General features: G+C 36.0%; 2 protein-coding genes and 7 pseudogenes across 11 annotated transcripts; 5 read left to right on the top strand and 4 right to left on the bottom strand.

Annotated features, from left to right (window-relative positions):
• Positions 1-6,922: 6,922 nt before the first annotated feature.
• PRKDC (protein kinase, DNA-activated, catalytic polypeptide) lies at positions 6,923-199,855 on the bottom strand. 7 transcript variants are annotated; one of them, XM_023526090.1, is made up of 87 exons: positions 199,162-199,374; positions 197,562-197,638; positions 197,365-197,457; positions 195,993-196,067; positions 195,141-195,249; positions 194,591-194,703; positions 194,403-194,502; positions 188,673-188,728; positions 188,560-188,590; positions 187,783-187,940; positions 171,758-171,904; positions 170,400-170,564; positions 169,776-169,944; positions 169,386-169,435; positions 168,620-168,745; positions 167,279-167,431; positions 165,641-165,756; positions 165,144-165,303; positions 164,318-164,404; positions 163,572-163,691; positions 162,968-163,127; positions 156,675-156,781; positions 154,369-154,459; positions 153,397-153,560; positions 152,178-152,330; positions 147,691-147,798; positions 145,394-145,620; positions 131,660-131,754; positions 130,011-130,110; positions 128,701-128,834; positions 125,293-125,547; positions 120,600-120,823; positions 119,675-119,883; positions 119,109-119,241; positions 118,499-118,657; positions 117,485-117,688; positions 111,086-111,271; positions 110,592-110,696; positions 109,328-109,495; positions 107,311-107,438; positions 101,034-101,241; positions 91,597-91,775; positions 89,840-90,008; positions 89,530-89,595; positions 88,355-88,427; positions 87,189-87,331; positions 85,432-85,569; positions 85,104-85,223; positions 82,632-82,775; positions 81,994-82,145; positions 81,242-81,373; positions 79,920-80,031; positions 77,546-77,670; positions 77,314-77,463; positions 76,034-76,207; positions 74,362-74,460; positions 73,116-73,323; positions 71,332-71,521; positions 69,942-70,157; positions 67,696-67,808; positions 65,437-65,568; positions 62,294-62,473; positions 60,424-60,629; positions 57,804-57,942; positions 56,753-56,941; positions 55,831-56,055; positions 54,853-54,961; positions 53,192-53,303; positions 46,967-47,156; positions 42,631-42,805; positions 40,045-40,235; positions 34,374-34,554; positions 33,635-33,795; positions 31,321-31,532; positions 23,234-23,321; positions 22,990-23,133; positions 16,449-16,653; positions 15,419-15,486; positions 14,084-14,304; positions 13,702-13,794; positions 11,432-11,521; positions 11,160-11,231; positions 10,883-11,084; positions 10,119-10,307; positions 9,469-9,605; positions 8,654-8,865; positions 6,923-7,069 (listed from the first exon to the last, which is right to left on the bottom strand). In XM_023526090.1, exons 1-86 carry the CDS (start codon positions 199,313-199,315, stop codon positions 8,661-8,663), a joined length of 12,396 nt encoding a protein of 4,131 aa, XP_023381858.1. In that variant the 5' UTR covers positions 199,316-199,374; the 3' UTR covers positions 6,923-7,069; positions 8,654-8,660. The 7 variants fall into 7 exon arrangements, with proteins under 7 accessions (XP_023381858.1, XP_023381855.1, XP_023381856.1 ...); XM_023526088.1 differs by lacking the exon at positions 6,923-7,069 and adding an exon at positions 7,622-8,107; XM_023526089.1 differs by lacking the exon at positions 6,923-7,069 and adding an exon at positions 199,756-199,855 and having other exon boundaries at positions 8,661-8,865; positions 199,162-199,458.
• LOC105309244 lies at positions 75,195-76,027 on the top strand (annotated as a pseudogene).
• On the top strand, positions 133,940-134,058 carry LOC111733945 (annotated as a pseudogene).
• On the bottom strand, positions 149,790-149,912 carry LOC111733953 (annotated as a pseudogene).
• LOC111733950 lies at positions 179,282-179,400 on the bottom strand (annotated as a pseudogene).
• LOC111733957 lies at positions 185,199-185,317 on the top strand (annotated as a pseudogene).
• An 85-nt stretch (positions 199,856-199,940) lies between the features above and the next one.
• Positions 199,941-221,552, top strand: MCM4 (minichromosome maintenance complex component 4). 4 transcript variants are annotated; one of them, XM_011385369.2, is made up of 17 exons: positions 199,941-200,079; positions 200,286-200,369; positions 200,786-200,947; positions 201,278-201,441; positions 201,536-201,637; positions 201,874-201,969; positions 202,051-202,146; positions 203,068-203,206; positions 205,357-205,577; positions 207,522-207,642; positions 212,558-212,817; positions 213,501-213,866; positions 214,575-214,702; positions 215,571-215,778; positions 219,115-219,343; positions 219,855-219,988; positions 220,842-221,552. In XM_011385369.2, the coding sequence occupies exons 2-17, from the start codon at positions 200,300-200,302 to the stop codon at positions 220,932-220,934; spliced, it is 2,589 nt and encodes an 862-aa protein (XP_011383671.1). In that variant the 5' UTR covers positions 199,941-200,079; positions 200,286-200,299; the 3' UTR covers positions 220,935-221,552. The 4 variants fall into 4 exon arrangements, with proteins under 4 accessions (XP_011383671.1, XP_023381860.1, XP_011383670.1 ...); XM_023526092.1 differs by having other exon boundaries at positions 199,967-200,115; XM_011385368.2 differs by having other exon boundaries at positions 199,967-200,151.
• LOC111733943 lies at positions 211,933-212,051 on the bottom strand (annotated as a pseudogene).
• On the top strand, positions 213,115-213,230 carry LOC111733947 (annotated as a pseudogene).
• Positions 221,553-243,793: the final 22,241 nt, after the last annotated feature.

Raw genomic sequence — 243,793 nt, 5'->3', positions numbered from 1 at the left:
TCAGCTGGATATAATTGACATTTACAGGGCCCTTCATCCCAAAACTACTGCTTATATATTCCTCTCTAGTACACATGGAACATTCTCAAGAACTGACCACATACTGGGACATAGAGATAGTCTCAACAAATAAAAGAGGGTTGAAATCATACCAACCATATTCTTTGATTATAATGCACTGAAGTTGGGGATCAACACTAAAAAGGAAGCAGGAAGGAACATAAATACATGTAGATTAAACAACATGCTAGTGAATAACTAGGTCAGAGAAGAAATGACAGGCTAAGAGATACACAGAAGCAAATAATAATGATAGTACAACATATCAAAACTTTTGGGACATGGCAAAAGTGGTCATAAGAGTAAAGTTCATATATTACAGGCTTATCTCCCAAAACAAGAACGAGCCCAAATAAACACCCTAACACTTCATCATAAAAAACAAGAAAAGGAAGAACAATGAAGCCTAAAGTCAGCAGAAGGAAGGGAATAAGTAAAATTAGAGTAGAAATAAATGAAATTGAAAACAAAAAAACGATAGGAAAAATAAATGCAACAAAGAGCTGGTTCTTTGAGAAGTTAATAAAATTGACAAACCCCTGGCTAGACTCACTAAAGAAAAAAAGGAAAAGGCACAAATAAACAAAATCAGGGATGAAAGAGGGGAAATTATGATAGACACCATGGAAATACAAAGGATCATGCAAGAATACTATGAAAAAGTATATAATACCAAATTTAATAACCTAGAGGAAATGGGTATGTACTTAGAAAAGTAGAACCTTCCTAATCTGAATCAAGAATATCTGGCAAATCTAAATAGACCAATCAGCATTATGGAAATTGAAACAATTATCAAAAAGTTACCAAAAAGTAAAAGTCCAGGACCAGATGGCTTCACCAGTGAATTCTACCAGACATTCAAATAAGATTAAATACTGTTCTCCTCAAACTCTTCCAAAAAATCGAACAGGAGGCAATACTTCCCAACTCATTTTATGAGGCTAATTTTACCCTGATACCAAAAAAACAGAGATAACACACGAAAAAACTACAGACCTATGTCTCTCATGAACAAAGAGGCAAAAGTCCTAAATAAGATACTAGTGAACCGAATACAGCAATTAATTAAAAAGATTATACACCACGATCGAGTTGGCTTCATCTCAGAGGCACAGGGACGGTTCAACATATGCAAACCAATTAATGTGATACACCACATAAACAAATTAAAAAATAAGAATCATACGATAACAGATGCAGAAAAAGCCTTAGACAAGATACAGCATCCATTTATGATCAAAATACTTAACAAAACTGTTATAGAAGGAAAGTACCTTAATATAATAAAGGCCATATATGACAACCCCTCAGCCAACATTATACTTAGTGGTAAAAAACTAAAAATGTTCCCTCTAAGATCAGGAACAAGGCAAGGCTGTCCACTATCACCACTGTTATTTAATATAACATCAGAGATCCTAGAGAGTGCAATCAGGTAAGAGAAAGATATAAAAGGCATCCAAATAGGAAACGAAGAAGTCAAATTGTCTCTATTTGCGGATGACATGATTCTGTATATAGAAAACCGTTAAGACTCCATAAGAACAGTACGAGAAATAAGCAAATGCAGTAAAAGTCTCTGGATACAAAATCAACGTTCGAAAATCCATAGCGTTCCTATACTCTAATAATGAAGTGTCAGAAAAAGAAGTGGAAAAAATAATTCCTTTTGCAATTTCAACAGAGAATAAAATAGCTAGGAATGAATTTAACGAAACCTGTGAAGGACCTATATAATGAAAACTGTAAGACCCTATTAAAAGAAATCGAAAAATATACAAAGAAATGGAAAGATATTCCGTGTTCTTGGATTGGAAGAATCAACATAGTTATAATGACCATATTACCTAAAGCATTATACAGACTTAATGCAATCCCCATCAAAATCCCATTGGCAGTTTTTAAAGCAATAGAACAAAAAATAATCAGATTTGTATGGAAGCACAAAAGACCCCAAATTGCCAAAGCCATCCTGAGCAAAAAGAACGAGGCCGGAGGCATCACTCTGCCCACTTCAAGTTATACTACAAAGTGACAGTAATCAAAACGGCATGGTATTGGCAGCAAAACAGACACACAGACCAGTGGAAGAGAATCAAGAGTCCAGAAGTAAAACCATATTTACATGGACATATAATTTTCGACAAAAAAGCCAAAAACATACAGTGGAGAAAGGAAAGCCTCTTCAATAAATGGTGCTGGGAAAACTGGAAAGCCACCTGCAAAAGAATGAAACTAGACTGTAGTCTATTACCACACACCAAAATTAACTCAAAATGGATTAAGGACCAGATTGTAGATCTGAAACAATAAAATGCATAAAAGAAAACAGGAACTAAAACTCAAGGGCCTTGCACTTAAGGAGAATTTTATGAATTTGACCTCAAAGGCAAGGGAACTAAAAGCTAAAATAAATGAATAGGTCTACACAGCCATGGCACCCTGAACAAGCCTGATCCTGTCTGATCTCAGAAGCTAAGTAGCGTCGGGCCTGATTAGTACTTAGATGGGAGACCACCTAGGAAGACTAGGTGCTATAGGCATAAAAAATAATAAATAAGGGATTTTAAGCTGACAAGGTCCTTGCATTCTGTGAGGTCAACCAAGGGTTGCCTTGCCTAAAAAAAAAAAAAAATAAATAAACAATAATAAAATAAATGAATGGGACTACATCAAACTAAAAAGCTTCTGCTCAGCTTTATAGAAACCATCAACAAGGTAAAGAGACAACCATCTGAATGGGAAAATATTTTTGCAAGCAACACCACCAATAAGGGCCTAATATACAAAATATACAAAAACTCATGCAACTCAATAAGAACAAAAAATTGAGTTGTTATGATCCAATTAAAAATGGGCAGAGGACCTGAACAGACATTTCTCACTAGAGCACATACAAAAGGCCAACAAACATATGAAAAGATGCTCAACATCACTAGCTATTAGGGAAATGCTAATCAAAATCACAATGAAATAGCATCTCACACCTGTTAGAATAGCTATAATCAACAGAACAAGTAATAACAAATGTTGGAGAGGATACGGAGAAAAAGGAACTTTCATACACTGCTGGTGGGACTGCAAACTGATACAGCCACTATGGAAAACAGTATGGAGGTTCCTCAGAAAACTAAGAACGGATCTACCATATGATCTAGCAATCCCTCTACTGGGTATTTATCCCAAAGACTTGAAAACCCATATCTGAAAAGATATTTGCGCACTGATGTTCATAGCAGCACAGTGGCCAGGACATGGAAGCAACCGAAGTGTTGGCTAAAGATGGTTGGCTAAAGAAGCTGTGGTACATATATACAATGGAATATTACTCAGCCATAAGAAGAGATGAAATACTGCTATTTGCGACAACATAGATGGGCCGCGAGATAATCACGCTAAGCGAAATAGTCCAGACAGAAAAAGTTGAAAACCACATGATATCACTTATATGTGAGATATAAACCTAAAAGCAACAAATGGAACAGGACAAACAAACAGAAACTCATGGACATGGGCTACAGACTAGTGGTTACTGGAGGGTAGGTTTTGGGGGGAAGGAAAAATATATATATATATTTTAGCAAAAGTTACAGGTTGCTAATAAACAATATTTCAAAAATTCCTGTAGGTCAATTACATAATTTATACTTCTTTTAGGAATAGTTTTTAAAGATAAGTCTTTACTCTTTCCCTATGATTTTATCATGTTGAGTGTGGACCATGTGCAGAAAATGTTAGGTAGCGACATACAGTGATTATTACATTGCCCTTGTCCTAAAGGAATTTATGACAGACTTAGTTTTAGTTTAATAAAGTACCTAAATTAATATTCATAAGGATTCCTGCAGGTGTACTTCACTGAGTTTAAATGTGAACCTTCCTCAGTTATTTTTGGGTTTAAAAAAAATGTTTCATATACAACCTGAATGTCAAAATCTGTTTAAGATATAAATATTACCATTCATATTATATTTGCAAAACTTAAAAAACAGCTGTACTGATTATAAGTAAAAATAAATAAGTCCAATACAACAGTGCTTTTTAATTTACTTATGTTTTACTAAAGCTTTACCAACTCTTTCAAGCCTGTCTTACCTCCTTGGCAAACATTGCTGTATCTCTATAAGATGTGGTGTGAGATGAGGAAAATGGATCTGTCCTACATCTGGGAGAAAACTGTGCCTTTGAACTCTTACATTTCTGATAATGTAGGTGGCTCCTATCTCTAAAAAGTGCTTAATAACTGGAGTCTGGTCAAAATGGCATAGATGATTGAGGCTTTGTACATCTCCTCTTATAACCACATCATAGTTGTGATGGAAACATGGAGCAAACAGCAAGCAGAGTCGCCTGGTATCTAGATGAACAGAAGCCCTACAACTAAAGAGAGAAATAAGAAATCACCCTGCAAAGGTGGAGAAAGGGGACGAAGACATGAGCCTGCCAGGTCCCCAGTGTCTGAGTGGGACTGAGGCTACAGCAGCTGCAGACATTCCTCTTAAAGGGGTCATGTCTGTGAGTGAACTTTCACTGAGATGGACTCGCTTACTCTGGATATCAACTCTGGGTCAGCTGCATGGGGGGGCACCAGGGACTTACAGGGGGTCACTGAGCTGTTGGAGCGAGGGCCAGAGGCAAGGCTTTCTCATGAGCAGAAGTGCCAGGGTATCCATGTTCCTCTGTTGAGCTCAACCCCTCAAAGTGCCGCCACTGCTGAGACGTCATCAAACTGGATAACAGAGGTCGCTTTGCCCAGAGGATTCTCTGAAACTCCACCTGTCCCAACTGGCAGCCCCACCTAAGCCACGTGCCCTTGGTGAATCCTGTGCCACAGTGCTGAGCAGCTCTAAGCCCCACACTGGTAGCAGCTGGCTTCAATTTCTGCCGTGGCTTCTTGAGGCAACTATAAGCACAGCATCTGTAGATTGCTTGCTGAATTTAAACAGGTGGCCCCTCTCAGGACTGTGCCACTGGATACCTACTACACAAATCCACGCGAATAAGACCAGGAGACATAGGAGCTTTGCTTAGTACATAGAAACACACAGAAAGGCAGCCAAAATGGGAAGACAGCCAAGCAGATCCCAGAACAGTGCTCCAGGAAAAAGAGAATCAAGCAATTTAACAGATGCATAGTTCAAAACACTGGTTATAAAGATGCTCAATGAATTTATGGGAAGTTTAGATGAATTCAGTGAGAACTTCAACAAAGAGATAAAAAACATAAAAATGGAAATGAAAATTATAAAACGGAACCAGTCAGAAATGAAGAATACATTATCTAAAATGAAGAGTATATTAGAGGGAATCAACAGAGTGGATGAAGCGGAGAATCGAATCACCGATATAGAGGATGGGGAAGCCAAAGACACCCGATCAGAATGGCAATAAAAAATAATCCAAAAATATGATAATAATTTAAGGAGCCTATGAGACAAAATTAAATGTGACGACATCCACATCATAGGGGTGCCTGAAGGAGAACAGGGAGACCAAGAAGTTGAAAACCTATTTGAAGAAAATATGGAAAACTCCCCTAACCTAGTGAAGGAAATAGACACACAACCCCAGGAAGCTCAGAGAGTGCCAAAAACCAGGAACCCAAAGAGGCCCACACCAAGACACATCATAATTAAAATGCCAAAGATTAAATACAATGAGAGAATCTTAAAAGCGAGAATGTTAAAAGCATCAAGAGAAAAGCAGTTAGTTACCTACAAGGGAGCATCTATAGGACTGGCAGTTGATTTCTTAAAATAAACTTTTCAGGACAGAAGGGCTTGGCACAAAATATTCAATGTGATGAAAACCCAGGAACTACAACCAAGATTATTTTACCCAGCAAAGCTATCATTTAGAGTTGAAGGACAGATAAAGAGCTTCCCAGACAAAAATAAGCTAATGGAATTTATTACCGCCAAGGCAGTATTACAGGAAATGTTGGATGGGCTTCTCTAAGAAGAAAAAACATGCATCAAAAATATGGTAATAAGTACATTCCTATCAACAAGTACTTCAAATGGGAAAGAATTAAGTGCTACAACCAAAAAACAGAGTGGCTGAATGGATAAGAAAACAAGACCCCTAACATGTTGCCTATAAGAGACTCACTTTAGATTTAAGACACACAGGAAGGGGATGGAAAAAGATATTGCCTTGATGGACCTAGATGGTATTGCGCTGAATGAAGTAAGTCAGATAAAGAAAGACAAATCCTACATGATTTCACGTATATGTGGAATCTAAAGAACAAAATAAACAACAACAAAAAAAACAAAAACAAACTCAGAGATACAGAGAATATTTTGAGGGCTACGAGATGGGAGGGGACTTGGGGTTACGGTAAAAAAGGGAAAAGGGATTAAGAAGTACAAAGGAATAGTTAAAAAATAGTTATGGAGATGCAGTGTAGCATAAGGAAAAAAGTCAACAATGTTGTAATAAATATGTAAGGGGGAAGAGAGGTACTAGATGTAGTGGCGTGATCACTTTGTGAGTTATATAGATCTCCAAACACTAGGCTGCACAACTGAAACTAATAAATTATTGTATGTCAACTGTAGTTGAAAAAACTCATTGAACTGTACAATGTAAATATGAGCAACTAATTATTATATTTCAATAAACTGTAAAAAATGCTTAATAACTTAAAATGCTTAATAAAAATATTTAATAATACTCATATTTACTTATAAGTATAATCAGTAGAGATTCTTCTTTTATTTTCTGGTTTCCAAACCAAGTATCTTTTAAAAATTAAACATATTGGGATGACATTGGTTAATAATATAAGTTTGAAGTGTACAATTCTATAACATATATCATTGCATTGTGTGCTCACCAAAGTCTAGTTTCCATTTGTCAGCATATATTTGATCGACCCCTCTTACCTTCTTTATCTTCCCTGCAATCCTTCTGTTGTCTATGAGACAAACCAAATATCTTTATTCAGCAAGAATCACAGGGTTGAAGTTTGGACCACAGGTATGAGTCACACACGCAGTCCCTAAGGGTGTAATAGGACATTTACCATCCTGAGCAGTTGTGCAAATGTCATGAATTTTGTATACTGTAACTGTTTCTTCTGTTGCACTCTCATGGATTCTGATGGAATTTTCAAGCAGAACAGCTTAGAAAGTGGACTCATACAGTCATCTGGTAACAATGAACTTTTATTTACATAAAAAGTAGTCATTAAAAAACGGGTTCGCATAATATGGGGAACTAGTTAATAAATATATCCCCTATTATCAGGTCTCAAGTGAAATTATGGTTAATTGTTATAGAAAACATATTATAATCAACTCAATTCCAAAGTAGGCTTGTTTTGATTGCTTTTATGCTATAGCAAAACAAATCTTTACTAGATCATGTGTATACTGGGTTTTCACATAGATGATCACTTATTTTTCTTTAAAGATGAAATTTCTTTGGTTGACAAGATACCATTTGCTGAGAATATCAAGGTTTATTTTTAACGCCATAATGCATTCAACCTGTAATTATGAGAATAAATTTTTCAAGTAATGTAACAAAATATTTCATAAGATTAACATTTTGCTTTTGAAACTGCATAAGAGCTATACACTAGTTTGGGAAAAGAACTTTAACATTCCATATTAAGCTTGTTTCTCAAAATCATATGAGTTTCCAAATGTACGTATTTGAAGAAGACAATAATAAAAAGCTCAAAGCCAATCTGAAAACAGTTCCAATGTGTGGAGGGTTAGAGGAAGAGCAGAGGTTCTGTTAATGGAGAGGAAGACATTTTTGTATTTTGTAATTTGATATTGCTGTTCTAGAATGCATCTTTTCTATCCAAATGAGAAATTCACTTCAAAAAGGATTTATTTGATTTTCCTAAAATTGAAATGCTTAGTGCTGTTTCTATCATCATACCTGGAATTTCTGAAGTTATCCAAGTTTATCTATCTTCCTGTTGTGGATCAGAGTAGCAAACGTGAGTGTTAAGACCAAGTTTTTTTTTTAATTTCTCCTAAATACTTTCTCTTCTAGAGAATAATTCTATCATAAAATGTTGAAACTAGAAGAGAATAAAATGAAAGAAAACCAAAAATATCCTAAAATATCAAATGCAGTCATTTCTAAATATAATAAGCCATAACCATAGCTTTATCTATTGTTATTATTCCTGTACTGCTAATATAATGTAACAACCTATCAGTTATACTGTTGGCTTTACTCTCACAGTCTTAGTGATAAAGTCTTCTGGGTGTTATTTCCAATGTGCCATGATTACCAATGAGAACGCTGAATGGAATGTTCACATTTATACCATTTATTAAGACAGCTAGTTTACCTAAGTCATAGCACTTATAATATGCTATAATCTTTATAGTTGTATAAGCCTGGATATATATTTTTCTATTATAATCCTAACCTAATCTTTGATTAAAACCTAATCATTCATTCATATTAACATTCACTTATTCATCATGATCTTGATTAAACTTCTGCTACAAGACTATCACTAAATAGACTTCTCTTTAATGCTTCAGGAAATTCAGCTCATTGAAAGTTTAGGAAATTCTTTAAACACTTTCATGTTTTTTTTTATCTGTTGACTCACACAGATCTCACATCCAGGGCTCCCATCCTATCCAAGTTCTGCCAAGGATGTTGGGGTCTGTTGCCTGGTCAATTAAGCACTTCACTTGTGCCTCTTCTGAAAGTCCACTCTCTGGTTCTTGGGCACGAATGTTGTGATCTTTGTTTCCTCGTGTTACAGCTATATAATCTTCGAAGGCTGGGGCCTTCTCATGGCCCAGAAGTAACTCATCACTGGAAAAATAATTAAACAAATATAAAAACACAAACTATTCATTACTTTTCCTTTGTTGCCTACATTCCTAGTTCCTAGTTATCAAACATTCCCTCTCATCACTTACAGAATATTTTCTGTTGCTCATAACCTTAAAGTCTAGAGATTCAATTTGTAGAAAAACAGAACATGAATAATGTTAATCTTAATGTTTATCTACAAGTTTTTATGCAGATACATGCTTTCATTTCTCTTGGATGAGTACAACTGTTGGGTCAAATGGTAATTCTATTTAACTTTTTGCAGAACTGCCAGACTGTTTTCCACAGCAGCTGCACCATTTTACATTCATATCAGCAACATATAAAGACTCCAATTTCTCCACATCTTTACCAACACTTGTTATAGTTTATTTTTTTAATTAGTAGGTGTGAAGTGGTATCTCATTTGCATTTCTCTGATGACTAATGATTTCAAGCATTCATTTGTAAAATGAGGATAACAGTGCTAACACCACAGGCTAAATGTAAAGTTCTCAGCACTTTATACGGCATTTAGTAATTCTTCGGTAAATGGTAGCATCTGGCGTTCTGTTTGTTTTTTTCCACAAATAATAATCTTACCAAGTAATAACTGCTGGATTGGCACCCCCTAACTTTCTCTTAGCATAATATATTTTCTGCCGGGGATACCAATTTTTTTCGGTTACATTTATTTCTTGAATCCATGATCCTTTTTTCAGCATTTTCTGTTCAAAATTCTAAAGGAAAAGAACATGATTTTTTCCCGCTTACTGTAACAGTAAATATGATCACATTCAAACAGGTTAAACAAGTAATGATCTTAAATAAATATATCTAGGACTGGGGAGAGCTCAACAGCTTTCTATACAAATTCTAATGGTAAATGAGATTTAAGAAAGTGCTATCTGTCTTTATGATCAAGGAAGACCTATTGTGGAACAGAGGTCTTTATTTTAAAATAAAAGTTGTCTCCAAGAGAAATCGAGCCCACCATCACCAATGGGTCCATATTCCTCTTATAGTTAGAAATATACTCAGTTGAAATACCAGTTTTCTCCAAATAAAGGTTATATTTCTTATTTGGTTTTCAGGCTAAATCACCCCAATGTTAATTTCAAGAAATGTTGTACAAAGTAATGTAAATATTTTAATAAACACAATTTGATGCATTTCCATCATATAAAAGTAGATGCCAGATCAATCACTTGCACATAGTATTAAAAGTGGAAAGTGCATATAAACAACCCTACTTTCCAGTCGAAGGAAGGTTCCTTTACAAATATGTCCATGGTGGTAGTAAGCAGGTCAGGGTGTGAGCGGAAGGCTCTCAGCGCATGTACCATGACACTGTACATAACACCTGTTTCTTTCATCGGTAACAGCAGATTGATAAATTGGCGAGTTAGACGAAAAGGCATCAATTCAGGGACAGGCAGAAACTAAACAAAAAAATACATGTAAGAAACAGAATATATGAAGTAGAAAGCTCAAAGTAACAAGCACAAATAAAACATCATCTCACAGTTATTATTCGCATTTAGTGAGAATATGAACTGTTCCTGAAATCAGTTATACAGATATGAATTTACTGTGCCTTGCCATGCAGACACCTATGTGCATAGGACCACACACACAGCCTGCAGAGATTTAGAAGTGCAATTTAAAACATTTGGAGTTTAATGTCAGAGAAATATTTGTATCATATCCTGTATATGACATTTCGACTGCGGGGCTTCATAAAACTTCTTTACGGTCCTCCTTTTTCATTGGACATATTTCATTCTTAGCTCTGATTATATAACTTATTGTCATACTTTCCATTATCTGTCCGAACCAAGTCAAAATGAAGTTGAAATTATCCCTTTCTGTAATGATGACAAATTTAACGACCATGATAAAACTGACCTAACTGAAGTGTCACTTGTTCCTTAAAATTACCCACTTCCAGAGGGTGTTACAAAGTCCTATGACAATTCTAAGCTAGCCAAGAATAACGACAGCAAGAAAAGCATACCTGAGTAGCTGATCCAAATGCATGTCCAAAGTCAATTCCAATCATTCCGCCTGTCTCCATGCTTATCATGAAATTGTTCAGATGTCTGTCTCCAATGCCCAGAATCCAGTGGCTAATGCACATCAGAGCATGAGAATTCACAAAGTGGGAGCGAAGTGCCAGAAAGGCCTCAGGGCCCATGCTCATCTTCAGAAATGCCCGCCTGGGGGAGGAAGGCACAAATGCTATGGTCTCTGCTATGCCAGCAGCTGGCTGATGAAGTCAGAAGTATACTTACTTTAAGAGATCGGCTGGCACTTTACTTTCTCTTTTTCTGAAAGATGTGACTGTTTCAGTACGACTAGCTCCCCTATGATTTAAAAGGAAACGTCTGATTAGAATAAACTTCTTGTGACTGGAAATTTAAAATTCTTTGTTTACACTGTAGCTCAAATATCAAAGAACTAGATTTTAATGATCTCTCTGAGGCAAAACTTTCTAAGAAAAGTATATATGCAACTTTGAAAAGCATGAACTAGTTACTAAAAAGGAAAATATTAACAAACTTACTTATACATTAGCATGTAAGCATTAACATCATATTTTCCAGACATCTTTGTCAGCCAGTCTCTATATTCAAAGAGTGGTGCTTTGGGATCACTAACAAATAGGAAAAGGAATCAGCATTAGGAAGATATTTATCATTATATAATTTCATTGGCAAAGACCATTCAAATTCACTGAAGAGTAGTGAAGAGGCAAGGAAAAATAAATATGACTTTTAATTATATTTAATTATTAACACTGAACCCATGTTACTCTGGATGAATTTCAATATATCGTCACTAATTCTTAATTACCACTAAAGAAATCAACACTATATCCTATGTAAAAAATTAGGCACAGAACAATCAGATACAATAATTTTTCCACTTTACATAGAGAGGAACAAGATGACCTAAACAGAAATGTTTATGATCCAGGCATATGGCTCTGAAAATCTGGTTCTAGAAAAGAACCTTAAGAGGATGACAGCACTACATACAACTTATTTAAAGTAGGCAAGAAATGTTAAACCATATTACTACTACAAAAAAAAGAACACAAATTATTTGTTGAAGACAAAGTCTGCTTTTGTCATTATTTAAAACACTGCCATATCCTTTTTTAAAACCATTTCCAGTATGCAGAGACATACGAAATCCATATTAAGAACAATAAAGTATTTTCTCAGATCACAATGGATTTGAATTGAATTTAAAAAGCTGTTTTCAATAATGCTTCATAGGAAAAAGATGGTATCTGGAAACAATGTTATATTTGTATGTGTAGCTACTTTTGAATTTGTATTAAAGCTTTAACAAGTTTTCTTAAAAAAAAAAAAGCTAACGATAGAACAATTTCAGAGCATATTACTTAGTCGTTCAGTCACTTCAGGCAAATCTTTTCTGAGTTGCTACAAGTTAATTTGAAAAACAGACCACTCCATTTTCACCTAAATTCTCTCCTTTCAAACGGGATGAACATTTTTAGTTTGGAAAACTGCAACATATAAATTAAGAAAAAAAAATAGCAATGATTTTTAGTAATGGGGGCTAGAAGTGCCTTGTTTTAAAAGGTAGTGGGAGGTAATTCACATATAATTCTATATTTGAAAAGCACCTTAGACTCTACTGATACCTATGTTTATCTTATGCATTTTACATTACTATCCCATCTTACGAACTGGAGTGGGGTGGGGCATGGGAATCAAAGGAAAGGCAAGTCACTTCTCCCAAATCCCCTTGTGAGTCAGGACCATTGTGAGTTAGCACCAGAGTGAGCTCTGGAATATCTGATCCCAGGAAGTTCTATTCATCAGTTTCCTTGTCTTCCAGAGAAGGCAGAAACAATTCTACTCCAAGTACTCAAGTGACTGGAATTAAAAGTTGGTAAAAGCTGCCCTATTTAGTAACTATTACCCACAAATGAGAGTTTGATAGAATACAATTAATTTTACAGAAACCATTCCTGACTGATGAGAATATTGCTTCTTATGTAAATATTTTCAGGAAAGAATGAGTGTAACGAAGAGAAATAGGCCTTGAAGCTATTTGTTATTATTTCCTCTCCTTTTTAGAGCTTGTCATCAAAACTTGTCAACTCCTCCTTCAAAATGTCTTTTAATCTTGTCCTTATTCTTTACAGAAACAAAAAATAAATAAATCTCCTGCTTAAAAATACATGTTCACTGTAGAAAATTTGAAAATGTAAAAGGATAAAGAAATATAAAAAGCACCTATATCATGACCTAAAATTAATCACTAGTAATCCTAGTTATACTACTCAGATGCTGGGTGACCTAGGACAAGAGAGCCTAGGACAAGAGGCTCTCTGGGCCTCAACTTCCTCACCTGTTCAGAGGTGATAATACTTGCCTTATAGATTCTTCTAAGAAATAAATGACATCATACACACACATTAAGAACTGAGAATAGTACCTAGCACACAGAAAATGTTTAATAAAATGGTTATCTGCTAATCTTATTGTTTTATTTCCTTCAAGATTTTCCCTTTTTTTCAAAGTTAATGCTTTCTTTATTGTGGTAAAATATATGTAACTACTGTTGAGAATCCTCTACTCCATTTAGTTTATTTACCTAGCCAGAGGCAGATTATAAACTAGACAAGGGTTTGGCTGAGAGCGCCAATTAAAAGGGGCTGTAAAATGCCACTGGAAACACGAGGTGGAAGAAACTGAATCTGAAACTACTCTACTCAGAGATGTTATGTCTGGGTAGCAGCAGGCTGGCTGGGTGGGCCATGGCAGAGCTGGAGAAAATATTTAGACTCTACATTACCTTGTATAAGCTGCTTTCTCCTTTTGTGACATATTACTCAAAAGAAGTTCCTTTAAGGTAAAAGTATTTTCAATCCATTCAATTAATCCTAATCTGAAAAGAATAAAAGCCTTATGAATACAAATTCAAACTGCTCTTTACGTAGAAAAAAAATTTCTGTAGACTCAAAATAGATTTCATGTTAATTCTTCACATTAAGACGAAAATCATGGGTTCAGAAGTGTTTATTAGTTCAGTTTAGCTCTCTGTGAAATCTTAAAACACTAAACTGTCAAGTAACCTTCGACCTCATCTCAACAAAATTAAACAAGGATTTGGGCTAGTGCTGAAATTTTCATTCATATAAATCTACTCCAGAATGATGATGCCCATGTGGTCATACCTAGAGGTCATGGGTATAACCTGGTATGTCTTCAAATGCATGTTTCTCTGACTACAGGCGGCATCTTGGGAAAGGATGACGTTCATGACCTCGAAGAGCTGCTCAATGCGTTGGTCCTGCCGCAGATCTTCACCCCCCTTCACAAGGAAAGGGTACTCTCTTTCATCATGGCCTCGGATGATGATGCGTTTCGGTTTTCTGAGAGATGCCATTACTTTTACCTTTAAAAATTAAGAAAATATTTTTAGGTGCGGCTTGAGAAATAGAGAGAATAGCCCATCATATCAAACGGCCCATCATATAATTAACAAAAGGGGAAAAGTAAGGCTGGTTGGCACATATTCCTCAAAGATACTTCTCTTTGAAGACAGTCAGGTGATAGAGAAAAAAAAAAACAGAACCTAGGGACAATGAAATACTTCTGCTACCTGTTCATGCCGTACTGTTGTGCCCATGGAATATTCTTGGTTATAAATAATTGCTTACAAATGTGGATGTCTTTAGCAATAAGCAACATACAACATCAACTTTCTATACTTACTTAATTTTACACGTATTTTATGGATACACACATACAGTTTACTCTTCAATGTTCATGGCAGCACAATTTACAGTAGCCAAGATGTGGAAGCAATCTAAATGCCCATCAACAGATGATTGGATAAAGAAGTTATGGTTCATATATACAATGGAATATTACATTACTCAGCCAATAAAAAAAATTAAATTCTACCATTTGCAACGACATAGATGGACCTAGAGGTTATTATGCTGCGTGAAATAAGTCAGACAGAGAAAGGTAAATACCAGATAATTTCACTTATATGTGGAATTTAAGGAACAAAAAGAACTAATCAAAAACAGACTCACAAATATAGTCGACAATTTGGTGACAGACAGAGGGGAGGGGGTTTGGGGAGTGGGAGAATGGGGCGAAGGATTAAAGAAGTACAAATTAGTAGTTGATAGCTGGGCACGAGGATGGGGAGCACGGCACAGGGAATGCAGTTAGTGTTAATATGATGGCTAAGCAGAGGGCCGGGAGAGGGAGGGAGCAACTGGGGGGATTGTTTTACGAACAATATAGATGTCTAACCAATGTACTGTATACCTGAAACTAATTTAAATAAATAAATTTACTTTAAAAATATGATTGGTATTAAAACACTGGAAACATATTAAGAAATTCAGTAAATAAGAGGATCAGAACACTACATAAATTTGAGACCAACATGGGAAGTTAAGTGTCTTTTCTTTAGTAAAGACCAATATTCTCTATGTGAAGAACTAAATGCCACATACTAACAATCCTAACTAGGGTGATTTGGCACCTACCCGCTCATCAAACCCAGCGATTCGCGCATGGTATTCCGGCACTGGCTTTCCTTTGCCATCATACTGACCTAAGACAAAACAAAGGAACTTTATTTAGATATAGCTTGTTATAGAACTCTGTATTTTAAAACATAACTATTGATCAAATAAAAAAAAGCTAACATTTTGAAATTTTTTACTAAAAGTTTTCATTTAAAGAAAACAGACTTTTAAAAAAATGTTATTTCTCGATTTGACTAATGGGAGTTACTTTCCTATTCTAATGGAGGAGAACAAATTCCAAATAGGAAAAATAATGCATTGAGCCAGAACACTATATTATTTCAAGGAGATTCAACCTGCAAATTAAGAGGCTTGTGTTTTCTTTTGTTGTTGAAACTGCCTTATGCAATGCACAGCTGTTAATAATAGCAAAAGTGTTTCTCCATGTATGTTTTTTATATCCACAGGAATGAGGATATGAATAACCATATTAAAATATTTTTTGTCTGACAAATTCCAGAGTGAAGAACACGGAATGTACAAAGATTGCCTTTGAAAAATCATGCTGTGTTCACTTCTGTTCACAATTCACTAAGTGTCTTCCAACCTCAATGTCAAAATTCTTTTTCCCGAAGGTAAGTCATTCATCATTATTGGGTCACTTTAAATGGGTTCAACATGTTCAAATCCCTGGAAGTGATGTGCATCTTTACCTATACCATATTTCTGAGGAAAAGTTATTCAGGAGCAAAGTATGAGTATGTGTAGAGGAAATTACGTGTTACCATTATTAGATAGAAATTTGAACATTTGTTATAGAAATTTGAACATTTGTTATAATCAGGAATATAAGGAAACGCTAATTAGACATTAGATAAAGTGTACTGATTCATAGTAATTATAAATTTTCCTAATGATGAAAAATGTGGTAAAATTTTAAATAAAAAAACAACAAAATAATTGTCAGGACCCTGATTTATTTTAGAAAGTTCTTGCTACAGCATTATTCTACTTAAAGTAGATTTGTTACTCCTAAAGGTTAACTCACCAGGAATCTCCAGCTCATTTCTCAAGAATTCTACTTTGAAGTTACTCATCCAAGGTGAGCATTCTTTCAGATTCCCAGGTGGCTTTGAGTCTTTGCACATTTTTGAAAGTAGTGAGCTGGTAATGTCATTGAAGTCGCGGAGCTTCATTGTAGGTAGTTTAGAACCTCCTCTCCCAAAATGTTTATCGAATTCTTTTCCAAAAGCCTGAAATTAATAGTAATTTACCTGAAATATTAATGTTTAAAAGGTGGATTTGAACTTTGAAAAATGTTTATTATAAATACCCAATTACATAGGGTTTTTTTTTGTGCTTTCACAATTTATAGTTTTGCTTTCATTGACTGTTTTAATATTCTAAAACAGGGGTCGCCAACCCCCAGGGCCATGTACTGCGTGGCTTGTTAGGAACCAGAGTGGTGGGTGAGCGAGCGAAGCTTCATCTGGGGAGTAGCCACTCCCCAGCGCTAACATCACCACTTCAGCTCCACCTCAGGTCATCAGACAATAGATTCTCATAGGAGAATGAACCCTGTTGGGAACTGCACATGTGAGGGATCAATGTGTATACCTGATGAGAATGTAATGCCTGGTGATCTGAGGTGGAGCTGAGGCTAGCACTGGGGAGCGGCTGCAAATACAAATTAACATCAACAGAGAGGTTTGTCTGTACAGAGACCATAATAAATCAATTGCTTGCAGACTCATAACAAAATCCTATCGGTGAATGGCAAGTGACAATTAAGCTGCCTCAGGTGGCAGCTTTATAGTAGGCAAGTGAGTGGATGAACTTCAATTTTACAGCTCTATCTGGTAGCAGGCTTTAAGTCAGAATCTGACACTTATATCAATCCACACATAGCCCACTCATAATTTTATTTACCACCTCTGTATGTGCCTCTTTCCCACACTGTGCACTTGTCTCAGTCACCATTTTGGTAAGCGCACAAGCTAACTCTAGCCAAAATGAGTAAAAAACAAAGGTCAATGGAGAGTTTCTTTGGAAAGGGAGAAAGAACCAATGATGAGACAGCAGAAGACTTTAAGGATGCCAACAAAAAGAAAGCTACATTTGAAAGAAAATACCAAAGTCCTACTTAAATTACAGTTCATTACAACAGATGATTCACATTCTCCAAGCCCACTTTGTATAATACGTGGCGACTGACTATCCAACGAAGCCATGAACGCTTCAAAACTGCTTCGCCACAAGGAGACCAAGCACCCTGCATTAAAAGACAAGCCTTTGGAGTTTTTCAAAAGAAAAAAAAAATGTGAACACGAAGAACGAGCAATTATTGAAGGCCACCACTTCATCAAACGTGTCTGCACGGAGAGCATCATTCTTAGCGGCTAACCGCATTGCTAAAGTAAAGAACCCCTTTACTATTGGTGAAGAGTTGATCCTGCCTGCTGTAAAGGACACTTGTCGTGAAATTTTAGAAGCTGCAGTTCAAAAGGTGGCACATGTTCCTCTTTCAGCTAGCACCATAACTAGATAAACTGATGAAACAGCAGAAGATATTGAGGCACAACTGTTAGAGAGGATTCATGAGTCACTATGGCACGCAATCCAGGCTGATGAATCTACTGATGTTGACGACAAGGCAACAGTGCTTGTTTTGTGTGATATGTTTTTCAGGAGGATGTGCATGAAGATACATTATGTGCACTTCTGCTGCCAACCGACACCACAGCTACAGAACTATTCAAGTCTTTGAATGATTACATATCAGGAAAACTGAATTGGTCATTTTTTGTCAGATGGAGAAACTGCCATGACTGGACAGCTTTCTCGTTTCACTACTCGGATCAAACAAGTCGCTTCTGAATGTGAGTCTACACACTGTGTCATCCACAGAGAAATGCTGGCTACCCGAAAAATGTCACCTGAACTTAACGTTTTGCAGGATGTGATTAAGATGATCAACCACTTTAAAATACATGCCCTTAACTCATGTCTGCGCAGCTCTGTGAGGAGATGGACGCAGAGCACACACGTCTCCTCTTATACACAGAAGTGAGATGGCTTTCCAAAGGTAGATCACTGGCCAGAGGTTTTGAGTTACGAGAGCTGCCCCAGAGATTTCTTTTAGAAAAACAGTTACCAGTGCCAGCACATTTCAGTGACACAGAATGGTTCACAAAACTTGCTTACTCAACAACTGTATTCAAGTTGGCATATAAAGTGGCTGCATTCAAAGCCAAACTGGAATTATGAGAGCAATGAGTAAACATTGGGATTTTTGACATGTTTCAAACATTAGCAGAGATTCTGAAAGAGATTGAGCCAAGGCCTTCTTTGTCCCAGCTGCTGCATGTTCACCTATCTCAGCTTTCAAAAGAATCTGAGCATTACTTCCCAACCACAAAAGACCTCTGAACTGGGGAGGAATGGATCCAAGACCCATTTATGAATAAGCCAGGTGAATCAACTTTGTGCTATAAGAGGTTCAACTGCTTGAGCTTGCATATGACGGTAGCCTTAAAAGTATGAGACAACTTCAAGTCTCCATACATTCTGTACTAAAGTCAAGGTGGAATATCCTGAGATTAACACAAAAGCACTAAAAAGACTGCTTTCATTTCCAATACCCCATCTTTGTGAAGCAGTTTTCTGCAGTGACAGCAACCAAAACGAGATTACAGAGTAGATTGGACATAAGCAACACACTTCGGGTGTCACTGTCTCCCATTACCCTCAGATGAGACTGTCTAATTGCAGGAAAACAAGCTCAGGGCTCCCACTGATTCTGTGTTATGGTGAGTTGTATAATTATTTCATTACGTATTACAATGTCATATGAAGTACACACTAAGTATAATGCACTTAAATTATCCTAAAACCATGCCCACTCCCACTGGTCCATGAAAAAAATGTCCTCCATGAAACTGGTTCCTGGTGCCAAAAAGGTTGGGGACTGCTGCTTTAAAACACTGAAGCCTGTCTTTTGTTTGTGTTCCCTAGAAAACATAGAAAAGGTATAGTTGGTAGTGGCTTCTAGCCATAAATTCTAATAAGGACTTTTAAAACTTGAGAAAGTCATTTAAACTCTTTGAGCCTATTTTCTAATTACTGATCTATATCATTATGATAACAGAAGTAATTAGGAACAAAGCACAAAATAAATGGATTAATTCAATTAAAATGTACAGTCCATAATTATCATAGCTGAAGAGAAAAATATAAGAATGCTACTTTCTTTAATAAGTGTCTTTCAAGTCATCATTTGGATCATAAACCAGTACAAACATTAAATAATTTGTGTTTCGAAGAGCAATTAGAAGTATTTTATCTTGCAACATATAAATATTTCTTTGTATTCGTCTCTATTCAAATATTTAATATAATCTTAATATCAAAATAAAAGACAAAAAACAAAACCCAAGAGTATTAACAGTGACTTAATAGTCATCAATATTTACCTGATTGTTTTTAATTAGAAATGTTTTTACCAAATTTAGAACTAACCCCACAACATAAATCTGGTATAAATAAAATATATGCTCTAATTTAAAATAATCTACTACAGGAAAACTTACATAAATAAAACAAATTTATTCTTTGCTCTATAAATGGATTAAAAGTATTGAAATAATCTGCAAACTCTTAGAATACATGGAAAGATTGACTCTTTCCCAAACATAACCAGCACCAACAATATATCTGAATGATATAATGCCCTTAAAGATCCTCTAAAGTGAATTCTGAGACAAGTCTGTTTAGGTACATTATTTTAATTAATGAAAATATGTTGATTTGTACCAATTAGAAAGTTCTAGATTGATTTTCCATGGTACTAGAAAGTAACCTCAACACTTTAAGTATCGTGCCTGGTGAGAACAATGGAAGTAGGTTTTGACAGTGTTCCTTGGTTAGGGTTGGAGGCAAATGTGCTCAGCAGCAACGAGGAAGAATAGTGGGTCTACACTAACAGCTTTTCTGGGCAGAGTCTTATGGTATTCAGAATGAAGGGACAGGAAGCGGCCATGAGTTCAAAGTAACGACATGCTGTCTTTTCCGGGGGCTGTGTAGAATTATTCAATATGAGGAAATGAACAGGACTGCTGCAGACATTCTCACACTAGTTAAGGAGACAGGTAGGAAGTAAACTATAGCGAAACACCCACTCCTCAGTCTGGGGTAAGGTCCGGAGCCTACTGGAGAGCAGAGAAAGGCTGCAGAAAAGAGGTACTGCTGAAATTAAATCTTTTCCCAGATGACAGATTGGTCCTACTAAGTTGGAAGACCTGGTTTTAGATTCTATTGACATTGGGCAAGCCATCTGTTTTTCAGCTCTAGCTTCTTTCTTTAGAACAAGGTTTGGCAAACTACAGCCCACAGCCAAATCCTGCCTACTGCCTGTTTTAATAAATCAAATTTATTGGAATCTTTCAGCCATGACTTTCAGTCACCACATACTGTAGAGGGCTGCTTTTGCAATATGATGGTAGATGTGACTACTTGTGACAAGAGACTGATATGGCCTGCAAAGCTGAAAATCTGGGTCTTTACAGAAAAAGTATATCTAAAAGTTTCTTAAACCACTTACTGGTTTAGGAAAAAAAAAAAAAAACTACAAATACTTTTCCAAATATAATATTCTAGAATTTTATTAATGCTATTGTATTAGTTTTAAGTACATTTACAGTATGTGTATTTCCTGTTGTGAGACCCTTGCATATGCAATGTGCAGCAGTACTATGAGACAGATTTGATACGATGTGGAGCCTAATATATGTCATAAAATGAACAGCAGTGGTTTTTGGTTTTATCTTCACTTTTAGGATATATCTCTGGTCATGTTCAGGCAACGACAGTTCTATGTATTACTACATTTATTCATACTTTAACTAAAACTATCCTAAGAAAAAATGACCAACAAAATCCATCTCTACTTATTAAAACCATTCATTCATCTAATTAAAGATGAATGTTTCACACAGGCACTATGCTAGGTAGTGGAAAGAAAAAGTGAGTAAGACAAAATCCCTGCCCACAAGTCTAATTTGGGAGGCATAAAATTAAAGGAAGAGGTAAAAAATAAAAATGATTTTCCAACTCTGAGGAGTTCCCCACAAGAATTTATACACTGATGTTCACAGGAACACTAGTCATAAGAGCTAAGAAGTGGAAACACTGCAAATGTCCATCAGCTGATGAAAAAGTAAACAAAATGTGGCATATCCATACAATGGAATAATATTCAGCAGTAAACAGAATGAAAAACTGACACATTACAACATGGATAAACTCTGAAAACATTATGCTGAGTGAAAAAAGCCAGGTCACATATTGTATGACTCCATTTATAGGAAATGTCTGGAACAGGTAAATCTATAGAGACAGAAAGTAGTTTAGTGGTAGTCTGGTGCTGGCAGGAGAGGGGAATGAGGAGTTACTGCTAACAGGCACGGGGTTTCTTTTTTGTAGTGATAAAAATGTTCTAAAATTGATGTGGGGATGTTTGCACAACTCTGTGAATATAATAAAAAGTAGAGCATTGGACGCTTTAAATTGATGGATTGCAGGGTATGTGAATTATATCTTAATAAGCAAAAATTTAAAAAAATAAAATAAAAACCTCTTCTGCACTAGAGACTATGGAACTGGAGAACTCTAGCAACATGAGTACCACGACTTCTCTTTTATGCTCTTAAATTGCCTGAGGTTTAATGAATGAAGGTAGTTTGACCAAAATTGGAAAAAAAAATCAGTGTGATGAATGCTAAGAGAGGGGCACAAAAGTGCCTTAGGCAGCAGAGAGGAAGGAACATCTAATTCTTTTTGAGGACAGTAAGGAGAAGGTTCAGGGAAGGCTCTAAAAGAGAAATGATGCATAAGCCACATCTCTAATAAGTCCTCCAGATGGACAAGGGAGAAAAGATAAACTCATAAGGAGCAAAAGGCACAAAGGTCTGGTGGTGTAAAATCTGAACACTTCAAGGCTCATTTCAATCTCCACTTGCTCCAAGAGGCTTTTTCAGATTCCCTCCAAACTGAGGTGTGTTCTTTTGCTTTCAACTCTAGAGCAACTTTAAAAACAGATCTCACATCTACCACTTTTGTCTTATGCCATAATTCTTTATATAGAGCATTCGTCAGACAATCCCTTTGAATTCAGGAACTGGGTCTGTCCTCTTCTTGTATAACCTGTGGCACTCAGGAGTGTGTGCCTTGAAAAAAAGATAAGTGCTCACGAATAGTAAATCTATATTAAATACAAATATTTCCTTGATTCAATGTTCAAATCATTCTGATAACTAAAAAATATTAAATTACATGTGACCTTCATATCTAAGCATCTGAGCATAAAGAACACAATGTAATAAAATACCCCAAGGTTTTACCTATTGCCCTGCTTGCCACTATTTGACCTAAAAGTATGCCATCAATATCTCACAGAAAGCATCAGATCTAAAGAAAGTTTACGAATTCAATGGATATTTTAAAACTGGAATTGTTAACAAAACAGCAAAATATAAGTACTGATCTTCACAACAATTCTGTTATCATAAAGGTAAGCTGCCGTTCACCCATACCTGAATAAACTTCCTTCTAAAAGCTCCAAGGCCTGGGGCCTTAGGGTCTCCCAAGGCTGCATACATTCTTTCATACATCTTTTCAATATTTTTTTTATTGATAGGGTTTTTTGCTAATTCCGCTTTGATATCGTCAGTCCAATCCTATTGCAAAAAACAAAACAAAAAAACAGAAAAATCAAGCTAGATTATAAGTAGGTTATATCTAAAGCCTAGGTTTATGTGTTAGAAAATGTAATATTACCTTAAAGAGCATTTCAGGATTAGAAAGCTGTTCTAGGGCATTAATAAAATCTTGAATCACTCCTCCTTGATCCAACTTAATTTTAATCCTACAAAAAAATTACCAAGTTTAGGTAATCAAAACATCTTCCATAGATCAAGGCCTATAATTTATAATCATTTATGTTTATATATAATAACCAGTTACACAGTCTAGGGAAGGAGCAATTTAAAAATTATATGCAATTCTGGGAAAATATGGCAGAGTGAGAGACGTCCTCGGATCTCTCCCCTTGAAACAACAATAAGCTGAACATCTAAAACTCAACAAAAAACACCCAAACTGCACATCAGAACGTCTGAGCCTGGGATCTGCGTATAAGAGCTACCACAGGTCAGAACCCCGGGTGTCGAGAGCTGGACAGGGAGTAATAAAGAAGCTGCCTCTGGCAGCCCCCGGAGCTCCCTGCAGGAGGAGGCGGAAGGGTGAAGGTGCAGCGGCTTCCCTGATCAGCCCTGCCTGGAAGTGCCAGGACTTTTCTACGCAGCTGGCAGCAGGGCTCAGTTATCAGGGCAGAAATCAGAGAGCGGAACTGGACAGCAGATAAACAACAGTTGATTTCTACCGGCCCCAGCTAAAAAACCAAAGCTGAGCTGCAGCCCTCAACACTCAACCCAGAGTGCCTCCCGCCCATACCCTCTGAGGCCGATCACCACGGAGCATCAGGGGAATCTGAGCAAAAGCCGCAGAGACTGAAACTACCTCTCTCAGCCTCTGGAACGCCCTGCAGGAGAAGGAAGAGGAGAGAAAGCACGGCAACTTCCTTGAACAGCCCTGCCTGGAAGCGCAGGGATTTTTCTAAACAGCTGGCAGCAAGGCTCAGTCATCAGGACAGAAAACAGAGAAATGGGACGGGACCACAGCGAAACAACAGTTGATTTCTACCGGCCCCAGTTGCAAAACTGAGGCTGAGCCGCAGCCCCTAACTCCCAACCCAGAGGGCGCCTCCCCCCATACTCTCTGAGACTGAGCACCGCAGAGCCCAAGGGGAATTGAGCAAACGCTACCAAAACTGTTGCTAACACTGACAGGGACGGAAACTGAGAGTAGCAAGTGTGATTAAAATCTACAAGAAAATAAAATACATTAGGCTTTATATAAAGCAGGGATCCAAGAGTTTTAGACGCCACCTACTGGAAACCAAAAGAAAAGCGCTTTCTTTACAGTGGGCTAAGGAGACACCTTTATAAATCTTTCTGGAAAAACAACAGAATACACTTCCATTAATGCCCAGGCACAGAAATAGTCCATTAAAACACCATGAACAACCAAGGTGACAAGGCGTCTCTGAAATAAAGAGAAAAATCTCCAGAAAATGAGCTTACAAACATAGAAATGTGTGACTTGAGTGAGAGAATTCAAGATGGTACTCCTGAAAAAACTCAGTGAGTTCCAAAACAAGTCATATTGACAATTTCAGAAACTGCAAAAACAGCTAGATGAGCAGAGCAAGGAGACTAAAACCCTCAAAAAGAACCAGATAGAACTTATGGAGATAAAAAACACAATGCAAGAGCTGAAAAATGAAATAGTAAGCTAGGGAAATAGAGTTGACCAAATGGAGGAAAGGATCAGTGATATCGAAGACAGAAATCTAAAAATAAATCAGAACGAAGAAGAGAGAAACCGAAGAATGAAAAATAATAACAGAGAAATTCAAAAACTAGCTGATACCACCAGGAGAGGAAACATAAGAATAATGGGCATTATCAAAGACAAGGAAAAGGAGCAGGGACTAGAAAGCATTTTCAGACAAACAGTGGACAAGAATTTCCCAAATCTAAGGAATGAGCTAGAACTTGGAATTCAAGAAGTCAAAGAACATCCAATTATCTCAACCCAAAAAGGCCTTCACCAAGACACACTGTCTTAAAGTTATCAAAAACCAATGACAAAGATAGATTTCTCAGGGCAGCCAGGGAAAAGAAAATGGCAACGTATAAAGGAAAACCCATTAGGTTATCATGGGACTTCTCAGCACAAACCTTACGAGCCACAAAGGAATGGAATCAAATATTTAAACTAGTAAGTGAAAGGAAATATGAGCCTAGAATAATGTATCCACCTAAGCTCTCCTTTAGATACGAAGGAGAAATTAAGACCTTTTCAGACATACAAAAATTGAGGGAATTCTCCACTACAAGGCCTGCACTACAGGAAATTCTGAAAGGGGTCAGCTCACCTAAAACAAAATAACAACAACAACAAAATACATAATTAGGAGTAAAGTGACTATCAGGCAAATAAAAGCATAGGAACACAACCCTTACTAAGAACAGGGCAGTATGAGCTTAAACGATAAGAAGAGAATTGCTATAGCAAGACAGTAATGAACGTTCAGCACACATAGAAACAAACTGAGATGACAATCACTGAAAAGGGGAAGATTCAAAGATCCAAATTCGCAAAAGGGAAAGGAGATAAGGCACACACAGAAGAAAATAGATGACTGTATATATATAACTATCGTTTTCATATTTGTAATGGTAACTACACACCATAAGAGTCAGAATTGAAGTATATAACATAAAACAAGAAGAACCAGAGGCAAAATTCACAAAAGTCAACCAAAATAAAGAAACAAAAACACAAGGACAAGGAAGCAATGGAAACACTGAGCTACCAGAAAGCAAAAGATAAAATGGCTATAAGACCTCATATTTCAATGATCACCCTAAATGTAAATGGACTGAAACTCATCAATGAAACGGCACAGAGTTACAGAATGGATCAAAAAACAAAACCCAATCATAAGCTGCCTTCAGGAGACACATCTCAGCTCCAAACACAAATATAGACTCAAAGTGAAAGGGTGGAAAATGATATTTCAAGCAAATGGCATTCAGAGAAAAGCGGGAGTACCGGTACTAATATCAGATGAAACAGAATTCAAAATAAAAAAGGTCAAGAAAGATACTAAGGGACATTTCATAATGATAAAGGGAATCATGCACCAAGAAGATATAACACTTATTAATATCTATGCTCCCAATCAGGGAGCCCAGAAATATGTAAAGCAGTTACTAACAGAGCTAAAGGGAGAAACAGACCAAAACACTATCATAGTAGGAGACCTAAATACCCCGCTGTTGGATATGGGCAGATCATCCAAACAGAAAATCAATAAGGGAATCACATCCTTAAATGACACATTAGACCAACTGGAGATAACTAACATATACAGAGCCTTCTATCCCAAAACAGCTGCTTAAACATTCTTCTCTAGTGCACATGGAACATTCTCAAGAATCAACCACATACTGGGACAAAGAAATAGCCTCAATAAATGTCAGAGGGTTGAAATCATATCAACCGTATTCTCTGATCATAATACTTTGAAACTAGAGAACAATTGCAAAAAGAAATCAGGAAGAACCACGAATACATGGAGATTAAACGACATATTACTGAAGAATAACTGGGTCAGAGAAGAAATATAAACAGAGATCAAGAGATACATACAAACAAATGATAATGATAGTACAACATATCAAAACTTTTGGGACAAGGCAAAAGCGGTAGTAAGAGGAAAATTCATATCATTACAGGCCTATCTCCAAGGACAATCCCAAATAAACAACCTAATGCTCATCTTAAAAAATTAGGAAAGGAAGAACAAATGAGGCCTAAAGTCAGCAGAAGGAAGGAAATAATCAAAATTAGAGCAGAAATAAATGGAATTGAAAACAAAGAAAAAACATTAGAAAACATAAATACAACAAAGAGCTGGTTCTTTGAGAAGGTTCATAAAATTGACAAACCTCTGGCTAGACTCACTGAAGAAAAAAGAAAAAGGACACAAACAAAATCAGGGATGAAAGAGGAAATTACGACTGACATCGCAGAAATACAAAGGATCATGCAAGAATACTATAAAAAATTATGTAACACCAAATTTAATAACCTAGAAGAAATGGACCAGTACTTAGAAAAACTACAATCTTCCTAGACTGAATCAAGAAGATCTGGAAAATCTAAATAGACTGATTAGCAGTATGGAAATTGAAACAATCATCAAAAACCTACCAAAAAGTAAAGTCCAGGACCAGATGGCTTCATCAGTGAATTCTACCAAACATTTAAATAAGATTGAATATCTATTGTCCTCAAACTCTTCTAAAAATCAAAAAGGAGGCAATACTTCCAAACTCATTTTATGAGGCCTATATTACTCTGATACCAAAACCTGGTAAAGATGACGCAAAAAAAGAAAACTACAGACCAAAATCTCTCATGAACACAGATGCAAAAATTCTAAGTAAGATACTAGAGAACCAAATACAGCAACATATTAAAAATATTATAATTATACATCATGATCAAGTGGGCTTCATCCCAGGGGTACAGGGATAGTTCAACATATGCAAACTGATTAATGTGATACATCACATAAACAAATTAAAAAATAAGAATCATATGATCATATCAATAGATGCAGAAAAAGCCTGCGACAAGATATAGCATCCATTTATGATCAAAACACTTAACAAAATTGGTATAGAAGGAGAGTACCTTAATATAATAAAGGTCATATATGACAACCCCTCAGGCAACATTATACTTAATGGTGAAAAACTAAAAATGTTCCCTCAAAGATCAGGAAGAAGGCCAGGCTGTCCACTATTGCCACTGTTATTTAATATAACATCAGAGATCCTAGCGAGTGCAATCAGGTAAGAGAAAGATATAACACAAATACAGTAAAGTCTCTGGATACAAAATCAACGTTCCAAAATCCATAGCGTTCCTATACTTTAATAATGAAGTGTCAGAAAAGAAGTGGTAAAAAACAATTCCTTTTGCAATTGCAAGAAAAAGAATAAAATACCTAGAAATAAATTTAACAAAACATGTGAAGGACCTATAATGAAAACGACAAGACCCTAGTAAAAGAATTGAAGAAGATACAAAGATATGGAAAGATATTCCGTGTTCTTGGATTGGAAGAATCAACATAGTTAAAATGACCACATTACGTAAAGCATTATACAGATTTAATGCAATCCCCATCAAAATCTCATTGGCATTTTTTAAAGCAATAGAACAAAAAATAATCAGACTTGTATGGAAGCACAAAAGACCCTAAATTGTCAAAGCCATCCTGGGCAAAAAGAACGAGGCTGGAGGCATCACTCTGCCTGACTTCAAATTATACTACAAAGCAACAGTAATGAAAACGGCATAGTATTGGCAGCAAAACAGACACATGGACCAGCGGAACAGAATCGAGAGTCCAGAAGTAAACACATATTGGTTCGGGCTAATAATTTTCAACAAAAAAGCCAAAAACATACAGTGGAGAAAGGAAAGCCTCTCCAATAAATAGTGCTGGGAAAACTGAAAGGCTACCTGTAAAAGAATGAAACTAGACTATTATCTATCACCACACACCAAAATTAACTCAAAATAGATTAAGGACCTGACTATAAGACCTGAAATAATAAAATGCATAGAAGAAAACACAAGAACGAAACTCAAGTACCTTGGACTTAAAGAGGATTTTAGGAATTCGACCTCAAAGGCAAGGAAAGTAAAAGCAAAAATAAATGTATGGGACCACATCAAACTAAAAAGCTTCTGCTCAGCAAAGATAAAGTGAAAGATAAAGTGAAAACCATCTCAATGGAAAAATATATTTGTCAACAAGATAAAGTGAAAACCATCTCAATGGAAAAATATATTTGTAAGCAACGCTTCCGATAAGGACCTAATATACAAAATATACAAAGAACTCATACGACTCAATAACAAAAAACCAAACGATCCAATCAAAAAATGTGCAGAGGACTTGAACAGACATTTCTCCCTAGAGCACATACAAATGGCCAACAAATAGATAAAAAGATGTTCAACATCGCTAGCTATTAGGGAAATGCAAATCAAAATCACAATGAAATACCATCTCACACCTGTTAGAATAGCTATAATCAACAGGACAAGTAATAACAATGTTGGAGAGGATGTGGAGAAAAAGGAACCCTCATACACTGCTGGTGGGACTGCAAATTGATACAGCCACTATGGAAAACAGTATGGAGGTTCCTCAAAAAACTAAGAATGCATCTACCATATGATCCAGCAATCCCTCTACTGGGTATTTACCCCAAAGACTTGAAAACCCATATCCAAAAAGATATTTGCACATCGATGTTCATAGCAGGATTATACACAGTGGCCAGGACATGGAAGCAACAGAAGTGTCCCACGATAGGTGACTGGATAAAGAAGATGTGGCACAGATATACAATAGAATATTACTCAGTCATAAGAAGAGATGAAATACTGCCATTTGTGACAAAATAGATGGACTTTGAGATAATCATGCTAAGAGAAATAATCCAGACAGAAAAATTTGAAAATCACATGATATCACTTATATGTGGGATATAAATCGAAAAGCAACAAATGACTAGGACATGGACAATGGCCTAATGGTTACCAGATGGTAGGGGGTGGGGGAGGAGATGAGACGTAGATGGGGGGAAGGGGGTTATATATAGGGAAGTAAGGGGAGCATAAGTGGGTAAAGGGGATCAAATAAATGATAACTGAAGGAAACTGAACTTTGGGTGGTAATCACACAGTATACAGATGTCAAATTATAATGTACATCTGAAAATTATATAATTGCACTAACCAATGTTACTCCAAATAAACTTAATTAAAAAAAAATAAATATTCTATGCAATATTAGATAGACAAAATATATTTTCTCTTATCCATAGTTTCTGTGGTATCAGTTACCCGCAGTGAACTGTGGTCCAAAAATATTAAATGGAGAATTCCAGAAATAAACAATTCGTAAATTTTAAAATGAGAGCCATTCTAGTAGTGTGATGGAATCTTGTGCCATCTTTCCTGAGACGTGAATCATCTCTTTGTCCAGCGTATCCACCCCACTTCATCTCAACTTGAGATGAAGCATTATATCATCTCACATTATCACTAGAAGGGTGAGTACAGTACAGTAATGTATTTTGAGAGAGACCATATTTACATAACTTTTATTACAGTATGTTGTTATAACTGTTCTGTTGTATTATTATTGTTGTCAGTCTCTTACTTTGCCTAATTTATAAATTAAACTATCATAAATATGTATGTATAGGAAAAAACATAGTATATGTAAGATTTGGTACTGTCTGTTTCAAGGATTCACTGGGGGTCTTAAAACATATCCCTCATGGATAAGGAGAGACTACTATATTCTATAAAGAGGTGAGGTTCTTAGTTAAAAGTAAATCTCCTTGCAAATAATATCAACGTTTTGATGTATACAATTTGATACAAACAATTTAGAAGTTATGTTACGAAAGAAAAGGCCACTTTCTTGAGGCATTTTCAAACTTTTTTTTCTTAAAAAAAAAATATTATGTTGCAGCTGACTCCACTGAAAGATTATGCAGTGGGCCAGGTACTAGCAGTGGCAGATAGTGTCTGCACAGCCGACCCACCGACAAACTGTAATAAAAGCTATGCCTTACTCTTCCCCGTCTTCTCAGAAAGAAAACACTCTAAATAATAAGGCAAATCAGCTCATGAAAAAAACAAAGCTCTTGACAGAGAATGTCAACTAAAATACCATGAACTTAGAAAGTATTCTTGCAAAAGTAATATACCATTGCCAGTTACACCAGCTGTCTCCACTTACAAATAGGTTGAAGAACTGAAAAAGATGACATTTGAGGTAGTCTACTGAGTCCTAAATTAAGCAGAGGGGCTTCTGGATATTTTCAATTAAAGAAGAATTTCAAAAACTGATTTTAAGAAGCATCTCATCTAGTCTGTTTCAACCAACAGCAATTAGGCATGAGGGTAGAATATTTCATGAATAATATTCTAAAATGAAATGTATTTAAAAAAGGAAAGAAATTCTATAACAAATAACAAACCTAGGCTAGATACTTTCAACAGATGTCTAAGATTTTCTATTCTTCAGTGACAGCTCTAATTTGAAGACAAACTTAAGCTTCCGTGTGTTTGCTTTTACCATACACATTTTTTATAACCTATAATATTTGGTCAACCTAATTTCTCTGTAATATTACCTTGTCACAAACTCCTTATTCTTATGACCAGTAGAAGTATCTTTGAAGGAATAGCTTTCACTGCTTATTATAAATGGGTAGACAATTGCCTGTGGATAGTTATCAGCAATGTCTTCCACAGTGTGCTGGATGGCGATGGCTTCTTCTTTGTCCAATAAGGCCACTATGTGGCTGATCCAACCAATAAACTGCCAGCAAGGAATGGAAGAAATCTAAAACACAGATAGCTATAACTTAATAATGAATAAAACTTTAAAATTGTTTTATTATAAAAGTAATGTGCTCAATATAAGAAGTATATGTTTATAATCTTAAGTATGAAAACAGGCAGAAATATAAAAATCTTTTCTTCTCAGCCCTCTCAGTTCCTATGCTACTGAGAACCATTCTATTCTTCCAGATGTTTCTATGTATATGTACATATATCTTTTCTTTACAAGAATGGAATCAGAGAGACATACTGTTTCTAGTTTTTCCTATATTTACCTCATTCCTTTTAACAGCTGTATAGTATTCCATTTTATTTAACTACTGCTCTGTAAGGAATTTTTAGGGTGTTTTCAAATTTTTGCTATTATAGATAATGCTACAATGGATATCCCTGTATGTTTATCTCTTTGTACTTGTGCTATATACCCATTGAAGAAATTCTTAGAAGTAAAATGACTGTGTGAACATTAACAACTATAAAAACATTGATAGAGTTCCCTCCAAAAAATTTCTCAAATTTCTACTTTTAAAAATGAATTAGATTGACTTTCCAAAGTTCTTTCCAACACTGGAAATAACCAATTTTTTAAATTCATTGTCCATCTGAGAAAGTGAAAAATATCTAATTTTCATATTTCATTATTAGTGAGGCTGAACTATTTGCTTTACATATGTTAATCATGCATGTATTTCCTCTGACCATTTTCTACTGGTCTATTTATTTTGTAGAGTGGAGATAATCAACTCAGTCTTTAAAATGCATTGAAAATATTTTTCTACCAGTTTTTTTAAAACTTTGTATATGGTAAAATTTTTTCTGCATAGAAATGCCAAATTATTTTCCTTCATGGCTTCTGGTTTTTGTCTCTTTACTCCAAGACCATTTCAAAATTTGTTCATGTTTTCCTCTAATGCTTTTTAAGGTGTTAATTTTAAGATATCTTATGTGCTTAGCATATATATTGGTATAAGGAGTGAACCTGGGCATGCTTCCTAACTTCATCTTTAAATGAGGAAAGAACAGGATATATGTGAGGATAAAATGTATCAGTCCACGTAGCTCACTAGGAGCACTCAGAAAAGGTTAGCTGCCCCAACCCAAATTCATTATAACACTGAATACTCTATTTTCCCACAAATTGAAAATGCTACCTTTATTATATATAAATATTACTTGGAAAAAGCTAAAATTATACCTTTTATTATTCTTACCTTTAAGAAAAACATACATATTACATTTCTGAATTTACTTTAATCTTCTGTTTAAGATCTACTGAAAAAATCCAGATTCACAAGAGGGTCAGAGGTGTGGAAGATAAAGCCCTGACAAGCACTGAGTCTCCATTGCTCAGAGACCAGCACTTTTTAAAAACTTACTGTATAAAAAGTTACCACAGTACTATTTCCCCCTTTTTGAAATATTGTATCATCAACTCAAACTTTGGCCCTATTTTCCAGTTAAACAACTATAAAAGTCATTAAGGAGCCTTTCCAATGGCCCTCCACTTTTTATTATAGATAACAGGAAGGTGTCAGGATGACACAAGACTTTTGTGAGGTGAGGATAACAGGGACATACAAGCTGGTGAGCAGAGCATGTGGGGGATTGTGGGATGCTCCTGCATGTTCACAAACACTAGCTGCTCACTGTGAATTTGGAGGCCTCAGGATTCCTGTGAATATAGTGCTGCTGGCAGACACTACAGTCACTGGAAGTGGGATGCCAGCTGAAATGTACTCTTTTCTCCCTGGGCTAAATCATATACTGGGCAGGGGCACCAACAGATGTTACAGACTACAGTTTAGTCTTTATGGACAGCAAACTGCTACAGAAATTCCCATCTCTGTCCCAAATATACTTGCTCTTCTATTTCTTGGAGTCCTTGTTCAGACATAGCGTTATCAAGTCCCACTGAGGAAAATGGGTAAATAGGGACACTGCTTTATACAGTTTGAAATTATCTATGTTCTTGGAATGTAGCAAATTTCAATGGCTAGGAAAAGCTACAATATATGTATTACACACATTAATGTGGTTGAATATAAATAGGAATATGTCTTTCAGTTCTGTAAAGTTCTCTTTTACTAGAATAAAGATACTAACCTCTTTTGTCATTAGGCTCAGGGTCTCCTCTGGATACTGTTCTATAATCTGCAGTAGTCTGGGAAACTTCAGCCTGGCTTCATTGGAATGTAATTTTAAAGCTTTCAACATTTTGTCTACTAAAACAACTGGATACGTCTGCAGTTCTACAGACTCAATAACTAATAAGGACAGGAAAAAGAAAAGTGGTCAATATATCCACTCATACATACATTATAAATTTAACACATATGATGACATTTTTACTTTTTGGCTTATATTTTATAGTATGTCATTGTTTTCTTTTTTAACAACTACTTTAGATCAACAAACGCCAGACACAATCTTTTATACACTATATGTAAAAGATTCTATCTTGAAGGTGAACTTTTCTATTAGATTACCCATTCTGCAGGAAACATAGTTTGCTTCCTGGGCTGGAAAAATAAGGGGTAGTTGCTGATTACTGAATTTATTCCAGGAGTAAAAGGCAGGACACATAAGTCAATAATATCAAAGCTGCAACCAAAATTTGAAAATATAAATTAAGCAAATGGAAAGACTGAAGATAGCTTGACTCTAGGATATGAAGATAGCAGGTCATGTTGCTTGGAGATGTCATTCGTTCTTAGAAAGACTTTTCTCAGAATTTGTCATTTAAAACAAACACACAAATAGGAAATCAAAAGTATGTACAAAATTCTTAACATTTTATGCTAACAAAATGTGACACACACTCATTTTTCCTTTTGTGATTCACCTGAAGCAGTCTCTTCCTCCTTGCGAAGCTGTTGGTCACAGAAATCCACTAGCGTCATATAAGCATCTATTATTCTTGCTGCAGGCCACTGGTCCCTGGTGGAAGACCATGCCTCCTCCTCAGCTATCCGCACGGCTTCAGAAAGGTAATGGAATGCTCTCTGGTACAGCCCTGCAATCACCTAAAATTCAAAGATCTCAAAAAGACTGAAGCTTTCCGTAAGAACTCTGTTTTCTACTTGTGATGATAAAGAATACTTGTGATTCATTAGCTATGGCTAAAACACAGAAAGCTGGCTAAATGGAAAAGGGAGAATCTTCCCTAATTGAGAAAAAGTAAGCAATTCCAGTAAGACCTTGAGCACATAAAATAAAACCAAATAAAAAAAAAGAATAAGCCAAGTGTGGACCAGACAGTCAACTAGTCACACATAACTGGCACCAAAAGTCAAAGCAGATCATGCAGCCTTTAAAAAGAGATGGAATTTAAAAAGAGATGGAAGTTGGCACCTTATGCTCAACATCCTGAAAATGTTAATAACATTGTGGAGGAAGAAGACAAGGTTATACAACTAAAGTGACGTAGGCCACGGTGAGATGAGGAGAAGCTGGTAACTATTAAAAATACAAAATCATTTTTAAAAGCTAAGTAAAGCAGACACTAAATAAAAAAGTGAAAAAGGCTGATTTGTCCAATAAACTAATGGGACGTCTGAATGGTGACTAGCAGTGAAATTCCATTAACAAAATTCATGGAAAAACTGTCCACATAATTCCAATAAAAATTTCTCATCGTAAAATCTGTATCATTCAAATAAACAGGAAACGCATAAAATATGTCAATTTTCCACATAATAAATTTTGCTATGCACCATTGTCAAATATATTATAGAAACATAAAGCAATGACAATTATTTATTTATTTTTCTTAATTATCCCTTTTTTGTCTTTAAGGTCCAGTTTAAAACTGACCCTGCCTACGATCTTGAAACAATGGCTCTTTATCTCAGCTGTCAGAAAGCATTTTAGGTTAATTCCTTCCATGTAGTGAAGTTATCAACAACTATTTTCAGATTGGGAATGAATTTCCATAATTTAATTTTTTTGCAAATTAGTGTATGATTATTCAAATAACACATTAAACTGCTGAATAAATCTTCATTTTAAGTAGTTAAAAAGTAATGAAATGGAACAAAGTAGAATAAAAGAATTTCAGAGCCCTATACTTTCCCCCCAAAATGTAGTATCTCTTTTTGGTTTGGTGGTTTACTTAAGAGCTTAAAAATCTACTGGCAATCAGATTCTCATCTGGAACTAAGCAAAAGGGACTACTAAAAACTCCCACTGATTGGAATCACTGGGCATATATCGCAACACCTTAAAGATTAAGAGTTTAAGATGAACTAATGCAAATGTTCTGCACAGAACATACGTCTTTCCCTCTGCAAGTATCTGCAGATGATTCAAGCTGTCCGTACTTGGATTTTTAAAATTTATTTTTCAATTATAGTTGATGTACAGTATTATATTAGTTTCAGGTGTAAAACATAGTGATTAGATTAAGTTTTTACATGTTTCATGTGGTAGGCCTGTATTGCTATGAATACCCCTCTTAGAACTGCATTCACTGTGTCCCATATTTTGTATCGTCATTTTCATTTTCTTTTGTCTCAAGTTATCTTGATTTATTCTTTGATGTCACTGTTACACATTATTTAGTAGCATGTTGTTTAGCCTCCATGTATTTTTCAGTTTTCTTTCTGTACTTGATTTCTTGTTTCATACCATTGTGATCACAGAAGATGCTTCATATGATTTCATCATCTTACACTTATTGAGACTTGCTTTGTGGCTTTACATGTGTTCTATCCTGGAAAATGTTCATGTGAACTTGAAAAGAATGTCTATTCTGATTTTTTGGGTGAAATGTTAATTTATTAAGTCCAGTTGGTCTAATGTGTCATTTAAGGCCACTGTTTCCTTGTTGATTGTTTGGGTGATCTAGCCATTGGAGTCAGTAGGGCGTTAAAGTTCTCTACTGTTGTTATATTACTGTTGATCTCTCCCATTATGTCTGTCAAAGTATGCTCATACACTGGGTGCGTTAGATGTTTTTAAGAATTATATCCTCTTGTTCGATTGATTCTTTTATCATTAAGTAATGTCCTTTCCTACAGCCTTTGTTTTAAAGTCTTTGTTGGATATAAGTACTGGTACTCCAGCTTTTCAAAAAATTTCCATTTGCACGAAACATCTTTTTCCATCTCTTTACTTTCAGTCAGTGTGTGTCTTTTGATTTGAAGTGAATTTCTGTATGCATTCAGTCAACCTATGTATTTTGATGGGAGGATACAGTCCACTTATATTTAATTAGTTATAAGTATGTAGTTATTGTCATTTTATTGTTCTGATTGTTGTAGTTCTCTGTTCCTTTTTTTACTCTCTTGCTCTTCTCTTATATGTTGACAACTTCCTGTGGTGTTATTTTAGATATCTTTTTCTTTATTTCTTGTATATCTTTTATAGGTTTTGATCTGTGGTTACGATGTGCTTCATATATACCAAGCTATGTTTGTAGCAGTCTATTTTAAGTTGATGGTTGCTAAAGTTCAAACACATTCTCAAGTAACTACATTTTTACTCAACCCCAATGTTTATTTTTGTCATTATTTTACCTCTTTTGTGTGTGTATCCCTTAATTTATTGTTGTATTTACACATGGTCTTCCTATTTTTGACTTTTAACTTTTATACTAGCTTTCTAATTGGTTGATCCAGTGTTTTTACTAAGTGCTTCTCCCTGTGAGAATTTTTTTCTGTCCTATATTTTTATTTTTGATCATTTCTACTAAAAAAAAGTCCCTTTAACATTTTTTGTAATGCTGGTTTAGTGGTGATGAATGCCCTTAGCTTTTGCTTGTCTGGGAAACTATTTCTCTTTCTATTCTAAATCATAACCTAGATGGGTAATCTTGGCTATAGGTTTTTACCGCTGGTCACTTTGAATATTTCATGTAATTGCCTTTTGGCCTGCAAAGTTTCTGTCAAAAAAAAAAAAAAAAATTATCTGACAGCCTTTTATGGGAGCTCTTTTGTACCTAAGTAGCTGCTTTTCTCTTTGTTTTTAGGATTCTCTCTTTGTCGTTAGTTTTTAGTATTTTAACCCTTATACTGTTTAGAAAAAAAAAAAAGGGCAGATTGCTGCCAGTGTTTATTTAACATCACACATAGGAATGCTACATTTTCTAGGATTTGACATTTTCAGCAATCAAACTACTAAAAACGGAATGCTATAAATAGAATGATGTCATCTGTTCCGAAGACTATCAATTTACTACATTGATGCAAAAATAATAATAAAAGCAAGATATTTCATGGCAAATTTTGGGGGTAAGGTTAGGACTGTAATCCACGAGTTATCTTGGGGTAAATGCTGTAGCAGCAGCACCACTGGTGAGTGTTCTCAAGGTAAATGGAAAAAGGGTTAATTATGATGTGCCTTGGTATGGAGCTCTTTGGATTCATCTTGTTTGGGACTCTCTCTGCTTCCTGGACTTGTATGTCTATTTCTTTCACCAGGCCAGGGAAGTTTTCAGTCAATATTTCTTCAAACAGGTTTTCAATCCCTTTCTCTCCCTCTTCTCCTTCTAAGACTTTATGGTATAAATGTTGGTTTGTTTAATGTTGTCCCAGAGGTTCCTTAAACTATCCTCATTTAAAAAAATTCTTTTTCTTTTTTGCTGTGCCAAATGGGTATTTTCTGCTACCTATCTTCCAGATTACTGATTTAATTCTCTGCTTCGTCTAATCTGCTGATTCCCTCTAGTGTATTCTTCATTTCAGTTATTGTAGTCTTCAGTTCTGATTGGTTATTTTTTTTTTCTATTTCTTTGCTGAAGTTGTCACTGAGGTAATCTATTCTTCTCTCAAGTTCATTGAAGCTCTTTATAACCAGTGTTTTGAACTCTTTAGCTAGTACATTTAGTTCTTTTTCTGGAGTTTTGTCCTGTTCTTTAATTTGGGATATGTTTTTCTTCTCATTTTGACAGACTCTCTGTGTTTTTTCTATGTATTAGGTAGATCTGCTACATCTCCCATTCTTGAAAGAGTGGCCTTACGTAGAAGATGTCCTGTAGGGCCCAGCAGTGCAGTCTCCCTGGTCACCTGAGCCAGGTACTCCAAAGGTGTCCTCTGTGTGGACTTTGTGTGCCCTCCTGCTGCAGTTGAGTCTCAGTTGCTGCTGGCATGTGGGTGGGACTGACCTTCAGGCTGACTGGCTGTGAAGGCCATCTGCATCTCCAGTGGATAAGCTGTTGTGAAGGGGTGACTCCGTGAAGTGGAAGTCACTTTAATGTGGCTCTGGTGCCAGATGAGGCAGCCCATAATGTGTTGGGTGGGGCTCTGGTACGGTCCGAGGCTGGCCACCTGGTGTACTGGGTCTAAAGCCTCCTGAGAGGGGCTCTGATATGGGACAAGGTCAGCGATTGCTTGTGCCGGGCTTGATGCTGGTTGGTAGGAGCTATGAATTCATCTGTAGTTGGCTGCTTCTTATGCTGGGCTTGGAGGTGCTTTGGAAAGCTGAGCCAGATGTTGCTTGTGCTCATCTTGGGATTCTTTGTGAGCATTAAAATGTGAGCTGAGGCTGGCCATGCCAAGTTTGGGGAACTCTGGGAGATACAACACAAGTTGAAGCCAGCCACCACTTGTGCTGGGCTTACGGGCAGGTTGGCAAGAGCTAAAATACAGGTTGAAGCTGGCTGCTGCTTGTGTGGGGCTTGTGGACTTTTGAGAGTCTTCTGCATGAGCTGAGCGAGGTTGGCCACCATTCTTGTGAGGTCTGTGGATTTTTGGTAGAGTCCACAGCATGAGCAAGGCAGGCTGCTTGTGTGGAAGAGCCACTGTAAGAGGCTTGGCCAGGTGAGTGAGTTGGGTGGGGCGGGGTCTCAGGGAGACACCAGCACAGGGCAAATGTTCATAGCCAGGGTAATGGAGCTCAGAGATTTGGTGCCTGCCTGTGCTAGGCCAATTGGGTGAAAGAAGAGCTCAACAAAAGAACAGCATGCCTACCAGTGTTTCTGTCCCGAGAGTTATCCCACTCTCCATCCTTCTGGCGCTTGCCCTGAAGTTAGTCAATTTAGTTCCCTCCTGTCTATCTCTGGCACTTTTTGAGCTGCTGCCTGTGCACTGGAGTTTAGAGTATGTGAGTTTGTGCAAGAGCCATTTAAGAGCAGTATGTCAGCCTCCTGCAGATGCTATGAGGACTCCTCTTTCTGGCACAGCTGCCCCAGGTTGGGGAGCCTGGTGTGGAGTTGAGACCCTTTGCTCCTCAGGGGGACCTCCAAAGCTGATCTATCCTTCCTGTTTATTAATCACCACACTGTGGGTATAGAACCAGCTTAGTCTCTGCCTCTCCTCGTCCTGATGTGGCTTTTTCTTTATATCCTTGGTTAGAGGAATTCTGTTCATCTAGTCTTCAGGTGGTTCTAAGTGTTGACTGTTCTGTAATTTAATTGTAATTTTGATGTGATCACAGGAGACAGTGAACTCAGGTTACCTACTCCACCATCTTGACTCCGCCCTCTACTCATTATTTCTTACATATAGCTAGAAGGTTACACGTTAAAGACATACAACACACAAACGTAAAACGTTCATTCTTCCAGTATACATTACCTTTTCTGTATTCTCTGAAGTGGATCCAGAAAGCTCCAAGATTCTTCTAGCCTTGCTTTCCTCGATTACAGCAAGGCAGGTTGGCTCACTGCTGAGAGCATTAGCTATGATCCTGTAAGTTGTACCTAAGAGAATGTTCTGGTCATGAAAAGCCAGAATATTTTTGTTTAAGTAGCTTGATGTATTCTCACCTATTGGATCAAAAAAAAAGACACGTGAGATTTTTTCAGAAGTAATGAATACCATAAATTAAAAAAGAAGAAATTTGTAGTATAAAAAGGTTTTCTATTAAGAAATTAACTAAAATAAATCTTGAAAATATAAGAAATTGACTTTAAATATTGGTTAGGGAATTTCTTGAACTCACATTAATAAAAAATGTTCTTTGTTATTACTGGCCATATCAAAGTTCATAGAGGCTAAGCAATTAAAACATTGATTAAATTGTATTTAAGTATCATCATTATGCATTTTGTCAAAGCACCTAATTCTATTACAATAATAGAAAATGGCTCTTTTTAATGCATTTGTGCATATACATTAATAACAGAGAAGATTTTAAAACTGATACTATTATCTCAATGTATAAGTATCAGAGACTTATGCATTTAAAGGTCTGGTTTTTCTCAGACAAGAAAAAGCTGAAGAAGCTCATCACCACCAAACCAGTATTACAAGAAATGTTAAAGAGACTTCTTCAAGAAAAAGAAGAAGAAAAAAAAAACCCCAAAAATATGAATAAGAAAATAGCACAAAGAAAAAAAATTCTCACTGACAAACACAAACATATAATAAAAACAGTGCATCAATGAACACCAAAGCTACTACAAAGGTTAAAAGGCAAAAGTAGGAAGATCATGTGTAATTACAACAGTAAACTAAGGGATATGCAAAAACACACATGCACAAATGAAAATAATGGTAAAAACATAAATGTGGACGGGAATGAGAAAAATGGTAGTGATTTTAGAACGTGTCTGAACTTAAGCAATCATCAACTTAAAACAGACTGCTATAAACATAAATTGGTATATATGAAGCACACTGTAACCACAAAATCAAGAATCTACAAGTAATTTATGAGAAATAAAGAGAAAGAAATCCAAACATATCACTATAGAAAGTCATCAACATACAAGAAAGAACGAGAATAAGAACAGAGAACTATAAAAACAAACAGAAAACAATAAAATGGCTGTAATTACATACCTATCACTAATTACTTTAAATGTCAATGGATTAAATGCTCCAATCAAAAGACAAATGGATAAAGAAGACGTAGTACATATATACAATGAAATACTACTCAGTAATAAAAAAGAATGAATTCTTGCCCTTTGTGACAACATGGATGGACCTTGGGGATTTTTTGCTAAGTAAAACAAGTCAGACAGAGAAAGACAAATACCATACGATTTCACTTACATGTGGAATCTAAAAAACAAACAAACAAAACAGAAACAAACTCATAGATACAGAGAACAAACTGATGGTTGCCAGAAAGGAGGGGGGTTGTGGGATTTGGTGGAAAAGATTAAGTATGAACCGACAGTTATAAAATAGTCATGGGGATGTAAAGTAAAGCATAGAGAATAAAGTCAATAATACTGTAATAACTATGTATGGTGCCAGGTGGGTACTAGACTAATCGGGAAGAATTACTCCATAAGTTATAGAAATGTCTAACCATTATACTGTACATCTGAAATTAATATAATACTGAATATCAACTGTAACTGAAAAAATAAAAAATAAATAAAATAAAGGTCTGGTCTACATCTTACTATGTGTCTCTGGGAAAGAAAATTCCCCAGCCCTAGTCAAGCCCCCAGCTTAGCTTGCTGAGGTGCAAGAAGTGGGCGTGAAAGAGAAAGGGCAGTCTCCTAGCCAGTCCCATCAACTACACCTTCCTGCTCATCCATAAGATGACAATTCTCTGCCAGATTTCTCTCAGATACATGACTATAACTACTGGCTCTGCTTATTTCACAAGGCTGTTACAAACTACAACCATACTATAACTACTATAACAGTAGAATTATTTTTATAAGTATTAATGTTATCTTAATATAAGTTACTCCTCTTACACATCCTCTGGGGGGAAAAAAACATAAAAAATACTTAAGCAATTGTAATGATGATTTTCTGATCCTGGGATCGATATAGAAAGGCTGCTTCTCCTGTTTGCACATTTACTGAGGCTGATACTCTGATATGATGCCCTACCTTGCTGAAGAGTTAAATTTGGGAATATGGTTGGGAGCATGTTCAATAATAGTGCTACTATGTACCCTTTGACATGTGGCAACAGAACAGCCATACCAGGTCCACATAAAACCCACATAGAGAAAGTTTTTCTACCCTCAGTCTTAAAGGTGACATTATTATGAAAAGAGAAGCACTGAGGAGGAAAAAGGCTCTTCATGTTTAATATTTTACAAGGTAGTTCTTGTATGTAAACAAAGTTTTCAAAATAGTTAAACTATTAGACTCATAATTCAGCTAAGAATTAAAAAACTTCTTTAGAATACAGATATAATATAAAATAACATTCTTAAACTTATATAAATAAGAGCAGTCTAATACCCAACAAAGAGACTGTCTTCAACACAGTAAGAATCTGGTCAGGACGATTCTGGGTCTGGCTCCGGCTATGGCTGAGTCGACAGTAGCTCTGTACCCATTTCACCAGCCAATCATCTCTTGTTTTTGACTCTTTATGCAGCTCCTTCAATAGTTTCATGGCAAGTGAGAAACTGTTCTAGATAATAGAAGAGAGAAAGTGGTATGATGACATAAAGGTGATAATTTTAGAAACAAAATTATTTTATAAAAGGTTTTTTTTAAAATTGACCTGCTTCCCTTTTTGCATGACACAATTCGCCTTAGAGTAGCTAATCCATCTCCTGAGCTTCAATTATGTGGATGTCTTTTTATTTATCAAGGGGATATAATTAACATTTAAAATGTATAATTTGGTGTCTTTTAGTATATTCAAAAGTTGGGCAACCATCACCACTGTCTAATTCATGAAGACTTTCATCAACCCCAAAAGAAACCCTTTGTCCACTAGTATTCACTCCCCATTTCCCTAGCCACTGGCAATCAATAACCTACTTTCTATCTCCATGGATCTGCCTATCCTGGACATTTCATATCAGTGGAATCAGAATCTACATATGGCTTCTTTCACTTAACATAGTACTTTCCGGGTTCATTCACATTATAGTGTGTATCAGCACTTCATTCCTTTTTATGGCTGTTCTACTGCATGGAAAGACCACATTTCATTTAACTACTCCTCTACTGATAGACTTTAAGGTCATTTCTACCTTTTGACTATTTTTAATAATGCTACTGTGAACATTTGTGTACCAAATTCTGTGTGTATGAATGCTCTCATGCCTGCGGGTGTATACCTAGGATGGAATTGCTAGGTCAAATGGTAACTCTATGTTTTTGCTAGGTCAAGTGGTAACTCTATGTTTAACTGTCAGACTTTTTCCCACAGTGGCTTTACTATTTTATATTCCGACCAGCAGTATATAAGGGTTCCAATTTCTCCACATCCTCAGCAACACTTGTTATTGTTTCTATGATTATAGCCATCCTACTGGGTATGAAGTGGTATCTCACTGTGATTTTGATTTGCATTTTCCCGGTAACTAATGATGTTGATTGTCTTTTCATGTGCTCGATGGTCATTGTATATCTTCTTGGAGAAATGTCTATTCAGAACCTTTGCTCTTTTTTTTAGTTGGGTTCTTTGACTTTCTGTTGTTCATTTGTAAAGAGTTTTTTTTATGTATTCTGGATAGCAGACCCTAATCAGATATATGATTTCCAAATATTTCCTATTTTCTCCCACAGTTTCTTGAGTATTTCACTTGAGATACAGAAATTTTTAATTTTGATGTACAATTTATTTTTAATTTGGTTGCTTATGTGACTTTTTAAAAAATTCATACCACTAAGTCTCTCCTGAATTTCAAAGGACATTTTCATCAGACCTGTGTCTTCCTAATTACTACCCTTTCAACCACCCAGGCTAAAAATATAAGTTATCCTCAACTGCATGCTCTCCATCATTCCTATTATCTCAGGTCTTCTATACGCTTTTACAGAACGTCTCTCATTGTTTTCATTCCCACTACTACTCTAATTCGAGACTGTAGTCTGTTTTCTCCCCTAAGTTAATCTTCCACATAGCTTCTAATTAACCAGCATGCTTGAAAAACCTTCAATGACTTCCTAAGTCCTATGGGATAGTCTTCAGTCATTACTTCAACATTCCAATGCTTCATGATTCACCTCAAACCAGCTATCATGAGACTCCCACAATCTCTGCTCAGAGCGAATTCTGCAGTTCCCAGTTTCTCACCTTCATGGTTTTATTTGAATATATCTGATACCTACAGTACCCCTGTCTCCTCACCAAGTCCAAATCCTACAATTCCCAGAAAGCCCAGTCCAGATGTCTCCTTTTCCATGAAGTCTTTCTATTCCAGGAAGCACTTTTCTTCTTCCCTGTGCGCTCCTAGCATTCTTGATATCTCTTTTCTTTGCCCACCTCACGCTGCTATAGTTCTCGTCCTGTCACTAGACAGTGATCATGAGGGCAGGGATAACATCTTTCCCCCTTAGAATGGTAGGTGCAGTTTCTTAGTTTACCATTATTCAGGTCCTCATCATTATACAGAACTCTTTCACCACCAAGCTCTTAAACTCAGATCATCCCATTCTGACCACAAACCTGCTCTTCTACATACCAAATTCCTGCTATGCTTGTTTGATAAGCTACTTAAGATCTCTGGTAACTTTCCTTGCCCTCTTTCTGCTTTCAATTTCTTCCATGTCCAATTAAGCAAGCCATCACTTCTCGGCCTTTTGGGTAAGATCAAGTGTCCAATTAAGCAAGCCAATCATTCTCATCATTCTCTTAGCAATATTTCCAGATCATTAGGCTTTAGGTATCGTTTATCAGGTGTCACACCTACTTAGCAAAACCACACCCTTGGTTAATCAAAGCACATACTTCTCTGCTCCTCCGTTTACAGGTTCCCTGGAGACAACACCAACCAGGTTCTATGCTGTCTGACAATCCTTTTCTAGTATGCTGGTCAGCTTTCCCACCCACAGTGCAGAGTCATCTTCAAACCTCATTTTCCTCAATTCTCCTTACTGCTCACCCTCTGCAAGTGACTCCCCCTCCCACTTCTCAGAGAAAACATGAGATTTCTTACTCTTTCTGACATTGAGCCCATTCTTCCTTCCTACCCTCCATTGAGAGAAAACTCACCTTTGCCATGAGCTCTGTCCCCACTAACCTCCACAAGGAATCTCATTTCACCAGCGATTCTTTTGTTATGTCCAATCTCTTATGACTCATTAGTTACTTCCATTAAAATTTAAACATCTCTATTCTCTTCTATTCTAAAAAAAAATTCTTCCCTGATCTCATTTGTTCCTCTTTGTCATAGCTAAGGAGCAGCCTGTGTTCACTGTCCCCATATCCTTAATCTCATCCATTTCTCTACTAAAATCTAACTTCTTCTACTCCAGTGAAATGGTTCTCACCAAACTCAACACCAAACTCCTCCTTTTAAATGCAAAGGCACTTTTCAATCTTTCCACATCTTCACTCTTTTTGGTAATTGACACTGATGATTTCTGGCTCTTCCTCTGTGGTCTCACAGTCCCCTGATCAGACTCTAATCTCGTCATTCAGTTTTGGTTCCTTTGCAGGAGCATCGTCCTGTGCTCACCCCATAACTGTTGGTCTGTTTTGGGAACTGATTCTGTCACCTTATCTACTAACCATGGTTTCAATGACTAGCCACATGCTAATCACATCCATACCTCTATCATTAGCATAATTACTCTTTCTCTAGAGCTTCGGATTTCTTACGTACAAATTGTCTAATGGAAATGACTAGTGTCTTAAAGGCCTTGCAAATTGAAAAATTATATTTTTGCTTTATAATAGCAATCAATACAGGGTCATTAAAAAAGCAAGCTCCCCTAGTGTATTCAAATATAATGATATAATTGAATAGTTTATATGAAATATTTAACCAAAGCATACTTACAGTAAATACAAATGGTCTTATTATCAAATAATAGATTTCCACAAACTAAACCTAAATATAATTGTAACTAAAAGGCAAGCATTCATTTGGTTAAAGAAGATCAAACCTGATATTAGGTTTCTTTTCTTTTTTTTTCAGCTTTATTGAAATATAATAGACAATTAATTGCTTGTATTTACATTGTACAATTCAATGAAGTGTTTTTTTTTTTTTTCAATTATAGTTGGCATACAATTATTCTTTTCAGTTGTACGGCATAGTGTTTAGAGATATATATAACTCACAAAGCAATCACGGCACTAAATCTAGTATCCCTCTTCCTCCTTACATATTTATTACAAGATTGTTAACTATTTCCCTTACGCTACACTTTATATCTCCACATCTATTTTGTAACTATCCATTTGTACTTCTTCATCTCTTTGACCTTTTTTGCCTCCCCCCAACTCTTATTCCATCTAGTAACCCTCAAAATATTCTCTGTATCTATGAGCTTATTCCCATTTTTGTTGTTGTTATTTTGTTCCTTAGATTCCACTTGTACGTGAAACCATGCGATATTTGTCTTTCTCTATCTGACTTACTTCATTCAGCATAGGTTTATTTTCTTTTTCAGTAAGAGAAAATAATCATTTTGAAATGATTACTAAGTATAAAAAAAACTTTAGACATTTTCTGGATAATTTAAAGTGTTTATTTTCTTAGAAAGAGAAAAAAACTAACTGCTCAATTATCTTTAAGCTTCAGATTTTAAAGAAAAGCTACGTTTAAAAAAAAAGCTAGTTTAAGAAAACTCTGTGATATAATAGAAGAACATAAATATGAGGACCTACCTGTTTTCTTGCACTATCTATCATCTTCATTTTCATGGAAAACTTACAGCTCTTAATCAGAGAACAAATATCTCTTTCCTGCTCCTGTATTTCCATCCCGTCACTGGACTCTCCATCTCTATCCATGTGCATACTATGATCATCTGCAAGAAGAGTAAGTTTCTCCTCTATTTTGCTGAGAAAGAAACATCTATATAAAACAAAGAAAAATCAGAATTAATGCCTCATCAAAGAAATCTTTGACATACAGGAAACTACTGGATAGCATTCATAGACAAATTCTACCGTTATTAAATTTTTGCTCATTTTTTGGACTATAAATATACACTCTAGGTACTGAATTTAATCTCCATTTTAATGAACCTATTTTTTAAATATCACTAAGGATATTTCAACAGAATTTTCCAGATATCATTTATAGCCTTTACCTCCACAAAATAAAGCCTTTAAACTCACAATTTTCTCTAATGAATGGGTCTGATCACATTCAGATCTCTATCACTAGCGTAATAACTTTTTCTCCAGAACTTTAGATTTCTATGTATGAACTGTCTAATGGAAATAATAACTAGTGTGATAAAGGCCTTGGAAATTCAACATGTCTCAAACTGAATGTATCATCTTCCTTACAAACAACTCTTCCTCTTGCACTCTCATCCACCCAGCTACTCAGGTCAAAACGGGTGTGTCATCCTTTTTCCTCCCAAATAGAACTAGTCATCATGTCCCTGCCCTGCCATGCCAAAAAATATAATACATTACATATAGGTGAATAACAACTTGAATAATCATGACTTTTCAGATATATGAAGTCAAATATACTGTTGAGGAGGAAGGGGGATCCACCCAGAATTCTATATCCATGGATAACATTCTACAGGAATGACAATGAAATAAAGATATCTTCTGATAAAAGAAAACTTAGAGGATCCATCACAGATCGATCTATACTATAAGAATAGCTAAAGGAAAATTTTCAGCTTACAGGAAATGATACCAGAGGAAAACCTGAGCACCAGAAATGGTAATTATAAAGACTTTTTTCTCTTATAAATTCTTTTGAATATACTGTTTAAAAAACTGTTTAAAGCAAAAAATATATTACCTATTAGTATTTTCACTGTATGTTACTATGTATATATATGGAATCCCCTCCCACGTTCCACACGTACATATAGGCATATCTTATTTCATTGTACTTTGCTTTACTGAGCTGTGCAGATACTATGTTTTGTATAAATTAAAGATTATTTTTTCCCCTGGAGTTCTTTTTTAAAAATTTTATTTTAAATTCTAGTTGACATACAATATTAGTTTCAGTTGTACAACATAGTGATTCAACATTTATACGCTCTACAAAGTGATCACCACAAGAAGTCTACTACCCATTTGTCACCATATAGTTATTGTATTTATTGACTGTATTCCCTATGCTGTACATTACATCCCCATGACTTGTTTTATAACTGCAAGTTTGTACTTCTCAATCTCCTGACTTTTTTCAGACTATTCCCTGTTCCTATACATCACCTTTGGCACCATTAGTTTGTTCTCACATATTGAAGGTTTATGGCAACCCCGCCTCGAGCAAGTCTGTCTATCAATCAGCACCATTTTTCCAACAGCATTTGCTCACTTTGTGTCTCTGTGTCACATTTTGGTAATGTGGAACCTAACCAGGACACATAGGAAGTTGTGTGGACCATCCTACAGCCTCTGTTTACAGTGGTACTTGAGCAAAGAGCACAGCCAGTCCCTCTCCCTGTCTGCAGAGCAAAACCAGTGGCCTTGTCTAGCCTGGGAATTCAGTGCACAGTTCTGCCTAATTTGGGCAAACAAGATGTGCAGGCTTTGAGACCAGCTTCCCTACTCCTCTCAGGCAGGAAAGCTAATTCATAGCTCTGCCTACTGCTGAGTATAGTAACCAGTCTTGATCTTCTAAGGAGCCTGACCAGAGTAGAGTGTACAGGCAACTGCAGAGACCATGTTACATCCATGCACAGGCAGGGAACCAAGTCAGTAGTCTTACCCAGCTATTCTCAACCAGTAGCATCCCCCGTGACCAGAGATTGGGCAGTGGTCTTGCCCCAAAATATACCCTGCCCAAGGACACTACCAGCTGACAGGTTCAGAACCCCAAGCTGAGCTAACTGAAGGACTGTTTCTGCCAAAGTGAACCTATGAAGTTGTACCAATGTAAGGAATCAAGGATGATGAAAATCAGCTAAACACGACACCACCAAAGCTAATAAAGCTCCAATAACTGACCCTAAAGAAATGGAGATCTATGAACTAACAAAGAATTCAGAATAATCCTCTTAACAAAAGTTGCTGTACAAGAACACACAAATAATTAAACAAAATCAGGAAAACAATGTATGAACAAAATGAGACATTTGACAAAAAATAGAAACCATAAAAAAAAAAAAAAGAAATCCTAGAACTAAAGACTACAATATGAGTGAACTGAAGAATTCAATGGAGAGCTTCAAAAGCAGACTAAATCATACAGAAGTAGGAATTAGTAAAATTATTCTGTTACAGGAGCTAAAAGAAAGAAGACTGAAGAAAGCTTATGGACCTATGGGGTAGCATAAACGAAACAATATAAACATACCTCAGAGATATTGTGAATTTTGTTCCAGACCAATGCAATATAGCAAGTATTGTAATAAAGTGAGTCATAATCTTTTTGTTGGTCTTGCCTTCAGTTTGTAAAAAATGAACATTTGTGAAGTGCAATAAAGTGAAGCAGAATAATGTATGTATACTTATTATGGGAATCCAGAGAAGTGAAAGAGAAAGGGATATTTGTTTATATTTAAAGCAATAATGGCTGAAATCTTCCCAAACCTGGAAGAGAAATAGAGTACCATATCTGTGAGTCTCAAAAGACCACGAATAGGACTTTTAAACCTGAATAGGGCTACACCAGGACATATCATAATTAAATTGTCAAAAGTCAAAGACAAAGACTTTTGAAAGCAAGATGAGAAAAGCAACACATCAGCTACAAGGGAATTCCCTTAACACTACAGATAGAGTTCACAATAGAAACTTTTCAGGCCAGGAGAGTGGATGATATATTCAAATTATTCAAAGCAAAAAACCTGTCAACCAATAATGCTATATCTGGCAAAGCTATCCTTTAAAAATGAAGGAGAGAGAAAGATTTTCCTGAAAAAACAAAAGCTGAGGGGGTTCATGACTAGACCTGCCTGACAAGAAATGTTAAAGAAAGTTCTTCAAGCAGAAATAAAAGGATACTAATTAACATTTAAAAACATGAAGTTAGTATAAATCTCCTGGTAATGATAAATATATAGTCAAAGTCAGATTCTCTAAAATGGTAATGGTGGTGCATAATCCACTCACAACTCTAAAAGATAAAAAAACAAATGTATTAAAAATAACCACAAGTACAATAATCTGTTAATGGATATACAATATAAAAATATGCAAACTAAAATGTGAGAGGGAGTCATGAAGTAAAAGCATAAAATTTAAAAATGCTATCATAGTTATTATCAGCTTAAAATAGGGTGTTATATATATTTTATGTAAGCTTCATGGTAACCACAAAGGAAAAACTTTGTGTAGTAGTTACACAAAAGATCATGATGGAGAAGTCAAAGTATACCAGTACAAAGTCATAAAAATCACAAAAGAAAACAGGAGAAGCAAGGAATAATGGATCTATAAAACAGAGAACAATTAACAAAATGGCACTATTAAATCCTTAACTATCAATAATTACTTTAAAAGGAAATGGATTAAATTCTCCAATCAAAAGACACAGAATGACTGTTTGGATTAGAAAACAAGATCCAATATACGCTGCCTACAAGAGACTCACTTAAGATTTAAAGACATACACTGACAGTGAAAAAATGGGAAAGCAAATGGTAACCAAGAAAAAAGCAGGAGTAGCTATACTATATTAGACAAAATAGACTTTAAGCCAATGATGTTAAAAGGACACAAAGAAAGGCATTATAAACTAATAAAAGGGTCAATCTATCCAAAAGACATAACATTTATAAATATTTAAGCACCCCAAATCAGAGCACCTACAATATAGAAAGCAAATACTAATGGAACTAAAATAAATAAATAAATAAAAAGCAATACAATAGCCAAGGACTTTAATATCCCACTCTCAGTAATGGACAGAGATCAATAAGGAAATAGCAGATTTGGATGATATAATAGACCAAATGGACCTCATAGATATATACACAATAAAGAAAAAAAAAACTGTAATTGATTAAACAGACACAGAGAAAGCATTTGACAAAATTCAATACCCATTCATGATAAAAATTTCAGAAAACCAGTATACAAGCAGCAAATAATTGGAAAACACAATTAAGAAGAAAAAATTCCATTTACAACAGTGTCAAAAATGATAAAATACTTAGGAACAAATCTAATAACATCAAAGATATCCATATTGAAATAATACAAATCACTGAAATTAAAGAAGACAAAGAAATAGAGAGACATATAACCTTCATGAATTAGAGAATGTTATACTGTTAAAGTGGCAATTCCTGAAGTTGAACTACACTCAATAAAATCCCAAGCAAACTCTAAGCTTTTCTGGGGAAGAAATTGACTGGCAGAGTCTAAAATGCACACATAAATGTAAATAACCTAAAATAAAACAATTTTCATAAAGAAAATAAAGTTGGAGTATTCACCCTATCTGATTCAAAACTTACTATAAAGCAACAAGAATAAAGACTGTTCAATATTGTGAAAAGTTACAAATAAATCAAGGAATAGAAGAGACCATTCAAAATTATACCCACACACATATATATGGTCACTGATACTCAAAAAAGATGCCAAGGCAATTCAATTATGAAAAGTAAGACTTCTGAATAAATGGGACTAGACAAGTAAATATCCACATGGAAAGAGTGAATATCTACCCCTACTTTATACCATCTACAAAAACTATCTTCCACTGGATCATAGACCTAAATGTAAGAACTAAAACTATAACATTTCTAGAAGAAGGAAATAATTTTACAAGATGAGCATGGAATGAATATCAGCTTGAAGGAGCTCCTGTTAGCCAAATGTGAGACAATTTGAATATAAAATAATAAGAACAGTAATGAATTATATTCCATTAGATAAAATTGGAATCCGTGATTCCATATTATTAAAATTGAAGTAAATGAATAAATAAAGAGGAGAGAAGGGAGGGCTCTTCCTTAACAAGAAGATGTAGGCTGATAAACACGGAACAAGAGGTAGGAAAATCATCACCTTGCAAACATCATTGTCAGGACTGGCTTGAGCTAACGGTCATCCACAGAAACAAAAGACAGAGGAAAGTCTTAAGACAAGCAGGATATATGCATGTCTCTAAGTATCTCCCACATTGCTTATTAGTTGCAAAGGAAAAAAAATGGGCATTTACACTGGAGAGACCATACGATATGTTAACTAGACAATCAAAATCACTATCAGCAGTAAAAGGCAGATGGATGCTCTGTGCTCGCAGATTTGATACCCTGAGAATACTTCACTTAAGTAGTATTCTGGGTAGGGGTGTATCGTCTGAATCTAACTGTGAGGATATACAGACAAATTCAAACTGAGGAACCTTCCTCAAAAGTATCAATGTCATCAAAGATGGCTAAGGAACTGTTCCAAATGACAGGAAACTAAAAAGACATATCAAATGAACACCACATATAATTCTGGACTGGATCTTGTCTTAAGAAGGGGAGAAACGCTTTAAAGGACAGTAAAAGGACAACTGACAAAACTGAAATGGGGGCTGTAGATTAAAAATTAAAATAGTAAAGTTATGGTTACATAACAGAATACTCTTTTTCTTAGGAAATGTACAGATAAATTATGAGTTAAGATAAATTAAGAGGTCAGAAAACATATGCATGCCACTTACCCTCAAATGGTTTAGAAAATATGTGTATGTGGAAAGAATAAAAAAGCTAATGTGGCAACATGTTAAAAACAGTGAATCTGGGTAAAAGGTACACAGGAGACAAGGGAGCAAGTGAGGACAAAGAACATTCTGCTGACATGGAGAGCTTTGTTAGAACAACTTAAATGAGAAACTGGGAAGATGCGATATGGCTGCAGTAGGTTCAAATTCCAATTTCTGTAAACCACAGTTTGAGAGAAAAACCATTCTGGCAATTTAGGAAAATAATCCACATTCAACTCAAAAGGATCACATCTTACCGATTTGTGATGATGTCATCCCAGATGTTCATTGGGTCCATTTTAGCATCTGGATATCTGTTTGTCCAGGTTTTTATAAGTCTCTTAAGGGGAACTTGAGATAACAAATTACCTAAAAATAATATTAAGGGATGACGTATGTCCATAATTCAAGGACAAGACTAATTTACGAAGTAGTGCTGACATTAGTAAATAGAAACTTAATTCAAATTTCGTGTTTAAATTAAAAAATTGTGTCTGTTGCACCGAGTTACCATATTAAATCTAATGTATCCTGATTAAAACTCAATTTCTTAAAGATATAAAATAAAGATAGGGAAATAAAGAATTTTTACATTTAGTAAAGGTCTACTTCATCCACGATTCCAAAATTAAAAAAAAAAGGCACTAAAAACTGAAAAGGGGTTGCAGTCAATTTTCTTGGCAAAATCTGATCTGAATTGGCATTAGGCTACTTATTATAGTCTGTTTATGTCATTCATATGAATATTAACCACTTAAGCTAGAGATGCATCATTGTATTTAATTAGGAAATACTGCCTCAGGCCCTGGTGTTTGCACAAGATTATATACAGATAGATGATGATGATGATATCTGAAACTATCTAGCCTCAAGGGTTTTGGAAAAGAAATTCATAATCCTCATGAAATTTAAATTTCACATTGCTAATGTTTAGTGTTGTAGATTTCTCTGTTGGTGGAAAGCAGTGGTTAAGAAAACAAGTTTAAATTAGGCAGCTCTGGGTTCAAAATCTGAATCTTTCATTTAATAGTGTGGGACAATTATTTAATCTCTAAGCCTCTATAAAATGAGGAGAAAGAATCTACATCTCATAAGGCTGTTACAAAAACTAGGTAATATAGAAGAGATTAACGTAGTTCTTGGAAAGTAAAAAGCACTTAATGCATGATAAGTAATTAATAATATGTACTTGAAAAATAATTCTCCAAATTTAAAAAGAACAATTAGATATAAACACCAATCTTTATTAGTACTGTGAAAAGTGTCTTTCATATCATTTTTAATTATTTAGGGCAAGAATTAAAATTCAGATTTACAACTAAGATTTGTTACTGTTGCAAAGATGTACTCTTCCTCTTTGACTCTGGGTGGCTTTCTATAGGCACCAGGATAAAATCCACTTGTTGGCTGCAAAAAGACCTTCGTAGTATGAGCACCCCTTACTTCCCCTCAGGCCAGGACACCTGGCAGCCAGTCACAGAACTTCCGACATCTCAGGGGACACTACAGGCTTTCGGTCAGGCAGGCACTATGTAAGCGCCTGTCCCTCATCCACACTTGATTTAGGCCTCTCCTCCAGGAGCCTCCTGCACCCCTCAATCTAGGGCAAGTTCTGTCATCTGTGTTTCACTTGGGGTCCTATGCACGACTATGCCTCAGCAGGTATCACATCACGTAGGAATTACCCCACTATTCTGAAAGCTTCTTCAAGGTGGGCAATATTATTTGGCTTTGCACTCCCAGTGCCTAAAATAGTGCGACCATTTTAAACATTTCAATCATCTCAAAATATATATATATTTATAGAATTAACTCAAGATAAGGCAGTTTCTAACCCATACATTAAGAAAGATATACTTTCACTAAGCAAAAAAATAGATGCTAAAACTCTTTCAAAATTATAAAAGAAAAAAATTACCTTCTTTGCTTATAAAGCTGATGAACTCCTGAATTTCTATTAAGGTTTGTACAGACTGTAATTTGGTGAGTCTACTTCTGTGTAAAAGCACATCAATACTAGAATAGTTCTAGAAAAAAAGGCATTTAGTATTGATTATAAATCAATTTACTACTTTAAATTTTAATGTAGTTCTCTAAAATGTGAAATACAGCAACTACCATAAAAATACATTAATTACACAACGTGTCTCAGAGTGGTTAACAATTAGGTCATAGACGAAATTAACAAATGATTTAATTTTTTTTAATAATTGAGGTTTTCAATCTCATTTTGATTTATCAAAATCAATACAAATAGGCTATCATTGCCTTTATTTGCCAACAATGTTTAAAAATCACACCTTATAATGTAAATTGCTAAGTATAGAAACCAATTCTTTCTTCTTTAATAAATTTTATCTTGAGTGCACTAATCAACTTCAAAAAAGTTTAAAAATGAGACAGTAAATGAGTTTGCTTCTATGATCAATATATGCCAATGATAAATGTTGTTAATATACACTATACAAGACACTGAGTTTAAAAATAAACAAACAATCATCAGAGGAAGATTCTCAGAAAAGATAAATGGAAAGACAGCATAATAGCAGAAAATGATCAGGGAAGATTTATATTCTTCTCCACAAAGCAAACAAACTTCTATTCAGCTACTCCAAATAGAAAAGTCTACTCTCAGGTGTTTTTTAACAGTGTGAGAAAAATAAAAATCTAAGGAAAAACAAAAAATGGAACTTTTGTAAAAGGAAAAAAAGGATTAAAAAAGACATTAAGACAAAAAAAAAGTGAAGAAAAATATCAGAAGAAACTGGAATAAAAAGAAGGAAATGGATGGTATCACATAGTAAATGAAAATTTTTTGATTTTTTTTATTCATGAGTTTACTGACTTTAAAAATATTACAGAAATGGTACATTTTAGATTGGTATATCTGTATTACCTGTATAAAATTCTGAATGCTATTTTCAATATAATATTTGGCTCTGTCAACATCATTTTGTAATATGTAAAGAAGACTCAATTCCTGACTATAATGAAGCTCTATAATAGCCTTCTGGAGCTCCTTGTTCACAGCTTCATCAATAAATGTCAGTAGGGACTGGTCATTCTCTCCTTGAAGCAGTAACTTCAGCTTGCTGCGGATCATGTAAGGTAGATAGGTTTCCTAAGGAACATAAGAATCTACCTGTAACTTCAGAAAACCAATTTTGTATGCCTAATTATTTTATTACTATAATATTCTTTGGTATAATTTTAGAGGCTAAAATTTAGAGCCAAAGTGAATGTTTGATACTTCGAACATAAAACTAGAATTTTTAAAACATGTTCATCTAAAATTGTTCATTTTGTAACCACAAAATATATAGGAACATGTTCTATAGAAAATTGGAACTATGTACTTTTAGCTGAAAGTTATATTCAAAGTAAGGAATCTTTATTTTACTTTTCTTTTTTCAAAGTGAGGAATCTTTAAGCAGAGCCAATATAGTACCAGTGTGGGAGGGATCAGAAGAGCAGCCTTGTTCAGGAGTTTGGGCAACCTTGTGAGTGGGGAGCCATCTTGCTCCAGGAATTGGGGTGGGCCCACATGTAACCTTCGATACAGTGCAGAAACAACAGAAAATCTTCTTTCATGTCACCATAGAAGGGATGTTAATATTTATTTTTAAATACAAGCCATTTATTTTGAAAGGGTTAGTTAAACGTGGTAAGAGATTTAACAATACGAAGTTTGTGGGGGAAGTCAGGTAATATAAATAACTACATTTTTTTTTTAAGTTTTAAGTAATTTCATTAATTAGAAAACACCTGACCATCTAAAATATTTATTTCAGTGACCTCATAAAAATAATTCTACCCACCTGATAAAATGGTTCACTCCACATTTTATTTAGATCGGGAGGATTTTTACTGTCAACACTGACTATGGAACAGTATGCTAGTGATTTCCACTCAGCAAGTTGATTATAACAGTCAAGAGATGCAAGTTCCCAAAAATCCTTCTCAGCTTCTATAGGCTCGCCATCTACCCACTCTTGTTTATTGAGAGCCTGGCAAAGAAAAGTTCCTAAGATTATTTTATAAAGTGGAAAGAATACAAATTAAATATATTTGAAATAAGGTATGTAGCATAACATTCATAATAATGACAATCATTTTCAGCTTATGATAAGGGGAGAGAAAAAGGAAAATAGAGTAACACCAAAGGGAAGGAAAAAAACCAAAAGGAACATTATAGTAACAAATAAAAATAAAAATTCCAACCGAAAGGAAACTACTTCTCTGAGAAACTTACCAATGAAGTCAATTAAAAAAATGAAGACTTTAAATGACTCATAATTTGATTTACTGTGGGTTATTTAATACTTAAAAACGTTAGATCAAAATTGGAAAACAAGACATTTACGGAAACTTGCAGAGAATTTTACAACCTGAATTATGCATTCAGGAGTCTCACAGGTCACAGATTCTGAATTTCAACTACTTCCTAGACATCTACACTTGGATAGACACTGGCAATTCAAAACACAAAATATAAAAATATGAATTTATAGTCATCTTCTCAAAACCAATTCTTATCTCTTTATATATTTTTTACTTGCTGAAGGAAAACAATCTACTCAAATAGAAATCATATAACATTAGCAGATACTGAAATATCTTATTTTATAGTACTTGGTAATTTACAAAATGCTTTCTCTTTTATCCATTGAGGTTTTCTTAAAAAGAGTAAGAGATACAACAATAATTATTTCAAATTTTAGTTATTGTGAAACTATTCTCTGCCACTTGTGTAAAATAAAAGGAATAAAGCTGAAATATTATGAAACTCTAAATTTTAAAGCAAATAGTTTTTTCATCCAAAGAACAAAAGTGTTTAAGCAACTGACATTTGCTAGAGATCAGTTTTACCTCATTATACTGCTTGGCGGCTTCAGAATAATCACTTCTGGCTTCTTCTAATAATGCATTCTGAGTGACTTGTTTTGTTCCTATCTCACTGCTAAAAATGCCACGGAGGACATCATATTCTCCAATTGATCTATACAGTCTATAGAACAAACCAAAGGGGGGAAAAGTCCAAATTAATGAAAGCTCCAATATTTAAAAGTATTTATTAAAACAAAATATTACATCAAGATGTCACACATATTAACTAAAGATATGTTATTTTCGTTTTATAAAAATACAAAATCTTACAAATTTTGAAATCACTATTAGGTGTTTGTCTGTTTTTACCATTAGGTTTTACTACTTTAGTCATACAGAAGGCAGAAATTAGTCTAAGATACATTTACAGTGAAATTTGAAAATATCTTAGATTCCCAATGTATAAATTGTGTCATTAAAGAAGCTTCTTCTATGTTAATGGTACCATTACAGCAACATTGCACATATCTGCAGGAGACCTATTTAGAATCCCTGTTATAGCTCTAAAATTTGGAAGGCAGTCAAGAACCTGGAAGTGAGTGAAAATTAATCCAGGTCTTATTGATGCCACATTTTAATCCATGTTTTATGGACAAATCTCAATTCTATTGACAAGTAATTTTTTTACAGCCTTAATATTTGCTAGAGCATTCATGCATCTTTTCACATTAATATAAATTTGTTTGACCTCAGCAATCAAGCTTCTCCTTTAGGATATCTAAAGTGTTTAATAAGTTTGATCCCTAACTCCTGGAAATTTTTTTCCATTTTTTAAGTCTCAATGCAAATGTCATCTCTTCCTGAATCTGCAGTCACCTGACCAGCCAGCTGAGGATTGCTTTCTCCTTGGTTTTTCTGCAGTTTGGTCTCTTCCCAGGTATGAAATCTCATGTATTTATATCAAAAGAGCCCAATGGGGGGGGGGCGGGTGTGGGGGAGATGGTTAAAAAGGATAAAAGGATGAAGAAGTACAAATGGATGGTTACAAAACAGTCATAGAGATATAAAGTGCAACATGAGGAATATAGTCAACAATATTGTAATAAATATGTAAGGGGGAAGAGGGGTACTAGATTCAGTGGGGATGATCACTGTGAGTTATACAGATCTCTAGTCACTAAGCTGTACAAATGAAACTAATATATTTTTGTATGCCAACTATAATTGAAAAACCTCATTGAATTGTACAATGTAAATATGACCAACTAATTGTCTATTATATTTCAATAAAGCTGTAAAAAATAAAATAAAAGAACCCCATGAGCTCTACTTCAGAGCATACTGGTCCAAATTTAGATAAAAATCTAACACATATGGCTCTCTAAAGGGTTAAAGGTAACAAAATAAGAGGCAGAGGTGTGGAGGTGGGTTGTAGGATAACAAACAGTTCACAGCCCAAGAGCCAAAGGATAGATAAGAGCTACAAACATTTTTCAGGAACTCAGAAAGAGATCAGCCTCATGTTCACCCTACACTGGCCCCAACGTCCCTGAATTATTTATACTATAACACAGGCAAAACAATGATGGTGACATATCAAGAAAAGGCTAAATTAGGTTCTCAAAAACTGAAAAGCAAGCAAAAATAGTATATAAATAGTATAAGTATTAAAATTAGAAAAAAAATGTTTAAAAGTGTGTGCTTCATTACCCATTAAATATACACTATATGAATTCTCACTCCCTGAAAATACTAAATAGACAAATTGTTATTTATTGTTGTTCACATACATCTGAAAGAATAAGATAAAAAGTCAAGATGCACTCTCTGAACTGACTGACCTAGGATTTATCTGGCCTCTCAGAGAACTCACCATCTCCTACTTCATATAGTCACATCTGTAAGTACATGGTGAGAACTGTCTAATTCATATTTTAATTCTTCTCAGCACCTGACACAATGATTTACTCATTGTGCTCAATTAAGAAAGACAGGGTTGACTATAAAACAGTGAAAAGTGCACAGATTCCCCACCTTTACTTTTATTCTCTTTTTCCCTAGAACCTGAAAATCTAAAAATCCGTATGATAAAACAGAAGTTCTAATTAAATTTCAACCCAATCTAGCAGGCTTCTCAGAATCTGGCACTGGCTTTCTTATGATAAAACCACAGGTATGGGAAGGATCAGACACAGTGCAAAATGGCATAACTACTAGACGGAATTTCTTTTTTCTAAATAAACAAAGTAATTGGACTAAATTGTTCCTAAAAGTTTGAGTCCTGATGAAAATAATAAATCATCCTCTATTTAGTTTAGCAAACCAGCAAAACCAGAAAATACTAGGTAGGAACTGCAAGTTACAGCCACACTTCGCAGGAAACTAAACTTAGTGGATTACATTCAGTGAGTCCAAAAAGATTGTATACTGAAAGAAATTAACAGGTATAATAAAAATCTTTCTTTGGGAAAGACATTCCTTGTCATGGCAACTATTCTTAACTCATGGAATGGTACTCAAGCTGAAAAAATTTTCAAAAAACTTTGTAGAAGTGTTATTATCAACTTTATTCAGTTTTCTGCCAAAACGAAGCCAAAAATTTTCGGTATTACTTTGGTAAAAGTCACTATTCTTCCAACAGTGTCTGGATCTCAGAGCTTACTTAGCAAGTTCCATCCATCTGCAGACATCAGGAGAGAGGCGGGATCTCCCCTTAGCTCGCTTGGCAAGTGGCTCCTGAGGAACCATTTGGAGCAGGGCCTCCTCTAGAAGGTGGATGCCCACAGGCTGCTGTAGACTGGCCAGGCAGCCGGCACTAACAGAAGCTGGATCGAGGCTCAGCAAGTCTGTGTGTTGGCTACTGATTTCCTGTGAAACCACAAACACATGTAGCTATTTAGCCTGTGGTATTTTGGCCATTATCTTCATATGTGAATAGTTCATTTTACTAAACATAAAAGAAAGTTTTGACATAAGTAGTGATAGAACCAAAAATTTCTCTGTGTAATTCTATTAAATTTTCCTCAACATTCGATTTCCTCAAGGGAGAAAATTACCTTTTATTTTTACACTTCCAATCCAGGGATTAATTCAAAACAAAACAAAAAACCCACTAGAAAATATGAAGATTTTTACATATATTCCATATATCCAAACAACAACTGCAGATTCCAGGACTACTTAAATTGAATGGGTGAGAAAAGCAGCTGAAACACAAAGATTTCATAGCCAATCACTAAAATACAGGATATGTCACAGACAAGAAATTCATTGTGGGAAGTTCTGGTGAGGCAGTGGAATCTCAAAGAGATGGTCATCCTTGCTAGAAAAGAACGCACATGAATACTATGCCAAATGTACTATGGTTCCACAGAGAGAGAAAACAAATCAATAGTTCCAGATATAAACCACAAACAGGAAGTCATAACAAGCATTTGCTTGTTATATAAAGATACAATGTAAATCGATGTTAAGAGAAACTTACTTTGAAATACCGGCCAATTCAAAACAATAACACGAATCTTATATTTAGTGTGGCCAGGAGAAAAACAATGAAGGAATTTTACTTGTAAATTATAAACCAATGAAAATAGAACTAATGTATTTTAAAAAAACTATTAACAGTTTCATGCTACATCAAAAAGAACAAAACAGAAAAACCAAGTACTTCATCTCAGGGAATTATTACCCAATTAGTTTGCAAACCAAAGCTACTAATAAATAATATTAAAAATATAATTTTTAAATTGCTCTAGGGAGGGTACTAGTTATAAAAATGAACCAAAAAGATTTTCTATTAGGGACTTAGTAATGATCCATGTTTTGCATGGCAAAAAAACATTTCTTACATGAAAAGTAGTCTTCCAATAAGTATGGTTTAGCAGTAACTGAAAGTATGCCTACAGTAAGTTCTCTGGTCAAACTGTATTGCCTTAGAAAGGCCTTCTCTGACACTCCATCTAAGTAGTATCTACAATGGTTCACACTCTCCACCCTGACCAAAAGGCTATCTTACTTACCTGCTTCATTATTACCCTACACTACTTTAGGACTTCTATATTACTCAAGTTCTACGACACCTACTACTATACCTTATGGTATCATCCATATTTGTCTGTTTATTATCTAGAGTGTTCTTGGAGGGCAGAGATTTGTGCTTCTTCATTGCCATGTCTCCACCACTTAGAACAAAATCAGGCATGTGTACAATCAACATCTCTTGAAGGCAGTCAGGAGACAAGAACGGATTTAGTAAAATACCAAAAGGAAAAACAACTAAACAAGATGCAGGGTTTAAACAAAACATTGAAGAGATTGGCTTATTTATTCTGTCACATACAAGTTTTTTTTTTTTTTCCCCAATATAAATAAATTATATCTACTCATCTGGGAAGAGGAAACCAAAACAGAGTACATCTACTGTTACAAACACCGTGTGTTTGAGCTTGTGAAACAAATGAAGTTATTGTGACATAATTATGTGAAGGCAAAGTAGACAACGCATATATTATAAAGTGTGTATAGACTTTTACCTGAATACAAGAGACAAAAGGTGGAAAGAAAGAGAACGTGGTATTAAGAAAAAGATTGAAGTCTTGGAGCAACTTTTGAGTAATGCTATTTTTTTCAGACATGGTCTTATATTTATCCATCTCTTTTATAATTCCAGAAAACAGGCTGCCAAAAAGCTGCTTTGCAATTATTGAGTCTCTCTGTAAAATATTCAAAACAAAGACAAATTAGGATCTGAAATAAAAATGCTTTAACTTACCAACTATCAGAGCTTTACTTGAAAATACAAACTGCTACAAACACATCTCAATTCTATTTGGAAAGTTTTAACAGGCATTGATTGACAAGGGGAGCATTTGGTATTTAACCAAATATATCTATTTGACATATGCCTTAAAAAAGGCATGATATCATGGATTTTGAACCCAGAGATACGAATTTAAAGTTGGCTTAATCACATACATAACCACATTATCTTAACTCCTGAGTGAGTCTGGGTCTTCAGATTCTTCATCTTTAAAATGGGGATAACAGATCACATCTCATAGCGCTATAGTAAAGATCAGCCAAAAAATGCATGTTAAATGTTCAGTGCAGTAACTGATAAAATCTTGAAGATTAAATTAGATTTTTAGGTATTATCCTCACATCAGCATCATTGTAAAGTTTAAGATAACTGATGAGCTTCAATAAAATGCCAATTTTAATTTTTCAAAGTCTCAACATTATGATGATTTAAACTGTTTAAACCATCAGTAGCCATTTTTGTATCTCTCATGTTTGGGCTATTCATCTATAACAGCGCACTACTTGATCTTTTATGGCTTTAACTCTCACACTCCACGTCCACAAAAACACTACCCTTTACTTGTGTCTATAACACTAGTACTAAGAACAATTTCTGGCATGTAGTATCTATATATATTTTTTTATAAAGGCATGAGTGCAATAAATAAAATTTAAAACATTTCATTTCATAAAAGCTATGACTGAATAAAAAGTACAATTTGACATGTTCTTCATTTATTAATTTAAGCAATGGATTTGTCTTATAAAAAGTTATAATAGTCACTATATAAAATTTTTTAAAAAATGGATAAGGGAAAAAATATATCACCCATAATTATATTACATAAAGACAGTCATTGTCATGATTGGTCTCTTACTGACATGCACACTCTTTTATATGATGTCTATTGTTCGGTAATCCGCTTTTTTCACCTAACATGTGGCAGACAGTCTACAACCCATTGATTCTTATGACTTATGTACAAATTCCTTCATATTTTAGGGAGACCCAAATGCTCATTCTGTTACAATAACTGCAGCAGTAATTAAGATAAATAATGCCTTCAGAGCAATAGGATGCTGCTGTTGGACATGCCCTGTAATGGCTAGCTTACAAGTGCCTCTTTAATTTTTCCCATATGTGAGGCTCACGATGAAGAATGGCGGTCCCAGGCAGCAGGAGAGGTTTCACCTGTTATCCAGCACTGCATCCCAGTGCTTAGAACAGCCCCTGGCATACAGGAGGAGTTACTCAATATACTAACATTTGTTGAATAAATAAAGTATTGGGATTTGAAAAATTAACAGAAATAAGAATGAACACATTTCTCCTTAAAGAATAGAAAAAATGTAGCCATGTTTTTTTCAAAACAATATTTACCATCTTTATTTTTTCCAAGCATAAATGAGATGAACAGACTTGGAGGTCTCTCAATAGTCTGAGGCTTGCTAACTTACTACTATCATTACATACCACATCTCTCTCCAGTGCGGACAGCAATAAATCATGCCTAGGACAGCAGATGTCAAATCATTTTTGAAGCAGTAGTGTTAACACATGTATGCAAAGGACTAGAAAAACTGGGAAAAAGTGGAAACGTAGAAGCAGCACTGGACCAGGTATCAAAACACAGAGGGTATTTTCCTTGCTCCACAACCACTGAAGCATACAGCTTTCGCATATTATCTATTCTTTGCTAAACTTCAACTCTTCATCTGTAAATGTGTCTAGTAACTGCCTCAATGTCACAAAATTACTGGGAAAATCTAATGAGAGATATGTGAAAGCACTCCATAATGACTCAGGGCTGTACTATGATGGTAGTTACATGAAACTATGCATGGGGTAAAATGCACAGAATCTCATACACACAAATGAATGCAAGGGAAAATGACGAAAATGAACAAGGTCTGCAGTCTAGTTAATGCTATTGTACTAATGTCAATTTATAAGTCTTAATAACGTACTACAATTATATAATATATATCATTATTGAGGGAAGCTAGATGAAGGGAACGTGGGACTATGTACTAGTTTTGCAAATTCCTGTAATCTGTAATTATTTAGATTTTTTAAAAAAACTTAAAACAGTAAAGGGCTATGTAGATATAACCTAATATAATCAATGTTAGTACTAGAAACTTAAGCACAATAAAATATCAAGCATTATATTGCAGTACTTAGCATAATGCTATATAGATTATACATTATAATACTCTTCAATTTAAAAAATGATTTCAATAAAAGTCAAAGGAATCTTAATCAGGCTTTTGGGGGAAAGTATCCTGATTTTGTCAAAGAATTCAGTTAGAAAACTTCATTCACTTTCGATAATTTTACATCCTAATGACTTAGAAAAATATTTTCAGTCCTCTGCTATTAAGAGAATTAACAGAGAAGGAAGAATACTGATCCCACTGATAAACTGATACTCTCCTGATTCCAGGCTCCCCTAAATGATTTTATATAAGCAATGATTTAAGTGGCTAAGCACCTTAAAATTTACAATGATTTTTAATACATTCTTTCATTCTAACATTATTGATAAGAAAAACAGATTTCACTCTTAGGTTTTATAGACAAAAATGCTGTGGCTCAGAGCATTAAATGTCTTGACAAGGACCCCAATTACAGGGCTATCTTCTAGATGACTCTAATCAGAATCTCCCATGTGAAAAGCTTTGGAGCCAGGAAATGGCAGAGCCCAGATTTGCAACAAGGCCTATTAAGCGAGTCCAGTGTTGAGGACAAATCAACACCTCATTTATGACATAGCGTAGCCTTAATCATTTTTCCTTGTACACAGTAGACCTGAGGAACTGTTAAAATAATTTTAATCTGTGTCAATAGGAAATGCAGTGTTCAAGGACCAACCTGGGCCACAGCTTGCAAGGGCATGATCAGGCTGCTGTATTTAATCTGAATGTCGGGAAGGTCTCCTTGACGGTAACTTCTGTACAAAATGACCTGGGCATCATGCTTCATTTTTAACTTACTCTTGATCTCCTATAACCATTAGAATCAAAAAATGAAGATCTGAATTTTTATTTAAGAAAATCAGTAGTACATGAGCTATAAAACTGTCAGTATCCATCTTTTAACATAAAAGTGAATTGATGACAATTTTTACCCAAAATGTTTAGACACTATGCTTTACCAGTCTACGGCAGATCAGTATGGAAGACGAACAATGAAAATATTTAAATATTTATTACAAAGTAATCTGAATATATGTAAAATCAGAACTCAATTGAAAACTTTTTAAAGCCATAAATCACAGAGTTGTATTTCCTTTTAATGACCCTTAGAAAAAACTCTGGCTATAAGGCCCAGTGTGATCACCACAACTCCTTCAACACTCAGGTCCTCTAGGCCCTGCTCATCTGCCCAGGCCAGTCTGGGCCTTCCGTATGCTTCATAATCATCTCCCTAACTCTCCCTCATGCAGGGCGGTGGGTACCTGCTCAACTTTTTGCTTAGAATCTTTCTACAGCTTTTCACTCATCATTTGGTTCCCATCTCAGATATTATCTCTTCAAAAAGGCTTGCCTCACTATCTCTTTTAACAGGTCTCCCCAGACATGCTCATCACCTGGTTAGTTTTCTACACTAAACTTTTTACAACCTTAACTAATCTTTTTTGTCTGTTGTACACACTGGACTGTAGCCCCATAAGTGCTCCTATTATACATTTCTATAACACTAGCACTGAGTAGTGCCACTGAGCACAATGCCTAACAAATAAATGGCAAGTTCATAGCCTTCCAATGCCTATTTCCATGCCATTCTTAATGAGTGGTCAGCCACTTCAGATTACAACACCTGTGTCAGAGGGAATGCTACATTTCTTAATTATTAAAAAGAACTTTGTATCAGGCCAAATATCTTCCTGCAATTTCTACCCAACAATTCTGGTTTTATCTCTTCCTTCTGCTGCCTAGTTACTGTTATTTCCTTTAGGCATGCCTATTTAGGTTTCGGGTTTAATTATGAGCCCACAGCTAGTTCTGTGAATGGGCAAAACTGAAGGCCCTCCAGGCATGGTGGGTCCAGTGAGAAGGAGCATGAAATAACCTTGGGACACTGATTTTAAACCTCGGTCCTCAAAAGAACAGTTGTAGTTACAGAGACAAGAGAAAGCTGAAAAGTACATTTTCTGTCCACAGAAGATACAGTGAAACCATTCAACCACTTCATATTCAGATTTGGAAGTTAATTAAGTGGCTAAGGATTTAAACTGATTTAAAAAAGATAGTTTTTTTTTTGTAACTCACAATCTAGTCTTCCTTGCTTGAAAATTTTGTCATAATTACTGATTTATAAGTAAGATCAAAACTATGGCTAAACAAATTATTTTATTATTTCCACATTTTAAGAAAACTTAAACTATTAATTCCTGCCACAGTCTCAAATCACTGCTTTCAGCAGATAGCCATAGACTGTCTGCCTAGTCCCTGCCCACTCCTTTCTCTGGGACGACCAGTCCCTCCGCACCCAGGCATCTCTAGGAGAATGGCTGGTTATAACGTGGCTTCAGCCCTCCAACCATAGCTTATTGGTCTTGCAGTGGCCCCTGACCTGAAGTGGGTCAAGGCTCTGGCCTTGATGTAGACAATCTCTTCCTAGCAGCTAAAGTTGTAAAATGTAAAATTCAGGAATAACTGGTGGTTATGGTTCCACCACACAGAGAGAGCCAGCCTGTTCAGAGAGAACAAAACCAAGCTGTGGTGAGAGGCTGAAAGAAGGGGCAGAGGTAGAGACCTGCCGAGTACCTGTGAGCCAGAACATACCACAGATGCAGGGGATGACCTACATGTCTCATTCCAAGATCCTATGACCTAATCAGTGAGTCATGAATGCCCTTCATATCCACAGAAATCAGAGGAGACTTTGGTTCATAAATAACTTTAACTCATGTAATACAGCTTCTGTGATTTGGTTTGGACCAATACTGGAACCAACGCTTATTGAGACTGAGACAGAGAAAGAGACAGAGACAGAGACAGAGACAGAGACAGAGAGAGAGAGAGAGAGAGGAGGGGGGAGAGGGGAGGGGAGGGAGAGGGGGAGGAGGGGGAGGAGAAATATAAATAGATATTTCTAACCAATCATTTTCTTGAAAAAGATACAAACCTTCTCTCGTTTTTGTTCAACAACACCTTTTCTGGCATAAAACAAACTGAGCTTTTCTCGGTCCTTTAAAAATCGTCTGCGTAATCTTAATATTTCTGCCCGATTATCTGTATCTGAAGAATATAAAGCAAGTTTGTTATAGTTAGCCAAAGTGACATTTGAAGTTGACTTTGCCTCCTTCTAGAATCTCCTAAGAAGTGAGACTGTTTGCTTATCTCCATTTTTTTACTTTTATTTAGCTTTTCTTTTTTAAACAACACAAGCCTATGAAGAACAGAGAACAGCAGAGGAAATGATTAACCAGTTTTAGAATCTAGAGAACGAAAGTTGTAAATAACTCAGTCCAATCCCAGTGCTCTGGTGGAGAGAAGGAGGCCAGAACAACGACAGTGGAGAAGACTTGAAAGACTCAGGGCCTGGCAGCTCTAGGCACCTCCAGAGAAAAAGTAAGTCTGAAGCAAGAGATGTGGTTTGAAGGCACTGCTCCTCCATCCTGTGGGTGCAGAGCCTGGGGAGTGGATACAGGGCCTGTGAGTAGAAAAGGCTGGCATGACTGGAGGCAGAGGAACTACAGTAACCATGAGGACATATGGAATCTGGAGCCGCCTCCTTCCCGCAGGCTCCTAGAGTGCTGGCACCCAGGCCTTTAGCCTGTAGGTGAGAGGCTGTGGAGATTCTGCCATTGGATGATCAACCAGCACAAAAGAACAGACACAGACATCGACATATCACGGGCTTCAGCGTCTTGGTCCAGCCTGACCTCTGCACAGTGACGGCCCAATCAGTACATGCTCTTGATTTGTTGCTATTTCAAATGCCTTTTTAGTGCCCTACCTGGGAACACATGCAAAAAAGCCAAATATCACCAGGTATTTTGAGGACAGCTTCAAATATGAAAGACAGAAACCAAAATAAATAATAGAGAAAGAGCAACTGTTAAAATCTGACCATACAGGGAAGAAAATTCAAAAAATTATCATTTACTGGAAAGTTAAGAATAAATATTGCAACTGTAGATCAAGGACTGAAAAGATGTTCAGAGAACAAAAAAATCTCATGGAAACAAAATATATTGTGACATAAAAGCAAGGGTTAGAAGATAAGGTTGAAGAGATTTTTCAGAATGTAGAGCAAAAAGGAAAAAAAAAAAAAAGAAAATTAGATGAATAATGTGGAAGAATTGATATCCAAGCAACAGGATTCCAAAAAAGAGAAAATTGAAAGTATTTTTTCTGTGTGTGTGTGTTTTAGTTCCTACAATTAAATAAAAAGGAACATATATGACCTTGCTTCTAATTTTACTTCTATCTAAAGTCATACACTGGCATTTACACAGGGTTTTTACCTTGGGATCTTTCATCTCTTCACATTTTCTCCCCCTGGGCTTTCACTCACTCCCAGAGCTGCAATTCTCATAAGTGGCAAACTTCTAAACTGGTCTCTACCCCAACCCTCTCAGAGTTGGGTCTTGTCAGTACTTTCCACTCAGCCCACTCCACCTTCTTCCAGCCTTGATCACAGGTCAAGGTGTGGCTGCCTTTGACCTACACCTCTCAGTACCCACTAGGCACTCCATCCCCAAGAGGTCATTTAGAGACCCTGTGCCTGTCTCTGCTTGATTCATTACCTAAAGTTGTGTTTCACTCCTTAAGCCACACCCCCACACCCTCAAGTCTGTTTCCTCAGCATTCTTTACCTTTGTTCTCAGTGTGTCCTGAAGCATCCACTTAACTGGACTGCTACAAGGCACTGCTAGAGCTGACTCTGTCAGTGTGCACTGAGCTGATCTGAGTCAGTTCCACCTCCCAACATATTACATACTTCTCCATCTCTGACCCTGTTCATCCTCTCCCTTCGTGGCTAGTCTTAAAGTCTATCTCCTCCATCAGGTCTTTCCTGAGGCTCTCTCCATTCTCTACCTGGATTTAAACACTCTCTTCAAGACTTAGCTTACTAATTCTGCTTCATCACACGATCACCTACCTGTTGCCTTACCCACACCTATTATTCTAGAAGATCACTAAATAAATGGATTGAGTTCAGTTTATTCAACAGCTTTTCTGGAATACATAAAACTATGATTTCAACATGGTGCCCAGACAACATTTACTAAATTAAATTTTAATAGGCTTAATTACAAGTTACAAAGAAATGTGAACAGTCAGAAATGTGCTTTCTTCATCTAAGCCTCTGCACTGATTTAGACCGTAGGTGATTTTAAACACATCTCAGCAACTGTACTTTACCTTTTGCTTTGTTATCCACCTTGTCTCCTGGAAGGCTCAATCTTTTCTTCCCAAAATCAGGTCCCACTGACTTCAGGAGTGCTCTTTGTGATTTTTCACTCCTCTTGTGGGCAAATAGTAAGGAGGAAGATAAGGAATCAGATGATGAGGAAAGCATATAATCCACCAGTGGGTCAATATTGCTCCCAGTGAGCCAATTAAAGGAGCTCCTTCCATCTGTAAAAAGGCATAACCGCAGCTATGTCACAGCATGCTCAGCACTGCAGAGCCCTGCCAAGCCCACACCCTACCCACCTCTGCCCCACAGGGGCAGCACCACCTGCCAGAACACACTGTGTGAGAGAAAGGGGTACATCATCCTGGTGGCACCTGGGACCTCCACATGCTCACCTGGAAGAGTAACTGGGGACAGCTCTCCAGGGAGATAGTCACATCACAGCAGAAAGACACTGGGTGGACTCCATGGGGTCATCAGTGGGTGATCCAAGGCAGCTTAGGCATCTGAGCCTCAGTGTTCTCATTTATAAAGTAGAAAACACATCGCCTGCCATTTTAAGCTGCTGTGATCATTACAGGAATGGTGTTTTGTAGCTACTATGAAGTACTAAGATCCATAATTTCTAATATCAGTGTAATAAAATTTCCATTGTAATTATTCAAATTAGTCCTACTTCTAGAAGCAATAGAACGTGAAAAAATTCATGTAAAGAAAAAATGCTGTGAAGTGTTTCTATAAAATGATTTAAATATTTTACTCCACAACTTATACTTTGATGTTCAAAGGAAATAGTTGAACCATTTGAGAAAGAACACTTTGATAAACTATACACATAGTAATGAGTCCGGTTTAGCTCTACTTTACTTCTGGGTATGGGTTTTTTAATTTGATGCACTAAACAGATTTTTCTGGGCAAAACCAAAACAGAACATACACGTACTAAAACTTTTCCTGTTTTGTTTTTTTTTTTTCCAGTCAGAAATAATCCTTTTTTTCTAAAACTGTGGTAAAATACACACATCAAAAAAACTATTTTAACCATTTTTAAGTGTACAGTTCCATGGCATCAAGTATACTCACATAGTTGTGCGGCCATCACCACTATTCATCTCTGGAACTTTTTCATCATCGTACAACTGAAACTTCATACTCATTAAACATGAACTCCTCATTGCCCACTTCCCCAGACCTGAAAACCACCCTTCTTCTTCATGTTTCTAAGAATCTGACTACTTTAGGGACCTCAATCCTTTTCTCCTTTGTGGCACTTATCACTTTCTCCTATTATCGTTTCACTCCTCTTATAAATGGTCAATGTTCTTGCAGTAGAGGCTGTTTCCACAGGTGATAGGGTTTGGTGCACAGCAGGTAGGCATTCAGGTTAACAGTTACCTGTGTTTTGTGTAGGTGTGAAATCATACTGCTGTTGGGTGGCCCGTATCTGCCTAGCCATTGCTCCTCGATCTGAGAGGGATCCTTCCTGGGTCCATGTCTGGAGAGTATTTTGGGAAGCCTGAGTCTCAATAAACATTGGAGTGAGAACAGTACTTCGCAAACGCCAGTCAGAATCAATAGTATACTCCTGCATGTAAGAGAGTTTCAAATGAAATAATGTTTGCTTCTTTAGCAACATGGCAATATTTTAACTTAAAATCCAATGGTACTATCAACAAGTATGTACTGTAATTTCATATTCTCTATGGAAAGCCGATGAAGAACTTTTTCAAATTTAAAAGTTTTAATTTTATTTTCCAACTAGAAAAACTAATTCGAACTAAGGGAGAAAAATCATTTTTCTACTCCTTAACATTCTGCATTAAAAGGCTTAATGCCATATTCAATAACAGCACCGTAACACAACTGCAACTCCTTCCTAAGTACTCACCATGTGCCCAGCACTGTGAAAGATATTAAGAATACAAGAGCAAGGAGAATAGGGTCAGGTTTTGCTACCCAGGAGTTCAAGCAGGGATAAAGAGAACTCGTTTATTAATGTGTAAATCACAGCTGTTAAGGCTGCCAGAAGGTGCAAACTGGGCATGTACCAAGTGCATGAAAGGAGTGGTGGAAGGAGGAGCAGGCAATATGGAGAAAGGAAAATTTAAGTGGAGGTAGAAAGAATGAGAAGTGTGAGCCATGTGAAGGGAGTGTGGGCAAAAGAGAATAAGCAAATGAGAATGTTTCAGAAAGGAAGATATGAGTATTCCAAGTAAAATAAAAGAGCCAACATCACTAGTCATCAGAAATGCAAATCAAAACCAAAATAAGATATCACCTCACAACTGTTAGAATGGCTATCATCGGGAAGACAAATAACAAGTGTTGGTGGTTGTGGAGAAAAGGGAACCCTTGTGCACTGTTAGTGGGAATGCAAATTGGTGAAACCACTATGGAAAACAGTGTGGCAGTTCCTCAAAAAATTAAAAATAGAACTACCATATTATTACCCAACAATCCCACTTCTGAGTATTTTTCTGAAGGAAACAAAAACACAAAGTTGAAAAGATATCTGCACCCCCATGTTCAATGCAGCATTATTTACAATAGTCAAGACATGGAAGCAACCTAAGTGTCCACCGATACTGTGTTCATGTATACAATGGAATATTATTTGGCCATAAAAAAGGAAACCCTGCTATCTGTGATAACATGGATGGACCTTGAATGTATCACACTAAGAGAAATAAGTCAGATGGAGAAAGACACACACTGTATGATCTCATTTATATGTGGAGTCTAAAAACAAAAGCTTCGAACTCATACATACAGAGATAGATCAGTGGTTGTGAGGGGTGGGTTGGGAGGTGGGCAAAATGGATCAGGGGGGTCAAAAGGCACAAACCTCTAGTTATAAAATAAATAAGTCATGGGGATGGAATGTATAACATGGTGACTACAGTTAATAATAATGCATTGTATATTTGAAAGCTGCTGAAGTTCTCACTGCAAGAAAATAATTTATAACTATGTATTGTGATGAATGTTAATAAGACTTACTGTGGTGATCATTTATACAAATATTGAATAGTTATGTTGTACACCTAAAATTAATGTCATATTTCAATTATATCTCAATAAAAAGAAAGAAATCCTATTTAGTACTATTAGAAAATGTTTGTTGACTAACAGACAGGGAAAGCTTATAATGTTTATTATTACAAAGCCAAGCACTTCACCTGAAATTCACATTCTGACAGAGGATGCTCAAACACAGGGTTCAGATAATCTGGACTCAGGCTGGTCATTTCAAGCAGAAAATCTGTTGCTAAACTTAAAAAGTGCATTTCTATCTTAGGAGAATATAAGGAATTTAGTGCCAACAATCGGTCCAAGATTTTTGAAGGTAACCTGGTTTCATGGCTCCAGAAATTTCGAATAATTAATCTGAAAAGCAGAGAAGAAAGTATACTGCTTAGATATTGGCAAATGACAAAGAATGACTTTACACATAGTGTTACATGGAGAAGGCGCAATTTTTCATTTATATAAAGCTTAACATAAAGGCAAACCACATTCAAAATTGTATAAACAGTATAATCTGAGTTATAAATAATAATATTCATTAAAGAAAGGAAATATTCTAAAACTTTAGAATATTTAACAAGAAGTGAGAAACTGGGTGAGTTTATTTTCATCTCTATTACCTGAGAAGTTTTCAGAGATGAGTATATAATATTAACTCTTTTGAAACTGAGAAAACACTTAAGAAATTATATATAATTCTTTACTGCCTTGTTAAAACAACCGACTCTAAAAAAAAAAGTGGCATGAAATATTCAAAACTTAAAACTAGTTAAAATTCCAGTTTAGGCTTTATAATTTATAAATGCTTATGAAATCCAAATATAATTTTTAAAGGCTCAGTGAATTCAAACTTGCATCAGAATAAAAAATTAATTGATATAAAGAATCATACAAAAAGTTTATGCCCCTTCTTATATAATTAGTACTTGATAAAACACTCATATAAAATGACTTAGGAGAGCCATTTTAGAGAACAAGCATCATTCATATTTTCATGTATAATCAACATTATCATTTTCTTCTATTTCTATGGTTCGAAATATTTCTTTCAATATTATTATGTATTGTGTGATCTCAACTATTGGAGTTAAATGGGAAACATAAAAATTGTCATTATAGATTTTTTCATTTTGAAATGCTTTCATTCACTGAATTAGCAGGAATAGCTTTAGCCATACTACTTTCTTAAGAGTTTCAAATTAAAGTAACTTACCTGGATTTTAAAGTCTAATGTGAATTAAAATACATTTTTATTAAACATTATGAATGCAAGATGCAGAGAAAAATGCTAATACCGCAAATACACTTCTGAAACTGCTGAAAACTACACGATGCTAGCCTAGAAAGATATCCCTAAATTTATTTATCTGGCCCAATTATTTCGGGAGGAGCACATACTGAAGCCCAAGGTTCTCATCGATCAATCCTTGAATCAATACATCTTTTGCCAACTTAAATATTTCCTGGGAGTCATCATCTGCTTGACTTTCTGGATCTCTGAGAAAAATAACAAAATGACAAAACATTAACACTCTCTTGTATCGCTTCTGTTCAAAACCAGTAACACTGTCCAGAATTAAAAAATTTAAATATGGCTTTTTCCACGGAACTTCTAAAATCACAGCAGAACATACTCTGATGTGTATGTATCCCCGACACTCTCCTTTGGTGCCTCCGTGAGCCCATCTGAGTGACCACTCCTCCCTCATCCCCAACAACATGAAGGGGCTCAAGTGCAGGGGACAACGGGTAGGTGGTGGGAGCAGGGCTTCAAAGGGTTCCCTGGGAATGCTAAGAGGTCCTAGGATGGGCCCAGATCCCATGGGAAGTGGTGTGACGGTGGTCCTGAAGGATGGATATGCCAGCAGAGTCTATTCTTTAATCTTGTTAGAACTTAAAGGGGCAACAATAAAAACAAATTATACTTTTAGCTCAACTAATAATTTCAAGCTGTGAATATTTCCCACACATATGTAATGAGTTAAATAAGGGTACATTTCAATATATTAAAATAAATTTGTTTTAATTATTAACCATGTTAAAAATGTTTTTATTATTTATTATAATCTGTTCTAGATTGCTAAAGGAATCCAAATTCTTCCTTAAAAAAAAAAAAGCAATACAATGTAATACAAAATGTCAACGTAGAGTCTCGGGTTACCCCTGCAGTGATGTCCCCTGGTCCCACCGATATCACTACTGCTCCCACCCCTTAGCTCCTTGGCCACAGGATGGGCACCCATGACGATGGGTGCGACTACCTCTTCGAAGTCGTCTGTATTGGAGATTCTGGTGTTGGAAAGAGTAATCTGTCTCGATTTACTCAAAATGAGTTTGATCTCGAAAGCAAGAGCACCACTAGAGTAGATTTGCAACAAACAGCATCCAGATTGATGGGAAAACAATAAAGGCACAGATATGGGACACCCCAGGGCAAGAGCAATATCGAACTATAGTATCAGCATACTACTGTGGAGCTGTAGGTGCCTTATTGGTTTATGACATTGCTAAATATCTCACACATGAAAATGTAGAGCGATGACTCAAAGAACCAAGAGATCATGCTGACAGTAACACTGTTATGCCTGTGGGCAACAAGTGATTTACGTCATCTCAGGACAGTTCCTACAGATGAAGCAAGAGCTTTTGCAGAAAAGAATAGTTTATATTCATTGAGACATCTGCTCTAGATGCTACAAATGTAGAAGCTGCTTTTCAGACAATTCTGACGGAGATATACCGCACTGTTTCCCAGAAGGAAATGTCAGACATGTAAAAATGACAAGTCTCCAAGCAACAAAGTGGTTCCTATTGATGTTTCACCAACCACTGAAAACAAGCCAAAGATGCAGTGCTCTCAGAACATATAAGGTGTTTCTCTTCTCTGCTAGAAGATTGTGTATAGTCCATTTCCGAGGCCTGAGATTTAAATATATTTGTAATTCTTGTGGTCACTTTTGTGTTTTATTACTTCTTCATACTTATGGAATTTTCCAGTTAAGTCTTCTGACTTTAGCTTTATAAAATTATCCACTTGTCCCAGAAAAGAAAATGTCAGTGTAGAGCTTACCGGTAATTGTCATGAATCCACATAAGAATATTGTACATTTGTTCCCTACACACCGGAGAAGGATGAGAAATGAATTCTACAACAGGGTTCAGAAGTTCTCGAAGTTCTACTGGTTTCAATTTTGCCATCATCTTATAAATTATGTCCAAACATACTTTCTGTCTTTCATCATCTCTGTAATAAGAGAGATTTTTTAAAAAAACAAACTTAACAATTTTCATTATTATACTTTCAGATGTGACAGGTTAATTTTTTCTTTTCTATGTTGTTCTGTATTTCATACTTTGTTATAATAGATAATACTACATATACAAAAATTACGTTCTTAAAAGTAATTATCATGGGCTAGATTATTAAAAACGAACAAATTAATTCAACGTGGTATCCTGGACTGGATCCTAGAATAGAAAAAGAACATTAGTGAGAAAACTGGCGAAATCCAAAAATAAAGTCTAGTTTAGTTAACAGTAATGTACTAATAATGTTCATTTCTTAATTTTGACAAATGTACCATGATTATGTGAAATAGGGGAACTGGGTAAAGGGTAAGTGGGACCTATGTGTACTATCTTTTAATTTTTCTGTAAATATAAGAGTATTCCAAAATTAAAAGTTCATTTTTCAAAAACATGAAAATGTCAAACAAAACAGCTAAATATAAAAAAATTTCATGATTTTAAAAAATGATTTCAAGTGTTAGGCCACCTCATGTAGTGGGATTAAGTGTAGTCTGGGTCTCTGGCGAGGTGCATACCTATTTCCTTGTTTTATATATCTTTTCCTCCTTAAAGTGCTTTACACATAGAATGTACTCAGTAAATGCTTAATAAGGCTATCAGAACACAATGACACATTACACATTTATCATTATATAAAAATATATACACAGACAAGACTGGAAAAGTGCAGAGAAATAAAAATATTGCAAGCGCTCAACAGCATTTTTTTTAACATTTACTAGGAGACTGTAATTTTGAAAATGAACAATATTAACAAACAATAAAGGAAGCCTCTTACCTGGCAAAGTTAAGTACAAAACTCAAAACCATGCATTTTATACCTGAAAAGAGCCTTAGACAACCCCACAGACATGCTCCCTCCAAGGTGCCAGGTGAAAGGAGGCAGGAGGGCCAGACCCCACAACCTTTTCTCTTAGATTTAAATTTAACAAATTCATATTTCATGAAAACCTACAAGTTCTTTGAGTTGACGGAGAAAGCTGAACTAATCAACATTTTATGAGTCTGCTGAATCTAAGATGAAGCTGTCTGCCCACTCACCTATGTTTCATGATTTGAATAAAATCCTTGCTCTTTAACTGTAAGTATAGATCTGTTACTTCCTCTGAACGACACAGCACCACTTCCAGACAGAGAGTCTTCATCACGCCATGAAATTTTGGCAGCAGGAAGAACACAGTGTTCATAAACCTAATCAGTGGACATGACAAGTGAGTCGGGAGCAGTCTCCACCATCTCCACCGCAGGACATTCACTCCTACCAACATCTTACCTATCAGCAAGAGGAGGGTAGTGCTTAACAGCTTTGTTCAAGCACACGATAAATTTGTCCTCCATTGTATTCTGATGTTGCTTCAACTGTTTTACAATCAGTTCACACACGGATTCTTTCAGTATCTGAAAAATTAAGTTTCTTTTCAAATGTAGAAAAATGCAAACTTAGGTTAAGTTTCTGAAAACAGGTTTACCTTGAAGAGTTACGTGAACCCAAGGAAGTGTTCAGTGCTATCATCTGCAACAGTGTACACAAGGTTAAGTGTCAGGAGTACCCACAGGTTTGCATTAACCACTGGGAACCACCAGAGGCTCTGGAACCATGAGTTTGGGTGAGCCAGGCAACAGCCATGCATAGTTTGTGCTGCTAGCACTGGCAGTGTCCAGCTCATGTGAGATGTCAGATCAATAAAGATCAGTGCTTTCTTCTGACACTGTTCAGCAAATCATTGGGGATGCTGAACTAAAATCAGTGATTAAATACTGTTTAAGATATATTTTATAATGCCAGTGTTCACGTCTCTTGTCAAATATTCATACAAGCCAGAATTTTCAAGCAACTGTATCTAAACAGCAGTCCCTATCACTGTCTATCCCTATACCCTACTTTCTCTTGATCACATATTACTATCTACTATGATAGATTTGTCTCCTCTCACCAAATGCCAGCTCCCTGAGGGTGGGGTTGGCCTGTCCTGTTCCCTGGTATATAACGAGAGCCTAGAGCCAATCAGTAAGTACCCAACACATATAAGTGACTGACACATTTAAGTGCCAAAGTTATAAAACAATATTAACCTAACAATATACATAAAACAAGAAGAAAAATGCATGCACACACATACTGATGACTAGAGTCTATGTCTCAGGTGCCAAAAGCAGGTTAGTGGTTAGAATATGAGTGACGCTTACTTCTTCATGTTTTACTGTTTCCCAAATTTCTAGCACAATCAATACCATTTTAGATTCAGAAAATAACTATGTAAAAGAAGTGTTTACATAGTCTCATTATGTAAAAATTTAGGTCAAGACAGACTGAATTTGGGATCTGTGTGATTTGCTCTAACTGTTGTGATGAAATCAAGCGTGTTATATGAACTGATCCCCAACATTTAGGGACTCTAGAATTGTGTCATAAAAAAGTTATTCTGAATTTTTTAAATGGTGTATTTTATAAAAATAGCTGGCAATCCTTAAAACAAATAAGTGAAGTCTGATCTTTCCAAAGGGTTCTACTTCCTTTTAGTTTAATTTAATTCTCTTTTAAATCCAAATAAATGCCTAACTGGTGAATTGAGCAGAGGTCCGATACTATGTTGGGGTACCCTTGGAAGCCTCAGGACCTCCTAACTACCCACCCCTAAGATTCTCCTCATCCAGCCTGACAGTGAATGTAGCACAGACCTCACACTCTATCTTTCCTTGCGGGAGAGGAAGTAGACTGGAGATACGTATCTTGGAATCATGAACCTACAGGCAGTTTTTAAAACCATGAGGCTGAATGATCGGCAAGGAAGCAGTGAAACTGAGGACCAAGATCAGAGCTGTGGAGGTGGCCTGGGAAACACGTAGCTGAGGAAGGGAGCAAAAGCTGCCCAGGAAGTAGAAGGAGAGCCAAGAGTGTCCGAGAACCAGTGACAAAAGAGACTGCAGAAAGAGTGATCAACTGAGCCATTGTGGACAGACTGAGACAGAGAAACCTGGCACAGGCGTCTTATCACAGCAAGTGACACTGTTTTTGAAGGCTCCAAAACATGTAGCACCTCACTCTATCAACATGCAGGGGGAAAGCAATGGAGCGGTAAACATCATTCCACTACACTATTTACATACACATCTTTAATAACTATATTTTACTGAAAATTATTGTACTCTGTGTACTATGCTTAAGAATTCAATTAAGTTCTTCTCGCAATCCTGTAAAGTGGGCAGGGAACACAAGACTGAGAAAGGTTCCCTCAGAAGTGCCCTCTCTTATTTAGCAGCTATCTTATGTCAAAATTGGAAGTGGAGGATTCTCCTGCTTTAACTTAGCCCTAACAGTAGCAGGTACCTATCTGAGTAATATTTTCCAAAAGGAAATCCTGAGACCGAGTACAGAAGAATGAAAGCTGGTTAAATATTCATATCCTGACTTTTACAATAAAGAGTAAGTTACCAATATTTAAATGTTTACCAAATTTCCAAGTGTTTTTAAAGAATCCTATGTCCTCTTTAAAAAAAAAAAAACTGAGCACTGTATACAGTAGGAAAGAGTAAAATATTAATAAATGTAGAATGCCCATTTTGATTTCTTACAGTAGAGAGGATATAAGTGCCATGACAAATCAAAACTGAAAAAGCATTTATTTAAGATTACACAAAACACTCACATGTTTTCTCTCAGTAAGATACCGAAGAATAAGGCCCAAAACCTCTGCCGCTGCCACATACACCTCTTTATATTTTATAAAGGACATATTATTGACCAAAGCTTGAAAGTATCTATAACAAATATAGAAAATAAATATGCATAAAATAATCCATTCTGTTACCTGACAGCAATTATAACAATTTTATTCCTCGTGCCATATAAATAGCACAAATTGAGAAAACACAAACATAAAACGTGATCTGAATTATCTGTACAGATATATATCTGAAGATGTATTTAAGGCTCTGACTTGACCAGGAAGAAACATGAAAGCCAGTTCATCACACAGGGCCTGCTATATCCCCCCAAAAAACCCCCCAAAAACAAACAAACACAATGCTGGATACTATAAAACTATAGTGAAAAAGACGTTATTATCTAAGATCATGATTTACTGACTTCCTCTTAAAGCCATCTACTATGACAGAGAAGGACATAAAACAATGAAAAAGAGACTGAGTGCGAGTGCAGTGCCCCCAGATTTTGTGCGCAGAGGAGAGGGACTTTTCACTTTCAGCCTCACAGTGGCTCTGTAAGGTTTTCACTGGGGAAACCAGAGCTCAAAAAAGTAGCTTGTCTAAAAATAAGCTATTTCCTGGTGAATCTGCGTTGAGCAACAACAGGTGGCTGGTAGAGAGGACCAACTACATGGAACCACTTTCAAAGAAACAGGAAAAGCATGGAAGGGACATGGTGAAATCTATGCAGAACCATGATATAAACACTGACTTTTTAAAAATCCTAAAATAGTAGGACAATGAAGTACCTTTTGGTGCTGTTAACAAAATTATCTTACTAAAGCCCCTCCCCTTCATACTTAGGGCCTGCACCCACCCCCACCTGTGAAGGGCCCTAATAGAGGAAGAAACAGTGTGGCTGCAGCTAAGCCAAAAAGCACAGTAACATGGCAGGCAGCACAAGGTCCAGGGAGTCCTCGCTTCATGGTCATTACCCTATAATGAATGGTCTCAAGAGAGCTGAGTTGCTTTCAGGGGTAAATGTTGAAAATGTCAGTTTAGAAAATAAGAAAGAAAATATTTAATTCTCAAAATGTACATGAAAATATTACACTAATTTTTAAAAGCTCACCCTTCCTCATTTGCTCTATTAACATATTTTTTCTCCCAAATGATCTCTAAACCTAACTAATTTTAGGTAGAAATATTTTTAACATGGGTTTTAGCCTGTACGTTTATCAAAATTAAACCATAATCCAGTCTATTTCCAATTCAGGAATACTTTAACCTAAAAAGAAATCAAAGCAAAAACTATGACACTTACTTTATACTCTCTATGCCACATACTGGATCGTAGGGAGGCAAGTTATTGGCCATTACAATACCTAATAATTGAATTCCTACTGAATTGTCTTTAGAATTAGGATCTTTACTGGAAAACTTTTCAAATATTAAGCTGAAATGTAAACGTAAAAGAAAAGTACAGATTATCATATAATAAAAGAAGCGGCAGGAAGACAAATATAAAATTTTCTACAGCTAAATTTCAGGGTAAGAAATATCTTTTCTCTTCCCATATCTAACACCCTTCTTGTTAATAGCCCATCCTCTTTGTTCACATTCAGGTTATTCTAGCTTTGGAACACAGCGTTTTATATCTTCCTATAATTATTTACCCCAATTCTCCCTTACTTGATAGTAAAACCTTCTGAAAGTCTTAGCTGGCCTTGGGCAGTGCTAAAAGAAATCAGAGAAAAGTCCTGCAGTCCACCCTGGGCTGGTACAGTCAAGGGCAGAGCACATTCCACATGCTCTGTGCTGGAAGAAAGCCAGGGCTGAGTCGACAGACAGGGCAGAGGCTACCTGGAGGTGATGACCTGCCCACAAATGCTTCTAGTGTCAAACTTTGGAGATTGTGATTTTATGAGTAGCAGCAATATACTCTTACAAAATTATTCTATTTCAAATTATATTACTCCTCCATTTCAAGTAATTACATTTCATTGTAATCACTATTTATGACATTCTACATTTAAAAAATTTCTAATGATACTACAAAATCTAGTAAATTTATACCTGTAAGGAATGGATAAGCAATCCTTCCAGCATTCAACAAGGGTTTTTATAATTTCAAGGTTGTGACTAAACACAGCTCTTCTTTGATGAAAAACATGCTTCATTAGGAAATGAAGCAATCGATTTGCCAACACTTCATCTTTAGGAACCCCCTGAAATGGTATAGAAATTCTATATTAATATGTAGCATTCCATTCTGAAAAAGCATTTTTAAATCCAAAAGTCTATTTATGAAAGAGATGTGGCATTTTACTGAGGAATCCAGCTCCTGCTTAGATTTTCAGGTGCGACCACGGAAAGTTATAAAGGCTTTACTGACAGGCCTCAAAAGGGAAAGCTGGAAGTAGAGAGGCTGGCAAAATAAATGCCAAAAAAACCCAGGGGCTTCAATCACAGAGGAGTTTTCATAACCTCACATTCAGGGCCTACTGACATTTATTTGACATATATATACTCTTAATAAATCAATTATCTAGCTTCCAAGCTCCTAGCAGGTAAAAGCAACAAACAAAAAAGCAAACACTGACAGCAGTACCACAGCAATATAACAATTAATGCTAAAAATGATCACTCTAAGTCATTAAGAGGAGTTTGAACTATTTATTATATACTCAACAAAGAACTGATAGACTACTTACTATAGGAGTAGCTAATCCTGTCCAGGAAAGAACAGTAACCACTATTTCAACCACCATATAGTGAATTCCTTCTCCTCCACTGTTTTCGGAAAAAACCAGCTGCAGCAAGGGACTAAGCCAGTACTTTGCATAAGGGCGAAAGACCTAGTAGAGAATTTTAAAAATTGTTTTAAAAGTCAAATATCAAATATTGTTTTAAATAACTGAAATATTAATCCAGAAACATATCTTCCATCAGCTAAAATTTTATATTACGACGACCTAAATCCAAAACAGGTATAAATTCCAACAATTACCCTGCTTAATCAGATCAAATTCTCTGTTGAATGCTCTCCTCATGGGCCCCTGAAACCTCAATTCGATGGAAATAGATTTATTATTAATGTTTTCTTTGCTTAAAATCTTTCTGATATACCTATGCTCATAGAAATCAAAATATTCTATATCGACCTTATCCTATATGAATCATATGTAGCTTTAGAGAATTCAAATTTTATTTTACTCCAATGCACAGAGTATATGAAAAATTAGAATATGCAAATTAGGTAGGTGCACGTGGCTAATTTTTTTTCATTTCTTCTTGTATTACGGAAGTCATTCTGTTAGAGACTTCACATACCCAAGACTCTGAAATCTAAATAAAATGTATCTATATACTAAATTCCATTTAGTTCATTTTAGAAATTGTTATTTTGATTCAAAAAGGCAGACTAAAGTATAATTCAAGCTATCTTCTTAACCTTTGCCACCTTTTTTAAAAATGTTTTCTCAGGGATTTCTCATCTACTTTCACAGCTTAAATCTATGTGGTCTCAAGTCTTTTTTATGCACCTCTGTAAGTAAAAAAAAATTTGAACACTCTCCATGTTATATCTATTGGTTTCTTTGTAAATTATAAATGCAAACTTATTTATTATTAAAACATAATAGATAAATTTAAAGGATGAAATTTTTAAAATAAATGTAAATACAAATTCTAGTCTTTCTTCCATAAAACAGATTGTCTTGAACATCTCCTTCTGGAAACCAATGCCCTGATCATTCCAGAGCCCCAGATATGAACAGTGCTCCAGGGACATCTCTCAGTGATGTCTCAGAGGCACCTCACATCTACATGAATTCAGCAGGCTTCCTTGTCAAACTACACACCCACACCCAGCCTACCAAGAATAACCCAAACACAAAAACACCAGTTCCTTTTTTGCTAGCCATAAAGTCAACACTTATAGGAATGTGTGCTAGAAATCACATGTAACCCTTAGTGTTTGAGTTGAACTGAGTTCCCTAAAAGAATACTGAAGTCCTAACTTCCAGTACCTGTAAATGTGAACTTATTTAGAAATGGAATCTTTGAAGACTATCAAGAGAAGTCACTGAGGGCCCTAATCCAATAAGTATCCTTATTAAAAGGGTAAATTTGTACATATGAGATTCTGAGAGGGAAGACAATGTGAAAGCTCATGGAGAAGACTATCTATATGCTGAGAAATACCGGAGGCCACTATAAGCCGGAAGAGAGGCCTGAAACAGATTTTCCCTCATAGCTTTCAAAAAGAACCAACCCTACCAACACCTCGACCTCAAACTTTTGGCTTCCAGTTTGTCACTTAAGCCATCTAGTTCTGTGGTACCTCTGATATTGCAACCCTAGGAGTTAGAAACCAAGCATGACCTTGAGAAACACGGGCCCTGCTACAGTCTCAGGTCAGCCCTCATGACCATCTCCCAACAGCCTTGTGGCCTTCGGCTCACATTTGCAGTGTTGCCTAGAAGGACCTTCTGTGGAGCCACGTGGATCATGTCACTCTACCTAGAACCCTTCAGTGGCTCCCTACCAGTCAACAAATAGGCTGGATCCTCTGTATGGACCTGAAGGCCTGGCTCAGCTCATCTGCCACACAGACATGTAGTCATACCATTTACACTTTTCTTCTGGACCATGTAACCATAGTCTGTGTATTCAGTGCAGATGTGCTTGGCTCTCTCAGGGCCCATCTCTGCTCACACTGCTGCTTCTATGCAGAACGTAAACTCTCACTGTTACAACACTTAGCTCAAGGGCTCTCTCGAATATCTATCCTAACTCCCACTGGTGGAGGATGATCCTCCCTAACACAGTACTGTATATAGACCAACTGATAAATTCAGCAACTTTCTGAGTTGGCTTTTTTCATATAAAGTTAACAGGAATAATTTTACCACCTGCTCTGCTACTATTAACCAAGAAGGTTGGCTGCCATAACAAAGTTATGTACTTATAAAAAGATCACTTTTAACTCAATAGAAGTTAATTTACATGTTTTAAAAGAAAATGATACAAGGATGATGTTGAACAAATACATATAATTGGCTAATTTATTCAGAGAACAAAAATATTATGCTCTATTCCTTTACATCTTTGTTTGTTGTGGATTTTTTTTAAGTAGTTGCACATAACTGCAAAAATGTTTAAAGAAATAATAAATGACTTACTTCTTCTGTATTAATAACAAGCTTGGCTATGAAGAGACGAATATTTAATGACACCGATGGATTTCCTAGTTTGTCATGAAGAAATTTCATCCAAGGAGGAAGATTTCTTGGCACTGAACCCTAAAATGATACCCTCAAAATTACCTTAAAAAGCAGAATAAAATAACTTCACATTTTGAGACAAGGGTGACCAAGTAAAACATGAGCAACAAAATAATGTTTATCTGACATGGAATTTGATTTAGTCTTTGATATTAAATGTTCACTTTTAGTATGATACCAATGAATAATATTAAGTGAGACAATATAAGATTAGCAGAAAAAAGACCTCTTCTTCTTTAGGCAGGATTTGATTTCTTTGCATGTGCTTAATCAGGGCTGTCATGGTTGCCATACATTCATGTTGATTGAGTTCATCCATCTCTAATTCCAGGATATCATCTTGAATAATGGGGTCTTTATGCTCCTATGAAAAGGGAAGAATCAGATTATGCAGAGTACAATTAAAATTTCAGTTTACATAATATTCTGATTTTAGGCGTAATACCATGAAACACACACTTAGGTAACAATGATAATTTGGTAATAATATCAAACACGCTTGGTATGTTTTCTTATTAAACAACTAAAAAAATAAACAGGACCTCATGTCTTCCTACATTCTAGATGTATATTTCCAATCTGACCCTTGTGTACGTTGTCACTCCCTTGGGGTCACACTCAGGTCATAGCATCCATGCAGACATGTGCTGCTTTGTACAAACAGCAAGATCTTTTCAAATGTGTCTTGGAGGCCCCAGAAGCCTCAATACCTTGAGAGTAATAACTTTTAGTTGCCACTTTATGGAGAAAGTGCAGCTCTGAAGTATTATTATAAGACACGTGGTTGCCTATTTTTTTTCCTCAATAAATTGAAAAAAAGTTTTTCTCTGAAAATCTTTGTAAAGTCCTTAATTTGTGTTGAAATTTTAATCAATAGAACAAAACTTTACAACCATTCTTGATTCTAAAATACTCTGAGAAAATACAGCAGTGATAATCACTTTATAAATGTAATGAACTGAGGTTTGACATATACATACACTAAATTTTATACACACACATACACATACACACACACATAGGGTTGAATAATTTGGTATTTTCTAGCACAGATCATTTCCAGGAAAAATAGACTTAGAGAAAATTTTTGGACAATTACTAAGTACTTGCAGAGACTGAATAGAAAGAGAAATAAAAATGGCCCTAGATAATTTCTGTAATTCTGTCTGCTCTGGTGGCAGGAACGATTCCAGAATATCACTTCCCTAGATGGACAGTATTTGGAAACATACTCCTCTTAAAACTGCTGTACCCATGGTCTATCCCCCCAAATATAATGCATAATTTCTATAAAATCGGGGTTTTAAAAATGATAGGAAATAGTGTTATATTTTAGTAACAGCAGGACTAAATAACATTGAAACAATAAATTTCATGCACAATCAAGGTTACATGAGACAATAAAAAATTCAGTAAGCCATAAAATCAATCACAGCAATCTTAATGTTAAAGGATTAATTATGTTATTTGACTGTATTCAGATCTACTCAACAACGTTTTTACTCAGAATCACTGTATCTCAAGATGTTGCTCACAAGGACTGAATGAATCTAAAACTGGAGATTTGGGTCATGCAATCAGATAGAAGGCAAGAGTAGTGAACCCAAGATGCCTTGCTATAAGTGGTCTATTAATAAAATCTCACTGAACAGTGCAACCATAATAGAACAAGTCACATTTTTTTATTACCCAGCGCAGATGATCTCAGTGAAAGAACTATTGAATGGTCTTCCCTTTGAAGCATTCGTTTAAAAAGAGAGGAACCAACTTTAGGGGCAACATAAAGCATAGTCAAGCTCGATTTTAAAAATACGTTATTCCTCCGTTCCTCTTTCTCAGGCTGGGGCTTAGATCTTGGAAAATTCTCCAAACTAATACTGTTCTCTGAAGACTACTGACAGAGAAGTGGCTTCCTCTGTAACAAGGAAGCCCTCTTCCTTTACAAATGCTAATAATATTCTTAAATATGTAAAATGTGATCACCCGTCTTCGAAAAGGACCAGTGGTAGATTTAGGGTCTTGGTATGAATAGCTCTGAACTCCAGTTGAGAAATCAAATTGACTCATTTCCTCACTCAGGCTACTGTCTGCCCAATATGACAAGGAAGATATATAATGAGGACCACCTGAAATATAAATAAAAAGAAAATACATTTATTCAATATATTAAGAAATGTATTTCTCTAAGCTCAAATGATATTAAAAGAATACTGTTAACTAAAGCTTTTCATCAAGCCTATGATTCTCAACTTATATCCAGATTAACAAAGCAAAAAGGAAATAAGGAAAAGATCGCCTTTTGTTTTCTCATTATTGAGAAGTTATTTTCTATTGTCATGGACAAAGAAATTAAGTTAAACTGGATCCAAGTTTTGAATATGATATTAAAAGAATTTCTTTTTATTTAAAATTTACATGATGTACATTTTGCCCATAAAGTTTAACATAAGTGTGGAAAAAGATATAACTGAAAAATAACATCTTAAATACATAAGAGACTTGGAAAACTGGTCCAAATGTTATCCTCAAATTGAGAAAACAAAGCTACGCAGAAAAATTAAGCAGAAAATTGAAACAAGGAGTATCTGGATAGAGAGAGATTTAATTTTAAGTAGAGGCCAGGGGGAATGTCCTTCAGGAGTTGGCATTAAATAAAATGTCATGAACCATGCTGCTATCTGGGGCCAAGTTTATTCCAGGCTGAGAGAGTATCTTGTGCAAATGCCCAGAGGCAAAAGTGAGCCAGTCCTACAGGCACAGACAGGAGGATGGGCAGCCTGAGTAGCTCTGCCTTGAGGAAGGTGGGAGATGATGCGGGCTTTGGAACAGAGAAGTGGCAGGATGGAATTTGTATTTTAACATAGATTTTTAAATAATATACATACATAATAATCCATATACAAACAAATATCAAGCCAATCTTGCATTTTTTTAAAAAGGTATACCATGTCTGAGCCCCCTTTGGCCACTTAGAGATCTTTCTATGCAATGAAAGTATAGTTAATTGCATTTCTTTCAAGATACAATTCAACTGATCGCTTAAAAAAACTTCAAACTCAATTTCAATGTTTTAGGGTACTTAAGTATTTTCCTTTATGTAACAAATACCAATCATCAGAATCTTTCTCATCATGTTCAAAACATCCTACCTGAATCCCCATTTGCTGCTTCCCTGGCTTCTTTCCTAATTTCAATGTACCTTTTCTTTCTTTCCATAGGAACCTATTAGGCAGACCAAACACACAATTTAAAACTTTAGAATCATGGTTACATGTTTTCTATTTATTAGTAATCTGGCAAAAACTCCAAAATTAATTATTAAATTTTTAAACAAAACTTTTATCAAACTTAAAAACATTCAAAAATATCCACAAGGAAATATCCTTTAAGGAAAGCTTTTCCCACAGATTCCCACAGAACCCCAGAGGAGCACGTGCCTCCCTTTCTGGGCTTTGGGATACAATGTGTGCTAAGCTCTAACAGCCACATGCCTGGAATACCAATAATTTGTACTTAACCTGTGAGCCTCAGTTTCTTCAACTATATGGTTATGATATATTATAGCGCCTTATGGTGCTGTTGTGAAGTTTAGAAGTAACATATAGCAAGTGTCTGAATGCTTAATAAACCAGCATTTTGTTTTTTAGTTCTTTGAACGTGTGCCTAGAAAAAAGTTACCAATCTTGTGCCAAAAGGGCACAAGGCAAAAAGCGACCATTTATATGAACTGGTGAACCACTAAGACATGGTCGAGGTCAATAGCTGTGAAGAGGTACGTGAATGATAGCTCCTGGCCCAACCTCACATTTCCAATGGGCTGGGAAAGACTGCATCCACACTCTTTCCACCAATTGCTTAGGCTGGCATATCAAACTTAGCTTGGCTAAAATCAAGCTCGTCACATTTGCCAGAGTAAGTTTTGCAATTATCCCCCTGACCTCTGTACATGGCATCCCATTATCCTGCCAAATAACCGAACCAAGGCCACAGGGTCATAATTCTGTACCCAATGAATTGCAATTTCATTGACCAGAAGAATTTACTCAGAAAACAACTGCTAGAATTTGTCCTAACAGCTCCTTTTACTGGCATTTCTTTCCTTTACTAGTCAAGAAAGGGAAAAATCGAGTTTGATGAATTTCATTGTAGTTGCCTTTTTGTTGTAGTTGCCTCAGATTGAAATACTGGAACTTGCCAGTTTTTGTAGTTCAAAGCAGACTTGAATACTGGAAATTTAATATGCTGGCATAATGCATATTTTTCTCTATAAGCACTTGGTAAGATTTTTTTAAACTTAGAAACAGCATTGAAAAATTTCACTCACCTCAACTTCTACAGGAAATGTATAGCAGCGCTTCAGGTCTATCAGATTTTCAAAAATAAGCAAGTTCTGTGAATCCAAAGAATCACATAAAAATATCTGAATAGTGGAGTCCTTATTACTGATGCTACTACAAAAATGATGCTACTTAATAACTCACTGAGAAGCACTTCAGCTTTATATATATGAGGAACTAAAAGAACTACATCTATAATAATATAAGATACAAATTACAATATAACTTTAATTGATCTAATCTAACTTTTGAAATCCTATAATGACAACAACAGTGTACACCTGAGGAATGGCTTACCTTTTCTGGTTTTTCACTAAACAGAAAACCTTGGTAAAATTTTAATTCGTTGAAGATACAGCAAATAACAGAAATGGCGCAGTTGTATGCAGCACAATGGTAAAGTCTTCTCCTCTCCAGCAACTGATTCTCACCAGCCATGTTCTCTGTAAATGCATCATAACACAATCTGCGGTGGAGATGAGGTAAAAAATTAATTTGTGTAACAGGGAAATCGTTGCTCAAGTTCAACAATGCCAGACAACAGGATCTCAATTCAGTTCAGCCTTTTCTGAGTGTCAGGTTTGTGCCCAACATAGTACTAGGCACTGGGAACAGAAGACTAGCAAGTCACTGTGCCCATACACATCTCAAGTCAAAGGTCATGTCCATGGTTTTCATCATACTGCAGTAAGCACAGTGATAGCAACAAGCACAGTAAGATAAGAGATGTAAGCACGGAGGACAGAAGTTCAGCCTCAGGAGCCAAAAAAGGTTTTAAGAGAAAAATCAGAGTTTCGAATTATAAATTAGCCCAAGAAAAAATGTACACAGTCATTTATAAGTTATTATCACTTATAAAAAGGGAGACGCCATATGGTATGTTCAGAGGATGAAATGAGCAGTGCCTAGCAGTGAGTGAAAGGTACAGAGCGGTGCATTCCTAGAAGAGCTTGTCTACCATACTAAGGAGCTTGGACTTCATCTTATAGGCCAAGGTCACCAAACCATGCTCTGGTGACCAAGCATTTTTGAAAATAGTTTTCTTGGAATATAGCCATGCCCATTAATTTACATAGTGTTTATGGCTGATTTCACAGTATAGTGTGGTAGTTGCAACTGAGACCAGATGGCCCGCAAACCCCAAAATAGTTACTATCAGACTCTTTGCAGAAAAAGTTTGTCCACCCTACTACTGAAGATGGAAGGGTTTTAGACAGAGAAGTTAAACAATCGGGTTCGTATTACAACTATATTATTATTATTATGGCAGCAGTATGGAAAACTGAGAAAGACAAGCCTAGGAGCAGGAGAATTATAAAGGATAATGCAGTGGTTCAGCAAAGAACACCAGATGCTATGACACAGCTGTATGAAGGCGGAATGAAATAAGGCCACTGCTTTCAGAAATACTGAGGAGATAAAATCTACCCAATCTGCCAACCACTAGGGCGTGCATCAAGGTTGGAGAGATGAAGATGAAGAAGGAATAAAATACAATTCCCAAGTCTCTTGTTTATGCAAATGAGTGAACAGTGATGTCATTCACTGAAGAGGTAAAGTAAGGACTAGAAGACCAGGAAAGTAACAATCCATTTGTTCTACGTATGCAAAATGAGACGTGGCAGAATATCTACTGAGAAGAAACTTCATTATAAGGCTGGTTTTAGAGAAAACGTATTTGATTACTTTGTGTTTTATACAATGCCTGCTTAAAGGTATTTTTACGCTCCTTTTAATTTCAAATGATGGTCAGAAAAATTAAAATACACTAATCCTGTCTGTAAATCATTCCACTAAAAATATATAAAACTATTGAGGGGGAAAAGGGTAGGATAAACAGTAAAAGAAAAAAAATGATTTTTGTTCTTTATGAAAGATGTGTATAACATTCTAAATTAAAGTCCATCTAAGTAGTTTGTACATACGAAAAACCAAGAAAGTTATAAATATTCAGTAAACAAACTTAAATATTTATTCACATTATACACATGCTTAAAAATATATGTATCAAAAACATTAAATCAAATATAACTCAAAATTAACTAAAACCTTACTTAATAAGTATCTTTGTAAGTTCACTTCCTTCTGTAATACGTGAGCCATGGAAAACTTGATTAATTTTGGATTCCTTAGAGTGAACATCATCTTTTGGAAGACGAGAATACATCACATCTAGCATCTTATAATAGCCCATCTTCTTGATGATTTGAGTCTCAAAGGAAGATTCATTTAGCTAAGAAAAGGTAACAAATGATTATCTTTGGTCTTATCTAACATGAAAAAAATGTATTGACTACGTCAAATTTAATATTCAATACCCTTAAAATGGAAAGTAATTTTAACAAAGATGTTAAATCACTTTAATAAAAGATAGTCCAGGGTCTAAAATGTGGAAATAAGTACTAATGTGTTATATTGAGTGAGACAGGATTAATGCACAATGTCCAATGAGTGAGCTTAGGGTATGAGTATACAACTTTTGCATAAAATCTTATTGAAGGTACGATAATAACAGGTGAAAATTCGATTTTTAAAAAACATAATTTCAACTATGTATATTAAAATCTCCACTGACAATGTATCATTTGAGTATTTACAATATTCTTAACAGCATTCACCAGGAGGCTGAATGATGCCCCCACCCCCAAAGATATCCATGTCCCAAGCCCTGAAACTCATGAATATATCTTCATAAAGCAAAATGGCACTTTACAAATTTTATTAATAGGGAGATAATACTGGATTGTTTATGTGGACCCAAAATAAAACCACATGTAACCTCGTAAAAGGAGTAAATAGGGAGAGCAGATAGAAACAGGCGAAGTGGCAATGGAGGCAGAGACTGGAGTGATATAGCCACAAGTCAAGAAATGCCAGCAGCCACCAGAAGCTTGAAGATGCAAGGAATGAGTACTCAGGGGCAAGTGTGGCCCTTGCAACACACTGATTTTAGCTCAGTGTAACTGATTTTGGACTTCTGGCCTCCAAAACTGTGAGAGAATAAATTTCTATTGTTCTATGGCATCGAGTTATGGTAACGTTACAGCAGATTCATGAAACTAATATATATTTTGGTATCAAGAGTTGGGGCCTGCTATAACAAAATGCCAAAAATATAAAAGGGCTTTGAAATTGGATGATGGGTATAGGATGAAAGAATTCTGTGATATATGACAGAAAGAACCTAGGTTACCTTGTAGAGATTGTTGGTAGAAATTCTGACATTAAAGGCAGGGCTCAGAAGGAAATGAAGAGCATGAGAGAGAAAGCCAATATTGTCTTAGAGAATATCTCAACCATCATAAACATCTTTCTGGTAGAAATATGGACATTAAAGTACTTGCTGGTGAGGTCTCAGAAAAAAATAAAAAACATATTTTTGCAAACTGAAGGAAAAGGGATCCTTGTTATAGTGGTAGAAAACTCAGCTAAATAGTATTCTATAGTTGTGCAGAAAGCAAGAACTTGTAAGCTATACAATTTAATATTTAGCGGAGAAGATTCACAAACAAATTGGTTGAAGGCACAGTCTGATTCTTTCTTTGATGCTTATAATAAAATGTGAGATACAAGATATAAACTGAGGCAAGAATTCTTAGGCAACAAGAAGCAGAACTTGATAATTTGGAAAATTCTCAGCCTATCTAGACTGTAAAAGATGCTAACATTTAGGAGATTCACTGGATAGAAGACCAAGGGTGTGGCTGGACAATCTGTGGCTAGCGCTGAAAAAATTAAGTATGTGAGGGTGGTTCCATAGTGTACTGGTTAGCATGTCTGGTTTACACGCAGAAGGTTCTGGGTTCGCGTCCCAGGTAGAGCCATCGACCATACCCCAGATGCGCCAGGCCCCCAGGGTGCACCAGGGGTGTCAGGCCTCGGTGCATGCCATGAGCATGTGGGAGGAGACGTCCTGCCTTCAGAGATCCAGTTCTTAAGGGGAATGGCAACATCCATAGGTTAGGGGTGGAGGGGGGGAGAGAATTAAAGAGGAGGAAAAAAAAAATTAAGTATGTGACTCACGGGTGCCCTCGATTATTTCAGCAGAAACCAGGAATAGAGATAAAATTATCTAGCAGATATCAGTGGATGACTCTCTTTTGTCTATTGGAGTAAATCTCCAGACATACATAAGAGAATTACAAGGTTTTTGAGAATGTTAAACCAGAGGAAACATTTCCAGATGAAATGAAAAAAGGCTACTGTACTCCCAAAATTCTATAAGCAAGAATTATATTGATAAAATACTCAGCTGCAAACATATGCTATCCTTCAAGAAAAAAGAATGACTCCATGGATGGAGACTCTGGTCCAGAGGGGCAGGGCTTCAGGCCACAGAGCATTATTCTCAGGCTGTGAAACCTAACAGAATTTAATTTTGATATTTCTTTGAAATACTAACTCCTTTCTTACCTCCATTTTCTCTTTTTTGGAATAGAAATGTCTGTAATTGTCATCCTATGCCAGTCCCACCACTGTATTAAGGAAGCAAATAATTTGTTTCCTAGTTTCATAGGTCAGATGGAGAGAATTTTGCCCCAAGAGGAATCATACCCAGAATCTCACCCATATCGGATTTATATCATTTAGATGGTGAGATTTGGGTCAGCAAATGATATTTAAATGAGATTTTGGGCTTCAAAGTTGATGCTTTAATGAATTTAAATTTGGGGGGATGTTGGGATAGGATAAATCTAGTCTGCAAGTGGAAATATTTGGGGAGGTGAACTGTATTGAGCTGAATAACAGCCTCAAAAATATCCATGTTTTAATCCCTGGAACTTGTGAATATTATCTTATCTGACAAAAAAAAAAAAAATGATTATACAGATGGAATTAAGTAAACGATCCCAAGATGGGGAGATTAAGGAGGCCCTAAATGCAATCACATATTTATAAGGAGGCAGAAAGAGAGATTAGACAAAAAAGGAGGAAGCAATGTGATCACATAAGGAGAAACAAGAGTGATGTAGCCACAAGCCAAATGCTGGCAGGCTACAGAAGCTACAAGAGGCAAGAAATAGATTTTCCTATAGAGCCTCCAAAGTAAGCGCAGCCCTGGCAACACCTTGATTTCAACCCAATTAAACTGATTTCTGATCTGGCCTCCAAAACTGTGAGAGAACAAATTCGGTTGCTATAAGCCACATTTGTGATAATTTATTATAGTAGCTTCAGGAAACTAATGCAGATCCTATGTAACCACAGGCTGTTATCTAAATGCAGAGGTAGTTTGGAGAAACATGGCAGACTGAGAAATGTGCCCTGATCTCGATCCTTGAAACAACAATAAGCTGAACATCTAAAACTCAACAAAAAACACCCAAACTGCACACCAGCACGTCTGAGCGTGGGATGTGCACATAAGAGTTACCACAGGTCTGAACCCCGGGTGTCGGGCAGTGGGCTGGGAGAAATAAAGAAGCTCCTTCTCACAGCCAGAGCTCCCTGCAGGAGGAGGGGGAGGGGAGAAGGTGGAGCGAGTTCCCTGAACAGCCCTGCCTGGGAGTGCTGTGAGCTCCCCGCAGATGGCTGGAGGTAGGGCCCAGTCATCAGGGCAGAAAGCAGAGAAGCGGGGATGAGAGAAAAAATAGTTGATTTTTACCGGCCACGGTTGCAAAACCAAGGCTGAGCTACAGCCCCCAAACCCGAACCCAGAGGGCCACCCCCATACTCTCTGAGACCAAAAACCAGGGAGCCCCAGGGGAATCTGAGCAAACACTACCGAAACTGTCGCTAACACTGACAGGGACTGAGATGAGGTGATTAAACATCTGTAAGGGGAAAAAAAAAGGCATTATTAAGGCTTTATATAAAGCAGGGATCCAAAAGGCTTAGATGCCACCAACTAGGAAATCAAAAGAAAAGCGCCTTCCTTGCAACAGGCTAAAGAGAGATCTTTATATAATAAATCTTCTTTCTGGGGGAAAAAAAAGCAGTTACACTACCATTAATGCCCAGGCGGAGAAACAGTCCATGAAACACCAAGAACAACCAAGGTGACAAGGCAGCTCAGAAAGAAAGAAAAATCTCCAGAAAACAAGCTTACAGACATAGAAATATGTGACTTAAATGACAGAAAATTCTGGACGGTACTTCTGAAAAAATTCAGTGAGATCCAGAATGAGTCATATCAACAATTTCAGGAACTAAAAAAACAACTAGATGAGCAGAATGAGTTCTTTAGCAAGGAGACGTTGAAACCCTCAAAAAGAACAGAATAGATCTTCTGGAGATAAAAAAAAAACAAAAACAAAAAACAACAACAAAAAAACACTGTAAGAGTTGAAAAATGAAATAATGAGCTTTGGAAAGAGAGTTGACTAATTGAAGGAAAGGAATAGTGACAGAAATCTAGAAATACATCAGAATGAAGAAGAGAGAAACTGAAGAATGAAAAATAATGAAAGAGAAATTCAAGAACTAGCTGATACCATCAGGAGAGGAAACATAAGAATAATGGGCATTTCTGAAGGCAAAGAAAAAGAGCAGGACTAGAAAGCATTTTCAGACAAATAGTGGACAAGAATATCCCAAATCTAAGGAATGAGCTAGAGCTTGGAATTTGATAAGCCAACAGAATATCCAATTATCTCAACCCAAAAAGGCCTTTACCAAGGCACACTGTATTAAAATTAACAAAAATCAATTACAAAGATAGAATTCTCAGGGCAGTGAGGGAAAAAAACCATGGTAAGTTAAAGGAAAACCCATCAGATTATCGTCGGACTTCTCAGCACAAACTTTAAAAGTTTGAAAATTATTAAGTAAAAAGAACTACCAGCCTAGAGTAATGTATCCAGCAAAGCTCTCCTTTAGATATGAAAGAGAAAGAAAGACCTTTCCAGACATAAAAAAGTTGAGGGAATTCTCCACTACGAGGCTTGAACTACAGGAAATACTAAAAGGGGTCAACGCACCTTAAATAAAATGACAAAAAAGAAAAAATACATAATTAGGAGTAAGGTGTCTAAGGCAATAGAAACAGAGAAGTGCAACTCTTACTAAGAACATGGCACTATAGCTTAAAGAGTAAGAAGAGAACTGCTATAGCAAGGTAGCAATGAACGATCAGCATACAGAGGGACAAACTGAGACAATGATGACTGAAAAGGGGAGGATTCAAAGATCCAAATTTGCAAAGGCAGAATGGGAATAGGGCATGCGCAGAAGAAAATGGACGACTGCATAGCTATAACTATCCTTTACATATTCGTAATGGTAACCCACACACCAAAGATTCAAAACTGAAGTATATAACATAAAACAAGAAAAACTAGAGGGAAAACACACGAAACTCGACCAAAATAAAGAAAACAGAAATGCAAGGACAAGGAAGCAATGGAAATAACCGAACTACCAGAAAGTAAAAGATAAAATGACTATATGAAGACCTCGTATTTCAATAATCACTCTAAAGGTAAATGGACTGAACTCACCAATAAAAAGACACAGAGATGCAGAATCAAAAAACAAAACCCAACTCTATGCTGCCTCCAGGAGACACATCTCAGCTCCAAAGACAAATATATACTCAAAGTGAAAGGGTGAAAAATGATATTCCAAGCAAATGGCATTCAGAGAAAAGCGGGTGTAGCGGTACTAATATCAGATGAAATAGACTTCAAATAAACAAGGTCAAGAAAGATACTGAGGAACACTTCATAATGATAAAGGGAATCATTCACCAATAAGAAATAACACATTAATATCTATGCTCCCAATAAGGGAGCCCCGAAATACGTAATTTCTAACAGAACTAAAGGGAGAAACAGACCAAAACACGATCGTAGCAGGGGACCTACATATTAGACCAACCGGAGTTAACTGACATTTACAGAGCCTTCCATCGCAAAACAGCTGCTTATATATTCTTCTCTAGTACACATGGAACATTCTCAAAATTGACCACATACTGAGACACAGAGATAGCCTCAAAAATATAAGAGGGTTGGAATCATACCAACCATATTCTCTGATCATAATGCTTTGAAACTAGAGATCAACTATAAAAAATAAAGCAGAAAGGACTATAAATACATGAAGATTAAACAACATGCTACTATTGAAGAATAACTGGGTCAGAGAAGAAATAAAAGGAGAGATCAAAAGATACATAGTAACAAATGATAATGACAGCACAACATATCAAAACTTCTATGACACCACAAAAGCAGTCATAAGAGGAAAGTTCATATCATTATAGGCCTACCTCCAAAAACAAGAACGAGCCCAAATAAACAGCCTAATGCTTCATCTTAAAAAACTAGAAAAGGAAGAAAAAATGAAGGCTAAAGTCAGCAGAAGGAAAGAAATAATCAAAATTAGAGCAGACAGAAGTGAAATTGAAAACAAAACAAAAAAAAAATAGAAAAAATAAATGCAATAAAGAACTAGTTCTTTGAGAAGTTAATAAAATTAGACTCACTAAAGAGAAAAAAAAAGGACACAAATAAACAAAATCAGAGATGAAAGAGGGGAAATTATGAGACACCGCAGAAATGCAAAGGATGACACAAAAATACTGTAAAATGTACGTAACACCAAATTTAATAACCTAGAAGAAATGGACACGTACTTAAAAAAATACAACCTTCCTAGATTGAATCAAAAAGAACTGAAAGATCTAAATAGACCAATCAGCAGTATGGAAGTTGAAACAATCAACAGAAACCTACCACAAAGTAAAAGTCCAGGACCAGATGGTTCCACCACTGAATGCTATCAAACATTCGAATAAGATTGAATACCTATTCTCCTCAAACTCTTCCAGAAAATTGAAGAGGAGGCAATACTTCCCAACTCATTTTATGAGGCCAATATCACTCTGATACCAAAATCTGGTAAAGATAACACACAAAAAAAGAAAACTACAGACGAATATCTCTCAGGAACACAGATGTAAAAATCCTAAATAAGATACTAGTGAACCGAATACAACAACGTATTAAAAAGATTATACACCACGATCAAGTTAGCATCATCCCAGAGGAACAGAGATGGTTCAACATATGCAAACCGATTAATGTGATACACCACATAAACAAACTAAAAAATAAGAATCATATGATCATATCAATAGATGCAGAAAAGGCCTTTGACAAGATAAAGCATCCATTTATGATTAAAACAATTAACAAAATTGGTAGAGAAAGAAAGTATCTTAACATCATAAAGGTCATATAAGACAACCCCTCAACCAACATTATACTTAATGGCGAAAAACTAAAAATGTTCCAAGATCAGGAAGAAGGCAAGGCTGTCCACTATCGCCACTGTTATTCAATATAACATTGGAGGTCCTAGCCAAGTGAAATAAGAAAAGAGAAAGATATAAAAGGCATCCAAATAGGAAACGAAGAAGTCAAACTGTCATTATTTGCGGATGACATCATTCTCTATATACAAAACCCTAAAGACTCCACAAAAACACTACTAGAAACAATAAGCAACTACAGTAAAGTCTCTAGATACAAAATCAACGTTCAAAAATCCGTAGCGTTCCTATCCTCTAATAATGAAGTATCAGAAAAAGAAGTGGAAAAAATAATTCCATTTGTAATTGCAAGAAAAAGAATAAAATATCTAGGAATAAATCTAACGAAACACGTGGATCTATATAATGAAAACTACAAGACCCTATTAAAAGAAATCAAAGAATATACAAAGAAATGGAAAGATATTCCGTGTTCTTGGATTGGAAGAATCAACATAGTTAAAATGATCATATTACCTAAAACATTATACAGGTTTAAGTAATCTCTATCAAAATCCCATTGGCATTCTTTAAAGAAATAGAACAAAAAAATCTTCAGATTTGTATGGAAGCACAAAAGACCCCAAACTGCCAAAGCCATCCTGAGAAAAAAGAACGAGGCTGGAGGCATCACTCTGCCCCACTTCAAAGTATACTACACAAAGCGACAGTAATCAAAACGGCATGGTATTGGCAGCAAAGCAGATGCACAGACCAGTGGAACACAATCAAGAATCTGGTAAAAATCCCATGTTTATATGCGCAAATAATTTTCGACAAAAAGACAAAAACATAACAGTGGAGAAAGGAAAGTCTCTTCAATAAATGGTGCTGGGAAAACTAGAAAGTCACCTGCAAAAGAATGAAACTAGACTGTTGTCTATCACCATATACCAAAATTAACTCAAAGTGGATTAAGGACCTGAATGTAAGACCTGAAACAATAAAATGCATAGAACAAAACATAGGAACTAAACTCAAGGACCTTGGACTTAAAGAGGATTTTATGAATTTGACCTCAAAGGCAAGGGAAATAAAAGCAAAAATAAATGAATGGGACTGCATCAAACTAAAAAGCTTCCACTCAGGCAAAGAAACAATGAACAAAGTAAAGAGACAATCACCCAAATGGGAAAATATACTTGCAAGTGACACCTCCGATAAGGGCCTAATATCCAAAATATACAAGGAACTCATACAAGTCAATAAAAACAACAAAAAAATGATCCAATTAAAAAGTGAGCAGAGGACCTGAACAGACACTTCTCCCTAGAGGACATATAAATGGCCAAGAAATTTTTCAAAAGTTGCTCAACATCACTAGCTATTAGGGAAAAAATGTAAATGAAAACCACAATGAGATGCCATCTCATATCCGTTAAAATAGCTATAATCAACAGGACAAGTAATAATAAATGTTGTAGAGGATGCAGAGAAAATGGAACTCTCATACAATGTTGATGGTATAGTCACTATGAAAAACAGTACAGAGATTCCTCAAAAAACTAATAATTGATCTACCATATGATCAAGCAATCCCTCTACTGAGTATTTACCCCAAAGGCTTGAAAACTCATATCCGAAAAGATATTTGCACACCGATGTTCATAGCAGCATTATTTACGGTGGCCAGGACATGGAAGGAATCGAAGTGTCCTATGATAGATGATTAGCTAAAGAAACTCTGTACATATATACAATGGAATATTACTCAGCCACAAGAAGAAATGAAATACTGCCATTTGTGACAACATGGATGGACCTCAAGATAATCACGCTAAGGAGAATAAGCCAGACAGAAAAAGTTGAAAGTCATATGATATCACTTATATTTTGGATATAAACCTAAAAGCAACAAATGAACAGGACAAACAAACAGAGACCAATGAACATGGAAAACAGACTAGTGGTTACCAGAGGAGAGGGGGGAAGGGTAAATGGGGTCAAATGTGTGGTGACAGAAAGAAATCTAACTATGGGAGGTGAACACATAGTGTAAATATAGATATGCCTTACTGTTAAAGTGTACAGGTGAAACTTATTGGATTTCGTTAACAATATCACCATAAAAAATAAAAATAAAAAGTAAATAAAAGATAATAATAAATATAGAAGTAATGCTCCCAGCGAAATAGAAAACCTTTGAGTGAACCAACATGGCAGTTTGTATTGATACTGATTGAAGAGATCTATCAATTCTTATTATCATTTAATTTAATAATAGATGTATGATACCTTTATAAATCTGGATTTCAACACATCAATGGCATCCACCACAATTTTACAAAAAAATTCTCTCAAAGCATCCAGGCTACAGTGCCATAGCAGAGTGAGGAGAGAACGGTCTACAAATGCTAGGCGAGTGGTATTTGAAAGCAGGTCATCCCTCCTGAACATTCTGTACACACTTTCCAGAAGGTTGAACTGTGTGACACATGAACTCCTAAGAAAAAAGTATATAAACATTCATGCTCTCAACAAATAAATTATGAGTGCCTATTCCATAATGAGCAAATTAAATGCCAATGATTAAGAATTACAAAATAACTTTAAAGGTTAAATATATATATAAACCATAAAATACAAGAATTATTTGTACCTGAACCATATTATGTTACTCATGCCCAGAAACCTTTATGACAAATTTAGACATTAGAAGGAAGAATGTTTTTCATTTACTTTAAAATCTGGTCTTGTTCAGAGATTACCTGGAAGGCTTTCGAAGAGTCTAAAGATAATCACATTTAAAGAATATGAAACTCATGAATTATGATTTAAAAATGTTAGTGTCTTCCTATAAATAAACTTCCATTTCTGTTTCATTTACAGAGATATATTCAGCTAGTCCTTCATTCTCTCATCTGGGAAATAAGATATTTTAGTGATCACCTATAAGGTTTTATCTATAAATTAAGACTACAGAATTAGTTTCCTTATCCATAAAGATGAGACTTTAGGACTAAGTAATTATTAAAATCCTTTCTGTTTCTAAAATCCTGATGCTCAGAAGTTTGTTATGAATCAGGGCAAAAATATTAGATTCAGAAAGCAATCGAGTCATAAAATTTTAAGGTTGTGGGATACTACTAGATGCTACATGGGCTTTCTAAATATTCATTTGGGCACTGTCTTGATTTAAATTGTCTTGAGGAGCTTCCTGCTATTGAGCACAGTAGAGATGCACAGCCCTAAAACATCGGATTCATACAGAAAGCTAAAAGGAGAAAAACAGCAACATAAAGATAAAAAACCTGATTTTTAAGATGGGACAACAGAATGTTTACTGAAATGGAAATGAGCAAATGAGCATTAAATATATGAATATATGCTCTATTTCACTCATAATAAAATACAAATTAAAGAACCTTGAGCGATTCTTCCTCACTTCTAAAATTTAAAAATATCCAAATATTTGCCAATATACTCTATTGGTAAGACTATGATCGAATAAACCTTCCATATATTGATGGAGGGAATGTCAATAAAATAGCCCCCGAAAAAAGGATGTGATAATGAGTAGCAAAATTACAAATGTATTTAACTTCTCACTTATGTTTTGGAATCTACACCAAAGGTATATTGGCAAAATACAAATGATACATACATAGGGCTGGCTATTCACTGTGACATTACTTTTAATAGGAAAAGACTGAACCTAAAAGTCCATCAATAGGGGACTGCTTCGAAAAACTATGATATGTCCATGCAATAATTAAACAGATTTTGAAAAAAACTAAGTAATATTCCCTGGTATATATGTACCATATCTTCTTTATCCATTGGTCTATTAATGGATACGCAGGTTACTACATTCCAATTCCAACCTGTACCTTCATTTTCAATGGTTAATGGTTCATTTTCAACAGTTTTCCCAGTACAGGTCTTTTACCTCCTTAGTTAAATTTATTCCTAGGTATTTTTGCTTTTTTTTTGACACAATTGTAATCGGATTGTTAATTTCTTAATCTCTCTGATAGTTCATTATTGGTGTATAAAAATGCAACTGATTTCTGAATATTAATTTTATTTTCTGGTACTTTGCTGATTTCATTTATTCAAAATTTTGATGGAACCTTTTGGGTTCTCTACATACAGTATCATGTCATCTGCAAATAACGACAGCATTATATATTTTTTTCTCGTCTGATTGCTCCGGTTAGGACTTCCACTATGGTGCTGAATAAAAGTGGTGAATGTGGACATTCTTGTCTTGTTACTGATTAGAAAAAGCTTTCCGCTTTTCACCATTGAGTATGGTGTTAGCTGCGGGTTAGTCATATGTGGCCTGTATTATTTTGAGGTACGTTCCACTTTGCTGAGTTTTTCTTTTTTTTTCCACTTTGCTGAGTTTTTCTTTTTTTCATCCTAAACAGATGTTGGATTTTGTCAAAAAAAAATTTATTTTGCATGTATGGATATGTTCATTTGACTTTTATCTTTCATTTTGCTTATGTGGTGAATCGTGTTAATTGTTTTGCAGATAGTAAACCAACCTTGCATCCAGGAATAAATCCCACGTGATCATGGTTAATGATCCTTTTAATGCACTGCTGAATTTGATTTGCTAATATTTTTCGACAATTTTTGCATCTATGTTCACCAAGGATATTGGCCTATAATTTTCTTATATTGAAACGTCTTTGTCTGGTTTGGTATCGGGGTAATGGTGGCCTTGTAAAATGAGTCTGGGTGCCTTCCTTCCTCTTCAGATTTTGGAACAGTTTGAGAAGGATAGGGATTTTTTTCTTCTTTGAATGTTTGATAAAATTCTCCTGTGAAGCCTGGTTCAAGACATTTGTTCATTGGGAGGTTTTTGATTTCTGATTTGATTTCGTTAGTAGTTCTCAGTCTGTTCAGATTTTGTCTCTTCTCGATTCAGCCACTTTTCCTTGTTGATTTTCTGTCTAGACGATCTATCCATCGAATTCACTGGGGTCTTACAGTCGCCTACCATTGTCATCTCATAGTTGATCTCTCCCCCTTTACGTCCGTCAATATTTGCTTTTTGGTTGCTATTTAGCTGCCATTTGGTTGGGGGGGGTCCATAGATGTTTACAAGAGTTGTATTATCTTGCTGGACTGATCCCTTTGTCATTATGTAAGGTCCTCTATCTTTTGGTACAGCCTTTCTTTCAATGGTTGTTTTGTCTGATAGAAGTATTACTACTACCCCAGCTTTTTGTTTGTTTGTTTCCATTTGCATGAAATACCTTTCCCCATCCATTTACTTGCAGCCTGTGTATGTCTTTTGATCTGAAGAGAGCGCCTCTTGTAGGCAAGCAGGTGTACGGGTGCGTTCAATCCATTTACGTTTCAAGTGATTATTGACAGGTATGTAGTTACTGCCATTTTATTGTTTTCTGGTTATTTTTGTAGTTCATCTCTGTTCTTATTCTCTTGCTCTCTCCTCTTTTATGCTGATAACTTTCTATCGCTTGTTATGTTTGAATTCCTTTCTCTTTATCCTCGTGTATTTCTTATAGATTTTTGGTTTGTGGTTGCTATGTGCTTCATATAAGTTTACAGCAGCCAAGGCTGCTTCAGTTTGAACACATTCTAAAATCACTCACCCCCTCCATGTTTACGTGTTTTCCATTTGTGACTCTCTGCACTTCCGGACTTGTATGTCAATTTACTTCAGCAGATTAGGAAAGTTTCCAGTCATTACTTCTTCAAATATGTTTTCAATCTCCTGCTCTCCTTTTTTCCTTCCGGTACACCTGTGATGCAAATGTTGGTATGCCTGATGTTTTCCCAGAGGTTCCTTAAACTATCCTCATTTTTAAAAATTCTTTTTTCTTTCTGCTGTTCCAATTGGGTGTTTTTCGCTACTTTGTCTTCCAGATCACTGATTCGCTCTTCTGCTTCATCTAAACAGATTTCGATTCCTTCTTATATTGTCTTCGTTTCAGTTCTGTATTCATTTCTGACATTTTTTTTTTTATGTTTTCTGTCTCCATTTCTATGTTTCCTATCTCTTTGCTGAAGTTCTCACCGAGTTCCTTTATTCTTCCTCTAAGTTCATTGAGCATCCTTGTAACCAGTATTTTGAACTCTGCATCTGGTAGACTGCTTGTCTCCATTTCGTTTAGTTCTTTTTCTGGAGTTACATCCTGTTCCTTCATTTGAGACAAGTTTCTTTGTCTCCTCACTTTTGCTGACTCTCTGTATTTGTTTCTGTTTATTTGGTAGATATGCTCCCTCTCTTGGTCTTGACAGAGCGGCCTTATGTAGAAGGTGTCCTGTGGGGCCCAGTGGTAGTCTCCCTGGTCACCTGAGTTGGGTGCCCCAGGGGTGTTCACCATGTGGGTTTGTGTTCCCCCCTTTCAGTTACTGTTCCCACGTCAGTCAGTCAGTCAGGTTGAGCAGCTGTGAAGGCTGTTTGTGACTGCGGTGGACAAACTGTTGTGCGGGGACTGACCCCACAGAGAGAGAGTACCTTTAACGATGCTCTGGTGCCATCGAGTCTGCTTTTTCAGGTGTGTCATTGGTGAAGCCGGTTGGGTGGTGCTTTGGTGTGATCTGATGCCGGCCACCATGTGTGTTGGTTTTAGATCCTCTTGGGAGGCGCTTTGGTGCAGGCCAAGGTCAGCCACCACTTGTGCCGGGCTTGGGGCCTCTTGGTAGGTGCTACAGAGTGATCTGAGGTTGGCTGCTGCTTGTGCTGGTTTTGGAGGTGTCTGGGAGAGGATACTCTGCAGACCGAGGCCTGCTGCCACTTGCACCGGGCTTGTGGCTACTTTGTTGACCCAGACTGGCCAATGCTTATGCCAGGCCTGGGGCCACGTGATGGGAGTTACAGTGCAAGCTGAGACAGGTCGCCTTTTGTGCTGGGTTTGGGCCACTGAGCAAGAGCTACAAAGCTCGCTGAAGCCAGCCACTGCCTGTTTGGGATTTTTGGACCTTGAGAGATTTGGGGAAAGTCTGCAGTACAAGCCAAGGCAGGCTGCTTGTGTGGAGGAGCCACTGGAAGAGGCTCTGGCCTGGTGAGCAAGTTGGGTGGGGCGGGGTCCCAGGGAATCACCAGGGTGGGGCAAACGATGTAAGCCAGGTTGATGGAGACTCAGATTTCATGCCCACTTGTACTGGACCGGCTGGGTGGGAGGGGAGCTCACAAAAGCACAGTGGCGCCTGCCAGTGCTTCTGTCCCCAAAGAGAGCTGCTCCTAACCCTGCTCCTCCAGCCCTCACCATGAAGTTAAGTCAGTTCAGTTCCTCCCTGTATAACCCCTGCACTTTGTGAGCTGCTGCCCCTATACCGGTGTTAGAGCGAGTGAATTTGTGACTGAGTGAGGAAACTTTCACTACTCAACGGAGACCTCCGCAGCAGATATTCTTTCTGCTTCTTAACCACCACACCATGGGTGTAGGATGCATCCATTCTAGATGTCTGCCCTTCCTATCAATTTTAGGTGGCTTCATGTATATATTTTTAGTTACAGGAATTCTATTTAGCTCGTCTTCAGGTTTTCTCAATGATGACTGTTCTCTAATTTATTTGTAATTTTGATGTGGGAGTAGGAGTAAGCAAGCAGTTTACCTACTCTGCTATCTTGACTGGAACTCCGTTGTGAACTGTACTACTCCTGATTTGTCATCTAGCTAAAAATTTCTCATTTACCTTTTCAAAGAACTAATTTTTGGTTTCACTGATTTTTTCTCTACCATTTACTGATTTTTATTTTACTGATTTTCACTCTCAGTTTTATTATTTCCTTCCTTCTGCTTGCCTTCGGATTTTTTTCCTTAGATATGGGATATTTCTTACTTTCTAATATTGGCGTTAAGAAACAATTTTCCCTTTAAGCACTGCTTCGGCTGCATCTCAGACATTTGGATATGCTTTATTCTTATTTTATTTAGATCAAAGTACTATCTGATTTCCTTTGTTTCTTCCTTCATGCAAGGGTTATGTAAAAAGTTGTTAATTAGTTGGTTATTCAGAAATGTTTTTGTATTCCCACACTTCCTTTTGTTGTTGATTTCTAATTTAGTTGTGGTCAGAAAACATATTTTGTAAGATTTCAAAATTTCTATAAATTTATTAAGACTTATTTAATGGCCTACCATATAGCCTGTCCTGAAGAATGTTACCTGTGTACTCAAAAAGAATGTGTATTCTGCATTGTGTAGAATGTTCTATAGTTGTTTAATTGTCACAATTTTTTAAAATCTCAGTAAAAATAAACTATTAATTCATGCTATATTATGGATGAACCTCAAAAACATGCTGAATAAGGAAGCCAAACATAAAAGTACTGATAAAGTCCGAAAATGCTAAGGCCTGTTTAATCTGGAGGTTCACTTATAGTTTTAAATTTAGCTCTGAGTATTTTTGAAACTTTCAGGATAAAAGTCTTTTTTTCTTACAAAACACAAAACAGTACAAAATAAAATTGAGTTGTAAAAGCTGACTGCAATTGCCACTCAACTTTTTTTGGAACAGAGAAGATAATTTCCCACAGAAATAAAATGTTGTTTGTGGCATCCCAGACTAGAATAGAATAACTTACTTTCTGGCAATCTCTTTGAAAGTGGACTGAAATAATTCTTCCATAACATGTTGCTGTTCCCGACAAAGAATTTCTGTCATCAACTGCAACAATATAGGACTTTGAGATAATTCCAATGCATCTAGAAACTACGAAAGAAAAAAAAAGAAACAATGATAACTTTGTTGAATTTTCATTTGTTGTTTTTAACAGTTCTAATAAAAAAAATAGAAAATTATAACAATTTTACAGAGAATTAACAAATTGGGAGTCAAGGTAATATTTTTGTAATTTTTGCAGATATAATGAATGCTTGGTATATAATGTTTGTTAAATATATGAGCTTTGATCTTTAAGGTTTTACAGGTATTTTCCCCTCTAATAACTTTTAGGATCTTCCTTTAACCTCAGGTTCTGAAATTCCATAATTATGTGCCTTAATTGAGGTCATTTTCCTTCACCATTCCAGGTTCTCTGTGGGCTCTTTTATTCTAGAGATGTGTGTCTTTTCCACACCATCATCATTGCACAGCAGACGTCTAGCTGTTCATCTGACATTTTCATCTTTATTCTCCCACTTTCCATCTCGATGTCTTATTTATTCTACTTTCTAGGAGATATACTCAATTTTATCTCCTATTCTGTGAAGATTTTTTTAAAATTTTGCTTTTATATATTTAATTTCCAAGAGTCCTTATTTGTTCTATTTAATGAATACAACACCTTCTCTTTCATCTTTGAAGCTAATCTGTACAGTTTCTTTGATGTGTTCCCTTTGTTGACCCAGTTACTTCTGAATTTCTTTTTCCTGTGGCTGCTTGGCTTCCTTTCAGGATGGTGACTGGGTCCCACAAACAAAAGATCCATGAAAGAGAGAAAGTCTGGTGGAAGCTGCAAGCCTTTAATAACTAGTCTTGGTAGTCACACAGCATCACTTCTACTGCATTCTTTTTGTTATGAGGCCAACGCATACAAAATGGAAGGAAAATCAGACTTTGTTTCTCCATGGAAAAATCAGCCATCTTTGGAAAATATAATCTGCCACACCTATATCATATGTTTATCTCTATCCTACCATTTAGTAAAGTGTGTTTTAATCATTTGTTTTTTTGTTTCTGTTTCTTCCTTGCTTTCCTCTAAGCACTTTGAAAACAAAAACGGTGTCTTCATTATTTTTAAGTATTCAGACATTGGCTCAGGGCTCAGTCCATCATGAGTACGGCAGACAACTACCCACCCTCCAATGGTCACTGTCCAAGTTTTCCTTTACTGGTTGAACTCGAGTATGAGAATACAGTTGCCCAAAATAACAACATTCACAGCCTTGCTTACAAATGTATGTGGCAAATGGAATACCAGCAGAATTGGTATATGCAAATTCTGGATTAAGCCCTTAAAATGAAGAAATGTGTTCTGTGTTATAGTTCCCCACCTCTTGTTGGCTGGAAGGGAAAAGAAGATAGCAGGAGCTAGAGCAGCTATTCTGTATGAGATAGAAGCTATGTACAGAAGATGAAAGAGAAAAAGGTAAAGGAAGACTGGCCTCTGCTAACTGTAAAGCTATCTTAAGTCATCAAACTAAAACTGCATAGAAGAGAGAAATAATCTACCACTTTAAGCCATTGATATTTCAGGGATCTTCAACTATATATTAATTAATATGGGTGATAATCACTGTATGTTTCTCAAATAACCAGTACTCAATTTTAGAAACTGAAACATACTGACAATATTCTATTTCTTAGCTCTTTTTAGTATTATTCTTTAAGATTTATATATCATCCATAAAGCATGTCACAATATGTTTATGTATAAAATACTTCAAATTTTAAATTAGGGGAAAAAAATTAATTCTAAAGGATTTTGATAATCATCTACCTTCATAGATATCCAGCTTTCAAAATGAATTAAATTGAATTCTTAAAGTTAGAACACTTCTAATTCCGAATATTTCATTTTCTTCTTTTCATCAAGAAATGTAACAGAAAAAAAAAAAGCCCTAATATTTTACTTTTATTTGGTACTACTAAAAACTAACCTTTTTCATGCAGTCCACATAATTATTGTACCGCAGAGTTCCCGGGGGAAATTCTTCAGACTTCATAGGGAAATTAGAAATGATGAGCTTTTCAAGAACATGCTTAAGATCCTCAAGACTGTCTCCAGTTAGATTGGTGAAGAATGGAAGAAGAATTACTGCTTGACCCTGTGAAGCAATGCAGACATATGAAATTGCACTAGTTGTGGTTGGCTTACAGATCTTACAGAATAAGATAAATTACTGTTTCTAAAGACTGCAAATAAAGCACTGGGTAGATTCAATGAAAGACTTCAAAATACCTTCTAGAACATCAAAAACCAACCTGAATGCAATGCTGTATCATGGCTTCTACTCTAAAGGGTTAAGTGGGCCAACTCAGTGTCATACACACACACACACACACACACACACACACACACACACACACACACACACACACACGTATGATGATTCTGTATGCTATTTCTCCTAAAAATATAGACTCTAGTAGAAATATACTGTGTTGAGTGGAAAGAACATTTTAAATAACCTATAACCTATGGGGTAATTAACAAATATCTCTTGCAGAACTCAGAACTTCATACTGAGCTTAAAAGAAACGAGGTGTTGTTTCCTATCTCCCTTGTGTGGCAGATAAGTTCCCAGACTCCCTCATACTGAGATATGAGAAACTTGACTAATCACATAGAGTGGAACATTGCAAAGAAAATCCTCATGGTCCAGTAAAGAGACAGTTTTGAATAAGGCCACATTTTATTAGAGTGTAAAATCTAATTATTAAAGGACTTTAAAGTTAAAATGTTTATTATGTTCTTGACCTAAAAATTACCAAGATATTTTATATTACTTATTAATACAAAAATTAAGTTAAAATTCTGTCACTCATTAATATAGCATTCTCAAAAAAGCCAATTTAAATCACTGATATGCAAAGACAAATATTAATTCTTCTAAGTATGATAACCTCATGTAATTATACTTATCTTTTGGAGAGACATACTAAAGTATGTAAAGATCAGATAACATGATACCAGGGGTTTCCTTCAAAGTCATGGCCTGGAGTGACTGACTGTACATTTGAAACAAACATGACCATAGACAGACAGCTATGAGGATGCATAACAGGTACATGGGGGTTTACTGTACTAGTCTCCCTGCTTTGGAACGTTTGAAACTTGCCATTGCAGAAAACATCACAAATGTACTAAAATAGGAAAGTAAGGAAGAATATAATGGGAAAAAACATGTTTTTAATACTTACCTTTAAATGTAGACCCAATTTCGAATCAGCAAGTAGAGTAGTATATGTTGTAAAGACGCCAGGAAATGCACTGTGATTTACATTAAAAGATATGGATGAATCAATCTAAAGGAGAGAAAATAAAAACATGATCCAATTCTATATTATGCCGCTAATTTCCTTTACCATACAGTTTTCAAAATTTTAAATTTCTGAAATAACTTACGCATTTTTTCTTGAGCTTCGACAATATTTCGACTATTCTTGTTCTAAAATATTTTAAAACTATCTGATAAGACAATGAAAATAAAGGTACACTAAAAAATAAAGTATAAAAAATGATAATAAGTACAAGTGATAATAAAGTAAAATAACAGGAAAAGTCTAAAATATAAGATAATCAGCAATTGTCTAGTCAAAATATTTTTTATTTATCAAACCTCCAATCAAATTTTTAAAGATATAAGTTACAGAGGATAAAATAACAATTGTATTTTTTAAGGTCTCTTAAATACCTGCAAAATTTTTGCCAATAAGGTCAGCACTGCCATTTTACTTTCAGGAGCAGAATCTTTGGCCCACCACAAATCACACTTCCTCCAGTTTTGTAAAATTGTAGTTGCAAGTTTCAGTCCTTGGTATTTCTGCGTGGCCCGATTCCTGAAGCTCTGATCTAACATACCATTCAAAACAGTGCTCACCTGAAACAAATGTGTGGTGATGGAGGAAGAAGTCATAACATGAAGACACATATATAACAAACTTTACTTACATTTCAAAGCTATTCTTGGAAAATGAAGCTGTTATTTCTATAATAGCCATTAACTTCACAATTTCGCAAACTGAGAACAGTACTTTAACATGCAACTTTTCCATAAAACCATGCTCATGTTGCTATTTCTTGTTCTCCTAGTTGGGGGCATTCTCACTGAGAGAAAGAATTAGCTTTCTTTCATCATCATTATGACTATGTGTGTATGTGCACATGTACGCACATTCACACACCTGCATATTCAGACAAGCATATACATGTAGGCTTGCATGTACACATTTCCTGTCACACCAACTTTCAATAATGCGTTCTATTTGGTCAGATTAATATTCAATATTCCTATCATTATGACAATGTAAACATTTTTCACAGATAATCTGAATTGTAAACTACCCAAACTTTTCCTTTCTTGCACATTTTGATCTCCCTGAAGTCAACACTGTCTGCTTCCTTTGCTGTTTTCAACGTGTCCCTCATTATTCATCAAACTCTCCCAAATTAATGAAATTTCAAGACATCCAAACATATCAAGAAATCTATCGGCTCCATTTCTGTGACAATGCAGTGCCCACTCTGAATGTTGGTGACCTCTGCGTTCTGAGTCTTATTTTAACACCTCCAGGAGACTCATCCACTTCTCGAGTTCAGGTCAACAACTTCCCAGATCTAACATCATTCTCTTTCTCAACTGACTGTCTTATTTCAGTGAAGTATTTCTTTTGGTGCTTTCTGGTAAGAACTACACCAGAAATACATTTCTTTGAGATCTGGCACATCTAAAAATCATTTCCGTCGACTTTCACATGTAAATGATAATCTGGCTGGATTTAGAACTCCAAATTAGAAATCTTTCCTGATTTGTGAAGAAAATCTGCCTCACAGGACTTATAGCATCCACTGCTATAAACACAAAAACGATCCAATTTCTTGATCCTTTTAACCCATTTTCCATTTAGGGAAAAAAAAAAGTGCAGCTCACTGGCAGTGTTAATTTAATTTTACATAAACACGCTCTTCCAGGCTGAAGCAAATATGACTGGTTTTCAATGTGCAAAAAAAAAAAAACCCCAAAAACTGTTCTTGGAATTACTTCTAAATAGAACTCATCTTTAATTCTAATGTAACAAAATGTAAACATAAATCTTATTCATTAAATGTATCTTCAGCTAAGGACTGTTTGAGAATGATTTCAATATCACGTATAGGATTGCTATGTTTTCTAGGATTTGACATTTTCAGAGACTGAGTTACTATTTTATATAAATGGAAATACCACTACTAAAAACAGAATGCTATAAATAGAATGATGTCATTTGTTTCCAAAGACTATCGATATACTAGAGTGATGTGAAAATAATAAAAGCAAGATACTTTGTGGCAAACTCTGGGGGTAAGGTCAGGACTGTTAATACACGAGTTATCTCGGAACAACGCTGCAGCCACAAGCACCACTGGTGAGTATTTTTGGGCAAACAGGAAATGGGTTAATGTAATCAGGACTTCTACAGAAACTTTGCATAATCTTTTCTAATAGTGAACCTCTAGAGTTCTGAATTTTCGAGAAAAGTGCTCCACGTGGAGCTGTTTTCATACACTATGTTGGACATTCAATGGCCCTCTTCCATCTGGAAGCTCAAGTCCTTCATTTCTGGGAAATTTTCTCCAGCTGTGTTATCCAAGAAGGCTGTCTACCATCTGGGGTGGAGGCCCGAGTGCTGGAACTTATACATTGATCCCAAGTTTCCTTATCTTTCTCTCCTATTTCCTATTTTGTCTTTTTTCTTCTATTCTGTGTAAGAGTTCCTAAATTTTAACTTACCCAATTCATATTTTATTTCTGATGCCTGTGCTTAATTCCCAAGCATTCTTTTTTGTTCCCTGATGTACTTTTTCAGTAGCAATGGATATAGCATCTTCTTTTATCTTTCTAAAGTTTTTCTTTTCACATTTCCATTTCAAGTAGCTTTTTTCCTGCCAGTCAGTTTTAAAAATCCTTTTTTCAGGTGCTTTGTACTCTTTGCTGTTGGTACATATTAAGAAACTGACTACGATCACTGTGTTAGTGAGCAGGGCTCACTGGCCATGATGATTGCTGTGAACTGATATAGCTGGGCAGTGAGGACAGTATATTTATTTTCTCTTGGGCTTGTTAAAACAGTCCAATACCCTGCGTGGGAGAATATACCTAGCTGACCATATTCTGGAAGTCAAATTGGGGTGGGGAAAGGCTAAGCTTTAAAGATCAGAATTTAGGGAGGCTTTCATTTAACTTCCCTGTATTTAAAAGGGTATCCTCACACCACAGAAATACAAAGAAGCATAAGAGACTAGTGTGAACAATTATATACCAACAAATTGGCAAATTTAGAAGAAATGTATAAATACCTAGAAACATACAAACTTCTAAGACTGAATCAGAAAGGAATAGATAATCTGAATAGACCAATCACTAGTAAGGAGATGAGATTGAATCAGTAATCAAAAAACTCCTAACAAACAAAAGTACAGGGCCAGATGGCTTCATGGGAAAATTCTACCAAAAAATTTATAAAAGAACGGATACCAATTCTTCTCAATCTCTTCCAAAAAACAGAAGGGAACACTTTCGAAGTCATTTTACGAGGCCAGCATTACCTTGAAACCAAAACCAGACAAGGAAAATACAAGAAAAGAAATTTACAGGAAATTATCCCTGATAAACATAGATGTAAATATCCTCAACGAAATATTAGCAAACCAAATACAACAATACATTAAAGAGTTCATATACCATAATCAAATGTGTTTTATTTCAGGGATACAAGGATGGTTCAACAAATATAAATCAACAACAGGACACATCACATTATTAAAATGAAGAATAAAAACCATATGATCATCAACAGATGTAGGAAAGCACTTGATAAAAATTAACATCCATTCATGATAAAAACTCTGAACAAAGAGGGTATAGAAGGAACAAATCTCAACATAATAAAAACCATATATGACAAGCCCGCAACTAACACATTCAGCAATGAAAAGCTCAGTTTTTCCTCTAAGATCAGGAACGGGATAAGAATATCCACTCCCATCACTTTTATTCAATGTGGTACTGGAAATTCCAGCCAGAGCAATTAGGCAAGAAAAGGAAACGAAAGGCATACAAATTAGAAAGGAAAAGTAAAACTCTATTTGCAGCTGACATATTTTATCTAGAAAACCCTAAAGACCCAACCAAAACGTATTAAAATTAATGAATTCGGTAAAGCTACAAGATACAACATCAATATTCAAAAATCTATTGTGCTTCTACATACCAAGAACAAACTATCAAAAAAAGAAATGAAAACGATTCCATCAAAATGAACATACCCAGGAATAAATTTAACCAAGGAGGTAAAAGACTTATTCTCTGACAACTAGAACACATTGATAAAAAAAAATTGAAGACAACACAAAAAAGTGGAAAGACTTTCTGTTCCATACTCATGATACAGAAGCATTAATATTGTTAAATGTCCACACTATCCAAACAAATCTATAGATTCAATGCAATCCTTATCAAAATTCCAATAGCATTTTTTACAGAAATAGAACACACAATTCTAAAATTTGTATGGAACCACAAGACACCAAAAGCCAAAGCAATTCTGATAAAGAACTAAGCTGGAGGATCACACTTTCTAACTGTACACTCTATCACAATGCTGAAGTAATCAAGACAGTATGGTATTGGGATTAAAAAGAAAGAAAGAAACAAACAAACGAATACATAGATCAATGGAATAGAACAGAGAGCCCAAAAATAAACCCAAACAAAAATAGATAAATAAGTAAAGGATACACAATGATGAAAGGATAATCTCTTCAATAAATGATGCTTGGAAAACTGAACAGCTACATGCAAAAGACTAAAACTCAACCTTTATTTTACACTACACACAAAACTCAACTAGAAATGTATTAAAGACTTGAATGTCAGACCTAAAGCTATGAAATTCCTAGAAGAAAACTTAGGGGGTAGGCTCCTTGACATTGGTCTTGGCAATAAGTTTTTGGATTTCACATCAAAAGCAAAGGCAACAAAACAAAAATAAATAAGTGGGCCTATATCAAATTAAAAAAGATTCTGCATAGAAAAACATCAACGAAATGAAAAGGTAAGCTACAGAATGGGAGAAAATATTTGCAAATCCTATCTGATAAGGGGTTAATATCCAAAATAAATAAAGAACCTATACAACTCAACAGTAAAAAAACAAACAATCTAATTAAAAAATAGGCAGAGGAACTGAATAGACATTTTTCTAAAGACCTACAGAGGACCAATAGGTACATTAAAAGGTATTCAAAATCATCAATCATCAGGGAAATGCAAATCGAAACCACAATGAGATATCACCTCACACCTGTTAAAACGTACATCAATAAAGAGTCAAGAAACAGTAAGATAAATTTAATGATAAAAATTTAAATATTTCTATATAGAAGAAACACTCCAAGACTGAAAGATAAATGGCCAGTAGGAAAAAGTACTTTCCACATACATAATAGACAGAGTTCTACTATCCTTATTATACAAAAATGTTTTACAAATTAAGAATGTACATCTCAACAGAAAAATGGGCAAAATACAAAAATACAGCTTACACCAAAAATGCTTTGATTATTTAAAAAAATTAGTGGGAGACACAATCAGTAGAGTTGAAGAACTGACAATAAATTTGAGAGATAAAAGTACAAACTAGAATTTTCACTAGTGAAATAATAAAATGATTTTGTTATGGTGCAAAGTATCCCAAACTTCACTACATTGCGTAAAGAGGTACTTGTATTACATACTGAATGTGATTCTAATCTTCACTCAAGTTCTTTAAAATATATAAATATTATATATGTGAATACACACACACACACACACACACACACACACACACACACACACACCCACCCACCCACCCTTACACTCAACTGGGCCTAGGGTCTCCAGTCGAGAGATGTTTATTCTGTCCAGAGAATCAGCCACCTCCAGACCTCCAGTCTCAAGTCGGGAAGGATCAGTCCCCTGACTGCAGGGAATGGCTAATCTTGAACCAGTCTTCCTCCATATCTTGCTCTCTCTGTACTCCAGAAACCCAGGGTTTCCACTGCCCCGACCGCTTTCTGAGTTCTGCAGCACAAACTGGCTGCCCATTTTCCCGCTGTTATGGTCACACTGCAGCTTTCTTGGGCTCTGATGTCTGTTACCAATTGTCCTTTTGCTTTCCAGCTTCCAAAGTGCTGTCACTTTGTGTGTGTGTGTGTGTGTGTGTGCGTGCGTGCGTGCGTGCGTGCGCGCGCATGCGCGCACACCTTTTAAGACTGTTTTAAAAAACTGTTTTGGTCATTTTAGAGGGATCTGAGGAGGTGGAGGTAAATGCATTTGGTTTTTGTCCATCATCTTTACTAGATGTATGAATAGTTTAAAAGCTCAAATTACTATATTTCCTGAGTGTTATGAGTCTACTGCAATTTCATTTATAACTTTAAAAAATATAAATTCCTAGTGCAATCTACCATAAAATATTCTCCTACAACAGACAACAAGCACTGTTTGGAATAAATGCTTAATTCAGTAGAAAATTATGCACTTTTCCCTTAAAATGGTCATTCCAACAGTTTGTAACAGTTTCTGATTGTCTACAGACCAGGTAAATTTTAAATTTCAAAATTTTATAAGCTTAGCAAACCAAAATCAACTTTATGTTAAATATTGGTCTCCAAAGGTTCAATGTGAGGGAGAAAAGTGGGCTATAGCAGGAACATGCAGGAAATAATAACAGAATGTATAGGACCAGGTTGTAGCTGGAGAAGAAAAGCAGGCTTGGGACTCAGGAAAGGTTTATGAACTCTAATGCCAAGTCTTGACAAAAGTCAATATCCTACATGGCAATAGGCCTAGAGATTTTGAGTGAGAGATTAGAAAAAATAATCAATGTTTCAACATCCATTATTAAGTATTCATAAAGGCTGTGTTTTGTTTCCTTTGATTTTGTTTTTAAACACTGGCAAGAGCTTTAAACTTTCCAGGAAGAGATCCTGTTTTGTTTTAATGATATATTTCAAAAAATATGAGCATTATATTAGAAAATATAGTTTATGTAAAGTAAAATTTCATTACCATTTTGGGATTATCCACAGATGATTTCATGAGCTCCAATACAGCGAGATCTGTATTTTTCAATAATTCAGTATTGATTATTTCTGAGAACAAGCAATAAAAATACTCTCCATGACAGAACCTGACAATGTTTCTCTGGCACTCTCCTGAGGATGGCATGGACAATGCCGCTGTGTCCAGAAGAAGACTCACAAGGCATTCACACTGAGAAGAAGGAAGAAAAGTATGTGCGATAACAGAATTACATATCTTAAATGTTACAGAAAGACTCGTTGGGTAGCTATAAACTTTGAAAGTGGAAAATCACACAGGAAGGTCTAAAGAGAGCCTGATGTTTAAAAGGCCTGGTTTCAAGTTTGCATTGTATATATTTCAAAGAGCCTCCATTTTCTATGTTTCATTTTGGGAAAGAAATCTTCCCTGACTCTCATTTCTCTCAAATTTCCAGAAATCTTGTTGTTGCTTTGAGGGGAGAGTCTAGTAAGGGTGAGTATTTTTAGACGACTTAAGTATGTAATTTGTTTACATTAAGTCAACAAAGGGGTAAAGAGGTTTCTGCTACAGGAGAAAAGAAGATGGGCAGAATGGGGTGAACCTACTGAAATGGTTGGCAGGTGTCAGCTATAGCAAAGACTGTTTGAAGCCAACCCTACACAGATCAAACAAACAAAGAAGACATTTTTTTGTGGTGCCTCTGAATTATCTTCCAGGGGCTCTCCCTAATCAGCTATCTGAAGAATCACCAAGAACAGGGAAAGAATTAGTCACTGTGTCAACACAGACCAGCTGTTCTCTGTTCAAACTCCTTTTGAAAACAAAGAGAGATAGACGAAAACCTCAATTTGAGAATATTGTTCTCTTTCTCTTATTAAAAGAAAAACAAAAGACCTCTTAGAGGTTTTTTGTAAATCAATTAAGAATTTACCCAACTAATTCCTATTTTTAAAGACACAATGCATGTGAGTTATATATTTACATCATTAGGATAGCACAGCATGTAGCTCTTTTTCCTACCAGTCCTCCAAAAGCAAAGGCCAACTCCAGAAGTCCACTGGCCAATCGCTTACAACTGGGGTCTAGTGAAGAAAGGCATTGTTGTTCACGTCCAGGTGCAATGCTTTTATAAACCAGGGAAAGAAGCTTTGTGCCAATAGAATGACGTTGATCTACGGACTAAAATAAAGCCAACATTGAAATATCCAGCAATAAGATATTTTATTTAAAAAAAATTTCACAGCTTTCATTAATTAAAAAATTTATGTTAGCTAATAGTGATAACTGTCTTCTAATTGTCAGGAAAATATTCACTCGACTTTGGTTTCTATGCTGTATTTTTCTTTTATGTCGCCTAACCACAAAGACATAAAAGCAGTTAGTCTCTAAGTTCTTCAGAAGGCTGCTGGAAATATTCAAATGTCCTTTATATCATTTTCATTTTATAAGTTTTTATATTTACTTTCTCATTTATATTCCTGGTAACACCTACATGTCTGGAGCAAGTATTTCTATAATTCCCACTTCAGCATGCTCTGTATACAAAGGATGTTAAAAAAGAATACAAATAAATAGACTAATTAGCATAATGAAGCTAAGAGAAATGTAAAAACAAATTGGCTGTGGTTACCTGAGATGGTAATATAACATGCAAAAAACCAGCTTTATGTAGTTGTTTACAAGCAGACACAATAGAAGCCAGCTTGGCCCTATCCACATAAGCATCAGGGCCGTACAGATCAACAACAGAGAGCTCCTCAATGCTGGCCATGTGAAAAAAGCAAAAAGAAAATTAGATGAGAGTTGATTTCATTAAATTATCATGATATGCTGGGGGAAAAAAGTGTGTGTTCTATTACAATTGTATTTACTAACTACCTGGCACTCAAATTTATGACACAGCCCTGGAAAGCAGACACAGGCTAACACCAAACAAGAGGCCCATGCACTGATCCAGCCATGGAGATCAACACGGGCTAAGCCACGTCCAAGGCGTGCATACTCTAAGGTGCAGGGAAGGCATTTGCTAAATAGATGATTTTCAAACAACTAATCAGATCTTCTGCACTAAACATCCCATTGATGAGATCCTTTACTTTAAGAAATAGGGCTACAGCAGCAACACACACCGCCAGAGCACACTGCAATCTTAAATTCCACCATGACACTGACCTGGAGTATGACCCAAATACCCACCTCTGTGCTGTTATTTTGTCCTTGAGGTGCATCTCTAGGATGTCTTTGTATGGGGACTTCTTTAGGGCTTTCATCAGGTTCACACAAACATCAGGAAGATGATCCATAACAAGGACATCACCAATATTGAAACCTATGCTTGAGGGCTCACATAGGGTTTTCACCAAGAGTTTTATAAGGTTTGTGTTACATAAATACTTCCCAAGAAGCTGTAAAAGATGGATTTGTATAAAAACACATCTATTGGTCAGGATTTAGATTTTCACTTGAGCATAAAGTCCATGAAGCTGAAAAGTTTTGCCTGGCTAGGGCAAAGGTTGGTAAACTTTCTCTGTAAAAGGTCAGACAATAAATGTTTTTGGCTTTGTGGGCCATATGGTCTCCACAACAACTAGTTAAATAACTGCCATTATAGTGTGAAAGTGGCCATGGACAAGTGAACAAACGAATCTGGATGTGTTCCAATAACCTTCTTTACAAGAGCAGGCAGCAGGTGAGATCTGGCCTGTGGACATAGTTTTCCAGGCCCTGATGTGTTAGGGCAATGCTACACCCATAGGACAGGGCCTGGCATAAAGTAGTACATAGTATATGTTAACTGGATGGGTTGACTGAAGTGTGTTTATATAATAAGCCTCACAGATACTTACATTTACAAATATTTGCTAATGCATGTTTCCTAAGGCAGATGCTTGATCATAGTATAAAATGCAATATCCAATAAGAATTTAGAAAAACAATTTTGTATTTTATTCACACAAGCATCTGAAATACACACAAAGTTTTATTATTTTCAAGAACAGGTTACTACTACAGCAATGGAAAGTTCTAAGAAAGCCAAAACCATTTTTAATAGGTACTTTATATGCATTTTCCCAGTGCTAAGTACTGACCTCACATTCATAGAGAAGCAGAGTGACCCTACCTTCCAGCCTTCTGGGTAGATGTCCAGCAGTGTTGTGGTAAATTCCATTATCCGAACGACAACTGTGCATTTGCTGTAATTATATCTTTCTCTCTCTTGTGGGCTGGGTCTGTTACCTGTTGCCCCAGTGCCAAAGCACTTGTCTATGGCCATAATATCATAAATAGCAATGCTTTCTAAAAAGAAAGCTACTGCTTTCCAAAGTGAAGACTGTGTTTCATTACCTAGAGAAAAATTACATTAAATTATTAGCATATACTTCCTTCTAACTCCACGAAGGTTACTGTAAAATTCCTTCTTTGATATACTTTTAATTAAAACTCAAAATTCTTTGATATACTTTTAGTTAAAACTCAAAATTCAGAAAAAAAGTTCAATAAAAGCTGAATAAAATGGAAGTCATTTCGTCTCATTTCAAAATTTCAGAATTAATAGCACTCAAATAGAATTCAACTTTAAACTCATATAGTAAGAACAGATCTATGGAAGGTTAGGCCTTGCTTCTCGAATATTACTGTAGGAATATAAATTAATTTGATCTTTTCAAAGAGTAACTTGATAAAACTTATCAAATGCTTTTAAAAATGTGTATGCCAATTTCTATAAAATGTTAAAAAGCTCAGGTACTTTGATCCAGCACTGAAATTCTAAGTGAGATAATGGCAGAATTGCAAAGATGTGTTTGTAAGGATGTTCATTTTAGCATTATTCTTGATAATGAAATAATAGAAACAATTCAAATGTCCTTCATAGGGGCCATAGAGAGACCAGTTATGACAGTCTTCAAACAGGTGTCTATCACACAGGTCATTTTATGGAATCAATTTCAGATTAACTTCCAAATGGACATTTTCATAAAGCTCAACTATATGAAAACATGACTGTGCTGGTGCTCCTTGCTCATCTCCACCTCTTTCCTGATTATCCTTCTCCTGCTTAACAAAAGAAAGATATACCATTTCCTCTTCCCCATTTTACTGTAGTTTATTTTCTCAGGGTATAAAGACCTTTGAAGCCCTAAAGCGATAATTTAAAATAGTGACATATGTGTTGAAAGAGTAAATGTAATGACTGAATAAGAAATCTTTTCATAAGTCTGATGGTTTCCAATTCTTTGTTTTCATAAAATCTAAGAAAAGCTAATCAAACCGTAAACTGACAGATCATTAAAAATAATTTTTGTTAACACGTGCAAAGAACTGTTTAGAGAAAATATATTAATGATTCTCAAACACCAAATTTCCTTGAATATAATGGACCATAAGCTGTATGACACATTCCAACCACAAATATGTTAAATGTGAGAAAATGTGCATTTTAGAATTATTCAAATATAGCACTTGTTTATGTGAAAAAGGTTTTTAAGTACTAAAATCTAAATAAAATAGAATTCTAACCATATAATTTTACTTTTTATGTGTAATTATAAAAATGTTTATTGTATTTATATTGTTGTGGTGGTAATGAATGTAATGTGCCCTAATAACAAGTGTTATGATAATTCAGGCAAAGAAGAAACCTTTAAACACATAGACCCTTTGTTGCAAAGACATAGATAGGGTTATAAGTAAAAACATAAGCATAAAAGTATTAATATTTTAGGATAAAAAATGGAAAGGATATGGAGTAGTAATAATAATTTCCAGTAAAGAAACTATTTTAAAGCTGATGATGCTGAAATATAAAACTACTGTACTATTTATGTTCTACTGAATACATTTTTTTCAAGTAACATTACCAGTTTTATTTTAAAATGTCACCATTTACAACACATCAGAAAGCTAAAAGAAAAATTTTTTTGGTCAACTCTAAAGTTTGAACGAAGGTACATTGTTTTTAATGTCTCCCTGCCCTCACAAGGTAAATGAATAAAACTGTTTTAAGACTACTTAATTGTAATATAGTCACATAATTTAGTAATATGTACACATTAGATCAAGCTATATATACTAACATAAAAAGATGCCTAATATGTTAATTTTCTTTTTAAAAGCAAATCACAGGTGACATCGGAAACTTGGCGGAGTGAGAGACATCCCCAGATCTCTCCCCTTGAAATAACAGTAAGCTGAACATCTAAAACTCAACAACAACAAAAAAACACCAAAACTGCACACCAGCACATCTGAGTATTGGATCTGTGCATAAGAGCTACCACAGGTCACAACCCCGGGTGTCGGGCGGTGGACTGGGAGAAATAAAGAAGTTGTCTCTTGCAGCAGGAGCTCTCTGTAGGAGAAGGGGGAGGAGAGGAGCAGTGAGTTCCCTGAACAACCCCTGCCTGGGAAAGCTGTGAGCCCCCTGCGGCCAGCTGGTGGCAGGGCCCAGTCATCAGGGCAGAAAGCAGAGAAGTGGGACGGGAACGTAGAGAAACAACAGTTGATTTTTACCGGCCATGATTGCAAAACCAAGGTTGAGCTGCAGCCCCTAATCCCCAACTCAGAAGGCTCCTCCGAGACCGAATACTGCAGAGCTCCAGGGGCTCTGCAAACGCTACCAAAACTGTTGTTAACACTGACAGAGGCTGAAACTGAGAGTAGCAACTGTGATTAAAATCTACAAGAAAATAAAAGATGTTAGGCTTTATATAAAAGCCTAAACTAGTGCACCTAAACTAGTAAAAGTTTAGATGCCACTTACTAGAAACCAAAAGAAAAGCGCCTTCTTTGTAGCAGGCTAAAGAGAGACCTTTATATAATAAATCTTTCTGGAGAAACAACAGAATACACTTCCATTAATGCCCAGGCGGAGAAATAGTCCATTAAACACCATGAACAACCAAGTTGACAAGGCAGCTCCGAAAGAAAGAGAAAAATCTCCAGAAAAGAAGCTTACAGACATAGAAATATACAACTTAAATGACAGAGAATTCAGGATGGTGCTTCTGAAAAAACTCAGTGAGATCCAAAATAATTCATATCAACAATTCCAGGAATTGAAAAAACAGCCAGATCAGCAGAATGAGCTTTTTAGCAAGGAGACTGAAACCCTCAAAAAGAACCAAACAGAACTTCTGCAGATGAACAACACCCTGAAAGAGGTGAAAAATGAAGTAGCAAGCTAGGGAAATAGGGTTGACCAAATGGAGGAAAGATTCAGTGATACTGAAGACAGAAATCTAGAAATAAATCAAAAGGAAGAACAGAGAAATTGAAGAACGAAAACTAATGAAAGAAATACAAGAACTAGCTGATATCATCAGGAAAGAAAACATAAGAATAATGGGCATTCCCGAAGGGAAGAAATAAGAGTAGGAATAAGAAAGCATTTTCAGACAAATAAAAAGCAAATTACAGTAAAGCATAGATAATGACCCCATTAACTAAAAAAATGAAAATTAGAAAATATAATATGTCTAAGAAAAGTTCAGAAAAGTCAACACTAAACTGTTTAAGTGTTTACCACTACAGAATATGGTTAGGGGAGAGGTTTTGAGTACTTCCTATCCTTTTTTCCTGCTTTAAATTTTCAAAATGAGAATACACAAGATCTCTTAAAACAGTAAACTCAAGGTACTATTTGCAATTGAACCATTGCTGTTTTTAAATTCACAACTTTCTGACCTAGCCTTCTGATAATCTCATGCTAGAATCACACAATCTCATGTTAGGGAGCCAGATTTTCTCAGAATGGTATAAAATCTGTTTTCCTTAACCTTAGCATGTATGTGTGCATTGTACAGTCCCCCAATATGCCTGGCTCTATCATCCTCAAGCTAGAAGGAAAATAGCCTGGTTCCTTTCTTCCAAATTCCCATAATATGGACTTCACATCAGACAGAATTAAAGAGAGAATGGTAGTACCTTTAGTCAGCACTAGAGTGAATTCCCTGACTATAGTAAAAATCATTTAAATAACAGAACACGTTCTAAATGGCAAGTCTAAGGTTCAGCCCATGAAAGAGAAGATTTAAGTGAAACCACAGAAGATTAACATATGCCTGTTCAGAGAACTACAAAACAGAGAGCACATCTGTCAGCCAAAAGTCAGTTCCAGATGCTCTGCCCTCAAAGAGAAACACCTCTCAAAAGCCATCTCCTGCCCTCACAGGTCCCATTTAGGTCACCAAAAGGAGGGGTCCTGCCTACCTTCTTCTTCCTAGCATAGGCTAAGGAACACAAACACATTCCACCTTATATTTTGCTTTCTGCAAACAACACTTATTACCATAGCATAATAAAAATGCTTAAGGAATAGGAAAATATAATAACAAAGACACACTACACAGACACACAGAATAAAATTATTTGATGACAGGTCACTGTGTATTCAAAGAATTGTGACAAAATATATTAAGCATTCATTCTCAAACACCAAATTTCCTTGACTATAACAGACCAAAGCCTCACGTCAGGAAGAACTGTTTTAATATACTACTTGCAAATGAAAACTTCAAACAGTTATTTTTATATAATGGTCAAGAACCTGTGGACAGGACAAAAAGGAAATACTGACTTTGGACAGATTTTTGTAGCCTCAGTTGTGTCATCTAAATAATATTTACACCCTCACTGTGAGACTAAATTAGAATGCATGAAAAGCATTTCTCACAGTACTAAATAAATGATGTTATCATCTGTGTTATTTATTTTGTGACAGCAGCAAACTGCCTAATCAAAAACCCTTCTGATCTTTTCCCCAGAATAACTCCAGGCTGAATGGATACAGATTTGATAGGATACATTTTACCTACCCAGGACCTCAGGTGCTTCAAAGGTTTTCTCTTCAATAAATGTGTTGTAGCACTCAAGCGCCGCCAAAAGCATGTCCATCCACTGTAGGGCAGCTCTTAGACTGAATGGCCCTTGCAAGTGGAAGAGGGTTGGTTGAGCAAGAATGCCTGATGGCTGATCATAACCAACTCCTCCCCCCTCAAATGTGTTTATGAGAAAAGAAGTATCTTCTTTCTTGATAATATCTTTCAGCCATAAAGAAGGAGATTTGCCGCCTTAAAAAAAGAAATGATTGAAACACACATGTAAATTAACTTTCACATAATTAAAATTATTTCATCTAATCACTGTGCCTAATTAAAAATAACATCCCTCAATAATAAAATAACAAAAATTGAAAGTCTGGTAAATCAAAAAATGTAATCAGACCAGAACAAGACTGGCGCTATACAATAATTCAAACATAATTTTCCATAAAGTCCCATATAAACTATCTACCAGAGCAGTAAAATTTCAAAATGATGCATGACAATCTTTTTTAAAATCATAGTACTCACAACTTGTTTCATTATAATTGCTGCCAAGAAAGTATTTCCACCAAAAGCCATTTACTATAGTTTCTTTAAACATTCTAAAAATTGTTGGACACCATCTGAATAACTATAAGCTTCATGTCTTTCCTTGGCCTTTTTTCTTAACTATTTTTTTTTTTTAAAAGAATAATTTAAGAGATAAACACAAAAAGAAAACTGTGACTCTTAAGCTCCTGTCCTGGCTGTGCTACCTCCTAGTTGAAGGGACCTTGTCTCTCTTGTGTCTCAGTTTCCTCATCTGTAAATGAGAATCATAGCAGTATCTACCTCTGAGGTTATTACGAAGATTAAATGAATTGAAGTAGTTAATATCTGAAAAAGTGCTTAGAATAGTATCTACCATACATTAAGTGCAGTGTTTATTAAATAAGAGAGTCAAATGATCTGCTTGTTAAAAGGTATTTTTCTTTTAGGTATCAATCCATTTCTAAAGAAAAGATATAAAATTGTATTTTGTATTTGCTGAAATGAGAGGATCTGAAAAGTTCAAATTATTTTGAGTCTAATGAAGTTAGTGAAGAATCTAAAACAGTACTGCATTTCTAATGAAGTTAGCGAAGAGTCCAAGTACTATAAGATGTATTAAGAAATAGTTCTTCTATTGTGTCAAATGAAGTTACATAAGTAAAAGATTAAAGCCATGTTTTCAGGGTTTATTTTAGAAAGAAATATTAAACATTCCATTATTTTCACTAAGAACAAAGAAAATAAAACCATAATAATGAGTGAAAATAATAAGATATTTCAATTCTACATCAAAGTACTAGTTAAGAGTGATAGAAAAGAATATCAAAATAAAGGGCACAAATAGAACAAGTAAAAGAACAACACAGGAATATAAGTCAGAAGAGAGATAAGCCTGAGAAAAATAGGAAAGCATATCTGGAGAGCTGGAAACCTTCCCAGCTCTCTACTTCTTGCTCATTCTTCTCATGATTATGGTTATGTCACTCTGGCTTTCTGTCCAACATGCTCCCCCTTCTTTGAGTCTCAGCATTCAGAAGCCCCTGACACATCTCCTAGAGACATATCTGCACCTGTCATTTACATTCCATTGACCTGGGTGTTGAGATGGGCCCAGTACCACAACTCTGCAGGACCTCAGGACAAAGGATCTTTGATCTAAAGAAACGCCTAATTCTGTCCCTTAATAACCACTAGAGGAAAAGATACAGAAGAGAAAGGTAGATGCACCATTGGAGGACACTGAAAATGTTAATTTTATAAGAATTATACGTTGGTAGCAAGGCAAGGGGCACCTACTACTTGGCATCCTTAGTTTAACAAAAACAATTCTGAGAGGTAGAGCTCATTTATTTCATTAATATATATATTGAGGTCCATATTAAAGGCAATTAAAAAGAGCAATAGGAATGTCTAGGATCAGTCAAGCTGACATTACTAGAGATCGTGTGAGCCAGAGAGCCAGAAACCCAAATGTTACAAGACTGGTGTAAAATATGATTTAACATCCAAAACCAACTTTATCTAAAAGCTATAAGCAAATATAAAATACTGTTTTTTAAATGATTCTGAGTTAAAAATACAAATATACATTTGTTCTATATAAACAAAATTATAGTATAGTGGATAAAAATATACTATATTTATTATTATATATAATGTACAGCAACGGTCCCCAACGACCAGGCCGCAGACCAGTACCAGTCCATGGCCTGTTAGAAACGAAGCTGTACAGGAGGAGGTGAGCAGAGAATAAGTGAGTGAAGCTTCATCTGTATTTGCAGCCGCTCCCCAGTACTAGCATCACCACCTCAGCTCCACCATAAATCATCAGACATTAGATTCTTATAGGAGCACCAGTCCCTGGTGCCAAAGAGGTTGGGGACCACTGATATACAGGAGAAATATAATTTTAATATATAGTATGTAAAATATATAGTATATAACATTATAATATATTCCATAGTATACCAAAATACAGAATCCTTCTAAGTTTTAGAATTACAAGAAGCTTTTTCTTCAGGGAAGAAAATGTAAAAGAAGTTGTATTCCACCCCATTTTCTACAGAGAACTGGCTCTCTACCATGATTTGTAGTACATTGTCACCTTTCTCACCCAGATGCACACTTGAGAACAAGTATTGGTTCTGGACTGGTACATAGTGCACTCAAAGGAAGGAAGCCAGGGCCTATGTCTGCCGTGAGGCACAGCTTCCCCATGCCTAAGCTACCAAACCTGGAGTTGGACTTACTGGAGAAAAGAGAACAATACATTTATTCTTGAGAAATTTAGTCATTATCTCAAGTCTACAACTATAGTTTAATACTTTAATGCAGTAATTACTGAAAACTACGGGTTCACTTCTTTCCTTTAATATCACAATGATGACATCATTCAGACTTAGGAGACTAGCAGTTCCTTATTAGTTATATATTGACAGAAAACAACTACATTAGTTCATTAACTATTAATATGATTTCTAAATCTTAATTGAATATCACGTTTAATAATTACAGTGGTCATCCAACTCTTCTTTATTTCTTTTAAATGAGATGGAAAAACAAAAAAGTAATGGGAAATAAAATGCTGGGAAATTCTAAATTTACTTCCCCTGTACCATTTGACTAACATCAAAATAGCATGTTTTTCTTTCCTTCTCTAAATCTTTGATAAATGTACAGCCATAATTTATCAAACTGTCATACTAATGATCTGTAATAGTTAATGAATATACTTAATTTTTAGATTTATTAGAAACATTTGTTATATTCATCTAAACAATGAAAAGATCACATGTTAAATAAGTACGCATCTCTAAACTACTGGTAAAAGCAAAACCTGTCATTTATAGAATATAAAGATAACCATACCTGGCAATAAAGGAACAAATTTATAAAAGAGTTCTATGGATTTGTGTCGACATTCTGTCTGGGGCCTCCCACAATGGGCTAAAAGCCATTGGACCACATCCAATAAACACAATGATGCCGCAGGTGGAAATCCTCTATATGGAGATAACATACAGTACATAATACACACTCCAACATTTAGCATTTAACTGACCCAAGAGTCTAGAAATCGTAAACTCAACTTGCCACACTGATACATGTAGAAACCTCATTAAAAAGCATTACAGTTCTTCTAATGTATTATCATTAAAATAAAATCAAAATGTCACAGGTTAAATGGGTCCTAAATGCTGCTTACCTTCATTTTGTTTTTTTGGGGAAACATTTAAAAGCATTTCTTAAAAGAACACCACCGTAGTTTCATGTTTCCTTTTCATTGTACTTCAAAACAAAAGAGAGTTTAAAATCTAAAGCAGTGTTTCTCAAATGGTGGTCCTTAGGACAGCTTTATCAGTGTTATCTAAATTTGCCAGAAATGCAAATTCTTGGCCCCACCTCAGACCTCCTGAAACAGATTCTGAGTGCAGAGTCCAGCAACTCGTGTTTTAATTAGACCTCCAATTAATTGTGATGCATGCTCAAGTTTGAGAACCAATGATTTAAAGAAATGTCATAAGTTAATGGTAGGCTCTGGAAGAACTGATTTTAAAAAAGAGGCCATATTAATATCTAGTCTACAAGGGCCAATGCTTTTGCAGAGTGGCGGACACCACAGATCTGGAGTGGGAGGTGCATGGCACACCCCCCCACCATGTCTGAGATCTGGAGTGGGAGGTGCATGGCACACCCCCCCACCATGTCTGAGAATGAGACCTTGCTGTGATAGGAACAACAGCAAAGACTAGAAACCACTGGTCAATCAATAACCCAGCCTTGGTTTTGAGCAGCTTCATTTCATAATTCTATAATTTCACGTCTATCAAAATTCTACTTTCAATACTTCATTTCTTATTTTTCAAATATACTCCATAATAGTTCATGCACAAATAACTCCACATCGATTTGTCTTCAAATTCACAAAGGTAAAATAAATCCTCAGTTACAAAACTAATTTTTAAATTCTATCTGCTATCCCAATCGAGATCAAATTTATACCTTAAGCAAAGCTCCTTCAAACAGAAAGTTTTTTAATGTCTTTGGAAAACTGACTTTTCACTTCCCACATTCCCTGTTTAGAAAATTAATTCTTTATATTTCCACACATTCCTCGCAGATTCTCCTCTATTAACTGAGAATTACTTTTATGTTAGGGGAAAAGCAATATCACCTACCGTGGGCAACGTCGTTTTTTTGCTTCGTTTAAAGAAACGTGCTTCTTTTCAATGATATGCCTTAAGTGATCAATGGCATCACGACATTGTTGAATTGTACCTGTTCTCAAGTACAAAAATTTATTGCCAAAAAAGATATATAGCAGATTATTATTAATAGATTAGTATTATAGGTTAATTGGTCTACTTTTTTAGAGATAATTTTATAACAGTTAATAAAACCCTCAGAATATAAAATTTAAATAAATTATTTACATTGCATGCCCAAAACCAAAACCAAAATCCATATGCAAGACTGTAAGATAGTATGATGCACCTTCACGTATATAGCAATACCACACTTAATGAGAAACTGCTCCATCAGTCTTCCAGCAGGCCAAAGCAATCTTATGGATTTGAGATAGAAGAGACTTTGCAAGTATTACAAAACCCACATACCAGGCAAGAGTCTGTGTACCTCAATTTAAAGCTTTTACTTAAACTGAGTCTAAGTTCCTCCCCTTCTTATGTAGGTTCAACTATATTACAGCTTAATAATACAGCCACTATAAAAGGAAAACGTAAATAAAATTGTAACACTATGCATAGATGTCTAGGGTTATTTAGGAAAGGGGCCTTCCATAACTTATTTTAACCTCTGTTACCAAAGAAGTTCCCTTTCTATGCTTTTTAAATATGGCAGTTTTTAAGATGTCGAGATAAACAAAGCAATATTAAGCTATTTGATGGCAAGGAATAAATTTTAAGCATTTTTGCCCATCATAGGCTATCAACATGAAGGATAATAGAGCTCAGTCTTTTAAAAAAATAAACAGAAACCAAAATCTGGATAAGTAAAAGAGAATTTCTGCCATCACACTATGTGACCTAGATCAGTTGTTTATATTCTCTGGATTTCTGTGCCCTGACTAGTGTAGAGACTGAATAGGGAGATCTCTAAGAAGTCTTCTGGCTCAATAATTCCATGATGTTTCTAACAGTTTCTGGACAGAACTTAATGTAAAGACTATCATTTATTATTCCCTTAGCTACTTTAGCCTATTTCTGACCTAATTTTTTTTTTATTTCTTAATTATGGTGAAAATAGCTTTATCATAATTTTGTAATGACTTTCTCCTTTCTAAATTCTTTTGAGTTAAGAAACAATGATCATGTCTCAGTGGTTATTACATCCAGCTTTTTTTACACTGTACAGTCTGTACATTGTCACATTTTGTGTCAAAATAGCAACTGGCTAGCTTCATTGGAAGTCAAAATAAAATTGTCCCACTTGCCATGAGCAGGTATCTGACCAACCAGAGGTCCAACCTCAGTAGCCACCAGGGATACATGGTGTTTTTAACTCACCATAAAATTGCCCTATCTGCCCTGGGCAGGATCTTTGATCAACTAGGAGTCAACCTCAGTGGCCACCAGAAATACATGATCTTAGAGGAGGAGGATATGACAGATTCTTTTACAAACTGGATTTGAGGCACTGCAGGGGCATATCTCCCCTTTACATTTATCGCCCTAAATGGGAGATGTGAGAAAAGCACACTGCCCTTGTGAGAGAATGAGCTGAGGCTTAACCTCTGAGTGAAAAAGCTCTTAAAGACTTGTGAGGCAAAAAGAATTGGCATGTACACTGAAGCTCCGATAAGACCTACCTAAGGATTTCTCATCCGTATGTGCTAAGGCCAGACTTTCCATATATGTAACCAAGGCTTCAAACACAAACTGTTCTACCAGAGACTCTTCTTCCCTGTAAAATAAAGAATATTGATCCTCACCTAAGAAAACAATAAAGCAGAAATGACAAGGAAAAAAAAGTAATGTTATTAAAGAATACATATATTGATTAAATGTTTTTTAAAATAGCTCCAATATTCTAAAACATAAAACAAAAATAGTTCTCAAAGAAGAAAACTTCCTCATGAGTAGACCAAAGACTACATATACCAAAAGAGGCAGCACTGGCATTTTTCTCTATACACATTTTTTTCTCTATACACACTTTTTTCTCTTCTAACATTTGTGCAATTGCTCATAGCACACAATCTTAGAATTCTTGATCTAAATACACTTCCATACATCTCATTAAAATTAAATGTAGTAGAAAAGATCTGATACTGTATCCATATTCTCTTAAACTAAAGGAATTTTAATAGCTTTCAATCTATCCAAAAATAAATCAACACCAAGAGTAAACGCTAAGCCTTTTATAAGAATAACCAGTACATGTAAATAATTCGATTAGCAATATCTGTGGACCATCTACTTATACAGAATAAACTTGTAGTTGGGCCAAGGACAAAGGCCAGTTCTCTCATTGAAAAATATGTTCTTTAATAACATAGGACAGTAAATGACAAAGTGACAAAATGACAGGTACAGGAGTTCAGAGAAAACTGAGTTAAACATTCTAGTTGTGCAATGTAGTGCTGGGTCACTGTACCACCCAATGGGAAGGAACACTTTCTTGGAACACATAAAACCAGAGTGCGATGCTAGAGGATGGGGAGGACTAGAACAAGAACTGCAAAATGGTATTTGGTTTGGCAGGAATATTATTCTAATTTGTTTTTTAAACTGAATCCCAAGAGGGGCAGGGACTCTCAGGGTTCCACAAGATCCACATCTCCCCCAATGTTCACACCCAAATCTGACACTGAAAATAAAGGATATTATCAATAAATGAATAATATGGGCAAAGATATGGAAGCAAGATGAAAACACAGGAGTTGGCAAGCAAACTGGCCAACTAGAAGGTTCATTTGGAAGGGCAATTTGTAATAAGACTGCAAAAGGTGGAGTTGAAATGTAGAGATCTTCAAGGGTCAGATTAAGTACAAGCATTTTTATCTTAGATACAAAAACCAGTTAAAGTAAGATGGTAAAGATATAACATAACAAAATGGTACTCTAAAACAGTGTTCTGCAAAGAAAGATGTGTAAAACAGTTCATTAGTATGTAGAAAAGAAACAATGAACTTGTATTTATATTATTCAACATGTAAGATCTCAAAAAATGTATCTCTCATGCAACTTTTCTCAAAAAGCCGCTTAGAATGTGGTCAAGAAATGAGAACATCCAAGAAAGAAAATGAAAGGAGAAAAGGAAATAGAAGACTAGATAAGGAAGGGGGACACCCAAGACGAGTATCAAGGAGATCCAGACATGGTAGGCAAGTAGGGACCCAAGAAAGAGACTTGTTGACAGCTGTCTCAAACAGGATATACAGAATAGGTTTTTCAACCTGAACATAAGACCCAGTTAAGCCTAACCCAAATTCCTCTGTTTGGGAACTTGGCCTACCTATCAGGCCTACCATGACCATGTGTTGTAATTTTTCTCCTGTTCATGTTGAGCCTGAATCAGCTGACAATGCTCATTTATCCCACAAGAGAATAGTGCTTTGACCTGGTCCTCAAAGATGAGGGTAGGCCACTGGGAATTGAGAAGCAGATATTAACAGGCAGTCCGCACCCTCTGACAATATTTCTCCCAGATATCAGATGCCAGTCTATTTCACACCATTTCTAGACAGCTCTGCTTCGCAGGACTAATGATGGACCTTGTAAATATACTGTAATTCCTTGGAACAGTCACGTGTAATCCCTCAGGAAAGCTGAAGCCAGTTTCCGTTCAGCAGTCTCCCAGGATCCTTCACCTAACAGTGAAAACACTGCCATAATCCTTTACATAGTTGTCTATGCTTACTATTTGCCTCCTGAAACTCAAAAGTATGCCCTTTAGGATACATTTAAAAATAATGAAACAAAAAAGAGCAATGGAACAAATAACATAAAAGTCAGGAAAATGATTAATTCGGGGCAGGAGAATATTGATAATATTTCTTAACCTACATGGTAAGTATGCAAAACCTTCTTTTATTATTATTCTGTAAAATTTACACATTTTTACAATTGAGGCATTTTAGTTTTTAGTCTACGGTCATGCCACCCTGAACAAATCCAATCCCGTCTGATCTTGGAAAGAAAGCAGGTTCAGGCCTGGTTAGTACTTGGGTGGGAGACCACCTAGGAAGACCAGGGGCTGTAGGCGTAAAAAATAAAAAATAAGGGATTGTAGGGTGACAAGGTCCTTGCAATCTATGAGGTCAACCAAGGGTTGCCTCGCAAAAATAAATAGATAAATAATAAAAATACAATTAAAAAATAAAATTAAGGCATTATATTAGTTTCAGTTATTATATGCTGATTCAATATTTGTATAAATAACAGATAATCACCACAATAAGTCTAGTTAACATCTGTCACTATTCAGTTACAAAATTTTTTTCTTGTGATTAGAACTTTTAAGATCTACTCTTGGAGGGTGGCTCCACAGTGTAGTAGTTACCACTCTCTGCTTTACATGCAGAAAGTCCTGGGTTTGTGCCCCAGGTAGAGCCACTGACCATACCTTGGGTGTGCCAGGCCCCCTGAGTGCACTGGGCATGCCAAGCCCCGGGGGCACCAGGCCCTGGGTGCATGCCAAGTGTGTGAGAGGAGATGCCCCGCCGCCAGATATCCAGTTCTTAAGGGGAAACAGCAACATCCAAAGGTCAGGAGTGGAAGGGAGAGGGAAGGCAGGGAATTAAAGAGGGGGAAAAAATAGATCTAGTCTCTTAGCAACTTTCAAATATTTAATACAGTATTGTTAATAGTAATCATGCTATACATTATCTCACTAAGACTTATTTACTTTATAACTAAAAGTTTGTACCTTTGACTCTCTTTACCTGTTTCACCCACTCTCCTCCCTGCACCTGTTGTAATCACCAGTCTGTTCTCTGTATCCATGACATCCATTTTATATTTTTTTAGATTCCACATATAAATGATATCATACAGTATTTGTATGTCTGACTTAGTTCACTTAGCTAATGCCCTCAAGGTCCATCCAAGTTGTCACAAAAGGCAACATTTCCTTTTTCTTTACAGCTGAGTACTATTCCATTGCATGTATGTATGTGTGTGTGTGTGTGTGTGTATACACACATATACACACATATATAATACATCTTTATCCATGCATCCATCAATATACACGTTGTTTCCATATCTTTCTTGCCTATTGTAAATAACACTGACATAAACATGGGGGTGCATATATCTTCTGAGTTAGTGTTTTTTCTTTGGATAAATACCCAGAAATGGGACTGCTGAATCTATTTTCAATTTTTTGAAAAACTGCCATACTGTTTTCCATAGCAGCTGAACCAATTTACATTCCTACCAACAGTACACAAGAGTTCTCTTTTCTCTACAACCTCGCCAACACTTGTTATTTCTGGTCCTTTATTTTTTTTAATTTATTTTATTTTTTTATGGTGACATTGGTTAACAAAATCCAATAAGTCTCAGCTGTATTTCTGGTCTTTTTGATAAAAGCCATTCTAACAGGTGTGAAGTGATAACTCAATGTGGTTTTGATTTGCATTTCCCTGATAATTAGTGATACTAAGCATCTTTCCATGTATCTATTGGTTATCGACATCTTCTTTGGAAAAATTTCTATACAGATATTCTGCCCATTTTTTAATCAGATTGTTTTACTGCTATGGAGTTGTATGAGTTCTTCATATATTTTGGATATTAACTCCTTACCCAATACATGATTTCTATACATTTTCTTTAGGTTGCCTTTTCATTTTCTTGAATGACTCTGTTGCTATCCGGAAGCTTTTAGTTTAATGTAATCCTACATATTCATTTCTGCTTTTAGAGTGAGATCCAAAAACTCATTGCCAACACTGATGTCAAGCAGCTTATCATCTATCTTTTCTTGTAGGAGTTTTTGAGTTTCAGGTCTTAAATTAATGACTTTAATCCATTTTGAGTTAACTTTTGGTTATGGTGTAAGACAGTGGTCCTGTTTCATTTTTTTTCATGTGGCTGTCAATTTTCATACCATTTATAGAAGAGATTGTCCTTTCTCCATTATATATTCTTGGCTCCTTTGTTGTAAATTAACAGAACATGCATGAATGCATTTATTTTTGGATTATATATTCTGTTCTACTGATCTATGTGTCACTTTTTATGGTAAGACTATACTTTTAAAATTATTATAGCTTAGTAGTATAGTTTGAAAAAAAGGGATGTGATGCCTCCAGCTTTGTTCTTTGTTCTGAAGACTGATTTTGCTATTTGAGAAATGTTGTGGTTCTGAACAGATTTTAGGATTGTTCTATTTCCATGAAAACTGCCCTTTCAAGATAGCTGAGTAGGTAAACTCCGTGTACTGCCTCCTATGCCCGCATAGAAATTACAACTAAATTATAAAACAATTATCATTGAGGACATGCTGAAGACTAGCTGAACAGAATTCCTATAACTAACGATATAAAGAAGCCAAATCGAGACTGACTGGTAGGAGGAAAAGACATGCAAAATGGGCAAAACCAAGGTGTGCTGCTTAAGAAACAGGAGGGATATTACTGATGGGAAGAGGAATTCCCATAACATATGGCTATAAAAAACCAGCAGAGACTGAATCTGAGAAAGACTAAGGACTGCAGGAGACTGAGGTACAGGTCTTAAAGGGTCCACAAAAAGACTCACTCATTCACATTCACTCGCTCTAACACCGGTATAGGGGCAGCAGCTCACAAAGTGCAAGGGGTATACAGGGAGGAACTGAACTGACTTAACTTCATGGTGAGGGCTGGAGGAGCAGGGTTAGGAGCAGCTCTCTTTGGGGACAGAAGCACTGGCAGGCGCCACTGTGCTTTTGTGAGCTCCCCTCCCACCCAGCCGGTCCAGTACAAGTGGGCATGAAATCTGAGTCTCCATCAACCTGGCTTACATCGTTTGCCCCACCCTGGTGATTCCCTGGGACCCCGCCCCACCCAACTTGCTCACCAGGCCAGAGCCTCTTCCAGTGGCTCCTCCACACAAGCAGCCTGCCTTGGCTTGTACTGCAGACTTTCCCCAAATCTCTCAAGGTCCAAAAATCCCAAACAGGCAGTGGCTGGCTTCAGCGAGCTTTGTAGCTCTTGCTCAGTGGCCCAAACCCAGCACAAAAGGCGACCTGTCTCAGCTTGCACTGTAACTCCCATCACGTGGCCCCAGGCCTGGCATAAGCATTGGCCAGTCTGGGTCAACAAAGTAGCCACAAGCCCGGTGCAAGTGGCAGCAGGCCTCGGTCTGCAGAGTATCCTCTCCCAGACACCTCCAAAACCAGCACAAGCAGCAGCCAACCTCAGATCACTCTGTAGCACCTACCAAGAGGCCCCAAGCCCGGCACAAGTGGTGGCTGACCTTGGCCTGCACCAAAGCGCCTCCCAAGAGGATCTAAAACCAACACACATGGTGGCCGGCATCAGATCACACCAAAGCACCACCCAACCGGCTTCACCAATGACACACCTGAAAAAGCAGACTCGATGGCACCAGAGCATCGTTAAAGGTACTCTCTCTCTGTGGGGTCAGTCCCCGCACAACAGTTTGTCCACCGCAGTCACAAACAGCCTTCACAGCTGCTCAACCTGACTGACTGACTGACGTGGGAACAGTAACTGAAAGGGGGGAACACAAACCCACATGGTGAACACCCCTGGGGCACCCAACTCAGGTGACCAGGGAGACTACCACTGGGCCCCACAGGACACCTTCTACATAAGGCCGCTCTGTCAAGACCAAGAGAGGGAGCATATCTACCAAATAAACAGAAACAAATACAGAGAGTCAGCAAAAGTGAGGAGACAAAGAAACTTGTCTCAAATGAAGGAACAGGATGTAACTCCAGAAAAAGAACTAAACGAAATGGAGACAAGCAGTCTACCAGATGCAGAGTTCAAAATACTGGTTACAAGGATGCTCAATGAACTTAGAGGAAGAATAAAGGAACTCGGTGAGAACTTCAGCAAAGAGATAGGAAACATAGAAATGGAGACAGAAAACATAAAAAAAAAAATGTCAGAAATGAATACAGAACTGAAACGAAGACAATATAAGAAGGAATCGAAATCTGTTTAGATGAAGCAGAAGAGCGAATCAGTGATCTGGAAGACAAAGTAGCGAAAAACACCCAATTGGAACAGCAGAAAGAAAAAAGAATTTTTAAAAATGAGGATAGTTTAAGGAACCTCTGGGAAAACATCAGGCATACCAACATTTGCATCACAGGTGTACCGGAAGGAAAAAAGGAGCGCAGGAGATTGAAAACATATTTGAAGAAGTAATGACTGGAAACTTTCCTAATCTGCTGAAGTAAATTGACATACAAGTCCGGAAGTGCAGAGAGTCACAAATGGAAAACACGTAAACATGGAGGGGGTGAGTGATTTTAGAATGTGTTCAAACTGAAGCAGCCTTGGCTGCTGTAAACTTATATGAAGCACATAGCAACCACAAACCAAAAATCTATAAGAAATACACGAGGATAAAGAGAAAGGAATTCAAACATAACAAGCGATAGAAAGTTATCAGCATAAAAGAGGAGAGAGCAAGAGAATAAGAACAGAGATGAACTACAAAAATAACCAGAAAACAATAAAATGGCAGTTACTACATACCTGTCAATAATCACTTGAAACGTAAATGGATTGAACGCACCCGTACACCTGCTTGCCTACAAGAGGCGCTCTCTTCAGATCAAAAGACATACACAGGCTGCAAGTAAATGGATGGGGAAAGGTATTTCATGCAAATGGAAACAAACAAACAAAAAGCTGGGGTAGTAGTAATACTTCTATCAGACAAAACAACCATTGAAAGAAAGGCTGTACCAAAAGATAGAGGACCTTACATAATGACAAAGGGATCAGTCCAGCAAGATAATACAACTCTTGTAAACATCTATGGACCCCCCCCAACCAAATGGCAGCTAAATAGCAACCAAAAAGCAAATATTGACGGACGTAAAGGGGGAGAGATCAACTATGAGATGACAATGGTAGGCGACTGTAAGACCCCAGTGAATTCGATGGATAGATCGTCTAGACAGAAAATCAACAAGGAAAAGTGGCTGAATCGAGAAGAGACAAAATCTGAACAGACTGAGAACTACTAACGAAATCAAATCAGAAATCAAAAACCTCCCAATGAACAAATGTCTTGAACCAGGCTTCACAGGAGAATTTTATCAAACATTCAAAGAAGAAAAAAATCCCTATCCTTCTCAAACTGTTCCAAAATCTGAAGAGGAAGGAAGGCACCCAGACTCATTTTACAAGGCCACCATTACCCCGATACCAAACCAGACAAAGACGTTTCAATATAAGAAAATTATAGGCCAATATCCTTGGTGAACGTAGATGCAAAAATTGTCGAAAAATATTAGCAAATCAAATTCAGCAGTGCATTAAAAGGATCATTAACCATGATCACGTGGGATTTATTCCTGGATGCAAGGTTGGTTTACTATCTGCAAAACAATTAACACGATTCACCACATAAGCAAAATGAAAGATAAAAGTCAAATGAACATATCCATACATGCAAAATAAATTTTTTTTTGACAAAATCCAACATCTGTTTAGGATGAAAAAAAGAAAAACTCAGCAAAGTGGAAAAAAAAAGAAAAACTCAGCAAAGTGGAACGTACCTCAAAATAATACAGGCCACATATGACTAACCCGCAGCTAACACCATACTCAATGGTGAAAAGCGGAAAGCTTTTTCTAATCAGTAACAAGACAAGAATGTCCACATTCACCACTTTTATTCAGCACCATAGTGGAAGTCCTAACCGGAGCAATCAGACGAGAAAAAAATATATAATGCTGTCGTTATTTGCAGATGACATGATACTGTATGTAGAGAACCCAAAAGGTTCCATCAAAATTTTTAATAAATGAAATCAGCAAAGTACCAGAAAATAAAATTAATATTCAGAAATCAGTTGCATTTTTATACACCAATAATGAACTATCAGAGAGATTAAGAAATTAACAATCCCATTACAATTGCGTTAAAAAAAAAAAAAAACAAAAATACCTAGGAATAAATTTAACTAAGGAGGTAAAAGACCTGTACTGGGAAAACTGTTAAGACATTAACCAATGAAAATGAAGAAGGAAGAAATAAATAGAAAGCTATACAGGAAGAATTAAAATTTTGAAATTGTCTATACTACCCATAGCAATCTACAGATTAAATGCAGTCCCTATCATAATGCCAATGACATTTTCCCAGAACTAGAACAAATAATCCTAAAATTTATATGAAACCATCCACAAAAGACCTTACAAAGCCACAACAATCTTGAGAAAGAACAAAGTTGGAGTTACCACAATACATAATATTAAAGTATATTATAAAGGTATAGTAACAAAAACAGGATGGTACTAGCATAAAAACAGACCTATAGATCAACTGAAACAGAACAGAGAGCCCAAAATAATTCCATTACCATATGATTAACTAACCTGTAACAAAGAGGGCAAGAATATACAATGAGGAAAAGACAAGTCTCGTCAAAAATGTTGCTTGGAAAATGGGACAACTACATGCCAAAAACAAAATTAGATGCCAAAAACATGCCAAACACAAAATGTAAGACCTGAAACCCAAGTACTTCTAGAATAAAACACAGGCAGCAAACTCTTCATGACATTGCTCTTAGCAATTTTTGTTTGGATATGTCTCCCCAGGCCAGGAAAACAAAAGAAAAAATAAGCAAATGGGACTACACCAATCTAAAGTTTTTGCACAGTGAAGGAAACCGTCAAAAAAACAAAATTGCAACCTACTGAATGGGAGAAGATATTTGGCAATGATGTATCCAATAAGGAATTAATAACCCAAAACAGATAAGGAATTTAACATCAAATTTCAAACAATCTGATTTAAAACACTTCTCCAAGAGGACATACAGATGACCAATAGATATGTGAAAAGATGCTTAACATCATCAATCATCAGGGAATTGCAAATTAAAATCACAATAAGATATCACCTCTTACCTGTTGGAATGGCTATCATCAATAAAGCAACAAAGAAAATGTGTTGGCTCAGATGTTGAGAAAAGGGAAGTATTGTGCACTGTTGGTAAAATTATAAACTGGTGCGGCCATTATGGAAAACAGTATAGAGGTGCCTCAAAAAGTAAAAACAGAACTATCACATAACCCAGCAATTCCACTTCTGGGTATTTATTTGAAGAAATCCAAAATACTAATACTATATTCATTGCAGCATTACTTTCAAAAGCCAAAAAATGGAAACAATCTAAGTGTCTTAGATGAACAGATAAAGAAGTAATACATATAAACAATGGAATATTACTCAGCCACAAAAAAGATCAGAATCTTACCAAGTGCAACAGGCATGGACCTTGAGGGTAGTATGCTTAGTGAAATAAGTCAGAGTTCACTTATATGTGGAACCTAAATAACAAAATAAATGAACAAAACAAAACAGAAACTCATAGACACAGAGAATCAACTGCTGGTTGCTAGATGGGAGGGGAGTTGGCAGATGGGTGAAAAAGGTGAAAGGGATTAAGAAGTACAAATTGCCAGTTATTAAAATATTCACGGAGTTGTAAAGTACAGCATGGGGAATACAATCAGTAACCCTGTAATAACTATGTATGGTGTCAAATAAGTATTAGACTTATCAGGACATAAACCTTCATAAAGTATAAAAATGTCTAATCACTAGTTATATATCTGAAACTAATATAATATTGTATGTCAACTATAATTGAAAAATAAATTTTAAAAAATGCCATTGGAATTTGGATTGGAATTACATTAATCTGTAGATTGCTTTGCGGAATATGGCCATTTTAACAATACTAATTCCTTGAATCCAGGAGCACGGAGTATCTTTCCAATTATTTGTGTCGTCTTCAATATCTTTTATTAATGTCATAGTTTTCATGTACGAGTCTTCCATCTCCTTGGTTAAATTTATTCCTAGGTATTTTACTCTTTTGATGCAATTGTAAATGGGATTGTTTTCTTAATTTCTCTTTATGATAGGTCATTATTAGTGTATAGAAATGTAAGATTTTCATTTATTGATTTTGTATCCTGCAATTTTACTGAGTTCGGTTATTAGTTCTAACAGTTTTTTGGTGGAGACTTCAGGGTTTTCTATATATAATATGTCATCTACAAATACTGACAGTTTTATGTTTTAAACAATCTTCTCTACATATAGTGTTGGAATTTAAAAAGGTTTAAAAAATAATAAAGTAGCTTAAAACTCGTCACATCATACAAATATGCACATGCACCCATACATAGCATGATAGACTTTCATCCATTCATCCATTCATCCATCCATCCATCCATCCATCTATATCTCATAATTGTTCCCGTCATCTCTATCCCAGCTGCTACTTCCTGAGAGAAGCTACACTGGACCAAACGAGATGAGGTTCCTCATTGTAAGATTAGTTGGTAATCATGTACCACTACTTAAAAGGACTAATTTCGGGTATAAATTTTACATTTACCTCTATGATTATTATCTATCTCTTGTTCTTAAATGCAATCTTCATGAAGGGCTATATCTTTATATCTCCAGCATTTGGCATAATGTCCAGCATATAATATTCTTTTAAATTTTTTAAAATTAAATATATCAGGGTGACATTGGTTAAAAATTGTTTCAAGCATACAATTCTATAATACATCATATGTATATTGCCTTGTGTGCTTATCACCCAAAGTCTGGTTTCCTTCCGTCACCATATATTTGACCCCCTTTACCCTCTTCTACCTCCCTCTGCTCACTTCCCTTCTGGTAACCACCTTATTGTTGCTGTTTCTATAACTTTGTTTTATTTGTTCATTTGTTGCTTTCTGTTTTATATCCCTCATGGGTGAAATGGTATGGTTCCTGTCCTTTTCATCTGACTTGTTTTGCTTTGCATGATACTCTCAAGATATATCCAGGCTGTCAAAAATGAAAGTATTTCATCTTTTCTTACAGCTGAGTATTCCATTGTATATATGTACCACATCTTTATCCAATCACCCATTGATAGGCACTTGTTTGCATGTCTTAGCCACCGTGAATAATGCTGCAATGAACTAGGGGTACATAATCTTTATGAACAAATGTTTTCAAATTTTTCAAGCATATACCCAGAAGAGGGACTGCTGGGTCATACGGTAACTTATTCTTAAGTTTCTGAGGAGCCTCCATACTGTTTTCCATAGTGGCTATACCAGTTCACCTTCCCATAGGCAGTATTATGAGGATTCCTTTTTGTCCACAACATCCCCATATATTATTTGTCTTATTGATAACAGCCATTCTAACAAGTGTAGGTGATATCTCACTGTGGTTTTGATTCATATTTCCCTAATAGCCAGTGAATGTTAGTAACTTTTCATGTATCTGTTGGCCATTTTTATGTCTTGGGAAGTGTCTGTTCAGGTCCTCTGCCCACTTTTTAATCATGCTATTTGTTTTTCTGTTGTTGAGTTGTATGAGTTCTTTATATATTTTGGATATTAGCCCCTTATCAGAGGTATTGTTTGCAAAAATCTTTTCCCATTTGTTTAGTTGCCTCTTTGTCTTGTCGATGGTTTCTTCTGCTGGGCAGAAGCTTCTCAGTTTGTTACAGTCCATTTATTTATTTTTTGCTTTACTTCCTCCCTTGCCTTTGGGGTCAAACTCATAAAATCCTCCCTGAGATCAAGGTCCATAAGTTTAGTACTTATGTTTTCTTCTATGTATTTTATTATTTCATGTCTTACATTTAGGTCTTTGATGCATTTTGAGTTAATTTTTGTGTACAGTGTAAGACAGTGGTCTAGTTTCATTCTTTTGTGTGTGGCTTTCCAATTTTCACAGCACCATTTATTGAGGAGGCTTTCTTTTCTCCATTGTATGTTTTTGGCTCCTTTGTCAAAAATTAATTACCCATACACATGTGGGTTTATTTCTGGGGTCTCAAATCTGTTCCATTGGTCTCTGTGACTGTTTCTGTGCTAAAACTATACTGTTTTGATTATTGTCACTTTGTAGTATAATTTGAAGTGGGCAATATGATACCTTCAGCTTTGTTCTTTTTTCTCAGATTGCTCTGGCTATTCAGGGTCTTTTGTGGTTCCATACAAACTTGATGATTTTTTGTCCATATTTTTGAAAAATGTCATTGGGATTTAATGGAGATTGCATTAAATCTGTACATTGTCACCATTTTAACTATGTTGATTCTTCCAATTCATGAACATGAATTATCCTTCCATTTCTTTGTCTTCTTTGGTTTTTTTCAACGTCTTTCAGTTTTCAGTGTATACGTCCTTCATATCCTTTGTTAGGATTATTCCTGGGTAGTTTGTTCTTTTTGTTGTAACTGCAAATGAAATCGTCTTTTTCCAAGTCCTTTTCTGAAATTTCACTGTTAGTATACAGGAATGCAACAAATTTTGTACCCTAATTTTGTGTCCTGCAAATTTACTTTATTTATTTATTGTTTCTAATAGTTTTTTAGTGGAGTCTCTGGGGTTTTCTATATAAAGAATCATGTCATCTCCAAAAATGACAATTTAACTTCTTCATTCCCAATGTGGATGCCTTTTATTTCTTTCTCTTGAGTTACTGCTCTGGCTAGGACTTCCAGTTGTATGTTGAATAGCAGTGGTGAGAATGGGTATCCTTGTCTTGTTCCTGATCTTAGAAGGAAAAGTTTTGTTTTTCACCATTTAATATTATTAACTGAGTATATATGGCACATATTTTTAATAAGTGGATTAACGAACAAATGAACAAACACCACTGTCAACTTAGATCAAGGACTAATTATCTTTTCTTGGACTTTTGAGACAGCCCCTTCATTGGTGTCTTGGCTGTCAGTTCTGTCCTACTCAGATCCAGTTTCTATATACCTACTGGCAAGTGATTTTTAGGAGGAAATCTAACAAAGCCACTCTCTGCTCCCACTACTCCAGGGGCTCATTATCAGTAGAACTGATCTGAGTTTCTAATCTTGACAAAGGCTCCTGGCCCGCTTCATTACGCTCCATTCTAAGCATCAAACTCCACAGTCTATACTAATAATAAAATGTCTTTATCTCCTTATGTACCATCCTATTTCTTATCTCTACCCCACCCCTTTGATCTGAAATGTTTTGGCTGATTTCCATTTGTCCTTTAAGTCTCATCCCAAGTATAAATGTTGTAGGAAGCCTTCCCTAACCTACTGAAACTTGGTTAAATACTTCTCCTCTGTGCTCCAAAAGACCCTGTATTAGGTCTTTTGTTGCACTTACAAGACTGCTGTGGTATTATGTGTGCATTCATTTCTCAGCTGTTTTAAGTTCTTGACTATAAACTGAATTTTACTTAATTTTTTAATCCCCAGAAAATAGCACAGCACCCAGCATATACTTATTAACATGAACACATAAACATCAAGTTCCTTTTCCAAATCACTACTAATTTAAAGAACGTTTACAATCTTCTCTGTCATTTGGCTTACTTACCTGAATTCCCGGTATATATTATTAAAAGCAAGCGATGCTCCTAGCCTCTTGAAAGCATTGGGGTGAAGTGCAAAGCTGTACAGTCGCTTGAAAAGTGATTTAGTGTTTACTGAACTTTTTTCCTGCTGCTGTGGTGTTGTCTGCTTAATGGACCATTTGAGGAATTCTCGAATACACTGACCACAAAAATCTCTCAAAGTACTGTCAACGGGGTCCACAATTCCATCCTAAAACAAGGCATAACATGACAACTGAATACCCGAGTCTGCCTCTGAGCATAACTAAAGTCATGAAAATTAATTTAGAGTATTATTCAAGAAAAAAAGTTAGACACTAATAATGCCAATCTGATTATCTAGAATTTAGACTCTAATAATTTCCTTTTGACATAATAAAAAGTCTTTAAACAAATCAAGAAACTGAAAAATCCATAAAAAAGAGAATATTTTAATTCTGTAACAAAGCAGTCTTTCCCTGAATAAACACAATTGCCACAGCCTAAGAATTTCTGTTGATACAACTTCATAACAGTATCTGAGATGATTTATTGAGGTTAAAGAGAGTAAGACTCTTGTAAGTTCCAAAAAAAATTACAGTGCTACATAAAGAAAAATCATATGTAGATGTGGTTCTAAAAAATGTAACTTTCTATAAGAACAGTCTGCACAAAGCCATAGTCTCTTAATACTTGACAAATATAGCTAAAGACATCTGAAATGTTTTTGTTTCCCTCTAGGCACTATTTCCTCTTAGACCTATACAGAAAAAGTTTAACTTGAAAAAGTGCACTAAACACTGAAATAAGGGAGTTCTTTTTGCCTAACATCCTCAGTTATTTGCTACATGCAAATTTCTGTTAGTCAGAATTCAAGAAGCTCAAAAACAAACAAACAAACAAACAAACAAAAACCCATGAAAATGTGAAGAGGCAGTATTTACTGCTTCTCAGAGCAGCGGTAATGTATGTGTTGATGTTAGGCATTAGCACTTTCTATTAGGAGACTGATAGATGCTCCTTCACTTGACAGTGCTGTACTACATTTCCTCCTTTACCTTCTCTCAACTATCTCTTTTTATGTTATCATTAACTTACCTTATTTCTTTCTGAAGCCCTTACTGAAGCTACTTTCAAGGTTCAAAAGGGGCAAAGAAATAGCTAAGAAACTTCAGAACACAAACATCAGAATAAATCAATATGAATACAAATAAGCTACAACTTAATTAAATGTGTTTATTACAGGCAGGATTCACTGGTAGATACTACAGAGAATTAAACCATAGATATAATTATGTTACCATCCTAATTAAAAATGTTCAGTAACTCCCTCTATTCTGCCCCAACACATCTTCCCAGCCCCATCTCAAACAGTGCACCCATGCAAGCAAAACTCAAAACAGACCTAATTCCTCACAAACACACCAAGCACCTAATGCCTTTATTTCCTCAGTCTGGACAACATTGTCAAATACCCTATTTCTTCTGGCTCATCTCAAACTTAACAGAAAGTAACACACAGATTCGAACTGGAATCAATTTGCAAAAGCATACAAGAACTTTGGAGTGTTTAACTGGGGCTTTTAATTCCAAAGTCCAAATATATGGCAAAATAAAATTATAGGCTGAAATAATAGGTAAAGTCAAATAAGATGACATTTAAATGTATCAAATGTAAAGTTATTTGTACAAGTTCAGAAAACTATAATAAAATAAGTGTCAAAAAACACTAAGGCATTAATGCAGGACTCCTTTTTTTCCTGCCCTGAGTGAATCTGTTACCAAATACTACAGATTCTACTTCTATAGTCTCAGGATAATTCTATGTAAATGGTGAGATACTGTTCCTAGGGTCCTTTAGTTGCTGAATCTGAATGCTGGAGAAAACTGGATAAGCTCAAAACACTCCTTTTACTTTTGAATAAATTACTGTACTATAGATACTAAAAAAAAAAAAAAAAAAGAAAGGATACTGCAACTCAAAGACCAAAAACGTTCCTATTCACTGCTTCCACCCTCAACACACACATCTATATACATGGCCTTAATACAGATGAAGTTTGTCAAATTTATAACCATTCTTCCAAAAAACAGAACAGAAATAAAAATGTGAATAAATATGGCATCCTGACCATTAAAATGTCATTTCACCAATTCTCTAAAACAAAAGAAAAAAAGCAATACGGTCTAGCTAAATGCTATACATTGATATCTTGACGGGTAACTTTTCTTAAAAAACTAAATATATATCAAATGTAAGTAGTCAATGGGAATAGAAGGAAAAGAATCAACCATTACTCACCAATATTGTTTCTAGTAAGGCGACTGTATCCTGACTTTCAAATTTCTTATTGTTAGTGAACCAGTGAATCAGTTGCATAACTAGTGGCTCATATAGTTGCCTTGTCACCTGAAGAAAAAATACCACTAGCGTTTATTTTCTTCATGGTAAAGTAATTTTATATCGGAAAAGAGTTCCGTTTAAATGGCAGGGGCAAAATTAAGTGATAATTCTACCAGGGTTTTATTAGTTTCCTTTTCCAGTTAAATTTTATGAAGCACATGTTCTAACTATTTTCTCCTTCCTAAAAAAAAGTCCAACAAAGAAAAATATGCATACTAAAACTCACTGTTCCTCTAATTAGGAGGACAGTTTAGGGTAGATACTGCTGGTTTTTTAATATTCATCTTTACTAATTTGATCCTGAATGTGCACATGAGGTATTCTGGATAGAGACATTATCATTATTCAACTAAAAAGCAAATAAGGATTTGGTGGCTCCCTACACCCCAATTCACACCCTTGTGGTGACAAAAAGAAAGCAGACCAATGTCCTATGCATACAAACTTTAAAGCCCATATCATAGGAAAAGATATACAGGACAAAGAGACTGCTGCCTCTTCCACCTCTACCAAAAGAAGAAAGAAAAATATTTGTTCTTTGGAGATGGGATGGAAAGGAGGTTAGGTTCTATAACCTTCCAGAATGTAAATAAAGTCTCTCCAGGGACCAGACACCCCTGTGGGTCTCTGGCGTTTATAATCAAGGGTATCATCCAGGCCTGAGCTCCTTCTTTCTAAAAAGAAATACTCAGGGAAACAGGCTCACCTTTCTGGAACCCTGAGAACTTACTGGCCTAGTCTGGTGTGACCACGTGATTCCATCTTGGAGAAATAAGGGAAGTTTTATTATCCTTTTGGATCAGAGCAATTACCTAGACAAATGGTTACATATGTAATCCTCATTATTATGAGTAAAATCTTTGTAGCAAAAGTGAAGGGAAACATTCCCTATGTTTACATCTTATGCATTTCTGTGTCTCACAAGGCTAGGCTCCTCCCCGAGCACTGAGAAATCCAGGAGAGTTTTATTTCCCAGCTGATACTGAGCTCAAGAATGAAGTACTTAGTATGAATACCACCACCGTAAAAATCATGTAAAATGTCTCAGGACTCAGACCAAGCCACAGGGAGTCCTCTTGCACCTAGATATTTTTCTATTAAAAAAAGGTATCTTTCTAACCTTTGAAGAGATTTTTAGAATTAAGAAAAAAAAGGGTCTTACCTTTCAGTCTGAAAAATTTAAACTGGTCTTAAAACGTCCCTTTTTTTTTCAAAAGAATTATACTTTTTATTCTTAGTACATAAAACATATATATGTACATACATACAGAATTTGTAGAAGACAACCCATCTATAAACCTACATGCCAAAATCGCTGTTAATTTTCAAAATATTTTATTTATAGACATTTAAATATATGTATATGTCTATAAAAATAAATACACTTTTTTGTAACTTTTCCTCTTAATTTTGAATATTTTCCACATAAATACATAAGCTATATCAATATTCTTATTAGCTGCTCAGTATCTCGTATATGGATGTACCATGATCCAGTTACCCAAATCTTGCTGTTAGAATTACAGGTATTTCTAATTTATGACTCGTATAAAGAAATTACAGGGAAGAGTCTTATACACACCACTCTGAGTATATTACAAATAATGAAACTGTTAAATAAAGGTTGTGGGTCACCAAGCCTTTTGCTCTGCCTGCAGATAGCCTATGTGAATCCATACTGACACCAGCCAGGGCCCTTTCCTTACATGCCTGGAAATACCAATATTTGTCAGTTTTTTAAATATTTGACAAAAGCTGCAAACAATGTCATTTCAATTTGAATTTCCTTTTTTTTTTTACTAAAAAGGTTGAATATTTTAAAATATAGTTCACTGGTCAGACTTCTTTGTTTATGAGCTGCTTATTTTTGTTCTTCATCCATTTGCCCATTTTTATTTTTTTATTTTTTTTAAGCGAAACAACCCTTGGTTGACCTCATACACTGCAAGGACCTTATCAGCTTACAATCCCTTATTTTTTTTATTTTTATTTTTTTATGCCTACGGCACCTGGACTTCCTACCTAGCTGGTCTCCCATCCAAGTACTAACCAGGCCCAACCCTGCTTAGCTTCCAAGATCAGACGGGATCAGGCTTGTTCAGGATAGCATGGCCGTGTAGACAATTTGCCCATTTTTAGATCTTATAACTTCAGTTAAATGTTGCAAATTTTTTTTTTACCCATTATATATGTTAATATTGTGCTTTTTGTGCCATCTATTAGTTTTAAACATTTGTAAAGTCAAAACTATCACTACATTAGCATATTTCTTCTATGTATCTGTCTTAAAAACCTTGTAGGAAAATCTCCCTTCCTATGCAAACTTTATGGAAAAACAATTTTCTGAATGCCTTTAATAAAAATAAAATCCATACAAGTAGCAGAATCAAACTTTGTATACAAAGGAAAACATTTTTGAATGCTATGATCTTATTTTTTACAAATAAAACAAAATAAATATGCGTATTTGTAAAAATGTGTTTTTACAAAGATCTGGAAATGTACTTTTTTGTAGAAGATAAAATGATTTTTCCTGGGGAATAAGAGTGAGAAAGAGGTGACGATATGGAGGTTCACATTTAGCTTCACATGTTTCTATATTAATTTACGTATTTCGTCAATTAAAAAAACCATCCCGATCCAAAAATGTAGACAAATGCTAAAATTCATTACATTTTTCTTAATGAATTTCTTAATATTAATATATTAAATATAAAAAAAGTTTTTCCTTCTAAATCTTAATATGAAACTAATTTTTCATGTCAACTGACCTAATATGATTTATCTATTTCTCATTAACTTTAAAAGCCTTTTCTACCAAATATATAATTTTTATGTACACATGAGTCCACCTGCCAACTACCAGACACACCCACTGATCTATTTGTGCACTAATCTGACCTTGTTATAATTAATGTGGCATCTTTCTAACGTATGTTAGGGAAAAACTACCTTCAACACTCTACCCTTTCAAAATTTTTCTTGGTTAGGCTCAAGAAGTCATTCTTCCAGATTACTTTTTAGGTTCCATATGAAAGGCTTTTTACTGGAATGCTACCAAACGCTGACTGATCTGGGAAGAGACGGCATTTTTTCAATACTGATTCTTCCAACTTGGGAATATAATGTATTCATTTTATAGTCATACAATATATGTTTGGCCTAGCATACTGAAGTTTATTCCTAGAAATTATATGTACATATATTTGATGCTATTATGAATAGGATGTTGTAGACATATTTTCCAAGTGGTCAATACTAATATATGGCATATATGAGAATGATATATAAGAATTATTAATGCTTAGAGTTTATCAGTTGATACTCTTGGGCTTTCCAGAAACTATATTCCAAAATAATAATCTTTTCTCCTTCCTTTCTAATGTCCCTGCCCTCAGAGAACTCATAGCCTGGTGAGAGGACCAGATACTAACCACTGTAAATAACTAAATACAAGTGAAGCTGTACTGAGCAACCAACTACTCCAAGATATGGGCACTGTTCCTGGTAGGTGGTGGAGGCACTATGAGCAAGCTAAATCATTTCTCGCTAAAGGCTTCTGTCCTGGTCAAAGCACAAAGCAGCATTAGTACTTCATGACTGGAGGTGATCTGGCTGTGACATTCGGGTAAACATTCTTTATCAGATTGAGGTAATATTAAAACTATTCCTAGTTTTCCAGGAGCTAACAAATACCCTTTAGGCTTCTACAGAGAGGATCACTGCTTCTTGACATTGGTTTTTGTGGTAACTTTCCAGTTTTAACCAAAAATCCTATTGAATCACAGTGCTTCTCAATACACTGTTGTATTATATTCATTCATAAAGACTGAAGTATTTTCCATCTATATTTATAAAAGTTTTTCATTATGTTTTTTTTATGTGTGCATCCTGATATCAGGGTTATGCTAGCTTCATAAAATGAACTGAGAATTCTATTTTTTTCTTCTTAATGAAAGCAATAGGAATTTGTCCATAAAGTCATCAGTAATAAGCCATTTACCAACAGTTCCAGTCTCTTCCATGACTACTGGCCATGGTCACCTATCTCTTCATCACTCCTTGAAAGAGTATGAGTCTCTAGAGGTGTGGAGTAACAGCTAATTCAGCTTTACATACCTAGACTCTTAGTAACCCTTAATTAGAACACTGACTCCAAGTTTTGTGGCAAATTAGAAATCACTAGGACAGCCTATAAATGTCACAATCCCCAGGTCATTTCCCTGAGGGATTAAATCAGAGTCTGGGGACAGCAACTAGGAAGCAATATTTTTTTTTTTGAGATCACAGATGATTCCAATGTGAAACAAGCCTTGATAACCAAACTAGACAGAGCTTTTAAAAACTTTTTTGCAACTGTTTCAAATTGAAAATCCTTCACTTACCTGATCTACATCACATGCAAGTCGAAGTAGCACAGGAAAAGTTCGTTTATAGAGTTGGTACATGGGCGGGGAACCCTGACCACTTTCAGGCATTTGAGTGGCTTTTCCCAACATAAACATTACCATGCTATGTAAAAGTTCACAAGCGGCAACCTAAAACAGACCAGGAATTCAACAAAGTTTAAGTTTTCATGTTTACAAGAGGAAAATATTTTGAAGTGATACTCAATTTGGCCCTTTAACCCTTTTCTCATTTATAAAAAAAAGTGGAGCTCACTGCCAGTGTTAATCTCACACTGCGTAGGAACGCTACATTTTCTAGGATATGACGTTTTCAGCAATCAAGAATTACTATATTTTGTAAATGGAAATACCACTACTAAAAACAGAATCCTATTAAATAAAATGAGTCATTTGTTTCCAAAGACTATTGATATACCAGAGCGATGTGAAATAATAATAAAAGCAAGATATTTCACGGCAAACTATGGGGGTAAGGTTAGGACTGTAATCTGCAAGTTATCTCGGGACAGACGCTGCAGTAGCAAGCCCCGCCAGCGACTGTTCTTCGGTGCAAATGGGAAATAGGTTAAAAAGAAAACCTATCATACCCAAATGATAAGTTTAATTTATCATACCTAAATTAACAGAAAGTAGCACTTCTTGATGTATAAAATTAATGCTTCTGTTCACTCTGGCCTTTAACCAAGAGTAAAGAACTGAAATTTAAAGCTTTAGACATTAGGACTAATACATTCATAAGAAATATATTTCAATGCTGCCGTAATAGAGAACTTTGCTTCATTTGTTAGCACATCTCCAACTATCAGTACTTTAGTGAATATCTGAAGCACTCTGAAAATTTACAAATTAATATAAACACTTGAGATTATCTGTTTCTAATCTCCCAGGTTGAGGAGATAATTGAGCACAGATTGAAAATCACTTTTAAATGCCCTTTCACTGCATCTTCTGTTATGAAGTGTTTTTGGTATATTAATGTTTTGCTAGGTTATTATCTTTTAGGATGATTTTTGTTTAACTTTTATTTATCAATGACATCTGTTCTGACAATTAACTAGTTTTCTAATTACTGTATTACAGAAATATAAAATTAGTGATATTGGAATGGTTGAAATGTATTATCTATTTCCTAACAAATATTATGTTTTAAAAAAAATAGACTCTAAATAATGAATGAAATAAAAAATAAAAGTACTTTAGTTTGTCTGTCACTAGCTGAGAGAGCTAATTCTGTGACCCGAGGCAAGAACACATCCAAGTAAATAATAGGCTTCATCTCTATAAATGGTACTGCAAAACTGAGTCTTTTTTCTCTGTCCCATGCTACACATTTCTTCAGCATTTCATCTGAGGATGCAGCTGTTAAAAAAAAAAATTAAAAAGAGCATTTTTTTCCATTCAAAATCTGTGTAATACCAATTGCTTTACAATTCATTAGTGAAATCTGAATACTTTTTTATACTTTCAAGTACTTTATCCATCTTTCCTTTTTTGTCTACTTCAGACATGTAACTACGACTTTAGAAATCACCAATACACTATTTCTGAATTTAATTTAAAGTAAAATTATTTTAAACAAGTCCAACAGCCTAGGATTTTTAATTTCTAATTTTAGCAAGGAGTTACTTAAGGTATTCTGTGGAAAAATAATAAATAAACAATATTTTTATTAAAAATCTCTTTTATAACATTTATTTTCCCAGCATAGGCTATAATGTCCTAAATAACCAAAAGTCACTAGTATATTTAATATGAATATTCAAAGTAAAAATAAAGATGAAGTTTTACTAACCAAATGTTAATTCTCATCAAAACAATGTAAAAATATCCAAATATTAAGAACATCAGGTTTAAAAAAGACTAGCTTTGAATTCCTGATACAAGGTTTAATATAGAAATGAATGTCAAATTAGATTGTTTCAAAATGAAAAACATGCTTCACAAATCAAACTGGAACATTTTCCCTGCTAGTTTACTGAATTATTCAGATTGCATGGGTATAGTCAAAGGACTTCATTAGGCAATTATTCTTTGTAATCTTATTTGAAAATATATAAATCACATGTAGGAGCAAGAAATTGAATATATAACATGATCTGTATACATCCAAACTGAAGTACAAATATATCTATAGAGGTTAATTTATTTTAAAGGAAAGATTATTTACCTGTTACAAGATTTTTGTTTACTTGTCCTCCTAGAGTACCAAGCATTTTTACTACTCTAATCCTTATTTCTTCTAAGGACAGTGCTTCATTCTGCAAATTTGAATAATTGTATTACATGTGACAATAACTGAGTTAAAAAGTAAAGAGCATTATGAAAGAAAAACTATTTTACAACTCTATTGTTAATGTTTCCCAATGGTTCATTATATCCTACACCATACTATTTGTTTTATTGCAAATTAATAGAAAGTCATCTCTCTCCCAATTTTGCAGTTAGAGGTCCAAAGTTTCAGCAGGACCCGTTACATCCTTAAAAGATACTAAAGATCCCAAAAGAGCTTTTATGCAGGTGGTTATTTATCAATATTCATCATATTAGAAGTTAAAACTTAGATATTATTTTATTTAAAAGTACTACGCCCATTACATGTTAACAAGTGACATATTTTTAGGAAAATAACTATATTTTCCAAATAAATAAAAAACCTTGAAAAGTGGTACTGTTTCACATTTATGCAAACTTCTTAACTGTCTGGCTCATTAGAAGACAGCTCTTGTAATATGTTAGGGCTGTAGTTGGAACCTGTAGAAGGAATGAGGAGCATTTTGATAGTCTTTTTAGATAATTTTGATTATTCTTTGATAATACACCAAAACTGAACAAGTGGTAATTTCCTAAAGATGAGTTAATGTGGAATCTTAAACAGTATCAATCAACTTTATATACTCTATTACAGGGGCCCCCAATCTCTGGGCCTTACTGGCCCATAGCCTGTTAGGAACCAGGCTGCACAGCAGGAGGCGAGCGAAGCTTCATCTGTATTTACAGCCGCTCCCCAGCGCTAGCATCACAGCCTCAGCTCCACCTCAGATCAGCAAGCATTAGTCTACGGTGCCAAAAAAGTTGGGGACTGCTGCTCTATTACGTTAAAATCCACTCATTTATCTTGCACGGAGAGTGGATTTTTTTTACCCATGCACAATTTGGTAATATATTGCTCATCTGAAATTATCGGTTCTGAAATTACTGGTTCACTGTGTTCTACAGATCTGCCAAATGTTGACCGATTTCATTATATATGAAAAAATCACATTTAATATCACCACCAATGTCATCAGAGAAATTTTTTTAGAGGAACCATCAAGCTCATGACCATAGTTACAGCTTTCCAAAATTTTAATTTTCACTGGCAACAAATACTCTCAGACGTTTTCTTTGAAGTGACAGGATCATTCTGTTTATTTTATAGAAAATGTTTGCCAAATATTGGATAGCCAGTTTGTCTGTATTTGTTCAAGTAAATATGGTATTCATGAAAATAGTGGCTATGTTAGTTCACAGCTCAAAGCATCCATCACACAAGTACTTTTCCTGAAGACATCTGTTACATTTCACTATGCAGCGGACTCCTTTTTTTGCATATTTCTTGTTTCATCACACAGAACATTAAAAAGATATGTGCTCAAGGGTCAAGATTTAATAAACAGCAGAGGAACTAACAGTGTTACCCATCGTTACTACATAGTGCAAAAGTCAACAAGTAAAAACACTGAAGCCCCTAGGGGTCCACACTATAGGAATTAGTGTCCTAGGAAATAGGGGTGGTGTATCTGTAATGAAATTTTTATTTGCAAAACTGGAAATATGCTCAAATAATTTTCTCTTGCATTATTTACATATGATAAAATAATTTTTTAAATTTAGACAACTATTTCTAGTTTCATTCAAGTCTCTCAATCAAAAGCTGTTAAAAATAATGTGGTGGGAAGAAATTAGTCTAGAGTTTGCATTATCAGTTCCAGACATCAAAAGTTTTTCAAATTTTAACTTTCACTTTATACTTAGAAATTATTTTCCCTATACCAATTCAATTTTCTCTATATCATTTTTTGTTACATTATATGTCACATCTGAAAAAAACTCTCAAGAAGTTTACACTGAAAAAAACGCACAAAAATTGGCGTGAACTGACCATGACAAAATAATATATTTAAGATCTAATCAGTAAATGAATCGATCTTACATATCCATAACATCAGTATTCCCACTGCTTACTGAGTATAAACCATATTACTATTATCCACTAAATATATTTGAAGGTGAAGACAAACAGGAAAACAAGATCGACACAATGAACCAAGTCAATAATTTAGCTACATTTTTGTTGCTAAAAATATATTGAAATTATTTCTATAGTGTATTCTTATATGTAAGACTAACATTTTAAATGAAAATTTTTACTTTTCATAAGCATTAGAATCTGATCTTTGCATTAAGGTAAAGAAAATACAAGGAATTTCTTACTGATGAAATGTTCTTTGTCTTTTTCAGATGCTTTAACACAATGTTATTAAATCCTTTCTGGGCAGCCCGAGAAAGTGCTGACACTTCCCAGTTATTCTTGTTTTTATCTATCAACAGGAAACAAAAATCAATGTTGAACAGCATTCATTCATTTACTTGATGAATACTAAGGTGAACACACTATATTACCAAATAGAGACACTAAAATCCTAATTTTAATTATGATTAAAAATTATATTTCTAGAACAAAAATATATTAACAGTGGTTGTCTTGGTTTTAAACAGCACCGTCTACAAAAAGAAATATGGTTCCTTGGACAAGTGTCTAATTCCAGAGTCTGGGCAGGAAACACATACTAAAGTAATAATCAGAGATAGTGGGACATCAGTAAAGAATCAGAGGTGGTGGGATATCAGGAAAGAAAAGTTTTGCATTATATTTCCAAATTTTCTGTAAGTTAAGGATGATTATTTAAAAAAAAAAAATTCTCCTACATAACAACCATGTAGTTAATTATCCAAATGAAGACAGTGACCTTGAGACATTACCCACATTTAATCCTCAGCCCCATTCATGTTCCAGCATTGATCCTAATAAGGTCTTTAGTTCAGAACATTATATTTACTTCTCTGTCTCTTCAGTTTCCTTTAAACTGAAACAGTTCTTCAGTCTTCCCTTGAATTGCATGATTTGAACATATTCACAATTATATGCCAGTAATTTTGTACACTGTCCCTGTTTGGGTTTGTCTAATGTTTTCTTGTGATTAGATTCAGGTTACAGGTAACATCCTAGTAGTTCTTTTATTAACTATTGAGTTAAATATTAGACACGTGTTCATTTATATCAGCATAAACTCATAATTTTATAGCTATAAAGTTATTTTTCACTAGTTCTGGAGATGCCCAGTGGATCTGCTGTCAGAACCAGGTAAGCTTCATTGCTAGAGGACACTTCACATGTGCTTTAATCCCATCTCATTTTTTCTCGGCTCTCAGAATCCCAAATGATAACACAACTTTCCTAGCTGTTATTCTAGTTCCTGCCCTTTATATGATTTCATGGTTTTGGTTTGCTTATATCCAATAAAGTAGTCCCCACAGGTGGGAGTAATGAATGAGAATTGGGATTTATGGCCTGCAAACCATTTGGTGACCTTCTGTGGGTAGATGTTAGAGATGGGCCAGAGATGAAGAGAGGACCTGGTTTTTAGTGTTTATTATTATTTTTTGAAGCTCAAATTAGTTAAGAATTTTGTATAGTGAGAAAAACAGCTCTTTGATACCTAAACTGATCAGTGTTATGTTGGTCTCTTGTGTCTGTTGAACTAGGACTCAAATTGCAGAACAGAAGTTATAATCTCTCCATGTGTCTATATGTCTATGTTCTTGATTTGAGAAAGACCTCTACTTCTTATGTGTGTAATATTCTCCTATATTTGGAGGGTATTAATAAGTTATATTATAAAGTCTCTTAAATTAAAAGAACTGTTCTATACAGATTAATAACCTGATATAAATTGAATATTCCTAAGTTTTTCTGAAAATAAGGACACTACAATGCTTTGAATGTGCCAGATTTTTTTTAAAAAGTTAACAGAAACTAGGTAGAAGCATTTCAGAAATCCATATTCATATACTTAAGGCACACCTTTGGTAAATGAGACAAGTTTAAGAATTTTGGTTTAAATAAATATCTTTTTTTCTATCCATGATAAGTATAACAGTGTACATTTTATTCTACTTAGGTTTGTTTTTCCTATACTTATTCAACCTAATAAGCTGACATTACTTCTCATAACATTTTTTATTGTTATATAAAACACATTAACATAAAATATACTCTTTTAAATATTTTTAAGTGTACAATTAAGTGGCATTAACTAAATTCACAATGTTGTGCTACTATCACCACTATCCATCTCTAAAACTTTCATCATCACAGTCTTGCATAACTTTAGATTATGAAAAATGTAATAAGTTTATGTTCAAATAAACTGAAATCTTTATTTGGGCAAATGTTTTATTTTCCCAGTAATTATGTTTTGTACCATGTCAGGTAGAAGATAATTTCTAAGATCTATAGGTAACTTAAAACCTTGGGCTTAGTTAATTAATGGATAATTATTGGATACCCAGCTAATTTATAAGTAAAACAGAATACTGAAACATGGATTATTAAGCATCATTTTTAAGTCTGTGCTTTTGCTTCATGTTTGTATAGGCTGTACTGAGGCAGGAGCTTGGGATCACATTTAAAGAATGCATGCATGTTGCCATTTGGAGTTATAAGAGAATGGACATGGCTGCACATAGTGGTATCATATGCGCTCACGAGCTCCACAAGTCTGGCAGACAATTCTCAATGATCTACTCTGAGTTTTCTTGGTGAAAGAGAAATCAGTTTAGTAATAATTAGTGAGTAGTTGATGCTAAAGAAGTAATAGTGCAGAAATGCAATCGTGGGTGTGCTTTTGCTTATCAAGGAAGGACAATGGTTTCCTCATAAGCTAGAGAGTTTTGGGTTTTTTGGTGTCTGGTTCTCTTTCCACAACTGGGACATATTAAAGATCCCACAGATCTTTGCTTATCTGGATTAGATCTAACAATAGCTACCTTATTAGAAATAGAAACCATTTTTTTTTTAAAGATTTACTGATTTGAAGATCACACATTAACATGCACAACATCTTATTATCATTTGGAAAACAGTTGATTTCATTGATTCTCTGTTTAAAAACTGTGTCAGTTTGTTCCAGAATATAAAAGAGCATAATAAAGGATAAAATTTGGAAAGTGAGAGTCTAAAAAGAAGCCATGAAATGAGGTAAATGTTTAGCTAAGGTCACTCAATCTTGAATGATGTGCTTCTTTGGTTTCTCTGTAATATGAAAAGTTATTCTTTACTTTCTGTGTAATCTTCCAAGATTGTAAAAATTCAGGATGTTGACGTTATGGCCTAAAAGAGAAGATTCAGGCCATGCACCTTTGGCAATAGTGGCACAGAGCAACTCTGCTTTCTTCTCAGCAAACCGTATCAGGAGGCATATGCTATTGATTAGTTCTACTACAGGCCAGTAGGCTGAGAAGGTGTCTGTCAGGTGTCTCCAATTGCAAAGCTGCTATTTTTACCCTTTATGTTTTGAGGTGAAGTACTTTGGGGTGATTTCTCCTGTGTTATCCCATGATTATGCTCCCTTATATAACAAGGGAGACTATCCATGTGGGCCTAATTTAATCACACACGCCCCTTAAAAGCAGAGTTTTCTGCAGCCAATAAAAGAGAAAGAGATTTGAAGCATGAAAAGGCCTCAAAGATGGAGGGGGCCATAAACGAGGACCAGAGAGAGGTCTCTAGGAGCTGAGAATAAGCCCTGACCATCGGCCAGCAAGGAAATGAGAATCTCAGATCCTACCACCAACCTGAATGAGCCTGGAAGAAAATTCTTATACAGAGTTTTCAGGTAAGAGCCCAGCCTGGGCAATACCTCAATGAAATTGTGAAACTGAGTAGAAGACTAGCTGAGCCCACCTGGACTTCTGACCCACAGTACTGTGAAATAATAGATGGGTATTGTTTTAAACTGATAAATCTGTAGTAACTTATTACACGGGAACAACAAAAACACACTATGAAACTTTCAATTTACTCATTCATATCTGTACACACTCAATATTTCCTATTTGATTCAATGGATTATAATCGCTTTCTAGAATGATTTATTTTGATGCTCAAGTTATCTCGAATTTTGCCTGTGACATTTTCCCATCATTTTTTGAACACTTCCTTGCTTTCTGGATGTTTCAGAAAATACAGTATTCTAGGTTCATCTTATATTTTCCCTGTCCCAGGCTGCAACCAGTCATTTCCCCAAGGAGTTCTTTTTCCTTTTAACGGAAAATGACATTTAGAAAACATGGTCTAGGCACTAGATTTGCTCATTTCTATTAAGGTATCACTATTCCCAAGCAGGCCCTTTCAATGGACAGAATTAGAATATATATGTGTGTAACATATACATACACACCCATGCTTTCATCTCTATTTCTACATTTATCCGTATATGTATGTATGTGTGTATATATAATACTGTCATCCTCCTCACCCTGCCTAGACCCCCCATATCCCACAAGGCTGCCCCAACATGTTGGTGTCCCCCACTCTGCTCCAGCTCTGACCCCAACACCAGGCAGCCCCTCAGGGCTGCCCTCCTCAGAAGCACTAGAGCCACCCACACTTGCCTTCCTCTGTGCCACCTAAAGGCCTTAGGACTAAATATTTCAAGAAGAGGAGATGGAGAGGACTTTAAACAACTGACTCACACAAAGAAAAACACTTTATAACTACAAAAAGAAGGAAGAGATAATTGCTAACCATATGGTCAAAATAAACATGACTGGTAATCATGATGCTGTGAGCAAGACAGAGCATTAGTTCTCGGTGTTTCTGCCAAAAGACATAACCTGAATCTCATCATGAGAAAACATCAGACAAGCCCACACTGAAAGACATTCTATAAAATAACTGGCCTATAATCTTCAAAAATGTCGACGTCATAGAACTAAGAAAGGTTGAAGAACTATCCCACATTAAAAGAGGCTACAGAGTTACAATTAACTGCAACATATGGTCCTACATTGAATTCTAGACCAGAAAAAATACAGCTATAAAAGAAATTAATGGGACAACTGAAAAATTTGCATATGGATTGTAGGTTAATGTATCCATGTTATTTTTCCCGATTTTGATAATAATACTGTGGTTATGTAAAATATTCTTGCTCTTAAGACATACACATTACAGTATTTAGGCATAAATATCCATACCTACAACTTAGGAAAAAAGTCATACACACACACACACACACACACACGCACATGCATATATAGACACCCACACATATATATTACACAACAGAGAAAGTACACGCAAAGATAAAGCACATGGCACAGATCTTAACTGCTGAATCTGGGTAAAGAACATATAGAAATTCTTTTTACTATTAATGTAACTGTTCCGGAAGTCTGATATCACATCAAATAAAATGTTACTAAAAATAGTGGCTATCTTTAAGATTATGGACTTTCTTGTTTAATTTTACTTACTTTCCGCTTTTCCCTATCTTCTAATTATCTATACTTACAAATGATAAATCCTTTGTTTAAAAGAATCACAGTAGTTTCCTCATTAATTTAAAAACACAAATTATTTCAACGAGCTGACTGACAAAAATGAATTCAAAAAAGTAAATAAAAGTACCACAAAGGTATTTGCTACTAGATATATTTTTTTAAGTAAGTCCAAATATTATTAGTGAACTACTCAATAAGCAGCATTCCTTATTTAATGTGAATTTTAAAAGGCTAAGTAAGCTATAAACATTAACTAGTTTACATTTTCTAACTCTAAAGAGTATTTGTTATGACTATCATTTACAGAAAAATCTCCCAAAACTGACTCTCTCTTCATGACCTTTGAATATATATGGAGTGTCACAAAAACCAGATACAGTGAACGAGATTTGTCACACGCCTTTTACTAATGTTTCCAAACCAATACTATTTAAGTTGAACAATAAAGTAACAACTTACACAGATGAAATTTTACAAAATAACACTTCATTTCCTACTTTGATGATGGAAAATTTTAAATTCTTAGGAGTACTTCAGTGTCTTTCTCCAAATTGAATCTTCCTCTTTGCTTCATCTGATAACAATGCCCCTTTCCACTCTGGTTCAAGTAAATTTGTCCCCCTCAACTCTACTACTTTCTTTGACCAGTAAAACTTTTGCCTGGCCAGGTGAATTTTTTCTTTGAATCTTTTCCCAAACCATTTTCTTCTATAATAATTCTTCTTAACTGGCTACCATAAGTGCTTCATAATCATATTTGAAAAAGCAATAAAAATCAAGTGAGATTGGTCAAAATATAAAATTACTATTGAAATTTCTTAGTTTTAATTACTGTTTGATTTAACAAAATATTTTTACAAGGCAGTGTACCAGAAGCTATAAGGAGTTCAAGATATTTAAGATAAGTCCTTGCCCTTGAAGATTTTATAAAGCTTGGGAGAAGTGAGTAAAATGAAAAATAGGTCTAACGCCTCAGTTATATTTCCTATGTCCCAATTATACTGAAATAAATTGGAGAGATTATAAAAATACCAATCAAATATATTTTGAATATGTTGGGTTCAAATTTCAGAAGTTGCAAAAATATAAACAGCAGTCTCATTATAGTTATTCATTGCTATTTTACTTAAGATACACATCATAATTCTTTTAAACCTTACCTGATAAGGCTGAAGTTTTCAGATATCCATCAAGTCTGGGTAGAATGTCCTTATAATAGGGCTGAATTAATTGTTTGCTGATGTAAACTGACCATTCCTCTAGAGCATTCAGGCCTACTTCCACCAGTGGGGTATAGCTCAAGCCCAGTTTAAAAGCCATCTATATGTTAATACAACAACGTAAACTGAAAAGTGGGAATTTAAGATTTAAAGAAAAAACACACCACCAATTAATTGTGATTTCTAATGAATAAGCCCTTCTACTGCCAGAACACTAGATACTATGGGAGGAGGTAAGTGGATGCATCCCAGGTCATTATTAGAAAAACAAAGACCACTATTCTATATGGTTGGTGATCCACTATAGACTTTCAACACATGGAAGGTTTAATCCTCACATCCACCTGTAAAGGAATCTCAGAGAGGCCAAGCCAAGTGTCCCAAGGCCCACAGCTACTAAGTAACAGAAGTAAAACTTAAACCAGGGATATATGACTGGTAAGTACCTACTGTGACTGCCATGGCAAGACCTTGATATGTTCATGTATTCTAGGAAATATAATATTGTATGAAGAAATGGATTTACTCAATACAATGCATCTACCTGCAATGCAGGAACGTAGGCTCTAATATCAAGTTCAATGATGTCATGTGGTAGGGACAGAATAAAGATCAAACAGGAGGCCAAAAGTTCATCTTTGTATTGCTTCATTTTAACTGATACCTTAACAAAAAAAAAAGAGAAAGACTATGCCGTGAACCTGAACAGAGCCTATGCTTTGAAAATCGACTAAAATAGCTAAAAAACATTTACCCTATTCTCAAATACAAAAAAAAATGATCATGTAGCCTTTATTTGACATGGCCGTGTTCATTTTCAAATTAAACACTGACCTTTGGAAATAGTTCATTTGTTGAAGTATTTAATTTCCATTTATGGAAAAGCTAAAGACTCTAAATTTTGAATTTTCATTACATAATTTTATGAAAACTCAAGGGAATTCTGAAGCACAATAGTTTTCTGTTAGTATTTTTTTAATATCTTAATCCTGATCTGTATTAAGAAAACCAATTTTTAAGTAGTTAGATCATTTATGATCACTAGGATTTTTTCTATATACATTCTTTTTTTAATTAGATCTACTGGGGTGACATTGGCTAATAAAATTATATAGGTTTTAAGTGTACAATTCTACAATACATCATCTGTATATTGCATTCCATGTTCACCACCCAGAGTCAAATCTTCTGTCACCATGTATTTTACCTTTTCTACCTCCCCTGACCACCTGACATACGTTCATTTTTAAGCAGCTCATGATAACACTGAATAAATCATTTACAAGTTACCTCTTTACCAAACTTTGCAAATAAGGCAAAGCAAGAAGACTTCTCTGGGTCCTCTGGAGACTGTTTCTGACTCTTTGGACCAACTCCCTGTTGAATAAAAGAGTAAATTAGTACAGTGAAAAATAAGTAATCTGTGTCCTAAATCAACAGTTCCCAGCCTTTCTTCTGAGGGGTAAATCCATTTTAACTTTGCCAAGGTCTCATGCAGAGGGGAAGGAAAAATTGACTCTAAAAACATTTTAGGCAGAGGTAAGTAAGAAACAGTGTGAGGTGGAAGGTGGATGGCTGGCCAAGAGCCACAGGCCTGGCTAAGTCCATTCCCCTTTACTCATCTTTTAATACATACACTTATGAGCACTGGGACATGCTTGCCCTGTAATTAACGAGTTGGACTGCTCATGACTAACTGATCCTTAGGTACACTAATTCAGTTATTCTCAAACTTCAAGAGCTGCCAATCACCTGCGTGACCTGTTAGCACAGCCTGCTGAGCCATACCCCCAGTGTTTATAATAAGTTTAGAGAGGGTGTGAGATTTTTTCCAAGTAATGCTGGTACTGCTGGTGCTAGGACTACACTTTGAGAATCTCTGTTAATCTAACATAATTAGCTAGGTGCTTGTAAATCAAAACAGAAAATTCTATTAGTTAACTTTTTTAAGAGTGTCATCCAATTGCCACTCACATTATCAGTTTTTAAACATACAAATAAAATTAGATTTTAAAACTTCAATATGCTATCATCTCATATTTTATAATGCATTTACTTATACTCATGCAATCTAAAAAAACACGGGAATGTTCAATATCCTCCAAAAAACACTTACCTCAAAATATTTTATTTTCTTGGCATTACTCACAGCAATAGAAAGCAGTTTGTAGAAACCACTAATGAGTGGCAACCGTGTACACTGCAAAATTAATTCATATGCAAATGAGTATACCCATGGCTCAAAGAAGTCTATATGTTTCTCAGGAAGAATCTCTCTGTAAAAACAAATTAAAGGCTTAATGATGAAATTTTTATCATACTATTTTTATTCAGCTTTGAAATTATAAGAGATATAATTAAAAGGTCTATAACTCCATTATAACATTTTTAGGTATACATACGTTCCTTGTTTTTCCTACCTGAAAATCTTTTAAATATAAAATAATAACTCTAAGCTGGTACATATAGATATATTTCAAAGGTTCATATAAGCAATTTTAGATTATAAGTCTTGCTATTTCATTTCATACATCTATAAAAGTGTTTTTCCTATATTACAGCCAATAACTTATAATTTTCACTCTTAAATAATTAGAATTTTTTAAAAAATACCTGCAAAATTCCACCAGGTTAATGAAAGCTGAAAGATCTTTAGGTTTAGCAGGATGCAAATTAGCAGCTGGATCTGAAGTTGGGATCACCCAAACACCAGTAGCTCCATTTTCATCCTTAAAAATTAATTGCACCAAAACAAATGTTATACTATTTAATTACACATTTATTCAACAAATAACTAACCGAATGACTTCACAGCCAAGGCCTGATGCTATGAGGAAGGAATGCAAAAGCAGGGAATATACAGATGGATCCTCAAGAACTTACAGTTTGATAAAAATGATGAAACTTGCAGAAAACAATAAAAGGATACATGGGAAGTGATAAAATGAAGTAATTTTTTAAAAAAGGTTAAAAATACAAAAATAGCACTTCTTAAAGGAGCTAGCAATAATGCCTTGAGGTAGAATTCAAAACTTAAAAGTTTATAGAAAGTATCAATAATGACTTGGAGGTTTCGAACTGAGAAACCGAAAAAGAATTAATAATATTGTCATGTTAACTCAATATTAATATATTAAGATTGTGTTATCAAATTCAGGGGCATATGTTAAACAAGTAGTTAGAAATGCCGAGCTAGAAGCTGTGAAGGAGGATAAGGTTAGAGACTAGCTTTATTTGGGAAGTGTTAACAGAGGTGACAAATGACCTGTTGAAATGAAGCAAGAAGAGTAGGAAACGGAAGAGAGCACAAACAAGAAGAGAAAGTGCAAGGAAAGCCACTGAAGACAACAAAAACAATAAAGACGTGTGTTCTAAGAAGCAGGTCTGTTGGCTGACACAGTTCCAGTCAAGACTCTTTTGGCAAGTTTTTAATGAAATTATTTTAGACATACTTTAGCAATAAAGGCAATAAAATACACATTGGTGTTCCTATCAACCAGCTAAAAAACTGAACATTACAAATACAATAAAGTCAATGTGACAAATGGCATTTTCCTCTTTATCCTCTACATATCCTCCCCATTATCTCTTGTCTAACTTCACAGTGTTATAGTAGAAGTATATACATACTAACTATAACAAGCATAATCCAGTCAAAAAAAATCACTCAGCTCAAAAGTAAACTAGATGTTTTCCACTGGAACTCAAGCCCTTTGACACAAATCTCAATATCATAAGGTTTTGTTAGTAAAACTCAGATAAGAGAGAGCAACTCCCATCTGGCAGCCTAAAGACATGAAAACTGGGTATAGGAAAAAGGGAAGGTACATACTTCTTTTTCTGCCTATTGTCTATACTATCTCAAGAACACATTTAATACTATGCACTCAGTATCTGGAGTTTCCTTAGCTATAAACAAGAGGAATCCCAGGTTTCCCTATCCTACTAAAGTCATCTCTGCACAAAATAAGATTTGACTCTTTACTATTACTAAAGAATGAATACCAAATAAGCCTAGTAAATACCTTTTTCACAAAAAATTGTCTTAACATATTAAAAATATAAATTACTTTTTGAAAATCTAGTGATAACATTTTCTACACATGAGGCTATTCTAAGAGAAAAGTATCAATAACATATAAATTGAAGAAATCGCTTGTCTACAATTCTCTACAAATGTGCTATTTAACTTACCTATAAAAAGAGGTAGTATAAAAATGATGCAAAATTATTAATGACAAAAATTCTAACCTCTTGCTCTCCAACATTCTGTTTTTCTAGTGTAAGATCCAACTTCTCGACAATCTTCAAAACAGACTTTACAAAATCATCATATAGCAAACGATTCAGACTTTGAAGGGAGGAATTCATAAAGAGAAATGCTTCATCTGCTAAAAGAGAACCCTTTAAATAAAGAAAAATCCTAAGCTTAAAAACTGTGTGCAAAAAAGTACCAGAATTAGTATTACTTAAACATTAAAATGTATACAGATGTACATGAATATTTAGGTATTATGGAAACTGCTGTATAAATTATAGTAGATTTTACCTGTAAGTTTTCAAGCTCAAGTTGTAGACACCTTCCTAAATTAATAGGGCAATATCACTGCTGTCAAATAACATGACTTATTCAGTTATTCAGTTACTTAAACATTAAAATGTATACAGATGTACATGAATATTTAGGTATTATGGAAACTGCTGTATAAATTATAGTAGATTGTACCTGTAAGTTTTCAAGCTCAAGTTGTAGACACCTTCCTAAATTAATAGGGCAATATCACTGCTGTCAAATAACATGACTTATTAAACACATAGCAGTGAATGAGAAGATTTAGGCCAATCCTTGTCAAAGTATCTACCCCAATTAATTTGTGTGTGTATACATACATACTACACACATAATACTATACTCATGTATATGCAAACACACATACATGCACATATACATTATGTGCACACGTGTGCACACATATAAGCATACACGTATACATACACCTGGATATATATCTATTTAAAAGTATATTCTATCATTTCTTTAAAAGTATTTTATCACTCCAAAAACATAGGCCAATTACTTTGCCTTTACTCAGTCAAATATCCTCAAAATATAGGGCTATCTAAAAACACATATAAGAAATATTTTAGGTAAAATTATTAACACTGCTAATTTACCTCCATAAGAAAACAACTAAAAACTCGTAAGATTTTTCACAGGATAGGAATAGTCTATGTTAAAATGGCTCTTCCATGATGATAATGTTATATTTTTATTACCTGAGAGATTGAATTTGTTAGAAAGAACAACTTAGCATCGACAATGTTACTTAAGGCTAAATAAAGTGTAGACTCAGCTACAGTAATTAACTTTAAATGAGTTCTGACTTTGTTGATCTTTTAATTGATCTTTTTGTAGTCTCACTTCACCCTAACTTACACTGTTTTGAGTTATTATCACTTGAAGTTCTTTTTAAAAAACTATTGAAAGTCAGTAAAATATAATTCTGAAATAAATAAACCTTAAGTATAAAATTATGCAGACTAATAAAGGGGAACCAGGGTTTAGTATGGTTTTGAAACTGTTATTTTTACCAGCATCTGGTCACAGCTCAGAAGATTTCTAAAAAGATCCAAATAGTCTCTGTATGTGGGAATTTTCCATTTGCCAGTTCTAACTTCCCTTGATGCACGATAGTCTTCATGTTCAGACTCAGCACCCTGGGCAGGAAGACAACATGCCAATACTTACTGATGGATTCACCACAAAATAAACACTGCTGCTGGAACTTTCTGATTTTCAGAATTTTCTAAGCTAAAACAGCTACCAGTAAGAGACTATAATTTGATTGAGGAAGACATTATATTATGAAAACATCATAAAAAAGCAAGCTGAAAAACAGTTCATGATTTTTTTTTAACTAGGACTAAAATAGTGATGCACTAAAAATTATTTCAAAAATGATATCCATGGAATTTGTTATAAAGCATTTATCTTACTTTCTTACATAAGCCAGTCTTTCATCTCATTCTATTTCCTGTAACTTTAAGCAAATAAGATATGCTTCCTATAATACACCTAAGTATTTTGTCCTATGTTTCAAAAGATAACATTCCCTTTTTGTAAAAAGGCATATAAAACAGTAAATTTATGTGTATGGATGTTTCATAACTTATAAGTTTATTCACTTGGATAAAATATAGAGGTACTGCATCCTACATTTTTCAAAATGTAAGGCATGGCTAATAACTAAAAAAGCCACTTTTATACATTTACAGACTATAAACCCCAGCAATATTTCTAACTTTCAGTAATAAATGACTAATGACTAATTTTCAAAATATTAGATTCAGAATTTACCTTTTGAAAGATCACTGGTTTAGAACAGATTCTGATTAGACTCTGATGCACTGAAAAAAGAATATGAAGGAAACAATGAAAAATATAACCACTCGACAAAAATGACAGTCATTATTTTTTGAACGTAAGTTAACCTCTTATTTTTTTCTCTAAGTTTATTAAAATCTTTAGCTTTGGACTAATAAGATTCAGAAGCAAAAGAAAAGAAAAAATAATTCAAAAAAGAATAGAAAAAAGAGATTGTGGTCCACAAGAATATTAAAAGTTTTCCAAGAGGCATCAAAAGATACAAAAAAAAAACAACAAAAAACTGGCAAGTAGATGTTCTTTATATCATATAACATGTTAAGTAGTCATTATAATAAAAACAAGAGTGAATTCCAAACTTACCCACAGTACTAATGCAATTCCCAAGAACTGGTCCTTTTTCTGCTAAGGCTAGGAAAACTTTCACTATGGCTCTACAACATACTGACTGCATTTTTGGACTGTATTGTGGGAAATTGTCTATCTGTACCACCATGAGATGTTCTAGAACTGAAGTATATACCTCAGGAACCTACCAGAAATAGAGAGCAAACTAAAAGTTAGGGGAGAGAATAAATGAATATGGGAATAGAAATATTCAAAGTAAATACAATTCAATTAGACACATATTAGATGAATGAAAAATCTGGTTTATCTCCATCTACTAATAAACTTCACATTTATTATTGTGATTGCATAAAAAAAATCAAAAAATCAATAAAGCTGTCTGAATTGTACTTAATGTGCAATTCTATTCCAAGCAGCAATCTTAATCTTTTAGAAAAATAGAAAGAGTAACAAATAATTTTCCTTCTTGGGGTAACAAAAAGTCAAGTTTCATAACTATAATTCTATTGACACGAAATACTAAATTTAAAATGTCACCTTGATCATAACAGGGCATGTACTGAGTGCATACAACTCCACCAAGTTACTTGAAGAACTGAGATTAAATAAAATTGTGCTCAGTTTAATTATTCCACTTACTGTATCAAGGTAAAGCAAGACACTTGCAATAGACTGGAGGAAACTTGGCATCTGGTAAAAATGATCATCGACAGTGTCCGTCTGGGTGAGGAACAACTGCTTGCAGCGTTGAATGAGCTCTATATACATGAAGTCAACATCTTTTGCATTTATAACCTTGCAAGGCTTTAGGAAGGGTAAAACAAATCTTTATCAGTCCTATCTGTCAAAATGATTACATTTAAGGTGTCTTATTAAGCCATGTAATTACATGCTGAATATAAACAAGCTTTTAAATGAAGAAACTGTTATCAAATACAGTATATTTTATAAAGATCCTTTTTAAAATAATCTGTAAATACATTCATTCTAAACATTTATTCATACACAAAACATCTAAAGAATACTGTTTAGAGGATAGGTATCAAAGACAATTAAGATGCAGTCCCTGCATCTCACCCAGAGGAAGAGACTGAGAACTAAATTCAAAGTTGGAATACACTACTATAACATACTCAACGCTATGCCTGGGGCCTTGTCTATCATGCTCTAGCTACACTGTGAACATATCTAACTGCAGTGAACAAGTTGAAGTTGGTCAGACCACAGTGTATGGTGTTAAAAATCCATGTTCTCGTTTACCTCTGAGTTTTCTTACATACTGTTCCTTCTGCCCTGAGTATATTTAAAGGAACCAATAGAGACAAATGAAGATGAAGATTTAAAAAAGGAGGGGAGGATCATCTGCAAGCAAATAAGGAAGTATCGGGAATGGAATGAATAGTGATAGTGGAAGGCTAGAAAGTGGAACACTCGTTCTCTGAAACAAGAGAGTAGATACTGATGAATGAATTTGTAGTAAGCGAGGTAGCAAACAATTTTGTTTGGAAGGCAGAAGTCCCAGAGATCCACTAAGAGGGAACTAACTAAAGTTATTCTCATTATTCTTAAATATTCCTCTTTCAGTCATTAGAAGTTCTAAAATGTTGAGTGACATCAACTACAATTTTACTTCCGAAATAAGAGGCAGCACTGCACAGTAGAAAAAAATATGGTGTTTATAATCTTCACACTTGAATGTATGTCTTGGTTCTGTCAGTTATAACTGTGTGTACTTTAACAAGTTACTCAATTTTTCTGGGTCTCAGTTTTCTCAACTGTAAAGTGGAAATATACTCCTAAAAGCATGTATGAGAGTTATGAAGATTTGAGATAATACATATACAGAATCCTAGTACATAGTAGGTACTGAAAAAAATAAGTTAACAACAGAGCAAATAATAATATTGTCACAAGTATGAGATACTTAAAAAATCAATAAATTATATTCCTTTAAACATTTAAAATTTAAAAAGTAATAGGAAATTAAGGAGCCATACTCCTGCAAAAAGTCCATATCCACGAATCGCAATGGATAAATCCTTGCTATTTGAATCCATGTTCCTGATGATTCCATAGAATTGCTCCATAAAGTACTGCAGTTTGTTCTTATGCATTTCTGTATCTTTTGCCACCAAAAGAGAAACCTGTAATTGCATAATATTTACTTTTAAAAAATATTTAATGGCAAAGCCAAGTAATCTACACAAATGTGAAAAGGCTAGAATTATTTAATTCAATATTATGTTTTATAGTTCCATACAATCACTTTTACTCATAAAGAACCATTGCTTCAATTTACCTAGTCTCCATCAAGTTCAGAAAAAACATTCTTAAATAAGGCTTTATTATATGTGATGTATTTTTTCTAGAGAAAGGGACTAAAAGAGACCAGAAAAATGCAGAAAGACATGCGCGCACACACACACAAAAAGGCTTTGGATTAAGGCTCTCTAATAAAGCAGAAAACATCTTCATAGCTCATCTCTGACTCACAGAGTGACACAGAGTTGTGCAGGCTCAGCAGCCAGCAAGTTCAGAAGTCATCAACAAACTGGAAGTCTCATGAGGACAATACAAAATAGAGTTCAGAACTAATAATCAAAGAGCCAAGGCATCACTTCTTTCAAAAACCATAAGCCACAAACTGTAAGGCTTAAATTAGGTGAGGCAAGGAGAGAAGTACCTTGAGAAGCAAGTAGATCACTATCTACAAAACTAAGTACAATAGCCTAAACAAGTGTTCAAAAGTCATTCCTAATTTCAGCACAAAGAATTCTAAGAATGCAAAGGATCTAGGTAACTATCAAGGGCAGAAAAAAAGATATCCGCCTTTCATTTCCAAGCTAGCAACACATGCCCTAATCTCAAACAAAGTTCCACAGGTCTTAGCATACTCTCATTTTAGAAAAATGAGATAGTATAATTTTTTTCCGAACGTATCATGAACATGTTCCGCAATATGTAAACAAACATCATCTTACTTAATCACAGAATAGCTTTTCATTTCATGAATATACTATGTTTATGAATTTAAACCATTTCTAACTTTTTGTACTTTGAACAAACATCCTTTTTGAACAGTTTAAACCAAATATTTTCTGTTTATAGTAGCAAAAACTTGGAAGTAATTATCTACCAGTAGAGAACCTAAAATATTCTGGCTCATAAACATAATGATACATATCAATTACGTTGCCATTAAAAATCAAGTAGATCTCAATGTGCTATCAGGAAAACATATTCAACACAGTGGAAAACCTTAAGGTTATGGAAATTATGAATAATACTTCTTTATGTCAAGGTATTTCTGCCTCCCTCCTCATTTCTTCTTTCTGGAGAAAAAGGGAGCAAAAGGGAGATAAGAGGAAGAGAGGGATAGAAAAATGGAGAGGGAGGTCTGAAAGCATCACCAGGAAAATGGTGAATTTTCTTCTCTTGGTAGAAGGATTTCAGAAAATTTTAATAATCTTCTTTGTACTCTTCTACATTTTTTGAATTATATGCAACTACCCTGTGATGTTTTTCCTGAGAACTTTATGTAAAGCTACTGAATGGAAAAATAAAAATTTCTTTCCCACAGGATTAATGTTTAAATTTAAAAATGCAGCACATAAAATAGTTAAAACAATAATAGAAAAAAAGAAGTTGGAGGACATCTAATACCTAATTTCAAGACTTAATATAAAGGTAGAATAATCAAGACTGTGAGGTACTGATGTAAGGACAGACAAAAAGACAAATAAAACAAAATAGAGGGTATAGAAATAAACACAAACATTTTTGGTCCATTGATTTTTAACGAAGTTACTGACGTAAGTCAATGGGAAAAGAAGAGTCTTTTCAACAAATGATGCACCAAAAAATGGGGGGTGGGCAACTTCAAATTGTACTTTACACCATACACAAAAAATAATTCAAACTAGATTACAGACCTAAATGTAAGGAACAACTAAAAACTGTTAACTACAAAACCTCTTGAAGAAAAATAAAAGAAAATCTCTGCTCTCATGGGACAGGCAAGTATTCTTAGATAGGGCACAGAAAATAACTAGATAGAAAATTAGTAAACTGGACTTAAACTTTAAAACTTCTGCTCTTTCGAAAAATGCTGTTAAGAAAATGAAAAGGTGAGCAACCTGGCTGAGTGAGACCACTCCTTTGTATCTTCCCTTAAATCTACAACTGGCCAAACATCTATAATTCAACAAACATCCCTCTGCTCAACACACTAGAATACCTAAGAGATCCGTGCATCGGTACTTTGGAAGGAGCATATTGGAACACATAGGGGAACCAAGACAGGGACGGTGCCTGTAGCTGCAGTTCCCTGGCCCTATGGCTAAGCCTGTGGCCCCAGTAAGCAGAGGAATGGTGGAGAAGACAGGGTGTGGACCCTAAACATGGACCATGATGGAGAACGAGAGGGACAGCAACAGTGTCGGCACCTGAGAATCCAGCTCCCTCACCCCACTGCAGTAGTACTCACACCACCAGAAAGACTAGCATTAGCAATAGAGACACATCTCTAGCCTCCCACAGAGAGCGCAGCAGTGCCAGTAGCCATAAGGAACCATGGAGCAACATGATGAGCTCGTGAACCGGGTTCCCCCATCACCTGCCACATCCTACTGCCAATAGTGATACCCGAAGACCAAGCAATCCGAACACAGCAAGGATACCCACCAGTGGGATCACCCAGGCGGCAACTCTCATGCCCCACCATAACCCCAGGGGCACAAGCAGTGCAGGTTACAGAAAACAAAAATTTGCACTATTTTACCATCTGCTAGAAAAAAAAAAGAAAAAGCTCTAATTATCCACATGTTAAATTGTTAAAATCAAAATGATACCCTACGTTAAGTGTTCACTACTTCTAATGCGCCAGCACAAATCATCAAGTACCATAAACAACCAAGGTAGTAACAAGGTAACACATGAAGAAAATGAAAATTCTCCAGACACCAAACTCAAAGTCCTACAAGATTCTGAACTAAATGATAGAGAATTCAAAATAGCAGTCAGGAAGAAACTCTGTGACATACAAGAACACTCCAAAAGGCAGTTCAATGAGCTCAGAAACAAAATAAGTGAAAAGAAGTAGTATTTTGTCAAAGACTTTGAAACTATAAAAAAAGAACCAAATAGATATTCTGGAGCTGAAAAACACAGTAAGTGAAATTTATTAGAAAGCACCAGAAATATAGCAGACCATACATAAGAAAAAATGAGCGAGCCTGAAGATAGAAATGGTTCAGGTGGAAGAGAAGAGAGAACTAAGATTCTTTTTTTAATGAAGGTCGTCTTTGAGAAGTATCTGACTCCATTAGAAAGGGCAACATAAGGATAATGGGTATTCCAGATCAAGAAGAGAGGGAGAAGAAACAGCCGATTCAAACAAACTATCAATGAGAACTTCTCAAACCTAGAGAAGGAACTAGACAGACATACAAAAAGCTAATAGAACACATAATTATCTCAGTACAAAAAGACCTTCTCCAAGGCACATTATATTAAAACTTTCAAGCTAATAACAAAGAATTCTCAAGGCATTCATGTGGAGAAAAAGGTAACCTACAAGGAAAAACCCATCAGATTATCAGATTTCTTGGCAGAAACTCTACAGACCAAGAGAAAATGGAACAATATATTCAACATATTTAAAGACAGTAACCACCATAAAATACTCTATATAGCAAAGTTATCCTTTAGATAAGAAGGACAAATAAAGGCTTTGCCAAATGAAAGCTGAGGTAATTTAACACCACAAGACCTACTCTACAAGGAATGTTTAAAGGAACTCTCTACCTGAAACAAAAAGACAAAAGTACACGAAACTGCGAGTAAAGTGACGAACAGAAAAAAACTGCAACTCTTTCGAACTAGGGTGCTAAACATATAATTATAATACAAAGATTAAAGGGAAAAAAGCATTAATAATAACCATAGCTACTTCAAAAACACACAACAGAAAAAGGGATAATTTGTGCCAACCAAAACATAAAATGAGAGGAGGAAACAGATGGAACTTGTATAGACAAATGAAGATAAGATGCTATCAGGAAAAAAAAAAAGAACTACTTTACCAATGTGGTATTTCATACAAACCTCATGATAACAAAAAAACAAAAATCCAGAGCTGAGACGTGAAACATAAAAAAGGAGAAAACGAAGAAAATCATCATAGAAAACCATCAAACTAAAATAGCAAACAGAAACACAAGGGAAAAGACACAATGGAGATACAAACCAATCAGATAACAAACTATAAAATGACAAAGGTTAAGTCCTCATATGGCAGAGGTAAATCCTCATATGCTAGTAATCATCCTAAATGTAAATCGGCTGAACTCACCCAATCAAAAGGCAAAAACTAGCTGGATGGATCAAAAATCCGAGACCCAACTACATGCTGCCTACAAGAGATCTATCACAGCTCCAAAGCAAAACATAGGCTCAAAGTGAAGGAGTTGAAGATGATATATTCCAAACAAATAGCGTCCAGAGAAAAGGATGTAGCATATGTTTATCAGACAAAATAGTTTTCAAGACAAAAAAAGGTAAAAAAAGAAAAAGATGGACATTTAAAAATGATAAAAGGGGATAATCCACCAAGAAGACATAACATTTATTGATATATGTGCACTCAACATAGAAACACCAATATATATATAATTATTAATCATCTACAAATAGATATAAAAGGAGAAACAACAATACTACAATAGTAGACTATAACACCGTATTTACAACAATGGATAAATCATTCAGATAGTCAAGAAAAAAAATCAGCCTTAAATGACACTTTAGACCAGAAAAACTTAAGACACATGTACAGAATTTTCCATCCCAAAGCAAAAGAATACAAATTCTTCCCAAGTTCACATGGAACATTGTCAAGGACAGACCATACATTGGGACATAAAACAAGTCCCAATAAATTGAAGGCTGAAATAATATCAAGCATCTTTTCTGACCACAGTGGTATGAAACTAGAAATCAATTACAAGAAGACGGAAAAATCACAAATATGTGATTAAATGATACCCTACTGGACGACTACTGGATCAATGAAGAAATAAAAGAAATCAAAAGATACATAGAAACAAATAAAAATGAAAATAAAAATATGATGTACCAAAATATTTGGGATACAGCAAAAGTGGTAAGAGGAAAATTTATAGTAATACAGGCCTACTTCAAGAAACCAGAAAAACCTGAAACAATCTAAATTATACCTTAAAGAACTAAAAAAAAAAGGACAAAGCTCAAAGTCAATAGAAGAAATAACAACAACAACAAAAAAAATCAAAGTGGAAATAGATGAAATTGAGAAAAAAGACAACAGAAAAGATTAACGAAGAGCTGGTTCTTTGAAAAAATAAAATTGACAAATCCTTAGCTAAATTCACAAAGGAAAAACAAAAGAAGACTCAAATAAATAAAATCAGAGAGACAAGTTACAACTAATACCACAGAAATACAAAGGACCATAAAAGAATACTACAAAAGGCTATATGCCACCATTAAACAACCTAAAATAGAAAAATTCTTAGAATCATATAATCTTCCTAGACTGAATTATGAAAAATAACCTGAAAAGACTGATCACTAGTAAGGAAATTGAAATAGTAATCAAAAACTTCCTAAAAAGCAGAAGTCCAGAACCAGATGGCTTCACTGGTGAATTCTATCCGATATTCAAAGAAGATTTAATACCTATCCTTTTAAAACTCTTCCAAAAATTTCAAGAGAAGGGAATGCTTCCTAACTTTTTTTTTTTTACAAGGTCAACATTACCCTGACAACCAAAACCAGGTGAGAACAACACACACACAAAAAGACATTACAGGCCAATGTCTCTGAACAGAGGCAAAAATCCTCAGTAAAATACTAGCAAATAGAATAAAATTATACATTAAAATGATCACACACCACCATGAAGAGGGATTCATGGTACATCATCTACAAATCAATTGTGATATACCATATTAACAAAATGAAGAATAAAAATCATATGATCATCTCAATAGACACAGAAAAAGCATTTGACAAGATACAACATTCATTTGCGATAAAAACTGTCAATTAAATGGGTATGAAAGGAAAGTACTTCAACATAACAAAGACCAAATTGACAAACTCACACCTAACATCATACTCAAAGGTGAAAAACTGAAAGCTTTTCCTCTAAGAAAAGGAAAAAAGATAAGAATGCCTATTCTTGCCACTTTTATTCAACTTAGTACTTGAAGTCTTAGCCAGAGCAATTAGGCAAAAAAAAAGAAAGAAAGAAAGGCAGCCAAACTGGAAAAGAAGTAAAACTGTCACTAATCGCAAATGACACAATTTTACATATGGAAAACTCTGAAGACTCCACCAAAAAACTATTAGGCATAATAAACAAATATAGTAAATTTGCGGGATACAAAAATCTGTTGCATTTCGATATAGACATAGTAACAATGAGTTATCAGAAAGAGAAGTGAAGAACACATTCCATTTACAACTGCAACGAAAAGAGTAAGACATCTAGGAATAAACAAAGACCTGCACATTCAAAACTGTAAGACACTGTTGAAAGAAATGAAAAAAGACACAAAGCAATGGAAAGATATTACCTGTTCATGGACTGGAAAAATTAACATTGCTAAAATGTCCATATTTCCTAAAGCAATCTATTAGTTCAATGCAATCTCTACCAAAATACTAATGGCATTTTTCAAAGATATAGAATAAAATATCATCAAATTTGTATGGAACCACAAAAAACCACTTACAATCAAAGCTACCCCGAGAAAAATGAACAAAGCTGGAAGTATCACACTCCCCAATTTCAAACAATACTACAAAACAATAGTATTCAAAACAGTATGGTATTGGCACTAACAGATACACAGACCAATGGAACAGAACTGAGAGCCCAGGAAAAAAACCCACACATATATGGGCAATTAATCTATAACAAAGAAGCCAAAAACATACAATGGAGAAAGGACAGTCTTTTCAATAAATGGAAAAACTAGAAAGATACATGCAAATGAATGAAACCAGAACACTATATTACATGACTCACAAAAATTAACTCAAAATGAATTAAAGACTGGATTGTAAGACCTGAAACAATATACAGTAAAAAACATTGGCATAAGCTTCTGGATATCAGTCTCAGTGAGGTTCTTGTGAATTTGACTCCAAAAGCAAGGGAAACAAAAAAGTAAACAAATGAGACTACATCAAACCAAAAAGCTTCTGTACAGCAAAAGAAATCATTAATGAAACAAAAATGTAACCAACTGAATAGGAAAAAATATTTGCAAGTGATGTCTGAAAAAGAGTTAATATCCAAAATATATAAAGAACTCATTAAACTCAACAGCAAAAAAAATAAAAAATAAAAAATAACCCAATTAAAAATGGGCAGAAAATCTGAATAGACTTTTTTTATTTTAAGACATTGGTTGACCTCGCAGATTGCAAGGACCTTGACAGTTTACAATCCCTTATTTTTTTATTTTATTTTACGCCTACAGCACCTGGTCTTCCTAGGTGGTCCGCCATCCAAGTACTAACCAGGCACAACCCTCCTTAGATTCCGAGATCAGACGGGATTGGGCTTGTTCAGGGTAGCATGGCCTTGGACTGAATAGACATTTTTTCTAAGGGAGACATATACAAGATGGTCAACAGATATATGAAAAGTTTGCCATCACTGGTTATCAGGGAAATGTAAATCAAAACAAGATACCACTTCATACCTATTAGAATGGCACTTATCAAAAACATAACGAATAACAAGTATTGGAGGGGATGTGGAGAAAAAGGAACTCTCATATACTGCTGGTGGAATGTAAATTGATTCAGCCACTCTGGAAAACAGCATAGAGGTTCCTCGAAAAATTAAGACTGGAACTACCATATAATCTAGCATTTCCTCTTCTGGGTATTTATCCAAAGAATATGAAAACACTCATTTGAAAGATATATACGTCTCTATGTTCATGACAGCATTCCTCACAATAACCTAGTTATGAAAACAACATAAGCGTCCATCAACAGATGAATGCATAAAGATGTGGTATATGCATACAATGAAATACTACTCTGCCATAAAAAAAAGATGAATTATTCCTATTTGCGATAATATGGATGGATCTTGACATTTATATGCTAAGTGAAATAAGTCAAACAGAAAAGAACAAGACACATGATTTCATTCGTATGAAAAATATAAAAAATATATAACAAACAAAATAAAAACTCATAGATACTGACAACAGTATGGGGACTACCAGAGAGGAAGAGAGGTGATGGGAGGGCAAAATGTTAAGTAAAGAGGGTCAAATATATGTTAATGAATAAAAATGTAGACTTTTGGTAGTGAGCAAACAACAGCGTATACAAATATCAAATTATAATGTTGTGTACCTGAAATTAATAAAATGTTCTTAATCAATGTTACCTCAATGAAAAAAAAATCTTAAAAAAAAAAAAAGAAAATGAGAGAAACATGGCAGAGTGAGACATGTCACCCGATCTCTCCCCTTGAAACATCAATAAGCTGAACATCTAAAACTCAACAAAAAACACCCAGACTGCACACCACCATGTCTGAGTGTGGCATCTACGCATAAGAGCTACCATAGATCATAACCCCCAGGTGTTGGGCAGTAGACTGGGAGAAACAAAGAAGCTGCCTCTCACAGCCAGAACTCCCTGTAGGACGAGGAGGCAGGGGAGAAGGTGCTTCCTGCAGGAGGAGGGGAAGGGGAAAAGGTGCCACGAATTCCCTGAACAGCTCTGCCTGGAAGTGCTGTGAGCTCCAAAAGGCAGGCGGCAGGGCCCAGGCATCAGGACAGAAGCAGAGAAGTAAGATGGCAGAGAAACAACAGTTGATTTTTACCCGCAGTGGTTAAAAAACCAAGGCTAGGCCACAGCCCTCAACCTCCAACCCAGAGGGTCCCTTCCCCCATACCCTCCTACAACAATCACTGCAGAGCTCCAGGGGAATCTGAGCTGAGACTGTCGCTGATACTGACTGAGACTAAGAGTAGCGATCATGATTAAATACCTAAAAGGGGAAAAAAAAGGCATTATTAAAGCTGTATATAAATCAGAGATCCAAGAGGCTTAGAGGCTACCTACTGGAAACAAAAAGAAAAGTGCCTTCTTTGCAATAGGCAAAAGAAAGACCTTTATATAACAAATCTTCTTTCTGAAAAAAAAAAGCTGAATGCACTTCCATCAATGCCTATGCCGAGAAAAGTCCATTAAACACCAAGAACGACCAGGCGACAAGGCGTATCAGAAAAAAAGAGAAAAATCTCCAGAATATACCCTTACAAACATATAAATATGCAACTTATAAATGACAGAATATTCTGGATGAGACTTCTGAAAAAACTGTGAGTTCCAAAACGGGTCATATCAAAAATTTCAGGAATTGAAAAAAATGACTAAATAAGCAGAATGAGTTCTTTAGCAAGGAGACTGAAACCCTCAAAAAGAACACAATAGATCTTCTGGAGATAAAAAAAAAAAAAAAAAAAACCACACACACACTGTAAGAGCTGAAAAATGAACAACGAGCTTCGGAAAGAGAGTCGAAAAATTGAAGGAAAGGAATAGTGATATTAAAGACAGAAATCTAGAAATACATTAGAAGGAAGAAGAGAGAAACTGAAGAATGAAAAATAATGAAAGAGAAATTCAAGAACTAGCTGATACCATCAGGAGAGGAAACATAAGAATAATGGGCATTTCTGAAGGCAAAGAAAAGGAGTAGGGACTAGAAAGCATTTTCAGACAAATAGTGGACAAGAATATCCCAAATCTAAGGAATGAGCTGGAGCTTGGAATTTGATAAGTCAATAGAATACCCAATTATCTCAACCCAAAAAGGCCTTTACCAAGGCACATTGTATTAAAATTAATAAAAATCAATTACAAAGATAGAATTCTCAGGGCAGCCAGGGGAAAAAACACGGTAAGTTAAAGGAAAATCCATCAGATTATCGTTGGACTTCTCAGCACAAACTTTAAAAGCTTGAAAACTATTAAGTAAAAGGAACTACCAGCCTAGAATAATATACCTAGCAAAGCTCTCCTTTAGACATGAAAGATAAAGACCTTTCCAGATATAAAAAAGTTGAGGGAATTCTCCACTACGAGGCTTGAACTACAGGAAATACTAAAAGGGGTCAACGCACCTTAAATAAAATGACAAAAAAGAAAAAATACATAATTAGGAGTAAGGTGTCTCAGGCAATAGAAGCAGAAAAGTGCAACTCTTATTAAGAACACGGCACTACAGCTTAAAGAGTAAGAAGAGAACTGCTATAGCAAGGTAGTAATGAACGATCAGCATACAGAGGGACAAATTGAGACAATGACTGAAAAAGGGAGGATTCAAAGATCCAAATTCACAAGGGTGATGGAGATAAGGCACACACAGAAAAAAAGGGATGACTGTATATATGTAACTATCCTTTATATATTCGTAATGGTAACCACACACCACAGATTCAGACCTGAAGAATATAACATAAAACAAGAAGAACCAGAGGGAAAACCCAAAAAATCAAACCAAAATAAAAAAAACAGAAACACAAGGACAAAAAAGCAATGGAAACACTGAGCTACCGGAAAGCAAAAGATAAAATGGCTAAAGAAGACCTCATATTTCAATAATCATTCTAAATGTAAATTTAGAGTGAACTAACCAATAAAAAGACACAGCATTGCAGAATGGATCAAAAAAACATAATCCAACCATATGCTGCCTCCAGGAGACACATCTCAGCTCCAAAGACAAATATAGACTCAAAGTGAAAGGGTGGAAAATGATATTCCAAGCAAATGGCATTCAGAGAAAAGCAGGAGTGGCAATACTAATATCAGACGAAACAGACTTCAAAATAAAAAAGGTCAAGAAAGATACTGAGGAACACTTCATAATGATAAAGGGAATCATGCACTTAGAAGACATAACACTTACTAATAACTATGCTCCCAATCAGGGAGCCCAGAAATATGTAAAGCAATTACTAACAGAACTAAAGGGAGAAACAGACCAAAACGCTATCATAATAATAGGGGACCTAAATACCCCACTGTCGGATATGGTCAGATCATCCAAACAGAAAATCAATAAGGAAATATCCTTAAATGACACATTAGACCAACTGGACATAACTGACATTTACAAAGCCTTCCATCTCAAAACAGCTGCTTATACATTCTTCTCTAGTACACATGGAATATTCTCAAGAATTGACCACATACTGAGACACAGAATAGCCTCAACAAATAAAAGAGGGATGAAATCACACCAACCATATTCTCTGATCATAACGCTTTAAAGCTGGATCAACCATGAAAAGAAAGCAGGGAGAACCACAAATATGTGAAGATTAAACAACATGCTACTACTGAAGAATGACTGGGTCAGAGAAGAAATAAAAAGAGATCAAGATACACATAGAAACGAATGATAATTATAGTACAACATATCAAAACTTTTGGGACATGGCAAAACGGTCATAAGAGGAAAGCTCATATCATTATAGGCCTATCTCCAAAAACAAGAACGAATCCAAATAAACAACCTAACACTTCATCTTAAAAAACTAGAATAGGAAGAACAAATGAAGCCTAAAGTTAGCAGAAGGAAAGAAATATCAAAATTCGAGCAGGAATAAACTAAATACAATACATACATACATACATACATACATACATACATATATACATACATACATACAAACAACAAAGAGCCGGTTCTTTGAGAAGGTTAATAAAATTAAAAAGCTCCTGGCTAGACTCACTAAAGAAAAAAGAGAAAGGACACAAATAGACAAAATCAGGGAAGAAGGAAAATTATGACTGACATCGCAGAAATACAAAGAATCATGCAAGAACACTATGAAAAAGTATATAACACCAAATTTAATCACCTAGAAGACATGGACCCATACTTAGAAAAATACAACCTTCCTAGACTGAATCAAGAACTGGAAAATCTAAATAAACTTATCAGCATTATGGATAGTGAAACAATCATCAAAAACCTACCAAAAAGTCAAAGTCCAAAACCAGATGGCTTCACCAGTGAATTCTACCGGACATTCAAAGATTGAATACCTATTCTCCTCAAACTCTTCCAGAAAATCGAAGAGGAGGCAATATTTCCCAACTCATTTTATGAGGCCAATATTACCCTGATACCAAAACCTGGTAAAGATAACACAAAAAAAGAAAACTACAGACTATTTTCTCTCTGGAACACAGATGCAAAAATCCTAAATAAGATACTAGCAAACAGAATAAAACAACACATTAAAAAGATTATACAACACGATCAAGTGGGCTTCATCCCAGGGGTATAGGGATGGTTCAACACATGCAAATCGATTAAAGTGATACACCACATAAACAAACTAAAAAACAAGAATCATATGATCATATCAACAGATGCAGAAAAAGCCTGTGACAAGATATAGCATCTATTTATGATCAAAACACTTAACAAAATCGGTATGGAAGGAAAGTACCTTAATGTCATAAAGGCCATATATGACAAACCCTCAGCCAACATTGTACTTAATGATGAAAAACTTAAAACCGTCCCTATAAGATCAGGAACAAGGCAAGGCTGTTCACTATCGCCACTGTTATTCAATATAACACTGGAGGTCCTAGCAAGTGCAATGAACAAAGAAAAAGATATAAAAGGTATCCAAATAGGAAACGATGAAGTCAAACTGCCACTATTTGTAGTTATCATTCACTATGTATAAAACCCTAAAGACACCACAAGAACACTACTAGAAACAATAAGGAAATACAGTAAAGTCTCTGGATACAAAATCAACATTCAAAACTCCACAGCATTCCTATACTCTAGTAATGAAGTGTCAGAAAAAGAAGTGGAAAAAAATAATTCTTTTTGCACTTGCAAGAGAAAGAATAAAATGCCTAGGAATAAATCTAATGAAACATGTGAAGGACTTACTTAATAAAAACTATAAGACCCTATTAAAAGAAATCGAAGATACATAGAAATGGAAAGATACCCCGTGTTCCTGGGTTGGAAGAATCAACACAGTTAAAATGACCATATTACCTTAAGCATTATACAGGTGTAATGCAATCCTCATCAAAACCCCTTTGGCATTTTTTAAAGAAATAGAACAAAAAAATCATCAGATTTGTATGGAAGAACAAGACCTTGAATTGCCAAAGCCATCCTGAGAAAAAAGAACGAGGCTGGAGGCATCACTCTGCCCCACTTCAAAGTATACTACAAAGCGACAGTAATCAAAACAGCATGGTATTGGTGGGAAAAAAGACACAAAGACCAGTGGAAAAGACCTGAGAGTCCAGAAGTAAACCCATATTTATATGGGCACATAATTTTCGACAAAAAATCCAAAACCACTGGTCTACAGCCATGCCACCCTGAACGTGCCTGATCTCGTCTGATCTCGGAAGCTAAGCAGGGTCAGACCTGGTTAGCACTTGGATGGGAGACCACCTGGGAAGATCAGGTGCTGTAGGTGTAAAAAAAAAAAAATGCCAAAAATATACAGTGGAGAAAGGAAAGCCTCTTCAGTAATTGGTGCTGGAAAACTGGGAAAGCCACCTGCAAAAGAATGAAACTAGACTGTTGTCTATCACCACACATCAAAATTAACTCAAAATGGATTAAGGTCCTGAATATAAGACGTGAAACAATAAAACATATAGAACAAAACTCAAGATCCTGGACTTAAAGAGGAGTTTACGAATTCGACCTGAAAGGCAAGGGAAGTAAAAGCTAAAATAAGTCAATGGGACTACATCAAACTAAAAAGCTTCTGCACAGTAAAGGAAATCGTCAACAAGGTATAGAGACAACCATCCAAATGGAAAAATATGTTTGCAAGCAACGCCTCCGATAAGGGCCTAATATCCAAAATATACAAAGAACTCATATGACTCAATAAAAACAAAAAAACAACGATCCAATCAAAAAATGGGCAGAGGACCTAAATAGACACTTTTCCCTACAGGACATACAAATGGCCAACAAATTTTTCAAAAGATGCTCAACATTGCTAGTTATGAGGGAAATGCAGATGAAAACCACAATGACATACAATCTCATACCTGTTAGAATAGCTATAATCAACAGGACAAGTAATAACCAATGTTGGAGAGAATGTAGAGAAAAAGGAACCTTCATACACTGCTGGTGGGACTGCACATTGGTACAGCCACTATGGAAAACAGTATGGAGGTTTCTCAAAAAACTAAGACTTGATTTACCATATGATCCAGCAATCCCTCTACTGGTTATTTACTCCAAAGTCTTGAAAACCCATATCCGAAAAGATATTTGCACACCAATGTTCAGCAGCATTATTCCCGGTGGACAAGACATGGAAGCAACTGAAGTGTCCTATGATAGATGATTGGCTAAAGAAGCTGTGGTACATATATACAATGGAAGATTACTCAGCCATAAGAAGAGATGTAATACTGCCATTTGCAACAACATGGATGGACCTAGAGATAATCGTGCTAAGCGAAATAACCCAGACAGAAAACGTTGAAAATCACGTATCACTTATCTGTGAGATATAAACCTAAAAGCAACAAACAAACAGGACAGAGACTTATGGACAGAGACTACAGACTAGTGGTTACCAGAGGGTAGGCGGTGGGAGGAAGGGAGTAATAGATGTGGTAAAGAGAGTCAAATATGTGGTGACAGAAAGAAATCTAACTATGGGAGGTGAACACACAGTGTAAATATATATATGTCTTACTGTTAAAGTGTACAAATGAAATTTATTGGATTTTGTTAACCAATGTCACCATAAAAAAAAAAATTAATTAATTTAAAAAAGAAATAAAAATGAAAAGGTAATTCAGAGAAGAAAAACTTTTTTCACTGTTTTCAGAAAAGGACTCGTACCAAATTATGTAGGGAACTGTTACAATATATTAATAAAAAGACATACAACTTTATTTTAAGATGAAATACCTGAACGAATACTTCACCAAACAAGATATAAGTATGGCTAATAACCACAGGGAAAAAAGGTCTTCATAAACTGTTCCCATGGAAATTCAAATTAAAACCACAGTAGGATAACATCATACACTCATTAAAATCTAACATTAAAAAGACCAAAAATACCAGGTGCTGATAATGATATGGGGTGACTGGAATTCTCATGCATTGCTGGTGGGAACGTAAAATATGCAACCAATCTGGAAAAGAGTTTAGTAGTTTCTTATAAAGTTTAATATACACCTAACATGTGACATAGCAATTCCACTCCCGAGTTTTCACTGTAGAGAAATGAAAAAGTCCACAAAATACTTGGTCACAAATGTTCCTAGCTATTTTATTTACAATAGCTCCAAACTGGAAACCATCAAATATTGTTAATCTTTAATATTTTCCTTCAGAGTCAACCCAAGCAGTCTAAATCCACAGCACCTATCATGAACAGCAGGTATTTCCAGACCCCTTTGGATCCTCAGAACCACAATCCCAAGCACATTCTCCTTAGCCAACTGGTAACATGTTTCCAAACCTGCAGGCTCAAAATCTACAACCACATTCTATCTAGATAGAAAACACACAAGGGCAAACAGACTCTCCTTGTTCTTGAAGTAACATGGAACACAAGCATCATATTTTAACATTGACAGCTGACTCACCCCTCTTGGGAGATGTGTTTCTGCACCCCGAGTTGGCTGCCCCTGACCTTTCAGCCCTTCCTTACTGCCACCTCCTCAGTGCCACTTTGTTGAATCTTGGCTCTAAGGCCATGATCAGATCTGGTATCTTCCTAGCTTTCTTTCAGTTTTGCTGCTACCCGTGAAGTTGATCAAACCAAGCTTTTTTCTTTAAATACTACAGATGCTAATAGATCAACTTGTATTTATTTTTCAAATGTGTATGCACAGGATTGGAATTTAATATTTTGCACGGAAAAAGTATTCTTAAATATAAGTTAAATTTTAGTACCTGTTTCAGAAAAGATTCCAGAGCTGAATGTGCACCTTTTTTCAATTCTATGTTTGTATGGTTACACCATTTTGACAGTACTTCAAATAAAGAAACATAGTTGTCCAGAAGGCAGGTGCTAAATTGAGATGCATGCAGGGTAAATAAGCATAAGCCAGCTGCAATTGCAAAAATCATTATATTTAAATGAGGGCCACAAAAGGCACAACAAAAAAACTAAGAAAGCTTCAGATATATGTCAAAATTAAAACTGTATTCATGAAGATCCAGTATTATTACACTATAATGACCTAAGGATCCTGATCAGAGCTTTAATGCCACCATCCTCCATTTGAATCAACAGGCCCATGATTTGGCCAATGACCCTCAAAATGAAGTTCAGAAATAGGATCAGGGTTTATTTAAAGTTAGAATCAAACAATCTGGAGCCCCTAAAAGATGCCCTAAGTAATTTTTTTTAAATCATGTAATTAATCTAAATGTGACTATCTTGACCAAAATTTGTGTGCTAAAAATAAAGTTTCCAAAAGCCTCCCTGTAAACAGTTGTGTGTGAAACATTACAGATGTTATTACACTTTTCTTTTTTTTTTTTGAGTTAGACTCTAACTCAAAAAATTTATATTCCAGCTTTATTACACATCAGCCTCAGGCTCAGGGCATCTGGGCATCAGCCCGACAGCCACATTTACTTTCATTTACAATTTAAGTGAAAGATTACTCGAGACATTAATTTAATTACCTGAAATACTCTACCTCACTAAATGTAGAAACTTACCTAAGGGCACCGCATATCTCTTCAGATCAATCTATTTAAAAAGAAAATTTACCATCAATGTTTGACAATCACGAGTCTCAACTGTAAAAGAATTAGAGTAATATTAGCCCTACCTGAGGACGAATTGCCTTTAATGCAAAATCAAAAATCTCCCTTGAAGTCTGGGGATCTGGAGGAAAAACAAAACAAAAAAGAAGCATCTGTTACAAATCATAACAGTATCATCTGACAAACCTCACAAATGACTTTACAACAGTTTTATTTCAGACAGCTAGACATATACCTTAACTCTTAACAGTCTATTTTGAATTCAGGAGAAACATCTTCTATCATTCAATTCAGCTAGAGAGCTGCAATTTAATACTGCTGGACAGTTATAAGAAGAAAATCTAGAATAACAAAGATATAAATTTATTTTCCAACTTATCACTTACAAACTCTGTTAGATAAGTTCTCAGAGCCTCAGTTTTATCTATAAAAAAGGATAATATACACCTTCTTTTAGAGTTGTTTGGAGGATTAAACAAGGCCAAACACATTATTATTCTCCCAATACTCCCAGGTATTTATTCAACACATAGTATATGCAAAATTATTATGGCAATTACAAATATGAATAAAATATGATTTTTGATCTTAGTAAACTTATTACCCAAAAGGGAAGATAAAACAGGCAACCAACTATAATTTGAGGCTGGCCTGACTGACATCACAATTACTTGTATAACTGTCTCCCACCAGTATTCACTGCAGCTGTCCAGAAATTATGCTTTATTCATCACTGTAAGTGACTTGCAAACAGCAGAGGTTAAAGAATTGTTTGCTTTGATTGCCAGGACTGATATATTTGAAAAAACAGCCCAGATGTGACAAGAGATAAGAGGGAGAACGGATCAGAGAGGACTTAAGGAGAGAAACATCAGCATGTTTGGAGGATAATGCCGTAAGAGACAAAAAAGCTACTTTGGCATTCGAATACAAGGAAAGACTTCCTCTGGCTGTGAGTATTCCAGAAAGGCCTTATAGACAAGGTAGCTCTTGAGCTGGGCCTAAAAGAAGGTTCTAGTTGGGAGAAAAGGTCATTCTAACAAAAAGTGACAGTACATAAACAGGTATGCAGACACAAAGACACCAGGCAATTGTCAGTAAGCAGCTGGGATAGAATGACTGAACTTGGCGAACCCAGTGAAGCCCAGGGATTTAAAGGCCTGAGCTCTCAGTATTGGGACTGGACACTATCTACATCCAAAATATTTTCCTCATCTCCAACAGAAACGCTGTCCTCATTAAACATTAACTTCCCTCCACACCTTATTCCAGTCCCTGGTAACCTCTATTTTACCTTCCGGCACTATGATTTTGCTTACTTTTGCTACCTCATATAAGTGGAATCATACAGTATTTTGTACTTTTTTAAAATCTCACTTAGCATTATGTCCTCAAGGTTCATCAATATTGTAGCATGTAACAGTATTCCCTTCCTTTTTCAAGGCTAATAGTCTATTGTGTGTATATACCACATTTTGTTTATCCATTCATCTGTTGATGGATATTTGGGTTGTTTCTACCTTTTAGCTATTGTGGATAGTGCTAGTAGGAACATGAGTGTACAAATTTTTTATTTATTTTTAAAAACCCTCTCTTATCCCCACATCTCCTATTGGCTATACTATATTTCTTTGCTTTCCTGTTTTGATTTTTCTAAAGAGTTTTCTGCAGAGGGCTTTCTCTTTCTTCCTTCCATTCATCTTGTCACCCTACTAACCTTTAAACTGCTCTGTCCAGCTTCTTTTATAACATTCAGCTGAAGCTCCCCTTGTTGAGCTGGACCCACTTTGGTCTCTTCAAAGTTAGACCCCATCCAGAGCAAAGCAGTATCACACTCCCTCCTCCAGACTCTCTTATTACATTCTTGCCCTAGTCTCTCTACACTTGATCTCTAGCTAATCTTGCTTACAATTACAGCTTTACATATTACTTCTAGGAAGACTTCCAAATTTGTATCTTAAAGTCTAATTTTTCCTGCAAGATCCAGTCTTACATATGCAACTGCACATTTAACGTCTAAGATTGGATGATCCACAGGTTCCAGGTTTCGTACTAAAACCTGGTCCTCTCCCATCCCACTCAGCTTCATAATCAGTGCACGGACTTCAGTTGCTCACTCTCACACTCAAGACCAAAATCTCTCAAACCTACACTAATACATCTCTTTTATATTCAACAACAGTCAAGTAGACCTTTGTAAAACATCAATTGGCCCATGCCCATTCCTTATGGAAAAACCATGGCTTTACATTCCATTTGGTACGAGAACCTAGCTCAGAAGCTCTCCACACACTGACTCTACAACCTGTCCAATCTTATCCTAGGCCCTTTGTGCTGCTAAGCTCCAGACACACCAGGTATCTTGACCACTGCACAGTGGCCAGGCTTGAGGCTCGGTTACTGTTGGTCCCTCTGCCTGGAATGCTTTCCCCAGATGGCTCCCTGCCATCCTGCAGGACTTAGTTTCTTGTTATACCCTAAGAACCAGCGGGCTGTGTGTATTGTCTATCTCTCCATAATCCAATATTACTATTCACTGCACCCAACTAGTTTGTATAATTGAACCCTGAAATCTGTAATAGCTTGTTTGTCTGTTTATTGTTTGTCTCCTCTACTAGACTGGGCTCATGATGGTAGGAACTTGGTGATTCTGATCACTGAGTCTAACACCTAATTCATCATTCTTTACATAGCATATAGTAATGAGTATTAGTATTTAGTGCTTAAAGCCACATAATCATGGCATAACAGGAAAACTATAAATTTTAGTCTCAGACTAAGGCTTAAATCCCAGTCTTGCCACTTATTGGTTATATTAGTTTCCTATTGCTTCTGCTACAAATCGTCGCAAACTTAGTGGCTTAAAACAACACAAATTTATTACTGCACAGTTCTGGAGGTAGGATATCTGAAATGGGTCTCGCTGAGCTAAAATCAAGCTGTCAGCAGAGTTGTGTTCCTTTCTAGAGGCTTTAAGGGTTGTCTTTTCCAGCTTCTAGAGGCCACTCACATTCCTTGGCTCATGGCCCCCTTCCATCTTCAAAGCCAACAATAGCTGGTTGAGTCTTTCTCACATTACATCACTTTAACACTGACTCTTCTGCCACCCTCTTCCATATTTAAGGACCCTTGTGATCACATTGGGCCAACCTAGATAATCTCATCTAAAGGCCAACCTTAATTCCATCTGCAACCTTGATTCCCATTTGCCATGTGGCCTAACATAATTCATAAGTTCTGGGAATCAGAGTGAGGACATCTTATTCTGCTTACCACACTAACTGTGTTACTTTGGGCAAGTTAGTTAACTTAGTTTTAGTTTTCTAATATATAAAACAGAGAAATTATCACTTATCTCAGAGATTTATTATAGGAATTTTCCTTGCAACATGTCTAGAATTATCTTTAGCAGTGGTTTATGAATAAGTGCTATTATTTTTCTTAAACTATATATTAATACGTACAGTTTATTAATATATATGTCAATTAATATACCAAGCAAATACATACAAAATAAGCAACATTACTTGCCAGCTGGGTCAAGTGACAGAAATAAACATACAACCTGGTAAGTTCAAAATGTCATAGTAAGTACTGTAACAGAAGGGAACACAGAAGCTATAGGAAGTGACTCGGCCCAGGGGAATCATAAAGGCTTTATAAAACAGGTGATCTCTGAGCAAGACTCTGGCAACAGGATATGGGAGAGAATGAGGGACAGGACAAAGGGAAAGCACATGAAGCTAGTCTAATACTCTTGGTAAGAAGCAATAAAGAAGAAGTGAGCAGAAATATCAGGTTGCAACATATGAAACTGCTGTTTTTGCACGTCAAAAGTCATTGGATGTAGGCAGTTTTGTACATTTCAAGCTGCTGAAAGCAAAAACACACTTGAGGTAGAAATATCTGGGAATTACTTGAACGAAATGGTAAGGAAGAGCAAATAGAGATTTTTTTTTTTTTAAAGACTCAAGATTAAAAGATTTGACTTTAAAAAAATGAATTTCATTATGCTTATAATGCCTAGATTATCCTCAAAAACATTCTGAGATACTTTACTGGAATACTATTGATAGCTATGAAAAAATGTATGTTAAACGGACTTTTAAATTGATAGACAAGGATCTGCATCCTGAAAACTACAAAATGTTGATTAAAAAAAATCAAAGACCTAAAGAAATGGAGAGATACACACTGTGATCACAGATTGGAACATTCAACATAGTAATGATGTCAATTCTCCCCGAATTAATACACAAGTTTAATGCAATGACTATCAAAATCCGAGCAAAGTTTTTCATACATATGAACTTATTCTAAAATTTACATGGAAAAGCACAGGCCTTATAATACTAAAGTAATTCTAAAAAGGAATAATAAAATGAGAGGACTTAACTCAACATTAAGGCTTACTACATAGTAACGTCAAAGACAGTGTGGTGTTGACAAAGGGATAGAGCTACACAGACCAAAGGAACAGAACTGAGAATTCAGTAACAGACTTGTGCAAAAGCACAAAAACAATTCAACACTTTGGCAATACTTTCATGGCTATGTCACCAAAAGCACAGGCCACAAAAGAAAAAAATAAACTAGACTTCATCGAAATAAAGAACTTTTGTGCATCAAAGGACGAACAGCACAACAGAGTGAAAAAGCAACCCATGTAATAGGAGAAAATAATTGCAAATCATGTATCTAATAAGGACGATATCAAAATATATAAAGAACTCCTATAACTCAACAACAAAAAGTCAAACAGGCCAATTAAAAAATAGACAAAAGACTTAAATAAACATTTCACTGAAGATATTCAAATAGCCAATAAGCACACAAAAAGACACTCAAAATTACTAGTCATAAATGAAATACAATTCAAAACTACAGTGAGACTCCACTTCATACCCATCAGGATGGCTATTATCAAAGAAGAGAAAATAAGTACTGGTGAGGATGTGGAGATAATGGAATTCTTGTGCACTGCTGATGGGAATGTAAAATAATGCGGCTGCTGTGGAAAACAGTATGGCAATTCCTCAAAAAATTAAATATAGAATTACTAAATGATCCAGCAATCTCACTTCTGGGTATATAAGCCCCCAAAATGAAGGCAGGGACTCCAACGGATAAATGCACACCCATTTTCCAGCAGCATTATTCACAACACTCAAAAAGTAGAAGCAACCCAAGTGTCCACTGATGTATGAATGGATAAACAAAACATAGTATATTCATACCATGGAACATTATCGGCTTTAAAAAAAAAGGAAATTCTGAGACATATTACAACATGGATGAACCTTGAAGACATTAAGCTAAGTGAAATAAGTCAGTCACAAAAACTTACATACTATGAATCCACTTACATAATCTTGAAATGACAAAATGCAAGCTGGAGATAAACCAGTGTGGTTGTAGGTGGGGAGAGAGGTGAATGTGGCTATAAAGGGTTAGCAGGAAGGATCCTTGTGATGGACTGTTCAGTATCTTGACTATGGTGTTGCATATACAAATCTACCCGTGATAAAACTGCACAGAACTACATGCAAGTGTGTGTACAAAAAAACTAGTAAAATCTGAATAAGGCTGGTGGATTTTATCAATTACAAAATCCTGGTTGTGCTATTGTACTATATCACCAGCAGAAACTGGGTGAAGGACATATAGAATCTCTCTGTATTATTTCTCACAACTGCATATGAATCCAAAATTGATTTAAAAGTTCAAAAAATAAACAAGCAATTCATTCTAGACCTCTAGTTTTTGAATAAAGAAAATAAGAAGTCAAGCAATACCTTCTTCCATGGATTTAGTGAAGTTACACATAAGTGATGACAATCCCTTAAGACATCCTGCCACAACAGGCAGTTTGGGCTCTCTTACTGTTGATGTCATCTAAACAGAAAATTTTAAGAAAGTAACATTATAAGAGAAAAATACAACCAAAATCTATGGAAGCAGAATATCATAAAGTTTATCATACCTGGGTTTTAAGTTCACCCAGAAAAGCCCGGAACAGTTTTTCCGAATTATCTACCATCTCACTAGGATGAACTTCTCCTAATATTCCTAGGAGTTCATATATTTTTTCTAAAACTGAAAAATAAATTTTAGATAAATAAAGGCCTAAAATTACATTCAAATAAATTAAATAAACAAAAAGACATATAAATAAGAAAATGAGAAAATATTTAGTTCAAAAGTAATTTCACAGTAAGATATAAGAAATACATAGTTTTACATATTGGAATCTTTCCCGATAAGTTTTATGCAATTCTAGTATTATAAACTAAATTACATTTGACATGTGGTGTGAAATTTATATTTAAGAAAATCACTTTGTACACACAAAAATTTTTATAAGCAGAAGTCTTCACACATTGTTTTTGCTTATTTATATTCTGGCTTGTTTTCAGCAAAAAGGATCATCTATAAAACATAAATATCCTGATAGAGAAAAACTTAAATTTTACACTAATAATTTTTTAATGTTAATTTATTAAAATATTTTAAAACATTTAAATGCATCTCACCTGTATCTGGTATTTTTGTTTTCAATGCAAGTTCTCCATAGAATTTACTAAATAATTCTCCAACTCTAAATTCATCCATGAGTTTAGAACTTCTCAAAGTCTGAAGTAACTAAAAGATACAAATTAGCATTGTCCAAAGAGAAAAATAATGCAAAGGTGTCATCCACCTAAGTGAGTCTATATACCACAAAGTTACAGAATTATGTATCTCTAGGGGATTTATGCTTGGTCTCTCAGGACTCTTATCTAGCCAGACTATTTGGGAGGTAGACGGTGAGGTGAATAGTGCAAGAACAAAGGAGGAAAGGGTGTAAATTTAATTTTACTTTCCCAAGAAATAAGTAACATGACTAGAACCATTCTCTCGTAGGCACTTAAGACCCAGCAAGACCCAAAAGAGTTCTAATAGAGATGCAAAAAGAGAAATGCAGCTAAGACATACATGTGAGAGTGAGTCCCAGTGACCACTTAAATATCACATACAGACCCATTTCCACAGTAAGGTTTTAGAAAAAAACTCAGATACAGTGAGGTGAATTCTGGCAATTCTTAGTAATTTTAAAAGTAACAGTGATGAGAGTAGTGGAGGAAGAGTAAATTTCTTAGTTCTTTTTCCCCTTCATTCCCACTACATCCCCAAATTCTTCCTTTGCTATCTGCAAGAGTCTGAGAGCAAAATACCAATGTATTGAATGAAGATTTGAAAATGTACATCTTATCCACATATCAATGTGATTCAAGCCTATCTTCCAATATCTCTTAGCCAAAAAACTATATTCCACAACTCCAATTTTCAGTTTTTTAAGTTATATGTTTAATATGAAATATATGTACTTAGAAAAATAAAATTACCTTAATAAGAATGTCTAGGGCCGGAATTTTACATTTAGCAGCTTTGTCTTTTGTGTAAACACTGGTACAAGTAGTCTAGGTTTTAAAAGAATACATACCAAAATCATCAATAAGATCTTAGTTCTTATAACTAAAGGCTTAACAATAGCTAAAACTACATCTTTGAGAGGAGCAATACCAATATAAGACATAACACAATTAAATATCCAGCTGTTAAAAACAGAATATGTAAATATGCAGATTAAAAATTACTTAAAACATTGATGCAACATACACTAGTAATAACATCAACAATAACTATAAAAACACAAAGTAAATGGAGGCCTCGGCAGGAAAAAAAAAAGTAAAAGTTACTCCTACTTATATACTTCCCATAGCACTTTTTGCCATATACCAAGAAAGAAAGAATGAAGAATAAAAAAGGTAACTAAAATAATTCAGAGGATGGCTAGGACTTTACAGGAAACCACCCCAGAATAATGAAACAAACAAGAGCTTTGGAAGGAGGCACCCTGGCTCCAAGACCGGGGTAACTTTCTTAACTTCTAAATCTCATTTGTAAACTAGAGAGATTTAGACTATCTAACAGAGATTTGGTAAAAAAAATAAATAAAAAACTATACATTATAAAACTTTGTAAACTATGAAGTACTCTACAAAATGACTCCCATCATTGAGACAACTTTATCAAATATTAAGATTCCAATCAAGATTTCTAGACGTCAATAATAATCATTAAAATATTTTATATATTTGAGCTACTTAAAAGTTCTAAAACAACTTCCTATAAATTACCTCAAACTGAACAAATACTTCTTCATCAGCTCTTAGCATCCAAGAACTAGAAGTACCAATAAAAATAACTTACCTTGAAATGTAGCACTTGTTGAAAGTTCAAATAAGTATGAGAAATAACCTAATTTATCACTACTAGTTCCAGTTTGTTATGAGGAAACCTAGGGAAGGTAGGTTGAAAGAGAATGGGAGGCGCAAGAGAGGCAAACTTTTCAGACTGTTGTCAAAGAGAATACATGAACTACAGGAAATATGAATCTTACCCAGAAGGAAAATTCTTTAAAATTGTTTTTTAAAGTGTTCGGAAATCTCCCTACAATTCAAAAGTCCAATTTATTATGACTTTTTATAAAAGGCATTATTTATCCTATGTGTAAACGTTATCAAAATAGTTTTTGACAAGGGCCTTAGCTTATTAAATCTAAAAAATAAAGACAGCTCACTTCATTCTAACACAAACAAGCAGAATAAACTCCGCAATGAGAAAGACAAAAATAAAATAAAAATCCAAGTTTAACTTACACTGTAAGTTAAAATTGATGTCGATATATAATGAGGTATGTTTTTTCCTCCTTACCTTAATATCAAGAGAATAAGGTGTGATCTTTTGGCCAATTTTTTCTAAGAAAACAGATAAGAACTTTAGGACTTCTTCTCTACAATCACGAAACTATAATAAAAGAAATACACATTGTAGTAAATATGGGTGAGAATAAGAGTCACTCCGACATTAAGGAATGTACAAGAAAAGTGAAATGAAAATCTTCAACTTACCTCATCAATGCTAAGCGATTTCCGAACAAAAACAAGCAAACCGAAATCTCTGGAAAAAACTAAGGAAGTCTGTAATGCTATACCAAAAGAACAAAAACAAACAAACAAAAAGGTAAGAGAAGTGCCAGGAAGCACTCCACAAACCCACCCTAAAGAGTGTATGTTTCTCAGTTCAGCTTTATAGGATAAAACATTAACCTAAGGCTGCTGTATTTAGACAAGGAAAAAAGGAAATTCTAGATGATGTTCCACAGGGATACACGGGTAAGTGACACCTGTAAATTTGCTAACTTTACATGGCAAAAGAAAATTAAAGTTGTAAATGGAATTAAGGGTGTTAATCAGCTGACCTTAAAATTATCCAGTGGGCCCAATATAACTTCCTTCCTTACCAGTGGAGGGAGGCTATATGGGAAGACAAGGAAGCAGGAGAGATTCCAAGCATGAGAGTTTTACTTGACCCACTACTGCTGGCTTTGAAGATGGAGGAAGGGGGCCATGATAGAAGAAGTGTGGGTGGCTTCTAGAAACAAGGAAACTTAGCAAGAAAAAAGAGACCTCAGTCCTAAAACTGCAAGGACCTACAGTCTACTAAAAACCTGAAAGAAAAAAGAAATGAATTCTTCCCCAAAGCCTTCAGAAAATAGTGGCCCTGCCTGACACCTGGCTTGGTGAGATATGTTGGCTTTGACTACAGAACTTTTAAGATGAACAAGTCTGTGTTGTTTTAAACCACTAAGTTTATGGTATTTGTTATAGCAGCAATAAAAAACGAATATACTCTATAACCTCACAAGTGAAAGGACTTATATAAAATATTTAGAGTAAACTTCTGTTTTACAAAGAAGTTACTAAAAGGATAAGGAATTCAAACACAGAAACCCTGAGGCTAGAAAACATTTACATAACATTGTTAACTTTTAAATTTTCCTTCCATTAATGTATACTTGACAATATATAAGTACATCTGTCAAATGTGTTTACATCTATCTCCATCATATTCAGCAAAAATCTCTTAGAAAATCTCAACTATCTTTGAGAGGACACAGCACGGCAAAGGTCTACATATTTGTTTTTAAAATGGAATACAGAAGTTTTTAAACAGTGTTCTCTACGTTAAAAGCGCTGAAAAGCACTTTGACTACAGAGAAAAAAGTTCCCACCCAGGTATTGCTAAAATTAAAAGGATAGCATGACTTTTCAGTTATAATTTCAGCTCTGTTTCTCAAAAGTAGAAAGAGCAAATATAAGGGTTTGGAAAAGGTGCTGGTGGGTTTAGGCGAGATTAAGGTGAAAGAAAGCACTTTCCTCTTGCTCTTTCTCTCCACTTTGGATAGCAATGATTGACGAATTTAGAGAATTTTCACCAACTTTGCTTTTAAAACTTTGGCTGTTAAAAAAAGCAGTATAACAAAAACCACGTTTTATACACAGCCACCAATTATGACGACCGAGAATCAAATGGGGGGACTTCAAAGTACTGTTAAACATACCCACTGTGGGGCAAACACTGGGACGTCATATTCTTAACAACTCAGCAATCCCAAAACGCGCACGCGCCCTGGCGCCCTCCTCCGCGCGGCCGGGCGGCCATACTCACCCAGCACCGTAGGGCCGGTGCTCAGAAGGCACTCCTGCCCCAGGCCTCGGATCAGCTGATAACTAGCCATCGCAGCGCTGCAGCGGTCCGCGGCGGACAAGGACTCCTGCAGCTGCAGAAGGGAGGCCTGCACGACAGAGCTGGAATCAGCCATGACAGCAGGCGTTGCGCGTGCGCACAGCCTTCCCTGGGCCCGGAAACGCCGGCGGCGGATGTCGCAGGTCCGGGGGGCGGAGCTCGCAACCGCGGGAACCATCCTCGACACGGAGGGCAGATTCTTCCTGTAGGAGGAGCCTGCTGAGAATTAAGATTTTGGCATGTTTATGACTGTGTTGCACACAATACACTTAGCATGCATACACTGAAGCTTAGAAAGGAACAGAAATCCAATGGTTTGGCCTCCGGAAATAGACGGGGAGGATAGTTGGTAAATTGGAGTTGACTTATTAAAGTCAGAAAAGACAATCTAAGGTCTTGGGTCGGGATCTAGTTTGTCCTTTGATAGTTAAAAAAAAAGCATTTATATGTCTTTAGAAACAAAAATGCTTAAGGGACAAAGTATCTTCTCGGCCAACGCGACAGTGAAGAGCACACCCTCGGTGAACAAATGTAGCTGGATGCCGAAATTCCCGCTAAACCGCGGCCCAGTAAGGGTTCAGACCATCTGAACGGAAGTGACAGTCTGCCTTCTGTGAGGCGCGGGAGTAGGCCGTTCAGTCTCCCCTGTCGGTGCGCAGTGGCACCTCCCGGAGGTGGAGTCATGTAAGAGCGTCACTGCTATTGGTGGGGCGCCGCCAAGGGTGGTGACGACAGTGCAGCCGGCGCGAAATCTTGGGTCCCGTTCGCGCAGTCTAGGAGTACGACCAACCTAGTGCACCCCAGAATTTCACGTGCGTCCGAAGCAGCGGCCTTTCTCCGGTAACCTCCCGCGTCCGAAGCAGCGGCCTTTCTCCGGTAACCTCCCGCGTCCGAAGCAGCGGCCTTTCTCCGGTAACCTCCCGCGTCCGAAGCAGCGGCCTTTCTCCGGCATCCTCACGCCGGCGGGGAGGGTGCGGCGGGGAGCACGGCGGGGCGTGGGAAGCCGAAAGCGGGCGCAGCACTAGCCTGTCCTTTTTGTCGCGCAGGTACTCCGAGCACTATGTCGTCCCCAGCGTCTACGCCGAGCAGCCGAGGTAGCCGGCGCAGTAGGGCCATGCCGGTGCAGACACGTAAGTTCTCCCTCGAGTCCGCCCCGCCACACAACGCCCCTCCGTCCAGCTTCCGTCTCCTCTTTTGGCCTTTTCCCGCCGCCGCTGAGAGACTGATTGATCTGTGTGCAGGGCCTCGGGACGTTGTCTCCAACGTGGGAAGGAGTAAGATGTCATGCAGACAGTGAGCCTTTGCTATGCCTTGCCCGTTCTAGTGTGCAGAGACTTTCTTGTGGGAGAGAAAGCGCTGGACGCGTATTTCCACTCTTGCCAGGCAGTTTCTAAATTTTGGTAGTTAAACACGTCCGTACTCGTTTGCCCGCTTTGTTTGGTTTGTATTTGTTCAGTAATGATTCAGACTGTCCCAAGAGAAAGACAAATTCAGGAGACCAACCATGAAAATTGATGGCCATCTTTTATGTTTTGTATGTCACAAGCTCGAAGTGAGGATCCCAGGTCATCTCCATCTCAGAGACGTACGGGTGAGGATTCTACCTCTACTGGAGAGCTGCAGCCGATGCCGACCTCGCCTGGAGTTGACCTACAGACATCTGCAGCGCAGAACACATTATTTTCCAGCCCTCCTCAGATACATTCAAGTGTGTTTCTGAACATCTGAGTTATACCATAGCTCATATACAAGTGATGAGTCAGCTTGTCAGATTTTCTAGTTAAGTGGTAGTTCATGTAACTGTGCATGAGCTAATATGTTCACCAGGAGTACAGAAGTAGTACATGTTAGGGCTTAGTAAACAGAAAGAAACTTGGTGCTTTTACTAGTCCTCAGAATCTTCACCACCAGAGGTTATAATAAACATTCAGTTTGCTACTGCATTTACATGACTTAGATCAACAGGTAACATACTATAGTTTCAGGTTTGTTATGCTACCAGAATTTCGTTGTAAACTTTAATATTTTGTTTTTATAGCTATTCCTCTTGACTTTGACGTTAGTTCACCACTGACATATGGCACTCCCAGCTCTCGCGTAGAGGGAACCCCAAGGAGTTGTGTTAGGGGCACACCTGTGAGGCAGAGGCCTGACCTAGGGTCTGCGCGGAAGGGCCTGCAGGTGGATTTGCAGTCTGAAGAGGTGAGTACACAGTACACTTTTTTGATGCTTTATGTTGAAGACATAAAATAGGTAATTTCCCATTAACATGGTTCTGTCATACTTTTCTGTGTAGCCAGCAGCAGAAGATATAGGGGCGAGTGAGCAGTCTTCAGGCCAGAAACTTGTGATTTGGGGAACAGATGTAAATGTGACAACATGCAAAGAAAATTTTCAGGTGAGCTTTATGTGTTCAAATTTATATCGTTAGAACTGAAAATGCTGGAAGTGTTTATAACGTATATCTAATTGGCCATAATACTTAGGAGTAGATTTTTATATGGCTTAGGATATTTTTCTAGGTTTTAGTAGTGACATACTGTTTTCAAATACTGTCATGGTCGTGACTTTGTATTTTGAACAGTTGCTTATTTCTAAATGCATTAAGCTTAATATATTTCTCTCTACATCAAGAAATTTCTTCAGCGTTTTATTGACCCTCTGGCTAAAGAAGAAGAAAATGTTGGCATAGATATTACTGAACCTCTATACATGCAACGACTTGGGGAGGTAATCATATATTCTTACATGTAAATTCAAGTTATGCATTTTAAAACAATTAGAATATAACTTGTTTCTTTTATCTTACAGATTAATGTTATTGGGGAGCCATTTTTAAATGTAAACTGTGAACACATAAAATCATTTGACAAAAATCTATACAGACAGCTCATCTGCTACCCACAGGTAAGAACCTGTCTTTGACCTTGTTGAATAACAGTAAACATCTAGAGCACCTGAAGAGACTTTGGATAGCAAAATTTTCTTGGCGATTAACAGAGGAAATTTGCTTCCGAAGCAAAAAATAACTTTCAGAAAACCATGTTTAATCTCTTTTAAGATAAGCATTTTTTTTCACACTAACATTTCTGAAATTGAGATGTATATTACTGTCAATGACACGTCATAGTTTAATGGCAGTGTTTCTTAATAGTATATAAAGTAATGGCAAATCTTCTTGGGTTTGATGAAGTAAATTATCTTAAGTAGAAATACTTTATAAATATATCATAAACTTGTGCCATCTGTAACATTATATTAAACGTACTGTGGTCTTCTTCAAGGCTTAAAGTCGGATTTTATTAATGATGTATCAGCTATGTTGATTCCAGCTGTAGACTTTGGAAGAAGGAGCACTTGGTTTTAAATCTTGACATTTCTGTTTAATTGCTATGTAACCTGTGTCAAGTTGCTTAGCTCCACAGAGGCTGTTTCCTTGTCTGCAGAATGGGGAACAAGTATTAACAAATTGAATAATTATGATTTAATCCATTTTGGTCTCATTTCATTGTGGAGAAAAGGTAAAACATGAAAGTATGTGCTTCAACTCCTTTCTGTTACTAATTAAAAGCCTAAAATATGCTGAAACATAGTGAAGGCGTTTTCATACATTATAATCACATTTAACCCTAATGAGAGCACACAGAAGATAAGATAGTTCGGTGTGCCAAAGGTGTGTAAATGGCATGTGTGATTATTTAGGGTGATGTTTTTAGCTTATGCCATGTATTTTTGCCTTTACAATTTAGTAATGTAAAATGCTTTATTTATATATAACTCTAAGGTAGAAATAGAAACACAGCTTAGCATCCTTATTCATTTATACAGGAGGTTATTCCAACTTTTGACATGGCTGTCAATGAGATCTTCTTTGACCGTTACCCTGACTCAATCTTAGAACACCAGATTCAAGTAAGACCATTCAATGCATTGAAGACTAAGAATATGAGAAACCTGAATCCAGAAGGTAATATTTTTAATAGCAGGAAAATACCTTACATGAAAGTAAAATCTTCTTTCATCAAAGACCTTTAAAAAAAATTGGTGATATTGGTGGTGATGGATTAGAAATTGACAAAATAGCAGCTTCAGTTACCCTATACTATTATGAACCATGAACCAAACATACCTTTTTTTTAACTGAAATTATATAAAAGATTTTGTAACTATTGACAATTCTCTATCTTAAGGTGAATTTATCCAAATACAATAATTTTACAGTTATTAAGTAGGCACTTTCTCCACTGTAGAAAACATATATGATCCCTTCTCTGGAGTTTAAGAAAAATACTTGGGAAAGGGAATAAAAGAAGAGATAGAAGAACTGAAGAACAGTGCAGGAGATGTCTCAGTCCAGGAAGAGAAGGAGAGCGCTGGGCCCAAGTGGGAAGAGTTCATGGTGAAATAGAAATTGGGGTTGCAGTAAGGATTTGGAAAGCAGACATGAAGGAATTCTCTCTAGACAGCAGAAAAAAGATATAGCTAGAAACAAGGGAGCAAAACAGCTGTGGGTGGGCAATAAAGTGATTGCTGAAGCAGGGAGTTGGGTTGTACTGTTTCCATGGAGGCTGGAAAGCCTAGGTTCTAATGAACTTTGAAGTCCAACTTAATCTAGATATTTTATTCTAGTCAATAGGGACCACTGAGAAAGATTTGCCACTCTTGAGAAGTTCATGATAGGTCTGGTGTGCAAAATATGTTGAGGTTCAGTTAGGAAACTTAGCAATAGCTCAAATATGAGCAGCAGGGTCCTAAGCTAGACAGTGGTCATAGGAGTAAAAAAATAGGACAAACATGATATTTGTCTTGTATGAAAATTGAAGTATGAAAGCTACTGAAAATTAATGAATACCGCTGTAGAAAAATGCATAAAAGACGAGATTTCAGTAAAAGAAAGTAAGATGAGCAAGTGTTTGACTTTACTATTTATTAAATAAGTGTAATTTTTATTTTTCTCTTATGAAATTGTCTCCTGACATCTCTATGATAGTGATTTCTGGTGGGGACACTGGAAGAGGTAGAGCTGTTTAAGAGTGAGTGTTGCATTTAAGTTTTCAGAGTCAGGGGTATTTTACACAAAGAATTCCAGAGTAAGATTAGAGATTACTAATTGCGAGGTACTCAACTGATTTCAACACGTTTTAGCTTTTACATTTATTTTTGTAACTTATTACAAAAGTTACATTTTAAGTAAAGTATTAGTGAGGAAAAGCAAAGAAAAGTCATGGGAGGACAGGATCAGAGGAAAGGCCTCTTGAATCAGCAGTAAGTACTTAGAGGATGGGAAGATCTGCAAGGTTGGCAAAACTAGAGGGCATGTTTTGTTGACTACACATAACAGTGTAACTCATTTAGAACCAGCAGTGGAATTAGTTGGGGGAAAAGCTGTCATGGGAGGACCATAAGCGGAGTATAAAATAATCTATATAGGGCCTTTCTTGTATAGATAGTGGTGATTGGCTAAGTTATATAGTGCCTCTATGTCAGATACTATTCTTAATAGACTTGATGTATGCTTACTCTTAATTCTCAACAACTCTGAGGTATGTACTGTCATTACTCCCATTCTATAGATGAGATAGAGAGAGGCTAAGGTTACCCCCAAGGTCACACAGGTACTTAATCCAGGCTGTGTGGCTCTAGAGCCCATGCTTTTCACATACAGTGAAATAGCAGGACTTGTGTATGGCACAGTGAGTTAGATGGAAGGTCATAGCACAAAGTAGACAAAAGCATACAGTTTTCGATCCAAAACAAGAAAGTGGAGCCAGGCAAGAGGCAGAAAAAAAAGATGATGGCGGGATGCCTGTTGGTCAGGGAGCCCTGAGGAAGAAAGAGTCAGAGGTACATTGGGGTTGAGAGGAAGACTGACTAGACACATAAAGGGCACTGTTGGCCAGACCTGAAGTAGTACCCAATGAGACGTACCCTAGTCACAGCGCCTACCTGTGACCCCAACCATCCCCAGGTATTTCTGGTCCTCCAGGTAAGGTCTTTCTGGGCTTGACAGCAGACCCAGACCTGCCCTGGCAGGAATCCAGCTCTGGGAGATACCACATCTGGCTGGGCCATGGACAGTGGCTAACGGACAAGCTGACCTCTCTCTCCCTCTTGCAGACATTGATCAACTCATCGCCATCAGTGGCATGGTAATCAGGACATCCCAGCTGATTCCAGAAATGCAGGAGGCCTTCTTCCAGTGCCAGGTGTGCGCCTACACAGTGCGGGTAGAGATGGACCGCGGCCGCATTGCTGAACCCTGCGTGTGCAAGCGCTGCCACACCACCCATAGCATGGCACTGATCCACAACCGCTCTGTGTTTTCCGACAAGCAGATGGTATGTGACCTTCCTGGGTGTCCTTGGTGGCCTGCCCTTTGGCATATTTTACCTTTATTCTGCCTGTATCTGGATCCTCAAAAAGCCATGTGTAACTTGTCCACTTGTGAAGCCCTAAAACCTTGCTTTCTAAATGGCATTCAACTGCTTCATCCCTTCTCTGATAGTGTAGTTTTTGTTAGAGGGTTGGGGACTGGATGCTTGGAGCACTCTTAAGCCTTCAGCTTTGGTATGGCAGTGTCCCTATTTTATTGCCAGTGAGCCACCAGTTCATTAGTATATACTCCATATTCTCATGGCCTACAGTATTCCATAAAGAGATAGCATGTATTCTTCTATTATAAATATTTTAAGTTTAATGTCATTTATAAGTTAACAGATCAAATTAGCCTCTTTGGTTTATTAAATTTAACATGAAGTGTTTCTATGGGAAATATTTAAGATTGTAAATTTTTTTTAGTATGCCAGAAAAGAGTATATAAAATACTTAAGATCAATAAAAACTATTTGGTTGAATCCTGCCATTTTGCAACTGTTCCACTGGTAAAGAATGGGTTGAGAAATTTTTCTAAAGTTTTTCTCACAAATACTGCATAGGTAGTTTGATTTTTTATCTCTTTAATCATGAAATTTTTAAGATGAAGTTATTAAAGTAACAAGTAGGGAAAGGCAGAAAAATCATTTACTGTGATTGTAATGGTGTAAAAGTATGCATAAGGACTTTTATTGTACAATGGTTAAACAACTTTTTTAGTGTTAAGGAGAGAGAATGTTCAAAATTCTATAAAAGATAATTTCCGTAATTTATTATGGGTCAATAAGAGAAACACTAGCAAATGTGAATGTGTAACTTAATTACTAACCAAATAATTGAAAAAATTAAGATGTGAATTTTCATCTAATATTGGTATAAATTATTGGAACAAATGTACCTGAGCATGGTGTTAAGAGCTGGAGATACAAAGGTGGAATCCCTCCTCCCAAGGAACTTGCAGTATAGTATTCTTTGAATGCTTCAGAGACTCCCAAACTGACTTAGAATAAAACTTAATATCTTAGAGTAATCTCCAAGCCTACTGTGTCCCATCATCACCCACAACACACCTTTTTTTACCCATGGACCTTGCTGACATTGTTTCAACTATTTATTCAAGGTTTATCAGCCAAGCTCAAGCCTGATGCAGGACCTTTACTTTTGCTGTTCTTTTCATTGAGAACACATGCTTCCTCCCTAACATCCTTGGACCTTGACTTCGAGGTCACCTGATTTGAGAATGGCTTCCCTAACCTTGCTTTATGAAAAGCATCTCTTCTATTCCCACTGTCTGTGCTCTTTACTCTTTTGTCTGTTGCATTTGTTACTGTCAGATCTGATACATTCTCACTTGTGTGTTTATGTATTATCTGTCCCCCCCTCTACTCTGAGGGAAGAGACTTTGTTCATTGCAGCCTCCAACATCTAGAACAGTGCCCAGTAGGGGTTGGTAGATGAGTAGATATAATTAGATAAACAGGCAAGTATTTGTGAGGTGCATGCAATAACTAGGAGAGATGCACAGAAGTCCTTAACCATAAACCTGAGAAGTATGTGCTTTTCACCTAGGAAATTACTAAAAGTAACTTCTCAAAAAAATAATTTGAAATGTCGACAAACAGTTAAGCTAAGAGATACCCACTACAGCTTTAAAATGGCAAAAAAAAAAAAAAAAAATAGTGACCTAAATCACTTCCCCTCTCCCTCAGGGGAATGTTTAAATAAATAACCTCACAAAAAGCATGTTCATGTCATATTTTTTAAAAACTATTAATTGGAGATTATAATAATAATGTTTTAAAAAAGATGCTAGGCATCAAAAATATTTCTAAGTGGTACAAAGACTTGCAATTTTTTCCCATTATGCTTTCTTCATTTCCTGAGTTCTCTGTTTTTCACTGTTCTTTCAGATCAAACTTCAAGAGTCTCCTGAAGATATGCCCGCTGGTCAGACGCCTCACACTGTCATCCTTTTTGCTCACAATGATCTTGTTGACAAGGTTCAACCTGGGGACAGAGTAAATGTTACTGGTAAGAATGTAGGTTTGTTAATGCAATAAGTTCTATCTTTTAATGGCACTTTTTAGTCCTTTGGCTTGATCATGAATTTATTGGCATAGGGCTTGGTCCTTCCTTCAGCTGTCATTCAGGTCTTTAGAAGGTGGAGCATACTGCTTTAATTGCCTTCTTTTTAACCTAGCAGGACAGAATGTTACAATGCATTGTCCTTGCAAGTCTCTTTCTTGCTATGTCAGTGTCCCGAAGCTATGTGTGTATCTTGACTTCATAGTGTTGGTACCTTGAGAAAACAGCTTTGGACAAGGCTGGAATTGGCAAGATTTGAGCTCTGCAAGCAGCTCCAGAAAGTCATGCTTACCAACTCTGGAATTTTAAAGAATTTTCTACTTATTTCCTAATTGCAGCTAAGGGTTAAAATTTATTATAGGAAAGAAGAGATCAGAGCACCTTGCTTCCATGCCAGGAGTTACATTATGGTGCTTTTAGAGATGAGGAAGCTGAGATTCAGAGAAGTATAGGTCAGCAGCTGAGATTCTACAGTAATTTCTGGGCCTTGGGCTCATTTTCTCTTACTGCCAAGAGAGTGCTCCTTCCACATGAATATGCCAGTGTTTCTTTCAACACTTCATAGTAGTACGGACACTTGGTTTTGTTGGGATGGGGGTGGTGGTTTATGGCAGACATAGTTTTTTTTTAATATTTTTTTATTTTTCAATTATGGTTGGCATACAATATATTAGTTTCAGGTGTACAGCCTAGTGATTAGAGAGCTTTATAACTCACAAAGTGATCACCCCGGTAAATCTAGTACTCCTCTTCCCCCTTACATATTTATTACAACATCATTGACTATGTTCCTTATACTATATTTTATATCTCAATGACTATTTTGTAACTGCCCATTTGTACTTCTTAATCTCTTTGTCCTTTTTCACCCATTTCCCCCCAACCTTCCTTGCCATCTGGTGGTGATTCGAAATATTCTCTTTATCTATGAGTTTGTTTTCATTTTTGTTGTTGTTGCTATCATTGTTTATTTTGTTCTCTAGATTCTACGTGTACATGAAATCATATGGCCTTTCTCTATCTGACTTACTCCATTCAGCACAATAACTTCTAGGTCCATCATGCAATATCTTTCTCTGTCCCTTTACTTTAAGTCTGTGTGTATGTTTTAATCTGAAGTAGGCAGCATATATAAGGATCTTGGTTTTTTACCCATTCAGCCACGCTATCTTTTGATTGGAGCACTTAATTCTTTTTCATTTAAAGTACTTGTTGATAGATATATAGTTATTGCCATTCTTTATTCACATTTTTGATACATGTTTTTTCTTCTTAAAGAAGTCCCTCCAACATTTCTAATACTGGCTTGGTGTGATGAATTCCTTTAAATTTTTCTTGTCTAGGAAGCTCTTTATCTGTCCATCAACTCTAAATGATAGCTTTGCTGGGTAATCTTGGTTGTAGATCCTTGCTTTACATCGCTTTGAATATTTTATACCAAGCCTTTCTGTCTTGCAAAGTTCATTTTGAGAAATCAACTGCCAGTCTTATAGGTGCTCCCTTGTAAGTAACTAACTGATTTTCTCTTGCTGCTTTTAAGATTCTCTTTGTATTTAACCTTTGGCAGTTTAATGATGATGTGTCTTAGTGTAGTCCTCTTTGAGTTCATCTTTTTTTGGTACTCTAAACTTCCTGGGGTTGTATGTCTGTTTCCTTGACCAGGTTAGGGAAGTTTTCTTGCCATATTTCTTCAAATGGGTTTTTACCTTCTGGCTCTCTCTCTCTTCTCCTTCTGGTACCCCTATGATGGTGAATGTTGGTATGTTTGATGTCCTATAAGCTCCTTAAATTATCTTCATTTATTATGGATTCTTTTTTTCTTGTTGCTTTTCTGATTGGGTGTGTTCCACTATCCTATCCTCTATACTGGTAATTTGGTCCTCCTCTTCATCCACTCTGTTGATTCCCTCTAATGTATTCTTCATCTCAGATCTTATATTCTTAATTTCTGACTGGTTCCCTTTTATGTTTTCCATCTCCATTTTTATATTTTCTATTTCTTTATTAAAGTTCTCACTGATTTCATCTACTCTTCCCCTAAATTCATTGAGCATCCTTACAGCCAGTGTTTTGAACTCTGCATCTGTAAATTGTTTGCCTCCACTTTGTTTAGATCTTTTTCTAGAGCTCTGTTCTGTTCTTTCATGTGGGACATGCTTCTTTGTCTCCCCATTTTGGCTGCCTTTCTGTGTCTGTTTCTATATACTAAGTAAAGCTCCTTAGTCTCCTAGTCTCAGTAGCGTGGCTTTGTGTAGTAGGTGTCCTGTGGGGCCCAGTGGCACAGTCCTTATAGAAGTCCAGCTGCAAACCAAGTTTAGCCCCAGCCTATACCCCTCCAGGGCCACCTGGTAAGAGTTGGCAAGCAATCCACAGACAGCTGCCACCATACTGTGTTTACAGTTGCGTGAACTTACAGTTGCTTTACGAGGTCACACCAGAAACCGAGACCAGCTGCCACAAGTGCAGGGCTTGGAGCTGCTCAGCAAGGGGCACAGGGCACTCAGAGGACACCACTAAATACTTGAGTAGGGCCACAAGTTGGGAGGGGCGGAGTTTTAGGGAATCCTCTGGGCAGAGCGACCAGTTATCCAGTTTGATGACATTTCAGCTATGGTGGCGCCTGTGTCTGCATGCTGAGAGTGGGTAGGTCTCAACAAAAGAACAATGGATACTGCGAGCACTTCTGCGCAGGAGAAAGCCTCCCCTACAAACCTCACCCCACAGTGTCCCCCTGTATGTCCCTGGTGCCCCCCAGCAACTCTTCCAGCGCTAGAGCTCATAGCAGTCGAATCACCACGAAAAAGTCACAGTCTCTTTAAGAGAAATGTCTGCACCTGCCGGCTACAGCTGCCATAACCTCTATGATTACCTGGTGTGGGACCGGGCAGCCTCGTATCTCTGCTCCCTTCTCCTGTTCCAAGGTGATTTATTTCTCCCCTAGTTGTAGAACTTTTCTTCATCCATTCCTCAGGTAACTCTGATTGCTGTTTGCTCTGTAGCTTAGTGTGGTGGCAAGAGGAGATATACAAAGCCTCTGCCCTCTACTCCAATCTCTGGGCTGCGGACCAGTACCAGTCCATGGCCTATTAGGAACTGTGCCACACAGCAGGAGGTAAGCAGCAGATGAGCAAATGAAGCTTTATCAGTATTTGCAGCTGCTCCCCAGCACTAGCATCACCGCCTCAGCTCCACCTATTATCAGGCATCAGATTATCATAGGAACACTGATCCCTGGTGCCAAAAAGGTTGGGGCTCTATGCCGTCTTGACTGGTCCTTATGCCCACAGCGTAGTTTTATTGAGGGGAGTGTGGGAATTGAGTTCAAAGAGTAGCTAAGGCTCCTGAGGCAGTCCATATGTTCCACTCAGTGAGTCAGGACTTTTCATCCTGTGTCGTTCCTAATATGAAGTTTAGTAGTTTTTGCTAGCAGTTTTAAGTTATAAAGATACACGTAGTAGGTAAAAATTTGAAACATTTGTCATCTTTCAAGTTACACAATCCTCGTTCTGCCACTCCATTGCTCTGAAGCCCTTGATGAAGTGTTTAATCCAATATTTTAATTTCCTGAACTGTGAATTGGAACTAATATGATGATACATGTGAATGTGTTTGGGAAGAAGTGATTGTGGAAAGTGCTGTATACATGCAAAATAAGTATTATCAATGCTGATCTGTGAAGAGGAATCATTATAGGTGCCAATAAAGTTAACTAAGCTGCTTTAGGTATAATAGTTATCCATCCCTAATCTATCTTGATATGAAGAATGATGTGTACTCTAATATTGTTACATATAAACTGATTTTTATGTTTTTAAAAAGAATTACATTGACCTTTTAAATAAAAGAACTAATGATCTATAGCGGCATGTTGTAAAAGCTGTGAGGGAGAGATTGAATATTTTCTCAAAAAACAACAGGAAACTGAATTGTCCTGGTATTCAAGGGTTCTAGTTTGAAATTCAAAAAGATTAAACATCAGACATCAGTTTGGGAAATTCTTGTTCTTGGGGAATGGATGAGTTGGTATGTTCGAAGGGTTACTTATTTACCTACCTCTTAATGTTCTTTAGGAAGTAGGGTGTACGGTGGATCTCGATCATTCACCTAGAAATACCTCCCATTACAAACAAAATACAGTCATTTTTCCTTCACCATATCTTCAATCAGTAGATTGTCTTATTGTCTGAAATAATTTGTGAATGATTTTTAAAAGACTTGAGCTTCTTTAGAAAAAACCGCCTGTAGCACCTGGGATTCCTAGGTGGTCTCCCATCCAAGTACTAACAAGATCCAACTCTGCTTAGCTTCCAAGATCAGACGAGATTGGGCACATTCAGGGTGGCATGGCCATAGACAAAAGACTTGAGCTTTTAGGATTTCCTTTCCAAGTTTTTGGTACAGTATTTTAGTAGTACTTTGTTCCAGTAAAATAATTACTAAGCACATTCTGTATAATTTTTTCAAAATTATTTCAATGAACCAAGTATACTATCCATGAGCCAAGCATTGTGCTAGAAGCAAAGTAATTTCATTTAAACCTCAAAATGATTATGTACAATGCGTTTATGCTCATATAAGTGCCCAAGGTCACAGAGCTAACAAGTCGTCACAGATGAGCACAATTTTAGGTCTGCCTTTTTCAGAAACCTATGTTTATTCCAACTTGATCCTATCCCCTTCAGCAGAGAACTTTATGGTGTAAGCCTGAGTCCTCAACTCTAGGACGTCCATGAAAGACATGTGCTTGGAGCTCACCCCCTCCAGTGCCAGCTGTCAGCTCTCAGTGCTGCCTTGTTGTCAGTGCTGGTTTACTGAGCCTTTTAGTAGAAGGTAAAAGTATGTTTTATGGTTGTGCCTTCAGGCATCTATCGAGCTGTGCCTATTCGAGTCAACCCAAGAGTGAGTAATGTCAAGTCTGTCTACAAAACCCACATTGATGTCATTCATTATCGAAAAACTGATGCAAAACGTCTTCATGGCCTTGATGAAGAAGCAGAACAGAAACTTTTTTCAGAGAAGCATGTGGAATTGCTTAAAGAACTTTCCAGAAAACCAGACATTTATGAGAGACTTGCATCAGCCTTGGCTCCAAGCATTTATGAACACGAAGATATAAAGAAGGTAAAAATGGATTTTTAATTTATAATTGGAATCTATAGGTATTTTTTATGGGGTCATAGTGTTTGACCCCATAAAGGTAATAACTGTTGCCTGTTTGGCAGAGCGTGGCACTTATAACCTGACTTGGTTATTGGTGGAGAAGAATCACAGCACCATTGTTCATTTCTTTATCTCTACATCAACCTTACATGTTTATAAACATAAGATTAGGATGTGGTTCCTTAATGTAGCGGTTAGCATGTCTGCTTTACACGCAGAAGGCCCTGGGTTTACACCCCAGTGGAGTCATGGTTCATTGTGTACAGCCATGCCACCCTGAACAAGCCCGATGTCTGATCTCAGGAGCTAAGCAGGGTCGGGCCTGGTTAGTACTTGGATGGGAGACCTCCTAGGAAGACCAGGTGCTGTAGGCATAAAGAATAATAAATGATAAAAATAATAATAATCATAAAAAATAAACAAGAATAGCCACACAGGATTGGAATAGGGATTTACATGGCCACTATTCTGGCATGATGGTGTATGCTTCTGTATAAACTGGTTAGGGATAACTTAAAGCACTATCATATACACTTTTATACCTTTACTTAAATTTCTTAGTTGTAATTTATAAAGTACCTCTAACATTTAAGCTATAAGTTACTCTATAGTAAATGAAAGTTTAGACATGTTTGTTTGTTTAGGGAATCTTGCTTCAACTCTTCGGCGGAACAAGAAAGGATTTTAGTCACACAGGACGGGGCAAATTTCGTGCTGAGATCAACATTCTGCTGTGCGGTGACCCTGGGACCAGCAAGTCCCAGCTGCTGCAGTATGTGTACAATCTGGTCCCCAGGGGGCAGTACACATCCGGGAAGGGCTCCAGTGCTGTTGGCCTCACTGCATATGTAATGAAAGACCCTGAAACGAGGCAGCTTGTCCTGCAGACTGGTGCCCTTGTCCTCAGTGACAATGGTATCTGCTGTATTGATGAGTTTGACAAGATGAACGAAAGTACAAGATCAGTACTGCATGAAGTCATGGAGCAGCAGACTCTTTCCATTGCAAAGGTGAGTCACGTTCTTCATCTAGAAACATGGTCATGTTTAAAATGTGTGGACATTTGAATTAAAGCATCTGTGGAACTATGCAGTTACCTTGGTTCTAAACTTTGGGAAACTGGTAAATACTTTTCCTATTAGATTTCAGCTAAATCTGAGTATTTTCTACAGCAGGGAAAACCCCCAGGCCACGGACCGGTACCGGTCCATGGCCTGTTAGGAACTGGGGCTCACCACAAGAGGTAAGCAGCTTGCAAGTGAGCAAAGCTTCATCTGTGTTTGTAGCTGCTCCCCAGCATTAGCATTACTGCCTCAGCTCCACCTCAGATCATCATGCATTAGATTCTTATAGGAGCACAGGTCCCTGGTGCCAAAAAGGTTGGGGACCACTGTTCTACAGGATCCTCTTTCATCTTTTTTGCTGTGCTAACCCACTAATGTGTGGTTTTCACAGAACTTGAGTTTGTCCTAAATCTCATGCAAGGAGTTTAGTTTCTTAAAAAGACATAGAATATACGTTTATATAAAACTCAGTCCTCGACATGAATCCAAGGACAGAATATTGTCCCAGGTGGAACTGCCGAAGTCACCTTTAGGAGGTAATATGGCTCTTGGTGACATTAGAGACATGGCAGAAGCCATACTCAGTGACCATGGGTCACATAGTTCCTGCCAGCATCAGGGTGAGGCTTCTAACTGCACTGTTCTCTTTGGTAGGCTGGGATTATTTGTCAACTCAATGCACGCACCTCTATCTTGGCAGCAGCGAATCCCATCGAGTCTCAATGGAATCCTAAAAAAACTACTATTGAAAATATCCAGCTGCCTCACACATTATTATCAAGGTATGAAAACGTATTTTTGTAAAATAGACATTCTTTGCTCATTTGTAGAATTCTCAGAGTGAGATTAAGAAAAGGAAATACTAATATTCAGCAACTGTTAATATCAAATTCTTCACTCTAACACAAAAGTTTTCAAATTTGGTTGGTCGAGTTTTTATGGCAAGGACCGTGTTTCTCTGCTCAGCTATGGGTAGCACCTTAACGTACATTTTGTTTTCTTTTTGTTTTGTTTTTTTGTTTTGTTTTGTTTGTTTTTGAAACAATTAGAACATTTCACCTTGACATTTTTTTCTGAAGCATGTCCCTCAGTACTCTTATCTCAGTCTTAAAGCCACTATTGAGAACCAACCACTATCCTCTGTTCTATAGAGTATATCTTCACATGGTGGATATGGTTCTGAAAAATTAAATTTGTTAAAGTGGAATCATATAATCCAGTTTATTGACCTCCTCCAAATATTGATGTATTTCATAAAATTATTTTAGACTGATTATTTTTTTAATGAAATCCTCCCCCCCCCACCCCCCAAAAAAAACAAACAGCTGAATGTACTTTTATATCTTCTTGTCTTCAAAATTATAATAACATTTCCTTCGGGGAAGTCTTAATTCTTTGACTCAACGTTTGGTAACCAGCTGTTTTCTGGGCAGACCTAAGGGCCAAGAAAGCGCACATCTGCTGGAGACAGAGTGGGGTGAATTGGATTGATCCGAAGGCTCTGTAGGCGATCTGGACAGAAGAAGCTTATTCTCCCTCAGCAGCCCTGACTAAGCATGTGCCTAGGTGGCCCAAAAGCAATTTTTAAATTGTTTGTAGGTATGTTAGTGTCTCAATTAGGAAAACAGTGTTTTTGCAATATTTTCTCAGGTTTGATTTGATCTTCCTCATGCTGGACCCTCAAGACGAAGCCTACGACAGGCGTCTGGCTCACCACCTCGTCGCTCTATACTACCAGAGTGAGGAGCAAGTGGAGGAGGAGTTCATGGACATGGCAGTCCTAAAGGACTACATTGCTTATGCACACAGCATGGTCATGCCCCGGCTGAGCCAGGAAGCCAGCCAAGCTCTCATTGAGGTAACACACGTTCGTGTTTAAAGCCTGAAAAACTGTTTTGCTGAGCTTCTAGCCGAAAGCCTTAATGTAACTAGCCAATCATTCTCTTAAAACAGTCCTTATTTTAAGAAGAACATACTATTTTCTATAACTACTTTTTCCTCCTCTGTTGCAAAATTGACTTTTCCAAATGTGAAAAGGGGGAAAGGATTCATTTCTATAGGTTGTACACACTTTTTATATTTTTTTTTTCTAATTCATTTATTTTAATTAGTTTGAAGTATACAGTACATTGGTTAGACATCTATATAATTAGTAAAAATATCCCCCAATTACTCCCTCCCTCCCCTGACCCTCCTCCTAGCCAGCGAATTAATGCTAACTACATTCCTATGCCGTGCTCCTCATCCCTGTGACCATCCATCAACTACTAATTTGTACCTTTTTAACCTTTCACCTAATTCTCCCAGCCCCCCAAACCTCTCTCCCCTCTGTCCTTCACCAAATTGTCCACTATTTGTGTCTGTTTTTGATTAGTTTGTTCTTTTTATTTCTTAAATTCTGCATATAAGTGAAATCATATAGTGTTTATCTTTCTCTGTCTGACTTAAATACTTTCTAGGTCTATCAAAGCAATATCTTTTCCAGCCCCTTCCTTTCAGTCTGTGTGTGTCTTTTAATCTGAAGTGAGTCTCTTATAGGCAGCATGTTAGAGGTCATGTTTTCCTATCCATTCATCCACTCTATCTTTTAGTTGGAGTACTTAGTTCTTTTCCATTTGAGATACTTATTGATAGGAATGTGGTTGTTACCATTCTTTACTCCTGTTTTTGATACATGTTTTTTCCTCTTAAGGAAGTCCCTCCAACATTTTCTGTAATACTGGCTTGGTGGCGATAAATTCCTTCAGCTTATTTTTGTCTGGGAAGTTCTTTACCTGTCCTTCAACTCTAAATGATAGCTTTGCTGGATCAAGTAATCTTGGTTGTAGATCCCAGGTTTTCATCACATCGAATATTTTGTGCTAAGCCCTGCATAGTTTCTCTTGAGAAATCAGCTGCCAGCCTTATGGTGTTCCCTTATAGGTAACTATCTGCTTTTTTCTTGCTGCTTTTAATCTTCTTTCTTTGTATTTAACCTTTAGCATCTTAATTATGACGTGTCTTGTTGTGGGCCTCTTTGGATCCCTGGTTTTTGGGATTCTCTGAGTTCATGGGGTTTTGCGTCCATTTCCTTCACGAGGTTAGGGAAGTTTTCCATCATTATTTCTTCAAACAGCTATTCAGCATCTTGTTTTCTTTTAGGTATGCCGATCAGGTGAATATTTTGACCCTTAATAGTGTCCCATATTCTCCTTAAATTATTTTTATAGTCTTGCCATCTTTTTTCTTGCCATTCTGATTGTTTGTCCTTGGCTTTCCCATCCTCTAGATAGGTCTTTTGATCCTTTTCTTTATTCACTTTGTTTATTCCTTTGTTTATTCCATTTAATATACTTCTCATCTCAGATAATGTGTTCTTCAGACTGGTTCCCTTTTATAATTTCATTTCCATTTTTATGTTTTTAGCTCTTTTTGAAGTTCTCACTGAAATTATCTACTCTTCTCAAAAGTTCATTGAGCATCTTTATAGCCAGTGTTTTGAACTCTGCATCTGTTAGATTGCTTGACTCCATTATATCTGAATCTCTGTTCTGTTCTCTCATATGGCTTCTGCTTCATTGTCTTCCCATTTTGTCTGCCTTTCCTTGTCTATTTCTGTGTACTAAGCAAAGTCTCCCGGTTTTCTTATTGTGGATTTGTGAAGTAGGTGTCCAGTGGCACAGTCCTGAGAGGGGTTCATCTGCAGGCCAAATTTAGCCCAAGCCTCTGCCCCTCCGGGGACACCTGTTAAGATTCAGCAAGCAATCCACAGATCCTGTGCTCATAGTTGCCTCAAGAGGCCACACCAGAAACCAAGGCCAGCTGCCTCCAGTGTGAGTCTAGGCGCTGCTCAGCAAGGAGTACCTGACTCTCTGAGGATATACCTGGATGTGGCTTGAGTGGGGCCACGAGCCGGGAGAGGCAGGGTTTCGAGGAATCCTCTGGGCAGAGCAACCTCTGCTATCCAGTTTGATGACGACTCAGCTATGGTGTTCCTGTGTCTGCTCACTGGGAGTGGGGAGGGCTCAACAGGGAACAATGGATACCGCCAGCACTTCTGTACAGAGTGATTCTCCCTGCAAGTCCCTGGTGCCCCCTGCGTGCAGCTGAATCGGCACTGGTGCTCAGAGCAAGCAGGTCCGTCACCGTGAAAATCCCCTCGCAGACGTGGCCCCTTTAAGAGGAGTCTGCTGTTACCGCTGCCTCTGTCCCACTCAGTAGCTCAAGACTGGGCAGCGTCACATCCTCGCCCTGTCCTACCTTCTGCCGTTGCTGGGTAATTTCTTGGATTTCTCCCTAGTTGTATGGCTTGTTCATCTAGATCCCAGGCGACTTTTCCTTGCTGCTTGCTCCTTGTTTCTGTCACAACTCTGATTTGGTCGCCAGAGGGGTGAACAGAGCCTTTTTGTCTACGCCATTTTTTCCCTCCCCCCACACTTTTTATATTTCAATACTTATAAGCATAGTGAATTTAAGATCAGAAATACAGGTGATGCTACTTGGTAACTCTGTAACTCTGGACAAGTCATCCAGTTTCTCTTAGCTTCCATTTGCTTATTACTAAAAAATAAAATGAATTAAAAGTACTTTATGTTCACTTTTTCAGTATCTTTTTACATGGACAGCAGTGCATGACGACATATGCTAGGTTATTTAAACCTTGTGTTAGGAAGGTTTCCTGATGTTTTGATAGGCTTTGCATCCTAATGAAGCTCCCAAGAATGCTTTCAAATGAAAGTTACAAATGATATGTAATTTTCCATTTGTATCATTCTTGAGGATGCTCAGAAAGAAATAAAACTATATCACCTGTTTATAAGTTTAATACAGTTTACCTACTCCTTTGGGTGCCTTGTTAAATGGATCTTTAGCAAGTGTATAAACAAGAGTCAGTGCTAGAGGACTTTTTTCAGACAGACTCCCTGATTAGAGGCCTCTGCTCTAATTGCACCCTACCCCTCCACCCCAACACACCATGTCCTCTGAGTGCCATCTTCACTGCCCATTCCCATTTTCCATTCTTCAGAGCTGCCTCAGACACCACCTGATGAAGGCGAGGCACAAAACTTGATCTCACTTTTAATTCTCCGCAGTACCTATACGTGGCAGCCACGCAGGAGTTCCACTTATGTAATGGAATCCTAAATGTTCAGCCACAGAACTAAGGTTATAATAGTTACCAAAGAATTTTGTTTTTTTTTCCTGTTTACATTAGGCTTATGTAGACATGAGGAAGATTGGTAGTAGCCGAGGAATGGTTTCTGCATACCCGCGACAGCTGGAGTCTTTGATTCGCTTATCAGAAGCCCACGCTAAAGTACGATTTTCAAACAAAGTTGAAGCAGTTGATGTTGAAGAGGCAAAACGCCTGCATCGGGAGGCTCTGAAGCAGTCTGCCACTGACCCCAGGACAGGCATCGTGGACATATCTATTCTTACTACAGGTTTGTTATTTGTGCTAAACATAAGAACTCATGAAAATTATTTAATATATGACTAATTAATATTTCACATTTAAGCTAATTATTCAGTCATTTGAAGCAGAGGTACTTAACCTTTTTTGGATCAGAGCCCCTTTGAGATTCTGATAAAAGTTGTGAGAAAAATACATGCTAACTTCTGAGAAAAATATATACTAGTATACGCACGGTGTTGTATCTAATTTCAAAGAGATTCTATTTCTTCTGCTCTCTAGGTACCCATGTTATCCCATTTTAAAGAATTAATTCATTTCTTAATGAGTAGTGAATGACTCTGCTAATTAGATTATGTATACTATGTTTCAGTAGAAAGTAGCAGCTATTGGCTTATAGAAAATTGGAAACAGCAGAGAATTGAGAGCTCATGATTTTGAATGTATTTTAGCATTTAGCTACTGACGCCTGACCTTGATAGAAATATGAAACATTTCACTTCTTGTAGCAGAAATATTTTTATTAATTTTTTTAAAATCAGGAATGAGTGCCACCTCTCGTAAACGGAAAGAAGAGTTAGCTGAAGCGCTGAAAAAACTTATTTTATCTAAAGGCAAAACACCAGCTCTAAAATACCAGCAACTTTTTGAAGATATTCGAGGACAATCCGACATAGTAAGTGTTTACATGTATTTTTTTGTGTGATAGTTTTTTTCCTTAATACTTTAAAGTTTTTTTCTTATTTTTCCCTTTATTGTTTAAGTAATAAGTGTAGGTAACAATAAAGAAAGTAAGATCACCCATACACCCATCATCAAGAAATAATCACTAATAAAATTTTATTATACTCCTTTTGTGGGTTTTCTATGTGTATTTGTACACATGTGATTTTTAAAAATTGGAAATAGTCAATTATATTTATACTGTTTTGTGACTTGCTGCTTCTTTTCTTTTTAATTAATGGTTAAATTAATACTATTAACATTATCTGATGGTAAATAGACTTCATGACATTCATAAAAGTTGGGTAACATTCTGTTGCATCCATATTCCATCATTACTTAACCAGTTGGACATACAGGATGTTTACAGTTTTTTCTATTATAATGTTACAAATACACATCTTAATTTAGAAACATCACATTTATTTGTTATGTTTTGGGGATGAAATATTCAGATGCCCTTTTGTGAATAAGTTGAGTTGTTCAGTGAAAACTCTGATGGCCAAACCATCTCTTTGCCTGTTATAGTGCCCCTTCACTGATGTATTGTCTGGCTGCACTGGCACAGCAGGGGCAAAGTTGAGTAGTTGTGACAGACGCCAAGCCTATAGTGTTTATCATCTGGCCCTTTACAGGAAAAGTTTGCCACTCCTAAGTTAGACCATAAGAAATGTATATACAGCCACCAAAAAGGGAAGAGACTGATGATTTCAGATTCTTTAACACTGAAATCATTGTATCTCTTAACAGGTAAGAGAGTGCTTGACATGTAAAATATTTGTTTTCCTCCTCTTCCCTTCTCAAAGGCAATTACCAAAGATATGTTTGAAGAAGCATTGCATGCCTTGGCTGATGATGACTTCTTGACAGTAACTGGAAAAACTGTTCGTTTGCTCTAAAGTTCTTGTGAGCCGTGCTGTATTCTGCTTGACTGCACTTGCTTTCATACATGTATGGCATATGGGCCACAAAGCAACCACCGTTGACACTACTGGAAATAGATTCTTAAAGTTATTATTTGGTTTCATAAAACTTTTCTAATGTTGGTTCAATTTTTATAGTGAAGTGTGTGTTTTCAGTTTTTGAAACATTTTAAGTAAAAATGCTATGCCAACTTACAAATACACAGTAGATAATATTTTCTTGAAGCATCTTTTCTTTAGCACCAAGACTTTAATATGTGTTTATATGCAGATAGCACATATCATTCTTTTTTGAAGATGGAAGTCTGGGCTGTGCTTTTTGTGCTAGACATTCTAATGGCAATCATATGCTTGAGGTTTTGTAACATGAGGTAAGACTTAGCCAGGGCATACCATTCAGAGTGAGGTAATGAAAGACCAGAGCCTTTCTCCCTGTTACAACTCTCAAGTGTAATTACTTCTAAAGGCTTGTTCTCATGGCTACTATAAGATCAAAAAATAGATGGTCGGAAAGGGTTAGGTTCTAGATTAACTTTTTATCACTTTATCTCTAATATGTAAAACTTTTTCTTAAATAAATAATAGACTAAGTAATACTTGTTTATCTGGCATTTTTAATTAAGATAAAAGCTTTAATACTACATTCATGGAAATTCATGATGGTAAGTACTTGAAATCAAAGAAATAATAGTATAATGAATTTCATTTTATTCAAAAATTATTTCAGTCCTAGCAGTCATAATCTTATAAAACCATCATAATCTGATATCTTGTATGGACATACTACTATAATAATCTCTGAAACATTAACTTAGAGTCAACATTCACTGCTAAAGTATCCATAGAAAATTATATCTAATTGAACGGTTAAATAGCATTAAAATTTTTTTATTGTGTTAAATTGATTGGGGTGACAACAGTTAATAAAATTATATAGGTTTTAAGTGTATAATAATATATATTGCAATATGTGTTTACCACCCAAAGTTAAATTTCTTGGGGTGACAACGGTTAATAAAATTATATAGGTTTTAAGTGTATAATCATATATATTGCAATGTGTGTTTACCACCCAAAGTTAAATTTCTTTCCATCACTATATATTTAACCCCCTTTACCCTTATCTGCCTCTTCCCCTCCCCTCTTCTTTCTGGTAATCACTAAAATATTGTCTGTGTCTATGAGTTTTTATTTGTTTGGCTTGTTTATTTATTGCTTTCAATTTTTTATCCCCTATGTAAGTGAAATCCTATGGTTCTTGAGTTTTTCCAGCTGACTTATTTTGCTTGGCATGATATTCTTAAGATCCATCCATGTTGTCGCAAATGGCTCTATTTTATTTTATGGCTGAGAAGTATTGTATATATGTAGCACATCTTTATCCAGTCATCTATCAAAGAAATACTTCACTTGTTTCCATGACTCGGCCACCTTGAATAATGCTGCAATGAACTTAGTGGTACATAAAATTTTACAAATGAATGTTTTCAAATTGTTTGGGTAGAGGAGAGATTGCTGGGTCATATAATAATTCTTCATTTTTTTTTAACCATTATAGTGACATTGTTTAACAAAATCTGGTAAGTTTCAAGTGTACAGTTCAATAGTCATTTATATTTTGTATTGTGTGTTCACCACCCATGGTTGGGTTTCTTTCTGTCACCATGTATTTGACCCCTTTTACCCCATCAACCTCTCCCTTCCCCTGCCCCCTCTGGTAACCACTAGTCTATTGTCCATATCCAATGAGTGTCTGTTTGTTTGTCATATTTGTTGCTTTTAGGTTCATATCCCACATATAAACAATATGTGGTTTTCAACGTTTTCTGTCTTGCTTATTTCACTTAGCATGATTATCTTGATGTCTATCCATGTTGTCACAAATGGCAGTATTTCATCTCTTATGGCTGAATAATATTCCATTGTATATATGTACCACAGCTTCTTTAGCCAATCATCTATCATAGGACACTTAGGTTGCTTCCATGTCCTGGCCACCGGGAATAATGCTGCTATGCACATTGGTGTGCAAATATCTTTTTGGATATGGGTTTTCAAGTCATTGGGGTAAATACCCAGTAGAGGGATTGCTAGATCCTATGGTAGATCAATTCTTAGTTTTTTGAGGAACCTCCATACTGTTTTCCATAGTGGCTATACCAATTTGCAGTCCCACCAGCAGTATATGAGAGTTCCTTTTTCCCCACAACCTCTCCGACACTTATTTTTTGTCTTTTGGTAATAGCCATTCTAACAAGTATGAAGTGGTAGCTCATTGTGGTTTTGAGTTCCATTTCCCTAATAGCTAGTGAAGTTGAACATCTTTTCACATGTCTGTTGGCCGTTTGTATGTTTTAACATTACATGAAGTCAGCTGGCCAAACTCATTTTTATGAATCATCGTTCTTATCTGTACTGTCCTTGGCAGGTTTGCAAAATGTCATATTTTGAAGGAGGCAGTGGTTTGAGGCATCATGAAAGGATGTAAGGTTGACATCCCACCAAATGGCTATACTCATGAAGTTCCTCAGTGAACTCACCTTGTAGGAGATACTTTTATACGTAATCCTCAGCAGCTCTATATGATTAAGTCTTTTTACAGATAAAGGAAGCAAGAAGTTTCATCTCTTGCCTGACGCAAAAGCAAGAGATTACGCTGGAATGAAAATAGTTGAGTCTTCTGACTCAACAGTTGAGTCTGTTGACTCAGGCTACAGCTTAGGTTTTTAACTGTTCAGTGCTTTTGGACATGCTGCTTATACTTCTAAAATCATGCTGAGAAGATTCCCTGGTGCCTGTCATTTGGTGGGTACTCTAAAATGTTCCATTGATGGTACATTTTAGAGTACCATCCTGGGATGGAAGGCTCTGTATATGTCAATTATGTCCAATTGGTCTAATGTGTCGTTTAAGGATGTTATTTCCTTATTTCCTGTTTGGATGATCTGTCCATGTCCGACAGTGGGGTATTTAGGTCCCCTACTATGATAGTGTTTTGGTCTGTTTCTCCCTTTAGTTCCATAATTGCTTTACATATTTTGAGGCTCCCTGATTGGGATCATAGATATTAATAAGTGTTATGTCTTCTTGGTACATGATTCCTTTTATCATTATGAAGTGTCTCTCAATATCTTTCTTTACCTTTTTTATTTCGAAGTTTATTTAGTCTGATATTAGTCATTGTTATCTCAGTTTGTTTTCTATGTATGCTGAATGTTCATTACTATCTTGCTATAGCAGTTCTCTTATTTAATCTTCTAATGCCCTGTTCTTAGTAAGGGTTGCACTCCTCTGTTTCTATTTGCCTGAAAGTCACTTTACTCCTAATTATGTATTTCTTTTCTTGTTATTTTCTTTTAGGTGTGCTGACCCCCTTCAGAATTTCCTGTAGTGCAGGCCTCATAGTGGAGAATTCCCTCAATTTTTGTATGTCTGGAAAGATCTTAATTTCTCCATCATAGGAGAACTTAGCTGGATACATTATTCTCGGCTGGTAATTCTTTCACTTAATAGTTTAAATATTTGATTTCATTCCTTTCTGGCTCGTCAGGTCTGCGCTGAGAAGTCCAATGATAATCTAATGGGTTTTCCTTTATACGTTACTGTTTTCTTCTCCCTGGCAGCCCTGAGAATTCTATCTTTGTCATTGATTTTTGATAGCTTTAATACAGTGTGTCTTGGTGAAGGCCTTTTGGGGTTGAGATAATTGGGTGTTCTGTTGACTTCTTGAATTCCACATTCCTGCTCATTCCTTAGATTTGGGAAATTCTTGTCCACTATTTGTCTGAAAATGCTTTCTAGTCCCCGCTCTTTTTCCTCACCTTCAGTAATGCCCATTATTATGTTTCCTCTCCTGATGGTATCAGCTAGTTCTTGAATTTCTCTTTCATTATTTTTTATTCTTCAGTTTCTCTCTTCTTCCTTCTGATTTATTTCTAGATTTGCTCTGTCTTCAATATCACTGATCCTTTCCTCCATTTGGTTGACTCTATTTCCCAAACTTGCTATTTTATTTTTCAACTCTTGCAGTGTGTTTTTTATCTCCAGAAGTTCTATTTGGTTCTTTTTGACGGTTTCAATCTCCTTGCTCTGCTCATCTAGCTGTTTTTACAGTTCCTGAAATTGTTGATATGACTCATTTTGGAATTCACTGAGTTTTTTCAGAAGTACCGTCCTGAATTCTCTGTCACTTAAGTCGCATATTTCTGTGTCTGTAAGCTTATTTTCTGGAGATTTTTCTCTTTCTTTCTGAGCTGCCTTGTCACCTCGGTTGTTCATGGTGTTTAATGGACTATTTCTCCACCTGGGCATTAATGGAAGTATATTCTGTTGTTTTTCCAGAAAGACGATTTATTATATAAAGGTGTCTCTTTAGCCCGCTGCAAAGAATGCGCTTTTCTTTTGGTTTCCAGTAGGTGGCATCTAAGCCTCTTGGATCCCTGCTTTATATAAAGCGTAACATCTTTTATTTTCTTGTAGATTTTAATCACACTCACTACTCTCAGTTTCAGTCCCCGTCAGTGTTAGCAACAGTTTCCATAGCATTTGCTCACATTCCCCTGGGGCTCCTCGATGATCAATCTCAGAAGATATGGGGGGAGGGACGCTCTGGGTTGGGGGTTGGGAACTGCAGCTTGGCCTCAGTTTTGCAACTGGGGCTGGTAAAAATCAATTATTTCTCTGCTGTCTCATCCTGCTTCTCTGATTTCTGCCCTGATGACTTAGCCCTGCTGCCAGCTGCATACAGAAGTCCCAGCACTTCCAGGCAGGGCTGATCAGGGAAGTTGCCGCACCTTCACCCCTCTTCCTCCTCCTGCAAGGAGCTCTGGCATCTGCGAGAGGCAGCTTCTTTATTTGTCCCAGCCCACCACCCGGCACCTAGGGTCCTGACCTGTGGTAGCTCTTATGCGTAGATCCCACACTCAGACGTACTGTTGTGCAGTTTGGGTGTTTTTTGTTGAGTTTTAGATGTTCAGCTTACTGTTTCAAGGGGAGAGATCTGAAGATGTCTCTCACTCTGCCATGTTTTCTAGATTATTTTTCCAAAGTGTTTAAAAAACTTAAACTGACATCTTCTGACATTGATGATGAAAAGAAAATCTTTTCAGATTTACAAAATCAGACAATTTCCTTTTCTAGTTGGTTGCTAGGATGTTCTGAGTTAAGTAAGCTGATTCACAGTAGAATTGCTAGCTCAGGTGACCTAGATATTTGAGTGTATACGCCGGTTCATTTTCAATTGAGGAAATCAAGATTTGGAGAATTATTTTACATATTGTATAATGGATTTTACATAAAGTAGGAATTGGAACATGACATTCATTCCATTAAGAGATACAGAACTGAGTTGAGAATTATGTTCTTGCAGCCACATGATTTTTAGATTTGAAATATGTTTTATTCACAGCTCAAGTTACTCTAAGATAACTAACTCATCCTTAGGTCACATTTGAACTTGCTGCTGATACATCATTATGGAAATCACATTATGTAGGATTTTGTGAGACCAAGTTATCTGAATGAAAGTGATTAGAAAATGTCAAATTACCAAAATGAGAAAGAGCTCTCTTGAATTTTCTCCAAAATTACATACTGAATAAGATCACCTAAAAAAAAATCCCTTCTTTCACAATTATAAAACTCCTAATTAAAAAAAAAAAAGGCATTCTACTAGTACTAGGCAGCTAAAAATTGTGTCAAGTTCTAGAGCTGATTCCTTTATACAATATAGTTCTGTAGAATTATAAAATGATGCAAGAAAGGTTTTTTTCTCCAACTTAAATTGTTAGCCTGCTATAATGACTAGAATGTTGGAAGCTATCTTTATATTTAAATTTAAATAATACCCAAAACTGCTTGGTAAGTAGTGTATGCTCAAATACTTGTTGACTAAAATTTCCCCTTAAAGTTTTCCCCTTAAAATTTATCAATTAGTAATATTTTTCTAAACTTTGTAATTCAGTTCCAAGATGGAAGATATATACAACTGCAAATGAAGTATATATGTAGTTCGACTTCAAGGAAATTTTAGTTGAATGAAAATAATGTGGCTGTCTTGTTGCTGGTAGGTTTCATTATAGTCAATTTCAGTTTTTATTCAATGAATTTCCTGTTTGTATCTATAACTTGCCCAATGGTCTATTGGTCTCCAAAAGTAGGGATGGTAATATTCCCTCAGTGCAGTACCTGATGATCATTGATTGTGACATAATTGTGGAGAGAGTTAAAGTATAAGTTCAGAGAACATTCTTGAAGTCAGTGAAATTTCAGGATGTGGAGGGGAAGAATAAAAGAATGTTTAAATTAGAGCTCTGCCCCCTAAATTCTGACAGATGTTTCCTTGGACAGTGTGCCACATGACTGGGAACACACCACATCCCTCAGGAGTGCTGGGCAGGAAAGACTGAGAACCCCTACCTTAACTGAAGAGCATCTTCCCCATTTATAGTGTATAGATTGAGAGCACAGGTGTAGGCTGACCAGGTTCAAATCCTGGCTCACCACTTACTCTCAACATGCAATGCTTAGGACACTGTCACATGATAAATATTGTTATTGTGAAAAAAATGAGAATTTTTCTTACTAGAGCAATATAATTTCAGTTTAATTCCGACGAATATTTATTTGTGAAAACACTACAATGTGATTCCATTCAAATCTTTCCCTGTGACTTTGACCCTGAAAGATAAAAAAACCCCTTGCAAATTAAAATGATTTTATTCGATTTATATGAATAGATATGTGCCATTCTTCCTGTAGCCATCATAGATATAACCAACTCCATGCAAATGAGTCAAAAATTGGGTCAAGCAAAATGACATAGATGATAGAGGCTTTGTTCATCTGCTCCTGTGACCACATCAAGTTGTGACAGAAACATGGAGCAAACAGCACGCAGAGTCGCCTGGGGTCTAGGTGAACTGAAGCCCTACAACTACGGAGGGAAATAAATCAGCTTGCAGTGGTAGGAGGTAAGAGGGGCAGTGGCGAGGCTGCCTGGTCCAGAGCATCTTAGTGGGTTAGAGGCTACGGCAGCTGCAACTGGGCCAACTTAAAGGGGCCGTGTCCACAACCAGACTTTAGTGGTGATGGACTTTCTTACCTTAACACCAGCACCGAGTCGACTGCTCGGGGGCATCAGGGACTTAGAGGGGGATGCTAAGTTGTCAGAGCCAACGGGCAGACACAGCTTTTTCCCAGACAGAACTGCTAACAGTATCTATTGTTACTCTGTTGAGCTCTCCCTACTCCCAGTGTGCAGATACCACCATAGCTGAGACATCATCAAACTGGATGTGGCCCCACCCAAGCCACATCCAATTGTATCTTCACGAGTCCTGTGCAATTTGCTGAGCAGCGCCAAGACCCACACTGGTGGCAACTGGCTTTGGTTTCTGGTTTGGCCTCGAGGCAATTATAAGCACAGCATCTCTGTGGATTGCTTGCAGAATCTCAACAGGTGGCCCCGGAGGGACACGCTGGGGCTAAACTTGGCCTGCAGCTGAACCCCTCTCAGGACTTTGCCACTGGACACCTACTACACAAAGCTGCACAAATAAGACCAGAAGACTTAGGAGCTTTGCTGAGTACATAGAAACAGACAAAGAAAGGCACCAAATGGGAAGAAAAGAAGCAGAAACCATATGAGAGAACAGAACAGAGATCCAGGAATAATGGAGTCAAGCAATCTAACAGATGCAGAGTTCCAAACACTGGTTATAAAGATGCTCAATGAACTTTGGAGAAGAGTAGATGAATTCAGTGAGAACTTCAACAAAAAGATAAAAAACAAATGGAGATGGAAATTATAAAAGGGAACCAGTCAGAAATGAAGAACACATTATCTGAGATGAGTATATTAGAATAAACAGTGAATAAAGAAGATGATTGAACCACCGATATAGAAGATGAAGAAGAAAGGACACCCAATCGGAAAAGCAGGGAAAAAGAAGCTAAGAATATAATAATAACTTCAGAAGTCTATGGGACAAAATTAGATGTAAAAACATCTGTGTCATAGGGATACCTGAAGGAGGAGAGAGAGGGAGAACAAGAATTTGAAAAACTATTTGAAAAAATGATGATGGAAAACTTCCCTCACCTGATGAAGGAAATAGACATAAAATCCAGGAAGCTAAGAGAATCCCATAAACCGAGGCTCCAAAGAGGCCACCCCAAGACACGTCATAATTAAAATACCAAAGTAAATACAAAGAATCTTGAAAGCAGCAAGAGAAAAGCAGTTAGTTACCTACAAGGGAGCTGATTTCTCAAAATAAACTTTGCAGGATAGAAGGGCTTGGTACAAAATATTCAAAGTGATGAAAACCCAGGATCTACAAGAATACTTTATTCAGCAAAGCTATCATTTAGAGTTAAAAGGCAGATAAAGAGCTTCCCAGACAAAAATAAGCTAAAGGAATTTATCACCACCAAGCCAGTATTACAGGAAATATTGGAGGGACTTCTTTAAGAAGAAAAAACATGTATCAAAATCATGAATAAAAAATGGTAATAACTACATATCTATCAATGAGTACCTCAAATGGAAAAAAATTAAGTGCTCCAACCAAAAGATAGAGTGGATGAATGGATAACAAGACCCCTACATATGCTGCCTACAAGAAACTCACTTCAGATGAAAAGACACACAGAGTAGGAGATGGAAAAGATATTGCCTTGATAGTTCTAGAAGATATTGTACTAAATAAGTCAGATAGCAAAAGACAAATACCACATAATTTCAAGTACACGTAGAATCTAAAGAATAACCAACAATAACAAAAATGGATACAGAGAATATTTTGAGGGCTACTAGACAGGAGGGAAGTTAGGAGGTATGGCGAAAGAGGGCAAAGAGATTAAAAAATACAAATAGATAGTTACAAAATAGTCATGGAAATATAAAGTGTAGCATAAGGAAAATAGTCAACTGTTGTAATATATAAGTGGGAAAGTGGGGTACTAGTTTTAGTAGAGTGATCACTTGAGCTCTAATCACTATGCTGTACAACTGAAACTAATATTGTATGCCAACTAATCGAAAACTCATTGAACTGTACAATGTAAATATAAGCAACTAATTATATTTCAATAAAGTGGGAGGAGTCAAAAATTATCAAGAGGAGTGAAGAAACAGAATTTAATGACTCAGCACACAGATTAGGAAATATTAACTTAAAGGCTGTTTCTTATTAAATCTAAGGTAATTTGGCAATTCAATGTTTAAAACCTTTTTGAAATAAATTTCAAACACAAAAGTTATAAAAATAGTATAAATATTTCCCATATGCCCGTCACTGAAATTCCTTTAATGTTAGTATTTTCTTAAATCTGCTTTTATCATATATTTTTAATCACTGAAGAGTAAGTTATAGACAATATGCCTCTTTTAAATGCTTCCTAAAAAAACATTTATATAATCAACAATTTCATAACAATCAAAAAATTAATACTATTACCTAATCTACAGACATTTTAATTTCATCAATTTTCTCGGTAATGTTTTTAGCAAAAATACAAAACATTTTGGTTTCAGGATCAAAAGTTGCATTTAGTTTTCATGCCTCGTCTCCAATCTGGAACATTCCTCAGTCTTTTCTCATCTTTTTACGATTTTAGCATTTTTAAAGGGTAAAGGCCAGTTCTTTTGTAAAATATCCCTCCATTTGGATTTGTCTGATGTCCTTATGATTAGATTTTGGATATCCATTTTTGGCAGGAATACCACAATGGTGTGTCCTCAGTGCATCATATCAGGAGGGTCAGTAAACCCAACCTTTTACCTTCATCACCTGAATAAAGTGTATGCCAGTTTTCTTAACTGTAAATTAATTGTAAATTTTTCCTTTGTAAGTATTTTGTGTGGAGATCACCTGGGGCTATGTAAATATTGTGTTTCTCATCAAATTTTGAGAGTAGGTTGCATACATGATTCCCTTTACCTTTAAATCCTGGAATTGGTCTTTTTGAAACAAATCATATGACTTCAATTTGGCAATGCTATACAAATTGGCATCATCTCATTTCTTAAGACATTTCAAAGGTTCCCTAATCTAATTAACATAAAATAGAAACTCTTTGTCATTCATAATTAGAACACTACAGGTATGCCTATTCTGAGATCTCATGACTAATTCAAGTTATTACAGTCACATTAGGTTTATTTGTGTTTGTCCACCTGGCCCTATTGTTAAGGCCTGTCATGAGACTGAGCAACTGATTCCATGGTTTATTTATTTAACAAACATGTGCTCACACTTTTCAAAGTATTTTCCCCTACTTGCACCACTATGAGGCAATATAATTATCTTACCCATTTTATGGACAGGGACTCTCAGGTCAGAGAAAATATGTAATCTGTATAAGGTCCTAGAGCAAAAGAGCAACAAAGTCGGGATTCAAAATCTAGCTCCAGTGTCTGTGTTTAGATTCTCAATTTTAAAAGATTTCCCCTATATCTGCCATTGCATTCTACAGCAACACAGAAATTTTTATATTATGTCAATCGAAGAAAAACAGAACGTGATAAAATTACAAGTGTTAGGAAACCAGGGGCCTGAGAGTTAGGTGCAGGAGAGAGACTTATGTTTTACTATCTCTTGGTACAGTATGAATTTAAGTTTAGAGAAATATGTAATATTTTCATAAACTTGGAGAGATCATTCTAATCATAGCACCATATTCTAAAAACATTTAAAAATTGGCATATTTCAATACACAAAAGTTTAAAACATTTTGTATTAAATACTATAAGCAAAGCTTAAAACACAAACAAATAATTCCAAAATAGATACCAAAAAATTTAATATTCTTAACATAAAAAGTTCTTAAAATCTATATAGGAAAGAGATTAGCAGTCCCTGAAAGAGTAGACAAAGGACCTGTATGGCTACAAAATAAGAATCACAAATACCTATTTCTGAGTTATTTCTGATGGTGATGCCTACATTTCCAGAATGTAATATTTTGAATATGTACTTTTGTAACAGAGTAAAATGCTTGGCCTCCCTGACTTCATCTTGTCCAAGCCCGCTTTGTTCCTATGGCCTTCAGGTTAACAGCTTCTGCTTAGTCTCACATAGCAACATGCTATTTATGAGAGGAATTCCGCTTGCACCTGAGTTTTACAACATCCCCTTACCAGAAAGTGCCTATCCTGAGGAAATAGGGAAGCATGTGCAAAAATAATGATCATTTATCAAAGATTTGCAGGAACCTGTGGCTGGACTCACATCGACTAGAGTTAATAGACTAAGAACGAACAAGTTTCACAGTCTTCAGACCCCTGCTGGCACTCAGATGTCTGTGGTTGTCATCACTTCTTGTTCTTCCTGTTTCCCCTTTCCCTTGACATCAAAGAAGCCTAAATTCTGTACTTTCTTAAGATGATTCTTTAGGATGGTAGTCCACCATCTTCTCAGCTTGCTAGCTTTCTGAGTGAAGTTACTTTCCTTGCCCCAACACCTCACTCAACTTAATTGATTATTGTACAGCAAGTAATATGAGCTTGGACTTGGTTACACTTTTATGCAACAGAATATACCTTTATTTTAATACCATTTGAGAGACCAGATATACAAAGGAACAATAGCCAGACCATATATAAAAATAGAACTTCAATCCACAACCTGAAGTAACCTACCCCAGAAACTAAACTCTATGTATAATAAATGGTCCAGGAAACCACCCTGGTGTAAGTCAGACTTGCAAAACCCAGATTGCTATCTCTAGTGACAATCCAGGAAACTAAACAATAACATCTGTAACAATCAGCCCCAAATGGCCAGGACTTGATTAATAACTGCTGGCTTCCCTGAATTTTGTTTCTGCCTCCAACTTAGGACCAAGAAAGGAAAGTCAAATATGCTCCCCTAATAAATCACAGCCCTTCTATAGCTTCCCCTCATCAAAAGCCTCCAGTCAGTGCACTAGTACCTGAGCCTTCCCTTTCTTCCACCCTAAAGCTTTCCCATTCCTCTTCCTGCTTTTCAGTCTCTGTCAAAAGAAAGCAACAGTGGCTGGCTCCATTGCTATTGACAAAAGAGAAATATGAGATGTTCTAAATTAAAATTATAGCTGCCCAAAGAGTGGGAGAAAAAAGAAAAAGAGCAGTTAGCTTGCCTAACAACTGTGGGCCAATTAACGAAAGACTGCTCATATTCCCGAATGTTTCTCCAAGCCTCCAATAAACCTCTAGGCATCTATTATCTGACCACTAGATACTAGCACATCTTGCATATTATAAACTTTCAGGACTATTACCTGTAACCAATCCAATGTAGTAAACATTTCTACCTCACCAACTGTGCACCTACCATTGAACTGCCCCACTTCACCCTTTCCCGACCCCTTTATCTTTAGCCAATATAAACTCTTTCAAAACAAATTACATCTTTCTTCCCCAAATCATAATCTATAAAAGTGCTTGTTAATTTTAGAATGGTTGACATGCTTGTCTTTTCCACTTAGTCCTGCTGCTGATGGTTTAGACTTCATGCCCCAGGACCTGGTTTTTTTCTGGCTAGCAGTTGGCTCAATAAAATCTTTCAATAAAAAACTTTCAGCACTGAAAGTGTGTTTGTTTAACACTATAACAAGCTCTGAATAAATAGCCTTTGGCTTTCTCATTTGGTTGGTCTTCATTTATTTCATCCTATTATTTAAAGGTTCAGATAACTGGTCAAGATGGCAGAGTAGGTAAACACTGCTCACCTCCTCTCACAACCACATTAAAATCACAACTAAACTACATCATTGAGAGTCTCATGAAGTCTAGCTGAACAAAAGTCCTACAACAAGGGACACACAAAAGAGGCCACCTCGAGACTAGTAGGAGGGACAGAGACATGAAAAAGGCTGGTGCCACATCCACATGTGGCAGTTCAGAATGGAGAGAAATATCTCAGCTGTGGAGATTCCCCCTGAGAACTAAGACATTCCAGCCCATCACCAGACTCCCCAGCCCAGGGTTCCAGTGCTAGGAATAAAAGTCCCTACAACTTCTGGCTGTGAAAACCAGCAAAGATTGTGGCTGATTGAGAAGAAGGATAGGGGGATTCCCAGGTGCTCCTCTTAAAGGGCTCACATGAGGATTTACCGCTGACTGACTCACTTGCTCTGAGCTCCAGATCTAGGCAGCTGCCGGAAAGGTGCCAGGGACATATGGGGAAGAACTGAATTGTCTGGCCTCAGGGTGAGGACTGGAGGGACAGTTTTCTCCCAGACAGAAGTGCTGGCAGAGGGCATTGTTCTTTTGTTGAACCCTCCCCACACTCCCCCATATATGAGTCTCCAGCAACGTACCTAATACAGGTTGCCCTGTTCTAATAAGTCCTTGACACCTCAACCCTCCCAAACTGTGGACTCAACCAAGCTGCTTCCAGTGGATTTTCTACACAAACAGCCTGTCTTGCTCATGCTGCAGACTTTCCCAAAATCTCTCAAAGGTTCACAAAACCCAGACAAGCAGCATCAGGCCTTGGGATGCCCTGCACATCTTGCTGAGCAGCCCCAAGCCCAGCAATAGTAGCAGCCAGCCTAGGTTAGTGGCTTGGCCTCTCGAGGCACTTCAAAGCCCAGTGTGAGTGGTGGCCATCTGTGTATTGCTTAGTGGCTCATACCAAGTGGGCCTGGGCAAGGCACACGTTGCAGCTGAAGTTGGCCTGTGGTAAGGCCCCTCCCAGGACACCTGTTGGCGAGCTATGGTCTGAGCCAGAGCACCACCCAGGGGCACATCTGAGGATGACACACCCAAAGGGCAGACAGGACAGGCACCAGAGCCTTGCTAAGTGAATCTTGCTCTGTAGGGTCAGCCCCTGCACAACAGCTTCTCCACTAGTTGTGGCCGGTCATCACAACCAATTAGCCTGAGGGTCAATCCTTCCACTGATGAGCAAAGAGCAACCAAGGCTCAACTACAACAAGAAGGCACACACAATTCATACAAAAGACATACCTGGAGCACCTGGCTCAGGTGACAAGAGAAAACTGTACCACTGGGCTCTCAGCACACCTAATACCTAAGGCCACTCTACTAAAACCAAGAGACATAGCAGCTCTACCTAATACATCAAAACAAACACAAGTAAGCAGCCAAAACAGGGAAACAAAGAAACATGTCCCAAAACAAAGAACAGAACAAAGCCCCAGAAAAAGCACTAAACAAAATGGAGACAAGCAATCTATCTGATGCAGAGTTCAAAAGACTGATTACAAGAATGCTCAATGAACTTAGAGGAAGAGTAGAGAAACTCAGTGAGAACTTCAACAAAGAGACAGAAAATGTAAAAGTGGAGATAGAAAACACAAAAAAGAATCAGTCAGAATAAAAAATACAATAACTGAAATGAAGAATACCTTAGGAGGAATTAACAGTAGATTATATGAAGCAGAGGATCAGATCAGCAATTTAGAAGAGAAGGTAGCAGAAAACACCCAATCAGAACAGCAACAAGAAAAAAGAATCCAAAACAATGAGTAGAGTTTAAGGGGCCTTTGGAACAGCATCAAGCATACTAATGTTCTCATCATAGGGATACCAGAAGGAAAAGAGAGAGAGCAAGGAATCAAAAATCTATTTCAAGAAATAATGACTGAAAACTTCCCTGACCTGGAGAAAAAAATAGATGTACAAGCCCAGGAGGCTCAGAGAGTCCTAAACAAGAGACGCCCAAAGAGGACCACAGCAAGACACAACATAATCAAATGTCGAAGCTTAAAGACAAAGAGAGAATCTTAAAAGCAGCAAAAGAAACCCAGTTAGTTACCTACAAAGGAGTTGCCATAAGACTGTCAGTCGATTTCTCAACAGAAACTTTCCAGACTGGAAGGGAATGGCAGAAAATATTCAAAGTGATGAAAAGAAAGGATCTATAACCAAGATTATTCTACCCAGAAAAGCTATCATTCAGAATTGAGGGACAAATAGTTTCCCAAACAAGAAAAAGCTAAAGGAGTACATCACCACCAAGCCAGTATTAAATGAAATTTTAGAGGGACTTCTAAAAGAAGAAGAAGGAAAAAGAAAAAAAAAAAGATTAAAAATATGAATAATAACATAGCAATAATGACATATCTAGCATCAATTACTTTAAATGTAAATGGATTAAATGCTCCAGTCAGAAGATAGAATGACAGAATGGATAAGAAAACAAGACTCATACATATGTTGCCTACAAGAGACTCACTTCAGATCAAGACACACACAGACTGAAAGAAAAAGAATGAAAAAAAGATGTTTCTTGACAATGGAAAGAAACAAAAAAAGCTGGTGTAGCAATACTTATACAAGACAAAACAGACTTTAAAACAAAGACTATAACAATAGACAAAGAAGGACTCAGTAATCTCACTTGGTTGTCCATCAATAGATGAATGGATAAAGAAAAGGTGATACATATATACAATGGAATATTAGTCCGCCATAAAAAAGAATGAAATCTTGCCAACTGCAACAACATGGATGGACCTAGAGGGTATTGTGCTAAGTGGAGTAAGTCAGGCAGAGAAAGACAAATTTCATATGTAGAATCTAGAGAAGAGGATAAACAAAGAATAGAAACAAGCTCAGATACAGAGAGCATTTCGATAGTTGTTAGATTGGGGGGTGGTGCATGGGTGAAGAGGGGAGGGGATTAAGAGGTACAAATTGGTAGTTACAAAATAGTCACAGGGATATAGAGTATAACATGAGGAATATAGTCAGTATTATTATAATAACTGCATGGTGTCAGATGAGTACTGGATTTATCAGGATGATGATTTCATAAGTTATATAAATGTCTAATCACTGCATTGCACACTTGAAATCAATATAATATTATATGTCAAGTATAATTGAAAACCATTTTTTAAATAAAAATATTTTTAAATAAAGTAAATAAAGGTTCACGTAATTTGCCTTTGAAAAAAGGTTAAGCTATGCAATTTGTATTTTATTGTCTATATAATTTAATAAGCTATTTTTGTGGAACTTATTACAAAAATACAAAGGCAAAAGGGAGTCCTACACATGTTCTGGAGGTTTGAGAGTTATATAAACATGTTATGTTTGTATTTGGATCATAATTTAAAAACACATACATATATTTAAATCCACATGCACACATTTTTAACCGATATACACATTTACATACATAGATACATTTATTTTTCAGTATTAATGTGTAATTCAAAGATATTTTATAGCACAAGATTATTTTAGTTCAAGATGACAGTGAACCAAGCCTCCTCAAAAGGTCAGACCACTCCCTCCAGTTCCCTTCCTCTGTGTGGCCTTGAAGTGGAAATTTACACATAGTGGCAGTTCATACTCTGCGAGCTCTGAGGAGCCTGCCCTGGATGCATGTTCAATGCTGTATTTCAGATCCACTGATTCACCTTGGGTCCAATTCCTTCCTGCCTTGTACCTCTCTTTCTCTTCTGCCCCCATCTCTACAAGCCTCAAGTGCTGGGAGGGTTGGAAGAAGACCAACATTCCAGTTCCTTTCCTGTCTTATTCCATTGAAGTAGTTGATTGCCTCCCTCTCCCACTCTTTCTTTGCTATGTCTCCTCACATTAACGATTACAATGGAAGGACGATGTCTAAAAAGACTAAATTGTTGTTTGTAAGGAAGGTCTCAGTCTTCAGCAGTCCTCGCTATATTACCACCTGAGAGCAACTAGACAAGATGGGCCCTCTGCTTTGCCCCAATAAAATAGCATCATTCTTTACATTGAAATATCTAATTAGGTGATATTTGCTGCTGGTAAAACTCAAGAGCCTTTGTTTCATCTTCTGCCCCTCAAATACCTTATTACTTCTCCTAGCATAACCTCCCTGGTCTTTTAATGGGATTTCAAAAGAAAAGTGTGCAACCTGATGTTTTTAAGCACTGTGAACCCTAAACGCACAATTTTTGCAAAAATGAAAGTAGCCTTTCCTTAGTTGGAAAATTATATTGTAATATAATAGTAGATTTAAAAAGTTTTAAAATCAGTTTGAAAATTGCGTATAGCATCTGTCATGACAATTTCTATAAGCTATCTTCTTTGATTACTTGGACTTAAAACAGGGATTTCCAGAACATCATAGTTTACTTCTGTTTTATCAGAAACATTCTGAACATTTGAGAGACCACAGGATCAAACTTGAGCTCAGTAAAGCTATATTTTAAGTGTCTGAAACTTCTGCTCACTGAATCATAGAACTTTGAAGAGGCTAAAATCTCTAGAGAATTAATTATTTAATTGGAAAAATACTCCTCCTCCTCAGGACTTTGGGTAATATTACAGAAAAACAATATTACACTCAAGAATAAAGTTTAATGATTATTTTTATAAGACTCTTGGATATTAATAGAGAATACAGTAAAGGCAGGCAAAGACATAAAAATTATGGATAAACATAAAGACTAAAGATCTAAAACCAGATATAATACCTATTTATTTATTCAGTAAATGTCTACAAATATTTATAACAATGGTACCTTATAACCCAAACCAAATCTCCCAGTGGCTTCGTCACAGAACTAAAATTGCTAAATCATTCATGCCTAGAGTTTAACATTGAAGTTTGTTGTCAAAATGCAAAATATCTTAAAAGGGTTATTCATCAAACCACCATCTAATATGAAATTATACTTTGAATGAGTTTATAAGTTAGATGAGTCTTCATAAGAAAAGATGCCCGGTTGGCAAATTTCAAGTACATTAAATAATTTGCTTACTTGTGGATGGTGGTTTGTAAGCTGACAAGGTCCTTGCAAACTGCAAAGGCAACCAAGAGTTACTTCGCCTCCACAAATTCCTCCTAAGAACGAGATAGTACACATATAGCCACAGACAGATAAGTAAGCTGAAGGCCATGAGAAAATGTAGTCTCGGAGAAACAGAAGAAACAGTGTTACTGTGCTTTAGAGAAACGGCTTATGACAGCAGCAATTGTATGTTCTTGTATAAAAGTAGCTTGCAAAAATAAAACTGGTCTATTGTCCACCGTCAGTGGGCAGTGTACCTCCTAATCCCCGCTTTCTGTCTTTTTTCTTTTCTTCATCTCCCACTGTTCCCACTCAGGTTTATTTTCCAGGGCCATGCTGGATGTGGCAGGATTTACTACTTGCTGGATGTGGCAGGTGGTGCCGGAACAGGGACTTGAGGAAGAGAAAACTTGTAAATATGGTCAGGTGAGGAGACTCCCTTGGAAAAATGTGCACAAAAGAATAAGGGGAGGAGGGAGAAAATATGGAGCACAGCCTGGTAGAATTCTAGAAAAAACACGCGTTAAACAAATTTAAGGAATAGGCTGTCATCATCAGGAGTAACAATGGGGCAACAAGAGTCAAAAAACTGTAATACAAATGTTTAAAACTATGCTTAGGACTAGGGGGTGTAATGTGCACACTCACCATATTCGGCAATTTTTAGATTTTGTGCAAGAAACTTGTCCTTGGTTCCCAGAAGAGGGAACTGTAAATAGTCAGACCTGGGAAGTTCAAAGACTCCTGGGAGGAGAAGGTAATGAATTAGTTGCTACACCGCGAAGAACTTTGGAGGGGTATGAGCATCTTTGTACTCACAGCACTGCCTTCTGCTCCTCCGCCACCATTGCCTCCTGAGTATAAACAAGAAATAGAGAGGGAGGCTCACAGAGATCAGCAGACTAGGAGAGGAGAGGACAGTCAGGAATGGACTTTGATAGGCTGAGTTGACATCCCCAGGGAAGTAACAAATACTGATAATGGAGAATATGAGTATGTAGATAACCTCTGATCTATATTTGTCTGTGTTACATGTAATATGGTAGTTCAGTTAAGAATTCTAATTATGATAGAAAGACAAGTGTATGGTTTTGGTAACAGGGTATAAAGTATAGAGATTTATTTTAAAGGAAATTAAAGAAAAGATGTTTGTCTTAAAGTTGGTTATTTCTGGATGAGTGAAAAGAGGCAAACTAAAAGAATGAGGAAAGTGGTTGAAGGTTTGTAAAGAGAAATCCTTAGAGGAAATTTTATGTGATTAAGCTACATGAGATTGGAAATTTAAATGTCAAAAGTAAGCTAATGCAAAATTAAAGTTGTGTTTTAATGTTTCTTAGACTATTAGTCTGCTACTGATGTTATAGAAAAGTTTTCTGAGTAAAAAACAAGGATTCAGTGCTTAATCTAAGTAATTTCTGTATTTTATGTTGTCTTAACTAGATTCTTATGAGTCCTCACAGGTTCCTCCAGAAAATAAACTGGAAAATGCAACCTATTCTTGTGAACCTGTGGAAGATCTTAAGCTCTTGTTCCGGAAACTAGGTAAGTCCACATGTCCCAGAGAATCAGAGAACTTTTGTGTACCTTGAATTAACAAACTGCCATGAAAAAGTAACTTCATTGTTAATTACCTCTACTATTAATTTTGACTTGTCTTTTTTATCTTTTTGCTAAGTTTATATCTTCTAGGTTGCAAGGCTTCCTACCATTTCTACCAGCTGGAATGCCCTCACATTGTCTGCCTCTGGGGCCCTTAGAATAGGCTTTCAGAGATTTTTATTCCCAGTAGGCAGGGATCACAGCCCTATCTCAGCTTTGAAGAAGTTACAGAAGACAGACTTTCCACCCTCAACATCCCCTTAAGATTAAGAGAATAAAATCTCTGAAGGGAAATAATGTAGGGGGGAGGCAGAAAAATTGAGGTGTTGGTCGGACCACATTCAGAGACTACAATGCCTCTAAATGGGATTAAAATAAAGTTAAATTAAATTTACAAGGGATATGGACTGATAATAATGCTAGTCTCGATGTGGCTGATCTTCATAAACATATTCTTAACATCCAAAACAGCAGAACCTCTATTATAGATCCTGCAAAATTGGCTCAGCAAATTTTAGGTGATTTGAAAGATTTTAATCCCTATAATTTTCTCACACACACTACCTGGTATCTTTTAAGTATTGTGCTGTTGCTGTTAATTCTTTTTTGTATATTCTCAGTCGGGCACGAAGTCCTCCAGAGACAGTTGCAAGACATTTGAGTGAACAACTATTATCTGCATAAATAAAAATAAAAAGTTTAAAAAGGGGGAGAATGGCCCAGATGGCCACAGACGGTGTATGATTGGTCTCATCGCATTGTTGCTCAAAAAGACTGGATGACACCTGGAGGGCACATATCCTCTTCGATGACCACCCCAAAAGGACGCATTCAAAAGAACTTGTGGTGTGCCTTTGCAGCCTTGGACTTGTTAATCTGTCTGATTCATCTACTACCGATTTGGACATCAAGCATAGCCATGGGGTTCAATCCTGCATTGCTGCCCCCTATGTCTTTCTAATTGGACAATTATAAACAACTGCTTTGAATGGACTTCTTAATATATCTTGTGTCAATTGTAATCTAATTAATTGTGTAAATCCTCACAACAAAGGGTCAAATCTATTGGTTCTGAATCAACCTAGTTTTTATAATGTTACCAACAAAATTGGAAGAGCCTTGGTATGATGATAGCAGTGTGCAAACTCTGTTAGAAATGAAATTTGCTTTGAATAAAGATAAGAGATTTATCAAACTTGTTATTACAGGACTAGTTGCTCTTGTGTCATTAATAGCTACCGCAGTAACTACAGCAGTAACCTTATCACAAAGCATACAAAATGCTAATTTTGTTAATGAGTTGGCTCATAATACTTCTATGGCTATAAAAATGCAAGAAGATATTGATTTAAAATTAGAAGTTAAGTTAAATGCCTTAGAATCTATCGCAGTGTAATTAGAAAATGAAGTATAAGTTGTTGACAAAAGAACAAGTTTGTGCTGCCATTCTGCTTATAAAGGAGTGTGTGTAACTAATGTACTCTATAATCAATCCTCGTGGAATTGGCAATGGGTATGATTGCATTTACAAGGTATTTGGCATCGTAATAACTTAAGTTTAGATTTGCATAATTTGCATCAAGAAATTTTAGACATTCAAGATGCTAAAGATACTATTATTAATCCAAAAGTCTTAGCTAAAGACTTATTAGATAGTTTCCAAGGGTTTAATCCTTTAAATATGCTTAAACATACTTTTTGGATTTTAGCTGGAATTGTATGTTTACTTGTATTCTTCTGTGCCTTTTCAGTCAGTTGCTGAATCTTCCAATGTCAACTAACACAGTCTCAAATTGGTCTGCATTCACTGTGGCTTCAAATTAGAAGGAAAGGGGGAGATGTGGAGAGCAGTTTGTAAGCTGATAAAGTCCTTGCATACTGCAAAGGCAACCCAGGGTTACTTTGCCTCCACAAATTCCTCCTAAGAACAAGATAGTACAAATATAGCCACTGACAGATAAGTAAGCTGAAGGCCATGAGAAAATGTAGTCTCAGAGAAACAGAAGAAACAGTGTTACTGTGCTTTAGAGAAACTGCTTATGACAGCAGCAATTGTTATGTTCTTGTATAAAGGTAGCTTGCAAAAATAAAACTGGTCCATTGTCCACCATCAGTGGGCAGTGGACCTCCTAATCCCCGCTTTCTGTCTTTTTTCTTTTCTTCATCTCCCACTGTTCCCAATCAGGTTTGTTTTCCAGTGCCATGCTGGACGTGGCAGGATTTACTACTTGCTGGACATGACACTTACTTATTCTCAATATCAGATTTTCAGATTGTACACAATCCTATGTAAACTCTAGTTCTCATGGACAAAGAAAATATAGCTTTATGTAAGAGACTGTTAATGTGGAGTGGTAGGTGCTTTTTGAACTGTTGATTCTACACTTTAATGAGTCTTTTATAAAAAGGTTAATGTCATTTTAAACTATTCTATTGCCTAATTAGTAGCTGTTACAAAAGAAAATAGAACTTTATCCACCAAGAAAAGACTTATTCGTAGTGTGGACAAACCTATTTTGTTAAAGTAATAATGCTATTTAATTTCTACATCTTACATCCTCTGTACATTAGTATTACTAGATATGAAGGTTGCTTAGATAAACTTAAATTGAAATAAACATCAAGAAAGAGCAAGATAGAATTTTTTCCACTTTGTTCAACTCCAGTGCCACTTAGAAGCAGAACTCTATGCTCCAATTTGCCAGATAATACCCTAGGAGGCAGAAGTAGCAGCTTGAGCAGTCTGAGACAGGTGAGGTATTCAAACAGCACTTAGAAGGCTTCTCAATCACCTGCAAACTCCTTCCTTTTGGCCCTGAGGAAGGGTGTCATCTCTTGCCTGTAGAAACATTTTTCTGTCTATGTGGTTTGCTCATTTGCAGTCCTTCGACATTTCCCACAGACTTCTAAATGAGATCTGATTTCCTTAGCATGGCAGAGGCCCTCATCCAGGTCTTCAACTGCTATAGTCTGAATGTTCATGTCCTTCTAAAATTCATATGTTGGAAACCTAACGCTCAATGTGATGGCATTAGCATGTGAGGCATTTGGGATATGATGGCAGAGCCCTCATGAGTTCCACTATGCCTTTATAAAAGAGACTCCAGAGATATCCCTTGCCCCCTCCCACCGTGTGAGAACACAACAAGAAGTTGGTAATTTGCAACCCAGAAGAGGGCCTTCACTAGACATTGAATCTACTAGTGCCATGATCCTATAATTCTCAGCCTCCAGAACTATGAGAAATACATTTATGTTATGTATAAGTGACCCAGCCTCTGGTATTTTATTTTGCTATAGCAGCCAAATAGAGTAAAACACCAACCTTCCTTCATGCACAGCTTCGCACCCCTGCCCCATGCCTCTGAATGTGTGGCAGTTCTCTATACTACCTATGCTCCACTTCGGTCTATGCTTCTGCATAAAAATTCCTTACCTCTACTTCTCTAACCAATTCTTGCCCCATTTATTCAAAAATATCCAGGCTAAAATGCCCT

Source organism: Pteropus vampyrus, unplaced genomic scaffold (genome assembly GCF_000151845.1).
Source record: "Pteropus vampyrus isolate Shadow unplaced genomic scaffold, Pvam_2.0 Scaffold702, whole genome shotgun sequence".
Classification (NCBI taxonomy): Eukaryota; Metazoa; Chordata; class Mammalia; order Chiroptera; family Pteropodidae; genus Pteropus; species Pteropus vampyrus.
Note: the sequence above shows the minus strand (reverse complement) of the source record. Positions and strands in the feature narration are given on the sequence as shown.

Bases quoted from the DNA above. Each gene is read 5' to 3' on its own strand.
- PRKDC (XM_023526089.1), bottom strand. From the start codon at position 199,417: ATGGTTCCCGCGGTTGCGAGCTCCGCCCCCCGGACCTGCGACATCCGC. The intron at 195,250-195,992 runs GTAATTTTATTT...TGTATCTTTTAG, and splicing joins CCCTAGACATTCTTATTAAG to TTACTTCAGACTTTGAGAAG. The intron at 169,945-170,399 runs GTAAGTGGAATA...TATTTCTGGTAG, and splicing joins TCTTGCTTTACCTTGATACA to GTTCCTGAGGTATATACTTC.
- MCM4 (XM_011385369.2), top strand. From the start codon at position 200,300: ATGTCGTCCCCAGCGTCTACGCCGAGCAGCCGAGGTAGCCGGCGCAGT. The intron at 202,147-203,067 runs GTAAGAACCTGT...TCATTTATACAG, and splicing joins AGCTCATCTGCTACCCACAG to GAGGTTATTCCAACTTTTGA. The intron at 205,578-207,521 runs GTATGTGACCTT...CTGTTCTTTCAG, and splicing joins TGTTTTCCGACAAGCAGATG to ATCAAACTTCAAGAGTCTCC.